At 41.5% G+C, this 287,314-nt stretch overlaps 15 protein-coding genes and 3 long non-coding RNA genes across 21 annotated transcripts; 6 read left to right on the forward strand and 12 right to left on the reverse strand.

Annotated features, from left to right (window-relative positions):
- Positions 1-20,482: 20,482 nt before the first annotated feature.
- LOC306967016 (forkhead box protein O6-like) lies at positions 20,483-64,167 on the reverse strand. The gene is made up of 2 exons (XM_079561894.1): positions 62,877-64,167; positions 20,483-23,687 (listed from the first exon to the last, which is right to left on the reverse strand). Exons 1-2 carry the CDS (start codon positions 63,327-63,329, stop codon positions 22,059-22,061), a joined length of 2,082 nt encoding a protein of 693 aa, XP_079418020.1. The 5' UTR covers positions 63,330-64,167; the 3' UTR covers positions 20,483-22,058.
- Positions 64,168-70,130: 5,963 nt separating this feature from the next.
- On the reverse strand, positions 70,131-72,831 carry med18 (mediator of RNA polymerase II transcription, subunit 18 homolog (yeast)). Its single transcript, XM_079561197.1, has 3 exons — positions 72,593-72,831; positions 72,343-72,426; positions 70,131-70,767 (listed from the first exon to the last, which is right to left on the reverse strand). Exons 2-3 carry the CDS (start codon positions 72,413-72,415, stop codon positions 70,211-70,213), a joined length of 630 nt encoding a protein of 209 aa, XP_079417323.1. The 5' UTR covers positions 72,416-72,426; positions 72,593-72,831; the 3' UTR covers positions 70,131-70,210.
- Positions 72,832-95,120: 22,289 nt separating this feature from the next.
- Positions 95,121-123,613, forward strand: cyp4t8 (cytochrome P450, family 4, subfamily T, polypeptide 8). Its single transcript, XM_079560694.1, has 24 exons — positions 95,121-95,383; positions 101,874-102,018; positions 102,114-102,158; positions 102,259-102,386; positions 102,600-102,724; positions 102,804-102,958; positions 103,040-103,146; positions 103,788-103,978; positions 104,061-104,194; positions 106,067-106,131; positions 107,795-107,877; positions 108,039-108,213; positions 115,619-115,822; positions 117,660-117,804; positions 117,900-117,944; positions 118,031-118,158; positions 118,416-118,540; positions 118,604-118,758; positions 120,687-120,793; positions 121,664-121,854; positions 121,937-122,070; positions 122,501-122,565; positions 122,863-122,945; positions 123,373-123,613. The coding sequence occupies exons 1-24, from the start codon at positions 95,192-95,194 to the stop codon at positions 123,566-123,568; spliced, it is 3,123 nt and encodes a 1,040-aa protein (XP_079416820.1). The 5' UTR covers positions 95,121-95,191; the 3' UTR covers positions 123,569-123,613.
- A 2,107-nt stretch (positions 123,614-125,720) lies between these two features.
- ppp1r8b (protein phosphatase 1, regulatory subunit 8b) lies at positions 125,721-130,013 on the reverse strand. The gene is made up of 7 exons (XM_079562196.1): positions 129,944-130,013; positions 129,495-129,555; positions 128,956-129,109; positions 128,630-128,847; positions 127,389-127,533; positions 127,240-127,304; positions 125,721-126,993 (listed from the first exon to the last, which is right to left on the reverse strand). The coding sequence occupies exons 1-7, from the start codon at positions 129,994-129,996 to the stop codon at positions 126,646-126,648; spliced, it is 1,044 nt and encodes a 347-aa protein (XP_079418322.1). The 5' UTR covers positions 129,997-130,013; the 3' UTR covers positions 125,721-126,645.
- Positions 130,014-133,589: 3,576 nt separating this feature from the next.
- Positions 133,590-141,472, forward strand: themis2 (thymocyte selection associated family member 2). The gene is made up of 7 exons (XM_079561238.1): positions 133,590-133,611; positions 136,718-136,838; positions 137,589-137,729; positions 137,805-138,230; positions 139,041-140,206; positions 140,354-140,465; positions 141,148-141,472. The coding sequence occupies exons 2-7, from the start codon at positions 136,739-136,741 to the stop codon at positions 141,252-141,254; spliced, it is 2,052 nt and encodes a 683-aa protein (XP_079417364.1). The 5' UTR covers positions 133,590-133,611; positions 136,718-136,738; the 3' UTR covers positions 141,255-141,472.
- Positions 141,473-141,595: 123 nt separating this feature from the next.
- rpa2 (replication protein A2) lies at positions 141,596-144,573 on the reverse strand. Its single transcript, XM_079562039.1, has 9 exons — positions 144,412-144,573; positions 144,147-144,241; positions 143,616-143,717; positions 143,107-143,220; positions 142,953-143,027; positions 142,734-142,850; positions 142,395-142,535; positions 142,154-142,248; positions 141,596-141,975 (listed from the first exon to the last, which is right to left on the reverse strand). The coding sequence occupies exons 1-9, from the start codon at positions 144,422-144,424 to the stop codon at positions 141,888-141,890; spliced, it is 840 nt and encodes a 279-aa protein (XP_079418165.1). The 5' UTR covers positions 144,425-144,573; the 3' UTR covers positions 141,596-141,887.
- A 570-nt stretch (positions 144,574-145,143) lies between these two features.
- Positions 145,144-147,368, forward strand: smpdl3b (sphingomyelin phosphodiesterase acid like 3B). 2 transcript variants are annotated; one of them, XM_079562189.1, is made up of 8 exons: positions 145,144-145,293; positions 145,367-145,580; positions 145,683-145,780; positions 145,872-146,015; positions 146,087-146,256; positions 146,321-146,501; positions 146,580-146,713; positions 146,795-147,363. In XM_079562189.1, the coding sequence occupies exons 1-8, from the start codon at positions 145,227-145,229 to the stop codon at positions 147,158-147,160; spliced, it is 1,374 nt and encodes a 457-aa protein (XP_079418315.1). In that variant the 5' UTR covers positions 145,144-145,226; the 3' UTR covers positions 147,161-147,363. The 2 variants fall into 2 exon arrangements, with proteins under 2 accessions (XP_079418315.1, XP_079418314.1); XM_079562188.1 differs by having other exon boundaries at positions 146,321-146,713; positions 146,795-147,368.
- Positions 147,369-147,489: 121 nt separating this feature from the next.
- On the reverse strand, positions 147,490-149,633 carry mecr (mitochondrial trans-2-enoyl-CoA reductase). Its single transcript, XM_079562190.1, has 10 exons — positions 149,353-149,633; positions 148,850-149,079; positions 148,634-148,777; positions 148,458-148,560; positions 148,237-148,339; positions 148,080-148,153; positions 147,942-148,002; positions 147,796-147,868; positions 147,552-147,725; positions 147,490-147,517 (listed from the first exon to the last, which is right to left on the reverse strand). Exons 1-9 carry the CDS (start codon positions 149,535-149,537, stop codon positions 147,562-147,564), a joined length of 1,137 nt encoding a protein of 378 aa, XP_079418316.1. The 5' UTR covers positions 149,538-149,633; the 3' UTR covers positions 147,490-147,517; positions 147,552-147,561.
- A 4,371-nt stretch (positions 149,634-154,004) lies between these two features.
- On the reverse strand, positions 154,005-160,646 carry lin28aa (lin-28 homolog Aa; the record flags this gene model as incomplete). The annotated part of the gene is made up of 4 exons (XM_079560695.1): positions 154,005-154,191; positions 156,511-156,695; positions 160,115-160,287; positions 160,616-160,646. The coding sequence occupies 4 exons, from the start codon at positions 160,644-160,646 to the stop codon at positions 154,005-154,007; spliced, it is 576 nt and encodes a 191-aa protein (XP_079416821.1).
- Positions 160,647-163,181: 2,535 nt separating this feature from the next.
- Positions 163,182-175,595, forward strand: LOC306967145 (glycoprotein endo-alpha-1,2-mannosidase-like protein). The gene is made up of 4 exons (XM_079562052.1): positions 163,182-163,850; positions 167,603-167,712; positions 174,039-174,115; positions 174,685-175,595. Exons 1-4 carry the CDS (start codon positions 163,337-163,339, stop codon positions 175,319-175,321), a joined length of 1,338 nt encoding a protein of 445 aa, XP_079418178.1. The 5' UTR covers positions 163,182-163,336; the 3' UTR covers positions 175,322-175,595.
- Positions 175,596-177,280: 1,685 nt separating this feature from the next.
- Positions 177,281-181,373, reverse strand: yrdc (yrdC N(6)-threonylcarbamoyltransferase domain containing). Its single transcript, XM_079561195.1, has 6 exons — positions 181,124-181,373; positions 179,376-179,571; positions 178,855-178,969; positions 178,657-178,776; positions 178,443-178,573; positions 177,281-177,862 (listed from the first exon to the last, which is right to left on the reverse strand). Exons 1-6 carry the CDS (start codon positions 181,317-181,319, stop codon positions 177,793-177,795), a joined length of 828 nt encoding a protein of 275 aa, XP_079417321.1. The 5' UTR covers positions 181,320-181,373; the 3' UTR covers positions 177,281-177,792.
- A 972-nt stretch (positions 181,374-182,345) lies between these two features.
- mtf1 (metal-regulatory transcription factor 1) lies at positions 182,346-191,088 on the reverse strand. The gene is made up of 11 exons (XM_079560985.1): positions 191,013-191,088; positions 189,604-190,115; positions 188,597-188,835; positions 187,845-187,976; positions 186,546-186,619; positions 186,346-186,479; positions 186,196-186,273; positions 186,025-186,115; positions 185,430-185,950; positions 185,288-185,357; positions 182,346-185,145 (listed from the first exon to the last, which is right to left on the reverse strand). Exons 2-11 carry the CDS (start codon positions 190,051-190,053, stop codon positions 184,733-184,735), a joined length of 2,202 nt encoding a protein of 733 aa, XP_079417111.1. The 5' UTR covers positions 190,054-190,115; positions 191,013-191,088; the 3' UTR covers positions 182,346-184,732.
- A 197-nt stretch (positions 191,089-191,285) lies between these two features.
- On the reverse strand, positions 191,286-203,567 carry inpp5b (inositol polyphosphate-5-phosphatase B). Of its 3 annotated transcripts, XM_079561722.1 has the most exons (22): positions 203,494-203,567; positions 203,299-203,396; positions 203,175-203,204; positions 202,987-203,097; positions 201,613-201,756; positions 197,788-197,878; positions 197,197-197,367; positions 195,708-195,809; positions 195,446-195,560; positions 195,003-195,119; positions 194,625-194,812; positions 194,447-194,558; positions 194,258-194,367; positions 193,322-193,457; positions 193,118-193,228; positions 192,864-193,029; positions 192,530-192,765; positions 192,278-192,379; positions 192,073-192,157; positions 191,843-191,970; positions 191,660-191,771; positions 191,286-191,596 (listed from the first exon to the last, which is right to left on the reverse strand). In XM_079561722.1, exons 2-22 carry the CDS (start codon positions 203,369-203,371, stop codon positions 191,484-191,486), a joined length of 2,553 nt encoding a protein of 850 aa, XP_079417848.1. In that variant the 5' UTR covers positions 203,372-203,396; positions 203,494-203,567; the 3' UTR covers positions 191,286-191,483. The 3 variants fall into 3 exon arrangements, with proteins under 3 accessions (XP_079417848.1, XP_079417849.1, XP_079417850.1); XM_079561723.1 differs by lacking the exons at positions 202,987-203,097; positions 203,175-203,204; positions 203,299-203,396; positions 203,494-203,567 and adding an exon at positions 202,312-202,458; XM_079561724.1 differs by lacking the exons at positions 201,613-201,756; positions 202,987-203,097; positions 203,175-203,204; positions 203,299-203,396; positions 203,494-203,567 and adding an exon at positions 200,637-200,751 and having other exon boundaries at positions 191,287-191,596.
- A 1,514-nt stretch (positions 203,568-205,081) lies between these two features.
- On the reverse strand, positions 205,082-207,913 carry LOC306966062 (uncharacterized protein). Its single transcript, XM_079560696.1, has 9 exons — positions 207,649-207,913; positions 207,205-207,273; positions 207,076-207,125; positions 206,903-207,001; positions 206,561-206,757; positions 206,476-206,486; positions 206,245-206,318; positions 206,069-206,164; positions 205,082-205,993 (listed from the first exon to the last, which is right to left on the reverse strand). The coding sequence occupies exons 1-9, from the start codon at positions 207,905-207,907 to the stop codon at positions 205,736-205,738; spliced, it is 1,113 nt and encodes a 370-aa protein (XP_079416822.1). The 5' UTR covers positions 207,908-207,913; the 3' UTR covers positions 205,082-205,735.
- Positions 207,914-208,004: 91 nt separating this feature from the next.
- LOC306967185 lies at positions 208,005-211,309 on the reverse strand. Its single transcript, XR_013793171.1, has 3 exons — positions 211,176-211,309; positions 208,955-209,015; positions 208,005-208,062 (listed from the first exon to the last, which is right to left on the reverse strand). It is a non-coding gene; the product is annotated as an uncharacterized lncRNA (long non-coding RNA).
- Positions 211,310-217,713: 6,404 nt separating this feature from the next.
- LOC306966508 lies at positions 217,714-218,113 on the forward strand. Its single transcript, XR_013793113.1, has 3 exons — positions 217,714-217,802; positions 217,871-217,949; positions 218,063-218,113. It is a non-coding gene; the product is annotated as an uncharacterized lncRNA (long non-coding RNA).
- A 5-nt stretch (positions 218,114-218,118) lies between these two features.
- LOC306966509 lies at positions 218,119-221,912 on the forward strand. Its single transcript, XR_013793114.1, has 3 exons — positions 218,119-218,201; positions 219,542-219,781; positions 221,782-221,912. It is a non-coding gene; the product is annotated as an uncharacterized lncRNA (long non-coding RNA).
- A 2,139-nt stretch (positions 221,913-224,051) lies between these two features.
- zc3h12aa (zinc finger CCCH-type containing 12Aa) lies at positions 224,052-228,711 on the reverse strand. The gene is made up of 6 exons (XM_079561916.1): positions 228,510-228,711; positions 227,620-227,976; positions 227,067-227,206; positions 225,714-225,948; positions 225,445-225,551; positions 224,052-225,248 (listed from the first exon to the last, which is right to left on the reverse strand). Exons 2-6 carry the CDS (start codon positions 227,955-227,957, stop codon positions 224,338-224,340), a joined length of 1,731 nt encoding a protein of 576 aa, XP_079418042.1. The 5' UTR covers positions 227,958-227,976; positions 228,510-228,711; the 3' UTR covers positions 224,052-224,337.
- Positions 228,712-287,314: the final 58,603 nt, after the last annotated feature.

Genomic DNA, 287,314 nt, shown 5'->3' on the forward strand with positions numbered 1-287,314 from the left:
TTGCCGTACACTGAGGGAAACATGAATGGAGCGCCCCTCGTGAAGCCTAATAGACTGACAGTGAGTGTGGCCCCATAAGCGTGTCACTCCAGTGAAAGTGATCTAAACACAGACCTATTCCTCCTGGCAAAGTCACTGCGCGGGCCCGTACCTTCAGCAGCAATTTGGAACTCAATATGATGCAGACAGGGCTGAGTCGCTGTGGCCCAAAGCAGCTGATCTGGGAGCAGTGTGGAGGATCTGCAGCCATGGGGCTCTGGTGAGTGCTGAGAAATTAATTAAGAGTGAAGCAGCAGCAGGAGGCAGGAGGATGGAGGACAATGGAGGACCAGAGGAGAGGAGCCGCTGGGAGTGGACCTCTCGGAAGATCAAGACTATAACCGTAGAATCCCTGTCTCATTTGCAAAGCTTTCAAGACGCAATACACCCCCCCTAAGCACTCCGACATTGGGATACAGTAAGGAGTACTGTAGTAGGACAAAGAGAGACAGGCTACAATGTTGTATACACACAACCAACACGGAGATATATAGAAGAGTTGCTTTAAAGAGTATTTAGTCATCATTCTTACTTGCCAGGGGTCTTGGGAGGACCTGCTGAGGCCAGAGACGAACTATGGGTGTCACATGTGGTACCTCCATAACCTGGGAGCCCGCATGTCCCATATAAAGGTAATAAGAAAGTAATTATACATGTAAGTACATGTAATGACACGTTAAAGTGTGAGATTCAATAACTGTGTTCAAAGGTGTACAACATGTAGGTGTCCATGCAACAAGGGGGTATACGGTGTAATAAAGGCGTACATAGCGTCTCACTTTAGATTATGATGATGATTTATATTACTCAACAGTTTTTCCGTATAAGTTCATCGAAAATATGAAAACTATGGGCTAATAAAGCTTAAGTTTTGGCTGAAATTAGCTTTATTTTTTCTTGTTTTCAAAAGTTCCCTGTTTTGTCTACTTCTCTTTTCTCTCTGTTTGATGAAATGTTTGCAAATCTTAAGAAATAAAATACACAGCGATTTTTTTTTATGTGTTTGTCATGTTAAAATGTACTATTTGAGCATTTAAAAGCCTGTATAACACTGCATTTGGACAACGTGCGGTCATCAATGGAAAAATGAATTCACACGTTTTTCAAAAGATTTTGTAGAAAGACTTGAGACATTCACAACAGTGTGGAATAAGTAAGTGAACCCCTGTATGAAATATCTGCTGATCCTTCTTTTGCAGCAATAACTGCTTTTCTGTAGTTGCAGATTAGACGCTCACAATGATCAGGATGCATCTTGGACCATTCCTCTTTACAAAACTTCAGCGAGATTTCTGGGCGTTCACTTACTTTTTCCCACGCTCTCCTGTGAATGTTAACATGTTATGGCCAATAAAAATATGATAAAATGTAAATGTTTGGGTGATGTTAGTTCAAGCAGACACTGTTTACTCATTCTTATGATGACGGTATACTTACTTTTTCTTCCCACATTAGTTATACCGTCATTTCCCCCAATTTATATGACGGCCAAAGCACCTGCAAAGTACCCGAAAACCTTTGTTACACTTAGCACACCTTACATTGTACACCTTTATTAAACCTTGCACTTTAATGTGTATGTATCACCTGTACTAACATCTGTAATTACTTTCTTGTTCCAAGTACGTACACATGGAACTCACAGGCTGTAATCTAAAGTGTTACCCAAACGTTCTTAATATGCCACATCAACATTAGACTCATTAACACTAAGTAACCTGCTACCTGCCTGTTGTTTTTGTGTTTGTAATGTGTAATGTGGTAAATCCACCATCGCTGTTTGTATACTCAGAGTTTAGGTCATTTCACACATATCTTTGTTCACTTTTGTACTTTGAATGCCTTTACAGACTTATTATTTAATTGCTAATTTGTTACATGTTGCATAACTGCACCGGGGGAAAAAAAAAGAAAAAAGATAATCTACCTTCACTGACAATGGCAATAAAACCTATTCTTATTCTAATACAAAGAGTTTGGAGCCTTTCACCCTCCACTATGTTGCAAGGACAGGATTGACAGGTGGATTAATCAGAGAAACACATGACCATCTCAAATCAAAGCAAACATGCCGGCTTACGCAAGTAGGAAGCAACGGCTAAAAGAGTACAAATCAAAATCTCATAGAGGGCTTCTGTCGGGTCTGGAGGTGAAACACTAAATGCTGTTAATCAGAGGAGAGAAAAGTCACAGTTATAAGTCAATATCATAGGGATGTTTGAGGTCTTCTACATTTGAGGGAAACATTAAGACCGCTGTCCTGAGGCGTGACAATATATTGCACTAAGCATGGTCCTGGATGGCCCTGCTTTTGAACAGTATAGGAGTACATTGTACGTTAGGAGAAACGGTTCACTTTGAACTTGATATAAGTTTTATTCAACAAAAAAACTGAAGACAGTGTAAAAAGGGGTGCAGATTTTCAGCAAGTTCTTCCTTGAGCCCTTTTTTGCCGCAGAATTAATAGATAAATGACACGGATACTGCAAAAAGTAATCTAGAAACAAGTGGATTTCCTTGATTTGAGTAAGAGAAAAGAATCTGCCAGTGGAACAAGTGTTTTTGCTCTTGAATCTCAATTGAACAAAGATGTTTTCTTCTTTAAATTTTAAAGCCACACCGCTCAACATTTTACCTAATAAATAGAATAAAAATCAAAGCATGTATTTTATTGCAGATATATACATATATATATTCCATCAGAGCCCTGTTCTCGCATCTCGCCCATTTCGCCCAGACCTGACAGTAACTGTACACTGGGAGCAGGGACGTCTCTGGGCTCGTTTCCATGGAAATGTTAAAGGCAGCCAAATATGAGATTTAAACAGGTTAGGTCCTCATCCCCATCCATTCTTTGATTATCAACTGTATAAATAGCATTTTCTGTGTCGCGCTGGTCATCGGAGCATGTTTTGTTTTGCTAGCAACCTGTCCAAAAAATGTTACGCGGGGTGCCTTTAAGTGTAAAATATTTATTCCACGGGTGCCCACTGTGCAGCCCGGGGGCCAAATGCGGCCCTCAGACGAATTGTTGGTGGCCCTCCGGCTTCTTGTTGAATTGGCACACATCGGCAGAGATGGTATTTCTTGCTGCAGGTTTCATAACTCTACACAATTACACCATCAGAAACTATTTTTTTATCATTGTGGGAATTAGCTGGTTTTATGGTTACGTGTAAACACTATGTTCAATATGTGGCCACTCTCTCTGACACCTCTGACTTATTCCTCTGGCACCACGCAAAAAATCACCCAATAAACAAAATTGAAATACAAGCATTTATTATATGACAGATATTTTCATAATTGAAAAATACCTCATAAATGTACAAACATGTGCCTTTTCTGTGAGCGGCTCAGCTCTCCTAAGATATGACTGTAACTTTACCAGGAGTGGGTACATCTCCAGCTCGTCTCCATGGAGATGTCGACTTAAGGCAGCAGAATTTCAGATTTAAACAGGTTAGGTTCTCATCCAGATCCATTCTTTGATAACGCACTGCAGTAATCGCATTCTCTGTGTCAAGCTGGTCATTTGGAGCATGTTTTGTATTTTATGGCAACAGTATAGTCCAAAATGTTACACAATGTGCCTTTAAATGAAGGTACATGTTTAATTTGAGTAACTTCTCAGGATATATTGTATGCCCATGTGTACAAAGATTGTTCTGCTATGACCTTGACGCTTCAAATCTCTTGACTACATAATCAATTCATCATAAATCCAGTTTATAAACAGCACATCTACTCATGTTTTTATTCTCACAAAAACTTAAGAAAAAAATGCAGTGTGGATTGCTCCTTCCGCTTGTTTTTTTCCCCTTCCCTCCTCTCTCGCTCCTCCGTCCAGCCCGAGCGAGGACAGCCTGCTGTAGCTGCCGGCGGCGGCTGGAGCTGAGGCAGGCTCTAATGAGATGTCTATCGCCTGCGTCTAGACCGTACTGCTCCTCTCCTCTCAGAAACACCACATCCCTCTCTACAGTGAGTACACCACTACACACACTGTACCCTCAACCGTCCCTATCCCGACCACCACTGCTCCGGGGAGAGGCATCTATCCGAGGGGCTCGAGTTTGTGCGCCCGCCGACATGTGTGAGTGACAGTGTGTGCTACTGTCAGCGCTATCTCAGTAATTCGAGTGCTGAGGAGCCGGCCCCTGGGCAGACAATATTATGATGGATGCCCTCGCAAACACCCCTTCCGCTTGTGATTGCCTGGTCGGACTTACGGGAGAGAAAGATGCCCTCCAAATCCAAGCAGCATCACACACACACACACACACACTCACGCAGGCCTATCCAAGACCCCTTTTATTTTCTGATGATCAGGCCTGTGGTGGAGCCGCGCCACAGGGACCTTGGCAAACACCGGGGGGACACGTGTTGTCCAAGGTGACCTCTCCAAAGGCAAAGTTATTATGACAAGTGTCCAGATATTCATGTTTGCGCAAAATCTGTCCGCAATCCTTTTGTAGAGCTTGCTTTATTGAGCATCAGGGGAGAAAGTTTGACTCATAATGGAAAAATCCCATGTGCAGCAAAGTGAATGTTTTTTTGTTTTCCATTATGTGTTTATGCTTATGTAGCTACAATATGTACAGTACCTTGCATGGGGCACAAAATGTGAAAGAGTGGTTCAGGGAGCGTGAGACATGAGCATTTTCGCACGTGGATTGGCGGCCACAGAGTCCAGACCTTAACCCCATTGAGAATCTTTCGGATGTGCTGCAAAAGGCTTTGCACAGGGGTCACACTCTCGCATCGAGTATATAAGATCTTGATGAAAGTGCCACAGCAAAAGTATGCTGTAATCAAAAGGTGTTCCTCTCAAATATTAGTAATAATATTAGATAATATTGGAGGTATCAGATTAAATACTCATCTTTTCAAACCGGCTTTTAATACCTAGAACGCACGCAATTATGTCTAGGATGTAATAATTTCAAGTTTTCTTATTGTATTATCTCTCTGTGAAGCACTTTGGTCTTACTGACTTTATATAAATAAACTTTGACTGATTAATCATGTGTATTTGAATGTTTTTCTCTTAGGGTTAGCACGTACTTATAACCAAATCTCACAGCGTATTGACCGGAAAGCTTACAACCTATGTGCCAGTGTGATGCCTCATTTGAAAGCCGAGACCTCCTCGTTTCCAAAAATATGCGTGAGATCTGTGTGAGTGAAGCGCAACTTACATCACAATTGCCACATTTCCTGATCCTAATCATAACCCTAATCCGTGACCCCTAACCCTAGCCCCCAGCATTTTGTCGTCAAGGAGTCAAAGTCACCAACTTCCTCTTCAAATACAAACACGACTGGCTCACTGAATGAAAGTCGGAGTTCCCCGCTCCATCTCACAAAAAAAAAAAAAATCCTTTGCGATATGTCATATTAATGGAAATGAGACGACGTGATTGATGGCTGACAGTGGAAGGATTTCAAACCATCTTCACTTTAATTTGAAACTTGTCTATTTGCCTGGCTGTCATGTAGTCAAAAAAGAGTCCTTGACAATGCCCCACTGTTTTATCTTCAAACATCAGATTGCGTATTACCAATCTTAACTGGAAATCATTGTATTGCCAATAGCATTCGCATCCTCACACTCACGCAGAAAGTATCCCCGGCCTTCGTGAAGAAGTTTCACATGACTGTCTGTGGTCGTGGTAGTCAGTGTGAACGGTCCAACATGTATCTTAGAGCAATTAGCCCGTCTGCCCATTAGGATCCAGCCATTCCCAGTGCTTGTCATTCCGGAGTATTGCTGAAGCCTATCTCACCACAACCCTCTTTGTCTCTCAACATTTCTTTTTTTTTTTTTTTTTTTCTGAAGCTCTTGTGTGTGCCCTACCCCCACATTAATGCACACACATACATACACACACAAGCACACATCCACTGTTCATTAAAGTGCCACTCCGGAGAGGGTCTAGAAATGGAGGGGTAATGAGAGATCGCGCAAATGAAAGGAATCACAGCTCGCAAAGGGAGAGAAAGGAGGTAGTAGTGCGCGAGAGATAGGCACCAAGGGCGGGCTTGTTAGCGGCCATGCTACAGAGTCAGTAATTCCACTAAGGGGACGGGGACAGTATCGTCTTTTTCAGGGGGCGAGCCGATTCATCCCTCCGCCTCCTCCTGCTTTCGAGGTGACGGGTCAAGCTAAACCGCGCACTGGGTAACTCACCTCCGATATGGGCACACATGTTTGTCTTCGGTCTCCCTTTTTGCGCACGCACTCGCATCCAGCTCACACACTGGGCTTTCGGCTGCAAGCCTCATTAGCTCCACTACAGCTGCCCCTGTTTTAGAGACACTCCTCAGCACGCCGGCTCTCTCCATCTCTCCATCTCCTGCTCTTTCCATCTTTTGCACAATCGCTCTCTGCTAACACACATAAATGCATCAGAGGCAAGCGCACACACAGTCATATTGTCCTTCAGGCTTTCCATTTTTCCTGTAGGCATTGAAAGGCTCTTTAGAAACTCTTCTCAAGTTGCTGTATGAAGTGTAAGGGTCGACAATTACCCAGATAGGTGGCCAAAAAGTACTGTTTGTAAGTGGATTTTCGGATGTACAGAAGCGTAAAGGTCTGGATATTTCTTTTAGTTTAACTTAGAATAATGTGTCTGCGAAATACCTTTCAGACTTTGTTGTTTGGAATGTAGTTATGCAAAATGCCAGCAGAGGGCACCAGACTGGGATCTGATACACTGGGGACAGCCAAACTTTTCTAAAAAGAAGCTAAAAGCAATGCTACCATCAGCCAGGCTTCACCGTACAGGGATCATGGACATGATCAGAGGAAGTCTATTTTCTGTGTGAATATCACAAAGTTCAACTTCATTTCTTCGTGTTAATAGAAAGTTGCCCCAGGACAGATTTCTCAATATTAGTTGCTCAAACCAAGGACAAACTGACTTATTTCAAGAATATGCTGCTTACTTGAAGATGACTTTTTCCAGTGTGCACATAGGGAATGAAGGCGATAGCACCTTAGGTGAATAATTCGAGCCATGTTAGCTCCTGGGGAGTGGTGTGTAGGGAGTGTTTGATGGCGGTCCGAGGGGCGTAGGTGCAATGCAGCCGAGCTTCTGTCTGTCTTCCCCAAGGGCAGCTGTGCCCATGCATGTATAGCTTACCACCAGAAAGCACGGAGTGAATACAAATACAAATAAAATTTCCATTCCAGCTCTGAGTTGCAAGGCTCAGCAGAATTAACGAAAAAGCTTGAGGGCCAACAGAAGAGGTCAGAGGGCTGCAGTCCCCGGGCCATCATTCCAACAAGAGCGACACATCATGAAAACGGCGAGAAAATTAGACTAACTTCACATGTTTTTGTGACAGTCATACAAACTAAAATCCCAAAACATGCAGAAGATACAAGACGCACAAAAACAAACACCACATAACTATTGCATTAGTTTGGGGACTCCTTTTGTCAAGATCATGATAACACGGTAAAACAGTGCTTCATTGTACTGTCAGGTGATGTGTGTCCAGTTATTTTTTCGGACTGTTGTGCTCAAGAGTACAGGCACTGCTCACAGTCTGTGAAAGTAATTACTGAATTATTGAGATGTTCAGGCCAAAGCACTACAGATGATGAGCTTTACTGATCCATGAGAGCAACACGAGCCCCTCAGAGCCACTTAAAGCCACATTCCCCTCTTCATGGTGTGAAGGAGTGACAGCTCTACTCCGAGCTCTCATTTGATGGCAGTTTAAATAGCGAACTCATGGAGATCCTGCTGGAAAAGTGATATAAACTCATAACAAGGTAATCTGAATGTCAATTTTACCATCATACATTCAGGAGCGACGGGGGCAGTCACATGTTGAGCTCAGTCCGAAACACAGGTAATCTCGTCAGAAATGGCCATGGCTTCGACTAACGCGACATCACCGTGATTTTTCTTTCAGTCCCTGCTTTAGGGCAAGGTCTGCTACGAAACATTAGACCTTCCACTTCCCCCAACCCCACCCCTCCCTCGCTGAAAGTGCGAGCGGCCGCATTACCGCATGTTCCCTGCTCCCTCTCCTCGGCGCACTTTTTGCCTGTATATATGTGCGCTCCCGTCCCGTGGGATCCTCCTTCACCACCCCCCCCCCCCCCCCCCCCCCCCCCCCGCCCCACCCAGCAAACAGCTCTTATCTGCCGTGATCGAGCCTCCAAAGCTGCTGCCGCTGCCTTCCGCCATCAGCCACAAACTCATTAATTACTCTTTAGTATCAAGCTGTAATTAGAGACACCAATCAGCTAACCCCCCTCCATTGCATTACCACCCCCACCCCATTCGCCCCCGCCGCCCTATTAGCAACTCCGTCATAGCTTGTGCTAGGCCGAAAGCATGCTACATCGGGGGGATCGGCGTGCGAGGCCCGCGTGCAGCCAGACGGCGGCGTTGCGGAAGCGTCGGCGGTGCGGAGGGGTGTGGGAAAAGGGGGTCGACACTCGGGAGCAGCCACTAATTTGACATTAATTGTGTCATCGCTGCTTTAGGTCACACCCCCCCCCCCACACACATACCCACACCCACCCCAGCTTGCTCACACCTCTCATTTCGCCTTGATGAGTAGATCCGTAGAGAGAGAGAGGGGGGGGGGGGGAGGCAGAGAGAGATCTGATTAGATGTGTCCTGTGTCGGCCTCTCCTCTCGTCGCGTCGCGCGGGGAGGAGGAAGAAGGTGAAACGAGGACACCGGGAGAAAGAGGATTGGGAGAAGGTTGGAGGAAGAAGGGTGGGAGGGGGTCATTAGAAGTCGCTGATTGGTTTAATAAAAGAGAGTGATAGATAGGAGGATTTCCTGGTAGGTCATTCGCTTTTAATCAGGAGTAACCCGCTAGCCCCCCGAGCGCTCCAGGGAATTTCTAGGTTGATTATGTAATCTGTCATGAGCATTACGATGGTAGACGGATTAGTTTTTTTTGTGTTTTTTTCCCCCCCTAACTAATGATGGCATGTGCTTTGAGGGCGGCGTGTCAAAGGCTACAGCGGTCCGTTTTATTAGTTTGGAGAGTTGATTTGGAGAGATCCGATTTTTATGAGCGTATATATTGCTTTAGAGATACGGACTCTCCGGTGACTGTTGGTATCTTCGGCTGCTCTTTGAGATCCACAGCGTGCGAGAGTGGGAGTGCGCCGGGACAAGCCAGGGAACACCTGTGGAGTGCTCAAGGTGAACTCTTCGCTAATATGAAAATGGGAACGTTTCATTTGAAAACTTGATACACAGATTTAAATTTCAAATTCATGCTCACTGCGTGGACCATCCTGTTTCTACATTCACCACGTAAGGTTAAGGTGTGCTTTGCTTCCATGGGGGAATTTGTCCTCTGCATTCAACCCACCTTTCAGTAATAGTTTGGAAACTTTTTATAGGAATGATGACACAAAAACTGTACGTGTGTGATCCCGGATATGAACTGCCAACCTTCGATTAAGGTTGTCTATCTCAAATTAAGATCCATGTTTGTTACTCTTCAATTTATTCAAGATGCATATTGAATAAACTATATGCAAAAAAGCTGCTCAGAAAGTGCAATGTGAGCCCACATTCAAAATAAATGATCTAATTATTAATGTTTAGGTGGCTTACCAGAGGTGGATAATACTTTAGAATAAGGACTGAGGGGAATATGCACAGCCCCACGCCAACACAACAGCCTCAAACAAAGGCGAGTTAGACCCAGTGAATGAACAAATTTATGAATGGGAGCGTCCCACTACTCACGAGGAGGCGCTTTAAATCTGTCGACAACAGGATGAAGTCCGCCTGCGCTGACATAGAAGCCTACGAAAGGGATTACTTTAGTAAATTGTGGCATTCACAAATTATAAGTAGCTGCAAATAATAAATGTAATAAATACCAACAACACCGTGAAAATAGGTAGAATAAAGGACTCAGGTTCGTACCGAGGCAGGACATGTTCCACTTTAAATTAGAGTATTTTTATTTAGTATGATTTCAAATAAAAATGTGTTTAGTTTTTCTTTTTGTAGATAAAAACGTTTTTTTTAGTTACTTTCAAATCAAATGTGCAGAAACAGTCCAGTCTTTCACCCACAGACAGGTTTGCACAGTAGGTTCTTCAGTCAGGAAGGATGCATTATTAGACCCAGGCAAAAGGGCAAAAAGGCAACTTGTACACCCAAGTTTATAAAATGGTTTTCGTACTAGTAGCAGAACTTCAAACAGTATTTAGCCAACCACTTCAATGGGCAGAGCCGTGCACCCATGGTGCAAATATCATCCTAGCCATCTACATGTGGATCCCAGCTCCCCAGGACAACCAACCACCAGTACAGGGCAACAGAGAGCCATTGGAGTGGTGCGGCACGGGCTCAACCACGGCACATTTCTGAGAGAACATGTATTAGACTAGTCTCGCCAACCAGACTCCGCTTCTTTACAGAAGAGGGTCTGGCAACACTCCATTGCGCGCTTTCAAAGGAAGTGACGCGGCGATATGGAGCCTACCGACCAATCAGAGCAGCTCCCTGAACGGGCGTCACGTTGTTGCGCCTTTGTTTTGTAGTTTTTCAACACAAGCAACACAACCACTTCATGTAATGCTCCGGAATGCTTGTATTCTTAAGTTTTTCTGACATAAACGACAGAAGTCATTTATTGAACTCCGTGTGGCAGGAGCGCCATTGTTAATGTCCCAATGACTACAACTCACATCTGCTATGTTCTCATTGGCTGCTATGCGCTTCGGTTGTCCCACATTAGTCCCGCCTCAAGCAGAAGCTTTTCTACGTCAGGGTCGCCAGACTAGTCTCCTGTTTATTAATTAATAAACATCGGAGATTAGTCTGGATGCCAGGCTAGTATTAGACTACATTAGGGATGTCAAGATTAACCGGTTTTACAATTAGCGTGGTAAAAAAAAAGGTTAATCGTAGGAAGACATACGGTAAACCACTGTCACGTCGCCTGAGCTGTAGCGCATGTATATCTTTGCCAAATGGTGAGAACTCACAGGAAAAGCCTGAAGAAACAGTGTCCAGAGTTCATTTATGCAATAATGTATGTGCTTTTGCATACCGTGTATATAAACAAAAATGTATGGTTAACCTTTCCTTTTATTTCATAATTGCTTCAAATATTCTGATTAATGTATCCAAGACATGTACATTTCTCAAATGAAGTGACTTGGACCAAGGTAAAAACATATAAAACACATATGGGGCTTCTTACGTAAACCTCGCCCTTCTGCAGAGAACTCCACACCTGTTGCTCTGTGCGTGCCGCTCTGGGACACTCCCCACACCGCCCCGCTCTCTTCCTGCTTTGGTCTTGGCCCTCTGGCTTCAAAGCGGTTTACCAGCGCTCTCTAGGCAACAACAAACTCCACCTTTACACGAACAACTCACAATGCGCTCCGCTCTTCCTTTGTATTTCATAGCGTTCGTCTTTGTTGCTGGGGGTGATTTATTACGAGCAAAGAAGCCGTGGCCTGCAGGGTTTGAATCTTTCTCTGCTGTTTCTAAATCATGAATCCGCGATAACAATCTGGAATAATGTAGCAAATGAACACAATTAGAGATAAACACTCTTATCGGGCGCCATGTGCACCTCATTATTGGACCAGTATCAAGATAATTGGGCTGGAATTATCGACATCAAGCCCAAGTTTTATCACTAGATATTGTTAATTGCAAAGATGGTATGCAGATAGTAGTTGAACGGATACACAGGCAAACTGCCAGAGTGGGATCAATCAGTATATTAGTAATTATCATTTTACAAAGCCATTGGTATTTGACTGACGGATGTTTCTTTAGAAAGCAGAGGAAGACATTGAGTTCGCCCCAAAAGCACCTTACAGCTAAAATGCGGCAGCTCTCGTTAAACGTATTGTCGTTTTTGAATATTTTATTCCGTTGCATTTTCATGTATTGCTCCTGGCCACGGGAGGTTTTTCCGAGCTCTCAGGGGCAGTGTTTTGCTTCACGAGGCTGCTTTTCAGGGAATAACCGTGATTATAGTCCATTTTATTAGGCAGAAATAAAAGTGCGAATTAGAAGTAATAAGCTGTTATTTCAGGAATAGCTGCTATTTTGAAATGTAATTATAGATGGTTAATCGAATAAGTTCTTTCTGTGCAATTTCCGCTGCTTTGAGCTTCTATCAAAACATTTATAGCCTACTTGGAGAATAACATCGTGTGTAGTTGAATATATTTTCTAACAGTGGCTCAGGGGTTAAAGCATTAGTCCACGGATCCAACCGATTCTTTATCACTGTCTTACTCTTTGTTGGTTAGAAAATGATCTAAAACAGCTGGAACAAAACATCCAGTAGTTTCACTTCCTGGTTTTAACTCGGTCTCCCCGTAATCTCCCTGTAAAAGAAAAAAAAGAAAAAGCCCTTGCGGTTCATGTGGCTGTAGTGAAGCTATGCCAGAGCCTGAGCAAGAGATGGATCGAGAGGTGAGGAGAGCAATTCCTGGATGCGTAGGAGCTCAGGAGGAGCTTTTTGTTAGCTGCTGGAGTGGTGTTGACCTCTTAAGCCCCGCCTTAACCGAGCACATCTTCTCCAGTTCGACTTTAACCCAAAAAAAAGGTGTCTAAATAGTGACAAAACGCAGGTGACAAAAAATTGACAAAAATGCGGCGAAATAGCATCAAAAGTACGCTGAAAAAGTGACGACAAGGAGCCGACAATGCGAGGAAAAGTCTTGCGTTATATCTTGTCTTTGCGTTCAATTGAGGGCCCTGTCGAGAAGATTTAAGATTTGGGTAAAACTGAACTGTCCAATGGAAAAACAAAGCAAAATATCCATATAATGCAAAGCAAACCCGTGTCCACTCTTAGTCTCCCCACCCATTAATGTATGCACATCCCCTTCCTTCAACTGCCGTCTCGTTTTGCCCTGTTCAACAGAACCGCTTAGCTCTGTTGCCTTTGTATGTATTTGTGTAAAATAAAAATAAAAATAAACTGAACTGGAGAAAATGTGTTAAGATGGGTTAAGAGGTTTTAAGAAGAGCCACTGGAGAAGTTTCAAAGATCACTCAAAGATGTGCAAAGTACAGAACAACAGTATAGAACAACAATGTAACATGGTAAAAGCTCTAAAAGGTTGGTTTGCATAATCAAATTAGACCATAACTTGTTCTACACAAGAATTATAAGTAAAACTAGCCAAACTTTAAAACGTTATTGCTAATTTGCTTATATTGCTAATCAACTTTTACATAGATTCACTCTTTTTCCCTCTGCTGTACAGAAACACCTCGTCAACAGCAACCCCAAATTATCCACAACTGCATTAATTTTCTCCGTCTTGGCATAGCATCACTCGGCTTTCTCAGTGCGTCTTGATACATCGGCTTTACGAAGAATGTGTTTTTTTTTTGTTTGTTTTTTTGGAAGTGCTGAATCCTCATAAGCTCTCAAGGACATGTGCACCCCGGGGCCTCGCCTGGGTGGCTCTGTCTGTTAGCTGTTAGCCGTGTCCCCAGCCAGCCTTTAGCTCCAAGGGCGGTCTCTCTACTCCACTCTACTGTCCTCCTAACCGTACAGTAAGGGAGATGCTGGGGCGGATGAATAATGACCAGGACTGCTCCTCTCTCCCCCCTCTCTCCCCCCCTCTCTCTCTCTCTTTCCCAGTCTCTGCGTCTGATAATGAGGAACAGAGGAGCGGAGCGTCCCCCAGGCGCCGCACCTGGCCTGGATGGCAGCCTGTCTGCAGCTCCACTTGTAGGCCGTCTGTGGGGAGGGAGAGACGCTTTGGACCAGTGCCAGACTGTGCCTCGATAGTTCTCTGCTGGGGCTAATTGTTCGAACGTAACTCACTCGTGAAGCATTTACGTGATGCTGTTGTGCATATTGATCAGCGGTTCATCAAGTGAGCTGCGTCTGCGGTTCCAGTCCCGTCGTTTTGAAGTTGTAGAAGGTTCGGAAGTATTTCAAGCCTAGAGCATAGCACTAAAAGGATGTTTAAATATATAACTTCATTTGTTTACCTCTTAACCCCCGCCTCAACTGAGCGTGCGTTTTCTCCAGTTCGACTATACCCAAATCTAAAAGCTTCTTGAAAAAAGTGTGAAAATAGCAACAAAAATGAGATTTAAATGGGGATGAAAACACAAAAAAAAGCATCAAAGGGCGACAAAAATGCAACAAAGAAGCGATTAAAAAGCAACAAGGAATGTCACAAACCACGACAGAAAAAGCGACAACAACCCAGCGAAACAGGTGACAAAGAAGTTATGAAAAAGCAAAAAAAAAAATCAACAAAAAGCGGCAACACAGGTGATGAAAAAGCAACAAAACATAATAAAAAAAACAACCAAAATACGTTGAAAAAGTGACGACAATGAGAGGAAAAATCTTACATCTCTTTAGTAGGTCTGAGCGTTCAAATAAGGAGTTAACACTGGCTACTATTCACCTTATTCCGGAAGTTCACGTGGGCGCCGCTATGAATTGTGCCCACCCATTTTCTGTTAACTGTTAGCATGGGCCTGGAGAAGTCCACATAATATCAGTCACTACACGAAAACAAGGCCGTTTTTCGGCCGCGCAGAGAATCGCTGCAGTGTTGACTTGTTGGTGCAAATGAACATTGGCCATTTAACACAAATCAATCTACTAAACATCAGATTTGAGCGGAGAATATTTTCCCTCGTTCTCCGTTTAAATGAACAGGCTTCGCGCTCGACCGGAAGTGTCTGTACAACGGAAGTGCCGAGACAAAGCAAAAAGTGGCAAAAGTGGGCGGGGCGGAATAAGGTGAATAGACTGTGAGCTCCGGTCAAAAAACCTTAAAGGGGGGGTATTATGCAAAATCGACTTTTTCAAGCTTTATATCATGTTATTATGTCATACCCTCATTAAAAACATGCCTGAAGTGTTGCCTCGGCACATTCACGTATTTTTCAGTAATCTGTAAAAACTGATGGCAGCCATTTTAGGGATAGGTTTGTCCCTCCTAGGACCGCCCCCACCTCCTGGAGACGCCTCCGAGCTTTCGTCACCAGCCGAGTAACCAACCACTGCTCCTCAGCAGAACCCCCTCCCCACTGATGCCACAGACAGCGTGTGGAGGGGGCGTGTCGGAAAGGGTCAGAGGTTCTTAAAGAGACAGAGGCCTATTTCAAGACATTCACTACAGCCATTTTGAAAGAGCAATTTTATACAAGGCAGTTATTCTACTTTACTGCATTTACAGACCAACAGAAGGTTTCGTCATCATTGTAGTGTGTTATAGACTGGTGCTATGTGATTGAACAAAGCATAATACCCCATCTTTATGAAACCTCAAGAAAGGAACAGGCCACCGTTTTTCCATACAGAGATATGTTCTTACCTGAGCTTAGACGAGTTGATGTGTACCTGTCTGCTCTTTATGCGTGCGCTCAGTCACGTAAATAGACCAAATATGTTCGCATTTAGCCTCTCTGCATATTCCTATAGCTCCAAACAGGGGTGAAGTTAGAAGCTACCAAGCTGTTCCACGTTTTCCCTATTTAAATACAGTTACGTGAAAAGTTACACAATCCAAGTCTAGTTACAGAAAATGTAACATGTCGAGTTTCTAAGCGGATAAAAAGGGGTACTATATTGTAAGGCTTTTCTGATATTTAAATAGGGAAAACGTGGAAGAGCTTGGTAGTGTCTAACTTCACCCCAGTTTGGAGCTATAGGAATATGCTGAGAGAGGCTTAACGCTAACAACATATTTGGTATTTTGGCGTGACTGAGCACACGTGTATGACCAGACAGTTACGCATCAACTCGTCTTAGCTCAGGTAAGTAAGTATCTCAGTATAGAAGAACAGTGGCCTGTTCCTTTAAAGTGAAGGGGTTAACTCAAAATGTATCTGATCAAACAACAGAATGATTGTTTAAAGTGGGTGGGAGGGAAAGTGTTACAAACTACTGATCGACCTCCTGTTTGGTTGTATTTCGAATAGTGGGCTAGTATTCTGAAACTTTTCCTAAACGTGATTTCTGAACATTTCTACACTGAATTTCAACCAGTGTTATCATCTCTTATCAGCTCCTTGGCCTGTACAAGTTTAACACAAACATGTTTTTCTCCGTGTTACTTCTCCAGTCAGAGACATAGTTCGCTTCTCTCACTCCCACCACACCTATATATTCCTCCTGCCTTCTGCTTTTCACTTCTTTCCCCACAGAGTGCCTCTGCCAAGTGGAGTCAATTAAAACTGTACATCTAAGTGAGAAATGTCTGCCTCACTCTGCTCCATATACATGCCGGCGTAACTGCACCCACCACGTTGCTTCTGCTTCTTCTTTGTGTAAAAGTGTGAATTTGTGTTATTTTGAAATTGCGCGAATATGTGCGATGCGCCTCTATATGGATGTGTGTGTTGGGAGTGGGGAGGCGGGGGTCCCCTGGGGTCTGGCAGCATGGCGCAGTAATGTTGCACACTCCTCCTGTGAAAACGCCTCCGATGGGACCGGGACAGCTGTGGCCAAACCTATACGGCTACACAACAGGCCAGAACAAGTGCGAGAACACAAAAGCGCGCCGCGTAAGCAAGGTTTCAGAAACCGGGAGTAACAATTATGATGAATACGTCGATTGTTTCATCCACAATGTTCTCAAAGTATTTTTTTTAGTTTCAGGTGACACTTTGCAGGTTGAATAGGGATATTCAGTTTGAAACTTTTGCTGTTACTGCTTTAAAAAATGTACTCAAGTTCTCTTTGTTTATTATTTTATGTAACAGTGCCTTTTATGCATAAAAATGGTCACAAATGCATATATTTCAGGCAATAAAATGAATAGAGCCAGATGTACATTTATGAGTTTGTCTTGTTGGCAGAAGGGTTTTTGTTATTGTTGTTTTTCTGAGGGAATTTGGGGTATCATTTTATTAAGTTTTTAGTTCGAACCTTGTTTTTTGGGGATTTCAAATCTTAAAACATTAAGCTTAAAATTAGTTATTGAAAAATCCATCCAGAATAGAAACTTTCAAATTGTACAAGCCCTATTTTGTGTGCGGCTCTGCGGGCTTTTTGACAGTGGGTTGGCTTACACACCAGACTATACAGACTATACATTCTTTACCTGTAAATGAAACAAATTGCAGTTATCAGTCCAAACATTAGGCCTGATCTGAACAGGTGTATGTCTGAGGATACAAATGGAATGACGACAGCAGCATCTTCGCTCTGGGAGCATATTTAGTCTTTCGTTTCCAGTTCCCGTTTCTACCGAGGCATATGCTTCGTTCATTCATTTCGAAGCATGCTACGGTTTCTCAATGAAATGTGCCATATCTTGCATTATTTATGAGATGTTAGGGACAAAGCAAGGATTAAAAAAATTCTCCTATTCCATTATCCACCTTTACCTCCCCTCTATATGGTGGCCCCAGGTTTTTTTGACACTTGGTTTGTATATGCAGTATACACAGCTATTACTCCAATGCTGCCAACTGTCTGGCTGTCTGTGCTCTCCATGTTTTGTCCATGTCTGTCAGCTCTCACACACCACACATGCGCTCGCCCAATTTCTCCTCCTCTCCCCTCACGCCGTCCGTGCCACAATTGATGCCTCTCGACATAGGTGAAAGTACATTTTTTTTCCCATTTCGCCATTTTTCATCTGCCTCATTCCCCTTGCCTCCCACGTAGACGCTGCCGCCGCCGCCGCCGCCGCTGTGTGCTGGTCAGACATGGCTCCCGAGAGAAGCCTGTCCGCATGTGTGAATTAAATGCGTATTAAAAATGAACGAGTGTGGCAGAGAGGAAGTCAATTAACAGGCAGCGCACCTCCATTCATCTTGTGAGTGTGGAAAAGGCTACCTGCGCCTAACCTCCAATGTAATGGGGTGCCATGTTGAGAAAGCACTGGAGTGTTGGTGATAAGGAACTTTGAATTTAAGATACAAAAATAACGTCTTTCGATGCCGTTCAAGGCCCCATACTGCAGGTGTTATAGCTCGGTTGTAGGACAGTGATTAAAAAGAGCAGGTTTGGTCATTTATGACAAGAGCGCAAACCAATAAGTCTATGGGCCAGATGTCCAACCATTTATTTAACTCTGTCAGCTACTTAAATGTGAGCAACCCATTCTTCAAAGAACCCCAATAGGCTAAGACCAACCTTCTATCATCATAAACTCAGTTGTTTTACTGTTGCAGACCTTTCGCTTACACCTCAGAAGCTTTGTCGGCAACAAATAATCACTGACGAAGCTATAGGTGACAGTGCAGTACGGATGATCGCAAACAAACCTTCATATTTTATGTTCTTATTTTTTTAATGAATTTTGAAGAATAATACTAATGTGAACTTGAATTATACCTTTCCTGTGCACTGACAGTAACACTCGATGAGCAAAAAGTGCACTTCAGATCATGAGTGTATTTTTCACAGCCTATTATCGCTAGAATTGGAGCATCTTATCTATATCGTAAGCTTTCCCTCTTTTTAGCAGTTTTTTTTGCGGAATATAAACGTATTCATCACATACAAATAAAGTTAAATCTAAATCGGGTCCATATGGATGTTTTCTCACAGCAGATTATTCAGTAGAAGCAGGAAAAAAACGTCAGTCGTAGCTAGTGTTAGCATGTAGCGTGAAGCGTCGTGTTAGCATTCTCCGTTATTTATTTATTAACTAGTTATCTTTTTTTTTTTAATAACACATAAATAACTTGCATGAAGACTTTCTTGTATCTTTTCATTTGATTTATTTAACAGTCACCAGATGATGATACATTCTCTTAAAAAAGAAATAGACAACAAAACTCATATTCTTTTCAGCTTTTAAAAACTATATTACAATATTCTTAATATATAGCTTTTTTACAAAATAATGTCAGTAAGGGGGTAAAGGGCAAGTGACATTTATGTTATAAAATGAACAGAAGAGAAATGAAATATGAAGCCAAGAGTCAAACAACACCAACATTAAAGAGAGGCCGATCTCTGTCATAAATAAATAGAGCAAAATTAGACATCATATACTGTATATAGATTTCATTTGACTGGCAGGGCTTTGCTAGCATAGGTCACTGCTTTAGACAGGTCCAATTACCCACAGAAAAAGAAAAAAAACATAAACTGGAACCATCGTGGATAAAACCCTGAAATGAAGGTTGTCGCCCTAATATTAGGTCTGATAGTCTGCGCTGCGCTAAACATTTGGCTTCTCCCAAGCCACCCCTCTACGCCAATCTCAACTGACCCCCCCTGCCCTTTCCCCTTCCGCACTTGGTATGGTCCGACATGTCTCCTTGAGGGGACTGTGGAAAAAAGGGTGTCCTCTTTTTCTTTTCATTTTTTTTTTCCTCCTTCCTTTCCAGATCTCTTCCCAAGGCCGGCGTGCTCAGATACGACCGACCTCCCCCCACCCCTCTCTCAAAGCAGGAGACAATTGAACGGCGCACATGTGGGTGGGAGGAGAGGATGGGAGGGGCCGGGGGTGGCGGTGGTGGTGGCGGTGATGGGGTGCGTATTGGCGCGCTGGAAGGTCATAACGCGCTGCCAACGTCTTTTTTTTCCCCCGCCGTACAGCGCCGGCCTTTACAACCACAGATAGTCTTTCAGCGCGGTCCTCGGTGGTCCTTGAAATTTCAACAACACAGCAACAGCTACAAGACAACAGAATAGACACATAAAGTGGGTGTGGGAACATGTGTGGGGGGGGAGGCGGCGAGGGAGGCGCATGGAGGGGAGGCTCTCGAACCCTGAAGACCATTAAGGAGCCACTTACATGACAACGCGCTTGTGAGGGTCATCTATTCTTGAATATGGTATACCACTCTCATGAATGTCTGATGGCCTGCTCTTGCATTGTTTTTGTTGTTTGGATGGTTCACAATGTCATGTCATGTCAAAAAAAAAAAGAGACCCATCAGATAAATGGCATTAGTCACAAGATGTTAGTTGAGGAGTAATAGGGAATAGGCATTTTTTTTAACCCACACGGCCGGACAATTTCGGTGGGTAATATCAAATTGTGAGTTTCTTTTCAGTTTTCTTTGTGATTCTGTTGACAGTGTAGCTTTTACACACATCCAGCGTAAACATTTGAGAGTAGGAACAAAAGCGAACGTAACACAAGAATAATTGTGCATTTCAGAAGAAGTTTGCAGTAGTCTAAACCAGGAGTTCCCAACCTAACTCGAGTACCCCCTAACTCAATGATCCTGCCAAAATTTGAGCAAAGTGAGCAACTAAACATAGATTATTCAGTATTTAGAGTGTTATGTTCAAAATGTAGCTAAAATACTGTCAAAGCCACCGGAAAAACATCATTAAAACTGACTTCTCTCTTTTTTTTATTCTGAGGTCCCCATACCCCTAAACTACAGGGATAGCATTTACCCAAGAAGTTGTTTTTTGTTGTTTGCAAATTAAAGGTGCTTTCTCATTCATTGCATCATTGTCCTATTCAAACTGTGATTGTGATTCATTGGCAATTAACTAGTACGATTCACCCATAATATCCTATTTTAACACCGGTTCCGTGTGTCCCATTTTTTTTTTTTCATTTTTTGTGTTATTGCATGATCTGCCTAGTGCCATGAGAGTCATGTAATATCTTGTTATTTTCAACAAACTATCGTCATGTAAATGGCTCTTCAGATTGATTGTTTCCTTTCCTTTTTTTTTTTTTTGCATCTTTGATTAATCCCAAACTTGTCGACTTGAAACGAAAAAGAACACAAAATACTGATTTAAAAAAAAAAAAAAAAGGCGATGGAATTCAATGCCGTACTATCTATTTTCTGACACAACGGCACACACACGAAAAGAAAAGGAATAAAAAGACTGGCAGTACTTTTCTTTCTACCTTCCTTGTTTTATTCTGAACCCTTTGCTATAGCAGGCAAGTGGACAGTGACATTGGCATCCTCGGAGCGCGGTGGCAGGCGGCGGAGAGCGACTTGGCGTTAATCACAGTTTTGTCTCACTTTCTTGGCACATTCAGTCGGCGAGGCCAGGCGAGGCGAGCACCGGCACGGACAGCCAGGGGTGAGAGATGGGAGGACAATGCGTTAGATTCTCAATAATGACGCATCGCTGCAGCATCACTTTGCAGATTAAAAGCAAGATGCTGAATTTCAATCAAGCGCCATTAATGGCCTGGTGTGAAGAATGGTTACTTTGTCTTCGGTGGCAGGAGAGAGAGAGAGACACGAGAGAGAGAGTGAGAGTGAGAGGGGGGAATGGGACTGAGGGGAAGAGGGAGAGGGCTGGGCAAAAAGCTACTGCAAAAAGCCCAGGTGAAACGAGGGGATATGACATTTTAATTCACCAAATTGAATGCTAGCCCATAATCAAAGACTTGATTTAATGATATGGTGACAACGCTCTATAATGAAGGGCGGGAAAAAAAGAGAAAAAAAGTTAACAAAATATCCGATTTTAGAGAGAAGCCTAAGTGCTAATGAGTGAGGATCAGAAAAACATCCAAAAACAAGTCAGATTTGAATAACAGGCAACACTGCTATTTATTTATTATTATTGTTTTCAAGTTGAAAGTTAATTCTTGTAAAGAGCAGATAACTTGCGATTAGGGAGTGTCAAAATACGTCTAAAACGTGTCACCTAGCTGCCAATGATTGCATATAGGGAGAGGCTTCCAATTTTAATTTGATGCCAAGTTGTGACACTTTATCAACGGAGCTTGTGATTTCCTCATTTGTTCCTGTCAAAGGCTGCAGCCACCGTACAAAACATGCCAAACTCTGCCTGTGCGCTCAGAGGAAGTGCAGCACTAGGAGATGTGACCCACTTGCAATAAAGTGCATTGAGAATTTAGTTCTCATGGCAGATGAGAAACAAAGTTGGGCGAGCACAGCTGAGAGATTGTCATCACAGTATAGCTGATCTAAGGAAAAACTTAATGTGACATGAACTGAATCTCTCAAAGGGGAGAAGAGGAGCAACAGAGGAGGGGCAACCGAGGAGCAGTTAGGACGGCAAAGAGAGGGTATTGGTCCCCTAGTTTAGAATGTCAGACTTAAGCACAGTGCGATATGGGTAACAAACATGGTTACAATGCGATAACTTTAACCGGGCACCCAGCTCTGGTTACTGTGGGCCTGTGGCGGGCCTCCCAGTCCGCTCATGCCCATCCCCATAGTCACTCCCATGCCCATGCCCATCCCAATGCCCACGCCCTGGGCAAGCGAGCAGTCAAAGTTAAAGTCCATCTCCTCCCCAGAGTCCATGATGTCATGGAGGAGGATGGACTCCACGTCACAGTCTAGACTCCCGTGGAACATGTCAATGTCCAGGTCCGCGGGCAGTCTCTCGTGCGGGAGGTGTTGGTCGTAGCTGTGGAAACTGCCATTGCCACTGCCCCCCATTCCCTGGCTGTGGTGGTACTGTCCGTTGGTCATGCCTTGGTGCTGTGGGTCCGGGTAATGGTTGTGCCGCGGGTGAGGAGCAGTGGCCACGTGGCAGGAGTCCTGGGGCATACCGAGCATGCCCGCGGGGTTTGGGGGGAGTGTGGTGGTGGCCGGGAGGTGCGCATGTGATGGGGGGCTGTACAAGTAGGGGGCTTTGTGGCTGTAGGTGTGCAGGTGATTGTTCCCCCGGGGGGCCAGCGCTTGTGCCCGAGGCGGTGTGTGGGTCTGACTCAGCCCGTGGCCGTTGTGCGCCAGGCTGTGAGGTGAGCTGTGGTTGTGGTTGGCAGTATGGCTCTGAGTTCTGCTGTGGCTGTGAGGTCCGTTATGGCTGGGGCCGTTGAGGTGACCGGTGTGGTGACTGTGATGGTTGGAGCCGATTCCATTGCTGCTCTGGCTCATCATGGAGTGGCTCTCTCTCTCCTGCCCTAACATCATGTCCTTGGTGCAGTACTGCCCGTTGGATGTTAGCAGGCTTTGGAGAGCGTTTGTGCTGGAGTATGCCCGCATGGTTCCAGAAAAGCTCGCTGGCTTGTTCTCCTGAATGGTCTGCATGGGCGAGTGGTGCCGTAACATGCCCATGCCAGTGCCTCCATAAACACCAGCGCTATAAGAGCCCTTCACTGCAGAGCTGTAGTGATAGACCGGGCTTTGGTGCTTGTGCCGTCCAACCGAAGAGTGATGCGAGTGGTGATGGTGGTAGCCTTCATCCATGAGTTGCTCGTCCAGGCTGATGGCACCTGTAAGACTGGCCAGTTGCGGCAGCTGCTCCAAGGATGGACAGTGGTTCCCCGCCCCCATCGACGGAGAGCGGGCACTGGTGGGTGAGGGGTAAAGGTGTGGGGAAGTGGAGCAGGACAGCCCACCCTCCTCTGGTTCTCCTGCCTCTCCTTCGGCGAGAATGGGCGACAAGCGTCCACTTAACGTAGAAGCGGACGAACTTGCTCTGGAGTGGAGATCTGTCCATGCATCAAATTCTCCATCCGTCCCAGACGAGACCCCTGTCCCCTGGAGGACCTTCCGAGGGGGGCTGCCATGGTCCGGTGATCCTTGGAGTCCCACCACAGAAGCGCCAGCTCCGATGCCGGGGCGGCCCACCCTTTTGCCCCTGATGCGCCCTTTGCTCTTCAGGTACTTGGTGCTGTTGTCCATGGAGACGGCCCGGCGACGAGGAGCCTTGCCCATTTTCCCTCCATCTGGATTCAGCATCCACCAGGAGCTCTTGCCTGTTCCCTCGTTTTGGACTCGAATGAACCGCGTGTGGAGGGACAGGTTGTGTCGGATAGAGTTCTGCAAAGAGAGACAAAAAAAGAAGCACAATCAGAAGAGTTGAAATTCACAGTTTGACTATAGTAACCACCTCAAAAGGTTCTAAAATTGAGACAACTTTTGGTGGGACAGACTTGAGAGATTAAAGCTCATGATATACGAACATACATTTGCTGTTTTAACCCAAAAACGCAAAAGGTTGGCAAAAGGAAGGACAAACTGAAAGACTTAGACTCATTTTGAATCATTTCATTTGGTCCTTTCATTTCTTATTTATCTGTTTTTTTTTACATTCAGTGTCATTTTACTATTGGATCAACATTGATAACAGTGTATTACTGGAGCAGGATCATAGGTGTAATGTTACCCAGACTCTTAATCATGTGATGAAAACATGTACTATAATAGAAAACGTTGCAATTCAAACCAGTCATAAATTCAGACTATTGCACCTTTAGGTCTTGAATCATTTGATCCCAGGTACTCGACCGTCTCTGGCATCGGACATACTTCATTATGACACCACACTTCTATGTTTCACCCTGCTCAGGGAAATGAGGATTTGCCAATGTTATGCGATAGCTTCATAGTCCCACAGAGGCAGAGTGATGCTGGCAAACTTGAAAGTGTGTCCTTGATGACAAATGATTACATCTGACACACTGTCTTTGACTAAATCGCAGCTGTGCCGGGTCGCTGTGGCAGTTCATTGTCTTTACTCAATAAATAAAATACTCAGCCAGGTAAGATCTCTGTAGTTTATTCAATCAGTGTCAACCGGTGTCATAGCTTTAGAAATTTGAGCTGGCGCTGGAAAACACAAACACATTTTGAAAGACAGCTACAGCTGGCACCGAGCAAGACCCTGTCAACCTCAGCCAACCTGAAACGACCTGGGAGTCAGTCTTGAGGCGCGCTCCCTATGAACGTCAATCCACCCACTTTCATTTCCATCAATCCATCTGTCCTCCTCTACTCCTGCCTTCAGCCAGCCCGGTGTAAGCTGCTGCGGCGGGGCGTACTGTACGTTTGATGTGGGTGCCAGTCTGGCTTAGTGCCAGCCTTGTCTCTTTCCACAGTTGTAACAGGACGAGGGGGCGCACTATGAGAACGAGCAGGGAGGATAGGAAACTAATGGATGAATCCCACCCTCTGACATCAACCGTCGCTTCCAATCTCCCCCATCCCTCCTCGCTCTGTCTTCATCAAAATCCGTTTTTTTTTTTAAACATATTGTCACCGAGCGCTAAGTACATTATTTTTGCGTGATTTTCAATTATGTTTCTGCTCTTCTCCCCCCCCCCCCCTCAACCACAAAGCTGTCATTTCCCACTTTTACTTTCAATTTGCGCTGTTCATCAACAAATACATTTACATTATCCTCAACACTGCTATGTGCGCGCGCTCGTTCAGTTTTTCATATTTTATTTCCATCTCAAGGGTTTCCGAAGGCTTAGGGTTCTTGACGTGCTACCGAATCTGTGGATGCAATTTCCTTCTTTGTTGCGGTGAGGCGTTTTGACATTGAAGCGGTAAGGGAAAAAAAAAAAAAAAAGCGACCCCCGTGGTTCAGGAATATCCAGGTACAATAGGATCTAACAGACTGAGGGTACTCATACTTCTGCCATTCTCCATTATGTTGCGGATTATTTGTATTCCCGCCGAATTGCGCGGCGGGGGGAAACAAATAAATGAAATTGCGGCATATAAATTGGAGGCGAACTGAATTCAGGTGATCCGCGAATGCCTCCTCGGGTTATCTTGTTGTGACACCTCCCGGCGCTGGGTAACCATGGCGACCGGGTAAACGTGCGGCGGCAGAACTATATCATATTGTGGCGCGAGTCAGGAGAGAGTGTAGTGCTAAGGGTGGGGGTGGGGGGTTTGGGTTGGGGGGGGGGGGGGATGGGGTTGAGGATGCGAGAGGAGGCGGTTGTTTGATGCTGCTGCTCCGACACTAAACAGCCTTTCATCTTGGCAGTGCGGGTCCGCAGGGGATGCCCGCTCCTGCTTCTGACGGCTCCCCCTGTACGTGCCGCGCCAACTCCCTGTCTCACCCCGGCCCAATCACGCACCTATCCGAACGCGCCGGATCACTCTCATCAACTCCCGCGGAAAAAAAATATATTGTCAACCTCATGGCCACAGATGATGCTTAGGTAACGGGTTGTGTTGCCATTGTCAGTGAAGTAGTAATACAATAAATGTAAGTGAAAGAGGGCATGCGAGATAAAATAAAATAGTGTAATACGTCTGATGGCAGAGGGGGAAAAGCTGTTCACGTGGCGGGAAGGACCATAGCCTCCTGCCCCAGGGGAGAGGGTCAAACAGTTCGCGTCCAGGTGGAGAAGGGTTCGCCAACCTTGGTCCTGAAAACGTAGCAGAATGCGCTGCTGACTATTTTCATTTTAGACCATTCTATGTCTCGGTTCAGTTCTGATTTAATCTTGATCTAGAACTGGTGGAACATGGAAGGTGAAATATTTGAGGAGGTGGTACTTTGTGTGAAATGTTAGATGTCCTCGACCAATCAGATCATTCGCTTATTTAAACAATAATACCTTCAGTCCAAGTCATCTTTATGTGTTAAAATGTGTTTTTTCAAAGACCCTAAAACACTGTATGACTTGGGCCATTTTGCTATGAGCCTGGCGTTGTGTAATCCTATGCTTCACGCCATTCATGATACTGCTCTGTATATGGGACATCTTCCTAAGAGCCAAACCACTTCATGATGCAATTTAGTGTGACCTGTTAGATTCAAATCTCGATTTATCCTTTCGAATGAGGGGAGAGCAGTCCCACTGAACTTGAGGGGATTTGTCATCGTCCCTAACCCTCTTTATCTGATGAATCCACCTGCTAGAGAGATTTGAGAGATTTCGGACCGTGGCCAGCAATGGCATCAGCATCCCTGCGATCTGGTGGCTTCCTGTCCTGTTGCTTTTCACCACTTTTCTCTCTCTCTCTCTCTGTTTCCTTCCTGTCAGAGTGTGCCTAACAGAAGCTAAGAATAGCTCGAGCTTGCAGGTGGTTCTGGCGTGGGTGTGGCTGTGTTCACCTCCTGTTGCCTGAGTCTGAGTCAGGGGCAATTTGGACATCCTATGGCCCTCACGCCCCCGAAACAGGCAGTCACTGCTAATCCTTCTCCATCCCCGAGTAATCCCAGACAATCCTTGGCTAATCCCAAGTTGATTCAGGGGCACTCCCAGCTGGGTGTCTCATACAGAGCCATGCCAGGTCACAACGGACACAGCAGGCAGCCAGAACATGCTATGATCCAATAGTAATACAGCAAAAGAGTATGTGAGAGGCAGGGAATATGGCTACTGTGAAGTCTTAATAGGATCGTGTTAAACCATTTTGAGCGAGTGTGTATTTGAGTGTTGTAGCGCCATTTTTGTGAGTGAGGTGATGTGAGTTTAGAAACATCAACTACCTTTCTGTCCTTGAGGGTTAGCGTTGCCTGATATTTTACCCCTCGAGCAGAATAAAATTGAAAACTTTATTATGTATTAAATATTCATATAATGGAAATTCTCATACAACCCACCGCCTTGCAAAAGCTGATGAATGAATCCTATAGAAACATACGTAGATGGAGGAGCACACACATCACGCCCGAGTCCACGGAGCTACTTCACATTCAAATCATACCCCTTTAATACAATGGGCCACATAGAGAGGCCTCTAAATAATGAATGAGCCGGAGGGTGGACCTCTGCAGAGAGAAGCCCTGCCCCGGTCCCGCAGTAGTGGGGAGCACTGACAGAGCCGTAAGTAGCGGTGTGAGTTCTTTGTTTTGCTGTCACGCTGTCAGTAGTGCTATCAACAAGCACCACTAAATCAGACTGATGGGACTCATTCAGCTACAACGCAAAGGGGAATCTTTATGTCCCAATCAAAGCTAATTAAGGTGAACAAAGTTGCCTCTGTGGGAGAACAGACAGTCAGCTCGAGGTCAAGTCTCCTTAAGGTCCAAAATCCTGATTTTAGGCAATTATTAATTATTATATTAAAGCCTCACTAACATTTCATCCAAGAAACAGAAGGAAAATTATATCATATGCTGCGAGCGGGACCTCAGTATACATCAGGACCTCCTCCAACTGCTTTATTTTGAAAACCCACAGCAAAAATAGCCTCGTGTTTGGTATCGCTATATCGTATATGTTTTTTTAGTATTGCAACGGTTTAATGAATTGGCATTTTCTGCTGCGTGGCTTTAAATGGTAAATGGACTCAAATTATACAGCACTTTTCTACCTTTATCAGGCCCAAAGCGCTTCCCAGTAAGGAACCAGTCACCCACTCACTCTCTCATTCATACGCCAATGTACGCAGACACTGGAGGCAAGCTGAGTGAAGTGTCTTGCCCAAGAACACAACGACAGTTTGCATTTGCGGGAGCTGTGATTCGAACCCACGACCTTCCAACCATGGGACGACCCGCTCTACCACCGTCGGCACCATTTAAAGTTCTCTGGATCAAAAGCACTGGCTACTTACGCTTTTGGATAGTACACGTGTGGCGCAGAAACAGCATTGTGGACTTTTTTATGTATGAATATAGTGAGTTCAATAGGGTAAGAGAAAACGCTGCTTTAGTCCTCCCATTATTTTTCTTTTTGTCAGAGTCTCTTATTAGAAGTTTGGAGTCGATACGTTTAATACGAAGCTATCAGTGCAGTGCAAACCAGTGTATAACGAACTGCTCCTGCATTACGAGCCGATTATAGGTGCTCCGAGTGCGGTTTACAAACTCCACCACATTGGCCTGATGCCCAGCACACCTCTCGTTTTTTTCCAAGAAGAAAAGACACTGAGGCGAAATGTATGCTTCTTTTATGGGGTGGGGTCCGCACACTATGGTACGATGGCAGCTGGGCCTGAAGAGAATACCAGAACTTGGATACAAGGATGGGTGATGGGAATGTCAAAATACAGCAAGGGGCCCCCGGGGAGCCGCACAAAGCGATGCCCTTAAAATGCCCCCCATTCTTCCCACACTCATCCATGAGAACCCCACCCACACCCCTTTAAAGTGCTTTCACTCTTTTACTCTCACCCACTCACATGCTCACCAACAGAGGGGTAAGGAAACAGGTCAAATGCTTTAAAGGACCTATCTTGTGGCCAATGTGCACTCATTCAAACAGAACTGAGTGAGAAACTATGGCCCGTGAGTGGGGTCTGGGAACGGGCAAAAAGAAAGCACTCACCCGATTGAAACAACCTCAAGGGTGAAGCAGTGTGGTGTGCATGCCCGCCTCAGAACACAGCAGCTGTTCATGTAGTGGCACCGGGTAAAGCCGTTTGCCTCACTCGACTGGTATTACCCAACCATTTCCAGCAGAATGGAGCCATTATGTGCCGTCAAAGGGTACACCTCTATGGGGCACATTCATTTGATAAGCCCAAATCAAGGGGGAGCAACAGAAGCGCTAACTGCATTTATTGTGATGCCGTTTTTGCCTGTGCAAAAGGCAGCAGAGATCAGGGGGAGGGGAGGTTTCAACACTGGCAGTTTTGTTCAGCACAGGAATGAGTTTTGTCAGCTAAGCTTGTCTCCAGGCTATTGGTGGAAATTAGTGCCGGCTAAATATTCGCTTTCCGTGATTGATGTCACGGCTTGCGTTGTCCCTTTGAAGCAAATAAAGAATTTAGAGCCATGTAGATTAATAGGGATGGGGTCGGGGGAATGTTCTGTGTCTGAGGAGGACCTGAAGTGGGACTGAGAGAGCTAATGGCTGCACAGATTTATATAAAGGAGCAAAGATTATATGGCCAATTAGATATGGATAGGGCATGTGGCTCCGATGACAGACTGAACACAAAGTAATTTTTTAATTGTTTTGGGTGTATGTGTCTGAGGGAAAATGTGTGTCAGAGAAAAAGAGATATTTAGCTATTTGCCGGAGAAGCTCAGCGTCAGATGATTAAAATCCCTTTAGGAGGCTTCTTTAAGAGAGACAGATGGGCAGACAGGCCGGTTCTGGAATGCAATCAAATTGAAAAGATTAAAAAGGAGTCTCTTTTATTAGGAGGTGAGAAACAGTTACTTCTCTGCCACATGCCATCATCGCCTCCACAGCAGTGGTCACGACTGCATTGGCATGCAAGGTACATCACAGCCCTCATTGGACAGGAAAATAAACTGTGGATTAGGAATTGTATCTATCAGTGTATCACTGCGGGGTCTCTCGGAATTGGCAGTATTTGTAAATTCTTGAAAGAAATACATGGAATGTAAAACAACAATCTGTTTCTTCTTAAGCAAGGCTTTTTGCCAAAAGCTGTTCTGGCATATTCTGGGTGAAACATTACTTAATCTGAACACCAACCCAATTCAAATGTGCCTTCTCTTGGCTGTCATTGCACTTGAATAACTGTGCACTGTGGAATCACTGAAAGGCGTTCTGTATCTGACCCCATTGTTCCACTTCACAGCAGGAGTGCCATTTAAAATAAAAGCTAAAAATGGTAAGTGTGTGTTGTGTCTAGCCGCATGAAAGCATGCAGGAAGTAGCAGTGGAAAGGCACATTGGAGTTAGAGGGGAATCCTGGCTGACTGTGCAATAATTGCAGCCAATGGTAGGCAACTCATCAGCCGTGATGCCAAGCGAAAGGTTGGCATCGGGGTGGCGAGGTCTGGGACAGCACCGGGCTGCCACAGCTTTGGTGAGTAAAAATAGAAACTGACAGATTAGCGAAGCATCTGAGACCCGGATAGGGGATCGGAAAATCCGCTTGTCCGATGCCAGAGACAGTCGAGTGTTTCCGGTGGGCGCAAAGGGGACACAATCTGGGCTCTGCGTCTGACACCCACGCACTGAACGGGGGAGCCACCGCGGGAGCAGCAGTACCAGCGCGTGCTAAAGAAAGGACGGGTGTGGCTGTTCCATGGAGACCTGAGTGGAGGCTGAGCTCACACACTCCCACTGCGCATTCACACAACAGGTGTTTGAGCTGGGCAACCTGTGGGGCCGGCCGCCTGCTCGCACTTCACACCTCGTCTAGGGAGCAAACTAACATTTTCCACTGGGCCTGCCATGCCTTTGTTAGAGACCAACACATTTGTGGAGAGGCTTTTACAGCTTTTTTTTAACAAGATGGGCCAGATATGCATGTGTGCGAGCATTTGCAAGTCAATCTGCATTTATGTGAGCGCCTGAGTGTCTATATTTTTGTATCAGTCCATTTAATAGCAAACAGGCACAGTGTGGATTTGATTATATTGAAACCTCCCCCTGCTCTATACAAAGAAACTGTTGGCCAACAATGAAATCAATGCAGGCTTGGGCTTTTTCACACTCGGCCTCCACATAATCTCATTCATAACAATGAGAATCTCATTTCCCACATTCTAAAGGTCAGTGCACACCTCTGATCACACTTTAATAAACACCATTCTCAGCGTTTAATTTAATTTCAGCAGAGCAGCAAACTCAAAGGCAGCCGTACACATGGCATGCAAAATTCATCAGATTGTCCCTTTAATTGCTTCAATTTCACAGCACTGACAAGAATGGTCACAATCTCCCTCCGTGAAAACGCACTAAGCCACACATCTGCGCAACACTTGCACCGGAGCACACAGGAAGCAAGGAGCAAGTGCCAGATTTGGTCGCATTTGGTGCAGACCTCTCATTGGTTTTGCAATGAAATAAAATATATTATTAACAACAACAGTAAAGTTTTGTTTATTGGCAAGTTTCCTACTGTACTTTCCCAAATGTTGTGAATTGTGTTCTGCCTATTCAGACTTCCAACATTTTCATTCTAAACGGTGAGTCAAAAATGAATAATACAAATTCAGAATTGACAGTCATCAGGCTTTCCCACGCTGCTGTTATTCTGTGACATTGTCTGCATACTCTCTATGACCCAACACCACCAGTTGGGGAACCTATCATTGTCTGTGTACACTCCTTCTTTTTTGTCTATAGTCCTAGTTGTTGATTCAGACTCCAGTACTTCCAAACATGACATGGAATTAACCAGTATTTCATAAAATATGTGACCACATGCACCCGCTTTGCTTCCCCTCTGTACTGTTCACTGCACTCTCCCTTACACTGATCGGAATGCTCTACATTACTCTGTTTGACAGCCACATTCTTTCTCCTACAGGCTATTTTCTTGTTTGTTTTGTATCTTCTTTCTTTTTGTTTAATCTTTAGATTCTTTGAAGTGACCGTCTCGCGCACCCACGAACTGCGAGGCTCTTCCTGGACATGGTATACTAATTCTATGTCTTCTAAGCACTTGTTGAGCTATCTGTTGTAGAGTCGGATGGTTTGAATCAAAGAGCAGATATTGGTCAGTGTGGGTGGGTTTCTGGTCCACTTCCGTTTGAAGCTTTTCATTCTCTCCTGTGGTCAGATAACAGTCCAAGAAAGCCAAGTGATTTTTCTTGGCAGCCTCACGTGCAAACTGGATGTTTGAATCATGCATTAATATGCTCCGTGAATGACTCCACGTCTTCGTTTCTTGATTTTAGCCCATGTATCATCCACATATCTGAACCAATGACTGGGGGGGGGGGAGGGGGGGTCGTGCCCTCTTCTTCACCTCGTCCGTGTACAAATTGGCCACTATGGGGAAGACTGGAGAAACCATGGCATCGGTAGAAAATGTTGAAAATCATGAAGAAAATCAAGTCAGCAGCAAGGTTTTGTTAATGCTACTGTGACCTGATGACTCACAAAAGTGTAAACAGCAAGTACAATAAGTTATGACCACACCTCCCCAAGCATAATGAAATGATGTTGAATAAAAGTAATAACGTCTAAAATTGCAGCTGACCCTTGAGTCCACACATACTACAGTTGTAGAGCCACTTATCCATCTGATCGACAGCAAGGATATTCAAAAGTGGTTGGTAAGGCAAACAAAAAAAGGAAAAAGGAAAAAAATCTCTAACTTGATTCCGTTGCCTTTTTAAATTAACATGAAGAGTTCCACAGGAGCTTCTTCTTACACCCGACTTTTTTGATGGAAGTCTGAAGAAGTTAATTTCCTAACATCCAACACAATCCCCCCAATTTTTTTTTATTGATCCAAATTTTCACCAAATAAGCCTCACTAGTATTCCTGTTTCTCCCAGAGTAGTGGTTTCAAATCCTGTCATCACACCTTGTAAATCTCACCTCCAGCACGTTGGCAACCTGCGGAGAACACGCCACAAAAAGCCTTCAAACACAGAGAGACACCTATGCACACGCGCGCTCGCACGCGGTACCAGCGGCGCACACAAGCCGGCGTGACACAAAGCCTGGCACACCGGGCACACTCATTACCGCGATGCCAAGCTACCAGTTGCTAAGGAGACCTGTGGGAGAGGAGGGAGGGTTTCCTTGTTGTTGCCATAGCAGCCCTGCTTTGCTCCCTGCCAACCCGGTCCCTCGGGGAGAGACAAGGCGAGAGGGGGGGGGTGGGGGGTCTGGGAGGAGGGGGTGAAGTGGGTAGAGGCAGGGGGCAGCGGTTTAATAGGGCTACGGAAAGGTACAGGGAGAACTTCATTAGCGTTCGGTGAGCGCGGGCGCCAAAAACCCCAGCGCTCCCGGTGAATAGGCGAGCCGCAAGACTTCCACTTACTCACGCACAGCCCGTGCACTCCCACTTATTTGGACACCTATGCGAGAGACAAAGATGGGTGAATGGTATGCTTAGAATAGAAAGCAGAGTATGGGGAAGAGAGGGTTTGGAGTGCAAGTGGGAGGGGCCAAGAGAAGGGCAGAGGTGGGCGAGGATCGCGGGGGAACAAAAGAGAGTCAAAGAGGCCCTCTCCCCAGAATTGGTTGGGATCTAAATGGTGGAGCTTAGGGGTAGTTTAAGGCTGTATCAAGACAATCCTCCCTTGGAAGCATCCGTAAAGCCACCCTTGACCTTGAGGACTCCTCTCCGGCTACGTTTTGTTTAGAGCAGAATGTTGATCCGTGAAAACCAAGTATACTTTTGAGCTTTTAGCGGTATTATAGGAGTGATCATGTGGCCATTTTGGAAAACACTGTGTTGAAAGTGCGGGTAAGGTTGCAGATACATGCCAGCGTCCATAATAACTCGTAGCATTTACTTAACAACAAAGTCTTAAAAATATCTCCTGCTCTGAAAATTAAGCGTGTTGTTAGAATGAAATGCCAGCGACAGGTAAGGCGAAGCTATTTTTAACTTTGTTGCCAGAGACTTTAAGCTTATCCAATTTTATTCCCACAGAACCGGCAGATTGTCCTTTTCTTTTTTTTTTTTTTTAATAATGTCAAGCCAGACCACTTTGTCATCTCGACTAGTAGACGTCAAACCCAAAGTGTATTTTAGATTTTTTAGCATAAGCACTTTTACTCAATTTTGCAACTTCATTATTTTGTGAAGGCGACGCCAACAACTCATTGAAGTATTTTTTATTGTTTCCGTTTTGTCCGACTTTTTTTTTTTTTATTGTCTTAATTCAATCCAAAAAACATGCATCATCGGAGTTTCAGCTGCCAAATTAGTCACAATAAACTATGGCTGCAGTTGTTTCGGTCGTATTTCCTTTGCAAAGATCTCAATGGAAATAAGACAAGCAGAAGGATGAGATAAGAGTGCATTACGGATAAGGAAAAGAGTGCATTACGGAGCATACGGAAAATATATATTTGTGCGTAATTGACCTTTTTGTGACCCAATGGCTGGTGAGCATGAGATCACAGTGGCCTCTACAACGCTCCGGGATCAGTTGCTTTGAAGGTTTTCGGGTGACAGGGTCCATCAGCGGAGAAAATCAACCAGAAACTCTAAATAAAATTGATCTTGGAGCATCATAGAACTGATCGAAAGTAAAGCCCCTTAAAGAGCCACTGGGTCACTGAAAGGTCAAATACTCACTGGAAATTTTTCACACAAAAAAAAAAAAAAGTTCCATAATCAGCTTTAAAGGGACTAAATGCAACTTGGTCATTTTTGTACTCACTACTGCCACCTCAGGTCTTACGTGTAATTGCAGCTTCTATATTAAGCTCGTGCGTGATGGCACTTTGGACCAGAAGTAACACCTTTGAGTGACAGTGCAGGATTTTGGAGGCAGTTGTGGTGAACAGGTTTGGGCTCATTCTACACACAAGGATATTGTAGGAAAATACTTCATTTTAACATTTTTAAACCCTGTATAATCCCTTTAATGTATGAGCCTGTTTCAAAACAAGTCCCAAATCTGATTGCAATGCTTTGTCAGAATTGTAAATCATTTGGCCTCGTGTGTGTAGCAGCATTTGTGTCAATTAAACCATATCCAAAGTTTTGAAACTTTAAGTTGATACCCAATGTTTCAACCAATGATTATGATAAGAGCAAGTAAGAAAGAAATATCCAATTGCAATTTTGCTTTGGTTTTGTTTTGTTGTTGTTGTTTCTCAATAGAGATTTGCAATTTATGTTTCATAATCAAAATTATGTTCAAGGACATACACATTCGGCACACCCAGGAGACGTTTGAGAAAAGACTCAGACAAACTGCTAACGAATACAAATATAGCATTCCAGAGCATGTTTATAGTGGTTTAAACATGATTATTTTTTCAGGTTTCATACATGGAAATCAGGAAAATCATTGCATGTATAATTGTAACCTTTGCAATTATGATTTCATTACAATTAACTGTCCAGCCCTGAAGACAAGTCCATTTCTTTTACGTTAAACCCACCAAATATAAACATCCACTCAGCACATTTGGCTCTTACACAATTATTCATCACACTGGCCCTCTTGACTTCTCGCAGTATTTCTGTGGTCGTTTCTGGGCATTGCGTGTTGAAATGACATCAATAGCCGCGCGGTTGCATGTTTTCAAATTCGCCCGCATCTCGGCATATTTGAAAGCGAGACCTTATGGAACGAAGCCCAGCTGAGTTCAGTCTCCATAGCTCTCGGTATCGGCGAGCGGTGCCGCGGATATCGACAGGCTGATAACCCATGATACCCCTGGCCGCTTCATATTCCCATAAATTTGCCGTCGCCGTACGATCTGAAAGAAGGGGAGCATCAATTTGCTGTGAGTGATGCCTGCGGGTGTGGATATAGTTACAGAGAATAACCAAGTCGCCTCCTCAAGCAGGGACGGCCTGGTTCAGTGCAATTGTATATAGAAGGTAGGGGTGATGGATAGAGACAGAAGCCATTTTCAATTTTTGAGGGGCGGGAAGGGAAGCCTATCCAATAATGCAATGTGAATCAGATTTTCAGATCATATAGTACTATTTAAGTATCGAAATGCAATCTTAAACTGGGGGCATTGTACATTTTCTTTCAAGGTCTTTGGTAAAAAATCTCAAACACATCTTTATCACACTTAGAAAATGCGATATTGATCTAAAACATAATGGTATTTCTCTTACATTCCTCGGTCTTTGTTCAATCTTATTTCTAAGGCTAGTCCAAACCAACTGAAAAATAAGACCTCAATTCAAGCAATTGAAACCCATTTATTTCATTTCATCGTGGTGATTTCCCAGTGGTTATCGTTCTACACTGCTGTAAATGTATTGTTTGTAGCAATGGCTGAAAAATTGTCCTGAAAATGAATGATAGTTTTGACAGCGCCTGCACACCGACAATGACTGAATCAAAGAAGGTGGACCCTCATGGTTTTGACGTGGGATGAGAGAATGTTCGGAGGTGCGCTATGAAGGAGATTTGGAGGAATATAGCTTTAAGTAAAATGCTCTTCTAAAATAACTTCTGATGCGGTAAATGTCAAATCCGAGCTGTCAGAAGCGCGTCTTGTTTCGAAGACAGATATCTGTCAAGAGCAACAAGGAGACGAAAATAGTCCTTTCTGACAGACAACAGCTAAATGCACAGTTAATATGAAATGAGCTGCTGGTATCACAGCCATTCAGAGTGTCAATGCACATGTCAGGATCATGTCAGATGCTGCTTTTACTGTAAAAACTGCCACAGACCGCGCCTGTCACAATATCGACGATATCAACTTTTAAATTGGCTCAATATTTAAAAAAAAAATGGAAAGAAAATACCTGCACTAGGGAACATTTTTCTAACGAGCGATCGTTCACCTTAACAACATAAAACAAGGTTTAAAAGTGAACATACAGTACATGCATATGACTCATTATATGATTATTAAAACCATTCTTTTAGTTAAAAAAAAAGTGAGTTATACTCTGCTTCAGATTCATTACGGCTCACGCACATCATCAGAGATGGTCCTTTTTATTTGAAATGTAATAATTCTACACAATTCTAACCTAACTAACTAATTGTGAGACTGAGCTGGCATGAAGATTTTAAGCGTAAATAAAGGTATAGGGCACAATTTAAACCTCTGCTATTCAAAGGTTTCGCGGCACTGACCACCGATCTATGGCCTTTCACTTCAATGTACTTCAATGTGTTCAATGTACACTTCAATATGCGGCCCCCATGAAAAAAGTTTGGACAGCCCTGGCTTAAAGGGACTAGATTGAAGTTGTCATTTTAAAAAAAAAAAAAAAATCAAGTTCACTCAAATCCAAACCTGTTGCTGTGAAAAATAATCAATATTAACTTTTAAAAATACAACAGTTTCACCCTTTTAAAAGCTGAAATAATTGCACATTCCGCCTGCTAAGTGCTCGCGTACCCCCAGGGTTCCCCGAGCCCCCGGTTGAGAAACAAACACCGTCTTGTGATTTGCAACAGAAATGAATTCAAACTTGCTACCTGAACAACAAAATAACAACAACACTTCCTTCCTTGGTCGTGTCACACTTTTTTTTCTTTTTTTTTTTCTCCATGAACAAAAATACCCCCAATCAAGTCAACATGAATTAGTATTCCTTCTAGTTGTCTGAGATTTCGCATCCAAATTTCAGTTGTGTACGCAATAAACGGCAATATGGAGGCAACGTGGTAGATGTGCAGCGAGCGAACCTCCACCGCTACCATCGCGGCGTTTTTTTTTTTTTCCCTTTCACTCTTCCAGCCCTGAGAGGACCAAAGTTGCTCTCAGCTCCTCAACGGGAGATGCTGAAATATTAATCGCCACGCTCCAGCCCCAGACTAGTGAACACAATCGCTTCGAACTCCCACCCTAATGAGTGTGTTCATGAATGGCTAATGCGCACAGATGGGGGGCTGATGACTGGATAGATTGCAATAGGAAGGTTATGAAGGGGGGGGTGCAGGAGGAGGAGGGGTGGGGGGGTGGGGGGGCTTAAAATTCGGTGCGGTGTAGAAGCATGCCATGACCTTTCAAGAGCCTCCTGAAAACTTAATTAAGGCGAGCCCCATGCACTGCTACTTTCCCCTACATAAAAAAAAAAGAAAAAACGATAAGTTGGTCTCATCACTCCCGGTACATGCAAGTGTTTATCCGCGTTGTCCTTCTCCCGGGCATCCAGCTGCTTAGGGAACAAAAGGTCGGCTCCTTTGTCATGTTAAATTTCGTAAACAACCCGCAATGAGCGGAAAAAAAAGAAAAAGCAAAAAGCGCGCAAGTGCATTAAAACGATAAAAGTTGCATGTCTCGCCTTGCGCCCCCCTGCATGGAGGCATCCCAGAAAGACAAACAGTAGGGGGGGGTTTACCGAGAGCAAGCTCAAAAATGCTTTCACCTCGTGTACTATTTCTATCAACGGAGAAGTTAGCGAGGAGCCCCGATGAGACGTGGTCTTGAAGAACTCCCGAAACCGATTCATTGAGGGAGTTGTAAGGCCAAAGCGCTGTCTCAACACGGAGCAGGTTTTAAGTGAATGTCAATGTTTCGGCATACATAATTAACACGGCAGTTCGACCTGCTCTTTCAAACTGATCACAAAATGTGGATAATTGTGTTTTTGAGGCACAAGCTGAAGGGATGTGGTTAGCAAGTTTTACACTGCTCTACCAGCAATTGGAGTTTGTGATCATTTATAAACAGAATGCTTAGGCAATCTATGGTCACAGCTATAGCGTTGAAAACAAGTCTATAACGTTCAAAAAGTAAACATATTGAATGACTGCAGAAAGTTTCATAAGCTGTCTGGGGCTTCAGTGTTCAATCTTAAAAATATAACCTGTTGGAATTGATATGAAAGTCATATTGCGCCACAGTCTTGTAATAATATTCTCTGTTGTGCATTTGGATTGGAACATTATGGATCCCTTTACTGGCTAGATGCAGTGGGGAAAAAAAATATTTGGTCAGTTCCCCATAGACTTTCTATTGGATGCTTTTTTCCCCCACTGTATACAGGTAACAAGAAAGAGAGAGTGCATTTATTTAAGTACGGTGTAGGGTTTTTGAGGATCTGTACTTTACATGAGAAGTATTTTGTTTGAAAGATAAATGTAATACTTTCTACTCCACCCCTTTAAAAGGCGCCAAAGTAAAACATACAGGGCACGATCTTCCGGCTGGCGCAACAACAGCGTTGCTCAAGGCAAAGTTGGAATCTTGCGAACAAACAACGGTGCGTCAGTGGTTTCGGTCCGACAACCCATTAGTCTGACGTCTCATTATTCTGAAAATGTACCTTTGAACAGAGGTGCTATTAGTCCAATATCTCTAACCAGTTATGTTGTGGATTAGAGAGCCATATACAACCAATGGCCTTAACCTTAAGGTCAGTGGACTCTTGTTAAAACCTAATTTCATTTTTCAACCCTTACTCAATGGGACATTTTAGGAATAATGAGACGCCGGACTAATAGGGCCGACCCCGTGCTTTCGCTGGTCACCTGAGGGCGTCGCTTAGAGAAAAAGGGGGTCGGCTAAGGCGTGGTGTGCTATGAAACGGCGCTGACTACAACGAGCGCTTCCTCATCACTCTCCTCTTCTTTACATTAACATTGCGCGCAGCCTCGCGCATCTTATTAAGCGCTCACAGGATAAACTACTAACTGTTTCTCCCACTGTGAGTTAAACACTGTCCAGCTCCCGAACATATCGATTATGCCATGTATTAAAGTCCACCTTGCAGAAACGTGACCAAAGTAAATGACTCTCAAAATGATCTTGCATATCTTACTAGAAGAACAGAGTAATTCCTAAAACTAATGTGAAGAAAAAAAAAAGAAAATTGACCTAACCATGACTGAAAAGGAAAATGTTTATAAGTGTGCGTCATCATCATGATTTCTGTGCTTTCCTCAAGTCATGGCCTGTAGTTCCAATGCATGCACATTGTTGTCAGTCTAACATAAGTCAATCCAGACCATCATCATAAAGTGCTAAAGAGTCTTATTGTCATCAGTTTAGGACAAGCTGGGCCATTGACCAGCTGATGGCATATTACACAATAGGGTATCTATTAGACTAATTACCATTACCATTTTTTTCATTTCCTCCCTGGCACTAACAACCATAAGCAGTGTTAAAGAATTGCCGCTGAGAGCGTCTTCCCAGGGTACTCCATTACCATAGAGGCCACCTATGGATTAAGTGCACCCAGCATGCGCTTGCATAAATAGACACACATGCACAGACACATTCTCCGCTCTCGCTCTCTCTTCTAATTAGAGAAGTGAAATGGTGCGACCTAATTCTTAACCTCTCTGCTGCAGTCATGATCCGGGCCTCGACTCTGATTGGTCGGATTAGAAGGGCCAAGTGAACGGTGCCCCATACTTAGAGGCGTATAGGAAGGGCCAATGACAAGGATATAAATCTGCGTAATTGAACAAAATAATTTTTTTCTGTTGTCTTACAATCTAATTTTGAGTCAACCTAAAAAAAAAAAAAAATCTAAATCTCTATTCGCCTAAAACTGCCAAAACTAGAGGCATTACAGGGTAGTTTGTGTCAGCTAGTTTTTGCAGACTGTTTTATCACTATGGGAAAGATACTTTTGTGAGTATATTTCAAAGCCTGTGCCAACTTTTCCAATTCAAAGTACCAAATCCAAAATATATGCCAGACTTCTTTTCATTATACAAAAGATCACGCCGTTGAGCAAATTCTAAGAAGCTTTACAGAAAACAGTTGCAGTGGCTTTTTGGTACCAATGAAAAATACGTTAAAGTTTGCCAATATCAATATACCCACTGTCGATGTTATTTTTATTGCATGTTCAAACGTTGCAAAAGCTGCTTGATCCAATCCATTGAAAGATTCTCTTTTCAGTGGCTGCACATATCAAACTTTACACGTTGTCAGCTATTTGGCGCAGTTAAATTGGTTCAAATCAGTATAATGTTATGGTACGTAATAAAGAAACCGTATTATATGTGTATGTGAACCAATAAGAGAAATTGTTTTACTTCAATAAACCAGGAAAGTCCCATTGAGATTAAAAGTTCTGGCCAAGAAGCAGCTAAAGTTACCAAACCATTACAACTGCGAGTAGAATTGCATAATAACAATGACATACAATACAATTATGAGAAACATATCTTTAACCCGTTTTAGAATGACATTTTCTTATTGTGTAAGTTCTAATGTTGACTCTAGCAAGAACCGCAGAAACACTTGCATAAAGACTATAGCCACAATAGAGATCTATACCAAAATCTTTCAATACAAAGCTTATAGTATTCTGTATTTTAGAGTCATGTTTACATTGTAGGTCAGCAATCATTTCAAGTAAACAAATGAATCCACTTTGTATGTCCCCAAGCTATCATTACCAAGCCCGAATGTCACGCGATCACCTCTGTGACTGTCGCTCGTCCTTCATATGAGATATCCTGATGTCAGATGCAGCTGGATGGAGTTATATTTACAGTATAAGTGCGTGACTGCCGAGCGGCCCCTATACGCGCGCGCCTGCGTGGCTTTATGTGGAGTAGTGGGTGATGGCCCCATGGATGCGCAAATACCCATCTGTCAGCAGCTTTGAGTAGATACATGCATGTGAGGAAGTGCCTCACCTTTTGCCTATGTTGTGTGTGTATGAGTGTGTTTATGTGTGTGTGTGTGTGTACGTGTATGTGTGTTTGCGCTCTTGGAAAAAGGGGGCTGCCTCCTTTCCGCCTGAGCGCGACTGTCAGTGGGCATCAGTCAGTAGTCACAGCAGTGTGGCAGGACGCGGGGATCATTAGCGGCGAGTGAGGGAGCGGGATGGAGGAGAGAGGAGGAGGAGACGAAAGAAAGAAAGAAAGAATGAAAGAAAGAAAGAAAGAAAGAAAGAAAGAAAGAAAGAAAGAAAGAAAGAAAGAAAGAAAGAAAGAAAGAAAGAAAGAAAGAAAGAGGAGCACGGGGCAGTGGTCGTATGAGTCGTCCAGCGCGTCTTAATATCCGTCTTGAGAGCATTACACACACCGCTCTGCACTTTCTCCTCTCAGTCACGCAATCGCCCAGCCGCAAAGACCCCCGGCGCCCCGTTTCCATCCCCCCCCCCCCTCCCTCTGGCCCTCTTCACTTCTCTCGCCCCGCGCTTTCACTCCCAGGCTGACCCTCCCTGCCCCTCAGAATATCCCTCAAGCCCTGACTAGGCGTACTATATTCTATATGTAGCTTTTATTTTCCATATTTGCCCATCTTTCTTTTTTTTTCTCTCTCTCTCTCCCTCTCTCTTTCCCTCTTCTCTTGCATCTTTCCTCCGCAGAACATTGCTCCCATTTTCGCCCACTCGAAGCCGGTCCTCTCTATGCGCCGCGAATCATTGCTACTTGACCTACTCTTAACCGCAGCAAGGTGAAACGAGTGCGCTACACATAAGACATAAGCTCCCTGTCGTTCACTTTTTCGGCGCTAATGTTCATCTCGCAGCCTTTTTGAGCTGTTATATCCATTTTCATTTCGGCCTCTACCAGTGGTTCCCAACTTTTGTTTTTTTCTTTTTTTCCCTGAGGGGCACGTTGATTGATTCAAATTCCAAGCTTACAGGACTGTTTTTTTTTACTCTTTGAAATAAGTACTTTTGAGTTATTAGTTCCCAGGTAGTATTTCATCTGGCTTACTAAATAAACGTGAGTGTGTGAGTCATGTTTTGAACGGCTCTTCGGGTTGAACTGATCCCAAAGATTCGGCCGTGAGTCCCAGTCAGATCGGCCCGTTGCCCTGCAGCTCGGTGACCTGTACTCAGAGATGCCATATGCCGCCACACAAGTATCAACGCGCCTGACATTTCACAGAACAGAACAGCCTGGGCCCGAGCTAGCCGTGCTATAGCACAAATGCTAATGCCCCTCCAGTGTGCTTACTCAGTAGGTTTTGCAGGTCCGGCGACCATCTGTTTGCATCGCCGAGATTAGGCCTATATCCTGTAATTTATTTGCCCCAGTGAAACATTTGCGAGCTCGGGTTTTTGGCACATGCCCCCGGTGTAGCTTTAGCATTACGGTCCCCCTGATGAAAACACTACAGCGTATTATGAGGTTAAAGCAAAGCAGCCTGGACACACGCCAGGCGCCGCTTGAAAAATTGAAGGTGTACGGATGGCAGCCGGTCTGAAATGCAAGTGGCATGTGAACATCTGCATGGACATGAATGAGCAGGTGCAACGGAGGGCTGCACAATGGATTTGTCCGTGGATATGTGATGTAGTCCAGCCTACAAAGTGACTGCAAAACACATCCAAGTAGTGAAGGGTCTGCAAATTGTTCAAATTAGCGTTTTAGCGTCTGATTTGATGCTAGATGCACTTCCTGATGCAAGTGCCCATATGCTCCTAAATTGACTTGTTTGAAGTTTTAATCATGTAATGCTACTACAAAGACATCCCCATTTGTTTAATTTCATGGAAGTAGCACTGTGCATTCTGATCTTTATTATGTTGATGTTTTTTTTTTTTTTTCTTTTTTTTACATTTAAATTGCCTTAACTACAAAGCTCGTCTTAGAAGCTGTTTTTTAAAGCTGTATTTACACATCATTACCCTCTGTGGCCACTCTGGAGGAGCCCATGTGTCTCAGAGATTCAGGCTAAGTCTGGCCAAGTAACTTTTACTTTACGTGAAGTTCTAAAGCAGAGGTGTCCACAAGTGAAGTTAGGATTTCGAATTGACCCACAACACTCTCTGCAGGCATGGGAACGACAGCTGATAAATACAGCCTGTGCAAGCTTTCATTTTTAGCTAACGGCAATCTTTGGGGTTTGAGTCAAGGCGAATCGAGCAAATGAATGGCGTCATGATGAACACACTGTGAGGGAAAACCGGCTCAGAAGCAGTTCGGTACTTATTATGTATTTAAATATGTGGAGGACAGTGTAGTGTTGCACATGACGCTGTAAAGTCCAGGAACGCCCGACCGGAGCAAGTCAACAGTAGAAGAAGAAGCAACTAAAGTGAAAACTCAAAACTGCATGGATGGAGAGAAATACTATTCCAGGTAAGTTTTTTGTTTGTTTGAGGGAACAGCTTCATAACATGATTAAATTATGTTAAATTATATTATATTTTAAATTATATTTTAAAAAGTAGATCTTGCATGATACTGTATCCTTTAACATAACACTTGAACTGTGCTTAATGTAGGGCCGAAGTGATCCAGGCTGCGAACTTTGACAAACATTACCACAACTTGTTACGCCCTGAAGATTTTATGAATATGAGAACACAAAAGCAGCATGAAAATCTCTATCCTATAACATACACAATTTAAAAGAACTATTGCCTTTAGTAGCTCGCAGCCAAATCTTTTCATTACCAACAGTAAAATTTAGCTCTGCATCTAATTCTCTCATGCGCAGACGCTCATTTATCCCAAACCTAATTGCCATTCCGCACACACAGAGCTCTCTCTCTCTCTATCTCTCTCTGAAATGTACAAAGACACAGGCCCTCCACACACACACACACACACACACACACACACACACACACGCTCGGCACTGACCCAGCGGCATCCACTCAGGTCTTCCCTCTCATCTCGTTGCCACTTACCTAGATCCCCGCCCGGTAGGTCTTTGGCCACGGGTGCGTCCCTTGTAACCGACAAGTGAAAAAGACTGCACTAAGCTGATTGCCCACAAGACCATGGGGGTCAAATTATCATCGCAACGACCGAATCAAAAGCTCCTCGGGTCACGGTTTGACTTATGTAATACGCCTCCGTCTCGCATGTGTGTTCATTTTGGCAAAACTATTCTTCTCCCCCCGCAAGCCTCTACCCCACAGGCCATTTACCCATTTTGTACTAATTGAGGTATCTTTTTTCGGAAGCTGTTATAGCGTGCATTTAATTATTTATTTTGACGGGAAGCAATCTGGTGACTAGAGAGGAGAGTACTCCTTGTGTGCGTGTGTGTGCGTGTGAAACAGGACGGGACAGCAGCCAAGGCTCAAGACTGGGTCAGTGAAGCTTTTCCCTTTTTTCAGACTACATGTGAGTCGCAGGGCAGCGCTATGTACTGTAGGCTGACTGTATCGTGTCTTTGGGGGGGGGGGGCACAGGACGGTGCATTCTGTGGGTGTGCCATGTGCATCGTCTCCGAGTGCATGGCTTTCTGAGTGCAACGGGAGTGCACTAATGGACGCACACTTGAGCTGAAGTGTGCAGAGTGTAGCTGAAGTGCAGCCAAGTCTGGCTCCCAGTCCCTGCTTGGAAGGCTTCTAATCTACTCTCGCCACCATTCAGACTCTCTTTCTCTCCCTCTCCATTTTTGCCCACCTCCCCTCTTCTCCAATCTTCACAATCTCGGGCCTCTCTATCAATTTAATATTTTCATCCCCACTTCATTGACTGAACCACCCGCCCGTGTCTCCCTACTGTCTCCCCATTAAATCTCCTTATCCCGCATCTTAGAATAAAGACGTGCGGATCAACATCATCGCCAGCCGTCGGACTCCTCTGCCATGCCCCCCTCCCCGCAGTGCAGCGAGGAAAATGAAATAAGGGGAGACGACTTGTAACCACCAGTCGCCTTGACCTTTATCAAGCTCAGGCGCCCGAGGCAGGGTGAATGAGAGATTAAGAAAATGACTGAGCGTTATTAACCCCGACTCCGCGAGCGCACACACATATTTGGCACGCGGGCGGCTTTCACAATAACTCGGTTGCCTTTTCTTTTCTTTTTCTTTTTTTTGCATTTGGCTGGCATTTTTGGCAGTTGAGAACAAGCGAAAGCCAAATGTTCAAACTGGGAACACCGCTTGTGCATTCAGTGTCATGTCACTTCAGACAAAAAGGAATAAATGGTGAAGACGCGGGGGTCGCCGTGCCAGCTCAGATTGTGCAACCGTGATTGATCTCTTCACAGCACTGCCGCTAATGCCAGGTCCCGTTGTGAACCAATAGACGGTGGAAGGAGACCAAGAGACCGGGATGCTGTAAATCTGCAATAAGCATGGGGAGACAGCAGCAGACAACTGGCTGTGTCAAAGGGGAATTTATGGAACATTAGGAAAGTTTGTGCGACTAGCGGGACAGTGATGAAGATATGCAGCATCCACAGCAATTGTGGGACATGAACTTTGCTCTTGATGACAGATATGGGAATGATAACACTCATGTCAATCAAAAAACAGGACCATCAGAATGAAACAATGCAAAAAACCACACACAAAAAAGTAGCGGCGAAGCTTTCTCGCCAATGTTCCAGTATTTTTTTCCCACTATTAATATCACAAATTCTTGCATCACTCTCTGGATACGGTGAGAACTTGTGAGGGCCAGATGTTAACCGAGATGGCTGCAGCCTTTTGCCAACCAAGCCGTACCTCTATAATGATGGATCATTTCTCGGTTTTCCTCCTGCCGCCGGTGTGTGTGCGTTCGTGTGTTCGTATGTGTGTGCGTGACTGGCAACTGTGCATGTGTGGCCGCACTTCTCCTTCCAGTCAATCAATGAGCAGAGACAATTCCCCGAGTGACATTTACGGCGAAGAAAGAGAGCCATTTATCACTTTAGTTTTGGGATAATAAAAGAATGACTGAATGAGCCTGTGCGTGCGTGCGTGTGTGCGTGCGGGAGAGAGAAGAGAGAGCTAAAGATGAAAAGGGGATTTCAAAAGCACATGAAAGGAGCAGGAGAAATAGCGAGGGAAGAGGGAAATGAGTGATAAAAAGGCTACTTTGTGCCGAGTGTGAAATAGAACAAGCGGAGGGAGAGAAGAGAGGACTGTTGAGTGACTGACAGCGGCAAAGAGAAAGAACGGTGAGCGTGGAGAAGGGAAAAAAAAAAAAAAAAAAAGCCCGGGGTACGTGAGGGAAAAATCGCGCAGACAGAGGAAGAGGATCGAAAAAAGGCTCTGGGCATAGAGAGAGAATAGTAGGAAGAGACAGGAATGGAGGAAAAAAGAAAGAAAGGGGGAGACGGCAGAGAGAGAAAGAGAGGCAGACGGACTAAGTTCATTCAGGGCTATGAGCGGTTCAGACCTCACACGGCCAGCATACTAAGCATTATGTCCTGACCCACATTCATGCCACTGACACACAAATCTAGTCAGGAGGAGGGGGCAACACAAGCCCCCCCCCTCCCCAATGCATGACTATACCTTTTGTAAAATACACAACCGTAGCCAGCTGCTCTCCTGATCACCTCATAACCCAAGCGCAACCCTAGCCCTAGCCTCAATCCGGCGCAGCCTCGGAGCGCATATGCTGAGCTCCCACACAGATTTGATCACACATGGCTTGGCTGACACATGGCCAGCCAGACACGCCCCATAAAAGTGAATTTTATTCCCCAAGGGTCACTTTCCCCTGTTCAGCTCAGTTTAGCTAATTTTTACAATTTAACAGCGAATTGTCAGCCATCCGTCCATTAACACAACAGCTTCCACAGCTTTCGCCGGGGAGCAGAAAGAAATGGCCGTGTTGGATGAGAGGATGTCGAATTTTTCCCATGCATTCAGTCGTACTATGAAGGAGTAGACTGTGCCATCTCACAGTTTCTTCAGTCCTTGCCTCTGTGAGACGACTGCACAGTCTCAGTCTGTGCCAGGTCCTATGACACCAGGCTGTTAGGAAGCTGAACTCTCCCCTTCTATCCATTTGCTGCCCTCAATTGTGTACGTAGTGTGTGTTTGATATTTCTCTGTTTAGATTATTAACTATTGTCTTTTTGTACAAGCCTTTGAGAATAATGTGAATAATGTGAATGAACCAATGACCCCTCTCATGTTTTGAACTCGGAGTTAGGGCTGCTTCTCTCCGGTTGATGATTTGTTGAAAACTAATTTATTCCCCAAGCCTTAACTCTGTTGAACAAACAGAAACCATGCTCGTGTATTGTACTGGGACTGACACACAGTAACATAATCAATTTTGCACCATCAAATACATACATGATGTGTTGCTTAATGATTAAGTTAAGTTATACTTTGTTAATCTCTTAAAGCGAGCTTTCTAAGACGCTAATCTCTATACCAGGGGTGTCCAAACCTTTTTCATGGAGTGTGCACAGGGTGATGGTCCACAGATTGGTGGTCAGCGCCGTGAAGCATTCGACTCAGTGTATTTAGCAGAGGTTTATTTATTTATGATTAAAACCTTAATGCCAGCTCTGTAGAATGTTAGTTGTTAGATTAGAACTGCATAGAAAAACTTGAGATAAAAAGGAACATCTCTGGTGGTGTGTGCCGATTCTGCAAGGAGCCTGAGGGCCACCCAAAATTATTCTGAGGGCCACATTTGGCCCCCGGGCCGCACTTTGGACACCCCTGCTCTATGCTGTAGACTGTTGCCCTTAGCTCAAGTGCCAATTCTTTTTGAAGAACACCAACCTTATTTAACATGAGCCATGAGAGTTTTGAATGGCCAGAACAATTTAGCCAATTATTATAATAGATTTTCGAATCTGGCAGACTGGACTGGGTCGATTGAGTTGAGGACATTTCCCTTCTATCTTCAGAACCTTCTTCTCGCTCTTGTCTTCAGAAGTGAGACCGGTTCAACATGTGCAAGCTAAACATCTATCCAGTCTTGTCTGCGATAAATGAACATCTCTCCTGCGATGGATACTTCCTGGATGACTGACAGGCCACACAAACATCTTGTATTAACCTGCGTATACAGTGGTCTTTTTAAAAATAGAATCAGTCAAATCTTGCTTATACTTCCCTTCGGTTTCTACAGTGCCTCCATCACCTGCCGGGACCGCCAAGCGCAGACAGGCAAACAGACTGACCACCCCGACTCATCCTCCTCATATCCTGCCCTACCTAGCGCTCAGAGCAGGCAGGAAGGTAGTTGATGGACAAGAGTATTGAGGTAGACTGAGCACGAGGAGGCTGCCGGGAAGGGATAAGGCGCTGGAGCCGTTTAGCTTTAGCATACATCATGTCATTTCCAGGGCCTTACACGCACGTGAACACAAATGCAAGACGCCATCAATCCACGAGGGAAGAGAGATCGGACCTAGAGGAAAAATTGAATTAGGAAATATGCGTATATAGCGTGATTTGTGGACAAGCTCGTTGTTTTTTGTTTGTTTTTTTTGCGGCCTGGAGAGGAATACAGCGGGGGGACAGGGAGCGTATACTTTGTCTTATAGAGAAAGAAGCATCTGCGTTGTTTATCTAAAGCCCCCATCTAGTTACAATGGTTTGATTTGAAATATTCATATACATGTACGACATGATCAGGGCCATTATGTAGCCTCTCACTGTGGGGCTTCACTGAATGGTCTGAATGAAAAACCCATCCGTCAGAGAAAATTATGGAGACAAGACCCCGTCGCATAAGCCTATAGACGTGTGAGGCTGAAGAGGAGTGTTGTTGTGGACGCGTATCAATCACGACAACACACGTTCTATAGTGCCATCAGCATGATAATACTCCATAGGCTATTTCAAGGATAAACCCACCATTATAATATTTCACCGCGCTCGTAGCCAACGGGAAACACATTACGCCATGGGTGTAACGTACATCATAGGGCATCATATTGTTTATTTTTTTCGATGGATCTGTAAGTAGACAAATGGCACTTGAGCCATAATGAACCATAAATCAAGGGCTCCGGCAAATGATAATTCTCCTTTGCCTGTGCGGAGAGAGTGGGCTGTTTCACGTGTACATTGTCAACAACAGTCGCCCGTATCGAGGAGTTTGAAGAGACTACTTGATTGAATTAAACAAAAAAGCATTGTTTCAGCTGATTTTGAATGTGAATGGCGCTCACGTCACGAGTGAGCCAAACTGGAGCGCATGTGTTGGAAACATTAAGATTTATGAACGTGGGACTTTGCGCGTGATGCGGTTTAAAATAAGTTCACTTTTTATTACGATGTTGACATTATTTATTGACATTATTATTGTTGGTGCTTGGTATTCAGGGTCATCTGAAATTTTAGATGCTAGTCATTTGTAACTAGAGATACTCATATTTCTCATTTAGTACTTAGATGTTTTATTTTCTGGTTAAATCTTGTTTACACGCAGTTTAGTCTATTCTAGATCCTTTTTAAACACAGGAAATTTAGTTTGGTAGATTTAAATCAGTACAAAGTAACTTGTTTACCTCAATAAATCGTTTTCGTAGTGCCTCTGGGGGTAATACAAGTGTTAATGGGATGATTGGGGGGTCTTTCATCACTCCCTGGTATCTCTGGCCAGAAAACCACAATTGCAACTTGACTGCCACCGGGTCGGAGCACCAATACACACTAATGGAATCACGAAGAAGAAGCTAACAGGCCAACAGGCAAAGCTAACTGCGGGCTAGCGGCATTTAAACAGCATTTACAGCAAAGTTTGAGTGAAAAAAATTAGCTGTCTTTTCGTCTTTTCTCGTGATTATGTATTTCTTCCTTTTTTTTGTTCATTTTAGAGTCGTCTCTCGAAGCCTACTTTTCTTTGTAGATTGTTTCGCGTACACATCAGAAGACAACACATGCACAAAAAGCAGAATGTTATGCATGGCGTGGAGCTTTGAAATAACTTGTGAAGCAGTAGCAGCCATGTTGTCGAGTCAAAATCAGATATGGGAGGTGTCGCGTTGCGCCAACTACCTCCAAAAGTTTCCCCCCCCCCTTGCTCACTCTCAGCACATGCGCCATCATCCGGCAGACTGCATCTTTGTTGGCCACACAAACCCCACATTCCATAGCAGCGCCCCCAAAACAGTGACTCCCCTGCCTCTGATCCGGAATACATGAGGCACATCTTTGAGCACAAATAAAAGCCACCGCCCGTGGTACCTCCTGGATGAGGTGTGTGCCATTAAAAGACTACACAGACGAGCCCGAGGCCAGTTCCTCGCTGCGATCGGGGGGCTGGGAGAGTCGTAGCCAGAGCGGAGCAGTGCGGTAGTAGAGAGCGGGCCCCGTGCAAAGCGCTGGAGAAAAAGACAGAGAGGCGACCCAGCGTGACTACCGCCTGCCTGAGTGGAGCAGCCTGCCTGCAATTAAGGTGGAATCAGGGAGAAATCTGCGCTGCCTTGATAATGAGCCTCGTCTGAATTATTAACGAGAGCTGTTCCCTCGGGACCCGGGCTCCCGCTGAGCCCATCAACCCCCCCTCTCACACACACCCACATGCGCGCACACACTTTCATACAGGGAAGAGGAATCCGCACATAGACTAACCCACTCGCGCACGGCCCATCCCACACCACGCGCGTTGACACAGATGAGCAACAAGCATGCCGCTACACATGGAGAAAGACATTTCCAAGCGCGGCGAGGGCCAACGCTTTTGATTCACATGCCGATGACAATATCCCAAAAGCCGTTTCGAATCTGCAATACAAACAGGATTTCAGCGGGACAGTCACCCGCCGCCGTCCAAATTGGAAGTGACAGACTTTTCTTCTCTATTAGATTACGTTCCTAAAGCGTGCGTCCTGACTGAAACTGAGAAAATATTACACGTATTATAGGCTTTGTGATTGGTGGTTGGTGGAGTCCATTCGCTTTGTTTTGATGATAGACTAGATGCAATAAGCGACGCTGTCTACGCACCATACTTCTTCTTCAGGGTGCACTGACTATAGAGCACGCTTTGGTATTACTCAGTGCTGTATGTTCACTGAGATGGGTTTTCTGCTAGGTGCATATTCTGAGTTTGATATTTCCCTCATCAATCCGTAAGGGCCAGAGATGTTTCAATATAGGGGCATTATGCAAAATCACCTTTCTAGAGCTTTCAGTCCTGTTATGATGTTACTGCTGTACTTCATCACACACACATAGAGTTGTATTCTGTGTCATTCATGTCTCTCAGCGCTACTATTTCAAAGCCTTCCCTGATATTTTGTCCAAGAGCCAGTTCCTTTTTGAACAAAGGCCATAGTCCTATCTTCTCTGCCGAGCTCCCCCTCCGCTGTTGAAGATGAGTTTTAACGTGGCAGAACTGAAACCATGGAAATGGTGTGTATTGCATTTCCTCACCAACAAAAAAAAATCAAGTTTTAGATCAAACATTCATTTAAAATGTAACTACTACACTTTATGCAGACAGAGATCTGACGATTCAAGGTCCACAATATGTTCATCTTGAAAGTATAGGTTATAAGAAAATGACACGAGAAGATCATTTTTTGGCCTATTCAAGACCTTAGGTATGCAATTGAGCTATTCCCTCTGTAAAAAAAAATAAAAAAATAAAAAAGTTTTATGCAATTATAAATGGTTCCTGAAAAAGTCCGAATAGATTACATTGCAGCGAAATTCAGGTAAAAGACTTTTTCTGCTGCTTTAGTTTTCTTAGTTTTGAAATGAAGGTCTAAGCATTGCATTGTTCTCATTCAGGACTACAACCTGTAAAAGGACTATATAGAATACTTCTTTCTTTATGTTCATGAGCAGTGCTTCTGCACAGTACACGTTACAAGGACGAGGGCTTCATACTAATGTCCCACATGCTTATCTGGAAGGTCCACCACATTCTGCATGGGACCTCTTAAGTCGATAATTTCAGTCTTTATTCATTGGAATACTTCTTGGAAAGTATTTCTGGTCATGGGGGAAATTCTACAATAACTCTTTCCAGGAAAAGCGTCCTGAAAGTCGGCCTCTACAACAGTGCGAGAGCCATCCCTGTTGTGAGAGTACAGCCACAGAATGAGCTGCTTCCTGTTTTCACTCGCTGCAATGCAATGTTGCTGGAGGGATAGTGCGCGCGAACACAGTGGCTTTTACTTACATTTTATTGAAATGTGGGTGTTGTGGGTGTATGCCTCCAGCTTGCAGTATGTACAGGAGCGTCGGCAAGAACATATAGATCAAGGCCAAGTATCCCTGTCCCGGCAGCGTGTAAGCATCCCGGATTTAAAGGGATGTTCTCTGGTGGTGCAGGCAGGTCCTCATATCAGATCTCCATGTCATTGGAACTGTCAGTCATGGGAAGGTGCACACGGAGGTGGGTAGTAACATGACACAGTTATGATATTTTACATCCATGAATGTGCTTTGTTTTTGATTGTTTTAGCCCAACACACTTCATGTAAAGCGCTTTTGTTGCCCGGCTCCACCTTAAATATAGTCTGTATAAAGTTGGGCATTACTGTGCAGAGATTTGATTTTCCCTCCACATATTTTTTTTTTTCTAAACGGTGGCCACAATAAGTCTTTACCTCTACCTAAAAAGAAAACCTATTTTTTTCTTCATGCTAATGACGATGCTAGTAATCTACAGCTGCCTCCACTCGTCCCGGCGAAAATTAATATGTACACACTTCATGTTTCTCTGATTGGTTTTACTCAACGCCTGTTCGTCCCGTTTGGAATTACTTTCAATGGGAGCAGCACCAGTGTGGCATACTCTGTACAGAACACGGAGGTACGGAAAAAAGAGAATGGTGACCTGCCCTGATTTAAAAAAATAAATAAAATTATTAGGTGAGGTGAGCACGAACAAGGTAGAATGGGTTTCGAATCACTAGCCCCGGTTGTAAAGGGGTAAGATTGAAACTAAAGCCACTTACAGCTACTTCAATAATGTCGTTCTTGCTGACTTTCATGTTTTCCTTTCCAGTTTGAACAAGTAAACCTGCCAAAACATTCTGTCCAAAGTTAACTTCCCCAATGCTTGTGTCAAGTCCTTTTAGACTAACATGACATAACACCGCTCTCACACAAACATTTTGCAGTCACCCACATTTCCGTTTACCAAAAGTCCCAAACGGAGCCACGCCTCTTGGACCGATCACAACACACTTTAATCCAATTTACAGCAAGAGACTCACTTCCGCTCGCAGTGTGCCCCCTGCCAAAAAAAAAAAAAAAAAAAAAAAGGTTTACCCCACCCAAGAACAGAGTGTTCCTCCATGGGTGGTTTCGTGGAGTTGTGTGAAGTATACTGGGGATTTGGTGCAAAATGCTTTCTCCGATTGCGAGCGAGGGAATACTGAAAGGACACATAAATATTGCAGGGAAGAAAGCATGGCAATTTCCTAATGTGTTCAATGTGCCTCTCCAGTTTAATTGAAAAGAGTATTTAATATTCTGAGAAGTGGCTGTAAAATGCACAGTGGTGAGTAATAGGCTTTATAAGAAACGCTTCAACCGCTGAAGTTTAGTTGACGCAAAAAAAAAAGGAACATTTAAATTAGTTCAAGCCCGTCGAAAAATTAAGTCTCTCATCCTCTTGTGTAGGACCACTGAGCTGAGAGGAGGTAGGCTGAGGCAAATCCACCATTGTTATCCTATTATCTGGCTTATGATGTGAGATATGAGATTTGCTACGGATAAGGGGAGACGCGGGCGCTTAAGACAGTCTCCATCACTGGTATAGGAGACAGCGAATGCTCTGAATCCACGGTTCAAGGCTCCCCAGGGAAAGATCGCTCACCTTTATACCAGCCCGTGCGCCAAAAACCGAAGAACGCTCGGACAACGTATGGGAATGTCTGTCTGGAGACCAAAGCCGAGGCGCGCGTCTTTGAGAGAGGCGATGAAAAGCCGAGCAAAAGTGAGATCAAGCAGGGGTTTTATTTTTAGGGTTCCCAGAGATTTCCAATAGGTTCAGTCATAATCATATTATTCTAAGTCCGGCAAAATAGCAGAGAGAGGGCCACTGTGTGAATTGATTTTGTGTTTGTCCTGGATGGATGTGTTTTTATGAATCTTTATTTGAGGCTATTATACTGTATAGCTATAGAGAACTACATCAAGGCTGAGTAGTTGGCAAAAGGTTGCCGGGTTTGACTTGTGGAGTGTATAAGGCCTTTCCGTGTGACGTTTGCAAGTCATTTGTGTTACCTCCAGGTGTCCCTCATCGACCTGAAACATCCTCCAGCAAGTCATGACCAAACCTTTATCTCAAGACCCCCCCCTGGCACTGCTCCTGATAGGCTGCCCTGAGGCACAGGTCAAAGAATGGGTCAAATTCTGAGGACACATTTTCCAACAAAGACAATGTACTGTAACCGAATGCAGTGGCGCAAGGTTTGGTGTCCTTGTGGTGTCGCCGTAGCTGTAGTGGGCGGGGTCAGCGTCAAGCTTTTGTGTTAAAAAGCACAGCCAGGTAACACCAGTCGCTGCTTGCCGCTGCATCGTCTGTCCGTCCCTGGTAAGATGTTACGCTCTTTGTCGCATTTGGGCACAGCGTTAAAGACTGAGTGTGTTTTTAGTGTTAGTGTGGCTAAGGAGTCAATCCACCCGGTGTGTGTATGGAGTGCCAGTGTATAACTATAACTGTAATTGTAACCATTTGAGTGATTCACGCTAAACTGTCTCTTTTTTTGTCTATTTATTGCATGCTCTTGTTGTCCTTTGGTTCTATTTGCCATTTTGTAATTAGATGAAGTAAAATAAAGTACTGTGATCTTTTGAAGTAATAAATAACATTAAACTTAAAGGCGGTGATATGGGCGGTTAGCTTAGCGCCTTCACATCCCAGTGGCTCCTCTGATACTCCTGTTTTAGGATTTCTGGTAGGTTTTCGGAAAGGAATGTATATGCAATCATGGAGGCGGTTCAATCGGCAGTGAAAAAAAGCGTCCTACAATCCATGGGGATGCTAAGTAAAAGCACTAAGCTAACCACCCAAGCAGCAACTTTTTTTTTTTTTCACATAAAAAGTTGCATAGTACCGCTTTAAGTTGTGCCTCTGTCTCTGGCCCCACCCGGCTACACCTGGCAAATATTAATCTGTATTTATGCAATAGGATAGTTTAATTCACAAACGTTTTTCAGTTATTAAGATCTACGGAGGTGTTCGAGGAATGCTTTATATATGTATGATGGCATATTTCATTGTGCCATCTTATTTATTACTTAGAATGGTCCATGCAAATTCCCACTAATACACTTTATACAATTTACAGAATGCCTAATGGGAAAGAAGATGGAGTCAGAGATAAAATCCTAGACAGTCGTGTCTCGCAGATGGAGTGATAAGAGAGAGCGGACTAATATCAAAGTCAAAATGATATTGTTTTTCATATTACTGTCTCCTGATTGCCGTCTCCCGTATCTGAATGCGTGCCCATGCTCTGGTAATTTGCATGTACATTAATCATTTTCAATGAGAAATGAACTGCCACAGCTGCCTGCAGGGGGAAAGGCAGTGAGAGCGCGCTTGTTGGCATCAAATCCGGCTCAACCTGAATATACTGCCTGAACCCAACCTGGCTCCCTTCTGCGGGAGCCAAGGGGAGATGTAAGGTGCTCATAATCCCGCACCATAAATCTGTCCGGCATGCATCATACGCTCTCATTCCACTGCTCCTGTGTGTGCGACTGTGTACGTACGCACTCTCAAATTACTGCGCTCCCCTGAGCCAAGACGCAGGATAAAATATGAATCAGCTAAAGTCTAGGACAGTTTCCAGTCCCGACAGACTCCCCGACCGTCATCAAGAGGCACCAGCGAAAGCATTCCTCCGCCTCACACACACGCACACACACACACACACATCACCACCACATCTCACACTCTGAAAGTTTCAAGTCTCTCCACTTGATGGCTAAGCTCCTGTCAAACACTCTCTCGGCTGCACGTTTGACATTCATATCCCTCATATTTGCCGAGTGTCTCTCCTGCGCGGCGGCGGCTCAGGCCTGTGCATAGTGACAGGATTATGAGAGCCCGCGCTGCCTTTTTACCGATAAATCAATGAAATGGAGAGATATGATCCAGCCTTGTTACAAATACTGCTGCCTGTGGAGATAGGGCTTATGAGCCTTTACTGGAGATAAAACTCTACCCACGCAGACGTCTCTTTCCGCGGATTCGCCGTGCCACACGCGCACTGAGTTCCACCAGGTTTAATTCGCTTGATAGGGCTGACCTTTTGACCGGGTTCCACGCTGGCACCGCTACCTGCCGACACTATAAATAAGAGTATTTGGATTAGAGCTGCAAAATGACTAGCTGGCACCCTCGCTGGCCTGCTGTTAACTCCCCTGGCATTTCAATGACCTCGGTCAGAGGAGCGTGGCCAGCAAGGAGTCATGTGCACTTCCCAGCGTTTAAAGGTGCTTTTCTTTTCTCTCATATTGACAGCGAATAGCACTAAGGAATACACATGCAGACAAATATATGTTAAGAAACAGGGATGCGCTTTCATTGGTGCATCGTCGTTGTACTTGGTGGATGTCAATAAATGGATGTCAATGTTCTGTTGCCGGAGGAGAAATGAAATCAGTGGCAATTCATTTTTCAAAATTGAGCAATTGCTTTTTTTCCCCCCACAACTTTGAAGATAATATGCTGACGTAGCAGGGGTCAGTTTGGGGACATTTGTAGCAGCTAAATTTAGGCTTTAATTACCAACTCTTAGCCAAGAACAAAATCAGAGTAAAACCAAATCCTATTAGCACTAATTAAGAATTGGTATCTGCCCAAAGTTCAATAGTTGAAGCTGACAACACGTGTTTCCCTCTGTCTCTAACCTAGCAGAGTTTAAACTGACATGACACAGGCGTTCACCGCCCAAATGTGTAGAAGTAATTCATCGATTAAAGTATAGGGACAAAAATTGTGCAGATTGGTCAAACTCAAGGAATAAAAGCCCCATCGATTTTCCAATAGTTTAAAGAAGGAGCGTGGAAACTACTGACCATAGCACGCTTATTTGAATTGAATACTTAAAGGAACAGGCCACGGTTTTTCCATACTGAGATATGTTAAATGGTCTCAACTTATATAGCGCTTTTCCACCTACATTAGGCACTCAAAGCGCTTTACAGCAAGGATCCACTCACCCATTCATACTCTCATTCATACACCAATGTACACAGACACCGGGGGCAATGTGGGTCTTGCCCAAGGACACAACGACAGTGTGCACTTTCAGGAGGTGGGATTCAAACCCCCGACCTTCCAATCATGAGACGACCTGCTCTACCATCTGCGTCACTGTCGCCCCACTGTTCTTACCTGAGCTTAGACGAGTTGATGCATACCTCTCTGTTCTTTGTGCGTGCGCTGTTAGCATGTGGCATACATATTCCTATAGCTCCAAACGGGGGTGAAGTTAGAAGTAAGAACATATCTCAGTATGGAAAAATGGTGGCCTGTTCCTTTAAATTCTCATTAACGTTCCTATTATAATGACATGTTATGGTCATACGTTACCACGGATAGCTGGTTAGCTTCCACCGTTGTTTTAAACTAAGTCTACAGGGGGGAAATGAATGGGATTTTTGACTTCAGGAACCAGAGAAGGTTTCAAAATGGAAGGGAATGCTGAACTCCATTGAGGTTGTGTGGCACGGTGCACAAAACCACAACTAGTTTATGAAACCGACTTCCAAAAAGCAGCTCTCGAGAGTCCGGACTATGGAGCAGAGAGCCAAACCAGAGACCAACGGGGGAAATCTTATCAAGGCAATGCTCCATTACGACCACTTTAACCCATATCAAAAGCAAATGTAGATTTGTACACATATACCCACAGCTCATTGATGCATTATGAATTATTGCCTCCATAACTACACTCAATAAAGTGGACCTCCATGCATAACAATAGCATGATCTAACCCCCCCTTGAAGTTAATGATGTTCTGGGCGCCTGCAGGGCTATCCCCACACGATGCTAAAAAAAAACCCACCATTAGATGCATTAGGGAGTCAGAAGCTAGACTAGCGCTATTCTCTGTAGTGGCCCGCTGTCAGACCATTCAGCGGGCCCGACATACGCGGCTATAGAAGTCGACAGCCCCACCCCCTTTGCGCTAACCCCCACAAAGAGGGCGACTTTACCGAGGCCCGGTGCTTTGTTGCCATTGACGAGTGCCTCTCCCACACAGTGCAATATGCATGCATGCCTTGATGTTGGCACTCCGATATGCAGTAATTAACCGTAATTAGATTTAGATTTAAAACATAATTGGGTTTAAAATGTATAAAGCACGTAGGCAGGAAGACAGAATGAGACCCTAATTTTAGTTCTGATGTGTAATTTTCAGTTTATGCTGTATATGAATGTGGTGGAAGAGGAGTTTTAAACATAATGCTGTTTTTCCTATAGCCGGCAGCGGTGGATCTCAAACTGTTGCACGTTGTGGGCTTCGTCAGGTGGTACTCTTCTATTTTAGACAGTTTAGACATCATTTGGTCCAATTTAGATGCATTTTAGAACCAGTTCAGACCTGTTGTAGCTCTGATTTGGTGTTGATCTAGAGCTGGTGACACTTGGAAGGTCAAACATCGTATAAGGTGGGACACGGTGTGGGAATCTTTGAGAACCAGACCAGAGGCGACTCGCGCACTTACTTTCAAACCACATGCCTTCACATTCAACATGATTGTTCTGCTTTTGCGTATGCTGATATTGCATTGGCAGGCTCAATGAAAGTGTGTATAACAGCTTCAGTCTATACACATCAACAATTAACCAGTCAAACAGAGACACTATTATTTTTGATTGATTCCATTTGCCACCACAATGACTTGTCATCAAGTAAATTCTCAACAACTCACATGTAATATATTAGTTTTCCAGGCTGGTGAAAAATGCTTTGTGTGGAAAATATTTGCAATCCAGCCTCACTTTGCCGCTGGTCCAAGTCATTCATCCAATTTAACGAGTTGTCCTAAAATACAGTATACGACCCAAGAGTTTTTGAGAATCCAATGGCACCTTTGTTCACCTTGTCTCGATCTTGGAGAAAGCAGCAACTGACTTTCCATTTAATGCACACAGAATGTCTATTTGTACATTTTAAATTACAGCATGTTAGTGAATACATTTTCATTTGTAACTAAACTAATTTACTTACCACATGAGAGCCAATATACAAATAAACACAAATCTACAAAAAATAATATCCTTGATCAAGCAAACAAATGACAAAGTGTTGTGGTGATGTACAAAGCATGGCAAAAAAGCAGACACACAGACACAGTCTGAGTGGCCAAATAGTTACAAGACCCCAGTGGCCAAGCAGTGGAAAAAACATAACTAGGTTTACAACTGCACCTCTATGTAAGTCCTCTTCAGTAAAGACATGATCAGGAAGCCATGACCTCACAACGCTGCAGCTTTCCTAGAAATCAGGGCCCATTAGGTATTTATAGCAGCTTAATGGCTGTGTCTAGGTGTATTGGCTATTACCCATCATCAAACCAGCATCACATCCTTTCTCCTCTCCAACAGCAGCCACAGCTGCATCATTTATCCCACACGGGGTACTCGGGAAAACCATCTTCCTAGAACCGCCACGTATAGGATTCAAATTCGATAAACAATCCCAGCCGTTGTGTACATGGCTGTCTAACCTTCTGTCATTTTCAGACTGTTTAGAACTAATGCGTGATTCTAAATGATAATGCAGGTTGTCTATTTCTGCTCTCACAAAAAGTGCTGTCAAACATGACGTTGATATATAAGGGTGTGCACCTGCTTATGGACATGAGCCAAGGCATTAACATGTGGCTTCATGTTATGCTGCACTCATTTAGCCTGAAAAGACATTAGCAGATGTACAACAACTTTAGATCTCCAATAGAACGTCTACAGTAAATTGGCTTAATGTATTTACAGGAGCAAAAGGATCTTTTTAACTTGATTAAATTATTGTGTGTACAGTTCGTCGTTATCAGAAAAAAAAAAACTTGCTCTGTACTTTCCATATGTGCACATACAAAAAGTAAAATATCCAAGTTGTAAAATGAACATGTTGAGACTTAAACAGTTTAAGTAGATTTCTCTGTTTCTCATACACTTTGAATAATTTAATCACGCTGAATACAATTACAAATGTTTCTACTTTTGTGCTGGTCCCAGGCCTGAATGAATGGAGTTGCCAAATCAACATGCAACCGCAAACAAACAGAGTGAATCGCCGGAGAGGTTTTTGGTGGTTATGTTGAAAACTTTCCTTCTCTCACAAAACCTCACCTAAAGTGGCCTCACAAGGTAAAATGTAACTACCTTATCTTGCAGAGGCCTGTGCAAACCTGCCATGGCCGACTATACCGTCCGTGTGAACTCGCTAACTTCACTTGCCCCGTATAAGTGTATGTTTACATTTCAGCTCAGCTTAGTCCGAAAACCAGGTCAGCTACAGTCCTGCTACTGACATTACGGCTGCCTGCTTTAAACGACTTACCTAATCCCCGGTCATTACCTGAAATGGGCCCCATGTCTCGCCTGTGGCCTTAAATAGCCCCGGACCTCAGACTGCCAATGTCAAACCCCCTAATTTGCAGTTTCATAAATAGTAGCTTGGGGACTTTGGAACCCAAAGATAAAGTGGCCCTGTGGTTGAAGATGTTACTCCATGCTGGGACTGTGTGCAGTGCTGAAGAAAAAAAAAAAAAAGCATTGGCCATAGGCAAATATGTAGAAAGGGGCTTAAGATGTCAGCGAGTTGATTGCGATTAGGAAAGCCACATTTGCAGGTGACAGAGGTTAGGTTACGCAACTGTAACATGTTATTACCTGTGGCAGATAAGAATAAAAGAAAAGAAATATCTGACAGTAATGTGGGAATACAGCCATTATATCGCTTTACAGCCATTTAATGAATAACATGTTAGTAATTTACTGGAAGCATCATTAAAGTAACTTAATATTTCTTCCTGTAATATATCGTGCTGAGTATAAAGCTGCAGGCAACAACATGCCACATGATAATATCTTAAGGCGCTGACATGAAATAATATTGAGAAGGCTAAGGCAGTGACTTGATGATATTGATAAATAGATGAAATATTTCGGGGACAAATCAAATAAAAAACTGACATCTGACGTGAACCACATCAGTGTACTAATCATCGTTTAAGACTGAATTTGCCAGTGCAGGTCTGGGTATGAATGCCTTGGTGGAGGTGTGCCCACGTAGTGATTCTTTATGTGACACTTGATGATGACGCGAGCCACTGGAGAGGCTCAAAGCATCGTTGTCACATTACTGACAAAGACTTGCTCCATGTTTTAAAACGAACTCGACTCGCATTTTGTGCACATTTTAGTAATAACCTTTTAAAGTCACATGATAAAACCGCGTGAAGACCGGATATTTTGTGGTTGGTAAAGGACACTCTATTGCTTAAATACATTAAGTCTTTGTGATGGAATTGCTATTGACATTTATTTTTTGTCATCAGCGACAAAGTATGGGTTTATACAACTAAGATTTAAAAAAATCCTATTAGAAGTGAGTTATAGGGGGTGATAAATGTTAACTTAAGGACATAATAAATATATTTGCAAACAATCCGAAAGCACACAACTCACAGGCATGAGCTCTGAATCACAATCCAGTTTAACATAACCTTCTCCTCACATGCTCTATAAGTTCTCTCCCTTAAGGCCAAGTGGGGCGCCCAGCTGATTCCTTTCTCATGCCTTGTCCTCAGATAACCATAATGAATAGAAACACGAAGAGGCTTGGAGCACACCGCCTTATAACATGGGCAGAGGTCCAGGAGGTTACTCTAGGCTCATGGCCAGCCAAGCTCCAGCAAACCGTAGTGGAATTGTGGTCAGTAGTAGTGAATATTTACATTGTGGCCATGCAGCTGACCTGATCTCCCAACAAGTGTCTCACTGTTGATTCATATTGAAAGGAAGAAGAAGAAGAAGAAAAGAAAAAAAAAAGAGTGAGAGTGAGAGACTGCTGGGATGAATATGCATGCGGGACACTTTCTCCTATTTATCTGCCACATTGCACACCTGATTTATGGAAATGCATTATTAAGACGCCCGTTTATTTCATGCGCCGCTAAAGATGGTGTTCAGGAGCTTTGCACAGCCTTGAAGTGACTACTCTCTTGTCTATTACACGCTGCCATCACTGATCTATTAGAATGACTGACGGCAGTAATGAAGTAAGACAAGATAGCGCATGGCACCATTCATGCGTAACGGACACGGAATTCCACAGTGACATGTGTGTGGCGCGAGGAGTTCAAAAAAAAAGAAAAAAAAGAAAAAAATCATAATGACTTTTGGTAAGGTGGCTCTCAAGTGTGATTAACACGTCAGGGCATGAGTGACAGTCGTGGGCTTGACTCTTTCTGCTTACCTTCCAGCCGGCAGAGCTGTTACTGTCGCCCTTATCCTTGAAGTAGGGCACGTAGCGAACCATCCAGTCGTAGATCTGTGACAGCGTGAGTCTCTTTTCGGGGGTGCTCTCGATGGCGCGTGTAATGAGATCCGCGTAGGACTGGTTCCCCCACGCGTTCCGCCGCGAGGACTTGGCTTTGCGCAGCGGTCCGCTCACATCGGCCAGACAGGGGTGCGTCGCGCCGGCAACCGGGTGCTTGAGCTCTACTGGCGTGATGCCTCCCCGGCACGCCGGTATGTCCTCCGGTTCCACCTTGATGTTGGCCAGAGGAAGACCCCCTCTGACTTCGTGCCCCGCCGGGAAATCCTCCGGGCATGGCAGCGGCCAAGTGCAAGAGCGCGGCCGGCTTTGCGGCTCAAAATCCGAATCAACCTGATGAGCGTCCAGCTCGTCGTCCTCCATCATCAACATTACCGCTCAGTGAGACCGGTTGGATGGAATAAAGGAACAGCTGAATGTCTCCACGACTCCCGCTCTGTCCCCAGTGTCACTCAACAATACACAGTTTTCAAAATGTAGATTCTGAGCAAATGATAACAAAATCACAGCCTCGCGTGTAAGGATAAAAGAAGTAGTAAAAGTAATAGTAATTTTTCGTCCATTTTACGCGTGATTTAAAGTCACCTGTCAGAATGAGCGGGCGCCAGGCATGTGTGCCTTTTTTAAATCCACTTGCAGCAACAGATGATATTTCAGATAAGGAGCATATAGTCGTCGAAAAAAAAAAATCCCCAGGAAAGAATGATGGTTACAGCGATGGAAAGAGGGGGGGAAAGAGGAGAAAATCACAAGCCGGGCAGTGTGGAGAGCATCCACTGAGGCGATAATGCGTGATTACCGTGAATTATTAAATCTTCCAGTCTGCACGGATTAAGCTGGCAGCGCCACATTCAAGTCCATTCAGCCTGAACAGCACCCAACTGTCTGCAATTATAATGAAGAGGCGTGCGCATGTGACGAATCGATAAATTCCCCAGTCTCAAAAAAAAAGAAAAAAGAAAAGAAAAAAAAGGAAAAAAGAAAACACGCACATATACAGTCCAGCAGTGAGAACTCGTATCCACTTGTCAGGCTGATAAAATAGGCTTTTATCACACCTCCTCTAGCCTCTCGCGTCTCTCTCCACTCTCAGATCCCACACATGTTCTCATTTGCTTACAACTCGTTCCGTCGATGTGAAGCGAGGATGACGCGCCGGCGCTGTAGTGAAGATGCTGCCAATTGGAGTGCGCTCACGAAATCAATACTCTCTGAACATGATTACAGCGAAATCCCAAACTCCCCCCACCGCCACCACCGCCGCCGCCGCCGCCTCCACCTCCTCCCTCCCCTTTCTCTCCCCCCGTCTGCCTCTCCCCATTTCTCTCACGCACCCGGAACAACCTCCCCCCCCAAAAAATAAAATGTGGAATAAAAATGGTCTTTCTTTGTGCCAGACGCCCTCTTTAAGTGCAGTCCACTCCAAAGTGAAAGCTGCGCTCAGGGCTGTGCCAAACGCATGTCGTGTGGCTCCGTGACCGTTGCGCGTAATAGTTGCCCTCGGGGAGACCTCACAGCGCGCGGGAGGTTATTTCACCTCTTGATGATTACTCCCAGTGAGTGTAATTTTCTATACCGATTAGACAGATTTAGTTCAGATTACGAGAGATTAGGTAACCCGAGATTTTTAATCCAAGCGGAGTGATGGGAGATGGGGGCTTTGCAGAGGTCAGAATTAAACATCATGTTGGGTCCAAGCCAAGCACACGATTGAGCGCGTGAGAGGGACGCCTGCGCACGGTCGTCCTCCTCCTCCTCCCCTTCAAAAAGAAGATCTGGTTGGCTTCTGGTAACAGGCAGTGGTCAGAACAACCTGCCACAGTGACCAGGGGATTCCGCCCCTCCTTCTCGTTCTACAATCTGACAACTGGGCGGGCACGCGTTACATGTGCTCAACTCCCATTCGCTCCAATGATATGGCGAATTGCTTTTGGATGGAATTTGCCATCCCAAGAAAACAAATATATATCCTTACGCATTGTACAGTACTGGTCGCTCTGGGGACTAGAAAATGACCTAATATTTTACAAGGAGATATACCACATTTCTGATGCGTAAAATGACAACTTTCACAACGCTCACTGTGATATAGTGATCTCCTGCATTGTCAATCAACGTATTCAACCAAATTGTATGCATTGTTCCTTAGTCAAAGGTATATTCTTGCACAATTCTCTGGAGAAAAAAAAAACTTTATAAAGTGAGTGACCGCATCAGCATAACAAGCACCATTTCTTTGCGTCTCGTGCGATGAGGTGCTGTGGTTGAAACAGTATACCCACCCTCTTTGGACAAACTGTTCATTGACTCAAACTGTACTTAAAGGTTTCATAACACGGCCACAATGTGTGTACTCAGACAAGACCGAAGTTGTGAAACGTGTTGAAAATAGCATGGTTTTAAATGGCAGGGGGGATGTGTCATGATGTGTCACAGAATGACTTCATGCTGGTTAAAATGCCAGACGTCCCTCAGTGGTTTTCAAACACAAGTGTATAAGAATATGGCAAATACAACGAAACTCACCTGTGATACCCTGGAGCGTATCCTTGAAGGACTTTCCGTGACTCTTTACACGAGGTATAGCATGTGCATTTCAATAAAACAATATTATATTGATTATTTTAGGAATAATGAATGACATGCTTGGATCTTTTAGTGTTGAATGTCCCTATTATGTCCACATTTGTTTCTATAAAATTTTAAACAAAGTCACTTAAAAACAACAAACTCAGAATACAAATGATTACATGCACTCAAACAAAAAGGTATTTCCAAACTACTTTGGGAAGCATTCTCCGTTGTTCATGACGAATGCAATTTTATAAAAAGAGGATAAAACACCTTTTTTAAAATGATGTTACATAATGCAAATGAACAAATTTGCAGGTTTGAATACAGTATGTTCGGTTAATAATAATGCTTTAAAGTTTCCATAAAAGCCTGTGTGTTTTAAACAGTGATGTGATGTTCGTGACCAAATGAGATCTTTTGTAATATTTCATTTTTGTAATTATTACTTTGGTGAGAGAATGGCTGCCTCTGGTAAGTATTAATCATAGTCTGACCCCAGTGAAGTGGCAATTTTAATAAAGGAATTTCATTGTTCTAAAATATTTGGGAGAGTTCCATATTCCACAGACAGAACTGAGTCAGAGGTGGGTAGAGTAGCCAAGCTATTTACTTCTGTAAGAGTAACGGTACTTTAAAACATATTTACTCAAGTAGAAGTAAAAAGTAGTGGCCCATTTATTTACTCAAGTAAGAGTAAAAAAGTACTTCATGGAGAAAACTTTACTTTGAGTATTGAGTATTCAGTTGTGACAGATTATGAGAACTAAAACCTGACATAATGTGAAAATTGTAATTTTGAAGAAAATCGCATAAAACTTTTACTATTATGAAGAATTAAGTAAACAAAACACCAAATGCATACGTTTTTATGAGTAAAAGTTAAGATTTGTCACTGAAAGATTTACTCACAGTGGCACGAGTTACGTTTATTTACTATAAAACATATACTTCACTTTAATATTACTCAAGTAGAAGTCAAAAGTATTGTATTACCCTATTTAACACAATTAACAAGGTAATACAACAGCGGCAAGGTAGCACACTGTGCACAGCGGTTAGCACTCATGCTTCACAGCTAGAAGGTCCGGGTTCGATTCCCACCAGGGACGGGGACTTTCTGTGTGGAGTTTGCATGTTCTCCCCGTGTCTGCGTAGGTTTCCTCTGGGTACTCTGGTTTCCCCTACCACTAAAAACATGTACAATAGGCCAGGATGAACGCGAGTGTGTTTGTGAGTGCGCATGGGGGACGACGGATGGAAATTAGCCTACAATCCGGTGTGGCTTGTTTACATGCATGAGACCCATGTATGTTCATTAACATGCACTGTCCCAACCAAATAAACCAATAAATAAAATAAGTTACTGTAAATACATGTATTTGAGTAATTGTACTACCCACCAGTGCTCACAACCCATTGGTCTAAAAACAATGTAAAATGACACATCCTGTAAAAATGCCCAATTGGGAGGTGAATTAAACATCGCAAAAAATACATCAAACCAGGAAACACTAGCTTTGTGTTGTTAAATCTTAAATAGTTGAGTTTTCTTTTTGTTATTTTCTTCTTTTCTTTTGTTAGACACAGATTTCACAAAAGTAACACAAGAAACAAGACAAGTAAATGCATTTTGCACCATGAATGATTTGACACAGCCTGTTGACCTTAGCTGTGGCACGGATTAGTTTACACACATGTATTTCAAAGGGTAAAACAAAAATCAAGTGAAAATTCAATAAAAAAAAAAAGTTGTGCCTCTCATTAATAAGATTGCAGTTGATGTTTTGTTTTTTTTATCAGGTTGGCTTCAGAAATATAAAGAGATACTAATGGGTCAGTCTTGAAACATGAATCTGGTCAAAATACGGACTTTGACAGCAGAAACGAGCGGGCAGCCGTGATAGTGCTGAAGAATATGTTTTGTGTCCATATGAGGCTCACTTCTTGCTGTCCCAATTCCAATACCAGACATTCCAGAGGCAGCGTGGCGGGCTCCAGGCTCTTGTGTGGCTGATCCTGGAACAGCGTGTTCTACACAGCTGTAATCACCTCAGCCCGCCACACGTAAGGCAGAGAAGCACAGCAACAACAAGTCGCAGCTTTGGCCCTGCCGAATAGCACTCCGGAATTTCACTGACATTATAGAAAAGGCGTGCGATTTCTCCCCAACCCCGCAGGACCCTTCCTCCTTTCCTTGCCATTGCCACTTCAGACATCCCACAAAAGCCTCGAGATGTTGCACAAATTCTCCCAGCAACCTCTAGTGCCCAATGGGATTAGAATGGGAGGAAGCCAGCGAAGCCACAAGAACACCCTTGGGAGATGGATGGTTGTCTGGGAAAACACCTCCCCTGGTCGTCCTCCCCTCTGAGCAAACAGCCCGCACTGTAACAAGCATATGGACTCCCAATGACACAGGAAGGAGAGGGCGCACATCCAACCTTTCGGAACTGAGTAGGCGACACTCGATTTCAACCCTTCGTGGCATTGTTCCAAAGTAGGCCCGACTTAAAGACTTCCGACCGCAAGTGGGAGCCAGCTTTTGCGGCATCTTGGCATTGGCACTGCCAGCTATGAGCAGTATGTTCACAAGAAACAAGTGACAAAGCTGCCAAGAGTTTTAATTAACTTTCTGCTTTTGGAATAGATAATATAGACAAACGTAGGTACTGGCTCCTGTGCTTGTTTCAGAGGTCCAACAAAATATGATTAGCAAACACTATTTGCCTTAGCAAATTAATTATATCTAATAGCTGAAGACCCAGAGCAACTGAGCACTCACGTTGTTGTGTTCTCTTCTCGTAGCCAAAAACACAGGGAGCAATAATAAAATGTAAAGGTCTTTAATTATATTTACTTTAGTAAATTTTGTATTGAGCGCATGTTGTGTGTGAAGAGTAAGAGAAAGAGTTTCATCCCTTTCATCTTTAAAATTTATGTTACGCTGCAAAAGAAACAATTTCACAGAGCAATAGCTTTTTGTGCACATTTTCAAAACATGCCGCTTTAGTCTGTTTCCCAGATCTATGCAACATTTTAAATTGCCTCTGGCAGAGTTATATCTTTCACTTGTGCAAGTCATTGGTTGGCTGCAACCACAATAGGCATGTGGGCCTGATGCCAAGACACTGATTAGCCTAGCGATGCCTCTGTTCTCCAGGCAATGCAGAGTGGAGGTGCTGTGGGAGCCCAGCTCATCACCAAAGAGCACTGTGCTAAACACAAGTTTAAGTGGAAGAAAGCCAGCAAACTGTAGTGTATCCATGCTGGACATGTAAAGCCTTGGGCAAAGAGGCATCTGCCTCTTTAATACATAATTCACTCAGAGCTGAAACATCATGCTTTAGTCCTGAGGGCCAGTCTGCTTCTAGTAGTTGGAACATAAAACTGTCTCCATCAGATAATCCAGTCTTATTGACGGTCTGCCAAAGATAATACAAGGAACTCTAACATTAATTTAAATATTGGCACAAAAGATAACAAGGAAAAACAGAAATGGCTTGAAAGAGGTGTGTTGCAATAATCATCACTGCACACTTTCATGAGAGTGGTTCTTAAGATCCAAGAGGAGCATGATGCAAGCAAAGTCATATCACCTTCTACTTGAGCAGACCAGTCCGGTGAACCTTGACATGCAGGTAGGTCAATGTGAAGAGACAGGCACAAGGGCCTAAGGCTGTGCCCTCCAACATGCACACGGTCACTCTCCATCACAGACACGGCAAATGCATCTCCTGTAGTGGTATTATTAGAAGCACTCATGCCTTATTGCTCATGTTATCACCACAACTGACAGGATGTGCATTAGTTACCTCAGCCTCAGCGGTGGACTGGCCTTAATGTTTACACTATAGTGTAAAGCCCAATTTGGAGCAGAGATAGGAAAGTGAAAAACGTAAGGCCGCTGTAGTGCTTTCATGTGTAATAGTCCCAGCTCAAGTTCCCATGAAAGAGGCACTAATGGGTTAACAGTAAGAATGAGAGGGGAAGAGAGGGAAAATCAATGCTTTTGTTGAGGGGGAGAAAGAAAGGCTTTCACAGGTCTATGTATCATTAAGCAATTGAGAAAGCTAATTAGAGTGGGGGAAAGATGTGCAGATCTCACTGCTAATTATTTCCATGGCAACCACAGCTCCTGATGATCAGAGGCAGGTCTCTCGCTCCAGGCCACGGTAGAAAGAGAAAGAGGGACACCTAGTGGTAGACAGAATAACAACCATGAAAATGGTTTAATGATTTGATTTTTTTTTTGTTTACCTATAAGCCCGTTTAAAGGGGGAATAATAATAATAAAATTAATAAAAACTATAAACATAACTAATAAAGTCTCATTTGTGTTTATTATTATTGATATGACAATCCCCAGCCAAGCACAGGCTCTTTTGCAGTTTCCAGTTGCAATAAAAGACTTGCTATGTCATCATCAGTGTATTCAACCAAAACCTATTTTGCTTCTTTTTTTTTTACGCTCTCTAGCCAGTTAAAAAAAAAATCTAAATAAATGTTTGTTGCTATTTAATTGTATCATTATTTCTAAGCCATGAGATGTGATTCATTTGATAACAGTTTAAATCAATTGTCTACACACGGAAAACCAATCTATCCATTTATTTCACTGAACAATATACCATACAAATGTAAAACATGTCATAATGCATAAAAAGTTCTCATCATTTCTCTTAGTGTCTCTGTTTGCTTGGATCAATTTTCTCAAGGTGAACCAGAGGTTTGAGCTGTTCAGCAAAACTCCGCATGTCCTCAGATACAGTGTCCTGTCCAGCCGGAGCCAGTACACTCAGCTCCACCAAATATGACAAAGAGAGGCGCTCCAAGTTCTCCGTGTTCCCAGGCTGGAGTACACGCGACAGCTTGGTCACAACGACTTTCATTACACCTTTCCTAAAGATGTGACCATTTGCTACAAACTCGTGGTCCATGCGGAAGCCCATCTCATTAAGAAACTCTGGCAGATTGTGTGAGGTAGCCACGTCCACACAGTTGCGAACCAGAGCATGGCGGCTCTTATCTCCCACTTCAGGCTGGCCCAGGTAGCGGAGGTGCCACGGGGCGGTGGGGTGGGACAGACTGCGACGGGCACGGAGAATGAAAGGGTTGCCTTGTTGGCCTTTCAGAAGATAAACCAGTTCATGGTCTGTAAATGTCTCAGGATCCATGTTGTCACACAAACCCCTGAGGCGATGCAGGAGGCTGTCCAAGGCCTGGTCCAGCACGCTGCCTATAGACACGGGAAGATTAGAATATATACAGTAGCATCAATAAGCAGATTAGGCGTTTCACCGAGCACAAAGCATGCTGGTCCAGGTTAAAGGTCAACCTGTTCCCCTGCATCTTGGCCAGGACACTCTTGAAAAAGAGATTTTTAATCTTAATGAGTTTTATCCTGGATGAATAAAGGACAAATTAAAAAAAAAAAAAAAAAAAAAAATAGGTCAGGACTACCCAGATCGTATCCCAAACTGTTAACATGACTGAGTGTGACACGGATATTGAATATTTTGAGCGTTGAAAATCGATGTTTTAAAAGAATTCTGTAAGAAACGGGGACACAGTGTTACTGGGAAGAGGAAAAGAACTCGTAGCCTCTATTGCTAAACCAATAAATAAATTAAAAAAAACAGTTGTTGTATTAAGTAAATAGACGCATCGGTTACAAATAGCATTATTAGTTAGCTATATAATAATAATAATAATAATAATAATAATAATAATAATAATAATAATAATAATAATAATAATAATAATAATAATAATAATAATAATAATAATAATAATAATAATAATAATAATAATAATGCATCGGTTTTATATAGCGCTTTTCTGGACACTCAAAGACGCTTTACATTGCATTATTCATTCACTCCATACCCGGTGGTGGTATGCTACTATTGTAGCCACAGCTGCCGTGAGGTAGACTGACGGAAGCGAGGCAACCAGTCTGCGCCGTCGGCCCCTCCGACCACCACCAACCACTCGCTCACTACATTCGCTAGGCTTCCTGGTGTCAAACTTACTAATTTTATCCATATCACGACGTTCTTTCCTTATAGTAGGAAATGCGATGAGTACGTATGGTGGCTGCATATACAACGCTGTGAGGTTCCTTTATTGCACTCGTTAATAGGGCAAAACTCTTCCATGGACTGATTAAGCCCACGTGGACAGTAACACTGCAATGGAGAATGAATTCAAACCTGCGTATCGCCGTAAATCCACTTTAAGCGACGTAATCGTCACTAAATAGCCGGCTGTTCTACTATGATAGTCTGGTTTTAATGGGCTTTGTTGACACCGTGGGTAGTTGTGAACATTACCACGCATGCGTACTGACAATGCTGATTTGGCTTATTGGTTGACGGACATATGACACCGGCAGATGTGATTTTAAATACTATATGTTTGCGGTGTTTCCCATAATTATACTATTGTGGTCACATCCATTGTTTAACTTTCTCCCCGATGCTCAAGATGTAAAGTGAAGATGGTATGAAAAAGCATATTCTGTAATAATCTTAATCATTATTACAGAATGCACCAGGAAATCCAGAAATCTGTTTTGAGCACACAAATCCCAAGTTCTACACATAAAAAAATACAGATTAATTAACTGGAGGCAATAAGTGACATTATCCCAAATACTATAAATATTTCCATACATACATGATGCTTCTTGTATCATAATTATTAGGTGTAGGCTTACCAATGTGATGAGTGTGCACACCTACAGTTTAAGTTAACAGCTTGTTTTGATCCATTTGTCCTTACACGTCATCAAACACTTCAGGCATCTCACCTTGTAGTAGATATTCCATCATGTTGATCGTGCCCCCGGTCACAGGCATCACAGTCACCGGTGGGGCCTCCATGATCACAGGCTCTTCACAAGGAAACACACAGGATACTTGTTGCTACATTACATTCTAGCACGTGAGCTACAGTAAAAATGAGTTCAAGTGATTAGCATTAGCACAACAACATTAGAGGATCAATCTCCCAGAACAATCCTGTTCAATTGTAAAGAAAACACAGAAGGTGTAACTCACTGTCCAACAATGAATCCTGCACAAGCCTTTACTCTCGAGGTATGATGCTAACAGCTCAGTTTGTTAGGTCGCCAAGAGTAAGGTAACACGAAGTCTGATCACATGAAGGTGGCTTTGATGTGCACTGATATGATATTGTGCTTAAAAATAAAAAAGAGGAAAAACAAGAAAACTGATTAGGAGATGAAAACTAAATCATCCAAAAATCTTTGTTTCTTCGTAGATGAATGGCAGTCTTCTTTTACTATCGCTATAAGGAGACCACACTCATGTATGCCGCCCTACTGCCACCTACTGGACGGAGCCGTAAGAGGGCCTTAAAAAGTGTGCCAGTCTGAGAACAAAGCAGAGCAGCAAAGTGAAGCATGAATATAAAATGAAAGCCAACAGTTTCGGATGTTTCATAACATATGGTAATTGGGCCAAAGGGGCGCAGCACTCACTCAGGCTTACATTTAGGCTACTCAGCTTGCCTACATAGGTTACTTGAGTAACATTTTGAAGAAATTATACTTCTTGGAGTAGTTTAATCATACAGTTCTTTTTACTTCTACTTGAGTAAAATTACAATGAAGTATCTACTCTTATTTGAGTGAAACAGATGGTTACTTTTTCCACTGGGTAAATATTTAAGTGTCAAATGCTTCATTTTGAGACGTAAAATACAGTTGATCGTCTGCTGCTTGTTCTTTAGAATTATTTTTATTTTTCGCTATTTACCTGCCAAGTTATGGCGTCACTGAAAATATATCAGACTTTTCGCTCAAGTATCGTCTGTGTGAATAAACATAAATAACATTCTATGTGTCTATAGCCTATTCTTATCCTTTACAGACATGACTTTGCACAGACATCATGAAGACCTCATGATGTCTTCACAGTGTGTAGCCTATGGGAAAGTATGTAAACCGGTTCTGTAGTTCAAAAAATGAATACAAATCTAGCTTTTTTTTTTCTTCTTTTTTTTTTTTTACATAGAAAATAACATATAAATCTAAATAGCTTTCCTGAAGAGGAGATTGTGTGTTGATTTTTTAATTTGTGAAATAATTTGTGAAAATATGACTATGAAAATGTATATCCCAAATTCTTTGAACTATAATTTTTCTTTGATTATTTTGGACAAAAAAATCCAAGCGAGCTTATTGGACCACACATCATGTAGTATAGGTAAGAAATATATTATTTCAAAGTCCGATTTGCATATTTTGTTGTATTTATCGGAAATTAATAATTAATAATCTAGAATTAATGTTTTGGTTTATGTTATGGTGTTCCACGACTGGAACAGATGTTTATGGGGGAAGGGCCTGTTAAAAAATTTGTCACATGTCTACATTGGTTGAAATATAATTTTCCTAATACTGTATGCAAATAAATGGAACTGTCTTCAGAACAAACTGACGAAAGTTTCAAAAGGGTGCAAATAGAGATCCTTGAAATACATTGTGATGCAGCTAAAACTGAGGTTGCAATGCTCCCTTTTGCACCCTTGTAGATGGTCCTGTTAATGATTGACCCCCGGCTGTCGCTAGCTCACCTTGCCTTTGTTACTAGTTTTATGTGTGTGTTTACTGTGAATTATTATCAAATGCTGGGCAGTGAACACATCTAATTAGATTGCCAGAGGCTGTGAGTGTGAATAATAGAGAAAATAACAAAGTCATTTAACGTCATCAACCTCAGACAAAATGGCAAAGGAATCTTCAGGATATTTGAGCCAGAATCGTTTGCCCCACCTGTTTGTTTTGTTTTGTTTGGTCACTGTGCTGTTCAAATGAACACTTTTGATCATCAAAAGAAGAAGGACAATTGAGCAAATGGAGATCTGACGGACCATTTGGACACTGGTTTTACGGACAACCTTCCGAGATAATGAAGCAATTTGCAACGATCTCAGAGTTATCATTAGTTATTACAGCGTTTTATATTATCATCCTCTAGTCCAAATATAGCCAAAGTTTTTGATGCGAGGGCCACATTGGGTTTATGAACATTCCTCGAGGGACAGACCAGTTGCAAATTTGGTTGTTTCAAATGATTACAATTCTCAAATAGACTATAATCGCCTAAAGACGTACAAAAGAGCAACAAAATAGCAACAGTTATCCCTGATCTCTCTTTATGTCATTGAAAACATGGGTGTTTTTCCCCCTTATTAGGAAATGCATATCGAGCTTCGTCAGGTTTCTATGGCCGGATTGAAGGGCTCAGTGGGCCACATCTGGCCCCCGGGCTTTAGTTTGCCCATGCCTGATCTAGTTTCTAATATAGAGGATGATAATATAAAGCTCTTTGATATAGAGGATGATAATAGTGTGTAATAGAGTCTATAACTTAGCATGACTTGTCCAATACACGTTCTGTTAGTGAATCATCATCATGTGGCTCCCACAGCGAAAGCAAGATGGCACAAGCCTGGATAAGATTCTGGAGTGGTGTTCAAGGTATCTTTATGCATTCCCAATGTGGGTTGGACCTTTGTTTATTAAACATTACCCATCCAGATTATGCAAAGACTATCCTGGCATCAACTGGTTAGTGTTTATTTCTTATTTCCAAAGACAAAGTGACTTAGTGTTTTGCAACTGCATTAAGATTCTGCTAACACCATGTTGGTAGGTGCATGTAAGTAAGTAAGTGCTTTAATTGTCATCAAGAAATTGAATCTGATGTAGGGTTAGTCCTGCAACAGCCACGGTAATTGCCTCATTACATCTGTTTTCAGGACAAATGGGAAAAATATGCAAGAGCTGGCAAGACCATTGAGGTTTTTGAGGACATCAGTCTCATGACACTGGACACTCTGCAAGAGCAGCTGTCAGATTGAGGGGTGAGTGGTCAACATCCACCTTCTCACTCTTTGTTATAAGCAAACTTTTGTGAACGCCGTGCCTTTTCCCCCCAGAGGCACAAATCCATACATCCACTCAAAAAGGTGTTACTTTGGGTCCGAAGTGCATCATGCACAAGCTTAATATAGAGACTGCAGATACAGGTAAGACCTGAGGTGGCAGTAGTGAGCATAAAATGGCCAACTTGCATCGAACCCATGACCCTGAGGAACAGCCTTTCCACGAGACTGCACATCACAAGAACGTTAACACATATAATATACACATACACATATAATTAATGCAGCTCGACCCAACAAACCCAAAATAGAAAATCCCCTCACAGAGCCTAAAGGTGAACTTGTGTATGGATTTATTCGAGATTAGATTGGTGGGACATTTCCTATCATTTCTTTCACCTTTGTTATTTATTTTTTTATTTTTTCAAGATTTTTAATCTTTAATTAAAAGATTTGTTTATTAAACATTTCTTCTGCAGGAGATGGTTTACTGGTGTCACATGGACAGAAGTGGTTTCGCCACAGACGGCTGCTAACTCCAGGTTTCCATTATGATGTGTTGAAGCCATATGTGAAATTGATGTCTGACTCTGCAAACACTATGTAGGTAGGTATTTTTCGAAGTAAAAAAACAGCATCGCACACTCAAGTAGCCGATGTCCAATTTTTAATCATGGATGATAATGTTTCGGCATAGCCTTCATCAGATCATTATTTTTTCATCTTTGAACCACAGTGTAAGGTAGGTATTTTTCTAAAATAGGTGCATTTGTTTAACTCTTATTTGTTCAAGGTACCAAATTGTGCACAGCACCACTTGAGAGTAAACTATAAATATTCTTTTTTTTTTTTTTTTTCATTGGGTCACAGGAAAAAAAAAGAAAATAATAACAATTGTAAAAACAAAGATTGGATATATTTAATAATGTTGTGCCTTACATAAACGTTTAAGGGGTGTTTTTGACTGTTTTATGGTGCTGCTGTGGGTTAATTTGCACATACTGTATGTGTGCACTAATGTGTGTGAAGTGAACGAATAAAACCCCTACCGTGTGTGAACCGCTTTGGGTGACTTGTGTAATGTGAAAAGTGCTATACAAATCCATTCCACTTTGTAGAATTATGTGAAAGTGTGTAACAAGTTGTATAACTTTCAGAGGTTGTTTAGTCAGACACTGGAACACTGTGTAACTGACAATAGGACACCTAGTCCTAGGACACCTAGTGTCTGACCAAATTGACGTTGATAAGTTTATGTGTAACAAGTCCTTTCTTTGTGTCCAGGCCAAATGAGAAACATTTTCAGAAACTGGTGTGACCTTTGAGTTGTTTGAACATGTCAGTCTCCTGACACTGGACAGTATCTTAAAATGTGCTTTCAGCTACAACTGTAATTGCCAGACCAAGTGCCTGCAAAGTTTCTCACAGCAGCAAGACTTATTTTTTCTTATTAAATTGTATTATATTCCTCTTTTGCAGAGGAACAAATGCATACATAAAACATGAGCTGAGTGATTTTCCTTATCACAGTGACTTAATTTTCTTCCTCAGCCCACATGGTTCAGGTTCAGAAAGGCCCGCAGAGTGTCACTCAACCACACAGGTAAACACACTTTAATGATGTACTGCATACTGCTCTATTGAAATTGTAATTTAAGCACATCCTCTCTGATGGATCAGCTTTTCTCAGCTGAAGCTATGAGAAAAAGAAGAGCAGAGCTCAAAGAAGAAAATGAGCTGGATCGCATTAAAGCCAAGAGATACTTAGACTTCTTGGACATCCTCCTTTGTGCAAGAGTAAGTGTGCCTTCAGACACTGTGATGGCTGCCATAGTGTGTTAAGAACAAACATGTCATCCTTCAGTCAAATACTTCTCTTCTCTGAACCCCTGGTATTTCTCTAGTTTCTTGTGTTCCTTTTTCCTGATGTTGAAGTCACTTGGTATTGCTATGTCGACCTCAACGGCTTTCCTCTGCTCTTCGTCACCACCACAATGTCCGGTTGGTTCGCCATTGTCATTTTGTCCGTCTGTATCTGGAGGTCCCACAGGATCTTGGCTCGGTCATTCTCGACCACCTTTGGAGGTGTTTCCCACTTTGACCTTGGGGTTTCCAGCCCATACTCTGCACAGATGTTCCTGTACACTAAACCAGCCACTTGGTTATGGCGCTCCATGTAGGCTTTCCCTGCCAGCATCTTACACCCTGCAGTTATGTAAAGCTGGATTGTCTCATTGGCCTCTTTGCACAGTCTACACCTGGGGTCTTGTCTGGTGTGGTAGATCTGGGCCTCTATTGCTCTGGTGCTCAAGGCCTGCTCCTGTGCAGCCATGATGAGTGCCTCTGTGCTGTCCTTTAGTCCGGCTCTGTCTAGCCATTGGTAGGATTTCTGTATATCCGCCACTTCAGTTATGTTTCGGTGGTACATGCCGTGTAGGGGCTTGTCCTCCCATGACGGAACGTCCAGCACCTCATCTTCTGTTCCCCATTGTCTGAGACATTCATCTGTCGGAGCCTTGTCCTTGATTTACTTATGGATCTTGGATGTTTCATTCTGGATAGTGGCTCTCACACTCACTAGTCCTCGGCGTCCTGCCTTACGGCTAGCGTACAGTCTCAGGGTGCTGGATTTGGGGTGGAATGGTGCATGGTTAGGAGCTTTCGCGATGAGATACATTCTGTATCTCATCCTTTGGCCAGCTTATTATTCCTGCAGGGTATCTGATTACTGGCAGGGCGTAGCTGTTTATTGCCCGGGACTTGTTCTTGCCATTGAGCTGGCTTCTTCGGACCTGCCTTACTCCTTGTCACCTATTCGAGGTTGCCATTTGCTTGTGGGATTCCGAGGTACTTGTAACTGTCCTCAATGTCTGCTATTGTTCCTTCTGGGAGTGAGACCCCTTCTGTGTGGACTACCTTCCCTCTCTTAGTCACCATCCGACCACACTTCTCTAGGCCGAATGACATCCCAATGTCTGCACTGTCCGAGGACAACCCGGCGTCACAACATCGCGAGGGAACGAGATCTGACTGCCGTGCGCGCATACAACCACGCACGCACGCAGCGTAGAGGGAACCGTGCCTGTAGAGACACAGAAAGAGAATAAGGGAAGGGATAAAATGTCCCCTCTCTCGATGTCAGGGGAGGAAATAGTTACTTGCTGTGGAGTTTGGGCTGGTCTCTAATCGGGCAGAAAGCGCAAAAGTAACACTGCGCAAATGAGTGATGAGTATCTTTGCCCAATCTACCTGCGTATCACGTAGACTAGGTACACCACATCTGTGTCTGGGGGGGCACAAGCATCTTGGGGGACAGGCATGGCCCCCTATGGCCCGCCCATAGCCACGGGTATGGTCAGGTCATGTTGTAACCAGTCGCCTACTGTAATTCACTTTATTTTGGCCTGAGCCAATCCTCGATTCAGCGCCTCCAGATGGTACAAAATGCAGCTGCACGACTGCTCTCAGGAGCATCACGATATGACCACATCACTCCCGTGCTTGCATCTCTTCATTGGCTCCCTGTGGGATTTAGAATCAATTTTAAAATCCTCTTGTTTGTTTTTAAATGTCTAAATGGATTAGCTCCACCTTATTTGTCAGAGTTGATATCTTTGCACAGTCCTGTCAGACCTCTGAGGTCTGCTGAACAATATCTTCTAGACCATCCCAGGTCTAAGCAGAAGAGCAGAGGGGACAGAGCCCTCGCTGTAGCTGGCCCTAAATTGTGGAACTCTCTCCCCTTACATATTAGAACTGTAACATCTTTGGAGAGTTTCAAGCGCTCGCTGAAGACTCACTTTTTTGCACTGGCCTTCGGCACGAGCTGAGCTGAGCATTTTTCTCATGTTGTTTTTATTATTCTATTTGTATTAAATGTTGATTGTTTTATTTTATGAATCTGTACAGCACTTTGGGGCAGTGGCTGCTGTTTGTAAATGTGCTCTATAAATAAATTTGACCTTGACCTTGAGTGATTAATTACATCAAATGCCTTTTGTAAGTCAATGAAAATACCTACACAATAGTTTTTACTGTTTATTTCTCTTGCTATTTTTTCAGTTAATTCCATTATAGCCGTTGCTGTGGAGTGATTTTTCCTGAATCCATACTGACCATTGATTAGAATATTCTTTGTTTTTATGAATTTGTGCATTCTTGCTGCAAACACTTTTTCTAAATTTTTTGAAAATTGTGGCAATAAAGACACTGGTCTGTAGTTTGAAAAGTCATGCTTGTCTCCGCTTTTGCATATAGGTACAATTTTCTCTTTTTTCATTTTCTCAGGAAAAGTTCCTGTCGTTAAAGACAGATTACAGATATAAGTGAATGGCTCAATAATAGATTCAATTATGTTTTTTTATGATCATCATGTCTAAACCTTCACAGTCAGTTGATTTCTTGTTTCCACAGTTTTTTACAACTTTTCTTATTTCATCTATTTCCACATGGTCAATAAATATACTGTACATTATCTATGATTGTATTTTCTGTTTTGTGTATTATTTGGGGTATTTTTTCTGCAATTGTAGATCCTACATTTGCAAAATATTTACAGAACCTTTTTTTCTCCTCGGATATTTCAATATTTTCTTTAACAAAGTAATTTGGGTATGCACTTTTGATTTTGTTTCCTACAACACTGTTAATTATACCCCATGTAGCCTTTACGTTATTTTTGTTCTCATTTAGTTTTTCACTGTAGTATTCCTGTTTCCTTTTCCTGATGATCCACAGTAATTTATATATTAATATAATATAAATATAATATGTAATAAGTTCTAATATAATATAAATGAACTGCACTGTCAAACCACTAAACCACTGTTGTGTGGTCAAAGAACATAGAATATGAAAAGTGTATTTCATATGGGGGGGTCCACCAAGATAGTTTGTACCCAGGGCCCAGAATGTGGTGCCAAGCCCCTGTCCACACTACAGGCAACTGAGAAACAGAACTAATGTCATTACAGCAGCGCTCGCTCAAAACTGCATCCAATAAACCAGGACTAAACAAGCAGCAGCTTCCCTCTCTCTCGGTACAGCCAGAAGCTACACATAGATGGAAATAAACGCGTTTTATTGTAAATCTACCAAAGGAAACATAAAGAGACGACGCTAAAGACAGATTTAATCATTTATTTGAACAACAATCGTCTCCAGTGTCAGGTCATGACAAAATCAAACATGTCAGAAAACGTTTATCAGTCGACACAAGGAAAACAGAGCTTCATTATGATTAAACTCTTTCTGTAAACACTTGTGTCACGACTCGTAAAAAACATAAAAAGTCCAAACTTAGCTGACAGAGACTCGAGAACGGTCAGTTCTCCGCAGACGACGTTACGGCGACGCTGAAGGTGAAGAGGAACAAAAATCAATGTGGAACTTCTGCTGTAGATCACTGACAACAACACAGACACAAATGTAGTTATGTTTTCATAGAAAAATAAAGACATTCACCCTCAGTCGCCCTTACTCGGCCCCGTCACATTTTTGTGGCTGTTTTGGTGCTTTTTCCCCAAGAAGCTTTTTGATTAGGGTAGGAGAAAATGGGATCCGTTCAGGTGGGAGTTAAGAGGTTAATTAGAACCTTTTCCTGAACATTACTGTAGTGGCCAAAATGTACCACCTGGCCTATAGGTGTCACTACTGGGTGAAGGGTGTGACCTCTGCCTATTTAAAGGGTGCAATCAGGCTGTGATTTGTTGCACCTGTGCGGAGAAACAGTCTTCTGACCGTGTTACAAGAGGAAATAAAGGACATTTTGCTGCACATATTTGGAGTATTGGGCTCATTTAAGAAGCAAACACGTATCCGAAACTTCTACCAAACCGGTGCATCCCAGTGGCTTTGTGGCACAGGGCCACTGGCTTCTATAATCACTGATACAATCCAGGGAAAATGTTTTGTAAATTCATGTAAACAAAGCTCTCGATTTACCGATCGATCTACGGTCCCACCCTCACCTATGGTCATGAGATTTGGGTAATGACCAAAAGGACACGATTGCGAATACAAGCGGCCAAAATGAGTTTCCTTCGCAGGGTGGCTGGGCGCACCCTCCGAGATCGGGTGAGGAGCTCAGTTACCCGGGAGGAGCTCGGAGTAGAGTCGCTGCTCCTTCACGTCGAAAGGAGCAGCTGAGGTGGCTCGGGCATCTGTTCCGGATGCCTCCTGGTCGCCTTCCGCGGGAGGTGTTCCAGGCATGTCCTAGTGGGACAAGGCCTCGTGGAAGGCCCAGGACACGGTGGTGGGACTATGTCTCCAAGCTGGCCTGGTGTCGCCTCGGGGTCCCCCCAGAACAGCTGGAGGAGGTGTGTGTGGACCGGGAAGTTTGGGCATCTCTGCTGAGACTGCTGCCCCCGCGACCCGGCCCCAGATAAAGTGGAAGGAAATGGATGGATGGATGTAAATTCATGTAAAATGTATTATTCAGTCATTTTACCTTTTCATATAAAAATCGGACATTTATTCATAAAAATACCACAAAATTACAGATATTTCCAGCAAAACAACTTTGTGAAAAGATAAGCCTGATGCCTGAAGTTTACATTTGTGGATCTGAATAACCCACAAAGTGTTTTCTCTTGTTCGTGTGATTGTGACTCTGTGGCCGTGATCACATTCTGACCTAAATGTTTAAAACATGAGGTTCAGTTCCTTTAATGTTTCATTTTGTGACATATTAGATTTGCTCAGAAGGTTTTTTCTTTTAGTTTTTGAATAAACTCGTTATTATATGTTTGTGAAGTTTATAGAAGCTTAAGTGTAGATGTTGTCAGAGTGTGAAGGTCAGTGTGGCACGTTTACATGCATGTGTCCCATGTGTGTTCATTAACGTGCACTGTCCCGACCAAATAAAGAAACAAATATGAAATGAGTCCAAATATTTGATCTTTCTCTGATGCTTCGATTCATTTCTGAAAGCTGATATTTTTAAAACTTTTCAAACAAACACAACGTCATAATGAATCACTTCCTCTAAAGTAGACATTTTTACAAACGTAAAATATCACTAATGATCCTGAAATATGCCTGATATGTGCACTTTGATAGCAATGGAAAGTGTGTTGCGAGAGTCCAGTGAAGCTGTAGGCCCTATGTTACAAATGACAGATAAACAATACATTTTTTGGGTCAATATTTATCGTCTGTACATTTATTTGCATTGTTCCCCCATTTTTCTAATGTAGTACTTTTTTTTCATTGTTTTTCATGTTTATATTTTAAGAGAAAGTATCATAACATGTTGAGTTGAACTATTGGACCCTAAAGCAGAGACAGAAGCCAGAGGTAAGATTAACAGTTTATTTTTCTCACAGACTTGGAGCAGGCAGTGGAGGCAGGGAGCTGGACGAGGAGATCCAGTACGGAGTTATCTGGCAGACTGGTGCTGAGACATCCAGGTACATCACACTGAGGCTGATCTGCGGAGCCAGGAGGAGTCGGCCACGCCCCCTCGCCACAAACCGCTCTGCTACAAAGAAGAGGAAACAGAGAGGAGGCAGCAGACCAACCAAATCAGAACACAACAGCTTCAGAGTAAGTTTCTGAGGCATAACTCCCGCCTGAACCGAGAGGATCTTTTTCCTCACGTCATCAGATTTTTTTTTTCCATCTTTTTTTGTTGGGCATTCAACTCATTTTTGTAACTTTTTTGTCATTTTCGTCAATTTTTATCACATTTTCGTCACATTTTTGACATTTTTTTATCACATTTTTGGCACATTTTTTGTCACATTTTTGTCATTTTTCTGTCAATTTTTAATCAAATTTTTTCGTCATTTTTTAAGCAAATTTTTGTCATTTTTTCGTCATTTTTTGTAAAATTTTTATCACATTTTTGTCATTTTTTTGTCACATTTTTTGGTCACATTTTTGTCATTTTTCTATCAAATTTTTTCGTAATTTTTTCCTCACATTTTTGTCATTTTTTGTCCATTTTTTGTCATTTTTGTCAAATTTTTATCAAATTTTTGTCATTTTTTTCGTCAATTTTTTATCACATTTTCGAGAAAAAAATTTAATCACATTTTTTGTCTTTTTTTTTGGCCAATTTTTTATCACATTTTTGTCATTTTTCTGTCATTTTTTTTATTACATTTTTTCATCACTTTTTAATACATTTTTTGTCATTTTTTCGTCATTTTTCTGTCCATTTTTTATCACATTTTTGTCAAATTTTTTCGTCTTTTTTTAAGCAAATTTTTTGTCATTTTTTGTCACATTTTCATCATTGTTTTTGTCTCAGTTTTGTTGCTATTTTCACAGCTTTTTTCCAGAAGCTTTTGGACTGGGGTAAAGCCAAACTGGAGAAAATGTGCTCGGTTCAGGCGGGAGTTAAGGGGTTAATCTCACACTAACCATGGCGTTTATCAGGCTGTAAAGTGAATGTTAACACGTGATATGAAGAACAATCGAAAAAATGGTCAGTACAAGGTTAAATATGTAAAAATATAAACTTTTTATTTTTCACAGCTAATCATGTCAAACAGGAAGATTCAATCACGTGAAACATGTTGACGAATTGTATTAAATGTCTAATTTCTATATGAAACAGGAGAGAAGTAAATAAATGTTGTTCCCTATTCACCTGCAGCGCCTCGACCTTAAGTCATTCCCACTGAGACGACTAAATCTCTTTTTCAGGGGAGTCCCGGCCCCAGAGAGGAACCGATTGTGCATGTTTTTTGTGGTAGGGGAAACCGGAGTACCCGGAGGAAACCTACGCAGACACGGGGAGAACATGCAAACTCCTCCGTGCCGCCCTTAATGGTGCCTTTGGACACCACTGTCTGTAGAAGAATCACTGGTGTAACCTGGAGAGAGACAAACAGTGTTAAGGACCTTCGAAAACCTGAAATGAGGAAGCAAACAAGGGAGACAAAAAGACGTTAGTAAACACGACATAGACATTAACATGACATTAAAAGGACATGACCCCTCCCTATAATTTTGTACGTTTCTGGACATGTGAACAGTGCTACGAACAACCAGGATGATGTTAAAGTGGAATTAATTCAATTGTGAGCAAGGGATAAATTTGATATCAAAGTAATGTCGAATCAGATAAAGTTATCCGCAAAGGAACGGCACTCGTTGGTCCGCTGCTGCATTGAGTCACCAGCCAGCGAAGTTCTCGTAACCTCGCTTGCTGGTTGGGTCAATACATCAGCGGGACAAACAGTGAGTATTCAAAGCCTCGCTATTGGCTACAGTTAAGGTGTTGGGCCTGCTCAAACCTCCAGAGAACCTCGGCGCTGTTAAATCTGCAAATGCCCAAATGTGTCCGCCCTGCGTTCCCAGGCACCTACTGTATGTTCCCTGTTTGTACGACGGCGCCCCGAGATACAAACTGAGAAACTTGGGTACCGTGGAACTTAAAGGTCGGACCACGTTAAGACCAATACATAATTATAAGCGGTTTCACAGGTTTCCTATACCTATAAACCCACCTAAAACCTACCTATAAACCCACCTAAATCCTTCCAGATTCTAAGCGGTTTCACAGGTCTCCTATACCTATAAACCCACCTAAATCCTTCCAGATTCTAAGCGGTTTTACAGGTCTCCTATACCTATAAACCCACCTAAATCCTTCCAGATTCTAAGCGGTTTTACAGGTCTCCTATACCTATAAACCCACCTAAATCCTTCCAGATTCTAAGCGGTTTTACAGGTCTCCTATACCTATAAACCCACCTAAATCCTTCCAGATTCTAAGCGGTTTCACAGGTCTTCACCTATAAACCCACCTAAATCCATCCAGATTCTAAGCGGTTTTACAGGTCTTCACCTATAAACCCACCTAAATCCATCCAGATTCTAAGCGGTTTTACAGGTCTTCACCTATAAACCCACCTAAATCCTTCCAGATTCTAAGCGGTTTCACAGGTCTTCACCTATAAACCCACCTAAATCCTTCCAGATTCTAAGCGGTTTTACAGGTCTCCTACACCTATAAACTCACCTAAATCCTTCCAGATTCTAAGCGGTTTCACAGGTCTTCACCTATAAACCCACCTAAATCCTTCCAGATTCTAAGCGGTTTTACAGGTCTCCTACACCTATAAACTCACCTAAATCCTTCCAGATTCTAAGCGGTTTCACAGGTCTTCACCTATAAACCCACCTAAATCCTTCCAGATTCTAAGCGGTTTCACAGGTCTCCTATACCTATAAACCCACCTAAATCCTTCCAGATTCTAAGCGGTTTCACAGGTCTTCACCTATAAACCCACCTAAATCCATCCAGATTCTAAGCGGTTTTACAGGTCTTCACCTATAAACCCACCTAAATCCTTCCAGATTCTAAGCGGTTTCACAGGTCTCCTATACCTATAAACCCACCTAAATCCTTCCAGATTCTAAGCGGTTTCACAGGTCTTCACCTATAAACCCACCTAAATCCTTCCAGATTCTAAGCGGTTTTACAGGTCTCCTACACCTATAAACTCACCTAAATCCTTCCAGATTCTAAGCGGTTTCACAGGTCTTCACCTATAAACCCACCTAAATCCTTCCAGATTCTAAGCGGTTTCACAGGTCTCCTATACCTATAAACCCACCTAAATCCTTCCAGATTCTAAGCGGTTTCACAGGTCTTCACCTATAAACCCACCTAAATCCATCCAGATTCTAAGCGGTTTTACAGGTCTTCACCTATAAACCCACCTAAATCCATCCAGATTCTAAGCGGTTTTACAGGTCTTCACCTATAAACCCACCTAAATCCTTCCAGATTCTAAGCGGTTTCACAGGTCTTCACCTATAAACCCACCTAAATCCTTCCAGATTCTAAGCGGTTTTACAGGTCTCCTACACCTATAAACCCACCTAAATCCTTCCAGATTCTAAGCGGTTTCACAGGTCTTCACCTATAAACCCACCTAAATCCTTCCAGATTCTAAGCGGTTTTACAGGTCTCCTACACCTATAAACTCACCTAAATCCTTCCAGATTCTAAGCGGTTTTACAGGTCTTCACCTATAAACCCACCTAAATCCTTCCAGATTCTAAGCGGTTTCACAGGTCTCCTATACCTATAAACCCACCTAAATCCTTCCAGATTCTAAGCGGTTTTACAGGTCTCCTATACCTATAAACCCACCTAAATCCATCCAGATTCTAAGCGGTTTTACAGGTCTTCACCTATAAACCCACCTAAATCCTTCCAGATTCTAAGTGGTTTCACAGGTCTCCTATACCTATAAACCCACCAACTAAACTCCTGACATCCCCTCCAAAGTCCATTCACTGTCACATGTCCAGAAAACTACATTGACTCTGTGACTAAAGCCAATTTGTCCAAAGTCAACTCTAAAACCCTTTTCCCTGCGCCGTTTGAGTCACACTCGCCCCCTAAGGCTGCACCGGGGTCTCGTGCACCCTGAAGTTGTAAAGGCACGTGTACTCGCTGTTTCCCCAGTTGCTCTCCACGTTGAGTCGGACGTCCTTGAAGGCCTTCTGGACGGCGGGATCCACGGGGAACGTCTGAAAGGCTTCTCCGCTCGCGTCGAACTCGAATCGACCCAGTAGCGTCTCACTGCTGTCGCTGCTTTCCACTCCCTGAAAGCACAAAAAAAAACATTACATTTAACAAACAACATAATATTAATTTTCCATTGGCTTTAAATAATGTCTCAGATACTTACATGGACGGAGAACAGTCTTGGCGCGGAGAGATTTTCTCCTGTCGGGGACTGGGCTTTGGTGATGTGTCCTACCGTGACGTGGCTGATGTGGGTAGGTTTGTCCAGCTGGACGTGGAGTTGGCCAGCAGATCCTTGGAATGGCCAGCAGAACCCAGGCACCAGATTCTGCCATTTCTGAAGAATCCAGGCGTGCTTGGGAAACATCCAGTTCAGCATTTTCTCGATGTAGCCCATGCGTGCGTACGTGTCTGAAGAGCGGGATCCCAGGATCGTGAAATCTGAGGAAGACAAAAGATTTTCATAAGTACACGTGTAGTCTTTAGGCTTAACCTCTTAACTCCCGCCTGACCCGAGACGATCTTTTTCCTCACGTCATCAGATTTCTTTTTTCCATCATTATTTTGTTGGGTATTCAACTCATTTTTGTAGCTTTTTTGTCATTTTTTGTCAAATGTTTGTAATTTTTTTCTTCAAATTTGTATCAATTTTTTGTCACATTTGTGTCATTTTTTGGTCAAATTTTTATCACATTTTTGTCAATGTTTCTTCACTTTTTTGTCACATTTGCATCATTGTTTTTGTCTCAGTTTCGTTGCTATTTTCAGAGCTTTTTTCCAGAAGCTTTTGGACTGGGCTAAAGCCAGTGTGTGCTCGGTTCAGGTGGGAGTTAAGGGGTTAATAAACATAAGACAATTCATATTTTATTATCAACTGAGCTGGTCAAGAGTTCGTCTAGAGCTCCCCCCTCAGGCAGCAGTAGGAATAACTTAACTAATCTAAAAACAAACTTTCAGACAGAGCGATTTACCATCTATTCAGAACCGATCCAATGTTGTATTATGGGTTTTAAAGTGTGTACACATTGGGGCACTTCAACAGCAGAAGAAGCAGTGACCAAGTTAAACAGGATCACGACAGGATTACGCAAAACACTATGAATGACGCGGTACATTTTAGATGAGGGAACTATATTAAAACATGACTTAAACCTCCAAAAAGTTGGCTTTGTATGCCTGTAATACTGTACAACATTACTCTGAATATACCTTGTGATTTTCCAGGGAAGTTCCGCTGTCCATCCGGCTTTGGCGACAGGATTGGCTCGTCGCTCGTTGTTTTCAGCGATTCGTCTGGGACGGACAGCTGGACTGACTCGTCGCTCGGCGTTTTCAGCGATTGGTCTGGGACGAACAGCTGGACTGACTCGTTGCTTTTCATTTTCGGCTGATCGCGCAGCACCAACGAGATGTAGGTCATGCTGACGCAAGAAACCCAAACGATGACGCAGAGGGAGATGATGAATGCATGACCCATCACAAAGCCATCGACAGCTGGGGGCGCTGTAGGGGACCTCTGGCCACTCTTTTTTGGTGACCTGGAAGAGAGAAACATGTGTTATTAGGGGCTGGATCAACAGATTTGCATTCCTTTACAGTTTAAAGGCTCTACACCTATTTGTTTTGTGCTCACAATGAAATAAAGAGTATTTTCAGCATTTTAAACTGTTAACTGTAGCTCACACTCATTTCTAAGTATCGTAGTACAGTTTTAACACACCACGTCTCCAGAGGGATTGGTTTATAAAAACATGTCTCAACTTTAAAGGCGTCGTAATATAAATAACAATAGTCTACCATCAATAAAATGGCTGCAAAGATACTCACCTGCGCGGAGAGTCACTGTAGTTGATAGAGGGCCTCCCATCAGCGCTGTAGTATCCGTTCTCTTGAAGACGAGGACTTCTCCGCCTCTCTGTGAAGAAACAAGGAGTTATTAGTGACAGTGAAAGCAAAAAACATCATAAAGTATGTTTTTGTCGAGGTAACATTGACAAAAGCAGAGCAAAGTTGCCTACTTGAGTTCAGCTATCACAGTTTTGACACTATCAATAGTTTTTGAAGTCTGGAAATGGATACTAACAGGTCTCAAGAGCCTGATACGCTCACATATAGTTTAAAATACACATAAATCCTCAAACTATGGTCAGGTAGATGTTACAACATATTTTAATGCCCCTTCCGTCCCTCACTTGATGTAAGATGCTTATTAGCACTTGACACCATGGAGTTAGTGACAGTGAAACCACAAAACATCATCTTAAAGTATGTATTTGTCGAGGTAACATTGATAAAAGCGAAGGAAAGTTGCCTACTTGAGTTCTGCTATCATTCAAGGTCATGTTTTGACACTATCAATAGTTTTTTTTAAAGTCTAGAAACAGGGCTAACAGATAACACCCAGAAACTATGGTCTGGTCGATGCTACAACATATTTTGACGTCTTTCCCTCTAAAACTCGATGAAAATCCAAGCCAAACGCTTATTAGCACTTGACACTTACCGTCCATGGCGCCTTTGAAGGTTGAATGTAGATGTTTGTTGGGATAATCTGCAGAAAAACGACTTCTGTGCCACCGGGCGATCTGATTACTCTCACCTGAAGAGTAAAGCTGGCTAGAATGTGCTAGTTGCTATAGATACACTTACATACCGTCATCTTTAGAATGAAAAAACATGGAATTATTTAAATTAGCTATTGCCACGGCAACCGTCATACAACTGAAGGAAACAGCTCACTGAAATCATGATTTTTCACTCTTTTTACCGTTTTCAGGCGGACTATAAACATATTTGTCACACACCAATAAGTCGAGCCAACATCGAGTCCATTTGAGAGCTTTGTCACAGCAAATTGTTCAGTAGAAGCAAAACACGGCAGTTTAACGTTAGCATCGCGTGGCATGAAGCTAACGTAAGCTTCCTGTTAGCATTGTCTGTTTTTGTGGATTGTCAAACCATTTTTGTTCCTCGCCATTTTTCTGAATGTGTTCACAATAAAGCATTTGTTCCAGTAAATAGAGAAATTTCAGGGGGTTTTCGCTTTGTTTACGCCTTTGGTTGCTACAAACATGACCTTAACGGCACTTCCCAAATGCTAATAATTATAATAAATGTGGCATAGGAAATATGACAATATGGTGAGGGTGCTCAGACTGGGGGTTGATTGGGCAGTTGGCCTTGAAATCAATCATAGTGGTGGCAAGTTTGTTATTTTGAGCGTATATACTCCGTATGAAAGTGTGCAAAATGAGGATGAGTACATAAGCAGACTTGCTAGTATTGTGACATTTATCCACGATATTGACTGCTCATGCATCTTTATAGTTGGCGACATGAATGCCGATATTTCTGATGCTAAGTCATTGTTTGCCAAGCATTTAGAACAATTCTGTGTTGAAAACGGTCTTATTCTGTCCAGTCGAGACCTCCTGCCTAAAGAAAGCTATACTTATGTTAGCGAAGCGTGGCATACAACATCTTGGCTTGACCATTGTGTCTGTACAGCCGATGCGCATGCCATGATTGTTAAAATGCAGATTAGTTATGATTTAGCCACGTCTGATCACATGCCATTTACTTTCAATTGTAACTTGGACTATATTCCTAAATTAGACCATACTAAGGTATCTGTCAACAATGAAAAATTGGACTGGTCTAACCTAACCAGTGATGATATTAATTTATATCACCAGAGGACGCATATGTACTTGGGTCATATTGTGATACCTAAAGATGCCATTTTGTGCCGTGACATCAACTGCACCAATCAAGAGCACTGTTCTCAACTGTGTTTGTTATATAATGAAGTTATGGACGCTCTCGTCAGATCAGGCAGGCCCCTATGTCAATGCAGAAAAAGCATTCACAATGGTAAATGTAAACCTGGCTGGAATCGGCATGTGAACGCAGCCCATGCTGAGGCCCGACATGCATTTAAAGTTTGGGCTGAAAATGGTAAACACAGGAGTGGGCCTTTGTTTGAGAAGAAGAAACATGCTAATGCTCAATTTAAATATGCCTTAAGGTACATTAAAAGGAATGAGAATCGCTTAAGATCAGAGTCCCTTGCGTGTAAACTCTATAACAACTCGTACACTGACTTTTGGAAAGAGATCAGAAAGTTAAACAGTTGCAGGGCTTCTCTTCCTTCTAACATTGATGGGACAACTGGCTCTGATAATATCTGCCAGCTTTGGCGGAATTATTACTATAAATTGTTGAATTGCTTAAAGAGTAACTTGGCCTTTGCTGAGACTTTGGCTTTTGATGAGGGAATGATAATAACTCCACAGGAGGTTTTTGAGGAAGTGTCCAAATTGAAGTGTAACAAGTCCTGTGGACCAGATAAACTTACTTCAGAACATCTCAAATTTGCAAGTAGAAAATTGTATCCCTTGTTGGCTATTTGCTTTACTGGGTTTATGATACATGGCATCCTGCCTGAGTCACTTTTATCTGTTTTACTTGTCCCAGTGATTAAAAACAAAGCTGGTAAACTAAGCAGTATGGACAACTATCGGCCCATAGCTTTGGCCAGTTCTGTTTCAAAAGTGCTCGAGAGGGTCATCCGGAACAGACTTGAACCTTATGTTTACACAGCTGCCAACCAGTTTGGCTTTAAACCAGAGCATGGTACTGATACATGTATTTTTGCCTTGAAGGATTTACTAGATAAATATCATTGCCAGGGCTCTACTTTATTTTTGTGTTTCCTTGATGCGTCTAAAGCATTTGATAGAATCAATCATGACAAACTATTTACAAAACTATCAAATAGAGGTGTTCCAGCTTATCTCATTAGAATTCTTATTTTCTGGTACTCTCAGCAGACCATGCAGGTGAAATGGGGTGAATCTGTGTCTGACTCCTTCAGGGTCAGCAATGGGGTCAGGCAGGGTGGGATACTGTCCCCACTGCTGTTTAATATTTACATGGACGATCTTTCTGTACAGCTCAATAACTGTAAGACTGGATGTGTCGCAGGAGGCTCTGTCGTCAATCACCTCATGTATGCAGATGACCTGGTTGTGTTCTGTCCGTACAGTGCAGGACTTCAACATCTCCTGAATATCTGTTCACAATATGGCTTTGATAATGATATTAGATATAACGCTGTGAAAAGCTATATAATGATTGTGAGAACCAAGGATGACAGGTCTCTAACATTCCCTGAGTTCACCCTGTGTGGCAGTGTTCTTAACATCACAGATGAGATGAAGTATTTGGGTCATTATATCTGTAGTGATCTGACTGATGACCGGGACATGCACAGGCAGGTGTGTAAACTGTATGGTCAATCGAACATGCTGGTCAGGAAACTCTATATGTGTTCTGTAGATGTCAAAGTGACTCTGTTTAAAGCTTTTTGTTCTCCTCTGTCCACTGCACAGCTGTGGCGAAGTTTTAAAAAGTCCAGCTTGCAGAGGCTCACAGTTGCATATAATGACTCTATGAGGCTGCTGTTAAAAATGCCCAGACATTGTAGTGCGAGTCAGATGTTTGCTGACTGTGGAGCACTTCGTCATTGTTATTTTAAATTTATGTGTAGACTGAGCGACTCTCAGAACGGCATTATACGGACTCTGGTGTGTCCTGTGATCAGCTCAATGAGATTCACGTCAAAAATGTGGAATCATTGGCGCTCGTGTCTTTATGTGTGTGGCAGCTAGAGAATTGCTGGTGCCTTGTTTTGTTGCTGCAATGATCTGCAGTGTTTTAATATTTTTCTTTTAAACATAAATATGGATCATGTGTTCTCACTTGTGTCCTTAATAAAGATTGAATGAATGAATGAATGAATGAATAAATAAATAAATAAATAAATAAATAAATTTGGAAAGGAAATGCACGTTTATTTGTTAAAAAGTAACTTTAATAATAATAATACTAATAATAATAATAATAATAATAATAATAATTATTATTATTATTATTATTATTATTATTATTATTATTATTAGTATTATTGGTAATGGTAATTGGTATGGTAAATCAGACTGAAGCCCTTGAGTTTTTTGTTCAGGCCTGTGGGCCACAGAGACATCATAGTATCATAAATTTTGTAAAATAGCATTTTAATGCCTATTTTAAAGTCACACATGTTCTTCTCAGCACAAATATCCCATGTCCCTGGTGCAGTCCTCCTGTTTAATGTGATGCTAATAATCATTATGCTCTACCTAAAACCAGCCATTTCAATTGGCCCAATGAAAGTAGAATATTCCACCCGAATCTAAATATCTATGTCACTACAGGATTAAAGGTTATTCGATTTATGTAACTGAAGCCAAATCAGATGCAATTTCAAGTCAAACATTGACTTGAAACAAACAAACATACCATGACCTAAGTACCCATTGGATTGGATCTGTGTTTGTATATGAAGCACATTTTTCACTTAGTTAAGGTATATTTTCATTTCATTTCATTTCATTTCATTTTATTTATTTATTTCATTCAAAAGTGATGTAATGCAATCACAATAAAACCGCCAAGCCAACACAGTATGAATGAAACGGAGCAGAGGAGAAGAACAAGTCTTATAATATCTGCCCCTTTTGTTACTTCACACTTTACACTTCACACTGTTGTCCTTTGGAAAATGGTATGTATTTATGTCTACATACATATATTTACAGTCTTATGTATATACATATGTATATTTACAGTATTAACAGATGTCTTTTATATTCTATATTCAGTTTTTCAATGTATAAAATACAGAACCTTCGTATACTTGAATGTTTACAAATGGTCAAAAAGAAACAAACCGTCATATTCATGTTTGTTCAAATCAAATATCCCACATTATTCATGTCCAAATACTTCATACTTTTTAACATTGTGGCTTTTATGTGTTTTTTAAACTCCAGGAGAGTTTCTGACTTTTTCACTTCTTTCTGGAGTTTATTCCATAAACTGATTCCTGTCACTGTAACAGTTCGTTCCATTGCTTTAGAGTTGAACCTGGGTTATTAAAGATGTCTGTTCCTTTCAGATTATAGTGACTTTCTCTTTTCTCAAACATTTCTTGGATGTTCACTGGCAATATTTTTCTATTTGCTTTATACAAAACCTGGAGGATATTATAGTCTACTATATCCTCAAATTTTAGAAAATGACATTTAATAAAAAGTGGATTCGATGGATCTCTATACCTAACATTATGTATTGTTTTCAGAGCCCGTTTTTGTAGAATGAACAGCGGCTGTATGTAAGTTTTACAGGTTGAGCCCCAAATTTCCACACAGTAAGTTAAATATGGTATAATCATTGTGTTGTATGAAGTGAGTAAAGCGGATTGAGTTAGAGAGTATTTAACTTTATGTAACACCGCAATGGATTTTGCTATTTTTCCTCTTGTGTAGTTTATATGTGACTTCCGCTTGAGGTCTTCATCAATGATGACTCCTAAAAATTTAGTTTCTTGAACCCTTTGAATTTCCATACCTTCAATTTCTATTGATACATCAACTGTATTTCTTTTGTCATTGAATATTCTGAAGTTTGTTTTGTTAACATTGAGAGACACTTTATTTAGATCAAACCAATATTTAATTTTTTTGAGTTCTTCATTTACTACTTCTGCTATCTCCTGTATATCTTTCCCTGAGTAAAATAATAAAATAAAATACTCTGCAGTTTGTCCGATGCTTTTACAAAAGTCATTCATCGCAAAGTTTTTAACGACCTTCTTTTAATAACAGACTCCGGCAGCTCAGCTGTTCTTGTGCTGTATGTTTAAATATGTTTAAATCATATTTGACAGATCGGTCTTTCATTGTAAATATTGATTCTTTTAGTTCTAAAAGGGCCCCCTTGTCTTGCGATGTGCCTCAAGGCTCAATTCTAGGACCCATTCTTTTTGCGCTGTACTTGCTGCCTTTGGGTTCCATATTTAAAAAATATGGCATTCAATTTCATTGCTTTGCAGATGACGTACAAATGTATCTTCCCCTCAGTGTCAACTCACCAATCGTTTTGCATCAATGTCTTCAGGAAGTGAAGGACTGGATGTCCCTTCATTTTCTAAATTTGAACTGCAAAGATGGGGGGGGGGAAAGAGAGACGAGCGAGGCAGATGACGCTCAGCTGTTGTGAATCAGCTGCAAACAGCAGAGGGCGCCGTGGCAAGGGTCAAGCATAACTGCTCAGATTCTCCGCCTCTGTGGTCCTTCAAGAAGACGCACACAACTGCCTCTCCTCATTTGACCTCGTCTCCTCGCCTTGGTGACAGACTACAACAACGATGGCGCAAGATTCGGGCATTTTAGGAAAGTTTGCAGCGGGGACCCGTGCGCTCCCTTGGGTTGCGCTGGTTTGTGTTGTCGCGGTGCTTTTCAAATTGACTATCTTGCTCGTCAAAAGGAGAAAAACCATTAAACAATTTGAAGATTTCATCGGCCCACCTTCCCACTGGCTTTTTGGACATGGTTTGGAGGTAGGCTGTCACATTCCTAATGACGCAATCTTTAAATTAGAGCTAGGTGATCTTAGTTTTAAACACAAAGATTTTAAACACGAGTTGCATTTATATTGTTGGCCTAGATTCTACTTGAGCCAAAAATTAAAAAGAAATAGTAACTCATGCAACTGTGAGTAAATATGTTGGTAACAAATCTATGTTTTTATGGTATTTTTAAATATTACAATTTTCACATTATTTCAGTTTTTGTTTCTCTTAATTTAAGCATGAATCAGACTTTTACTGTTGTCAGAGTAATACGCAGTAGCCTTGCATGAATCCCCATGAGCAAACCGGAATATTTGTCTCTTATCACGGAGAAAAGAACTACGTGGGACGTCAGTCTTGTTGCATGACTAGAACTCCTTTTTATTAACAGGCGCAGTGATACAACATCAAGTGCGAACAAACAGGAAGTAGTACCTTTCAAAGTAAAAGATGCACATAATTGAGAGCATATAATAAATATTAACACTCCCACTTGCTCTCACATTTACGGCTTCAATGCACAAATTAAACAAATAAACACTTGCAATTTTAGGGTATACACTGCTTCTAACATCCAAACATTAATCTTGAAAATTTAAACAATTTACCCTGTGATGTTGGCTTTGTCATAACATCTGCCAACATTTTCTCGGTTGGACAATATTGCAACACCACTTTTCCCTCATTTACAGTTGACCTTATAAAATGGTACTTTATATCAACATGCTTGCACCTTTGCCTGCTTACTGGGTTCTTTGCCAATGCTATGGCACCCTGGTTGTCCTCCCAAACTTTAGGTAGTGCATAGTCACCTGAGTCAATACCTCGCAGTAGCTGTGTCAAATATAAACATTCCTGGATCGTTGCAGCTAATGCCATGTATTCTGCCTCGCAAGTTGACAATGCTACAGTTGGCTGCTTTTTAGTCTTCCATGATACGACAGGCCCATTTTCATTTAGACATACACAATAACCAGTTGTGCTTCGTCTATCAGTGGCATCTGCCGCCCAATCGGCATCGCTGTAGGCTTGTATCTCCATTTTGTCAGTATCAGACTTTCGGTAACATAGTTCTTTGTCCATAGTCCCTTTCAAGTATCTCAGTACTTGTTTGGCAGTAGCCCAATGCTCCTCTGTAGGATTTGTAAAATATTGGGATAGCCTGCTCACAACAAAGCTCAAATCGGGCCGTGTACATGTAGAAAGGTAAACCAGGCTTCCTACTGCTTCTCTGTACTTTTTAACATCACTAAGTACATTTGCATCAACAGAATAGTTTAGTTTTTGTTCACATTGTGTTGTTCGGGGTTTGCAATCCTGCATATTAAACCTCACTAACAACTTTTCCACATATTTTCTTTGAGACATTTTTACACATTCATTTGTCTGTTCAAAATCAATACCCAGAAAATACTTGAGTTTTCCCAAATCTTTCATTTTAAACTTGGCTGTAAGCATCTCTTTTACTGTCTTCAGTGCTTTCTCATCACTTGCAGCTAGGATTAAGTCATCAACCCATATTATTATTATGACTTTGTCATTTGGGGTTTCTCTTGCATAAACACAATGGTCTGCTCCATTTTGAATGAAATGGTTATCAATCAAACATGAATGTAACATCTGATTCCAATTACGACCTGCCTGTTTGAGACCATAAAGTGACTTTTCAAGTCTAAACACCAACTTCTCCTTTGAATGTGACATTATCTCATACCCTTCTGGCTGTTCTACATAGAGCTCACAATCTATGGGTGCATGAAGATAGGCTGTTTTAACGTCCATTTGGTGCAAGAGTAAGTTCTCTTGAGCTGCTTTCTGCATTAACACTCTCACACTAGTCATATTTGCTGTTGGAGAGAAAGTTTCTTGATAATCTACTCTGTACCATCTTCATTGTTTTTAATGGCGTACACCCATCTACCCCCCACTACACTCTTGCTTTGGGGTAAGTTTGTCAAGGTATATGTGTTGTTCTCTTTTAAGGATTGTATTTCATCATCCATAGCTTTTGTCCAGCTGTTTGAGTCAGGTGAAGTCACAGCTTCTTTAAACGTCTGTGGTATTCCACATGCCAGTCTATAACAATAGTCAACGTTAGTGAGCGCTTGGTCATCATTTTCATCAGTTTCATCAGTTACATACTCACTCAGATAATTTGGCTTCTTTCTGACTGGTTGGATATCTCTCATCATTAGTTTCAGTTGTCTGTGCCTCACTGTTTGATACAGGGCTATTGACTTCTGACTCAACCTGCATACTCTGAGGTCACATCTACTTCTAGAGTAGGTCTAGGATTAGTTCTGTTTGTGTCATAATCATCATCGTCTGAGCGTAGCACAGTCTGGGTTTGCTGCTCAGTAGTTTTCTTGGATGTAAACTTCAGTAATCTGTGTTTTTGTACTTTTTCACTCTCTGGATAATAGACCAAGTAAGCGGGGCTGTTTTTGTCATATCCGATGAACACTCCCTTCTCGCTTCTTGAATCTAGCTTCTTACTAGCTGAGACCCGGCCTTCGGCCGGGCCTCGCTAGTCTCCACATTTGATATTCTGAGATTATGAGTGATTACAAAGAAATGTCCAACCCGTCACACAGTTCAGCTGTAGACCAGTGGTTCCCAACCCATTCCAAAAACTATGGCCACTACAAATGAGTAAAAGAATGAATGCAAAAAAAATGTTCAAACAATCTGCAATGGGAGTGTTAGATGCACCCGTGCTCCTTTCTTATAAACTACAACGACAATATTTTCGCTAAACTCGGGGAACAGGATTCAAGAGACAGTGGAATATTTCTGGATAAATATTAGGGGTTCAGTTCTAACGCTTTGGTTCACGGTGCAGGACCGGTGGGTTGGTGCATCACGGTAGTGCACAATCCAAAAAATAATGAGTAGGTTTTGAAATGAAATAGCCTAATTATCGTTGTTAGACAGTATTTATAACCTTACAATAAAATTGGCAATGCTTTCCAAGCTGCTTTAGAATAAAATGTACCTGTGGGCTCAATACGTGAAAGCAAAATAGAAAACAAATGGTCCAGCAGTAAAGTGAAAAAAAAGATAAAAAAAAAAAAACTACGCAGTGCAGGCCATGCGCTCGTTAAGTGGTAGTGTCATGTTCGCTTTTACTCACACGGAGGATAAATCAGTCGGAACAGTTTGATTAGAGGCTCGTGTTTGAGCAGGTTTTGGGCACGCACGCACACGCACACACATACACACGCACACACACGCACACATCGCCCTGTTTGGATACGCGTGCACACATACATACACACACGCACGAACACACACACACGCACGAACACACACACACGCGCGCACACACACAGCGCCCTGTTTGGATGCGCGCACACGCACGGCAGTCAGATCTCATGCACTCGCGTTTTTGTGACAGCGGGTTGTCCTCGGACAGCAGCACCGCGGTCCATATGGACCCGTGGCCAATGCCCGCGAGCGGTGGGACTCGTCACGTGGGGGCCGGCCGCGGATGTAATAACACCAACCACGCACACACTCAGTACTGTCGCCAGGCTTCCTGGTGTTCCCAAACGGTCTCCCATCCCAGTCCTAACCAGGCTCTTCCCTGCTTAGCATCAGAGGAACGGTCTCCCATCCCAGTTGTAACCAGGCACTTTCCTGCTTAGCTTCAAAGTCGGTATGGGAAATAAACATGGCGGCGCCCAGGCGGCGGCCATTGAGATAGCGTTTTCTATAATAGATTGTCATGCTTGTAAGCGTAGCATACAGACCCAAATTTTCTCATTTTTGAAACATCTGGTTTCTTTCCCGTCAACATAAAGTAAGGCGTTTGCTTTGTGCGATTATTAAAGCACCTGTTTCTGACTACTACTGCTGTCTGTACAGCGTAAGTCCACAATGTTTTGGGTTGGTTGCTTTCGATTAACATGCATCTGGCCATGTCAAACAACGTTCTCCAGTTTCTCTCCGCAGTACCGTTCTGATGCGGTGAGTACGGTGCTGATGTCTCGTGTCTAATGTTGTTTTTGTTCAGAAGTGACTGATATTCTTTTGACATAAACTCAGTACCGTTGTCAGATCTGATACACTTGATCTTCCCATAGGGGGCAGTGTCTGCTAGAAATTTCTCTGTGGCACACACTGTATCACTCTTGCTTTTAAGACAATATACAAAAACTGCACTGGAAAAATCATCAGTGAATGACACTGCAAATCTATGACCATCTTTGGAAATGGGATCTATTGGCCCTGCGAGATCTGTATGTACCAAACTTAACACCTCTTTGGCACGTGCATCAGGCTCTCTGTTTCTAGACTGCACAAACTTTCCCTGAATACACACATCACATGGTGGCACAAGTTTCTCGATTTTGCCCTTGATTGTCATACCTTCAACCACCTTTGGCAACTTTTGTACATCTTCGTGATTACAATGGCCGAGTATTTCGTGCCATGTTTGTAAGTCAAAACACCCATTACATTTGTCATTACCTTCATCATTTGCTGTAGAGAGGTAGTAAAGTTTGTTATGCACATCAATAGGGAACACAGTACCATCAGTCATTTTGAGGATGTCCTGCCCTTCCTTGAAGACTACAGTTGCTCCACTTGCTGTGGCTGCCTTCACAGAAAAGATGTCCTGTGGGTAGGATGGGACTAACAATGCACTCCTCAGTGTTGCTGCATGATGATGGCCTTTGCTGTCGATCAGGGTCACCTCTGCATCTCCCCGTCGCTTGGCCACACCTTGGCACTTGGTACCATCAGCTAGCTCCACGCAGTGTGTCTCTGCTCTGAAGGTCTCATCGAAGCTCCTGAACATGGATTCATCGGTGACGATGTGAGAAGTAGCCCCGGCGTCCACCATCAGGCCTTTCTTCTTCACTCCGCGTCCAGGCTGGATGTCTCAGTCTTTGTCCTGGGTCAGGAAAGCATAGGACTTGTTGTTGCTTTCCTCTTCTGCAACTTGTCTTACGTTGTCCTGTCGTGATCTGCGTCGGCAGTTTGCATCTCTGTGTGTGGCACTTTTGCAAAAATTACACCACTGCTTTTTCTGACATGTCCCGGCCTTGTGCCCTTTAACGCCGCACTTAAAGCACACTATGTCCGCCATGCTTCTCTCCCGTTCTTGCACTCTTGTGGAAGCTTGATAGGCTTTACCTTTAATCTTCATCAGATTGTCCTCTGTGGTCTGAGTGCACAGTTTCTCCGTGTCTTCAAATGAGCGTAACTTTGTTTTAAAGTCTGCAAACGTGATTTTGTCATCACTTTGGGTCACATGGACTGCAAATGGTTTGAACGACTCCGGTAGTCCTTTCAAGACCATAGCAATGAGCAAATCGTCACTCATTCTTTCCTCCGCGTTTCTTAGCGCTGTTATTATAACCTCTATTCGTATCACATAGTCTGTAGCACTTTCTTTGCTTCCCTTTTGTAGATTGGTCAGTTCAGTGTAAAGGTTAATTATGCGTGGCTTTCCTGTACCTGCATAATATTTCCGCAGTATCGCCAAAGCTTTTCTTCCATTGTCGGGTGCTTCTCTCATAACCAAACTTAAACTTTTGTCGTCCAAAAACTGTATCAATTCGGCGTATGCTTATTATATATTTTTCTCATCGTCGGTTAAATCACCTTCTTCTGGCTCGTACAATATAGTGTCCTTGAGCCCTTGCAAACGTAAGTGCGCCAAAAATTTAGTCTCCCACAGTTCGTACCCTTTTTCATCTCCGTTGAAAACCAGGCGAGACCATCTGCTTGCGCCACTTGACCGCTACATTTCTGCAGCCCACGTGTAGTAGCACTCTAGCTAGCTGCTAACTGCTAAGCTAACTCTTCGCCGAGCTCGCAGTTCGTTGCTCTTCTCAGCGGCTTCACATTTTCTTCAGTTCTGTCTCCGGGTATTCCTGGGCCCATAACCTGTTGTCAGAGTAATACGCAGTAGCCTTGCATGAATCCCCATGAGCAAACCGCAATATTTGTCTCTTATCACGGAGAAAAGAACTACGTGGGACGTCAGTCTTGTTGCATGACTAGAACTCCTTTTTATTAACAGGCGCAGTGATGCAACAACATCAAGTGCGAACAAACAGGAAGTAGTACCTTTCAAAGTAAAAGATGCACATAATTGAGAGCATATAATAAATATTAACACTCCCACTTGCTCTCACATTTACGGCTTCAATGCACAAATTAAACAAATAAACACTTGCATATAATAAATATTAACATTTACGCTCAGTTACTCATGTTCTCCTCTTATTTGAGTAATTATCTGGGCCATTACTTTTTACATTAAACTTGAGTTAAAATATTTCAAAGTATCGTTACTCCTACTTGAGGATTAACGTTAGTTGTTACTCTCCCACCTCTGGTTAGATCTGAATGACGAATGAATGACATTGTAGAGTAAGACCTCATGGAAAATCATATAGGTCTGTAGCTCTTCATGTAGGCTACGTGTATTTATTTGCTGATTTAGATTGATTTCATTTGGCAGTTAAAACAAGATGGTACAAATCTGGACAAGACGGTGGAGTATGGAGAGAAGTACCCACACGCATTCCCGTTGTGGTTTGGCCCTTTTTTCTGTTTTCTGCAGATCCATCACCCTGATTATGTGAAGACCATTCTGACATCAACAGGTCTGTTATTTCTGCTTCTAAGTGCGATAGTTAAAGACCAGCTCTTAAAGCTGACGGTATATCAGTCTGATAACAGTTGCACTTTTCCCCTGCAGAGCCAAAAGATGAACTTGTATATCGATATATTCGAGATTGGATAGGTGGGACATTTCTGACACATTGCCTTCACCGTTTACTCTGTGACATGAATAGATTATTACCTTGATAATAAGATTTGTTTAATAAACATTTCTTTTGCAGGAGATGGTTTACTGGTGTCACATGGACAGAAGTGGTTTCGCCACAGACGGCTGCTAACTCCAGGTTTCCATTATGATGTGTTGAAGCCATATGTGAAATTGATGTCTGACTCTGCAAACACTATGTTGGTAGGTATTTTTCTAAAATACAAAAGAAAAACAACAATACTAAAACAAAACAATCAATAAAATACTTTTACTACATTTATTAATATTGTGTCTTACATTTTGGGCAGATCCGTTTCAGGGTCATTTTTGACTTTTGTAAAAATTGTTTGAAAGTGAAAGTGTGTAACAAGTAGCTTGACTTAATTCTTTCCTAATTCTTATCTTTGTGTCCAGGCCAAATGGGAAAAATATTCAGAAACTGGTGAGACCTTTGAGTTGTTTGAACATGTCAGTCTCATGACACTGGACAGTATTTTAAAATGTGCTTTCAGCTACAACAGCAACTGCCAGACCGAGGGGTGAGTTCATGCAAAGCTTCTCACAGCACCAAGACTTATTTTTTCTTATTCAACTTTATTCTTTTTTCTACTTTTGCAGAAGAACAAATGCATATATAAAGTCTGTGTATGAGCTGAGTAAATTAATCCAGCGGCGCTCCAGAACCTTTCCTTATCACAGTGACTTCATTTTCTTCCTCAGCCCACATGGGTTCAGGTTCAGGAAGGCCCGCAGAGTGGCATTCAACCACACAGGTTAACACACTTTAATGATGTACTGCATACTTCTTTATTGTAATTCAAGCACATCCTCTCTAATGGATCTGCTTTTCTCAGCTGAAGTTGTAAGAAAAAGAAAAGAAGAGCTAAAAGAAGAAAGTGAGCTGGATCGCATTAAAGCCAAGAGATGCTTAGACTTCCTGGACATCCTTCTTTGTGCAAGAGTAAGTGTGCCTTCAGACACTGTGATGGCTGCCATAGTGTGTTAAGAACAAACATGTCATCCTTCAGTCAAATACTGTATAACTGGTGACCACTGGTGGATGAAACCTGACAAGATTATACTTTAAACCTTAACAAAAATGTTCTGGAAATCATGTGATTGTTGTATTTTCTTAGCAGCTCTTCTCTTCAATGATAATCCTTTAACACAAATATTTAAATTTGAATTTAATCTTGTTTATAAAACAAACAGAGCTACTTATGCAAAGTCACTTGTGTAAAATGGGATTCAAGTGGCATTCACCCTGGAGAATTTGAAGCCAAGATGAGGAGGAAAATGACTTGAGTTTTGTCCATATACTTCACTATTGACACAAATGTTTTCAGATTGTGTTGTTCAGAACAAATGACTAAAATGTGAGTCATCAACTGTATGTAGAAATGTAGAAAGTGTTTGGAGAGCTACCTAGAAAGGGCTGGAGAGCTACTGGTTGGAGATACCCACTCTTGACATTCTTTCAAACTTCAAATTCTAAAATCCAAAGCAATTTGACAAATTTAATGATTTTACAGTATCCATGTGTGGTACAGAAAATGTCTTTCTCTCTAACTCCATTTGTTATTTTTGCATGTCCACTGTAAGGATGAAAACAACCAGGGTCTGTCGGATGAAGCCATTCAAGCTGAAGTGGACACTTTCATGTTTGAGGGCCACGACACCACAGCGAGTGGCATCTCCTTCATCCTGTACTGTCTGGCCTGTCATCCAGAACACCAGCAGATGTGCAGAGAAGAGATCACTCAAGTCCTGGGTGGCAAAAACACCATGGGCTGGTGGGTTTATAGTACACAGAACGAAAGAAAACGTAAGATTTGGGATTTAGTAAGGATTAGAATGTATTTGTTCTGTCTGTAGGGAGGACTTGAGTAAAATCCCATACACCACAATGTGCATCAAGGAGTCTCTTCGTCTTTACCCTCCGGTCCCTGGAATAGCTCGACACACCACAAAACCCATAACATTTTTTGATGGAAGGACTCTTCCTGCAGGTTAGTAAGAGTATTTAAATATGAACCAAAATGTAAAGGAAAATTTGCATTTTTAATGGAACTGCAATCCTTATCTGTAAAGCTTTTGTGCTTATGTATACAACACAATGGTTCTCATTGGTAATGAAAAACAAAAGGTATACACGTATATTTATGTGCGAAAGGACTTAATGCAGATGCATCTTTTACAGTTTGAGTGACAGTTTTACGTAGCCAATCACAAGTTTGGCTGTCCCAAGTTTGGTTGTAAGCAACGCCCAAAGTCTTCCCCAAAGCCTCTGAGAACACCCTTTTCGCAGCAATTTTTGACTTTTGTTTGTGGGTGAGGAAAGGCTCTGGTACGCCCGTTTAGGCCCTCTTTAGCTCACTGACTAGACGTCAGTTGAAACGCTGACTGCCAATGACGTCTACAGACATCATTGGCAGAACTACAAGTTATTTTATTTAGTCACTAGGTGGCAGCATTGCTCTTTCGTTTTTTCAGCTTTTTGGTGAGAAAACAGTATTTTGAGTGATTTCACCTATCTTCTATGGACAATTACTAAAGAATGAGGTACAAACAAACTTGTTTTTTTTTTTTTAGATGAAAGAAGAGTCTAATCTTTTGATGGGTTTTGTGTTGACATAGACCTAGACCTAAATTTTCTGTGAGTCTTGAAAAAACAGTCAAAATCCTGAAAAACCTCTGGCAGTGGGGAGCTTTCTGATTTGAAAATGGCTGGCAGTTAATGAGTTAATAAAGAAGAAAATCTGAATCATCTCCACATTGCATTCTTACCAATTCCCCGTGGCAATCACAGCATAAAAAACAGTCCAATTAGCTCTCCCCAGAACAAAGTTTTTCCTGCTTATTTACTACCCATTTCTGTTGACTATACCCCTAGGGAAATTTGTCCTCTGCATTTAACCCATCCTTCGATGCTGCTGGGGCGACCCGTAAGAAGCCCCAGAGTTTGTCATTTAATTATGTATTTTTAACAAAATGTTTGTATTGCCTGTGTACAGCACTTTGGGCAGCTCTAGTTGTTGTAAAAGCTGGACTGGCAGAAAAAATCGGCCCGGGACTTAAAATCAGTCATACCACAGATGCTGAATTATGTTCTTCCCAGTGTGTAGGGGTCAGGATTGATCTCACAAACTCGTGGATAAGACCCCGGTGCTCTATCTATGGAGCTAAACAAGTGGAGCATTATACTGCCACCGCACGTGTATGAACCCGCTCGTGTTTGCGAAGAAAACTGAGTAGCGGTTTTACTGGTTAGGCTATAGCTACTTATTGAATCATTTTGGAATAAGAGCAAATTTGCCTGGGTGCTCAAAGATTTGAGTGGGTGCTACTTTGAGGTACTCCAGCTACGCAGCACCCACGGGATCGGTGCCTATGAGTCATACAGTATTCAATGCAATAGTCGAGGCCATTAGTAATACAATAAGCCCTTGAACTAAACCAGTATAAGCTACAAAACCGAGGACAAATGCTGCATGTTCTGCCGAAATCAACACCTCAGAGCACTCACAACTTTAATCGTGTTGCCTGCAACTTGCTGCAACTTTGGTAAAACTTCTAATCAATCTTTAAATGCATGTTCCGTTAAGGAGGCTCCTCTCGCAACTTAACTTTACAAAACCAGCCAAATGATCGTGAAGGTTTAGGTAATGAAATGGTAAAACTCACCACAAGTACGTCGGCCCACTGGGAAAACTCCTGGTACTCCCGATGGCCAGTCCAGACCTGTCTGGGTTATACATCTACATGCAATGTGGAACATTTGCAACGTTTGCTCTCTGTTTTGTTTGTTTTTCAGGTTAGCCAGTGTCACTGTATCATGCAATGCTGCTATTAATAACGTTTTCTCTGTTTTCCTCTTACAGGCATCCGTGTTCAAACAAATGTGTATGGGATTCACAGAAATGCAACTGTCTGGGAGAATCCAAATGTAAGTTAAAGGCATACTTTTGTAGAGTTTGCAAAGAGGTTTGTATGCAGACATTGCACAATATGTCAACATTACTCTCTTGCGAAATAAGCCATTTAGCTTTTGTTTGTCATGAAATGGGTCAGTCCAGTTTGGGTTTGATTTTATTTGACTGCTGACTCATAATCTGGAGCATCCATGTCCTCCCTGTGCTACTCTGGGTTCTCGGTAACTTCCAAAGACGTATGTGAATTCATGACTCTAAATGGTCCAAATTGTGAATTGTATGTCCATGTTTGGGTTTATGTTACCCCTAAGATGACCCATAATTTTCCTTCTCCTAAGGACGTGTGGGATCGACTTCAGCCACCCACAATTAACTGTCATGCTCTGGAAAAAGTAAAATACAGTGAGAACCATATGTTTACATACACTTCATAAAAAGACACTTGCATTTTGCACTTTCTTTTTTTCTTCTTCTTCTTCTTCCTCAGGCAAATCTGCCTGAAGAAGGCTAGAGCCGAAACGTTGTAAATAAAATCTCACTTTTTGTGAGATTTACAGTGTGCGAGAGATTCAGTTTTTCACATGTTATGAGCAATACGCACTATCTCTCCAACGCACCTGTTATGAAACAGATGTGCGAAGCACCCGCTCAATTCACCTTCAAGTGTCTTGAAATTGCACCCAAGGATGAACCAGACTTGTGCATGGTTCCAAGGACATCAATCAATTAATCAAAGGCAAACGTCGGCAGCGGCATGGGTGTATACAATTCTAAGTGACCTAAGAAAAATAAAACTTAATAATGGTGCCATGTCAGACAGAGAGAAAAAGTATGTAAACCTATGGTTCTCACTGTAAGTTTACTTTCTTTCTTTCTTTCTTTCTTTCTTTCTTTCTTTCTTTCTTTCTTTCTTTCTTTCTTTCTTTCTTTCTTTCTTTCTTTCTTTCTTTCTTTCTTTCTTTCTTTCTTTCTTTCTTTCTTTCTTTCTTTCTTTCTTTCTTTCTTTCTAGACTTCAATATAAAGTAAACAAAACAGCAGTCTCTGCTAATTGTATCAATGTTACTCACTTTGAAATAACAATAGCACATTTTCAACATACAATACATTTAAAAGACAACACAGTATCCCGCCCACCCGCATGGTAAGTTATTGACAATCCTGATGTGTCCATACAATTAAATTACCACACCGACATTTGCACTATATAGTCTTTCTTGTCTATAGCATTCCATCCATAAAAGGCTGGTCTAATCAATAAAGTTTTCACTTTTAAACATCCCTTAGCATCTTAAACTCCTCTCAAAAACCATGCACAGTAATAAAACAGACTGGTTTTCACTTGGAGTAAACATTTTGTGTGGCAGTGCAGTAGAGGCTAACCTCACCTCAATGGGAAAGAGCGCTGAGTGACTGAGCTGAGGTCAAGTGTGTGCGGGACACCAGAGGCTCACCGCAGCTCTACACATGATATCCACAACTGATAAAACATTTAGACATTAAAATCATAGGAAATCCCTATCATCATAAAAGGGAATTGTTTTTATAAAGTTTACTGTATTGTTTAATTTAGTTTTTTCATTATGACTGATGAGGCACTAGACCAGCCTCCCCTGACCACACTGAGTATCACTATTATGATTTATTGACTGAATAATGCGTTCCACTGTGCATTACAGGTTTTTGATCCACTGCGATTCCTCCCTGAAAATGTGTCCTCCAGGTCACCTCATGCTTTTGTGCCATTCTCTGCAGGCCCAAGGTGAGTCTACACTGCACCTAGGAGATTTTCCTTGTAAAGGAAGCTGGAGAGTTTACTGTAAAATTAAATCACTCAGTTGTCAATAACCTAGTATCTTTAGAATGTACAACATTATGGTTACACACAATATTTCAGAGCATTTTTGTGTGCACTCTCTACAGGAATTGCATTGGTCAACACTTTGCCATGAATGAGATGAAAGCAGCGACAGCCTTAGCGCTGCAGAAATATGAATTGTTAGAAGACCCAAAATGGAAACCCAAGCTTGCTCCTCAGCTAGTTCTCCGCTCGCTTAATGGCATTCATATCAAGATTAAACCAGTAGAGCCAAGCAATTAACAAAATGTTCATTATTATTATTTGTTATTGTGCTAAATCTGGCAGTGTTGTAAAAATGGTCTCATTCCTCCTGTTGCTTATGCCGCTGTATACAGCCTACACGCACAACGCACTGATCGCACCACCCCTGTCGCGTGAATCGCGTCGCGCAGTAATAAGCCGAATGCCCATCTCGACTGCGCATGCGTGGGTCAATCAGGCTCCTAATTTCGGCTACCAAACAAACCACTCCGCCATTGAAATGTGTGAGCGAGTCCAGGCAGCGGAGCGTGAACACTGAAGTGTATTGAGCCATAACCGTGACCCATAAGGCTTATGGGCATTGGTTTAAAGACTATGAGTCTCAAGTGACATTTCTTGCAAATATTTATGTTGTCAATATCTTCAAAGCGAGGGAAAAGTCAGGACTGCGGTAGGCAAAAGAGGACCATAGTGGACAGGGGGACGACAGGACCTGGGATCAGTCCGACACAGACACTGCCACTTTTTAAATCATTTAAATTCGTCTTGAAATCACAGGGAAAAGTCTCAAAACGGTGTTGATGTTAAATATAGTGGCACATTTACGTCTGTCAAATTAGCGATCGATTAGCCATGTTGTTCACCATCAGATCACTCATAAAAAAATATATATATACAAATTAAGTACATTTAGATGGCCTAGCCTATATGTGTATGTGGATCTCTCTGGTCACAATAATAATAATAAAAAAGATTTCGTATACTGTCCACCTCCTTATTGACAAAAAAAGAACTCTACGTGTTTATTTCTCATTCCAGTTTAAATATCCTGAATATCGATGACATGAGGCCACAATTTCAGACCCTGCACTTTCTCCAACAGTCGCCTTCAAGGGGCAGAAATGTTTTTCTCATATAGTTATTCCAACGATGTGAACAAGGACTGGTCGTCACTTTTGAAGCATCTCTACATATGGACGGCCGTTCAGTTCTTTCAGTTTCTGTCTATCTCCGTAGGCAGCCGAGGTTGTAAAAATAGACTTTAAGCTAGTATTGTAACATGCTCCACGGCGACGACAAAAGCACTTTATATCATCAACTTTCCAGCGGTTAAAATGGTCCAAATCAGAGTTTTCTTCGTTGCTTTAGCCAGGGGTGTCCAAACTTTTTTCATGGGGGGCCGCATATTGAAGCGTACACGGGGTGAAGGGCCGTAGATCAGTAGTTAGTGCTGCAAAACCTTCGACTAGCAGAGGTTTAAATTGTGCCCCAAACCTCTATTTAAGCTTAAAACCTTCATGCCACCTCTGTCTGTTGTTCGGTTAGAATTGTACAGAATTATTACATTTCAAATAAAAAGGTCCATCTCTGGTGATGTGTACCGATACAACAAGAGGCCGAGGGCCACCATAAATTGGTCTGAGGGCCGCATTTGGCCCCCGGGCCGCACTTTGGACACCCCTGCTTTATGCTAACTATCAATATTGTTTGGTAGCCGAAAGAAATTCCATTACCCATAATGCAACGGGCGACCCGAGATGGGCATTCGGCTTATTGATCACATGCCTTCACAATGATAATACAGAAATCAACCCACGCCTACTGCGCAAAACGCGTTTGGGTTAGGTCTGAACACAGCTTTAGGGACATCATGCACCAGGTGGCAAGTACATGAGGGGTGCATGAATATATAAGGGAGACAATCAGAGAGATCCAGTGATTGAATTGTTTTGCTATTTTAGGTTCAAGGGTTTAGGGATATGCCTTTTGTGTAGTGAGTAATGAGTATGGGTGGGTCATGGCAATAACCACAACACTAACTTGATCATGAGTTCATATATTGATGCTGTTCGTTCATGAATAGAAAATATTGTAATGTGTTTATTTGTTGGAAAGATTTTGTGTTTGGAAGTGTGCAGCAGCCACGAGGTGTGTGGCCTCCGACACTGCTCCACTCCTGCTAACCCTATTCTGTTTATTTTGTTCTCAGATATGAATGTTGTAACTGTTGTTATTGTAGAGCTTAAATAATTAAGGGTAACTGTGTAATTGTGTCATTACATTGGTAAAAATGTGTGTCATCCTTACACCAACAGCATCAATACAGACAAATAGTTACAGACAGATGTTACCATGACCGACCTACATCATCAAAATATCTGCGTAGTAATGAAAATCTTTGCAATATTAACAATAATACAAATACCTAATGATATACTATATAAATACAAATAAATAATACAATTATCAAATTATATTGACAGAAGAAAGAAAGAAACTATTATTATAGAAAAAATTGCAATAATAACGGCAAATTAAGTAATATATGAGCAAGGTGACAACAGAAGAAGAGAAAAACAAAACAAAGTTATATAGAGAAGCAGATTGTGAGATTGTGTCCATGTTTGCAAATGATAATACCAACAATCGGGCAACCTCTGTAAATCTTTAATAAAGAAGAAAATCTGAATCATCTCCACATTGCATTCTTGCCAATCCCCCTTGGCAATCACAACATAACACAGTCAAATTAGCTCTCCCCAGAATAAAGTTTTTCCTGCTTATTTACACATTTCTGTTTTGACCTCCAGCTTTAATCAGCTCATGCTCTGACTTAAACGTTTTATTTATTATTTTATTTAGCGGGTCAATGTGCAAAGAACATTAATTACAGATTGAACACTAGATTAAAGCTGAAGATAGTTTCCATCTGCAGTCCCTGAGCAGATGTATTGTTCCTACAATTAAACAACAACAAGCAAGATTAAAGTGTGATAAAGTGATAAAATGTGTGTTATACTTACATCAATGTGGCTGTTACCATGACTGACCATAGTAATGAAAATAATAATAACAATATTAACAATAATACCAATACATAATAATAATAATAATAATGACAAATTGAACATGGCGTGTATATGTATGTATATATATATATATATATATATATATATATATATATGTATAGTTTAAAGTCATTAATAAGCCGATGCAGAGGATGGACTGGGGGAGCTATATTTGGAGTGTTATGACTGTAAGAAGAAGTTAAAAGTAGACCAGGATGTGTTGACTGAGTATTTTTGACCTTGAGTTTTTAACAAATTTGAGTCCTGAAATTGGCATCAGAAGCAAATGCTAGGTCCTGTTGCCATTTTGTGATTGGTAGAGATTGTGTGCTGTCTGTTTTTGCAATTATTCTGAATATTCGTCAATGTATTTTTTTAGGTTTGATATTTATTCATTTTGATATTGCACGATGAACGTCAAGATTTATTGTTTGAGTTTTTAATTTATCTCGGACGGCTGATCTTAGTTCTAAATGTTTAAGGAAGTGTTGCCATATTCTTTAGTGTGTGAATACCCTTTTCTGCCCATGTGAGGATGTGCAGAGGTTTCTACTAAATCAGGTAAACAAGCCTTCTGTCTTACTAAGAGAGCAAAACAGTAATAGTTGGATGGATCCATTTGTGAATAAACTAATTGGCTAATGACTAATGATAGAAGTTTGAATTCTTGTTTTTCCAGTAGAATTTATTGATAGCTGCATCAAGGGATTTGAACCAGGTAGAAGTGGATTGTTCTGGGCTCATTGAGAGTAGGTAGGATAGACATTTTGATTATGGAAATTCTGCCTATAATTGAAATGGGAAGATTCATCCAGCATTGTAGGTCATCTTCTATTTGTTGAAGTAGTGGGGAAAAATTGAGAGTGAACAGCTCTGACAGCCTGGAGGAGAACTTTATCCCCAGGTAAGTGATGTGGTTAGTGCAGAGTGAAACTGGAGGTGGTGTCGCTGCCACATCCCAACTGTTTGGCTGTAAGTGTAATATTGAGGATTTATTCCAGTTTATTGAGTAGAGTCTAGAGAATGATTTTATGAGTTTTATACTGTTGTAGTGATGACCGGGGGTCTTGTGAAAAAAGTTTTTTGACTGATTGCTGCTGCGAGTGGTTCAATGAAGATTAAGAACAGTAGTGGTGAGAGTGGGCATCCCTTGCAGTTCCCTCGGTGTAGAGAAGGAGCACGCTGTTAGACCATTTGTAATAACGGTGGTGGTAGGTGATGTGTAGAGAATTCTTATCCAATCAGTGAAGGACTCCCCAAAGACAAACCTCCCAAGTGTAGCAAAGTTTTATTTTGATTTAGTGATGGCTGCTTGTGTGTTTCCATATTCTCTGTCCTCACTTTTATTAAAGGGAGGACCACTCGTCTGGTTCCATTCCCCCCAAAGCTCCCCCTTATTCCGTGCACTACACTGAAATAAGGCCAAAGCAACATAACGTAATGTGTATATATATATATATATATATATATATATATATATATATATATATATATATATATATATATATATATACTTCAACATCAGGAAAAAGGAACACGAGAAACTAGAGAAATACCAGGGGCTCAGAGAAGAGCTGGAGAAAACCTGGAGGGTGAAGGCATCAGTGGTGCCCGTGGTCGTTGGGGCACTCGGGGCAGTGACCCCCAAACTGGAGGAGTGGCTCCAGCAGATCCCAGGAAATACATCAGACATCTCGGTCCAGAAAAGTGCAGTTCTAGGAACAGCAAAGATACTGCGCAGAACCCTCAAGCTCCCAGGCCTCTGGTAGAGGACCCGAGCAGGAGGAAAAAGAGACCACCCGCGGAGGGTGAGGAAGAGTTTTTTATATATATATATATATATATATATATATATATATATATATATAAAACTAAAAAGCAGAATTTAAAAACGTATATGTGACAGTTGTGTATTAATAAACCCTTTTTAGAAAATATATCTCTCTGTGGTCAAGGTTTGGCCAGTGGGTGAGAATATTTGGTCATGGCGGGAGCAAAGATATTGTCTAAATCTGCAAAATCTCTCCTTTGTTCAAGTCTGTTGTCCTTCAAAATGTGTAAACGTTTCCTGCGTATCACAATGCCATGCCTAAGCAACAATGCTGAAAGTTGGCCGATATCATTGCATGAAGTGGTGGCTTGTAAACTCTAGGTGGGGCTGTTGCACAGTGCGCACACGTGTTGAGTATGCATTTATGATTACTCTCAGATCTACTTGAACCCATTTGCTGCTGCAGCTAGTCAGACTAAAAAGAAGCATTTAACCCAGGGGAGGGAAAGCTGCGGCCTCAGGGCTTTATACGGCCCGCAACACCATTTGACCAGGCCCCAAGGCATTTTTCATATTTAAGGGTCATGTGATTTTATTAGACGTATTGCGCGGCAGTAACTGACTTTTTTTCACTTAAGCAGCATCAAGGCGACTGCTAAGAAAACGCTGCATATCGTGAATGCTGCATATTCATTCTTTGTCAAAGTGAAAGGCAGGCCAGTATGCACTATGTGGCGAGGGGCTGGCAGTGATGAAGAAGTCAAATATCTAGCGCCATTACACCTTGAAACAAATGGATAAAATGAATGCTCTTCGTCGGAGTTTGGAAGCCAATCAAGCTTATACAAGCCTGACCTAAACTTGGAAGACCACATAGCATCATCACTGCCAGCTGACATCAGACGCCTCAACAGAGATCCTCCATAGTCTATCAGTCCTACCTCAAAGTTGTATGGACTCTAGAATGTATGTCGCTTGGCCCTTGGAGTACTTTAAAATATATATATATATATATATATATATATATATATATATATATATATATATATAATATATATATATATATATATATATATATATATATATTTAGCCCTTGATGTGAAAAAGATTCCCCAGCTGAGTTACCAATCAGCAAATGCCAACAGAAACAATGCGCAGACTCTCATTCCGAGCTTGAGTATTAGATATGGTAGCTATACAGACACAAGAAGGCACAAGTTTTTTGAAATTACTATTACTACTCAAACAGTAAGCCACTAAACATTTGCACATGGGCGGTGACCCATGAACCATCATATAAATGTGCGGTTCCCGCTTTCTCTCTTTCTGCCTCCACAGCAATAAACAGGGACACGGTCCAGACCCAGGGGCGGACTGGGACTTAAAAACAGCCCTGGACTCAGACCAGCCTGGCCCAAATTAGCGTAAACACCTCCACAAAGTTTAACCTTACCACCCGCCTTAACCGAGAGCATTTTCTCCAGTTCTGCTTTACCCAAATCTAAAAGCTTCTCGACTGGAGAGCGACAATGTAACGCCTCATTTGAGAGCGAAGACCTACAAAAGTGATGGTAACTTTTTGTCACGTTGTCGGCGTGTTTTTGTCACATTTTTCTCATGTTTTTTTTTTTTTTTCATTACTTTTTTGTGGCATTGTCGTCATGGTTTCGTCACATTTCTTGTTGTGTTTTTGTCACGTTTTTGTGGCTTTTTAATTGCTTTTTTTCCTCCATTGATTTGGCCTGTTCACCACAACTGCCTCTAAAATCCTGCACTGTCACTCAAGAAGTTGTTTCTTTGGGTCCGAAGTGCCGTCATGCATGAGCTTAATATCGAGACTGCAGTCTGTATGACCTGAGGTGGCAGTAGTGAGTATAAAAAATGTCCAACTTGCATCCAGTCCATTAAAGGAGAAAACTGAGAGGCCAGCCCAGTGGCCCTAAAGCCAGTGGCCCTTAAGCCAGTGGCCCTAAAGCCAGTGGCCCTAAAGCCAGTGGCCCTAAAGCCAGTGGCCCTAAAGCCAGTGGCCCTAAAGCCAGTGGCCCTAAAGCCAGTGGCCCTAAAGCCAGTGGCCCTTCTGTGCTCTTCCAGAATGGACATATGGCCAGTCCGCCCCTGTCCAGACCTGTCGTCCAAAAAGACCCTCTGTCTGCTTTGCTTTATTCTGCACCTCACATCGGTCAGCTACACTAACATAACATAATTTAAGCACCATGCATTCCAAGAGTAAGTCGTTCTGCCTCCATAGGTCTAGGTCCAGCGACAGTGCTGATGTTCTGACAAGAAAAAAAGGAAAACAAACTCATTCAGCCCTGCGTCAAAATATTCCTTTCTCGTGAGGCCGCCAAAAAATAAAAATGCTTCTTTTTTTTCATCATATATATCTTCAGCATACTACTCTCTTTCTTTAGGGAACTTTAGGGGCTCCGCACTATGCTCCGTACTGACCCTAAAGTGGAGGGGGAAGGGGGGGGTTGTTTGAAGCGCGCTGCAGAACAAGCAATGCTCTGTTTTTGAGCCTTTTGTCCCGCCTGTTTACTTAATTCACGTTTACAAATCGCAATCCTGCAAAACGCTACACACACTCAGTAGCCTAAGCCCACGCGCCTTCAAGAACTGACGAGATTAATGTTTCCGTGCAAGCTTTTACTGCGCAGATTCCCCACCTCCTGTTGCGCTGGTCCAACATGACGCACGTTCAAATCCAGAGTAAGGAAACCGGCAGGCACGCAGTCGCATACAGCCCGTCTATAGATGTTGCAGCGAAACTTACCAAGCCTTTTGTTTACATCGCTCATAGACAGCGTTAACTGAGTGACCAACAGCGGCCAGAATGGCGCCGGATTCTGGGTTTTTTGGAGAGTTTGCAGTGGGGTCCCGCCTGCTCCCCTTGTTTGCGCTTGTTTGTGTTGTCGCGCTGCTCTTCAAATTAACCGTCTTGGTCGTCAAAAGGAGAAAGACATTTCGACTAATGGAAAGTTTCATCGGACCACCTTCACACTGGCTTTTTGGACACGTTTTGGAGGTAACAGATGCATTAGGCTTGCTGTGTAGTTGGAACGACGCAGAATTAGATTTGAGAACTTGTATTCAGACTACGTAGCTATTTAGAATACTCATTTGTATTCAGGTAGGCTACAGTTACTTTCCTAAAATCAAAGGAATAGCCTATATTGCGTCATCATATTTCAGCTGCATATTACACAATATCAATAATAAAGAAAGGATTTGAATCACTTTCCATGTCTGTCTCCAAAATACAAATGGTAGCCTATTTCAAAACTCCTGATGTCACAGTTCATGTGTACGATGTGCTTAAGTGCTGCTCCTGGTGAATTTGCAAGTGTTTTTTTCCTTTTAAGTGTTTGGGGAACCCTGCAAACTGCCCACAGAAAGGCCCCCTCCGGCGGGGGTTCGAACCCAGGACTTTCTAGCTATGAAGCATGAGTGCCAACTGCTGTGCCAAAAATATATTATAATGTAGTAGCCTAATATATGCCCACTACACTACTATTAGGCTATGTATAGTTCCAGAGGCGTTCTAATAATTTTATTCAAGCATAAAAAAGTGACCCCAAAATCACTCAAGAAGCCTAAGAGTTGGTGAATTGAATAGCCTGTTTGAGTGAAAATACAGTAGACTAATAATGTTTTCCTGTTGATGTGCGCTGAGGTTGCAGCTGGTGAGGCACATGTAGGGTGTTGACTTCTTTTATTGCCATAAAATCAACAAAACTGAAAATGCAACTTACAGTCTCTGTCACTGTGGATGTTCCTACATTAAAATAACAACAGCATTATAAATTATTATTATAAAGCTAAAATTTTCAATACCAAGTGCTCTGCTGGGGCTCTGCCTGTGGTTTGTTGTTGGCAAATGGCAATGGTGATGCACCGGGGGAACAGTGCTGCTGTCGTCATCTGCACTATAGAGATTTGTCTATGTTTCATTAGAGGTCATGGGTGGAGTAGTCAAGTAAGAGTAATGTTACGCCTACTTCAAAATAATTTCACTCAAGTAGAATTAAAACGAGGTGGCCTAAATATTTACTCAAGTAAGAGTAAAGAAGTACTTTTGCTTGTGTAGCTACTGAGTACGCCTAACTGTTTGAGTGTGTGTTGTTCAGCTGAAATTATGAGAAACAAAACATTAGATATTGTGAAAATGTTAATATTACGATAAAAAAAAAAAAAGATGCAAGTAAATCATTATAAAGAAGTAAGTAAACAAAACAAAAAATAGCTGCATCTATTTGACGCGTCAAAATGAAGATTTGTCACTTAAACATTTAGCCTACTTTTTTTTGCTCAAGTAAGAGTAGGCTACGGCTACTTTTTAATATTACTGAAGTAGAAGTAAAAAGTACTGTATGAAAAACTACTTGCAAAAGTGTAGTTAGCTACTCCTACAAAAAGTTATACTCAAGGACATGTAGCCGACTTGAGTAACTGTAACTGAGTAGCTCTTATCCACCTCTGCATTTCATCCACTAAATGCCAGTCTAGTCTATAATCTTATCTTGAGTATCCTTGAGTACCCCTTACCTCAAGGGTCTAGCCAATATTATTAACTAATATTGTGTTAAAGTGAAGCTAAAATACTCTCATTTTACGAAAAAAAAAAAAAAAACATAATTAAAACAAACTTTCTTTTTTAATCTGCAATAATTCCAACTGCCCCCGCTAAGTGCTCAAGTATCCACAGGGGTATAGGACACACTGCAATATATAGTAGACGATGCAAATTTTCGTTTATACATTTATTTTTATTGGCTATTGCATTTAATTAATCTTAAACTGATCATTGTTTGTGTATTTTTCAGTGGAAGATACATTAGTGGTTTGGTTTCTTTTTCACACAGTTTAAACAAGATGGCAGTGATCTGGACAAACTGCTGGGGTTTGGATTAAAGTACCCCTATGCATTCCCACTCTGGTTTGGCCCTTTTGTTTGTTTCCTAAACATTCATCATCCTGATTATGCAAAGACTATACTGGCATCAACAGGTGTGTTATTTATGAAAAAGTGAGACAAGTGCATATCGCTCTATAGCAACATTTCAGTGTTTTTTTTTTATATTTGCTTTTTGTTTTCCACACAGAGCCAAAAGATGATTTTGCATATAGATTTATAAAAGAATGGATTGGTAAGTTGTTTGTTGCTACTATACACTTCCTTGACCCTTTTCCTTGTGACATCAATAGATTTGCTTAATAAACATTTCTTCTGCAGGAGATGGTTTACTGGTGTCACATGGAAAGAAGTGGTTTCGCCACAGACGGCTGCTAACTCCAGGTTTCCATTATGACGTGCTGAAGCCATATGTGAAATTGATGTCTGACTCTGCAAACACTATGTTGGTAGGTACTGAAGTAGAAACCAAATTTGGCAAAAGGCAAACTCATTCTGGCCTGGGTTCCAGTAGCGAGGGGTTACTAACTGTTGGTTCTGGCTCCACCCTTTCACAAAATCTGCCCTCAAGTTGATGAACCCCGATTGACGGGTAATAAGCAGGTCCCAATTCAGTGATAACCTTGGTGTAGCTGATGTCCATAGCAGGCACCGTAATGTAAGCCATTGATCAAGTAATAGTACTGCAATTTCTCTTTGCTTCCAGAATAAATGGGAAAAATATTCAGAAACTGGTGAGACCTTTGAGTTGTTTGAACATGTCAGTCTCATGACACTGGACAGTATTTTAAAATGTGCTTTCAGCTACAACAGCAGCTGCCAGACCGCGGGGTGAGTGCCTGCAAAGCTTTTCTATTGACGGCGCTTAAATGATTTTTCCCTTGTGTTTTACAGAGGAACAAATACATACATCCAATCTGTGTATGAGCTGGCGAACTTAGTCAACCTGCGCTTCAGGACTTTTCCATACCACAATGACTTAATTTTCCACCTCAGCCCACATGGGTTCAGGTTCAGAAAGGCCTGCAGAGTGGCACAAAACCATACAGGTAAAATTAAGATGACTTAAACATGTCTGCTTAGGGCACCAAAATGGCCTAAACCTAACTTAAGGATTGCGGAGTTTACTGAAGGCGTTTTATTGAGATCAATTTAAATATACTGTATGTCGTGGGGGAAAAAATGGCGAGGAGACGTCATTTCCTGAAACTCCACTGATCACATGACTCTCCATCGGCTGCATTTCGACCCTCTTGGAAATGGCCAACAATATGCCTAAACGTTGCCATGCATTTGAATAATTGTAGGCGTTTATTTTTACCTAGTTTGGTAACCCTTGCTTAGAAATCCTTAGAAATCTTTGTCCTGCAAATCCAATATGGTTGCCTGGGAGGCCCCCTGTCCAGTAAGGCAGTGGGTGCTTCCGAATTGAGCAAATTGGTACGAGGTCTCAGCCCAAACCGGATGCGCATCATCGTCCGCCATGAAAAGAGATTCTGAATAGTGCGGTCAGTGAGGAAGGAGGTAGGGAAAGGAGCCTGTGTGCTTCCTATCATATCTCCTTTAGCATAGGGGCCTCTGGAGGTTCCTCACCAGCGGTTAGGAGCTGTGTGCCATCCAATAAGCTGTGTGGGGTATTTAGCTTTTATGAAACAGCTGTCAAAGCAGCTTATGAAACAACCCCTGTTGTTGTGTGAGGAGGGTGGGATTGTGCAAACGCAGCTGAAGCTCTAGGTCATAACTAGAGAGTGAATGGTTGACCTTATCACGTGACAAGGGGATAGGAGCTACGATCAGGACATAGGAGCTATTATTGGAGGAATTTGGAAGCAGCCAGTGTTTCTCAAACAGGGGTATGGGAACTTGAGCACTTAGCAGAGGGTATTTGGAATAATTTCAGATCTAGAAATAAGTTGAACAGTATTTGAATATCATTATAAAGAAAAGTTGTTTTTAATTATGTTTTTCAGTTAAAGGTTTGACTCTTAAGATGTTTTGCTTTATTTTGAATACAACTTAACGCCAATAAATCCGAGTTTAGTGGATAATTTTCTAGATAATTGGCTACACTCTCGAGGCAAGGAGTACTTTGAGTAGAAATGAAAGACTCAAGGGGTAAGCGAAACAAAAAAGGTCAGGAACCTCTGCTATAAGGCACCGTAACTCACGTTCCGATAGGACTATGGCGATAATTTTTTGGTCTATCCCCAGGTTTTCATGATCAGGGAAGCCATTTTTTCAGCCATATTTCAAATCAGACCAATTGGTCATGTAGAAAATCTAAGATAGCCCTCGAGGCCACTTACGTGACTGCATGGAAATGGTCATAGACATATGCTCCACAACTAAAATAAGGATTATTTTGCAGTTCAGTAACAGATTTACATCTTACATGTTTTTTTTGCAAAGAATTCAGCTCCTTCTGCAGATTCCACAGCCCTGCTTTTATGTACCCTATTGTATGTCCATGCAGATTATGGGTTCATGGAATCTAAAGTACCTCCAGCCAACTGCTCAAGTACCCCATATGCCTGGTTGGGAAACACTGCCTTTTATGATGGGGACGTCCCTGGAAGCCATCTTGGATTTGCTGGACAAAGATGCATGATTGCGATCTCTAAGCAACTGAATCATTCTAAGCCAAGGAATAACCAAATTACGTAAAAAATTTTTTAAAAAAAATGCATGGTAAAGAGGGCCCAGTTTAGGCAAATTGGCAGCCATTTATGAATTTTGGATCATGGATTCCGATGAAAATTCCAGGTGGCCTAAAAGTACATTTCAATTAGACTGGTGAAAGTGACCAGAATCCATTGAGAAAACCTTGAGAAAACCAAACGGCAGTTACCTGTTACCCTGTCGGGCCTGTGACCCACTTTTAGGTCGCGAACCACCACTGCTTGAAATGTTTTCCTGTGTACTGCTTTGTGGAGGATACAATCTAAGCATGTCCTCTCTGGTCTGATCTCTGTCTCAGCTGAAGTTATAAGAAAGAGAAAAGAAGAGCTCAAAGAAGAAAAAGAGCTGGATCGCATAGAAGCCAAGAGATACTTAGACTTTCTGGACATCCTCCTTTGTGCCAGAGTAAGTGATACGCAACAAATTCCTCATCTGTTTTACTTTACTGAATTCAATTAGCAAGATCAGAGTTAATTACTGCGCAGTTTCAGTGTGTTAAGTTGTAGCCAAGATTGTTGCAATAAGGACACCTCAGATTCAGTTAGTATTTAACTAGCCTGGCTTTAGCCCTCCGTAAACTCGGGTCAATTATAATTTCCCTATACGTACGTCTGGGTGTGATCTCAGTGGCCGCGTTACATCGGTTGAATTCATTCAGCGAGCGGGGGAGGCAGGTGTTGTAGGTGACGTCAAGCATTTGTGCCACATTTGCGGGTTGTAGTTTGGCAATGGCAGTGGATACGAAAGTAATGGAAGCTCTTCAATCCGTTCTGGCTCAGCTCCCAAATATTCAGAAATTAAAATTGAAGCCTTGGAATGCGCAAAGAATGCCCCCAAGAGTTATGATAGCTTGCTTCACTCACCAAAGGCTAGCAAAAATCAGATCCAATCGTTTCAAAGGAGTTCACCCCTCCCACCCGAAAACAGAGTTCAATTGTGAAGACCCTTGTACAACACGCAATGAGTACGAGGGTATGGTAAACCCAGGCTAGTGTTTAACACAATTTTGTTAATAAGTTTCCCATAACCAAACACTCCACAGTGCCCCACCCATATCCACATTTGACCTGGTTATGGGTAGACACATGGACTTCACTTGTAATGTTGAGTGAATTTTGACGTCACTTGGTATAATAGGACTGACATTTAGCATTTCATGTTTCTGTCGCCTCTCAAATGTTAGCGATCTTGGATGTGTTTAAAATGTGCTGACTTGTGTGAGATTATGAAAAGCAATGACATAATCTCTCTGCAACTCTGTATATTACTGTTTAGGATGAGAACAACCAGGGTCTGTCGGATGAAGCCATTCGAGCTGAAGTGGACACTTTCATGTTTGAGGGCCACGACACCACAGCGAGTGGCATCTCCTTCATCCTGTACTGTCTGGCCTGTCATCCAGAACACCAGCAGATGTGCAGAGAAGAGATCAGTCAAGTCCTGGGCGGCAAGAACACCATGGGCTGGTGGGTTTATAGCACACAGAACGAAAGAAAAAGTAAGATTTGGGATTTAGTAAGGATTTGAATGTATTTGTTCTGTCTGTAGGGAGGACTTGAGTAAAATCCCATACACCACAATGTGCATCAAGGAGTCTCTTCGTCTTTACCCTCCGGTCCCTGGAATGGCTCGAAACACCACAAAACCCATAACATTTTTTGATGGAAGGACTCTTCCTGCAGGTTAGTAAGAGTACTTAAATATTTACCAAAGGGTAGACAAACAAAAAGACTTTGCATATAGCAATAGAGAACAGTAATGGTGAAACCGCTACGGTGTCTCAAAGTAGGGTAGGGTAAAGGGTAAAAACCTCTTAAGACCCATGTTTTAAAGAGGTCAAATGCATTGCCCAATAAAATGAAAACAACCAATGCCGAAAGCCTTATCTGTTGATTTTTTATAGTTTTAGTGGCAATAAAAGAACAATGGCAATGATAACACTCTGGGAAGTGCCCTGGGTTACATCTGCTCAGTGTGGAGGAGTGCAACATTAACTTGGTGTAACATTTGCCCTTTTGTAATTCTGTTCACACTGACAGGTTAACCTGTTTTATGTGGCATGTCAATATGTAACATGAATTTATGAACCATTTATAAATGTGCTTTTCACAGGCAGCCTTGTTGGCACCAGTGTATATGGGATACACAGAAATGCAACTGTCTGGGAGAATCCAAATGTAAGTTAAAGGCACAGTTTCCCCTTTAATTCCACTTCGAAAGACTTAAAGCTGACCTGATAACAAGAAACTGGCCAAAGTGAATTATAGATACAGTATGTATGTATGAGTATCAGTATGAGTTGTTTTATCTTGCCAATACTCTACACTTTGATCATCATAAGGCCCACAATTGGGATTGCTTCAAATAACCTTTACGGTATCAGGAATGAATTGAGACATGACGCAGCTGACAACTAACTGTATGATCTTTATTAAATTGGCTGTATAAATAATTAATTTCACTGTGTATTATAGATGTTTAATCCACTGAGATTCCTCCCAGAAAATGTGTCCTCCAGGTCGCCTCATGCTTTTGTCCCATTCTCTGCAGGCCCAAGGTGAGTGTACTCAACGACATATTAAATTACAGGTCTATTGAGCTGTGTGAAGCAGGTTCTCTTACAACCAGCTGTATTGTATATCCATGGCTCAGGTCTCAAGTGTGTACCTATTAGGATCACAATAGAGAGTTGTTTCTGGGCCGACTAGGCACACTGGCTCATATTCACTTGGATCCTCAAAACTGAACATTTTGCCTCACGAGAAGATAATCCACTTCATTTTGTTCATATTTTTATTTATCTATTGATTGCTCCTGTTGGAACAGACTGTGGCATGTTCATGAATTATGAGAGATAGTAGGGGGCACTCCAAAGTCATTCAATAAACTGAGGCCCTTATTTGCATTTTGCACACAGCTGTTGGTTTAGCAGATAAAGAAAGCAACCATTTAAGTTCACTTACGTTTTTGTATACCCCCAACAGGAATTGCATTGGTCAGACCTTTGCCATGAATGAGATGAAAGCAGTGATTGCTCTGGTGCTGCAGAGGTATGAACTGATAGAGGACCCGGAATGGAAACCCAAGATCATCCCTCGACTGGTGCTACGCTCACTCAACGGCATCCACATCAAGATCAAACCTGTACAGCCAATATGTGACCAGGCTGAGCAAAAGTGAAACGAGCCTGCATCTGATGTTGATGAATTGAAACCTTTGAATCAAAATTACCACTGTAATGTTTTTATGTTACTTCATAACATTAATGTAACCAATTTCCCGAGGTTAACATTTTGTAGCAGAGAGACTTGTCTATACTATATATTTATTATATTATAATAAATGTTTTATATTTTCAATTCCATACTCTTCATCTCATCAAAACTAAAGTTAGTAACATACAGTATTAACTGATTTTAACATCACTCTATATAGAACACACACATCGGTCAAAAGTTTGGAAACATTTTTTTCATGTATTGTTTTTCCTTCTATTTCGATGGTATTAACTTTGTAGATTCTCACTGAAGACAATGAAGACATGATCGCCCCCTTGTGTTTTGATTACTGCTTTGCACACTTTTGATATTGTGTCAATGTGCTTCATGATGTAGCCACCAGAAAATGATAGAAAATAAAGGGCGGCAATTTTAGATAATTTAAAAAATAAAACATATTTTGAATAACTTCACCCTGTTTTGTGTCCTACATAATTCCATTTGTTCATTCATGCCTCAGTGAGAATCAGAAATGTAAATAGAAAGGCCAACACATATAAAGTGTTTCCAAACTTTTTTACTAGTGTATTACTACATAGCAGTACTACTGTAGTACTGTATGTTAGCACTGGATACTGGACATAACACTGTTTAAAACTATAATTTTGTGATTAAAAGGAAATTGTCTTGAGTGAAGTTCTACATACATTAATGTGTGTTAAGAGGCAATATCCTCCAGTCCAGGAATGGAAATAGCTTGCGTATTTGTGGCTTAATAAATTATGACCATGGTTACTGCTTGTGTGTGAAAGTTTCAGGACATGTTTTCCAAAGTAGGTTAAAGTTCAGTTTTTCACTCAGTAATTCTGCGAAAGTCACACTTAAATTACCAATTAAAAAGATAAGTGAAAATGTAAATGGAGGACAGCAAATCTCCATTTGCTGTTTAAGTGAGAGGGAGTTTACTTTAACAGTATGTTAGTAAAAACCCTTGAATATTATTAAAGGATTTTACTTTTGAAAGAGTAACTGTACGCTGCACTGTTTAGTTAGTTAAAAGCACAAAAGCACGTTGAATTGAATACTGCAAGAGTCCAGTCTACAGATTTGGAACTGCCGTAATCTTTTAGTAAAACATATAGACCATTCTCAGTCATGTGACTTTTGGTTGGCAGTCAGCTGTTTGGAACTGTGCCCCTAATACAAGTTAAAATGGAACCTCAAATGAATGAACAAATCAAATAATAATTCTGTAGTGGTGAGCGGCTGATTTGCCAACCAAAATGACAGACTGAATGACCTATAAACGGGGAATTGAAAGAATTACAAAGCTGTTCTTAAGCCAAAAGTATTAATTTTATTTACAGTAATATGCTTACAAAATGACAGGACAAATGCCACTAGCAGAGTTTTGTGATGCAGAAAAATAATGAAAAGCCTAATAAAGTGATATAAGATGCAGTCCATGGCTACTCCTGGGCGCTCTGTTCAACTTCAAATTTAAAACTACATTAAAATAGGCTTTGCAATGAACACTACAAATTGTGGGTATTAGGGGTTTAACCTGGGAATCATAGTTTGCGTCATTCTTGCCTTCTAAATATTTATTTTAGATACCTTAACTACTTCAGGAGTGTTTCTTTTGTCCTGCTGATCCTTTTAACCAATCAGTGTTACTTCACGTACCCTCTGCCTCAAGGGTGTAGATTATCTAGAAAGTGATTAATAAAAGGTACAACGCAAAAAGAATATGGGGGTCATTTACTAAACGTTTGCTCACGTGCAAAACGAGTAGCATGTGCAAAAGTGGGTACGCCCAGTCATTGAACAGTATTTTTTGTATACGGCGCAGCATACTCTCATTTACAGAAGCAGATTTGGGGCTTTAGTTCTGTAATACCGGATATTTCAAATGGTAAATTAGGTATAATATGACTAGAAAACAGCAAACTTTGTTTTTCCGCTTGCACCAGCTATTTAGCACCCGTCTTGATAAATGACTCCCTATGTTGTGTGTTCAATATGCGGTTAAAAAGAAAAAAGAAATCATACATTTAACTGCAATAACTTTTCTCCTCCTAAAAATAATGTGCCTTTTTAAATCAGAGATCATTTTAAGTATCCCAAAACCCTCTTGTAATCCCAGGGGTCCCCGCTATAGATAGTCAACACATTTATAAGACCATGTAGAAAATGAATGCTGCCCTCTAGTGGTTTTGGGGATATCTCGCAGCATGGTGATCAGCTTCCTGTTATTATTTTTTTTGAAAGGCAAAATTCATGGAGCTATTTCAACCCACTACAATTTATTTTGCATAAGGTTCAGTCAGGGAGAACAACTACATGAATCAAATCCAGTGGGCACACGTATGGGAATTAAAAAGGAAATCTCAGACATCCAGGTAGATCTACATAAAATCCATTGAAACAATACAGCTAGACATTTTTTGACTTACACCATTGTGCCACCACCCACTGTGCAATATCGTGGGGACTTTTGTCACCAATCTGGCCCTGGGGAAAGTTATTTGGTAAATCACAAAACTGCCTGCTGCATTGTTTCAACAGACATTTAAGTATGGGGATTGTACCGCCATTTGGAAAACTTTTTTTTTGTGTGTGTGACATTGCTCTAACGTCTTATGTTTGTAGAAAATATTTTGTATTAGTAGCCTTATCAAAAATATTAAAAGAAGTGATAAAAAGTCAAAACATGTTCCGTAGAAAATAAAAATTGAGAAAACACTCGACACATCATCAACATAACTCACTTACTCATTTTGTTGTGTACGCAAAAAAGCATCATTAAATTAATGCTTCATATTACGTAAATAATTCACACTACGTCAACGGCCACAAGAACATCCAGGAATTGATTTTACTTGTAACTGCTGTCTTTGTTTCTTGCGAAGTCAACTTTTGTGATGACAGAGTATTAAAACCATAAAATCAAACAACTTAAAACAGATCCTCTCCCAGGCCATAAGTCCCTGATGTGTCTGCTGGTGCCCTGAGAGCCAGCAGCGCTGTCCAGTCTCCTTAAATAAGCAGCGACGGAGTGGGTTTCTTGCCTGGCCAAGCTTCTTTGGCGTACTTCTTTTTGCGCGGTTCGTTGTGTGCCTCGGGCAGATAGGGCGCAGTGACGGGGGTGGGGTTGAGCGTGACGGGAGGTTGTGGAGGGTCTGGGGCCAGGTCCACCTCCGGAGCCGGGTTGGGGAAGGGCAGTCCTCCGTGCATGGCCACACCTCCCGGAGCGCCTGCGGGGTGGTTCTCGTGGCTGGTGGGAGGTAAGTCCCCATAGAGACCACCGCCAAAACTGTAGCCATGCATGCGCTTAGATGTCAAATCATCCAGGCCAAGAGTGTTCTGACCCTCTAATCTTCGCTTCTGGAGAAGAAGAAAAAAGTCGCATTTTGACAAAAGTGTAGCCTCTTTAACATGATGACAGATGAAAACTAGTTATTTAGCTATAATCTTGGTGCAGCACATCTGTGCCTCTGTGAGCTTAATGTCTATTAAATAAAGCTTGAGGTCAGGTAAAGTCACACATTATGGCAGTAAACGTTTAAAACATTTTACCATATTAGATGCAATTTTATACATTTATTCTGTTTCCCAAAGTACAAAAAATACCTTCATGGGAACCACAGCAGTCTGTATCATATTTCTGAAGCGTCCTACTGAAGGATCAATATCCTCTGCAATAAATAAAGAACATGTAAAAGATTGGCACACTGCTGACTAATAAAGATTATTTTACTCTATGAGATTGCAGAACAAACCTGGGTTTATAATTGAATCCTCCTCATTAAATGTAACCCTCGAGCTCTTTCGTTTCCTCTTGGGCCTCTGAATCTCCAGATTGCCTTCTTCAATGGTCAGTAAAGAAATGCGTTTGTTGTGGGCTGTGTTGAACTCTGTTAAATTCTAGAAAAGCAGATACAGCATTGAATGCCTTTCTGGGGCCCTAAGCAAAATTCCTCAAAGGTCTCAAGGCTTATCGACAGAGTCAAAGAGAGCAGGGAAGTGTAAGATAATGTTCAATGAGATCATGTAAGTGAAAGATAATTTTGTGTCCTGCCCCACTATTTGGGAAGCAGTAGCCTATTCTTCTGCCATCAGACGGATTTTTAGGACCACATTGTTTTTCCCTCATGTCATTGGCCAGTAGTCTGTTTTCAGAGGCCTTAAGGATGTGTTCTGGGTTCTACTCCCTTTTGGCGCTGTGTGGCAGAGTTTAGGCGGCGACTGAGAGCATGCCGTCAGGCTTGGCCAGGCGCTGTAACAACGCATGGCAGACCAACTCATACTCAATATGGGGCCCTTGCGATGCAAACATTAAACCCTACCGATTGTTTTGGAATAGGAAAGCTAAGAAAAAAGACGAGTTCATATGTAGCCACCTGGTCTTTATGCGTGTGCTCAGTCACGTCAACCAGAGCACAGACGGCGTTAGCAAGAGCCTCTCCTCCTCTCCTCTATGAGAAGAGGACAGGTTATATCCTAACACCATCTGTGCTCTATTTCCGTGACTGAGCACACGCATAAAGACCAGACAGGAACGCATAAACTCGTCTAAGCTCAGGTAAGAACATATCTCTGTATTAAAAAACAGTGGCCTATTCCTTTAAGAAGACAAAATGAACTTCACCAGAAGCAGAAGAAAAAGAAGAAGAAGCAGCAGAAGAAGCAGAAGAAAAGGCAGAAGAAGAAGCAGAAGAAGAAGCAGCAGAAGAAGAAGAACCTTTCACAGACACAGTCACAAAGTGCTTTACATGAGGAACTGTATGCATCTGTAAACAGTATGCTACACAACCCGATATAAGCATTTTTTTTTCCCACTAGAGTGGATCGATAAATATATCTGACGCCTGTTTATCCACATAAATGTACCCCGTTAGTGCCTGTCTAGTGACTGATTATCCAGATGATCGGTGTAAATACGGACAATAATGACGTGTATGTACTGCACAGAGCACCCAGAGACGGGCCATATGCACAGTTTAAAAAGGGTTGTAGTTACCTCCAGCTCAGTCTCCTCCTCTGGGAGTCCCAAGAGTCCTTTCAGTTCCTCATCATCCCCAGTCTTGGGGTCTCCTGTGCCCGGGGCCCCCTGTGTTTGGGGCTTCTCTCTAATAGTGTAAGTTCTCGTTGAGGCACCGAATGCTATCGTTGAATCTATGGGAACTTGTTGTGGCTTATGAGCCTCTAAACGGATATGTCCAAGAAACGTACCGTGTGCTGCGAAGTAAAAACAAAACAACTGAAAGTACACCACATGTCAGTTTAAATAGTTGTCAGGTATTTAGGCCAACTATCTTCTTAAATGAAGAGTTGTGTGCTGCTTACTGCTATTCAGGTCTATCAAGAAGACCCTTTTGAGATGTTTGTGGTAGACCAGAGCCGCATGTACACGTGAGCAAGACTGGTGGTCGATTGTGAAGTCACACCAGTCTGGGTTCCTCCCAAACAAGTAGTATTTCTTCTCATCTATAATTAGTTTCTATAAAGAGAGAAAGTTTCATAACCAACCAGGCCTAATATACAAGAAAAACAAAGTCTACAAAGTGAAACATTTGTGCCTCTGAGTAATAACCTCACAGTGTCATCTTTCACTGAAAAGCTTAAATCTCATGGCAAATAATGCTCTTGCACCGTTTGCACCCAAGCAGTCATGAAAATCTCCTAATGCGAAGGAGATTGGACTGTCAGGCTAGTATCAGGTGCTTTTGAGCCGCTGCAGTAAGTATGTAGACTTTTCACTTTTATTGAACCATCACTGTGTAGATTATAGTAAAGCTAACATTGCATAGGATACAAATCACAAAAGAAACCGTCAAGTTTCATTTTCAGAACTCATTTAAAGCATCTGATGACGTTTGCGTTACCTCTACAAGTTTATCCCCCTTCATCACGTCCAGATGAAGTCCTGCAGGTGGCTTGCCTGCCCTGTAAGCATAAAATGACACTTGCAAACAGTGCTGTTTCATTGAAGAAGTGCCCAACAATTTCACACTTTGCCCCCCAATACAGTACAGTAGAATAGACCACTTCAAAGCCTGAAAGCACATATTTCGTAATGCACAGCGGTAGCTCATAATCAGAAGTCACATCTGAAAACTAGAACTAAATGGTTGGACATTTACTGTACATCATTTGACAGTAAAGACGATAGCGTGGGGGTATGTTTGCAACGATGCTAAGGCAAACTGCAGCCGTGAGGGGAAAAGCAAGAAAAGAGCATTTTAGGTCCACATTGGGCATGACTACACTGGTTTTCTGTTTGATAATGCGCGCGTTAGAAAGCTTTGTTTCTCCAGCGGGTGGATTTTCTTACCATGATGGACAATCAAAAGGAGGAGCGCTCTCTTTGCTTGTTTTAGTCGCCATCTTGCTTCATGTCTCAGCGCCGAAAGGCACTGTGGGTAATTTGCATTCACTACGAAAGCTGGGAAATGTAGTCAGAGGAAAGAGTGTGAGGGTGGCTTTGAATCGTCAAAATCTGTTTTGTGCATGGTTAATACCTGATAGAAATTGCTTTCATTTATCAGTAAGAGTCTTTTAAGTAAAACGTCATCAAGGAATTTGATGGAAAACTGAGATAGTTTAGTTTCAGGGCGTCGAAATTCGTTGGTGTTTGATGTAAAACCTTTCCAGTCCAACTTTCTATATTGGTAGATTACTTCTCAGAAATGCATTTGCTTTGCTGAAAAGGTAGATTGATATTGCTTTAGTTAACCTCTTACCCCCCGCTTTAACCGAGTGCATTTTCTCCAGTTCAACTTTACCCAAATCTAGAAGTTTACAGCCTATAGACCAGAGTAACGCCTCATTTGAAAGCGAAGACCAACAAAACTGCTCTCAATGGATCTTTTCCCTTGCGTTATTGCCATTTTGTCATCGGATTTTTGCTATTTTGTTCATTGTTTTTTTTTTGGTCACTCTTTTGTTGTGTTTTTGCGACTTTTTTAATTGCATTTTTGTCACTTTTTTGTCACTTTTTTGTCACTGTTCTGTGGCTTTTTCAATCCTCGTTTTCCTTTCATTTATGACATTTTGACACGTTTTCCAAGATGCTTTCTGATTTGGGTAATGCCAAATTGTAGAAAATGTGCTCGGTTCAGGTGGTGGTTAAGAGGTTAACTTTTGATGCGTTTTTAGGTTTGGATGGCACTACCAGGTGCCCTGTAAACTCACACAAGAGATGCCAGACTGAGGTCAGTCATATTGAATATATTATTGTTCATTTATGGAAGCTAATTAACCAGACAATTTAGTTTAATTTAGTTTTAGTCTTATGACGAAAATGATTTTAAATAGCATTTAAAATTAAAATGTATTTAGTCAACTTTAAATAATATATTTATCATAATCATATTTAATCAAGGTGCTTCATGTTTCTTCTCCCACAAGGACAAAGCACAGCTAGTCCTTTTCCTTTGGCAGCGATTTTAAATGATACGAGGCTCTGTCATTGCAAGTTTGGATCATTTAGTCTCTTCTTTACATTTTTATTTAGTCTTATTTTAGTCTACGAAAAATTTTAGTCACAGTTTTAGTCTCATAAAAGACTTGTAATTTAGTTTTAGCCAACATAAGTATAACTTTGACTAAACTTTTAACAAAATGTTTTAGTCGACAAAATGAACACTGTAATTAGCATAAATTGGTTATTACATTTGTTGGTGCAAGTTGCTCATGTTTGTACTTTGCAGACCCTGTGGACGCTCCGTGGAACGCTCCGTGGACGACCCGTGGGACGACCCGTGGGACGCGCCAGAGGATGTGGTCTTCTCAGACGAGGACGACGTAGGTGGGTTTGGTGGGTTTCCTCTTTTGTTTCCATCTGATGAAGAGGAGGAGGAGGAAGACGAAGAGGAGGACTGGGACGAAGGGGACTCTGTCTATAGAAGTCTCACAGAGGAAGAGGAAGAAGAGTTTCGGGCCCCTCCAGAGGAAGAGGAAGAGGAAGACCAGCGCGTTCCTGGAGAAGCTCCTGCTCAAGCTGTGGATCTGCTGGTAGCTGCTTTCCTGCAATTACCAGCAGAGAGACTGTCTCGAATCTACAGGCTCATCCAGAAGCACATGAAGATAAATCGTCAACGTCCCGTCCTGGATGGGGCGGAGTTTCTGCCCATTGGCGGATCCAAGCGCAGCAGGGATGAAGATGACAAAGACGAGGAGGACAACGCCAAGCGCCAGCATCTCCTTTTCTGAAGACGACTCTGGCGGCCCCTCCACTTCTGCTGGTACATCCGGGGGCTTCTTCCTCTACTTCTAACCCCACCTGCTCCAGGACCCGGAGTCAGAAAAGGACTGAGTTTGTAGCCTCGGAGTTCTGGGCCTGGAAGTTGTAACGGCCACATTTACCAGCCTCCACGCCGCCGTGCTTTGACCTGTATATATTCTTTATGTAGTCGTTTTTGCGTGTGCTTATAAACACCAAAAGACAAAGAAACAAATTTCTTGTTTTAGTTGTAGTATTTGTGTGTACTTTAAAACCAAAAAGACAAAAAACATTTCTTGTTTTAGTTGTAGTATTTGTGTGTGCTTTAAAACCAAAAAGACCAAAGACATATTTCTTGTTGTAGTAGTAGTATTTGTGTGTGCTTTAAAAACAAAAGGATATAAAAAAAAAAATGATGTGGTAAGTAGCTGCGTTTCCAGTTTTCTAAAAATAAAAGTAGCTTTGTGTGTTTAAAATGACACTCTATTGTATTCTTCTCCTAGTCATAGCTGTGTGTTCGCTTTAAGACAAAATAATCAACAAAAAGTTTCATCTCTATGTGTTTGCCCTTTTCCTCTTGGGGCATAGCAGTGTTAAACAGGATCGCCCCATAACCAGAGGGTTGTTGGTGCGACTGCTTCTCTGTGTGTTTTCAGTAAATATTGCATTTGATTTCTACATTAGCTCTGTGTGTGTTTGTAAACTGAACGTTTGGGTCGGGAGGCGTGGGTTTGTTGACGAGCTGTCGCTGGTCGGACAATCCCTGCTCTCCTGATGAGGTTGTTGTTTCGGGGCAGCAGTGGCTCAGCTGGTAGAGTTGGACCTCTAATTCAATGGTTGGTGGGTCCATCTCATATACTGGCAGTGCACACTGTTGCTGTGTCCTTGGGCAAGACACTTAACCCGCCTTGCCTCCAGTGTAAATATATGTATGGGTGAATGACTGACTGTAAGGTACGTGTGTCTTTGGAGCCTGACTGTGATAAACTGTAACGAGGAGATTTGGGTTTGTCCATAAACTCAGCAGTTTGTGGGACACTCCCTACTTCCCCCGTTTCTCTTGTTTTTGTTTGATATTGCACTGTAATACTGTATTGATATGTTTAATAAAAAGATTTGACTTGCCTCTTTGCACTTGATTTTGGTTCGTTAAAAGAAACAAAAACAATATTAAAAGGTGTTAAACGTTTAGAGAAAGAGCTTATTATAATTTAATAAAAATAGAATAATAAAATGCAGTGTAATTTTCACCTAATGCCTTCCATTTATGACTGATGCCATAATATTAAAGATGAATAGGAGTGTGTTTTGGTAGGTAGGGTTGTGCGTGTTTTTGTTTTGTTTGGTTACAGGGGAAACATCTGGAAGTGAGCTCGGCACCAGCAGAGGGCGTCCTGACCCAGCACCACACAACATGAGTGACCTGTGGATTCTCAGGAGGCCGCTGCTCTTGGTAAATGGTAAATGCTCTACACTTATATCTATATGTAGCGCTTTACATCAAGGAGCCGCTCACCCATTCGCACTCTCATTCACACCCATGTGCGCAGGTGCCGGAGGCCAGGTGGACACAATGCAGCACGCAGGAGCCTTGAATCCCACCTTCTGATCAGGAGACCACTCTGGACCATCTGCACCACTGTCTTCCTTTCTTGTGGGAGGTCACATGTGACTGGTGTGCTCGCAGAGGAGCAGAGGCGGAGGTGAGGCATGTCCAGATGTGTCCCCCTGACGGAGTAGCGCCGCCCGTCAAGGACTTTGAGCAGTGATTAATAAACGTATGTAAATCAGGTTGATGATTTTTATCGTCTTTTTTTTTTGTTCATAGCTTATTTAGAAAGCATTGGGACGTTGGAATACTGAACCTTTGTTGTAAGTGTAGTATTAAAAACAGCCCAGATTCTGAAGTGCAGAGACTGTCCAAATTAGGGACAAGGGGGTTTGTTTTATTACTTGCATCCCTATTCCATTTCTTTCGTTCACTAGTTGAATAGTTGATAGTTTGTGGGGTGATCATAACAGGTTATATAGTTGTGAGACATAAGAGAGTCAAGGTCCTTTGTTTTTGTAAGTCTAATGATTCACAAACACCAGGGCTTCCTCAGGTGCTATCTGCAATTTTGGGCTGGAGATGGATCCAAATGGACGCACCAGTGTCACACAGAAACAGCTTTATGTTTATGGTTCTCCAATCACAACCTTTGAAACACTATTTACTGTACTTTAAGAGAACGCATCACAAAGAAACAGCATTTGCCAAAATCCACACTTTTTGGGAGGTTGAAGTCAACAATCCCACAGCCAAGCGCTTTGAGAAAGTTGTCAACGCAGGCTTGTAAAGTGCGCTTCAAGTGTAGGCCATTATTATTAATGAAGGCAAACTATTTCAAAGCAGTCTGCCTCCTCTTACTCCAGTATACAGGCACATCAGTTTACACACAGCGGAGACAGATGTGCTTTATCATTGATTAGTGGCTAAAAATATTTGGCAAAAAAAAATCAAAACTAACTTGAATTGCTTTCGTTTCATTCATAGAGATACAACTCACCATACAGCCAAATTATATATGAATGCAATGATTTTTTCGCACTTATCATACTGCTCCACCACTTGGTCCCAAGTCTCTTCAACTACATTGAAACCCTTATGGTCTCTATACAAAACAACTCTTAAGGTCTTTGACAAGAAACCCCGACACTGGCATCACTGTGAAATTATACAGAAGTATAAATTCTTAAATTTCGAGAATTTTTTTAATTTTAACACTCTTTTTAACAATTTTAACTTTTTTAAGTGTCTGAATTCTGACTCACTCCCACATTCAGAATTAGCTGTGCATATAAACTGTACTAACAGAGCTACAACAAGAGGTGTCACCAATGGTAATTGTATTGTTCCAATGTTCAGATCGAGCTTTGGTCTGTCGGCTTCTCAGCTGTCGGAGGCTCTGGAATGATTTACCAAAAGACATAAAACTAAAAACAAACGATACCACATTTAAGATGAAATTAAAACACTACTTAAAATCCACTCAACATTGTTCTCATAAATAACAAAAATGATTAACATGTATGATTTCTTCTGTTATGTGTCATGTTTTAATATGTACTGTGTTTGCTTTAATGGACAGGTGCTGTAAAGTAGCACTTTTGCTAACGCACTAAAATCATTGCATCTGGTTTGCCCAATGTACATGTGATGTCCGTAATAAACGAATAAAATAAATAAATAAATAAATAATAATAAACAGAATAGAATCAAATAGCATCAAAATAGCTTGTTGTTCACATGGTGTTAGGCCACATCAAAGGCCAGTAGTACTAAGTTGCTTTTTTTAAGTCATTGATTGTCCTTCTGTGGTTTTAAAATATGCAACTTTTTGAAGTATTTGTATTTTTACATGAGTAAAATGGTAGTTTGTCGTTCCAGAGCTAGAAAAAAAAACCACTTCATTTTGACACATGAAATAGATGTAGTTTGTGTTTATACATTCATCAGAAAAATCATTTTGGTTGATATTTCTAGCATTTCCTTTGTAGATACCAGGATCATTTCTTGTTTCAGTTATCATAATTTATTTTTAAGGAAGTACTCAAAATACTCAAATAGCCTTTTCCCCAAGAACATTTGTTATTACTGTTGTCTCAAAGCACAGTTACAAGGCAATATTTTTAGCTACTCTGCCCAACATCCCAGTTAAAAAGTTGCTTGGCTAAAGATGACCAACACAATGCATTTAGGACTTTATCTACATGAAAAAGACCCAGTACCTAATTTAGTGACAACACCATCAAAAGCTGTAACTGCTTCAACTTTATTACAATCAAAATAACATTCAATTCAAAATCTTAAAGAGGGGGTATTATGCTTTTTTCAATCACATAGCACAAGTCTATATCACACTACAATGATGACCAAACCTTCTGTTGATCTGTAAATGCAGTAAATTAGAATAACTGCCTTGTATAAAATTGCTCTCTCAAAATGGCTGTAGCGAATGTCTTGAAATAGGCCTCTGTCTCTTTAAGAACCTCTGAGCCTTTCAGACACGCCCCCTCCACACGCTGTCTGTGGCATCAGTGGGGAGGGGGTTCTGCTGAGGAGCAGTGGTTGGTTACTCGGCTGGTGACGAAAGCTCGGAGGCGTCTCCAGGAGGTGGGGGCGTTCCTAGGAGGACTCAGGCAAACCTATCCCTAAAATGGCCGCCATCAGAGTTTTTACAGATTACTCAGAAATACGTGAATGTGCCAAGGCAACACTTCAGGCAGGTTTTTAATGAGGGGATGACATAATAACATGATGTAAAGCTTGAAAAAGTCAATTTTGCATAATACCCCCCCCCCCCTTTAAACACAAAACTATAGCAGTGCTTGATGGATTTGAACACAATTTAACCCACCAAATAGGTTATGATTAGAAAAGTATAGGCCCTATGTGTTTACTTTTATCTAGGCTAATTGATACAGACAGATACATTCAGATTTGCTTTGGTCCAGGTGCCTGTGTGGGATGCAACACACTACAATTCAAAAGCTTCTCACTAAATCTAAATATTTCCTAAAGACATGTGGGATGTCTTTAGGAAACTTGCTTAAGCTACAAGTTTCCTTTTAGTCTATACTGTTTGGTTGAACATTTACAGGCCTTCTTTACAACAGTGAGGGCAATTTCAAATGGTATTATTATAAACAGGAACTACTATTACAGGCCTATAAATGCATCAGCATAATTACATTCTTACTGTGATGTCTTTGAATGCAAGCAAAGTGCAAACTGCTTGTGACTTCCTCATTTAGTGTTGCGGTTTTTAACAGAAAGCACCCCTCTGTCTCGATAGCTTGAACACTGCCTCCTGCATGCTTTCATTCTTGTCCTGTCTGCAGCGCGCTCACGCAGCAGCAGTGATGGCAGACACAGCTTTGCCACTTCAGGAATACTGTGCCTCTTTGGACAATAGCTGTTTGCCCAAAATACTGCAGGTTTGCTCCGGCGTCTACTTTCAAGGTCAGTCGCCAGATTTGAATAATTTTTTTCATTCTGAGATTATTGTAGTTATCACCCTTGCTGATTCTTCCAGTGAGCTATTCATTTTGCTTTACATATAGCACATAGCCTTTTCAAACAAATATGTTGGTTGGTAAACTCGCTCATTTATATCTGATCAATGTAACCTCTTAACCCCCGCCTTAAGCAAGTGTATTTTCTCCAGTTCAGGTTTATCCAAATCTAAAAGCTCAAAGCCTGTAGGCCAGTGTAATGCCTCATTTGAAAGCAAAGGCCAAAACTAATTTAAACAGATCTTTTTCCTTTTTGTTGCGTTGTAGTCACTTTTTTGACATTTCTTTTCATTGCTCGTTTGTCAATCGTTTTTATTTTTGTGTCACTTTACTGTTATTCTTTGGTCACTTTTTCGTTGCGTTTTCATTCTTGTTTTTGTCTTTTTTTGTCGCTAGATTTTTCAAGAAGCTTTTAGATTTGGGTAAGGCCAAACTGGAGAAAATGTGCTCAGTTCAGGTGGGGGTCAAGAGGTTAAAGCCTCATTAAGGTGACGTTTTCCTTTGAAGGACAAAATGCTAAAATCTGTATTGAATTTTCATACTGCAGGCCTACTGAATAGTTGCAAAGGCTTTTGGATTGGATGGTTTTAGTGTCCGCCACCCTGCATGCTACGGGAGACACTGCATCTTATTTTTACGTAATATTATTTAGGCTGTAGCGCACTGTAAAATGACAACATTTCTCTTCCTCTTTCAGGTTCAGTTTATGAAATTTCTGGGAGTGAAGTATGCTTTTCAACAGGAGACCTCATAAAGGTCATTGCTCTAGATCTTCAGTCAGTTTGCTGTGAGGACGTAAGCAAAGGAGACAAATTTGAGCTACCTATTCACCACACAGGTTGGTACATATTGTTACTATTTGTGAAGTTGCCTTTGTATTGCTGGTCACTCATATATTATTTGGATTTCTTAGGTTTATTCAAAGTTGTGCCAGAGCAAATGCCCTATAGCACAGTGGATGAGATGATGAAGCTAAGACCAATTGGTTTGGAGTCCTCCCTTCCCTTCACTTTCACCAGTCGTACCAAGATAATGATTGGTGACTTCACATTGGATCCGGGAAAAGAATTAACTGTAAAGTCCACTGAGCGGTTTGAGGATGGTGAGGAGCATATCCGCTGCTTCCTTCGAGGCCAACAGCAGACGACAGCGGAGGTGTGCATCCCTCTCTCCGCCAAAGGGGAGTTCTATGAGTGCGAGAGCGAGGAGTGCTTTTCTTTGAACGAGATCATGTCGAATCCCAACCTACGAAGCCAGAAGTATCACTTTGCCAACACTACCAAGTACCAGCAGCCACTTCTGCTTAGTCCAGTGTACCAGGTCCACGCAATCATGAGCTGTAAGCAACTTCTCATTTCTAGTAAACACCAACCCAAGTTGAATAAATAGATTCCAAAGCAGGACTCCAAAGTGAGTCCATTTAAGGCATTTGTGCATTTCTAGATTATGTCATGGTGAACAACATACGCTATTACGTACACAGACACAGGAGACAAGGAGTGTCTTGTTCAAAGACACAAAAATGTACTTGTCGGAATGGGACCACCAACCTTTTGTAACAATGCAGTCACTACAGCCCCAATTGTGTTTGTGTGACCAATGGTGTTTCAGCAGTCATAGGTGCAGGAAGGATTCAACCCCTAATATGTGAACTAGCATTACTGCTGTTACAAGTAATTCTGTCCCCATGAGGAGTTTACTGTTGTTAACAGTAAGCAACAGCAAAATTGTACTTTTGTACCCTTTTTAAGGCCATATACGTTTTTTTTCTTACATCCCAATTCTTCACAGGGATGACTTTATAAGTATGTTTCACAACTTTCTCGGTCACTGTTACTGTAATGTTAAAAAAAACTAGCCTGCAAGTTAATAGTCAATAACAGTTTATATAATTACATGGTCAGTCTTGTTTAACAAACCACCGCATTTTCAATATACTGAAAGAGGACAACATTTTTGTTCCATCTTAGTCAAAAAAGGGCACAGCTTTGCCTTCAAGTATGCATACATTATACACACTGCCAAAATGGAAATTCTACTGACGTTAGCAACAGAATGTGGTATGCCAAAATAACTGTGTTATTTCTGTAATTAAAAATAACCTTTGTCTTGAGTGTGCTGTAAGTGTTCTTCCTTTATTTTTCAACAGTGAGAAAAAACGTGCTGAAGTTCCCCTCCAGCTTAGAAGTCGATGTCATTGACGTCACCGATATTTGCAAAGCTGATTTTGTGACGCCTCTCAGCCTGACCGATATCCTCTCACAGCCTGACGAGCACTTTCCCGCCGTTTTGGAAATACTGGAAGGCCCTTGTAGTCGCACCATGTTCAAGTGCAACTGGCTACCTGGACTCAAAGCGCACAACAAACTCATTTTCCACAAGAAGGGTTCCTCTGCCATGGTGCTCATATCCAACCTGAAGAGCAGGAAGACCCACCAGCACTTCTTGGTGTCGCAACAATATGGCGGCCGGTTCAAAAGGAGGCCACGGGAGTTTGGCTCTGTGTACGAGGTGTATGCGGCCTCAGTTAATGCACCAGGGTTAAAGGTGAGCGTGACCAGGAACTGTGAAGAAATTGAGGAAGATGGTGTCCCTGCCTTGAGTGTGGGGGAACAACTTGAGATTGTGCGCTCCGAACGAATTGATCTTCCAAACACAAAGGGAGACAAAGAGAAGCAAAGTGTTGAGGCGCTTCTATGCAGGCGACAAGCCGATGAAGACGACGATGAGGAAGATGACGAGGTCAACAAAGACATTTATTTGCCCATGTACATGCAGTGTCACTTCGTGGAGGTGCTGGCCGACAACAAAAAATACAAATTGAAGGACTTGGGGAAGGAGTTTAGACTGCCACTCGATGTCAAAGTGGTGACAAAGGATTCTGAACTTAACAATGACCCACTGGCAACACTCAATATTCGAATAGAGGCTGCCTTGGTAGAGCCCGTAATCCAAGCAAGCTTTTTGAGTTCCCCAGATCAATGGTTTGTTATCCCGCCAAAGTGGCTTTCAATGTCAGTGTATTTCACCAAAGAATGTGTGCCATGGCCCAATGATCAGCCTCCTAAATATCACATGGAAACAGTGACTGAAGTGACAGATGAGTTTCTTTATGAATTCCGAAAACAAGCCTCTGCGGATGAAGCCCCACCACCTCGACCGCCAAAGAGAAACTTGTCATTTGCAAAATCTGTCAAAAAGTCCAAATCTTCCAAAAAGAACAAGTGCAAAATTCAAGCAGAAAGCGCTCCATCTAAAGAATTCAACGATTTGACATTGAATTGCAAAAAAAGACCACCAGCACCCCCACCCCCAGTAAGTATCTGCACAATATCAAGACTTGCAAAGATGAGTCATAAAATATGCAAGCCCACAGCTACCGTGCACTTCCCCTTTTCTGTTCACAATAGAAGTCAATCGTAATGCGATACTGAATGCCACTAACTTCCTCTAATCTTGCAGGATGCTGCAGAAGATCAGCTTCCTCCAGTTATCCCACCCAAACCCCCAGTAATTACAACTGGCAAAGCACAGCCAAACACCTACGTCAAAATGCAAGAGTCCACTAGAAAAGGTAAAGGGTTCTATTATGATGCTTTTAGTTACAATCTCAACAATTCAGACGGTTATTGTCAGCTCACACTTGAGATAACGTCTGATCTAGACACTATGCCTAGGTAATAAGCAGCTGTTACAGTCATGCTTAGGGAAGCCGCAGCCCTCTGACATTTATTGTGGATAACTCAATCTATTGACTGATTTTAGATTGAAACCCCCTACAATGAAAGTATCATAATCGTCAAACTACAACTACTTTTTATAACCTAAATAATGCTGATGTATTTCATAGGTCTATCAGCATATCAGCAATTCTCACCAAGTGCCACAAACGCTACCTCATTAAATATTTGACTTTCCAAGTACCAGTAGGTCTAGATTAAGATCAAATCAGGACCAAAGCCTGAAAGTGGTCTATAATAGCCTTAAATCTGACAGAATTTTGTCTGAGATGCCTGTAAAAAAAAAAAAAAGTCTTGTAGTCTAGATTTGACTAGGGTGTGGGCCCCGAATTGGCTAAAAGCAAACTGTGATGGAAGACTGGAAGTGACCATGGTTTGACTATGCATGAAATGGAAAATATCCAGGATATATGTTCTTTCAAAATTTGGGTCAGGCTTTTTTGAAACAGTTTTCCCCTACTTTTAAAACTATATGGGCTACAGATGAATTCTTAATAACTATTATTTTCTCCTCAGTGCCAGTGAATACAGAAGCAGATGAGGAGAGCGACCATGACTATGAGACCGTGGATGATTTGGCCACCGTCATAAAGAATGCGCAAGAAGGCGCTTTGTTCCTTTAAAAAAAAAAGTACTTGCCATTTTGTCATGGCAACTGACATTTTTGGTCTATACATGTATCCTGGTTTACATGCAGCATGACCTCAGACAGGAAACCCTTTCATGAACTTGTGGTAGAGCATAAGTATGTTCTCAGGACTATTTATTGTTCTTAGAGGAATGAATATTTATTCTACTTTCAGAAAGGAAATTGTAAATAATCACCTGTTTCATACTTCAGTTACACTTATTGTTATAGAAAAAGAATAAAACAGTTGTAGAAATTATAATTGTATTAATGAAATATTTTCAAGAGGTACTGACGCCTCATATTGCATGTAGTACTTTTAATAAGAATGTACAGGAAACAATGGTTTACTATTATGACAGTTTGAAATACTAGTCCTTGGTGAAATTGGTGGTAAAATTTCAAATTGCTTTGTGTTGCAAGAATCTGTCAAATTAACAGTAAATGTCTTACAGGGAAACATCCATCCATCCACTTTCTTCAATTACGGTGTATCTGGGCCCGGGGCGTGGAGGCTTAATAGGGAAACAGTCAGAAGCAATACAGGACGTGTAAACTAAAAAACCCAGTCTGCATGTTGTTCTCCAGTCCTATTAAATGCACTTTTTAAAACTGAAATTGAGATGGTTTATTCATCATTGTCTGTTGATTTATAGTGGTCTTCATCGATCGTGGAAAAAATGTGCCCCTCGTTGCTCAGGAATTCTACAGCTTGCCTGTGGGACACGGGAAAATTGTTAACATGCAAAATTATTGGGCAGATAATGATGTGTTTGTGCCAAAACTCATGCAAAATATACATAAATATTTTTTAGCGCATTAGACATTTAAATTTGAACGTAAGCATTTTTGGCATCTAAAAAAGAGGAACTGACTAACGGACTAACAACTTACTTGATAATGTTGATGCTTATGCCACTGAGCCTCTGTTTTATGTCTTGGATGCTGATGCCCTGTTGATCTGGGCAGCTTCTGATCAAACTTAATACCTGTGGGAAAAGAGAAGTGGTTTACATAAATTCAAGCAAAAGGTGTAATTTATCGATTGAAAATAAAAAGATGTTTGGTTACAGCAAGACTATGTCCAATCATGTGATGTGTTAAGGTATTTTCTATTGCATGTGAATGAACTCACCTGATTTTGACTTGCATTCAACCCATTGTTAACCATGTTTGCTCCAGAATAGCCTCCTCCCACACTACCCATAGATCCCATGTTTCCCACGTTTGTCCGAGACATGGATGCCATGCTACTGTTCATTCCCCCAGCACTGGTCTGAAAGAACAAATCAAGTTTAGAAACCACATTTAAAGGCAAAGAGAGCATGTACGCAGAAACTTTAATTCCATGAGATTAGAAGTATTTTCACTTTGTTAAAAGGTTTTGACATTAAAGTTACAAATGGAACAGAAATATTTAAGTGTATTTGGTGTCTATTCAGATCACAAACTGACACAGAAAGAAAAGTCTCACTGTAGTTTGAGGTTTGCAGAGTGCCATGTGTGCGTGGACCACTTCCAGCATGTGTGAAGTGACCTCATTCATGTCCTCGAGGGGCCTGACACTGAACGCTACAACGGACCTGTGATTCTGAGAAGACATGCTCCATAGATTATTTACAGAAAGAGGACGTTGTCTAGACATCAACCTTGTTGTTGGATAAAAATTAGATTTTTTTTTTTTCATGCAAACCTGAAATGAGCGCAGATTTCCGGAGACTTTCACATATGTGCCTGGCGAAAGAACTGTGCCGTCCACACCGGGATCCTATTTGTGCAACAAAGGGAGTATTTGGTGGTTATTAGTCGCATTGAGCTAACGGTCTTCAGCATAGGAGGTTACAGACCTCTGTGTCCACCCACTGCTTCACATCCATAGGGGCACTGGTCATATCGTCCACTTTATACTGGATGTTGGTCATGGACTTATCTGTGCTTCTAATGATACCCACAATAGTAACCTAAAACACACAAAAAAATACTGGATTTGTTTGATAATAACGTAACATCCAAATGTTTCACAGGGATCAGTTTCTTAACACCTTTCAGGAAACAGTTTTGTCAACAATTTTAACCAACAACCAGGCTCTAGGTCATGACAAATAAAAAGGTCTCATCATTATGCACAAATATATGCTTTTACAATACACTGAAAGACAAAGCTGCAGACAGTGCCACCTGAAGAAGGCCACAGTTGAACCACAGTTTAAGAACCACTGCTATACTGTGTTATGTGACACTATCTGTAGTTTTTAAGTTTTTAATCATTGTTTCGGCTTATGTGATTTACTTACAAATAAAATGGCACGTCTTAGCTATAAGTTTAAATTTCTAACTTAGAGAAATGATGACAAACCTGTGCCACTTCTACATCCCCCACTTTGAAGGCTTCATCAGCTTGAGAGGCCGACATCAGCTGAGACACGGTGCACGGGATGATCTGTGTGGCCCGGGTTCTCTGCACAAGAAAACAGACGTCACTGTGAGAGCAAAAGCTTTTATACATAAAGACAAATAAATAATTGGGTCTGCACAATATTAACTGACACAATAACTGTTTTGCACATTACAATGGACCACCAGAGTCTTGCATCCACCTGATTTAATATTTGCTGCTTATGTGAAATTCTAAAATTGATTTGGTGCAATTTAACAGGTCTTTGATGAAAAAATGCTTATGATACACATGAAATGTAATGTAATGTGTTGAAATGGTTGTGTAAATAATAAGTAAGGTTTACATAAGCAGTTTAAATGAGACATGTGACATACTAGTGAATCTATAGATAAAATATAGATAATATTGCAGGAAGTGGGAATCGTTATGGATTTACCAAAGATGGGCGAGTATTGAAATAAATGCAACATTGTTGACAGTTGTACGAACCGCTTTCTTCTCTCCTCCCTGGGACATGGACGGCGATGCAAAGCCGCCTGGAGACTGCGTGTACCCCCCACCCATAGAAGAGTCAGCAAATCCACCTAAAACACAAACGCCAAAGACATCATATAAAATAGGAAACGTTATTGGGGACGAACAAATACAGCTGCAGTGACAAAGAGCAACTTCAGAACAGGAGCTAGCACTAGTCCCTGAATTGAATAAACCAAAAAGTAATGTATCAGGAGGCTGTACATGGACGGTTACTTACCCTGGTTCCACATCGTTTCTGTATCTTCTGATTAACTTGCTAAAATCGACAATTCAAGATAAAGTCGTGGAAATTGAGCTGAAACTTTGGGTGAAACTACAACAACAAGCAGCAAGTGTTCACAATCCTGTTGGCATGAAGTCCCGCGCGCCAAACTCAATGTACTGCGCAGGCGCAGTTCAGAACTCCCGCGTTCCTTTCCAAACATTTCCACCCAGTTCATGGTTCACCAGGCTGTACACCAGGCTGCATCCCTGTAATTTAGCAGCTCGTAAACAGTCTGCGCGGTGCTACAAAAAATAAAACAATAGTTTATTTCTGGAAGAAGCTAGATTTCACGGCAAATTGATTACAGCTAATAGTCGTGTGGAAAAAGCATCACGTCAGATAACCTTACAGATCATGTTCCGGGGGAACAATCGCCGTGTTTGTTGCGTTTAAGTTCGGACGGAAATAATATTACTTTATAAAGGATAAATACAGAGACCATATAATGTCAAATTAATTGACAGAGACATACATTTCTGTATGTGATACATCATCAGACACGATAGCATTTTTCTCCTTTCGTGGACGGTTAAAAGGGAAGTCGTAAAAAATGGTTCTGACCTACCTGCCCCCAAACCTGTCCAAACGAGACGTTTTTACAAGTCTGCAAGTTCATTTATGAAGTTAAGCAACATGCAAAATTCCACATTTCGCAATTTTCTTGTAGTTCACGTGACGGTCTCTTATCATGTTATCACTGCTTAACAGTAGTCGTCTATATTCACTTGGTTGTAAAGTGGCACAAACTCGATCGCACTCCTACAAGCATGTCAGCATTGACGTTCATCACAGTTTTTGCTTTTGGGCTATTCGGGTTTACTCTTGGACTGTCGGGTAAGTACGAGTAGAGCGCATACATTGTTCTTTTAGGGTAGTAATGTGCGTAATTACGCATGGCACTGTACAGGAAGATTTTGGCACATCACGGACATGCACTGGGATCCAACGTATGACCTGAGCAACAAGCCTGATAAAGTTTGTGCATCCAGTGGTAACCGACCAGCCAGCAACGCAGGGACATTTGGGGACTATGCCTGTGACTCGCCATGGAAATTGATCCACTCATCTTTATCCGCTATGAAGGCCATTTCACCAGACCCAGACTTTATTGTGTGGACCGGGTAAGTAAATAATCTTCTTCTTCTTTACTATTATTTTGTTTCAAGTTTGTCATAAGTGATTAAACATCAGTCTACTTGTTTGTGTAAATGCTTTGTGTCCAGAGATGACACACCACACGTGCCTAATGAGCAACTGGGGGAAGAAGCAGTGCTTGGTATTATCAACAATCTCACCTATCTCATAAAGCAACTTTTCCCAAGTATGTGTTAATGTATGAATAATTCAAAAAGTCTTACACATCATAATATAATCATTTATCTGATTTAATTGTCGGAATTTGTCTTTCAAAGATACCACGGTGTACTCAGCTTTGGGTAACCACGATTTTCACCCTAAAAGTCAGCTACCTGGTGCTTTCCATAACATCTACAACATAACTTCTGAGATATGGAAGGATTGGTTGGATCTAGAGTCCCAAGAAACCTTTAGAGAAGGTGTTATTTCTTTGTAAATTGAACATTTGATTACTTCACGTAAGAGTATATGTAACTCTTTTTGTACCCAGGTGGATTCTACACAGAGAAGCTTCTCAATCGGATAGGCTACAGGATGCTTGTGCTTAACACTAATCTCTACTATGACCAAAACAAGTTGACACAGAACATGGAAGACCCAGCTGGTCAGTTCACTTGGGCCAATAAGGTTTTAACAGAGGCAGCAAACAACAGTGAAAAGGTATTCTGTCCCTATAATACATGGATAAACATACATTTTCAAACCATTTTCCTCTCTCTTGTAGGTGTACATTATTGGTCATGTACCTCCAGGGTTTTTTGAAAAGAAAAGAAGCAAACCGTGGTTTACTGCTAAGTTCAATGAGCAATATTTAAAACTTATTCAAAAACACCACTCTGTCATTCTGGGACAATTCTTTGGACATCATCACACTGACAGTTTCCGGATGATCTACAGCTCAGATGGTAATATTAGAATTACATTGTTAGTGGTTTGTTACATTCAAGAGTTAAGTAAAAATGTTTCCATATATTATCTCAAAGGTTCTCCCATAAGCACAATATTCCTTACTCCGGGGGTCACACCATGGAAAACAACACTGCCTGGAGTGGCTGATGGAGCCAACAACCCAGGGATACGTCTCTTTGAATATGACACTGAAACACTGCTAGTTAAAGTGAATGCATTTTTCAACTATTACCAATGTGAAAATACAGCAATGACAAAATGCAACTCTCTTTCTATGTTTTTGTCACAGGATATGGTGACATATTACATGAACCTGACATTTGCCAATGCAGGCGAAGAACGCTGGGAGAAGGAGTACCGGCTCACAGAAAGTTTTAGAGTACCAGATGCTTCTCCACTTTCTATGCATAAAGTTCTGGAACACATAGCTCATGACAACTGCTATCTTCAGAAGTACTACGAGTATAATTCTGTGAGCTATGACCTAACCGAGTGCAATAAGGATTGTCGCATTGACCATGTTTGTGCAGCCAGAGAGGTGGACTTCAGCCAATATGAACACTGTCTGGAGAAGGAAGGGGCACTATTTATAAGTGGAGGGCTTCTACCTTTTCTATCTCTGATCATGAGCCAAATGTTGACTAAATATTCATAATTTTATTATGGGCTTATTTATATTCTGTGCACATGGTTTCAGACTTAAACATATAAAATATGTTGTGCAATAAAGTTTTTTTTAAGTATTGTAATATCAAAATAATTTAAATTGAATACATTCTAATAGTTGAATTTAAAAACAAAATGTAACATGGGTCCATTACGTGCACTGTGCTGTATCTCTAACTGGAACTAAGATAAAGTGACTTTATCTAAGTTCCAAGACCATTACGGTAGTGACTATATAAAAACGTTTTAATGACTGCTGATATCGTAGTTTGCTCGTTACTGGACTGTGAGATTGCCATAATATATAAAACATTTATTGAGAATTGCTACACCAGCATAATGATGGAAGGAGGCCATAAATTTAGAAGCACTAGTTATATAACAGGCAGATCACATTATCAGGACGTGTTTAGCAGAAGTGAAAGGCTGCATTGCAGCATGCAAAGATTTTTGGTAATCCTCAAAATGCATCTTGATACAAGCTGGAGCTGTCAGCTTCTCTTGCTGGATCAGAGAACACAATTCATCCAACATGTTTCTGAAGGCACTGCCATCTGCAAAAAAAAACACAAAACTAAATAGTTGATTCCGGCTAAATGCAGATAAAGTAATATTTTCACTAACCATGTGACTGATCCTTCTTCCACTGCGTGACCCAGAATCCTCTAACCTTCACATCCTTAAAAATCAGAGCACTCTAAAAACAAAATCTGTGTGTAAGCATATAGAATGTTGTATAGAGAATGTTTTTAATAAGCATATTATTTTACCACAGGAACTGTGACTGGTTGTTTGGCCATCCCTCCATACGTTACCATGGATCCCCCCACCCTGAAGTTAGTTATAATGGTACTTTAAATACATATTTACGTTTATTGGAAATTATGCAACATTTCCAGGACACTTACTGCAGGTGACGAAGCAATTCAGTTGCACTTTTTCCACCAACACCATTAAGAGCAAGGGTAGGCTTTGGACATGTCTTTGAAAAAATATATATTAAAAAAATATATATAATTTATGTACACTAGGCATATCAGTAGTACGGTTGATGAATTTACACACTTTGAAAAGCTCCTTCATTTCTGGTCTTCTCAGTGTTTCTTCTTTAATCACATGAGTAGCTCCAATAGCCTTGAGCCTATCACTGAGCTGGGTGAACTCTGGCCTTTCAATAACAGAGCACAATGAGGACTTTTAGTACAGTCATAAATGCATGTGGACTTCAAAGAACACGCTTATAATCATAATGAAAGTGACTCTACTAGAGGGATTTGTAAATTTACCTATCTCTGATTACATTAATGGTGCTAATTCCTCGAGCAGCTGCAATCTGTATTACAGCTTGTCCAACTCCACTGTTGGCTGCATTTTGAATAACTGTATCTCCTAAAAGAAAGTACAAGATGAACAAACTTTTATTGCCCAGTTTTCTTGAGTAACATCTTTGAGACATGAATACCTGGCTTGAGGTTTTCAAAATCAGTGAGCATCCTATAAGCAGTGCAGGGATTCACTCCGAGAGTAGCTGCAGCCAACAGGGGAATGTTGTTGGGTATTGAGAGAAGATCGTCCTCAGACAGCACTGCAGCTGTTCTCCACGTCCCTGGACACACAATCACACGTCTAATATCAACTATTACACTTGTTCATGTCAGACTTACACATGTATTTTTACCTAAACCAGCATCTTTTGGGATAACCCAGTCGCCAGGTGTTAAAGTCTTCACCTGGTGGCCCACCTCAATAACCTCACCGACCCCCTCGTTCCCTCCAGTGGCGGGAAGGTCAGGAAGAATGGCGTACGTTCCTTGGATCATGTTTATGTCAGAAGGATTTACAGGAGCAGCAAGCATCTTAACAAGGATTTCATTGGCACCGACAGGTCCAAGTTCAGCATTTTCCAAACTGAAAAATAGATTTTAGATTTCTGATGACATCCAGACAAAGAAACAACCACGATTATTGCTGTTGATATGAATATATAATGGTGTCAAATATACTCAAACATGAATGACATCTCAGAAAAGGACAATCACATTAAAGAATCAAAAAACAAGACATTCTCTGACCTACTACGTTAAATATCTACTTACCTGCAAAACTCTAATAGCATATAAATTGATACATAACTTTTTAAAATAAATGAAAACGTAAGCTAATAAACACGTGTTTTCTTACTGAATCACTTGAGACGGATCACCGTGTTTGTTGTACTGAAGTGCTCTGCATTCGGATCTTGCAAGTGATGAATGACAGAACTGAGCGACCTTAGCATTATTTGTTAAACTTGCTCTGTGAAGCAGTGCCGTAAGCTGATTTAAAAGAGCTGCATGCCTCCTGCAACACAAGAGTCGAAACGACATGATATCAAAATGTTCAATGTCTTATATAGATTACTGACTTGGAAAAGGGATGTAGTTTTGTTTTTGTTCTGTGTTAGCATTTCTGCTCTGAGGCAGCAGCCATATTGGATTTGACGCATGTAGTGGTGAAAATGTAAACAGTAGACAGCGCCTCTGCTGGTCACATGTGGCAATCTTGGAAATTACACTGGTAACGTGAAAACAATCGTTAGCATTCACGCTAGTCTTTTAAACATTTAAAAAGTATCTCTTCCGGTTAAAATTAGTATTGGTTAGTTATGTTATAACTGTTTAACAGCAGTAAACTAGAAACCCTTATCTCAGCTGTGCGCGCGCGCTCACGGGCTGCATTTCTCGGCAGTAAGGCAGTTTTCGGCGTAACACCGGCACTTTGCGGAGGATCAGGAACACCCCAAAAAATCACCAAAAAACAACTCTTCTGTAAAAATGTAGTTAGTATTCATAATACTTAAAGGTACAAAACATTTGAAATCTGGTATGATGTTAGTTTGGATACTTCATTTTCATATTATGCTTAATTTCACACAAAAAAACGTTTGTTTCCAATCAAAAATGGATCATATTCAATGTCAGAAATGTGAAAAGTATCGTCTCAAAATCATCTTGCGACCCCCACTTCCCGCAACCCTCCAGAGGGTCCCGACACCTCACTTTGGGAACCTGGATTAGGTTAACAAATTAAAAGTGAGGATTACACTGTGGAGGACCCGCTAAAATAGTTTTTGCACTCTTTTCCCTACAAGATAAAGAGAAAGTGCTTTAATTGTTTTTGTTTGTTTTTTGTTTGTTTGTATACTTTATTGTCCCCATAGGGAAATGTGTCCTCTGCATTTAACCCATCCTTCCTCCCGTAAGGAGCAGTGGTCGACGGCCGTGCCGCGCCCGGGGACCCATCTCCATGATTTGGAGCCAGGCTGGTGGTCAGAGTTCCCTGGCTGGAGGATTCACCTATTGCACATGTTTTTAGTGGTAGGGGAAACCGGAGTACCCGGAGGAAACCTACGCAGACACGGGGAGAACATGCAAACTCCACACAGAAAGGCCAATACAATAGGTCTAAATCTAAACAAATGAACACAGAAAACATGGAATTCTCACATTTATTAAATGGAGCAGATTTTACATAGAGAAAACATAAATCACAGTAATAGGCTATATGCACAGTTTCCCCACGTGACGTCTTCCTGGACAGTCAGCCAGACGCAGCACTTCCTGTCGCTGGTCGTTCACGTTCACAATTAGCAGGTTCTCACACAAAAATAGCGATAGCTCAGGATCTGGTTAAGGACAACGAGTTACTGATGGACAGTCACAGCAACGTGTTACAAACATCATGTTCGCTGTAAATCCAGCACCCAAAGGAAACGCCAGCTGTCGTAAGGTAGGAGCTTATATCTTAGAGCTAAAGGCTAGTGTTGAAAAATGATAATATAAGATGTAAACAAGTAAATATTATTTAAACTACTAACAGGACGATTCTTTTTTGCGCTGGCTCGTTCTAAACTTTGCGCTAGTTTTATTTTTTATTTTGTTAGCCGCGTTAGCTTCAAGACAAAAACATCCACCGTTATGAACACGGAGGTTTCCTCCAGTGAAGTCGTTGCGTCTCACGTAATATTTTTTAACCTGCTCCAGCCACATCCGAACTTTTACTCGCTGTCCTTTACCAAATCTTAAGCTATTGCTTCATTTCTGTGGGACCTGCTAATTTTTAATGGGAAGAGATGACAGACAGGAAGGACAGCCTCTGGCTGACTGTCCAGCCGGAAATCACGTGGGGTCACTGTGCATATAGCCCATTTGTTTTTTTGAAGATCCTACATGCTGATTATTAATGACTACCATTTAATTGCCTGAGATCAACACAACTGAACTTTTATGGCAGTAAACATTCAGAAAGAGATGCACATTTTCAGAGGAAGCCATAACACACAAGTTAAATGGCCGAAGGTAAAACAAAAAAAAGCATTAAAAAGCTTTCAACATAAGGCAGGTTGGCACATCAACACAAAATTGTTGTGCCTAATCCATTACCCTGAGTGTGTTAACCAAACGTTTTTAAGACAAATATGATTCATCGAACACCCAACGATTAAATCACTTCAAGAGAGAGAATAATCATCGTTAGTACTTTCCATGTCCTTAATGAGTCAAGTCTGAATATTTGTACTAAACCATATCAATTGCAGTGTCGGACATTCGTTTTGTCTGATAGTCTGAAACACAAGATCAGCCACGTGTTGAGATGAGACAATCCCACAGTTATACTACAAGCCCCAATCCCTTAATATCTCACTACATCCCCATCTACTACGATTATAGGAAAAAATACAATTAAAGGGGAATTTTATCATATCATGGCATGACAGGAAGTAGAGCTGCACAATATAGCTCTCACCAAATTATTTGTTTCAAATAAAAGGTGACACACAGCTTTAGCCATCTTTTTTTTAAGCATAGTCACATTTCTACATGGTTTTGGTCCCGATGTAGTATTTTTGTCTTGCTCAGACACAATTTGATGAATAAAACAAGTTTAAAAACTAGTGGAACATAAAGTGGTAAAAGTTTAGTAGAAAATTGCAATATTAGGCTATCATAATCGCACTACTGAAGGCTGTTATACCCCGATGTTTTCTTATATTGTGCAGCTCTAACAAAAAGAATACAATAAAGACCATCTTCACAATGGTTGAGTCAACTCGTTTAACATAGCATCATAGCATGTATAAAGCTTGTCAATCTCAATAAAACTTGTTTCACATAAACAAAATGAGGATTTTGAACTTCACATCATGCGGATCACAAAAAAGTAACACTCCCCGACTCCTTTCTTGCCTATCTGCATTTTTTCCTGAGTTTTCAGATTGGCATTTCCTGAGATGAGCGCGAGAGTGCAGATATTTGCTATGTAAACCTAAAGAAATACACATATAAAATAGTAAAAAATAAAAAAAATATGATTAAACTGAATATACAAAAAAAAGATTAATGCATCTTACACGTGATTAGTGCAGACTAACTTTGCATTGGATTTGGCATAGATAGATATGAAGGGGGGAAAATATGCATATAACAAATATAAAAAATCTCAAGTCTTATCATACTATGTGCCAGTACGGAAAGCTGCTTAGACTTAAATCAAGTATTATTTATGAGCATAAATACATAGAATAATGAGTAATAATGCACCATTTGTAGAACACAGACCATATGTTGAAATGTGTCTTCAGATATATTAAAAGAGGCTTAAAACTTGATGAAAATGTGACTTGGATGAAAATAAATAAGTAGTATGATATTTAAAAAATAAAATTTACATATATATTAGTGGGATGTCTGCTCAGCATCTCCTGTAAAACGGGAGTAAAATGCCGAAAAGCTAGCTAGTTCTATGTGCTCCTATGTGCAGGGTTGGTAATCCTGCTCAACAGCCTTTACCAAGGCTACAGGGAGGAGGTGTGGTTTTAAATAACTACCTAGAAATAGATGGATCCTGGTATTTAAAAAAAAAAAAACAGCAGCCATCCCACTGACATCTTCTGATTCTGCCTCATTTATTCAAGTATCAAGTGTTGGCTGGACCTCTCAGTACCAAGTCCAGGTCAAGTATATGTTTGAGGTAGACTATTGTATACAGTGTTTAATCAGCACTGAATCAAATCCATATTATGGTCTTTAGCAGCAGTGTTTAACACAGACACCATAAAAAAAATTACGTACTGCAGATTTCCGCGCCCACTGGCACTTTTCATTCGGTTTACTGTGTCAACTCTGGAGTGCAACAGGATTTGATCATTCTCGTGAGGTATTAGGAGTATGCAAACATGCACAAATGAGGTAGACTGTGCATCTTTCAGCAGCCAGCAGAACGCTGTGTGAAAACAATGAAATGACAAAAAACCCAACTCTGACCAAAAGTAAGAGACTGCTTCTGGTCTGACATTCATTTGGCCCCAGGAAATTGGGATGGTCAGATGCAAAATTGGCTGACGTCACGTCATATACATGTATAAACCCTAAACACCTTCCACGTGTGTTCAAGGAACCCACCCACCCCCTTCCCATAAGATTTGAAACTTACATTCATTGCAGAGGTACAAACTGCCACATCCCTGTTATCGGATAGTGAGGTGTAACAGTCAGGAAGCAATTTGTAAGGCAGCCAAATGGAAAAGTTGTTCTTAACTATAGCAATCATCAGCCTCTCTACAAGCATAACATAACATTTAGTCCTGAGAAAGACTCTTGAGAGCAATATTACAGCAGTTTTCCTGAGTGTTACACCACACTGAAAGAAAAAAAAGGCTCTCCATAAGCAATATTGTCACCTGAGGTAGTTTCAAAAGCAGCTTCAACAGTAATAGGAGAATGTCCCATTTCTTCATCAAAGCATTTGATTGGCTTCTGCGCTGCCTCTGGTATCAGAGTTGCCCTGGTCCTCCTTTAATCTGTAGCTTCCGACTGGCTGTGCTCTTCCTCACTCAAAGACTTTCCCTGAGAAGACTGTTGTGCTTTGATTGGGCAGTGGGCAACCATGTGATCTATGCTTTGACAGAAGTGGCACTTTTTGGGCTGGGGTGGCAGCTTACATTCTTTGGCATGGTGGTCCAGGCCTCCACAGTTGTAGCACCTAAAAAACAACACCACAAAATGTGGTTAATGGCATTTTCAGGGAAAAAAAGGTTTGCCTATAGGTGGCAGCATTTCCCAATACAATACAAAGAATCCATGCTGTGATACTGGGGCATCCCAGGTCACCACACTCCCCTATAAGCTCAGCTCTGATCTAACTAAGAAGAATCTGTCAACCTTAGAATAAGTTAAATGCATTCTCAAATACCCAACATTTTTGCACACTATGTACACCATCCATCATAGATGCCGTACATCAAGAGTTATTGAGTTATAGTTAATATTTGAAACAGTTATAAATGTTTGATAAATAAATCTTTTTTTTCTTAAATGTGTTAAAATTGTCTTTTGTAATGACCTGGGTTTTACAGTGGTGCACGAAGGAATGGGTGTGACAACTTGAAGTAGCTCAAATATTGAGAGAGAGGAAAAGGCAAGTTAAAGAAATCTAGAAATGTGGTCAAGCAGCTATTTGTCCAGATGCAAGTCTTTTTTTGAACTGAACTCCATAGTAAAACACAATAATAGGTCAACAGGAGGCACATGGGTCGCCATTTGCAGTCACTGTTCAAACACTGTCTATAGAATAGCCACGTGCACAGGCGTGAAGACAGATGGGTGGTGGGCGTACACTAGGTGCCACCATTGTGCTGTCAGATCTTTGAGCTTTGGACAGGCTGCATAGGAGGTCACTGCCTCTTTGTGGCAATGGCTGTTGGGTGATGTCAAGGTCTATACCATCACATGGCACGAGCAGCGTACATCAGCGTCTGGCAGGAGCAAGAGGAGGGAAGGGGAAGTGCTCCTTTGTCTAAAAGATCTGCAGTAATGACCTCTGAACCCTGACCCCCCCACCCTCTCTTCAGCTCTAACCCCAATTTCCATCCCAGCCCCCAGCCATCTTGCATATACTCATACACTGTTGCTATGACTACACTGACCTTTCACCTCCCTACCCAGGCTTCTGCATCTGTTATCAATTAAATGGACAGGAACGTTTCCCTCCTTTGGTCGCAAGTATAGGCCTACCACTGAGGTGGTCTATGAAGTGCACTTAAAACCAGGTTGGCTCAGACCACGGGAGCAGCAGCAGAAAGCTAAACTTGCATCAGATTCAATTCAAACTAAGCATCTACCTACCTCCATAATATGTTTTGCATAATATCAAATGGAGGGTGAGTTATTGAGCCGCAGCGGGCCTCTCAGGACTTTCTGGAACGGTAATGATCTCCGCTCTCACACTGACTACTCTCTGAATCTAATCACAACTGACAGACGGGGTGAAGTTGATACACCTTTGCCCCCAGCACCATATCAATAGTCCAACAAAACCTACATTCACCACAGTTCACCACAGTTTAATTTATCAAACTTATTGTACGAGTAATAAAACTTAGAAGGAAGTGACCATTAGCAATTCTATTTGTTGCAAGCAATTTTTTTGTTATCTTGCATTTAGAATGACAAATGAATCTGCAAGTTGTGATCAGGGTTTGGGGCTACAAATCATATCCGCTGAAGGGATTTGGGCAGAAAGAGTCAAGGGGTGTTAATTCACTAGGGGCCAGCAGATTTAAACAGTTATCGATCCAGGTCACGCGTCAGGCCTGCTAGTATGACCCTTTCTGGGGATAGAGGTGGGGGCAGGGTCCACAGAGAAAAAGGGAAGTGAGGACACATGAAACATCCTTGATCATCACTAACGAAAGTTTGATGATGCTAAACTTTAATTTTCTCTAGATTTTCTTTTCTAAACAGGAATTTATAATGCCAAAGAAAGCATTTTACCTGTAGAATTATAGCATTTAAATATTTGGGTTTTAATGAAGGTTTTGAGATAAACTCTCACTTAGAAAGTATTATTATTATTTTATATTACAATTTCACCGAAACAATGTTTCACAATAGATTTATGAGGGAAACCAAACTTCAATAGTCCTTTTGAAAAAATTCTTTTCGATTTATTTATTTATTTTTACTTAAAGTAGCACCAAAAAACACACACATTTTGTGGAGGTGTACTTAATAGCTTATACTTTACAAACAAGACAACATATCCCTTCTTTGAATCCAATATGTCAAAAAGCAAACCCATAAACTTAAACCTGGCTTTATCCATTGTTCAAATTTAGACGTCACAAAACTAAATAAATAATTTTAACTTTAAATCTAAGAAAATCTCTCTATTTTAATCATGTAAAAGAAGAACAGCTTAAATTCCTAAGCTCTTCATGGGATTAATAAAGTTTTCTGGTTCTGAGAACACTAAACTCTTAAGGAGTTATTTCTAAAAAACTTGTCGAGTGTCCCATCTTACCTGTCTCCCTTGGAGCGTCGCTTCTGAACCTTCTTTCCCTTTGGTCTCCTCTCGCTGCCCACACAGTGGACTCCACCAGGTCCAGTGACTCGCTGAGACTCCAGCCCCTTCGAAGACTTCTTGAAGGAGAACTCCACTTCCTCGCCTTCTTTTAGACTTCGGAATCCTTCCATGTGCAGCTTACTCTGAAAAGAGGGACGCAAAGAGTTTAGCATCTTCTCACCTTTGTCCCCTGTGGTGTTCTTGTGCATCTTGCTTCACATGGACATCATTTTTGATTGACGGATGTGACATTCTAAACCAGTGGCGCTCAAACTACTGACTCGGAGCCTACTGCGGCCCTCAGGCCTTCTGTCAAATTAGCCCAAGTTTCAGAAGCTGCACTGTAACCGCACACGAAAAAAAGGAAAATCCTAACCCTTGACAACAAACACTTTGGTGTGATACATGCCTCACATTAAGGTTCCAGGCCAGGGTTGAGGCCATTGTCGAAAGTCTGCAAAATTCACACGTTTGAATTTTTCACATGTTGGGCCACTTCTGTTCAGACACCACTCTAACTCTGTGCTGTCCTTTCACCTTTTGAACATCCCCCACCTTTCCTTCATTATCAGGCTAGATTAGTGTTATCAGGCCAATGGTATTTGAATGCCTCGTTTCTGCCTCACCTGAGATGTAAACACTGCCAAGCTTTTCATCCTCCAGATCTGCTTATTTACTTAAACCTACCTAAAGACACTGGTCATAAATGTTGCTTTAGCCTTTTTTCCATGTTTGACCGGTAAACCTGATGAGGATAACCTTCAACCCTTCCCCCCTCCAAAAAGGAACAGCATTCCTCACGGCAACCCCCACCCCCCAGTGCTCTTCCCACCCACATCACAAAGCTCCACTAACACACTGACCAGCGCCACAAACCCTAAACGGCAGGATGCGGGGGTTAGGTCTCGGGCTGGGGGGCAGGGTGAGAAGGCAAGAATGGCTTCTCTGGAAGGTAGGGGGTCAGGGGGACATTCTTTGGATAGTTTTTGGGCACAAAGACACGCAAGATTAAAGTCATGCTGCTCCACTTGATAACAGGTAGAAGGAAAAGGTCAAAAAAAGGAAACTTGGCAACCGGATTTGAAGAGAAAACAGAAAAAGTGAAAACTACAATTTCATGTCTTAATATTACAGGGATGGTACGTTTTATCTAGAAGCATCCCTGGAGGCTTGATATGGTCTTCTGTCTTTGCAGTTTAGTATTACATCCACTCGAATTGCTATGTGGATGTGGACTGTGGTGCATTGTTGCGTGTCTACAGCATAGTGTGTCATTTTGTTTACCAGTACCAAAAGGAGAAATAAAATGACGCTTAAAAATTCTCCCCCCTCTGCTTGTTTTCGCCAGGTACACTTCCGAGTGGCAAGAACGGAGATAGAGAAAGGCGTGGCGCGCGCTCAAGGATAAAACCCGCAGACTGACAAACAAAACATAGGGAAATCCCTTCCTCAAAATTCCCATGGCGAAGGTGGCCGGATTAAATTGTCACAACTTTTTGTTGCCATGTTGACTCAGGCAGAAGATCAATGAGGTTTGCATTCATGTTTTTGAAATTGTTGTGGTACACTCTGCCGTTTGTTGCTCAGTTTATCTTTCCTACAAAATGAATGACATGGAATGGTTGCTTTTTAATATTATGTAGGCGACAGGACATTTTAAAACATGTCTAGGAGGACTGCCCCTTGAGAAAGATTGAAATAAGAACTACTGCTAAACTAATTAAAAAGAAACACATGCATTTCAGAGCATGTTTGTAGTGGTCTACAGCAGTGGCAGGACCCTTCATTTGCTGTGTAATCACAAGCTGTGATCCTTCATTATCATACTACTCTTAACTCTACAGGACACTTGATTGGCAACATGCTCAGTGAACCCCATTTTCATCAGGCCTGAACATTGGAGGCCGTTAACCCACTTCCTCTCTCATGTGTGACCTTCCCAACCCCCCCCTGCCCCGCATAACGGACCCACGCCGGCCACATGTGCAGGCCACGGTGGAGCACAGCCAGGTAGAGCGTATAGGTGGGCTCTGAAGACGCCCAGCTGAGCCATTACAGGCCCTCGCTTTGGGCCGATAGAAGGAGTCTGTGGTGGAGTAAGCAGAGAAAGACATCAGAGCAGGGGGGGACAATGGCCGGCCTGCTGCGGGGACAAAGAGGGGCTCGGTCACGGCCGAGGGGTGCTTCATTCGGATGCATGGCTCTTTTGTCCACCTGCACAAAGGCCACTGGTTCCGCGGAGTTCATTTTTATTGACACGCGGCCGTTCGTTTCAGGTTGGAGGCCCTTTACATGGCCATAACCTCAAAGCATTAATTACACGTCTGTCTTGCATTTAGACATCTATCTCTTTGGCTTAAAGTGAATCAAGGTTACGTGTGACACAGACATGAAAGATGTGACAATAAAGATGTGTTGTTTAATTTTACACTCATTCACTACATTTTCAAATATGTAGTAAATATCTGCGAGCACAAAATCAACTTTAAGGAACTTTTTATTTCTTTGCTTGGTTCATCCTTTTTGAGGTAACCAGTCATGGCTGTGTCTTGTAACGCTGTCCTGTCGCCGTGTATCTGCGCTGACTAAATGACGCAGCACTTCAGGTGCATTTCGCAGACAAATCTCTCCAAAGCGTGTGGCTTTTGATGGTGCAGTCATAGTGTCGAGGCCTTCAAACAAAATAAATCCTGGGATCTTGTTTCCCCCTTTAGGCTTAAAAATATAGCACTTAAAACACAGACGGGGAGCTCGGCAGACAGCAAAAAGCCTTTAATTACTTTATAACAGGAACCTGGAGGTGAACGAGTAGCTGGTGGGGACTCTTCTTCCCATTCACTTGCTAAGCCATTATCTTATCAAGCAGCATGGCCCACATGAAAACCATGCTGGGCACACCCCCATCTTTTTTCCTCTTCTTTCATCACTTGTATATAACTAGAAGTCAGACATCTCTTTTTTTTTTTCCTTTAGCTCCATGGCACTAATCATTAAAGCCCCAGCTCATTCTTTAATGAAAAGACAGACACTCCACAACTACAAGTTTCAGGACAGTTAAAGGGGATGATCTTTGGTGAATTCAAAATTGTTACTTTTGTTTATCTATCCCAAAAAATATCTTTCCTTAAAGTTTTAATAACCAATTACTTGTATTGTATTGATAAAGTTGTTGAAGCAAGACTTGCATGAATAAATACCATTAATCTGGGCTTTCTGTTAAAGCACCATTTGGCTGCAAAACGATGTAGTGCATTAAAACTATATTATTGTCAGGGATAAACTTGTTTCAAACCGGTAAGCGCCTTGCATTGTTAATTGCAACGAGGGGGGGCAGCAAGTAAGCAGCAACACGTGTTCCTACAGACACCCACAGGCTCTATTATTAAGACCACCGCGGGCTCATGAAGACCACCAACGCCTTGCAGTGACCATATCATTTTCGTGATCAAGCCCGGCGTGCGCCTCTTGGTTGAGGTGTATTGTTTTTCTTTTTTTTAAGACCAAACCTCAATTAACACGAGAAGCTTTACATGGTGAGTGTCGAGCCTTCGCGTGGTCTTACCTGATGGACGAACACATCGACCGGTTCGTCCAGTGGCACTCCCTCCCGGTCGGTCATGGACAGGAAGCCGAAGCCCATGCGTACGTTGAACCACTTGCACACCCCGACCCCGTTGAACGATTGCGAGTCCTCCTCGGTGCTCGGTCCTTCATCCTCTTCAGTCTTGCCCACTCCTACAATTCACCCCAAAAAAGAAGAAAAAAAAAAATCACACAGAGTCAGCGCACTGTTCAAGTGGATGCAATGAATGAAATGCGTAAACGCGGTGACGCTTTGAATCGATAAGAAGTCAACACGCCACGTTGTATTGACGTTTTACTCCGCAACAGCAACCCCACAGTTTAAGTTGCCGACCAACAGGAGGTTAAAAAAAGAAAAACGCGGCACAACTTGCTATTGAGCGCCTGAAAGCGCCGCACTCGACCGAGATCCTTTGTGCGTAAAACCAACCCGCGCGTGCAAACAATCTAACTTCGGCATTTAAAGTTTAAGTTACTAAACCTGGAAATTCCTGGTTCGAAACGGATCCCATGTCGTCTCTCCCGCTTTGAGCCGAATAGTACTCAAGCAACTGTTTCCTCTTTTTTTTTTTTTTTTTTTTTTTGCGCCGTCAAGCTGCGTAATCCTCCCAGATTGCCACTTTCATGCAAAATGCGGCGCAAAGCAGAAGCCGCAGAGCAAGAAGGAAAAGCGGGAGAGGGAGGTAAACAAAAGGGGGCAGGCAACCTTTCCCCCCTAAACAATGAGGAGGAGGAGTGGTGGGCAGAGGGGGTGGTGTGGTGATGGGAGGTCACTTCATACCGCAATTTGGAGAAGTCCTCATTACCCCCAGAAAACCCGCAAAGACAATTGGGAGGAAAACCAAAGGACACCGGTCCCCCTCGAGAAAGCGCGTACGAGGCCGGAAAGCCCTCAGCCATACCTTCAGCCATGGTGGTGTTGGTGGTGATGGTCAGCCACTTTCACCGCCGTGATGAACAGCTCTTGGCCAGCTCTTGTCCGACTTTACAAATGACCAGCTCTCATCCCAAGAACCCTCGCATCCTCTCTCTCTCTCTCTCTCTCTCTCTCTCTCTCCCTCGGTCATGTCCACGTGATTCATGTTGATATTCCCTAAGGTATAGGTATGGCTACTGCATATGCATTAGGATGCAAAGGGGCAGCTGTGTCCTTCACAAAATGCTTAAACACATCTGTCAAATGTTGCTGTTGGAGCGGTTCGTAAAGCTTTAGTTCTACAAATTGGGCTCTTAAATCCATATCGGATGGACATGATAGTTTTAAACAATTCAGGCATAACCAGATTAATTTAAAAGGTACAAAGCTATGTGTGCTAATGCGTGTGGACCTTCTTAATGGCTAGTTGGTGGGGTTTAGTTTAGGTTTTTTCAATTCTTTTCTGCCTTTTTAATGACATTCTTTATGTTAACAATTTAATTAACATTTTATTCAGCTCAATTGCCCAACTTTTTCCTCCCTGTTTTGACATTAATACACAGGTAATTTGTGAAAGCATGTGTGTGCGGTTTATGTTTATTTTGCTGCTGTTCTGACATGCAGAAAGTTAATCCAGATGCTTAGGCCTTAAAACAGGGGGAAAGGCCGTGTTATTTCTATATCAATAGCCTATATGCAAAAAGCTATGGGCAGGGAGAAAGGCATACGCCAAAAGAGTGCGTTTTTGTTTGTTTTGTTTTTTGGGAATGGAACAAAAGGATGCAAAGTGCAGGATACCACACGAGGCAGGCAAGAAACAAGCCAAGCTGTTCTTACGCATCAGCGATCGATAGTGATTGATTACAACACGTTCACATGTGTGACTGACGCTTTTGAGATGATGGATGACCCAAAACACTAGGAAAGGCGCATATGAAATAATAATAATTACTATAATAGCAATAATAATAATAATAACGATGATAGTATTGTTTAAAAATATGCAGAATTAATACTCTTATTGTTATTATTAATAATCTTATTGTATTATTATTCTATGCAAGGTCGTGCCACTGCATTTTTTTTTGTAATAGCTGGTTTGCTTCTCAAGGCCTGCAGTTTGGGGGTAAAAGGCCTTCCTCTCAGCAAGATCACCACGACCTCTGCTGGAACAGTTTGCCTACATTTTTAAGTCGCCTCGGCCTCCGCCAGCATCGGTTTAACGCCGAAAACGGTCCAATAGTTTATAGTTTCGAATAGCCTGCTGAGATTTGCGCATAGGCTACTTTGTTATGCACACATATAGCATTCACGGTCACATTGTCAGGACAATAAAGTTCAACTTCACAGAAAGGGCTTATCGTTAAAATTGCTGTTGCCAAACTGTCAACGCGCACGGGTTTAGCAAGAAGCCTACTGGTGAAAAATTAAATAATAATTAAAAACAATAAATAAATAAAAAATAGGAAATCTTTAGCTCTGTCGACTAGGGAAAAAAGTAGCCTACATGACGTAATAAATAGGGTAAAAATATGCCAAATTGCAATGTTTTGTTTTTGTTTTGTTAAGTGAAAGGCCATTATAATAACTCTGGCCCGACTCTAGCGTGAAGTAGCCATTAACTGTGCTCAGCAAAATGACCACTAGAGGACAGTATAACTCTGAAGCTGTGCCTAAACGCTACATTGAAGCTGCTGTATATGCCGGCGGTGACACATAGGCCTATACTCTACCATAGGTCTACAGCAATTTAAATCCGTTTCAACAATATTCAGGTTTTCTATTTGACAGACAACCCAGCCCCTGATGTTCTCAAGACTGCTCAGAGTCCCGCTCCGAGCAGTGGGCTTCATCACACGAGGGGCCGCCAATGGAAACGTGAAAGCGCCCCATAGAAGAAAAAAGACAGTCAGTGTTTAGGCCTACTGTCTTAGGTGCTTAACTGTGGAACTCCTTGTCTCCTTGTTATTAATTTATTTTATTATTTTATTTTACTTATTAATTGTTCAGATAAATAAATAAATAGGCGTAAGCATTCTGAGGCGGCACCAAGGCGTCACAATCCGTCACGGCGCTGGCCAGCCTTTTGAGGGAGTAACGCCACCGTGAGTCAGTTCAGGACAGCGCACTGGAGAAGGGGGTGTGCGCGCACCGGCTCAGCAGAATGCAGGAGAAAGTTGACGAGGCGCTGCGTCAGGTGGAGAGCGCCGCGAACATGTAGCAGCGGCTCCTGCCGTGTGATGCGAGACACTTCCAGAGCTCGTTATTTGATGTTTAACTCCAGAGATGGCACGTCTGCGCAGGAAAACGTGCATCGCCTTGTTTCTTTTCATCCTTTTTATCTTCGGGAGTTTGATGGGACTGCGAACGCTGAAACCCACAGACGGGATGTCCGATTTAGCCATGGGGCTGGACTTTCTACCCCTGATTGGAGGCAAAATGGACCGGCGTTCCGTGGCGCGTCCCCCAACTCCCCCGGCTGCACTTCCAGGACAGCCCCAAGCCCAAAACACTAAAGCGGCGCTGTCAAACGCGGGTCCAGAGGGCACAGTGTTCTACGATGTCCACATATTTTACACCACCTGGTATGGGACGCCCCAAATGGACGGCAAGTATGTCCACTGGGACCACATCCTCGTGCCGCATTGGGATCCGAAAATCGCGGCCAGTTACCCCAGAGGAAGACACATGCCCCCGGAGGACATCGGGTCCAGCTTCTACCCGGAGCTCGGCGCGTACAGCTCCCGAGACCCGGCCGTTCTGGAGTCCCACATGGAGCAGATCGGAGCGTCTGCAGCAGGTACAGAGTGCGATGTGGTCTTTAGAGTAGAACAAATGAGAAGTGGTTTTGTACTTACTCAGCAGCAGCGCGATTAGCAGAAAAGCGCCACAAATTGATTTCAGCACCACGAGAGCGGGGACAGCTCCTACAGTGTGAATGCACAGACCGGAGTAAATAGGTAAAGATCAAGGCTCGGCAGTGTGCAATAGCTTCAAAAACATTACTTTCTTTTTGGTCAATAACATGTGTGTACTTTATCTGTGTATAATCAGATATAGCAGATCACATTGCCACTGAGGATGACTTATATCCTTCAGTGCCTTTTGTTGCTTGAAGTTTAGTCACCTCAGTTCCTCATCTGGCTTTTCGAACTGTTCAGGTGCAAGCAAACTTGGATCAAACACTTTTCATTTATGTATTTTAAGGTTGAATAAGGGCACACTATTTCTCTGCTGTACATCCAAAACTGTTGCAATTTGGAGGAACAAGCCCATGTTACTGTCAGACTTGGTTTTGGAGAATCCCATTGTCTAGTCCTCCATTTTTGCTGGATGTGTCTCATCAACCTGATCACTAATTAAGGGTTAGGAGTTGCTATTGTCCACCTGCTGGTGTGCTGTTTCAGAGATAGTGCAGCTTTCATCCCACAGGATGTAAAATAAAACCACTGAGCCACAGGATGCAACGTTGGGAGCGACAGATCATGTGAACACAAGCGCAGACTGTGTTCACATGATCACAGTCTGCACTTGTCTGAATGTTATTCAACACCGCGCTTCTGCTGACTCCGCAACTGCAGAAATAAGTCAATAATATGTGGTATTCAAACAGTCTGTGGTGTGAGAGGCTGAAATTAAAATGCACAGAATATTTGCTTTGTCATTTAACTTTTAGATAGCTTAAAGTTAACCACAAATGAACTTATATTGCCATTTGATTACCGTAGAGGCTGCGATTAGCAATTTGCAAAGACTGAACAATATTTACAGTGAAAAAAAAAAACTTTGCAAATATTCAAGTCTAAAAGTTTAAAGTTTAAAATCTGCAAACCCTGTAGTTTAGACCTCAACAAAGTGAGTGTAATTTTTGTTCTGCCAATTAAATGTGTCTGTCTTCTTCCATTATATAAAAAAAAAAGGATATAACCTAAAAACAAACAAGCACAGCAGAGTATAAGTTATTTTGCCCTTTCATTAGCCTAAAAAGTAATAACATCATTTGCAATCGATAGCTGGCCATGCGCTTGTATCTCACCACGGATAAAGTTACTATTGTAATCCAACGCACAGTTTCTCGAGAGTAGTGAAGTTTAATGAATTAGCTCTGCGTCCGCTGAGCCAAATCCCCTCCGGTGCCAGGCAAAGAACAAGCACTTTTCTGAAACAATTTATGAGCCGTCACACACTCCGGTTGAAATATTGCAGCCGAAAGTTGGCTTCATAAATATCAAAGAGAACGATGAGTGCTGCGTACATCAATCCCAGGTGAAATTTGCGTTACAAGCGGAGCAGGTGGGTCTTGGGAGAGAGTGACAAACCTCACGGCATCTGTTTGCAATTAAGTTAATGGAGCTGATTGTGCAGCAGTCGGCGGTAAGTAGGAGCAAGTGCAGTTCAGTGGGCACAAATAGGTCTGTAAAATAATGTGGAGGAGTTTATTGGGGATGGAGGAGCCAAAGGGGCATTTTAAGCATAGAAGCGTCAGTTTAGTACATAACTTTGCCTAACATATACAGTCAGGTACATAAATAATACTCAATTCTTATCTTTTTGGCTCTATAAACCACCACATTGGATTTGAAATGAAGATAAGATAAGATAAGATGGTACTTTATTGATCTCAAATGAAACAACAAAGATGCTTAATGTGCTTAACCTGCAGATTTTCAGCTTTAATTTGAGGCTATTCATATCCAAAACATATGAAAGGTGTAGGAATTACAAATGTTTTTATGTGAGCCTCCCACTTTTTAAGGGACCAAAAGTAACAGTTATGAAAACAAACTTTATCCTTTTAAATATTTGGTTGCAAATTCTTTGAAGTCAGTTCCAGCCTGCCGTCTAGGTGGCACAGACGTCGCCAGACTCTGGGTTTCAGCCCTGGTGATGCGCTGCCAGGCTTCTACTTTAAATGTAAATGTCAATGTTCAGTTCCTGCTTGTTCTTGGGACATTTTCCCTTCAGTTTGGCCTTCAGCAAGTGAAATGCTGCTCAACTGGATTCATGTCAGGTGATTGACTTGGCCATTGAATAACATTCCACTTGTTTGTCTTAAAAAGCTCTTTGGTGGCTTTGGCAGTAGCTTTGGGTCACTGTCCATCCGCACTGTGCAGTGGCGTCCAAGCACTTGGCTGAATATGAGCACGTAATATTGTCCGAAACACTTCAGAATTCACCCTGCTGCTTTTGTCAACAGTCACATCATCAATAAATACAAGGGAACCAGTTCTATTGGCCAATACAAGCTCATGCCATGATGCTGAACCACCATGTTTCACTGATGGGTGGGATGTTTTGGATCATGAGCAGTTCCTTTCTTTCTCCATACTCTTCTCTTCCCATCACTCTGGTTCAAGTTGATCTTTGTCTCATCTGTCCCAGGATGTTGTTTAAGAACTGCAAAGGCTTTTTTAGATGTTTTTTGGCAAACGCTAATCAGCCTCCCCTGTTTGAGGCTCATCAGTGATTTACACCTTGTGGTTAATTGTCTGTTTTCTCTCTGGCGAAGTCTTCTCTTAATTGTTGACTTTGGCACACATACACCTGCCTCCTGGACAGTGTTTTTGATCTGACCCATTGTTGTGAAGGGTTTTTCTTCACCAGGGAAAGAATTCTTTGTTCATCCACCACATTTGTGATGGATACTTTGAACTCAACTTCAAGCCCTAATTTAGATTTACCCCAAATGAGGTCTTGCTTAAACAATTACATTATTACACAACTGATTGCATACATATTGCTTAAACTCGGAACGTGTCCAGTCCACTCACAAAAAGCGGCCGTAAACAGCAGTGAAATGGCAAGCGAATTCTGTCGTCAATACTGTGGTTTTAAAGCCACATTGTGTAACATTCCAAGTTATGTGTTGCTATCTCACACGATTAACCAAACTGTTGCAAGTCATAAAACAATCCAGCAATAACAAACATGCAATGTTCGCCAAGACATTTGATATTTCAAGACAAAAGCAAACGAGAGACGAGTTGGTAGTGTCCCACTCCCAGCAATGTTATGAGTCAGGTCTGAAGAGAGTCGAGCTCGTTGTGACGTGCTGAGTATGTTTTTCTTTTGGTATTTTTCACCAGTTAAAACACTGCAAATGAAAGATTTTTTACACGGTTTCATTGTATTTTCATCTATTTTCTTTCTATTCATGTCAGCTCGCGTAATAACAATGCGAAACAGTTTATATACACATTTATATATATATATATATATATATAACAGTTTTTTCTGATTATAGTGGGGGTAGACGGGAGCACTATAATCATGTGCAGAAAAGAAATCAGACAATTACAAGCTATTTTTCAGGCGCTTGCTCAGTAGGCTAATCATTATTGGAATTTTGTTTTTTATTTTGTGTAATATATATCCCGTAGTAATGCTTTTTCTTTCCCCATTTGATAGTGGAGAGTGAGAAAGTTTTCTTTGGAGTTTGACATTTATATCGGCAAGGAGGTGCACTACAGCGATGGATGGCTGTTTTTGTACAAAGCTTGGCCTAAGATGAATGGTGATATCTGTGTTTTGTTTTTGTTTTTTTTCCTGTAGGGGTGCTAGTGGTGTCCTGGTATCCCCCGGGTCTGGCTGACGACAACGGGGAGCCCACGGAGGACCTGGTACCAGCTGTCCTGGATGCAGCATACAGACATAACCTCAAGGTAAAGAGGCATCAGCACTTTTACTGTGTGTGAAACTGTATGTGCTCCAGAGAGGGAGAAAGTAATGCATCAAGTCCACTGAGGCGTAGCACTATACTGTACAGAAAACAGCTTGGCCTTTGAAATGAGGGTTGATTTTTTTTTTTTGTGTGTACAAAAGGTGGCAGATTTGAAATAGAAAGTGCGCTCTAGTATGACAATTGCCCTTCCTACAAAATATTTCTCACAAATAGCTGGTAGCTTCAGTCTTTAGTTTCACTTAGACTAGACGGAGAAGGACATGCCCAATTGCTTTGTCACAAATTGGTGCTGAAATACCTACATTTAAGTTATAGAATATAAAATGACCATTAAGATTCTTAATCACATAATGCTCATCGTGGCCTTAGGTATAACTTTGGTATTTAAGCCAATATGTGAGTCAATATACAGTCATTTTTCTCTGGTAGCCACTGCAAACATTAACCTATCCCCAAACTGCATGTGCAACATAGGACTGACATCAGCAATGACAAGTGACAGGACATTATGGAGCCAGTGGACAAAATAAATAGCATTATGATGCAAATATAACTGACTTGTTAATATATACAGAATGTGGATTAAGCTAATAATACAAACATGTCACTAATTCCCTCACAGGGTTGCTACAATGGTTCCTAAATAGGACGCAGCCTCATGCTTATGTTGCATAAGGCAAAAAAAAATGTGATGTGAAGAGGGGAATCCCTAAAACTGAAAAGTGCTCAAGTGGCTCATGGCTGTACAAGAAAGTGCTCTGGGACTGGGCACAAGGTGTTTCCAGAGCAACTTGATCAGCAGAAAAGCAAAAGCAGGTCAAGAAGCTGCTGCCGGATGTTTCTTATGAATGAGCTCCAGAGCACACAGCCGGGCAGAGGCTGAGGGGAGGGAGAACACATTAACAAATGCCAACAACTCTCTTACTACTATTTGTTTTTAATGCCACGATCTGATGGAGAACTGCAACTCTCCTAAAAGGCTACTTTTAATACAAAATTGTTTAATCAAATATGTAGATGTGCATAATTCCAGCATCTTGTGCCCAGCTGCTGGACATGGGTTAGTAAATATGACATTTCTGTAACTTACAACTGCTGTAAGTAACTCTATTGTTTTCAGTTCTAATCGAAATGAAGCCCACTTCATTTGATTAAATGAAATATTTACGAGGGACGCTCATTTGTAATATGATGCAGCTAAACCAGATGTCAGACGCTTAATTAAAGACAACAAGATGTTGGAAGACACATTCATTGCACATGTCCTGCTTGAGATTCTCGTGCCAAAAGAGCTTTTAAAGCCATCTTGAATAAAGCATGAAGGTTACATGTTATACACATACACTCAACCTCATACTATTATTACAAGAGTTACCCAGGAAGAAGGCCTTCTTTGTGCATGACATAACACAAAACGACACATAAGAACGACTGGCTTGTTAAGGCTTTTCTGCCTTAGCAGTGGCTTATTAATAATGCACTGGCTACATGGAAGAGTCAAGGCAAGATGCTAGTAAACAAATGCAGTTTTATAGAAAATAATCAATACATGTAATTTAGCGTGGAATAAAAACAATGAAAATTTGAGCTGTCATTCCTTTGAAGAGGGATAACTGATCATTTCTTACAGTCCTATGGTATAATGAACATGCTATAAATGTGTAGAATGTATAGAATGTGACTCTCATGTGTATGCCCTCTTAAAGAATAAAAGTTTAATGGGACTCAAGTGTACTTCGAACCTTGGGTGGTCTGTTGAAAAGGTTAATGCCTCTGCTGAGGAAATGTTTTATGCACTGTCTGACAAAGGCTTGTTGATAGGCAGGTTTGTTGAAATAGAAAAGCTAGAAATCATGTCAATCTCAAAGTGAAGGTTATCATATTTACCATATTTGTCATTAGCACTTGCACCACTCTAAAGCCTAAAGATACAGACCACTGTTCATGAATATATGGTAATGAGTGGATTTTAGAAGCAGTCTATAAACCTACACGATGAAAATTACATCTTTTGTTTTTTCTGATGATTCAATAAAGATCAAAATCGTGTCCTGTCCATTTAAATATCAGTTTAAAGTTGTTAATTAAAAACTCTGACCTACAATGTTACATGCGAACTTATCAAAGTGCTGATCGGATCCACTATAAATCAACGTAGTGCTATTAGATTGGGACGCCAAACCGCATAAAGGCAAAGTTAATTTATTGTTGCAGCACAATCTGTAGCATGGCAGCTGTAGCCTTTTTTGTAAACAAGTTTGGCGAGGGTCTGTCCTATTTGATATCACATTATGTTCCCTCTTCTGTTAGGCTGCGGGCGGAGAGATAATGTACAGTCCGTTCTAGACCCGAAGAAGAGGCGGTGAATTAGCCACGCAACGCTGCCCTGATGAGGTTTTCTGCCGTTGCACTGTCAGGACGGGGGCTAATAGAGCGGGTTTAATGCCACTCTCCATCGCCATCAGTGACCCGGCACGCGTGGCATTTTCAGATAGAAGAACAAAGTATTATACTACGCTACACTTAACCTTGGAGAGGAGCAATGGATATCAAGATTAACTGGGCGTAAAAGTCGAAAGATATAAGTGGAGGGATAAGTGTATAAAATTGGAGTGAGGGATAAGAGAAATTATTATTACTAATGTTATTTTTGGCACAGCAGAAAACTTTGAAAATGAAAGTTTGGTAGAATTTGTCCATAGTCACTATGATTGAATTAAGAATTTCATAGTTCATCCATGATCATCAGTTATATCGATTTTATGAAATGTCAAAATGCAGGTTCTCTCATCAATGGTATGAAAATGGTGTCACCTCTAAGTGCAGCATTATGGGCACCTTTATTGGCAAAGTGAAGTTTGTCTTCTACAGTTTTTAATTTACAGCTCCTCCCCACTCCCTGAGCGCATGGGGGGCATTCATCACGGAGTGCTTCCTCTTGCATAAATGCAGAATATGCTGACAAGGTAGAGAACTTTGGCTCAGATCATTAGCATCTAATTCTTGGGACGCAGCTACCTTAAATAATTTCTCTGCTCCTTTTCTCTGTCAAGGGCAGAGTGAAGGAGGGCTGAGCGGGGGAGTGAGGAAGTGGCCAGATGGTAACTCAGGCAGGGAAAGAACACTGTGTGAAGAGCGCTTTTAAAAGCGCTGTAGTGCCATACATGCAGCATGACAGGGGGATGCCCTTGTCTGTCAAATGTAAAAACTGAAAACGTCATTACTTAGGAGGTTTTTTGGGGAAATACAGAACCATAACAGTACTTTAAGTTCATCATCAGAAGAATCTGAGTTGCAGTACAATGGTTAACCAAACACATACCATCAAAAAGTCACCCATTTTCTGCAGCTAGTAAAATAGTAATAGTTGCTAATGGAAACGTGTTAAGGTGGAAAGGTATTATTTACATAAAAAGTGACAAGGCCATAAAGAATTGGCAAAATGAAATGTTGGTAATGATGTTACATTGCAGTTATTGTTTTTCTATTGGTTATATAAGCTCTATTGTGCGGGTTTATGAATTCAAAGATATAGGCCACTCACCACAGTAACTTCCAGAGCGAGTCAAGCAACCACAGGCTTTAGAAGCATGTTCCTTCTGCACATTGTTATACTTTTTGGCACGTTGTATAGTTGTATAGTTTAAACAAATGTACAGTTATTCCACACTTAGAGCATGAAAGTCACACGTTTCACTGATAAAAATGCAAGCTTACTCAAACATTTGACAACATACTGATCCTGAATCCTCCACAGATGTAGCCTAAGTCAAAAGTCAACCATGCTGAAATAGCCCAATGCCTTAGGGAGGCATTTATTTATTTCCAATGGACAGCATACATGAATGCGGTTACATCGCACAGCACACACGGGGAAAGCTGTCCCATGACTGAACACCGTGACCCTCTGGGGCTCTTGGTGTCCCGTATGTAGGCCTGCACTCCAGGGAATATACAGTCGATGGCCTGAGAAGAGCTGCACACGGCGCACACACAGCAGTCAATGCTCGTGCTTCACAGCAAGAAGATTTTGATTGGGTTTGATTCCCGGACTTTCTGTGTGGAGTTTGCATGTTCTTCCTGTGTTTTACCACTAATACCATGTACATTAGGCCAGAGGGTGCGTTTGAGGACGCGAGTGTGGGACAATGGTGTGGTGTGTTTACATGCATGAGTATGTTCATTAACTTGCACCATCAAATAAACTAATTATAAAACCATTATTTGAAGCCAATGTGTCTGATCTATTTTGCCGTTTGGCGATTTATTGTGCAGCCATATAGGTCAGAGTATTCCCAGATTGGAGTTTCATTTAGCCTAACAGTGCTGCCGGCCATCTGTTTGGCTTTGAACAATAAGCCAAAGTGACATTGCCTTAAAAAGCACTGTTTTTGTCCATCTAACGACTGTTGTTTGAGTCAGCAGGAGAGGTTGTTCACTGTGTTCAGATTTGCTGTTGTCGTTTTATCTGGGAGCATGACGTGCTGCTTTGTTCCAGTCAGCTCAGCAAAAGTCCATGCCAGGGAAGATCGAATATGAATGCTGCGTGCTTATTCTACGTGTCAAAAAGTAACAGACCAGTCAGAGTGGACAATATTCTTGAGTGGCAGAAACTGTACACAGTAATCAATGTGGTGGATCATATGTATTCCCTTGACAACCCACAGTGGGCTGCCAACGGAACAATAGTGATCATTATACATTGACACAGGATTATTCTGAACTTATACCAGTGATCGTCGACTTCAGGGTTAAATGCATCATCAATCGAGGCACTAAGTGGACTCTATGATGGAGAGAAAATATAATCAATGAAGAGGTTTTACTGGCTCACTTTACTACACAGTTTGGCCCCTCCACCAATGAATGAGTTCATCAAGGCGAAGTCTGTCAGTGGCTCTATACAATAATAAATAATTATACAATTATACTATACAAGTGACTCGAGCCACGGTCAGAAGAGATGGTGAACTTCCACTCAGACATACAGTCTTTTCTTTAAACATCCCGTCAGTGCAGGGCGCAAAGATCTGGAACAGTATTTGAAATCCCATTGACCTCTGAGGTCTTTTTCTCTTTTCCATCCATGATATTAAAAGGGAAATCGTCTGCCATGATGGTGCCCACTATGTATTAGGCAAAGACGCTTGTTAGGACCATCACTGCAAATGCATCGGGACAAAGTCAGATGGGGCATCCTCTGAAGAGCCAACACTTTCAATCCTCCATCTAATCCACTTTAACTTGTCCTCTTCCATCTCATCATAATAGAGAATAATACATTTTCAAGACAAGTCCATTTTTGAAAGCAATTCTTCAAAATGTCCCGTTAGCAAAGAGCGCTCCATCTTGATGTCTTACTTCCATTAAGAGGCAGATGTCAGGAGAAACTAGTGCTTTTCTTCAAACCATTCCCAGTGGACGTCCGACACTCGCCTCGAAACTGTGTTCCACTTTATGCATGTATTATTGAAAGTCACTGAACTCTCTAGATGAATTTTAAAACATTCGGAATAAGCACTTTTTGAGGTACGTGCCACATAAGCCCCTAGCCTCTAGTGTTTTTTTTTTCTTCCTGTTGGTGGGTGGTAAGGTGTTTGTTCACGCAGCTCCAGTAATGTAGTGCGCTGGGAGCATTTGTTTTGACAGCCCTGCATAGAACATTCTGTATGTAAGAGGCTTGTTCTTTACAGTACTAGCTAAAGCTGCAAATATTGATGTTTTTTTAGGTTATTCGAACAAAAGGCTTAGATCTGACTAAAAACTACTTCTCAAACTATGGAGTAGTGTATGTTTTACTCTTCAATTGAAACGAGCAAAGATGGGTTTGTCTGTATCAAAGCAAAACTCAAGGTGTTCCTTCATTAAATGTATCGTTCCGACTAGTTTTCTCATGCAAAGAATCTTCTAACATTTTCCTTTAGCCAATATTCATATCAACATATTATCAAAAGCAACAGGAAATCCATTTAAACAGACCAATAGAATAACTTGCAGTGTTATTGTAATACATCTACACGCCTAACCACCTCAGATCCTTCCATTACATTCCAAGGAGCCTACAGGTTTGCGGCACTGTATTATTATGCCATCCATTGGCCCATAATCTTTCTGGCTACTTCCCAAGCTTTGATTATTTGTAAAGCTTCATTCGTCAGTGCTCTCTGAGAAGTGTCCCCGGAGACACACACAGATTGATTTGTTGTCGATAGCCACAGTTAAGGTCATCCGGAAGTGCTGACTGTAGTGTCTACATAATGTAATATATATTAGGCTGAATCACATTGTTGTTTTGTGTCTTCTCAGGTTACGTTTCATATCCAAGCGTACCATGGACGCAATGACCAGAGCGTCCATGACAATGTCAAGTACATCATCGACAGGTGAAGCTCTCCGAATTCTCACACATCAACAAACAGCTGTGCTCACAGTTAAGACAGGGGAAAGAGTGTTTTCAGAATGGTTCTGGTTTCAATAATTAAAAAAAAATGTGTTTCATCAACTTCTTCACTATGGCGTTAAAATGTTAGTCCTAAACGTTCTGAAGTTGCATGGAAACGACCCCAGTAGATGATAATCCCTACTCCTCAGGGATCTCCTTCGTTCTTCAGGCCAGGGTCTCCTGAAGGTCCCAAACACTTGATTTAAAATCTGAGACCTGTATTATCAGGCTGTAAGCCTCTGGAATGACTTGCCCTGTCCCCCCATGTGGTCAACTATGTGGACTCTTTCTCAAACAGCAACTCAAAACTTTACATTATAGTAAAGCTTTAATTGACTGAGTACCAATGTTTATTTTGTTTGTTTGTACTTAAATGACATGTTTTAGCTATGCGTGTCTGCAAAATACTGTGAAATAATGTGAAACGCGCTCTATAAAATAAAGCTTACTTAAATTGTACCATATAGGTCTAATGATTACTCTGATACAGTATATTGTTCATATCTTCAGGTATGGCGACCACGGAGCTTTCTACAAGTTCAGCACCAGCAACGGGAAGAGCCTGCCTCTGTTCTACATCTACGACTCCTACCTCACCTCCCCCGAGTCGTGGTCGGAGCTGCTATCTCCCACAGGCGCCCACAGCCTCCGTGACTCTGCCTACGACTCCCTCTTTATCGCTCTGATCGTGGAGGAGCGGCACAAGCAGGACATCTTGGCGGGCGGCTTCGACGGCATGTACACCTACTTCGCCTCCAACGGCTTCTCCTTCGGATCCTCTCACCACAACTGGAAAGCAATCAAGGCGTTCTGTGATGCCAACAGCTTGCTGTTCATCCCGAGCATGGGGCCAGGCTACTTAGACACCAGTATCAGGCCGTGGAACAATCACAACACAAGGAATCGAGTGAACGGGCGGTACTACGAAACAGCACTGCAAGCGGCTTTAAACGTGAGGCCAGAGATGGTCACAATAACATCTTTCAATGAATGGCACGAAGGGACGCAGATAGAGCGGGCGGTGCCGAAGAAGACTGTGAGCAGGGCGTACATGGACTACCAGCCCCATGGACCTGAGCACTACCTGGAGCTGACACGAACCTGGGCAGAACAGTTCAACAAAGAGAAGGAGCAGTGGCTCATATGAGGCTTAAAGCAAAGACAAATACATGCTGGTGGTAGCACTGTAGAGCAGTGGTTCACAAAGTGGGTGTCGCGGGCACTGGGCGAGAGGTCGCAAGATTATTTCATGGTAACGCTAAAGCTAATGACACTGTATTTAATATATTTTATACACACACAAAAAAAAGTATTTTAGGGAATTCAGGTCTAGTGACAAAGTAAATATTCAGAAAGTATAATTAAATTAGATTTACACATTATAACCCTTGAACTTACAATAGTCAATTACATTTTACAGTAGGAGTTGGCACTGGTAACTTGAAACATTTGGGACTGCTAGAGCTTTCACAGCTGGTGGGTAGTGACTCACAATTCCACAATTCAGTTTTCCGATAATTAAAAGTCTGATTTAGTCACAGAAAAACGTTTTAAAGAGCAAGAAAAAGGAGAACTATATAAATCTCAAACTCATTCTGAACTTCCCTAACGCATTTCTAACAACTCAGTTCTTCATGTAGGGACAGTGTCACATCACATAATGTAAACAACACATTAGTCAACTGGTTCATTATTTTTAAAAAAGGCTTTAAAAATAGCTGCTCAGAACACAGACCTTTTTACACAAACGTTTGCTCTTACCATCCTGAAGGAGAGAACACATTTTACTCCACAACAAAAAAAAAAAAAATTAATTTAAAAATCAGGTATTGGGTCTTTAACTCTATCAAGGGTTTAAATCCACAGGAAAATGATACATTTATAATAATAATAATAATAATAATAATAATGCATTGGTTTTATATAGCGCTTTTCTGGACACTCAAAGACGCTTTACATTGCACTATTCATTCATTCCATACTCGGTGGTGGTAAGCTACTATTGTAGCCACAGCTGCCCTGGGGTAGACTGACAGAAGCAAGGCAACCAGTCTGCGCCATCGGCCCCTCCGACCACCACCAACCACTCACTCACACACTACATTCGCTAGGCTTCCCGGTGTTACTAAACGGTCTCCCATCCAAGTACCAACCAGGCCCTTCCCTGCTTAGCTTCCAAGGTCTGACGGGATTGGGCAGAGCAATGGCGGTTCAACCTGAAAGTCTATGTCTGTAGATTACAGTGTCCAAATGATATAAAACTTCCTGGATTGAAAGAGAATATTTGCAAAATGATGTCTGTACCAACACGTACGTTTTACACCATTTGAGAGCCATGGCTAAAATGTAGTGAATGGATTCTCTGTATCTTATTGAATACTCAAGCTTTGAGCAAAACAGGGGCCAACATTGAATACTCATTCTGCAGCCTCTGCTTCAAGCAAAGTCAATTTTTCAGTCCTCTGCCGTTTGTGCTATTCGTGGAGCGTGGCTAAAAATGAACAAATTCACCACTGAGTAAAGGACGGACTTTGTCTGAGTCATTTTATAGCACTTTGCTGAAAAATTAGGATTTAGAACTTTTGTTGTCTCCTCTTACACCATACATAAATTTTAAACACTTGTTTTTTAATATCTCATCATTACTGGAAATGCCTAATCAAACATTACGAATATAAAAGGTCAATTGTTATGAATAGCACGCAAAATAGCAGTGCTGCCATTCAGTGTTCAGCAAGAAAGACATTAGTCAGCACGATTTAAATTATGTATGGCCACTTTAATAGTGTATACAAAAAAAAAGTTCAAAATCCTGTGCATGAGACTACCGTACGTTCATGGGATTTACTGCTACCACCCTTTGTTTAACTTGATTACCATGTCAGTAAGTTTTTAGATACCTAATGTGTCTATGGTTAATGGAAGAGACCCAAGATGACTTTCTGTCACACGAATACAAAAAATAAATACATTAAAAGACACTAAAACCTGTAGGATTTCAGAATTTTGTATAATTTAATTTAAGCCATTAATAAACAAATGGGTCATGCTGGGAAGTTTTAGCAATATGTCATTGTCTTCATCTGGAAAATCCATCAAAAGCCGAGTAAAAGATACTATATTTATAATCATGGAGCAAATGCAATATAAATAATACAGTATGTTGGTTTTGAAATAAAATAGCCTAAATTTTCACTAGAGCCTGTTCATCTGTAGGAGAACCAATGACAGAGACAGGCAGATGTATTTTTGCACAGTGCATTGTTACTCCCCTAGTGTACAGTATATCTTTGTGCGGTTTGTTGAATCGACAGTAGCATTCAACCACAGCTATATCAATAAACCAGCAAACCCAGATTATTAGAAAACAGTATAACAGTAAAAACAGCAACTCAACATTTCCCATGAAGTACACCGTGAAGCTAAATATATTTCCCCATGATAATGTATAATAAAATATACAGTATGTCTTGTAGTTTTTTCATAAAGAGGTCCAACGGATGATTAAAGACTGGAGTGCTCCTTAGGTCGGTGATGATGAACCTACCATCGTTCTCATCTGAGATCGTGGATGGAGCTGGTTGTGCGTCTCAGCATGTGGTACCACAAGGTCTAAGGTCATTGTCCAGCTGAGTCTTCTGATAGTCCATATTTGTCCCGCAGCACGTCAAGTGTCGAGGAAAATGCGCTGTGAACACAATTACTGTCAGTTAGTGCTTTCTCTGTCGAAGCAAAAATACAAACATGATGCAAAATCTTTGTGCACATGGGACTGTCACTGTTGTAGATATGGTATATCTGTACTGAACAGGTGCATAACCCCAGTTTGTGAATCTCTAGCCACTCCAAGTTCAGTCAAACATGTGACGGCTTTAACTTACTACCAAACACAGTCAGACTTCACTAAAACTATCGGTAGCACTCGTTATTCTATGCAAGTTAATGTAGCAAAATAACCCAAGCACAAACTAAGTAAACACTAATCTAGCTTGTCATTTTCTGTTTAATGAGAAACCACTTGTGTGTAAATATTAGGCATGGTTATTGGGTCTCTATCACAAAGCAGAGGGTTACAACAAGAAATGTGTGCTATGTGACACAAATGCCAAATCTAAAAAAAGTACTAAATGATAGGAGGCTGTTGTGGAAATTAATAACAGAGATTAAACACCAAAAGCAGTAATCATTTGTTAATTTTAAGACTTTAAATAAAGAGAATCAAAAAAACAAACACCAAAAAGCAGAAAACATCTGGCGTGTGTCCTTACCAGCCTGGTCTGATTATCCTATATTTGCCGAGGACTGATAGGTCAACCACAGTTGACCCGAGGCGGCTCTGATCACCTATTGGTCCCCCGTCAACCACAACTGCAAGCTTTGGCCAGAGCTCCTGGAACTCCTGAACACAAAAGCCATAATTCGCAGTGAGCAACCTAAGCGTATTCTCAGCTCTGTGTTCACCTTAGCCAGAATGCTACTCACATGTGCTTCTACTGTGCTGGTTTTGGAACTGATATTGGCGCTGGTGAGTGCGAGAGGCTCCCCACACATCTGGCACAAGCGCCTCATGAAGGGGTGGTCTGGGATACGGACACCTACAAGCTAATGGCACAAAATGATCAGTTACATTACTGCATTAAAGCGTTGTTTTTGCACAGAGGTACTTATTTGTAAACTCACTGGAGTGAAAGGGTTAAGATCCTTATTGAGCAGGTCAGTTCTTTCAAACACCAAGGTGACTGGACCAGGAAGAAGGTCTCCCAACAACTCCTCTTTTACTTTTACTTTGCAGTATCTGGGAGAAACGGAGACAAAGATGTACTGTCAACGAAGGCACTTCACTACAAATGTACAAGCCTTAAAGTGGACATGTCATGCATAATAAAGGCTTAGAAACTGTTTTCCCGATAGCTCAGTATTTATATTTTTCATTTTACATTTACATCTTGAAACAATGTCTGTGTGAAGAAAAACATTAAAGAGTGAAAGACTGGTCTGAATAACATTGAATTTGTCTAATGCAGCACTGGTGAACACAGAAAGGGTCCGGTGATGGATTATGAGCTTGAAAAATGTGGTGAACAATTATTGCACCCCTCTATGATGCCATTAAACCCAGGAAGTACAGATCTGAGCACTTAAGCAGAACAGAAAACAAGTAAACTGCAATAATGTGTTATTATATTGTGAAGTCAACTTACTTATAAATGTCTTGGACTTCTCCTACACATATGGCAAGAGGTTTCTGTGCGTTTCGTCCTTTGATGTCGTAGATTTTGCTGACTGCCTCAGAATTTTGAGCCAGACAGGCCAGGCCGTAGATGGTGTCAGTGGGCAGGGCGACCACATGGCCCTCCTGCAGAGCCTTCATGGTGTGTCCCAGGACGTCAGCACCATCTGCAGTTCAAACGCGCGCACACACACACCATAATAGATCATGAGGGCGCTGACAAAATAAGTCATTTGGTAAGAATTTTGAAACAAAGACAGAGTTGAGATAAAATGAAAGTACAAAAACAAAAAACAGAAATAGGAAAATAATATTTACTGAATAAAACAGAGTAGCCACTTTCTTAATCTCCACAATGATCAGCTTTGATACAATTGTGAATTAAAGCTTTGCTCCAAAAAAGAATAATAAAATAGGAAGCCAATTCCTATTGCCTGACATGTATCAAACCATGAATAGATGTCGGCTTAACGCTTGTCCATTAAACATGGCAAACAGGAATGTTCAGTTTTGGGAGTCAAGGTGATTATTAGTTCTACCCAGAGGCGGGTAGTACTCAGTTACATTCACTCAAGTGCATGTAGACTTCTTCAGTCGGGGAGAGCGGGGAGGGTTGGGTCACATGAGACTTAGATTTGCTGCTAAGGCTTTTATATTTATTTTATATTTATATTTCAACATTTTGCCAAGATGCCTCCCAACCTACTCTGCTCTCCCCTAACTGTTGAAGTAGTGAAATAACAGCATTTCCTGGAGTAGTTAAATCACTCTGTACTTATGATTTTACTTGAGTCATACTATAAATCAGGGGTAGGCAACGTCAGGCCCAGGGGCCAAATCTGGTCCACCAGCACAGAACCTCTGGCCCCCAAGATGATTTTGAGAAATATTATTGTGCAAATAAGAGATCAAATACCTGTTAAAGTAGTAGAGAAATAGTGTGAGTATTATAAAAATGTCCTGTCAGAACATCCGGCTTGGTCATTTATAATGTTAAACCGTGATTCTCTACTGGTGGGTCGGGACCCAAAAGTGGGTCACAGAAACATTTTCAGTGGGTCGTGAGTCTATAGGGAACTATTATTCAATGTTTTCCATATGAAAGTGCATAGAAACACTAACTATGTCTGTTAAAGGAATGTTATTGGGTTGTTTTGATCATAATTTCAGTCTTAATGGGAAATCTACTGCTTGTTCAACAAAAACCTGTGTGTAAAATACAATATTTTATACAATATGATAAATAATGACAAATGATTATTTGGGTCCTCGGCTTGTCATCCGAGGGTAATGGTGGGCCCCGAAGCCCTGCCACTTGGGAACCACTGATGTAAAACATTGGCATTTGCAGAAAATAGTTCTTTACTTTAGGCTATAATGTTGAGGTTCAGCCCTTGGATGAAAGTATCAGAACTTAAAACTTTTGGGTTTTCTCTCACTGTGCAAATCTGTAACGCTTAAAACAAAAGTAAACAAACGTTAAAAGTAGTTTTGTACTTCTTACGTGAGTACATATTTTGGCCGCACTACCTCTGGGTCTCTACCATAGATTTAAAGTCTCACTCTCTGCCAAACGTAATGTGGAAGAAAAGGGCACATTCCCTTACTTTGATGCAAGCATAGTATTAATTTGACGACAGGATTAAGGCACACTGTCAAAACCACACAGGATAGATGGCGGGTGGTGGTGATTTGATCCACCCCGGCGGCAGTGCTGACCTGAGCGGCTGTCGCGCTGCTGCTGTACGGTCGGGCCATTGGAGGTCTGCGGTAACAGTCGCAGCACTTTGGTTTTGAGCTCCTTGCACATGTCTGGTCCCTGTCGACGAGCTGCAGCTAAACCGTGAGTGCCTCGAAGTGCGGAAAAATCAACGACAGCTCTGTAGATGCGGAGATGCGCGGACAGACATGTCATTTCATCTCCCGGGAGCGTGCGGATCGGTGTGGATCTGATGAAACACCACGTTGTTCCGGGTTCCGCCCACAAACAATGACGTCGCTGCTCTTAAAGGGACCGACGAAACGAAACACGCTGCAGAAATAAATAAAAAAATAAAAAAAAATAATAATAAAAAAGAAACACGCTGTGACTTTATGCATTTTACATTTTTTTTAATGAGATTTTTATATGCTGGCCGTATCATTTACAATGTGAATATTCTAACAGGAAACGTATTGTACTTTTGTTTTCAGCATAGATCTATATGTTCAAAATCAACCTACAAAAACATTTTTTTTTAAGTGATAAAATTTGCCTCTGACATTTGTAAAATCTACCTGTTTCAAGACTTAACCGTTTTTTTTTTTTTTTTGTTTTTTTTTTTTTTTTTAAGAGATGGCACACCCCCAGGAGTCCTCATACCTCAGGTTGAACAACTAGGCTCAATTAGACCAATTCAGTCCACCTGTTGAAAAAGGCAGACGACAATACAGACGAAGCTTTACAAAAATGACCTCAGAAACAGGTATGTATATTACAATTTCTACATTTAAATTATTCATATTTAATCTGTTTTCTTTCTCCTCAGTTAAGGATCTCAAGGACGTCCCTGACCCTGTTGCTGATGATGAAATTTCTCAACTACAACAGGTTTTTTCTAAGAGACGGTGCACATTACATCACTATCTTGTAACTCACAAACATGTGTCTTGTGTCTGTAGAAGCTTGATGATGTTGAGAGCAAACTTTGGACTTTTTCTGACAGAATAAAGTTATGCCAGAAAATCCTGGATGACTTCAGCAATTTGGAACAGATAATTGTTGTAAGTTGGTGGTCGCTTTGTTCATCATTATATCAACTTTTAATGGGTTTTGTTTTACAGAAGAAATCTCTTCAGGATGTGACCTTACCATTACAGAAGTGACTTGATATACATGTATGTTTTTTTTAAATGAACTATTAATAAAAATGGGAAATCCATGTCAGTGATAAGGTTTTATTATTAGTATATTGCTCTCCATTCAGAAAGTTATTTAGTATATAACTTTATACGAAACAAGCATAAGCAAACATCTTCATAATATACATTCTTTAAAAAATACAGATCCATAACAATTCCTCACTCTTTGGGCGTAACGACATTTGTTTGAAAGCTTTGTTCAAACAAATGTCGCACTGGCTGAAATAACCAGCTCGGGTAAATTCCAGAAAAGCTCCGGCTGCAAGTCCCACAACTCTTCAGAAACAAACGCCGACAGCTGAAACTTCCAGTATTCAGTTGTAACCCACACATTTGAGATGACTGGTATAGTCTTAACAATGCCTGTTACCTGATACAATTCTTAAAACAGAATCATTCAATTGCCAAAAACTCCTTCAAATAAGTAGGATGTATTTATATGTTGGAGGCAAAATAGCACAAAGGATAACTGGTGCAACATACATGGGAACAGTACTTGATGGGAAAAAAAAAAAATCAAACCACACATAATACTTGAAAATGGATAATCAAACACAGTAAATGCACTGGAAAGGCAACTTCTGCCACTGATATCCTGCATAAAACAAAAATGAAATTAAAAAGCATTTAAGGAAATATCGTAAATGGCAGTTTACACACTGAATGCCACTCTTTAATTGCATAGTTTTCAAATGAAAGCATGTGTAGGTTAATGTATGGCAGTAAATCTACAGACATAATCTATGGGTTAAATTTGTAATCTGACATAGATCAAGTTCATGCATTTCAGGTTAGAGTGAATCCTTTACATTTACACTCCAATGTACTCAAGTCCCATTACGTTTATCATGTGTGTTATGAGCAGTTAAAATGGATGGCCTGAGACTTGTGGTGTGGTGGCTTTCATGGGATGTTGGTGGCAAGTCTGAAGCAGAGACTGTCCAAGGCAAAACGGCTCAAAGAACAGTTCTGTTAAGGCCATGTAGCTCTATAAAGGACTCCACTCTCATCACGACTCAAGAAGTTCAAAATGTTAAATTAATTTTGTTGCTGTAAGGCCAGCAAACACTCAGCCAAACCGAGAGGGAGATGCAACGATCAGGGGCCAGGGGAGGGTATGTGAGCTCCGAACTCAAACAAGTAATTTAAAGGTCTATACAAAAATACAAATCCTACAATTATCTACAAGTTTCTCAAATATGTATACACTAAAATGTACTCTATTTACATGGTCACCAGGACACAATTTTAAATGCTACTATACAGCAGTTTTACAAAAGTCTGTAGTGGTGCTGCATGCAAGCTAACAAGCTTTCCGATTTCTCTCTTAGCAAGTTAGTGTGCAACAAACAGGGAAGAGTGCAGCAAAACATAGGGCTACTGCAAGAGTAGGGCGTGTGGAGAAGTAACTACTGTGGGGGAACAGTATTGGAGATGACCAATGCATCCCTGAGAGGGCTGTGGCCCTGGACACAGGAGGATGTGGACTGTGTTTTTCAATGTGGATTGTACTCCAAGTCTATAGATGCTTCTTCAACAAACTCGCTTTCAGCAACTCAAAACAGTAAGAAAAAATAATCAGTAACAAACACAGAACAAAACAACAAATTTGAAATAAATTAATAGATTTTCTGCCATTTGAAAATAACACTATTACTAGCATAAATGAAAGAATTAATCAAATAAATTAACACATTTTAAATTAGCATTAAGTTAGGCAATTTCTGAATGATCAGATCATTTTCACTTAAAAAAGACAGGCAGCGGTAATCACAGGTTCATCTGATTAGAATACCATCTAACACAGAGCACAAGTATATGTCACATTTTATGGTCCAATATCAAATCTCAAAAGGCAAGAGTTGCCAAACCCTCTGAATGTTCGATGTACTTTTTACAATCCTACAACATACAGTGCATTCAGTACAGTTGCATACCAGCTTAACAATTGCAAGGATCCACAGTACAGTTTGTATAGCACAATATCACAACTCCTGCTATATTGGGCTATACAAAAAAAAACTTGATTTACAGTACGAAGATACATAGAAATGTTTTGTTTCTACTTAGGCTTTACAGGAAAATGGAATTCCTAATCAGTGCTTTGACAACACCAAAATTATATTATAAAATAAAAAGGAGTTTATGTACACTTTCATGTTAAGTTTTTTGTTACTTTCCCCTCTGCATTAATAAGCATTGTAAAAAAATCTCAAGCAATTCTAAAACATTGCAGTGAGAAAACAGAAACTATTCAGTTTGCATGAATATCACAAGGCTATAGAGAACAGAATGCACTGCAGACACAGCTGTATGCGGCACACTGCACAGGGAAAAGAGGGGGCGTCACCGAGGAGAATGTCTGGGGATGTAAAGGAAGCCCACAGATGAGTGGGAGCAACAGAACTCATGAAGCAGGCAGCTGCTTTAAGGATTACCATCAGCAGACATGTTCATGTCATCAGCCACCAGCAGCAGGGCCTCCAGGTTGGCAGCCGTGTCAGGGCTATGGAGGGACAAGTAGTCTGACACATCCATGTTAGCCAAACTATCAGCTGATGTAGCACTGGCACGCACTTCAGTGGACACAGAGGACGAGGCAGCTACAGCAGCATCTGATGCTGATGCAGGCAGGCAGCAGGAAGAGGAGAGAGGCGGCTGTGGGGGCTCTGCAGGGGGGCACTCGGCGGGCGGCTGCGGAGCGGGAGCGGACACAGGGGACACATTCTTTACACTTTTGTCCTTAGCAGAGTCTCGACAGGCACACTGACACTGGCACGATTCCTCCTGTTTGATGATGATAACTGGTAGACTCAGGCCAATCTGCTGAACTGAGCTGCCTGTAACAGAACAAGGAAAGACCAAAAGTAAACAGCAAGAACAATGGGTCAAATTAAACTTTGCAACAAGGACTAACCAAGTCAACCTGAAGTTTAAGTGTCTTTGAGAAACCCATGCATTGAAATAGCACATTTGACTCACCAGCATTACCACCCACTGGTATTGCAGTAGTGAAGAACACTTTCTCCACTTTTGGACCTCCTTGGTGTTGCTGCAAGACAATGCAGTGTTTTTAAAGCAAAACAATATTTTGTCATAAGATAGCAATGGCTGTGCTACTCACTGCTTGCTCTGGGTTCTGCTGACTGTTGGCAGCACTGCTGAGGATCCACTGAAGGTTTTGGTCGGACATAACCAGACTGGGCGGCAGCAGGTTTTGACTGGGAGCTATAGTGATGCCTGCTTGAGCAGGACCCATAGGAGGCCCAGTATTGGGGATAGGGTTGGTCGCCAAAGGAACTGGCAGGGCCCCTGTTGTACTGGCTGCTGTTGTTGTGAGTTCTGAAGCTGGCTGAGGGGTGGGGACAGTATTCTCGGGCTGCAGGAATGTGGGCTGTAGCGTCACATACTGCTGGTTGGCAAGGTTTGAAGCAGTCGTCTGAGCAGGCACATCTGAAATTTGTGGTTTGATTTGAATGTAAGGACTCGTCTGTGCAGAACAAACGGTGACAGGTGCTGGGGCCGGTGTGCACACGGTCGTCGTGGAGCAGGACGAAGTGCAGGTCGGGGAGAAAGCAACAGACGAGGCATCACTGACGGCCGGCTGGGCTGAGGGCTCTGTGCTGAACGCCTCAGGTATGGATTCTGATGGAGGAGATAGGGTTAAACAGTTGTATTAGACTTTAATAAGTCTGTGGGCTTTGAAACAGGGTACTCACCACACGGATGTGCATCGTCATGACTGACACTGTTCTCTGGACTCTGGAACATGAGCTCAAAGATTTTTATTGGAGTGACATTGTTGAGTTCCTATTAATAAGATAAAAAGAAACCTAATGTTACTTTTATCAGCAATGAGATACATGTTTAAAGAGAAAGACAAACCTTACATTATTTAAGTTCTCTCGTAGCTCTGAGTCTGTTGAGATGAGGCTTAGGTCACTGAGGCACAGTGAATGATTTGCATCCTGCAAGCACAAAATAACAAATATTTTCTTTGCTTTTGTGACAGAAAATAAGAGGTGCTCCAATAAACTGACTTCAGAGTGTGAGTGACTGAGGCTGCCACTGAACGGCTGTCCTTTGTCATGACCACGGATATGACTCTTCAAACTGTACTGGCTGCTGAATGTTTTTTCACAACCATCGCTGGGGCAGTTAAAAGGTTTTTCACCTGCAATTATAAAACAATTATGTGTTTGTGTTCAAGAAAAAAACAAAGCAATGTTTTTACAAATACCTGTGTGGGTCCGTACATGGGTTTTGAGATGATGACTTGCTGCAAATGCCTTCCCACAGCCATCATGATCACACCTTGGGTAAAGAGAGGAGCATGAGCATGGTGCATTCTTCACAAATGATGCGTCTAAAGACTAGGGCTGCACCAACAATTATTTTGGTAATTGATTAACTAATTGATTAATCGTTCAGCTTCGAAAAGTGAGCGAAATCTGTTGTTTGTATAAACCTTTAACCACATGAAGTTAAATTGACGCCTCTCAAGGGCATCTTGATAGAGCTAACATAGGATAGTGTTTGTAGGACGCTCTTGGTGGTTTGAAAAGGTACTACAATTACAACTGAACCTGCACAAGCCTCACAATCTTACAACACTAGACTACATTCTATTCCTCATTTAAAAGTTCAAGTTACTGCGCCTTAACTCTTGGGGGCCTGCACTAACACTAATTTATACTTGATTGTGGAAGCAGGAGAAGGTGCCTTTATGATAATTTCCAAACTGGTTTTAGCAATAGGATCTGGCAACCAAGTGAGAGCCTCATTCCTCATGGGACTGCGGATGGAAAATAGCCTTGAGCTAAATCCGGCAAATTTACAGCACTAGTTGTTTGTTCATTTATATGCACTGTCCCAGTCAAATAAATTAATAAACTAAATGAATGATTCGGCTATCTGATTAGATAATGGTCTTGTGAACCAAAACAAAAAATGTATAAACAACTTTTACATCATGTTAAATAACTAGGAATAAATCAACATTACAATAGGGGCGATGGCTGTTGTTTATTTCCTGTAATTTTACTGGGTGTTTTGGTAGGCAAGCAGCTGATACATCCAGGCGTGTTGCACGGTTTATTTTAAATCACAGATCACTTACAGCGCAAGGGAAGAAATGTTCCGTTCGATAGCATTGTTTAGCCAATCATAGAACTGTTGTTTATTCAGTACATTCAGGTTGCCTACCAAAGCCTCGATCGTGACGACATCGCAATCGCTCATATTGTTATCAGTAAAATCTGTAATTCGTTTGAACATGTTTTTCCTCGGATCTGGGACACAAAGAGGTCATGTTTAGGAAATAATAACAAAAACTTGCGCACCCTACATTTAATATAATCAAAAATACTACATTTTCATTCTTGCTCTGCCCGAGTCGGTTTATATTCCAGAAAATCCTTATTTGATGACTAAAATAGTTGGATCGATTAGTTGGCGATTAATAAATTAGTTGTTTCAGCCCTGCCAAGTAATTAGTGTTTAAGTATCACGACACTGACGGACCAATGGAAATACTCACCGGAATGGCTTCTCCCCTGTGTGTGTGCGAATGTGCTTTCTCAAGTCGCTGAGTGTCGTAAAGTACTTTGTGCATCCCTCCGATTCACAGTTAAATGTCTTGCCTGTGTGAAGTCTCTGGTGTGCTTTTAGTCTGCAGAAGCAACAGAGGAGGAAAGGTGCATTTATCATAAACAAGTGAGTAAAGAATCGTAAGTAGTGGCAGTAAAAGCTCCTGTCTGAGGTGTGTCTGACGTGCGAGAGCCAAATAATAGGGCTAGTATCTCACTGCATTGACTCAGTATCTTGAGGAAAAAAGCACAATATAACAATCTCACTAAATTGGCAGATTGGTAGAATCAAATCATATCTGGATGTTTCATTGTCAAATCAGAAAATGAAACACAGATGAGTGAGTTTTTACTGTTGCACTGCGTGGTGTGTCCACACTAAGATCAGCTGCTATCACTTTATCACTTTATCACTTTATATCACTTTATCACTTTATACACCAACACATCTGTAAATACAATCCCGCCGTTGTACTATGTCAATTGTTGTCTTCTTACCATATTTTACCTTTTATCATTTATGTTATTTATTTAATATTCTTATGCATGCCCCCTATAGCCTTATAGTTTAAAGTTGCATAGCTTATTTTTATCTAGATTCTGTGTTATATGTTTTCTGTTGCACGTCTGCACCGAGAAAAATTCCTAGTTTGAGAACCTGTTCTCAAACCATGGCAATAAAAATGATTCTGATTCTGATTACCTGTAGAGAGTGTTGAAGGCCTTTTCACAGCCCTGCACATCACACTCGAAGGGCTTCTCCTTGGTGTGAACACGGACATGGATCTTTAGGCTATAGGAGGTGAGGAAGGCCTTTCCACAGCCCTGCTGGTTACACACAAATGTGTACTCTCCTCGGTGTGTCTTCTGGTGGGTGCGGAGGTTCCCCGCCGTGCTGTACGTCCGGGTGCAGCCCCCAAACATGCACTGGTACCGCTTCACCTGGACACATGAGATTAGCTCACATCAGACTTTACGCTGCCAATTTAAAAACATATTTAGTATCTCTGTCTGTAATCAGCATAAACTACAGCAACAGAAACACAAACAATATTATCACAAGTGTTAACTCTGTTGCAGTGACTGTCTGAGTCAGCGAGCCTCTTCAGATGAGTCTGAACAGTGACTCACTCTCAACAGCACATACAGTATATGGATAAAAGCAATGACTAAACCAATTCAACACCTTCATTTAATAGTCGGAAGCTTCAGCTTTATTACCATGTACTGTCATGTCAAGATATCAATCTCCACAGCATCTGTTTTATATTAGTAGAACAAGTGGCAGTGAGGGTCTCTGTTCCGTTCACACACACTCAAAACACTGAAGTTTAGTGAATACATACGATCCCCTCTTTGTGAAGCGTCACTACCTTGTGCAACACACCAAACGACAAAGAGGAAGCCTGTGGTTGTGAACTTTCTCTACCGCTGTTTTTTCAGTAAACTGCTGACTGTGCTAACTTCAACCATGTGTTCAAAAAACACAGCAATAAAAACAAATTAATTCAAACAAAGCATACAGGAAACAATGCTCTGTCCAAATAGGTCCAATGTTTTTTAAAAGGGGCACTACCTGCTCTGTTCCAGCTGTAATGAAAGCTGTAATGAATGTCTCATCATATCCTTATAAATATGTTCTTTATGGACTTGAAAACACTTGTGTAAAACAGACAAACATAGAGAAGTAGAACACTTGGTTTTTCTTACCTCTCTTAGCTTGGTCTCTGGACACTCGGAGTGCAGTGTCAGAGTGGCCCCTTCAATATTGCGTGGCATGGGAGTGGAGCCAGGGTTAATGGTGAACTGGATTTGGTCTGGAGAAATGGTATGGTGCACATAACCCTGTGACATGGCTTCGGCGTCAACCATAAAGGCCAGGGTTCCATCCTCTTCATCTCCATCGGCCTCTACTTCAGTGAGGAAGGTGATGCCATCTTCATCTCCTCCACAGTGACCCTCCTCTTCCCCCTCCTCGTCCAGCCGGATAGGGTCTCGCTCTATGAGCACTGTGGTGCGGTCGTACACCCGGCCAGAGGATGAGGAGGGCTCAACAATCAGGTCATCATCTTTGTCTTCTTCCTCCTCTTCCCGCTCCAGACGACCCACCTCCACCTCAAAGTACATTGACGCCTCCGTACGAGGGTCATTCTCACTCATTGTCCCTGATGCACGCCGTTCTCCCAGTAGGACCTCACACTCACACACTTGAGCTTACAATCCTAAATGAGGGGACACAAATGACACATTGTCATTTACAGCACATTTCACTAAATGCAAAGCCATAACATTGTATTGGTCATTTGCTTTGGCTTCTCGTTTAAATGCAAGTCCCGTTGTTTCAACTTAGTAGCAGTAAGTTAGACTGAACTGGTAATTTAGGTAAACCTTTCATGGTGTGGAGGGACTGCACCCCATACACAGAGGCATCAATGATCATGTGACTGAATAAGATTTTTGTTGCTTTCCCTCTACATTCTCTTACCCACATATCTACCGCATTTTCAGTGAATGACACAATCCCAATGGGAATAAATCCTATACAGAAACGAATACGCAATAGCTTGTGTGAACCTCAGATATTAACATGAACTGATCGCACGAAAACAGTCGATATAGGCTAATAGTTCACGAAAGGTAGGCATATTTACCCAATAACTCACACGGATGCTATAAACATTCTATATTCATACATTTGCAATTCATTTACTTGAAACATAGCTCTGCTCCTCAAAAAGATAAGCTATATCGCTAGCTTGCTACAAATGTCAAACAGCAGTCCGTTTGATTTAAACGCATCAGTGCTCGACTTCAGCCATCAAAAGAGTAAATATGTCATCAATTTCAATGTTCCACGTGTTGACGAATTAAAAATCAAAGCTGATTTATTACTTACAAGTTGGGACAAAGTAATGTTGAGTCCAAAACACTTATTTTCGTGCACATGCAAAACGCTGCTAGTTAGCTCACAGTTAGCAAAAAGAAGCTAGTACGTCTGGCTAGTTTAGAGTCGACAATCAAGTTCCGTCTAAACAACGAACAGGTATTTGATCTTTGTTGACCAGAAGAAGCGGACAAAACACATGTTACATCTCAGAGCCGCTGACAATCTTGTTTACCTGTGAGAAAAACGAAGCGCACTCCGCTGCTTCGGATGTTGAGCACTTTCCTCTGAACTCCTCCCTGCGCTACGTCACGAGCGGAATGCCATTCGACTCGAGATGGATTATGGGAAGGTAAACATTCACGACACTTTTTATATATAAAACACGGACACATGTTTCTTTGTTGTTGTTGTTTTTTTTTTTTAAGTATTTTATGAAAAACATTTTACTGAAATGTGAAACATTAAAATACAAATGATCTTTTTTTTCTTTTTAAATAAAAAATACAATAAAAATATTTGTTTAACTAGAGACTGCACTACTCAGTGATTTAAAATCAATGTGGAATAAGTAATGGTTCAGATATATCTTATAAATTACAGTTACAATTACACTAATAGCCATCAAATAAACATGGAAAAAATGCCATGTTAAAAATACTGGACTTCAGTTAGTGTTCTTCAGCACAACGGGCACAGCCTCGGTCTACTGGGACGAGCCATGCACTAAGAAGTGTTGAAAAAACTCCTGAGTCTTGCGCTTTTCTGTAAGATCTTGCTTTGTTGATGAACGAAGAATCAAAGAGGCAAATATAGTAGCTAAAATGATAAAATACAGTTAGTGTGGTTCATTGTCAAATTACTTAATTGTGCAATTCTTACTCAAAATGTTGACATCTAATCGATTTTGAGCAGAGTTCTTCAACAATTCACGAAGAAAGGCAGCTATATAGTTGAACACATTCTGATGGCACTGAGGTAGCATGGAAATAACCTAGAAATATAATATATTTAAGCAAAAGAAAACATCATAAGAGCAGCATAAGTGACATTTTTGTAGCACACCTTCACACACTGACTGGAATTAGAGCAGCATTCTAGGCACTGCAGGTAAAAAGAGTAGGGGACAACCGGCTCTGGCAGGGCATCGAGGAAGAGAAGCAAGGCTTCTGCTACTGAGTGGTTACTTCCCGCTGAGTGGCACTTGTTAAAGAATACAGCGAAGATACATTTTGCTTAATAAAGCAATCTTTGTAGTTTTGATATAACAGGGTTTAAATAGAGAAAAAGGATACGCAAAGAATCTGGCATTCCTGTGTCAAGACAATCCCTTATTTCGGCAAATTCGATGCGGAGCCCAGGCTGTTGGAAAATTTCTTCCTATAGAAAAATAGACGGTCAAAGGTTTGTCATTTTAGTTTACATGCGAGACGATATACATGTTATAGAATACATTTCAGTCAATTGAAGATTGAAGTTTGTTTCCAATTATCCCGTTACCTGTTTAATTGCATTGCGGAACAAGTGATCAACCATCATCCACAGTTCTTTAGGAATGTCAAGAGGCTTTTCACCTGAACTTTCAGTTTCTTGCATGTTCAACTGTTTGAAGAGAGAACAAAACAAAGAAACATTTTATGTCAATATGAAAACTTGCATGTGCCCATTTTCCCAAATGTACAATTCGCCCTGGGGGGGATCAGTAAACTTACTCTGATGATCACAGCTTTCAGAGTAGTCCACTTAACTCACCTTATTATGAAGAATTTCCTGAGGCATGTCTTGAATGGGCTCCCTTATTTGACACAGTGAATTTATAGAAGTGCCATAGCAGCTTGGCAGATAGTTCCCTGTCACAGAGATGAAGTAGTCCTTGCCCCTTTCTAGATGAAGCACTAGAATGTCCTCAATCTCCTGCTTTCCCGAATTCAGTTCAGGAGCTGTCATGCGGTTTACAAAAACTTCAAGGTCGATTTCCACGACGCCGCCTAAAATACAAAAGAATGAATAAACACTTCTCTGGTTTTATTCTAATTTAAATGATTAGGAGGAGAAGCAGCCCACAAGCAGAAGGTCAACAACTTACCCTGAGCAATAAAACCTTTTGGAGGGTTTGCGGTGAGCCACGGTTTGCAGTACGTTGTTTCATTAGGCTTTGGGATGAACTCAAACTGACATGGGACCTGCCCATCATTGAAAATGCTCAGTGTTTCTGCCTGGTGCTGCATAAACTTTACATCTTTGAAGTGGAACTAAGAAAAACAAACAAGGCATTAACACATTTTGCAATATACAAATAATAGGTATGTTTAAGTCCGTGGCCAGATAATATGCATTTACCTCACGCTTTGACAGCGTCACAGACGGAATGCATTCATTCTCCATTTTGTCTATATTTCGAACAATCTCTTCAAATGTTTTCTTGTAGGATTCTGCATTTACTCGTTTTATCTGTAGGTATGTTCATGTTTAGAATCACATTTCAGGTTTGATGTTGCTGCATTGAAAAGTAAATTAAAATATATGATTAACAAAGTGATTTACCCCTATTATTAGCAAAGAGCTGACTGGTTTGTGGTCGCTGGTCTTAAGTGCCATGTGACTTTTGTAATGTTTTTGGGTCACGTTCTTCCCTTTCCACAAGATTCGGTCACACCACGCTGGCGCGCGACACTTCTCGCTGCGGACAGGAGAGATAGTATTTCAGACACACAACTGGGATTGCCATAAAAAAAATGTCTAATTTGAATTTAACTTTACAGCACAATAGTAACCTGGCAAGAGTATGAAAATAGCATAGTAACTAGGGATAACAGGGAATAATGCATTTTGCAACCCTTTATTATTAACGTATTTTCCGGACTATAAGTCACACTTTATTTCATAGTTTGGCGGGGGGTGCAACTTATAGTCATATGCGACTTATATAACAAAATATATAATTTCACATCGTTGTTGTTTTCATACTGACAGCTGCTAGAGGACGCTCTAGGCTTATGTGCCAGTATCTGCTACTCCTGTACCACTGAAGATTTAAAACACGGTAATCGAGCAGCAGAAAGTTTGGAGTGAGCGAGAAACTTGTGAGGAACTGGCGAAAAGCGGAAGTTACTCTTACTGCTAATCGCGGGCTAAAAGCTAGATGGCCACAGCTGGGTGCTTGAAAAACATGCTGCCGGGAGAGGCTTGTCAACGGTGCAGTTACGCCTCCATGCCCAGGTAGTTGTCAAGGCAGGTGCGACTTATACTCCGGAGAATGCAGCACCCAAAAAATACCAACAAAGTTTTCTAGTAATTTACAGACTTTATACTGGATTAGGATTGGTCATATTACCTTGTGAAATAAAATGGGTGTGAGTTCCAATTCCTTGTCATTACCATGTTATACACTTTTAGGTACCACTCTGTTTCCACTCTAACAACACGCTATAACTGTGCTGTAAAGTACACTTTAATGGGCCAAGTCTCATATAGCATTACCTTGTATCCCACAAGTCGGAGCCAGTGTCGTACTTGTAGGTGGGCTGAAAGTTGAGCTCGCCCTCATCAAAGCCAACAAATACAGCTTCCTCATCGATTTGCCGCCTCAGCTGTGAGGGGAAAAGAGCCTCTCAGTGTCTCCGCAGCGACAACAGACAAACTGTGGATGATCATGTTATGTAGATATACCTGGTCATAACTGTGCAGCGCTTCAAAGTCTTTCTTGCCGATTAGATCCTTCACGTTTTCGACATCAAGGTCACTTATCCTGTAGTTCAGATCCCCGATCCACAAAATCACACTGGCAAAGGATGCACATTTATCAATTAATCGGAAATGTGAAAAGCACACAATAAAAGAAACCTACTCATGCTTCATGATTGTAAGAGCAGGCTGCGTGGGGTCGAGTTGTCGAAACTGGAGGCGGCTGCAAATATCCTTGAAGTCCTGATTACGTCGTTCGAACTCCTCCGTGTGGGCGGCGAGGTGACAGTTGACCACGCAGATATCAGAGTTGTGGAAGTGGAACCGGATTGCCACAGCGCCCTTGTTCCCCTGTAAAGAAGATCAAATCAAGTTAAATTATCATCAACGTCTCATCACTCTTGTGTGAAGCTGATTGCGGTGGGTCAGAGTCAGGTCAGAGAAAATATTTGAGCTAATTAAAAAGTAAAAGGTTGGGAACTGCTGACCCAAAGCCTATGCATATATCGATTTACTGAAAATAAGTCAAAATGGCTTTTACCATTCGCCCCATGATGCCGGTTCCCACCGTCTCAGCCTCAATGTCCGAGATAAACTCTGCATGTTCCTTCTTAATGTAGAAGAGAAGCATAATGCCCACCAAGCGCACCAACTTCACCTGTGGAGGGTCAAAACAAAGATTTTCAATCACCCAGGATAACCTAAATCTGGAAATATCCAGCTGAACTACAGAACTTTATAATGTGAAGGTCTGAAGCATGTTTGTGCAGTGGTAGGAAAGAGGTTTCAATCATTTCTTTCATGTGGCCTATTTCACATTGCAGAGGACAAAAGAGGAAGTAATAACACTGACTTGGCATCTTTACAAAAACAATATGTAAATCTAAAAATCCAACCATTACTTGCAACGGAAAACCAACAAATGTGAATATGAATGAGAAACATTTGGAGCCAAAGTCTGAATAAGAAAAGGCGCTTTCTTACTAAAGCATACTTGGCCTCTGGGTGCAGCCCCTCGGTCACTGCCTTTGTCCACTCCAGTTCTTTAGGGGTGTCACTGAAGAAGAAAGCCTCTTTGCTGAGGTCCAGCTCTTGAAATCTGTAACAGAGGAAAACACATTGATTGACTTTACAGCCCTAAAATAAACAGTGCCCGTTGATTTCTAGAAGCTGTTCTGATGATAAGCAAAGTGTGTTCCGAATCAGGAAAATGAGTATGAGTAATTGAGTATTTGATGTAATTTACCCGACACAATAAATGTCTGGCGGATCAGCAGTCGAGCTGAGCCAGGGACTGAGGCTTTCCTTTGGGGTTTGTCCATTCACATTGTATGTGCCAAGGAAAAAGCTGGAAGAAGCAAAGAAAAACAAATCAGTCGGATCCACACAAACAAAAACAAATAAACCTGCAAATCGAGAGTAAAGTGTGTTTTTTTTACTAATTGTTTTACAAAAAATAGGATAAGCAAACAGGTCAGTTTTAATAGCACAATTGACTGGATCTTGCAACATTGTGCACATCAATGTTAGATCTATTTATTTCTTGAAAGGAGGTTAGCCCAGGACAAGCCATTACCCAGTGCTCTTAGCAGCAAAACACAGGAAGACACCAATCAGATGTTGCCACTATCCAAAAATATGGCACAAACGCACGATGACTCACACCCAAGGACAAATTAGAGCTCCAATTTGCCCCTGCTTTCAGTCTCCAGGGAAAGGCTGGGCACTGGGTACTCGTGGGAAACACCCCATCCGAAAGCCATATAAGTACTTAAACCCATTTCCAAATGTAACATTCCAAAGACAATTCTGATTAAAGACAAATATGTGTAAGTAATAACTTGCAATACAAATATTAAATAGTAGTATGCCTTATAGCAAAAGGACAACAATTCATGGATTGCACCAGCAGAGGGCAGTGCAGATGAGGCATTTCTCTAAAACAATTTGTAATTTAAACACTTGAGAATAACAGTTCTATTACTTTCTGTAATATTGAACAGAATTTCGTACTGTGTTGAGTTGATTTCTTTTTTCTTAAGACATGAGACAGATGAGTTGAATTTAGGACAGATCTAGCAACACAGAAAAGTAAACCCACAGATGTTGACTCATTCTTTTACGTAACATTTCTTCGATTTAAAATATGTCAGTACAGTGGATTTGGACACGTACAAATGCAGCTTTCCAGAAATGTTTCAGTTGTGAGAAAGGCAAATAAGGTCACCTGTCTATTGCTGTGCAATCAATATGCATTATCTAATCAATATTCAAAAATGTGTTTTGTATAAAAGTACAATTTACCAAATGCAGTTAGGGACATATCTCGCTCACAGCGGTAATAAATAATATGACCTATTTTTTGCCTGTGCTCAACTTTAGTGTTGAGAATTTAAAGGGCACAAGACAAATTTTGAGGTTTTGTTTTTTGTTAAGACTAATTTCTTAACAAAGGCTTGTTAGAGCCGATTTGTGTGGAAGAAACCAGCATTATGTTTTAAAAGATGTTAATATATAACAACCCAGCACAATAAAGGCTTATTAGAAAAAGTAAATAGAGAATTATGATGTGGGAAGAGTGCCTTGGTTTTGCGCTTTTCTCTTCAGTTTGAAATGCCACTAATGGCCTCTATTTAGTCTATAAACAGTTCTTTAGCTTTAGATGTGTGGTCGTCAAACTTATTTACTCCACACAGCTTATTTGTCGGCAATGTCTCTATGCTAAGCCACAGTACCTGAAGTCCTCCAGGTAGGTATACAGGTCCTCATTCTTCAGCAGCTCACAGCGGATGAGGTTGTCGCGCAGGCCGAACTGAGGCATGGCCAGAATCTGAGCTTTGTTTGACGGCGTGTGGCTGGAGGAGCGCACCAGGTCATCCCGGTCCTCCCGACTGGAGACGCCCAGACTGCACATGGCAAAGGAGAAAAAACAGTCAGGCATGATCGCAGAGGAGAGTAGGTAAAAACACCCCTTTCCAAATAAAAGCAGCGGCCCATTAGTGGCACCCTCCTTCGCTGTGAGAACACGGCAAAAGAGAGCCCTTTCAGGAGCCATAGCGGCCGCTCCAGTGAAACACCTTGATGTGCAGCTGATCAACAGCAGCCGAGGCCGAGCTATTTCTGTTTGGTCGATAAAGAATGGAGGGCAGTAGGGGAGGAGAAATCCAAGACCAGTCTTAGATTTCTTTGATCACTGTAAATCTTCCAGGAATGTGCTGTGGCTTGTAACTAAATACCAACTCAAAGCACTTTACGTTCTACTGTATATAGCGCATAGTCTGTGACATAAACTTTCAGGTACACTTTTTGGAAAGTCTTCTTAGTACCTCTCTTGGCTTGAAGATGTTTTGGAAGTCTGTAGATCACCGTTGGAAGCCTTTTCTTTTTCTACAGCTCCCTTTTGGTCAGAGGTTTTCCCTGTTAAGACACAAAACAATGGTTAAAGATACACAAGGAACAATACAATTTCTTAATGTTGATTGAGCAGTTACACAATGAACATGGGACGATTTGTCAGGTGTCTTGTCAAAGCAAATGTGTGTTGAGTAGAGCTGCATAATGCTGCATGTGCATGCGCAGTACTATCGGGCTATTTCCCCTCATCTCAGTCGTCAAGTGGTGCTTCAATTTCATTTAAAAGTGATCATCAAAGTAGGTTACGGTATCTTGCTTGTTGGAAAAACTCAGATTAATTGATAAAATGACAAATGTTGCGTGCAAAATGTAGCAAAATACAATCAAACTACCTTATACTGCGAAATATCAAGTACATTTGAAAATAATGTCCAATAATATTCAGTAGTTAGACTGTATAGTATAATGTATCATCATCATATCGCCAGTCTAGCTCAACAAGGAGAGGGCCTGACTAGAAGGTTGTAAGTTCAAGTTAGACAGTAGTAAATTTTATTTGGTGGTTCGGTCTAAGGTTGTCACGATAATTACTATATCGACTTATCGTTCAATAAATAACAGAAAAACAATATATTTTTGGGCTCGATATTTATCGTTATGAGCATTTCCACCGTATTTTTTCTTCGCAAAACTTTGATTTTTAACTTAAGTAAATTGAGTTGCGTTATATTTCATATTTATTGCAGCTTGTGTGGCATTTTCGGATATGATTATGCACTTTTAGAACAAAGGTTTACTGTCTTTTTAATGCCTGAGAGAGACGGTATCCACTATCGAGTCAATAATATCATTTATCACGATACTTTCCTGCCACAATGTATCGAACTTCAAATTTGTTGTCGTGACAGGCCTTGTTGTGCAGCCACCCCATACATACAGTAACTCACAGCATGCATGAGAATGAGTCATCTAACCATGTGGCTTTGACTTTATCTGGTGAAGCCATTTAGGTCATTTTGAATTGTGTCCATAATAACAGGACGGTCAAAGCCATGGACCAATATAACTGTCAGCAACGTAGGTTTCTTAGTATTGACTTTTGTCTTGTGCAATTTCTCATGAGTCAAACATGTTAAGTGTGATGATACGTAAAGCGGAAGCTGCAAAGTTGTGGTCTACATGCACCAGTTCTGTGACAAATGCCACAAAGATGACAGTTAAATTTAAAAACAAACTTTGCACAAGGGGAACTTCATTAATTTGCAGAGATAGAGCCCCAGAGGCGACTGTTGTTTGCCTGTGAGTGCCCTTTGCAGTAGGTTGCAGTTTGTGAATTCTAAGTAGCTGGGTTTAATAGCAGAGTGTGGAGTACGACAGCATGGACACCGTTTCTTGCTGCACGGCGGTAAACAGAGTCGACTGTTGAGAAGAGGAGAAGAGGAAATTGAACAAATGAAAGCTAGGGCCGTCCAGTTTATCACATATATGAATTGTAATCACAACTTAAACGATTACAAATAGCAGATCGCAAACACAGCAATTCAGTACAATATCATCTGCAAAACAAAACATTTGGTTTCCATGGGATCATATTATGTATTAAAAACGATGACCATGTAGTTTAGACCTCTGCAAACCGGTTCTAAAATGCATGTTCATGTAATAATTTTGCAGTTCATATTTCAGTCTTGTTGCTCAATATTAATGGACCAAAACATTCTGAAAATGAGTACTGTGAACAAAATCTTAACTTTGATATATGTTTTTTTAAATTTAATCTAAATCCAGTCACTTGTCAGAAGAAATTAAGCAAAAATGCAATTTCATATTGTTTTCGAAATTATGCAGCCCCACAAACAGGTAAAGTAGGTAGGTAAATAGGTAAAGTAACAAAGTATCTGTTTACAGCATGATCAAACTGAAATGCTTTGTCACTATAGACTCACTGTTATCACTTCTACTCCAACTTTCACAAGCAAATAACAATGAATCATGGAGGTAGAGAAAGAGAGCAGCTTATATCCTTCAAAGCATTCCTAACCATGTAATGAGCTTAAGATAAAGCCAGTGGGGATGTATAGTGCTAACACTGTGCATATTGTTTATCTTTGTATACATCTGTGGTTTACCACAGGTCTGCACACATTATGAAGAGTGTACAGACAGTCAAAAACGTCTTGTGCACAAAGGGCAGCCCAGGTTCTACCCAATATCAGTTCAGAATGTTATCAATAAAACGTGCGATCCCTGCTCTGTCTGTTATGATAAATAAATATCAGAAGGTATAACAGTGGGTGACCTACATTTTTGCTGAACTGAATCTTTATCATGTTCAAGGGAGTAGGCTACAAAAAGCAAACACACCTTTGTTCAGATTATTCAGAAATGGGATGCATATTATTTACAACTGCAGATTACAAACAGTGCAATAAATGAAAGTGCAGCTCTGCATAAGGGAGCATTGGCCTTGCAACAGGTGTGCCGAAAGCGAGCTTTATATGGGCACAGTACCATCATTAGCCAGGAATGGCTAGCATTAAACCACACATCCATAACAACAATGAATCAACACCAGCCAGAAGAAACAACTATCACGACAGCCGAATAGCTCGAATATGTCAAACAACTATGACCATGATCGTTGTATCTTTCCCCCGTTATTATTGTTACCTCTCGAGCTAAATTAGCTTAGTTAGCATTAGCCGGCAGCAGCTAAAGTGGTACAACTAGTGGCAGCATCCTGAGCCAAAATGATGTATCACGGGCTGAACAAACCCGTACAGGCGCTAAACATCTCAAAATGCTAGAATAAGGTTCGTACCAGTGTGTTTCACCGCTCCAGACATCTCCCCGCACCGCTCCCTATCATGATCTGTGCAATGTCCACTGTGTATGAGATTTGCCCATGCTCACATTGTTGTGATGGGAGGGGTTTACACACATACACACACACATACACACACACATACACATACACACACATACAGGCACGCACGCGCTCCCACACACACATGACATGGCCCTCTCTGTAAAAGATAAGGGACTCTAGCAAAGAGTAATAAAAAAAAAAAAAGAGCAAAGCAATCTAGAAAGAGCAGTCAGTTTATTGGCAGTTTGACGACAATGTTGAATTTTTGACTACAGGCAACTTTATGAAGCTAAGTTTGCCAACCTTGTAATAATCAATAAAGTGAAATCTCATTTAAAGGCCCTGTACCTGATTTTTTTTTCATTTCACACAATGAAAGAGGAAGCCACTAAATTGAAATGTTGGTGGGGCACAAACTCGTCCCTAATCTTCCTAACGTATCTGTAGCATCCCAATTCTTAACAGGGACATGTTCATAGGCACATTTCATACTTGCAGGGTCACTTTTCAGGGTCACTTTCACACGAATGCAAGAAAACTAGCCTCCAAGTTCATGAAATTGATACAAATGCTTTAAAATTAGATCTACAGTGTTTTCCCCACAAATGCCTGAGTTTACAATATGCTAAAGGAAGACAAGACACATTTCATTCCACAACTAGAAAAGAAATCAGGTATAGCTCCTTTAAGGAAAGTTAGGCCTAATATAGTACACTTTTCTGGTTGACCAATTTTACTTTTGCTCACTTCTACTTTTTATGTTTCTGTTTTTTTCCCCCATCCTTATACATGAATAGAATATTGTGTTGATTTGGTATGCTAGTATGCCATCGTATTTTTGATTAAACATTAATTACACTTTATTAGGCTACTTATTTTCAACTTTACTGATAAGGTGCTTTGAAAAAAACAAAACAAGTTTACTCACCAGATTTCTTCCTTTGACTGAGTCTTGCCATCTTTGAGCCAATTGGAGCAAACGCATTGGTGACACTTCCTTGCCCTTTGGTGGATTTCTGATATTTCTCAAGCCACTCAAACTTGGGCACCTGGGCAGTGGTCTTGCAGACATCTACAAAAGGATACACGTGGATGGCAATCATTAATATTGGCAGTGGGAAAAAAGCAAGTAAGTGACTGCAAGTTCAAATGTTTCTAATCAGCAATATGGTTTCTTACCACAAGAAATAACGCATAACAAGAATCCCAGCAATGTGAAAACAGGAAAGCAATTTTCAAACATACAGTACAGTGGCCTTAGAGCAACAAAGATAGATACTTTTGAGATGCTTTTTGATTTAAGAACAAATCTATAGCCTATGTATTACTGTATAATATACAGTGGGGAAAAAAAGTCTTTGGCCAAAATCCAATAGAAAGTCTATGGGGAACTGACCAAATACTTTTATTTCCCCACCATATGTTTATGTCCTGCTCTCAATTCTATAGTTGCATTGACACCTTTAAAAGATGTTTTAACAGAAAGCTTAGAGTTTCCTTTAAAATATTTGTCCATATGCTAATGTCTGTAATGGTCTTGAAGACTACATGTTCAACATTGGTTCAAAGCTGGGTTACAGAAATACAAGCAGTCAAAGATACATAATATTTAGTGTCCTCGTCCTACCTTGAATCTTTTTCACGCTCTTGTTTTTGACAACAGACAGCTTACTTGAACGTTCCATCTTCTGTGTAACTCACTAGGACTTTCTGTTGCTCATTATGGAGCAACATATTAATTTGTATCCAAACTTTGGTGGAGCATAATGAACAAAAAGACCTGTTGGACATTCCTAATCAACGGTCTAAAAAATAAATGAAAGAATAATAAATACAAAAATCGTCTGAGACATTCTCCCTAAGTCTTTCTTTCATTTCCTATTTGCAAATGTTTGCTGTGACGCTGACACTACCTACACACACCTTCAAACTCCTCCTTCCTTTGTGCTTTACACTTGTCACAATGTGTTGCCTCCAGAAAATGTAATGACGACAACCTGAAGAAAAAAATAGCATGGCACTGTATCTCAAACTGCACTTGAATAAACCCCCAGTAACAATGCTGAATGTTTAAATTGGTTAAATAGCTGTGAATATTTTAAAGTTATTTGTCATTGTGTAAGCTTCAGGCGTTGCTTGACTTGCTCAGCCGGTTTCCTGCCGATGGCTAAAAGAGATAGTTTGGTCACCAAGTTCCTTCTATATTCTATTAACAGTGTTGTGAAAACTGAAGAAAGTTCTGTGTTGTAATGGTGTTTCGATTTCGTGGATTACTGCTCAGAAATCATAGTCAGCTACATACCACTCCAGGCCCTGTTGACCTCACTGAGGAAGAGGCGTGAGTGGGACCCAAAAGGAAGTCGTAGCTCCATTTCATATTCGAGGAAGCTTATCCTTATTCTCGTGTCAGCACCTGTCCAAATACAGAGCATACTTACACATCTAAGCTCAATTTCTTTGCATTGAGATGGCTTACAACAAGCTACTTACCAACAACAGCAAGTTCCTCAGGTGATGAAACTTAAAAAAAAAAAAAAAAAAAAAAGCACAAGGCAAATTAGCAATAGTTTCGGGGTGCTACTTAGGCCTCCTTCAACATGAATAAACACAATACCTTCCACAACAGCAAAGTCAGTGGAGATGGGAATGATGTCCTCCAACGTGACATCCTCAGCCGTGATGGCCATTCTCTTATGGGTGTAAAGAAAGATTCTGCAAAATATGAAATAGAAAATAGAAAATATGCCAATAAATGCAACATCAAGTCTAGAGCAAACTTCATTCGGAGGCTTTTAGATGAAATACTCACGCATATTCCTTTGAAGAGTCGACCAGCCCCAGCAGTCTACTCTCAGTCGTGTCATCACAGAGGATATTGCACTGGACGGCATGTTGACAGTTAAGAGATCAACACATTTCAAAGCATTTAGTAGCTTTGCATGTGTGAACAAAAACCTAAATGTTGAAAAAAACAGGCTAAACACATTTATTTATTTATTTTTAGAAATCAAGAGGATGCACAAGAAGTCTGTGACTCTTAACTAATGCATAGCTACATACACTTTACTAATTGTCCATACAGTAGAGTTCAAATTCTCTAAATTCTCCACACCAGTGTTAATTTCATCGACTAAAATATTTAGTCATAATTTTAGTCAAAGTGATATTTTTGCCGACTCAAATTGGACTAAAACTAAATTAAAACTTTCTCATGAGACTAAAACCATGACTAAAATGTCCAGATATTTTAGTCGACTAAAATAAGACTAAATAAAAATGAAAAGAGAGAGACTAAAATCATCCAAACTGCTATTGACAGTCTGAAAGAGCCTCATATCATTTAAATTCACTGCCAAATGAACAGGTCTAGGCTTTATTCATGTGGGAGCAGCTCCATGAAGTCGAGGACCACGATTAAATATGATTATAATGAATATTATAAATATAAGTCGACTAAATTAGTCTTCATTTTAGTCGACTAAAACTAGACTAAAATTGAAAAGTTTTTTTATAATATTTTTTTTTAATATGTTGTCAAAATTAACACTGCTCCACACACAACAAAATGCCCATTGCAAAGACAACAAGAAAAAAAAAAAAAAAAAGTAACAATCAGACGTTGTGGCGTTTGGCTCTTGGTAAAGGCAACACTGTTACAAAATCGCCATCTTGTGGATTGGAAACGCTACTACACACTGTCGCCCACACAATGTTGATTAAACAAGCCAAACAGTCCTACTATGGGCAGATCGGCAAAAGTCTTACGTGAAGCTATAAACTGCATTTTTTGTTGTTGAGAAAAATCAAGTCAAGGATACTATAAGGCAGTTTTCCTCTCTCTCCAAAGTTTCCTGAATGGCGACGGACTGGTCCATCGTGAAGAGTTCTGACAGCTCCTTCCCTCTCGGTCCAAAATAGTCCGGAGTCGACAGCGCTGGTGGCAATAGTATTATCTCCTAATCACTACATGGCAATAAAGAGATCACCACGTGCGCCCGGAGCTCTGCCGATGCGCTGCGTAATGCCACATTGTTCCCTTCTTTATCCAGATGTTGAACTTTTTGAGCTTCCTACTGGCCCAGCCCGTCCCGAGCCGAGCCAAAGCTGCCACGCACTGATTCACCGACGCCTTACGTCACTGAGACTGAGCTGTCAGGCACGGTTTGGTTTGGGATTAGGCCTGAAATCTCTATCCATGCTCGAGGCACACTGAAGGATTACGTGGAGATCGTTGTCCCAATGACCCCATCTGCAAATAATCTAAATAAACACTTCTGTGATTGTGTAAATTATACTATGACTCACCAGCAAACATTTAACTAAAATGATGTTGTAGTTAATGTAATAATGTTTTATGAGGAATAGTTTATTAGATTTTCATACATAGATTACAGAGATACAATGCGTTTTTGACTACAAATAACATTCTTTTTATTTGGACTTCTAAAAACAAGACACATATTGTAGTTATATCACATGATTCACACGAAATTAAACATAAGTAGCACATTTACATATAATGTCTACTGACCTTCACAACACCATAACCTGGAGTATCATGTGTCATATAAAGTGCATACAAGTCATATTATTCTCACAATGGCTTTAATAGTAGATAACCTTTGTTGTTTAATGCAAAACATTTATGAAATCATAGAAGTGCTTTTGGAAAGCTTGCTTCTTTAAAGTTAAGGCACAGGTGCAAGCAAGGAAATAACAGTGGACCTTATGGATGGAGTGTATTGTGCATTGATTAAAGTCATTATGTTTTCTTTATAGTATTCCAGAAAATATACAGCTTATCTTTTCATCATGTCTGACCAAGTCACTGCTATGTGATGCTACCTGACATGAAAGTTATTCATTTATTTTCTTTAAAAAAAATACTGTTCAAACCACTTTCAAATTGGCCTTGAACTAGAAATGATTAGGAAAACAAAATGCGTAAATAAGAAAAGGAAACAAATCCCAGACTTATTTACAAATCATTATAGACATAACTGGGCTTAACTTGTTGTACAAGAAGTTTCTAAAATAAGACATACTCTCACTTAAAGCATTAAACTGATGACAAAAACAACCAGAACATAAGTGACCAGTTCAGAGTGCCTCTGAGGCCCTCTTGTGGCAAATGAGGGGACGTTCAGTGTGCCATTCAGGAACAGGCACGAGGAGGTCAGTGTGGCGTTGCAGCACTCCAGATGGCATGGAGGTGGTGTAGAGTCTGTTTTACATGTAGTCTCCCCTGAACAGTTAGTGGTGCATCCAGCTGTCCACTGTGTATCGCTTCCAACTGTCTCCTTTTTCAACTGAAACATAAAGAATATGATGTTAAGGGAGTGCCTAAAGAACACAATTACAACAAACAATCATGAAGGTCTTACCTGACAGTGCAGCTCTGATGAAGAGCAAACCTCGTGTGTTTTAAAGCTTGTATAGCAGGTTGCTCCATTGCATTGTCCGGTATGACACTTTTTCCCCTAAAGAAAGAAAAATATATATGTACAGCATTAGAGGGTCAACCAGCTCATGTTTTATGCTGTACGTCACAGTTGCTTACGGCTGGTGTGGTTGGTGCCATGGTCGTGGTGGTAGGTGATTTGGTTGTTGTTGTTGCACTGCCAGTTGTCATCACTAAAACAATAATAACATATTAAATGTTGACACAGAAAATACTTAGCTAACTAAACTATTTAAATAAATGCTTCCTCTTTCTCTCAGTTCAATCCAATTTGGAGAAACACTCAATAAAAGCAATTGAAAGAGTAGTGTAGTAGTAGTAGTAGAGTGCAGACAGTAATTCTGCAACTAAGAGTAAAATGTGCCTTTATACTCTTGTCCCAAATACCACCTACGTGATATTTTGTATGTTTTACTTTTTCTTTGAATGTAAAACTGTAAACAACGTACTTGGTGTCGAGGTGGTCATCATCATGGACGCAAAAGTATCGTTCAGGCAGTTGGTAGAATTACAGCAGTTGACCGAGCAGTTGCTTTGAGAGGTGTTGCCGCAGCCCATGGAACAGGAGGCGCTGCAGTTAACAGTGTAGCAAATGTCCGTCTCTTTCGTCAGCTAAAACACGGCAAAGTGACACAGTTAGGAATTACACTTGAGTGGGGCAGTGGTTCTCAAACATCAAAATCTGAGCTGGATTTTGATGTGAAAAAGTTTGAGAACCACTGGGGCAGAGTATATTGAACAGCTCCAGTAACATTACCTCACAGTAGTTGTAGCCATAAGGACACATGCTGGCGTTTTGACTCGTGTACATAGAGTAGCAGTCGGAGTAATTGCACATGAATGAGCGGCAAGAGATCTGTACCACACAGGGAAATACAGTCATCATGAAAAAGCATCACAGTATCGTTACAGGCTGCCTATTGCTCTTACTGTGCTCATTGAGGAGTTACTCCAAGCAGTGGTTCCATTTGACAATCCTCCTGTGGTGAGAATGGGACAAACACTGAGTTGCACTTTTGACAAACCTGCTGACAGTAACTGTAAGCCAAAAATAGTTACCAGTGGTGTTTCCCATTGAAGTGGTCATAGAGGAATTCATCCAAGAGCTGGATGTGACAGATGATGAAACTGTTGAAAGAAAGAGTAAAGAAATAAAATAGTAAAACAATGAGTTTAAGTATTTTGTTTATGTGCGGTGTTGGGACAAACCAATTTTGAGGCTCATGATATTGTAAAAAATATTATTCTCCAGAAAATATCTCATTATGGTATGACTAAAACTCACGTGTTAAATACAAGTAACTCCTTCTTGTAGCCTACTTGTCGACTTATTGTTCAATAAATGACAAATAAGCAATATGTATTTGTAATAATTCAAAATTGTACTGAATATATTTCCATTGTGTTTCTTTGAGGATATGGTAATGTAAATTCATGACCAAGCTTTACTGTCATTTACATGGTTTGGAGTTACTATTTCAGTGGCATAAACAGGTCCAGTACCTCCGGTGGCTGTAGGCATGGTCTGAGCAGCAGATGTTGCTGCAGTGGTCTGAGAAGCAGATGTTGCCACAGTGGTCTGAGAAGCAGATGTTGCCGCAGTGGGCTGAGAAGCAGATGTTGCTGCAGTGGTCTGAGAAGCAGATGTTGCTGCAGTGGGCTGAGAAGCAGATGTTGCTGCAGTGGTCTGAGAAGCAGATGTTGCTGCAGTGGTCTGAGAAGCAGATGTTGCTGCAGTGGTGGTGGGGCCCATAGATGTCATTGCTGCTGTTGTGGTAGGCCCTTGGGTGGTAGTGGCTATTGCCTGGGCTGTGGTGGTGGCAACAGTGGGTGGTACTCCAGATGTGGTGACCGAAGATACTGGTGACACGGACAGAAGTAATCCTACAAGAAACAGCCGCCAGTTCCCTATAAAGTCTGCCAAGAAAAGAAACATTATGATGACAGTTAGGGCTTCTGTGTTGGAAAATACAACAACAATATTATTGCAATATTGCACTGTATGTGCCATTTAATTAAAAAAAAAAATTAAATCTAAGATATTTTTTTCATCAAATTGTGAGAAAATCTTGACTAAAACTTTAGCACTTTTCTAACTATCGTGCATGTACGAAGCAATTCATTTTGTGGTGTATTTAGCACCACTAAATAATTTAATGAGAGGCTGCTCAATTATATAAAGTGATACGAAGTGGCTTCATTGAGTAACATGGTTGGTTAGCTAGGAGTAGTTACTGGGAATAATAAAAAAAAAAAATATATATACATTTATTTCAGTTCCACTGAAATATGTTCCTTCCTGTTCTTTCCAATTAAACGTTCTTTAATACCACAGAGGCAGAGACAACCTGTCAGGGGCATACAAGCAGATCTGCAATTTTGGTCTTGGAATACCCAAACAGACAATTGATATACTGATGTCATTAATAAAATAAAAAAATAAAATAACACCAAACACACCTGCACCATCTAAACACATGGTACTCCCTCATGGTCTGCCGTCCTGGTACTAACCAACACAACCTGCTTAGCTTTCAAGATCAGCCATTCACAAGCTGGTTTGGGGCATAAACCACTTAACAGGAGGGTACTTACTATAAGATTAATATATCTAAAAATCACCAGCACTTGACTTAGGGTCCTACCAGTAACATCTGTTTGTATAGTAACATGTAATCATATTCATTATTGGAAGTCTTTAGTGTTTGAAAATAAGCTGCACATGATAAACACCTGATGATAAACACCTTTTTAAGAAAAACTCAGCAAACTGTTATACTAATTCAAATACCACGACGCAGTTCATTACCTTTTAAAGCAGTGGAAGCCATTGTCATTTTCCCCAAACCGCACACAGCGTTTGATCCAGCCTGCAAAGACATCACATGACCCGTTACAACCACAAACACAATGGACGAGTGGCCAGCTCCGGATGTATTTACGCTAATGTTACACAATCACTGTTTGACAAGAAAAATCACAGCCATGTCCACTGTCCAAATAAGCTTCATCAGTGCCAACAAAAGGACTTTTATTGCGCTTAATGGTTCTGGCACAAGTCAAATTGTTTACCCAAGCATTCTGAATTACAACTGGGCTCATTCAGTGGCTATCCCAGAGCAGTGCCTTTGATCTGCGGTTTCCCCTTTTGACAATACACCGATTGTTCCAATGAAACTGATCCCATAATTAGGTTTGGTCACTGTACTGTCAATAAGCTGATGCAGAATTTCTAAAGTTGCGTTTTTCTGTCTTCTATCAATTAGGAGTTGAAAAGGATGAGTTGGCATCTGTTAAAGTGATTCCAAGTATTAGTAGGACTGCTCAATGTATCTGCAATTTCTGTTATCGCGATATTAAGTGACGCAATAACAATATGCGTCACAACCTGCGTATACAGATGCATTGTATACCGCTCATCATCCCAGATACTATATTTTATACATTTTTGCTTTTCAATTCTATTTTACATCTTTATATCTATTTTCTATATAATTGTGTGGGGAGCCATCTGCTACACTTGTTTGCTATTGGAGACAGGTATAAAAACACTTTTCACTGTACACTGAACTATATATGACTGTGCATGTGACAAATAAACCGTATATTACATTACTATGCTTGTTTTGTTTCATTATGTCAATGTTCATTTGTTTTTATCTGATTTTATTCACCTGTTGTAGCACTCTGAGGTTTCTATCTTCAGAAGTTTTCCATCTAAAATCGTCCCTGTATATGTGCGACGGGCCACAACTTTAACAATGCTCAAATCCACGCTGAAAATGGGTGCGCAAAGGTATGACATTTTCAATCATTATGTTTGTTTAATATATTAATTTGCCTTATAAATGCAGCTTTTATGTACTTTAGTATACTCTTGTTGTTCTCTAAAGCACTTTGAATTACTTTGATTACTTTGCAAGAACTGTGCTCAATAAATACAATTGCTTTGCCTTCCATCTGACTGAGATTTACACATAGTTTTCCAATACTTTAGCCTCCTCAGAACAAAAGGCATGGTCACTTTTAAAATCGATTTTTTTTTTTTTAGAAATTTCAAGTTTAGTCACACATTTCCAAATTCATCGTTTTGAGTGAGTTTTAGAAGCAGTTGTGGCGAATAGGTCTGAGCTCATTCTACACATGTAGGGGAGGAAAATACTTAATTTTTTAACATTTTTAAACTCCGTATAGTCCCTTTAGGTCATTTTTCTCAATCTAAATTTAATGAAACGTACAGTGTTGAAATACTTTAGTATAATATTGCAACAACATGATGGCAATATTCAAGATAGTAACCCCATAATTGCTGTTTGTTCTCATATCGTGCATGTATTTTGGCCTTAGGTGACACCATGCCGATATGTAATGTGCTTGGGTTTATTAGTGAACATGTTTGTTCCTCCCGCCGGGCCCCCTGGGGAAATTTGCAGAGCGGCATGGCTTGTTTTTGTCTATTTCCCTTGGATCCAAGCTTCGCCTCCTGGGGCCCACGCACCGAGGAAACAGCAGTGACAACAGTGGCCATCTTGGCACCCCTAAAACTCAGCGCGATAATGGAAATGATGAATACATTTCATAATAATAAAGATGGGAAAAAAAAGAGCTAAATGAAATGACTAATGATATTTGGATTTTTCTACTTACCCAAAATGCAATGAGACTTTTATCAACAACTTTGAATTGGAGGTACTGTATAACTGGTATTTGATTTTTCATTAAAATTGAGAGTTGGGAAAAAGCGTCTTTAGCAAAACAAAGAGTGGTCAACAGTAATGATGCTAGACGGAATTAGCTTTTCAAATTCATGCGAAAAAGCAGAAATGTCAACCAAAGGCTACATAACTGCATTTTGTAGAGGCGAGCAAAGATATATTAGGACAAACTAAAAACCAAACCATCCATGGTATTCAAATGACCAACTAAGACTGTTGCCTCACCAAACAAAACAAACTCTTCTATAATTTGAATCGACAAAGGCCCGACAACGAAGCATAATGTGCCTGACGCCTGTGAATAACAAAACTTACTTGCTCACTTTCTTTCAATGCAACCACGGTCCTGATGCAGACGCCCGAGCCCAAAACGCCAACATCCACTCTCCTACACCGTCACTGACAAGCATACGTTTTTGAGTCTGGCAGACCAGTGGCCTCACCTGTCGCGCTCTCGGTCCTCCTCTGCGTCAGCTGCAGTTGAAGAGAAAGAGCCCGTTCTCTGTGGTTGCCTCTCCGTCAGCCTGCGTCGCCTCCCTGCCTTTCACTTCCTGCTGACCGTTCTCGAGCAGTGATAAGTGGAAACTCACCTGCTCTCACTGCAGGTGAGATGTCAGCAGCGTCCCCAAGAGGAGGAGACGGGAGTCCTGGTTGCCGGGCGGGTCTACGGGATGCTTTCGCAATTGGACGTCCTGTTATTTTTGAGAGAGTAAAAGAGGATTACTCTGATGTAGAGTGATGTTATAAAGTTATGTTTTGATTTGACAGTGATGTTATAAAGTTATGTTTTGATTTGACAAAGTATAAAAAAAAAACTTCTGAATGAATTTCTTATAAACCACAAACTTTTAACACCATCCTCACTAGTATCAGCTGCATTCCTGTGTGTATACAGTACATATTGCATTACCTTTAAGTACAGTGTTAAGCCCATTCTATGATTCACCAAAACTCCCCTCCCCGTAATTAAAGATTTACAAAAAAAAAAATAATCGACAGAGTTAAGAGCTTTGTGCAGGTGAGATTTCATGTCCTAGTACAGTGATTGTATAGGGAACCTCTTGGTTTCTGTTCAACACAATGTGAAATCAGAGCCCCTCTCTCCACCAGCTATAAAGCCCCCACACACTACAATTACCTCTTTGTGGCCTAAAGAAAAGTAGGATTCTCGGGGACCGCACGAAAGCCATTGCACAATTCAGGCGAGAGAAGTTGTCTGTTTTATATTGGAGCTGAAATTTAAAAAAAAAAAATGACACAATTGTGTAACTGATGTTTTAGAGGCATCCAAAGATCCAAAGAAAATCCCACCTTAACCAAGCACATTTTCTCCAGATTCAGCCTTCCCCAAATCTAAAAGCTTCTTGACTGGAGAGTTCACAGCCCATTAAGCGTATACGCCTCATTTGAAAGCTAAGGCTGCGGGTTTTTGTTTTGCAGCTTTTTTTTGTTGCTTTATTAACATGTTTTTGCCTTGTTTTTGTAACTTTTTCGTTGCATTTTTTTTTTTTTCATCCTTGTGTACGTCTTGTTTTCACCACTATTTTGGCACTTACTATTTTCAAGAAGAAGCCAAACTGGAGAATATGTGCCCGTTTCAGGTGGGAGTTTTAAAAAGGTTAAAAAACAAACAACAACAAAAAACAACAACATATTGAATACTTTTTTTTCTTCAGCTTTCCACTTGCACTGATGCATTGTCTTAAGTTCGTTTTCTGCTGTTCTTATTGCTTATAGCTATGTCGTTTTTATGATGAGTGTACTGCACTTTGGTCAACCATGTTGTTTTTAAAGTGCATTATAAATAAAGCTGGATTGGATTGAATACAATACCTTTATTACTTGAAAAACTAATGGTCAACAATACTCAACGGAAATTTAAAGTCACTCACTGAAATAATAACCTTCATGAAAGTACTGAAGCATTTGCCAGTGAAACTAGCCCGCTTAATTATTCAATAAAGGATATAATCAATTTAAAAATATATTTGATTGGGACCAGATTGTAGCCATCTTTTGTCCCACAAACGGATTCTCATTCATCCTCGCCTTCTGCACATGTTTTTTGTTTTTTGTTTGTACTGGGGGAACCTACGCAGACACGAGAAGAACATGTAAACTCTGCACAGAAAGGCCAGAACTTCTTGCCGTTGGGGCAAGGGAACTAACTGCTGTGCCACTGTGTTGTAAGTGTTGAGAACTACTTTGTAGAGTCAAAAACATGACGATTGTGCCCAAATTCATCATCTGTACAACAACACTATGGGGACTAGCCTTCTTTGTCATGAGTCAGTGGCACTGAAATGTGACAAAATATGCTTCTAAATGAACCCTTTTTACTTTGGAGCCTCTATAGAATATGTACTGGGGTAGAGAGTACTATATATAGTGGGGTTAAAGAGTACCAAATATAGTGGGGTTAAAGAATTCTCTACAAAAATATTAAAACATTAAAAACTATGCTTGAAAATGTACTGACAATCTCTGCATAAATGAAAGATTATTTCTGTTGATGCTCTACCCATTGAAGCGTGAAAAAGTCCCAAGGTGTTAAAAGATTCTACCTCACAATGTCTGTGACTTGGTAAACATATTTTCTCCCCAAGATTCTGCCTAAAAATATGAAGCTGCCATTTTCAATTCAAGTTTACAGCTTTGTTAGTCAATTAGATTAAATGTAATGGCCATTATTTGCAACACCTCTGCGTGCATGTGCCACAACACATCAGAATGACACAACTCAATCCATCAAAAGAGTCTGTTGTTGTAGAAGTCACTCTCCCCATTCTTTGGGCCGGTTAACCTCACATGACCCCGGCTTTGACATAAGCTGTTAATTTCCTATTGACGGATGTGTTTAGAGCAGGTACATCACCGCAGGAGTTGACCACACCAATTTTTACGAGGCTTTCACTCACAACCTGCGATGTGCCATATTCCCTGCAGGCTCACGTTTCACCTGAATTCCCAGTGTCATCTGAAACCCAAGCCACTCACGCTGTGTAATCAATGGGGACAAAAGTGCCACCGCACAATTGCTTTGGATGATTAAAAATGCCTGGTGTGGTCCAGGTCAAACAGACGCTACTGGAAATAAAGATGTCAGTGAAAATTGATGAAAGCAATTAAAACAGTTACATTCATGGGTCTGAGTTAAATGATACTGAACCGGAAAGAATGCATTTTATGTTTGATTTAGGGTTTGTTGATTATTATTATGTTACCCATATCGCTCAGTTTTATAAATTCAGACTACTACAAATAAATATAGACTACAGAAGTTTCTGGACCCATTTTAAGTCTGATACTGCTGTCAATCAACATTTGTCTCTTTTAGTTTTCTAATCGGATTTATTACACTTTTGAAGTCCACAGTTCAAATTTGTGTGATTATAATATTCTTTATTAATAATAGGCCTACATAAAACAGTTGCATTTGCTCATATTTCTTAAACAAAAATCTTTGTGAACCCTATTGCTTGCATACATATGTATCTGATATTACACTGCTAACTGTCTCTTTGGTAACAGCAGAGTGAAGAGGTGCAGAGCTGCTCAGGATCTGTCTGCATTCTCAGTGAAAGGAACACAATTATGCAGCTCTTTACCACTGAAGGTAAAGTCCCAATCAGACCTGAGACGTTTCTCATTAAAGCTGAAGCTCTTTGTCTTCTCTTCTTTCCTTTCATTGCTGTAATTATGCTTTTTACTAACCTGTTGTTTTCTCTGTTTTGTACTGTTTTTGAAAAACTTGAAAAGCCTTACCAGGGATGGGGGGCTGTAAATTAGCCCGTGGCTAAAAGCCTTATGTGCAGTACATCAGTCGCCTTGTTGGTAGCAATGTTTACAGTCTCTGCCAAATAAACAAGTCAATGGAGAGAAATGAAATTTAGATTCTACTACATTTACATGTAATAGAATTGACAACGTAGCTAATTGAAGTGAATTGATTTAAAAAGCCCACCTGCTTACTCTTTATAATTTGTAATGCAAGAGCTCTGCCTTTATGTGTCCCGGGGATATAGGATTGTTAGGTCATATATATGAACATATGATGCGGTTCATTTGTGTTTTGAATCCATGATTAATTCGTTTTTTTATCTTTTGATTAATCGAGAGTTAAAGCGTTAACTTTGACAGCCCTAAAGTCTGAACACCAAAGATAGTAACTCGAGGATCATTGTGAGGTAGACAGGCTTTGTGGAATAAGTAGAACATTCACACTTAAACTTTTTGGCTGCACTTGCGTTTTGTACTTATACAGCTTTCTCTGGCCAAGTCTGTTAATCCTTGCTATGTTTGAACAATATGGCTGTAACTTGTCATTGAACAAAATGACAATATAGTAAGTAAGTTATTTGAACACAAAGACAAAACAATAAGAGGAAGTTGTTGTTGATAATCCCCTCTTTACTTCCAATGGGGTTCAACAAATCAAATTAGGCGGTCTGGATGCAACTGAACTGCTAAACGTGTTGAACTAAGAAGATTACGCTGGCCAGATTTAGCTATAGCCAGCAATCGTCAGCAGCACTGTCCACACACACACACACACACAGACACACACGCAGCCTCTGGTGCACAGCAACAGGCCAGTGAGCTGTGGACATTCACTGCGGACTGAGACTGAAGCCAATCGAGAGAATATGGATTGGAGCATTTCCGGATTACATCACATCTTCTATAATAGAACAAATGCAAAGGTCAGTGTAAATGCAGTTACATTTACGATGTGCTTAGTCTACCACATGTATTATGGTGTAGTTGTTATCAAAGTCTTTATACTTTATTATTTATACTTGGGCTTCTTCAGGTTGTACTCAGGTTCATCTGCAATTTTAGGCTTTATACATTTTTAAAAAAGATCATTTCATGAATGCCTCAGTTATGTATTGTCAGGGGTTAGCAACCTCAGGCCCTGAAGTATACTGACCCCCAAGTTGATTTCGAGAAGTATTATTGCACAAATGAGCAACCAAGTATCTGCCAACATACTCTAGAAATGTGAAAAAATACTTGTTTCTTACAATTTCTTGGTAAAGGTCATATGTAATGCACAACACTGGCATTTGTGACAAGGGGATAGTTTACCTTGGGCTACAATTGGAAGGTTCAGCGCTTGTTGTTTTGACAATGTTGAAAGTTGACCTCCACCAATCAAACTTGCTTACCTCTAAATAGTGTGTTTTTCCTGGTTTGGGCATGGCTTACACTAAGTTTAAACATAGTCTATTCCAATTTTAGTCCAAGTTTTAGACCTGTTTTAGTCCTGATTTGGCATTGATCCGGTTCTGGTGGTACATGGAAGGTCAAATATTGTATGAGTGGGAGTGCTTGGTGGGAAAAGTTTGAGAAACATGGCTTTATGACACTAATATCATTATTTGTTTGTATTTTGAATAGTTATGAACATACAATAAAGTTATTATGTTCCATCCACAATGGCTTTTGTCCTATGGCCTGTTTGTACATGGACATTTAAGGGGATTCTGTGCACCTGCAGGTTCCTTTGGGTGAGTGTGTGGAAAGTGACTTGTAGTATTATAATACTGTAAAAGGTTTCTAAGTAAAGTCTGCTTTCTTTACAGATTTGCCCATATAATGCAGTACAGTTCCTGCCAAGAGAAAAGCGACGCATCAAAGACAAAAGGGGGCAGGCAAGAAAAACTAAAGGTATGAATTAGTCACACTAATGTTTTTAAAATTATTTTTAGGAAAGTTAGACATTGTCCAGAAAATAAAGACTTGCATGTTGAATCCACATGTTTAGGACTACTGGTAGTATTATTGATGGTGAATATTTGAAGTCCAGCCACAAGGTGTCAGCAAAGGAACAAATCATTTTTTGAGTCAATACTGAAGTCGTTTGAACAGTGGAAGTAGTAGGTCTGTGGGTAAAGTGTAATCATTTCTTTAAGGTAGGATTAAACCAATAGGCAAAGAAAGCGCTTCTCTTCGGTCCTCATGGCGGGGAGCTGACATTTTTGTAATACCCCCTGCCGGCCAGGGGCGACTCCAAAAGACACTTTGGAAACAGGATTCTTGCTTTGGCACTCGTTTGTACCGCTAAAGCCTGGCTCAAAAGAGTAAATTTTTTTCTAAAAATTGCTATGACCATGTGACAACGCTGGGCTATGTATCGTATTTTTAACCACGCTGTTTTTTATATATTCTAAATAAAAAGTGGAAGCCTAAGTCTATGATTGACAGGCTCTGGGGCTCTGTGGAGGCTCGTAGCCGGTCCAGCTTCCCGCCTTTTTGCACTTTCAAAGAACAGGCTTCATAGGAGGAGATTGAGCAACCATGTTAATTTCACAAACCATGAATGGGACCCGCTGATCTCTATTATCTATGGAATGACCAGACATTATCTCAAGCGATGTAAACATATGGAGCAGGGCTTAACCCATTTACTTTCACTATTAAACTTACATTTAATAATACCTCGATCTGATTTTGAAAACAAAAAGAAAATTCAACATGACACACATTTCTATATCTGGAAAAGATACGCGTTGTTTTTGTTTGGTATTGTATAGATTAAACAAAGAGAAAACCATCAACAGGCTTTCTAAAAGTTCGCAAATTACAGCTAATTAAAATGGGGCAAGTAAAAGACATTGTGCCTAAAAACATTTGCCAAAGACCAGTGTCCAGTGACCCAAAAACTGAACACAAGTTATGGCTCAGTGGTTCTCAAACTGTTAAAGATTGAATCAGAAAAATCAGATTGACCTTTTTTTTTTTCTCCATTGAGGCTGTGAATGTACAGTCCCTGACAACACACCGGGCAGCCCCGACCGCAGCGCAGACCTCCGCAACCGAGTGACCAAGACGGAGAAGGATATATTGGCGCTGAAGACCAGAATCGCCTGTGAGAGGGCTTCATGGGAGAGGCGGTTTGCAGACCTGCAGAGAAAACAGGACCAACTCCTCAGTCAGGTGTGTGTGTTAGAAAATGTACTGGTGCGCGTGTGAATCACCTCATGACTGTAGCCTGGTCTCCTCAGGTGACCTCAGAGCGAGTGGGCAGCAGCGAGCACGGTGAATCAGGAGTGGACAATGGCGAGGTCTTCGAGGACTGCACAAGTAAATTACAGTTATTACAGTGGGAGGCGTTCTTACCTCACTATATATTATTATAAAGCCATTTTAGCCTCAAACAAGTGCCATTTAGTTTGAACTTGCTTTATACTAAACAGGTGCCGGGTCGGAAATGATGCCACCACACAGAGGATGTGAGGCCCCGTCCAGAGCGGACACTTGTACAAACAGCTATTTATCCTGCACCACTTCACAACTGGGCTCAAGACCCCCCTCCTCTCCATCATCTATTACAAGGTATAAAACATTACCACTGCACATAACGGCATTAGGCATTTGTCAGTTTCAGTTGAAGGCTATTCAATAGAGGAGAGTGGACATGATTGTTGTGAGCACGCTGTAAATGTGGGATCTCTTTGGACTGTGGTTTCGATTGCAGAGGTGCAGCCAAAATATTTACTCAAGAAAGATTAACAAGAAAGTAAAAAGAAGTAAAAAAAAAAAGTAGTGCGAATTATCCAAAAGATTACCCAGGTAAAAGCAAAAAAAGTACTTGGTGAAAATACTACTAAAGTATTGTGAGTAATACTGTATTCAAAAAATGTTTAATTTATGTTTTTGTGTTGTTGTAAACAGACACACAAAACATAAAGTCGTGCAAAATTATGTCGCATCAAAAAAAAGGAAAAGAAAAACACTTGAAATTATACTTTAATTATTAGTTTTGAAACTTCAGTTGCTGTTCTCATTTTGCAAACTAAGAAGAGCTTCCGGGTCAAAGAGAGGTCACGCCATCTCTCCTCACTTTGCAAACTTTGAGACTATCACTTTAAAGGGGGGGTATTATGCAAAATAAACTTTTTTAAGCTTTACATCATGTTATTATGTCATTCCCTGAACATGCCTGAAGTGTTGACTTGGCACATTCACGTGTTTTTGAGTAATCTGTAAAAACTCAGATGGCGGCCATTTTAGGGATAGGTTTGCCTGAGTCCTCCTAGGAACGCCCCCACCTCCTGGAGACGCCTCTGAGCTTTCGTCACCGGAAAGGGTCAGAGGTTCTTAAAGAGACAGAGGCCTATTTCAAGACATTCACTACAGCCATTTTGAGAGAGCAATTTTATACAAGGCAGTTATTCCAATTTACTGCATTTACAGACCAACAGAAGGTTTGGTCATCATTGTAGTGTGATATAGACTGGTGCTATGTGATTGAAAAAAGCATAATACCCCCTCTTTAAAAAAATGTCTAATGTATGTTTTTGTGTTGTTGAAAACAGACACACAAAACATAAAGTCGTGCAAAATTATGTCGCATCAAAAAAAAGGAAGAGAAAAACACTTGAAATTATACTTTACTTATTAGTTTGGAAACTTCAGTTCCTGTTCTCATTTTGCAAACTAAGAAGAGCTTCCGGGTCAAAGAGAGGTCACGCCATCTCTCCTCACTTTGCAAACTTTGAGACTATCACTTTAATAGAGAAAGGAAAGAGGACACAACGGACACAACAGGCTTTAGAAAACGTTTCAGTGCAAGTATGGTCTACAACACATACGACCATTGCAAGTCCATACATTTTTTCTGTATCAAAAACATGAAAGGTCATACTTACAAATCCAAACACCCTCTGCTTCAGCGTGCAGTCCTGGCGGTCGAGCTCGGGCCTTCGCCGTGTGTTCGTGCCTCACTCCCCTCTCGACCTGGAGCTGGGGCACAGGGTCAGGATCATGCTGCCGTCCGGTCGCATCAGCACAGGAGCGGTGCGTTTCATCGGCCACCTGCAGGGGGAGGAAGAGCTCCACTTGGGCATCGAGTTGCGCTCACCCGACCACGGAGTGAGGGATGGCAGCTACAGGGGGCAGTGCTACTTTGAGTGGTAAGAGCTGCATTACTTTATTTGTAGAGCAGACGGTCTCCAGCCAACAGGAAACTCCCCCAAAGGATTTACACATTTCTACAGCTGAAAGAGTCACATTTAGTTTTCTTTCTTGTTAAAGGAACAGGCCACCGTTTTTACATACGGAGATATGTTCTTGATGCATACCTTTCTGGTCTTTGTTCGTGCGCTCAGTCGCGCAAATATAGCTCCACCGTCCCACCCACTCCCGGTCACGTGTTGTGGTCGACACAAAAAATCCCATGTATTTTTAGCACTGACTTTTCGAAAAAGCCAACTATTAAGAGTTTAACATCACGGCGCGGGCTAATCAGCTATGTGCTAACTCACGGACATTAACATATAAGGTAAAATTTTCAAGTATTTGTTTCTCTCTTGTAACATACCTGCGCAATTGTCAGTAGTTAGCACATAGCTGATTAGCCGGCATCGTGCCATTAAACACTTAATAATTGACTTTTTCGAAAAGTCAACGCTAAAAATACATGGGATTTTTTGTGTCGGACCCCGACCGGGAGTGGGTGGGACTGTGGAGCTCTACAGGCCTAGACGTTGTTAGCATTTAGCCCATTGACAGTCTGATTTAGCCTCTCCCGGCATATTACTATAGCTCCAAACTGGGGTGAAGTTAGAAGCTACCAAGCTCTTCCACATTTTCCCTTTTTAAATACAGTTACATGAAAAGTTACAGGGTCCAAGTCTTGTCACACAAAATTAAACATGTCGATTTTCTAAGCCGATAAAAGGTGTACGACGTAATAATACCTAGGAGCACTTTGACTTTACTGCATGGACATCCCAGTGCTTCTAAGGTATTATTATATATATATATATATATATATATATATATATATATATATATATATATATATATATATATGTATATATATATATATATATATATGTATATATATATATATATATATATATATTCACATAATAGATACATTTTCCTCACAGTTCACCATATGACTGAATCATGTCCGTGTTGCAAACGCATTCTCCTAACCTTTAGGTAAATAGGCTGTACAAAGAAGGAAGGTATGAAGAGGAAATTAAAGGCCCTATACCTGATTTTTTTCCCACTAAGTTCAAATGTTAGTTGTGGTCCAAACTCATACGTAGCTTTTCTAATATATTTGTAGCATCCAAATTCTTTACAGGGACAGGTTTATAGGCACATTTCACAACTTGCAGGGTCACTTTTCAGGGTCACATTCACAAAAATGCTAGAAAAATAGCTTGAACGTTCATGAAATTGATGCAAATGTTCTATAATTTAGTGCACGCTGTTTTCTCCACAAACGTTTCAGTTTACAACATACTTAAGGAGGATCAAATCATTTTCATTCCATTTCTAGAAGTAAAATCAGGTATAGCTCCTTTAAAGTTGTTGTCATGGGGCTGAAATTCTCTATAAGCTTGTCCATTAAGTATCCTCAAAACTTATATAACTATTTTCCATTTTAATAATAGTGCACAGGAACATCTGTGCAGAGTATGGGCTGGAAACCCCAAGGTCAGAGAAGAGAGAGTGGTAGAGAATGACCGAGACAAGATCCTGTGGGACCAGATACAGACGTACAGAATGGTAATGGCGAACGACGGTTGACATAGCAATAACAACTGATCGCAACATCAGGAAAGAGGAATACAAGAACCCACAGAAATACCAGGGGCTCAGAGAAAAGCTGGAGAAGGCCTAGAGGGTGAAGGCATCAGTGGTGCCCGTGGTCTTTGGGGCAGTGACACCTAAACTGGAGGAGTGGTTACAGCAGATCCCAGGAAATACATCAGACATCTTAGTCAAGAAAAGTGCAGTTCTAGAACAGCAAAGATACTGTGCAGAACCCTCAGCTTGGATGTTGCCATATGTTTTGTAAATACCAAAGACCTTTTGAGTAGGTTTTCCATATTGGGTTTGCGTGAACACTATAAAACTGAATAAAGGTGTGTCTTTCTGCTTCTGTTTGATGCAGCAAACCGGGCTATGGCGCCTTTGTACCGTTCCACAAACTTCTTATGGCCTGGGAGTGATACATAAACCCGCTGCAAAATGAGGACTCTTTGGATTCATGGACTATGATGTGGCCACCTGAAGGCAGATCGTGCAATCATTACTATCATGCATTTGCCTTCAACACATGAACTTAAAAAAAAAGAAAAGTGGACTAAAGGCAATTACTTGTGTCAACAAGGCTTCCGTTTAAAACTGGATTTTCGGGATGTATGCCCTCTGGTTATTTCCAAAACAGTTTATCATACAACTGATTTGTTTTATTGTTTTAACATGCATGTTTCAATTACTTAAAAACATGTGCTCACATCATTTGAGAGAAGTGTTTTTTTGTTTTTTTTTACATTAGTGGTTCTCAAAGATATTTTCAACTTATAATACTGTATAACATTTTGCAGTTAGACCCAGAAATTATTTGTAATATTAAAACACAGAATTTCCTTCCATACTGACTTCAGCAGTGTTTTACGTCATTATTGTTATGTATTCACAAAACAACAATTCCTAAACTTTGAGCCTCCAAGGAATGTCAACAATAACACTTTTGACAAAGGATCTATGGAGTTTTAGCCCGTGGGACTGTCACGCTACTAAAGATCTTGTCATATTTCCGTCACACTGGCCTGGTTTCAAAGATCAACGTAATACTTGTAACATGACTCTTTGTATGACTACATCCTCCATAGAACTGGCAGCCAAATTCCAGTTAGAGCTCTACAGTTGTGTAACATTGTCACACTAATGCTATTTTGTAAACCCTGTAACCTTGTTTCCCATGATCTAATGCTTGCAATTCATTATAACTGCTCAATAAATAAAATCAACAACATGCCTTTTTTTTTTTTTTTTTTTTACATCAAAACGATCAAAAAGTGTTCAGTAAGCATCACCACCTTTCACAATATTTATCACCTTTCCAAAAATAGCTGTGTAATTGAAATTCCCCTGGTAGCTACAACTGGCAATGAATTTCCCTAAAGGAGGCATTCTGAAACCACTGTGGGCACAAACTGGTTAAGTGTCATGGTCGGCAGCCAGAGGGTAAGATAAACAAGCTTCTGCAAACACTAATGCTACAGCAGGAGCGGTGGATTGTGTTTACTTCTACATCAAAAAGGCCGGGCAGACAGATTCAGGGGTCACTATTGCTCACATTCAGCACACTATTGCTATTCAGTAATGTCCATAAAGTTGCCTTTGTCTGTATTGTCTGTATTGTTGGGCTTGTATGATACATCCACACCTACACACACACACACTCACTCAGTGACCTTTTCTCCCAGACACGCAGAAAAAAGGGAGTTTTTTGTGATTTTTTTCACGATTGTAACCTGATCTGACAAGTTGAAAATCCCTTTTTTTTTTAAGGCCCTCTGGCCCACATCGACTAAATACGTGAAGTCTGACATGGTTGAACCTTTTACTCAGAGTAGCATTGTCATGTTACAACTTAAAGTCCCTTGTTAAATTGAAATAACTACTCAACTCATTAGATTAAGATAGAAATTGATTTTCATCAAGTTTTATTTTTTTAGTTATCATTACATTCTCTTCATGACATTGCTATTTTGGCAGAGAACTTTATTCCAATACAAAGTTCATTATTCGTATTTCCTTGTTTTTCCCACACACAAACAGCAGGGTAGTGACACATCCGAGTGGGAACATGTTGAAAAAATTAATCTTGTTCCTGGTACAGCGGTAAGTGCATCAACGGAATCTGTTTTGGATGCCAGTCAAAAGTTCTTGTGACTTCCTGGAAGGATACCATTTACAGTAAGCAATATCATGGTGGATGAGATAGGACAATGTAGGAACAATTTATACGCACTCATTTAAAATGACATTGAGGTTGACAACATGGTAAACAAAATACCTAAAAGGTTATCAATAATACTCATAGTTAGGGCTGCACAATATTAGACACAATATTATACTGCCAAATTATTGTAATCACAATATGAGGTGATGCAATTTCCATAGAAGCCAAGATATATCCCACTAACGCATCCATCAAACTTCCAAACTACCCAACCTAAAAATGTATGGCAACATTTGTTGCTGTCATCATTTTCAGGATTAAGTTACTCTGTGATTTCCTGATTTACTTTTTCATGGGACACAGTACATTATTGAAAGAGTATACAGTAATAATACTGCAGAAATATTGTCATTGCAATATTCAAGGCAGTTAACAAATATCACATGTCATAGTCATGAGAACTTTTATTATTAAAAAAAACGGACACAATATGCATCAACAGTAGGAACTCTAGAATTGCAGATCTAGAGAAGTGTTGCGATTAAAACACAGTACCACTATCTTACATCTGACACAAAGGTCATACAAACTATTTTTTAAAATAAATTGTTCTTTTTGAACAAAATTATACAAGCCTTTGCAGCTTGGCAGTCCCAAACCTGGATACATGAAAGCCATTTGCCAATTTAATTTTCAAGCCACAACAAATGACTTGCTGTTATAAACAATTATGAGAAAATGCCGAGTCATGGTTTCTCATTGGAATATTCCCCACTGACTCTTCACTTTCACAATTTCTTCCGCCAGTTTCTCTGCGTCCATCAGATTTGGAAACATCTCCATCGCTCTATCGACATCCTCCGGCTTAAAAATAGCTTGTAGTTTGTTGCGTAGTTCCATCCTATTTGGGTCACTTGCGGCAAAAGATGATGTTGGCGCCCATTGATTGTATTGGGGACTACTATAGGAGTTGTGGAGAGGAAGTGGCACTGGGAGACTTGTCCTTGCTTGTGGCATGCCAGGATATGGATATGACCAGAAACTGTTTTCAAGATCAGGCGCGCTGTTGTACTGGAGATGGATCGGATGGCTGCTTTTGTTTGGATTAGTACGTGACAAAGCGAAGGGGCTGTATTTGGGCTGCTCCTCCATGTTTCTCGCGGTCTGCAGTCCGGTTGATAAGGGGTGACCATAGGGACTGCACTGGAAGGGTTGACTCATGTTATTTTTCTCCGAATGCACAGAGGCGTGTCTGAATCCTGCAGAGGCCTGGCCTTGCTGCTGGGGCCACAGCCGATGGGAGTTTGAGAGACTGTCGTAAGAGCCCAAACCTGAGTCCAGATTCTCCTGAGAGGTGTTGCCATAGTAATGACTGGGCATGAGGTGTTGCTGTCCCGCCCACTCGTTTTCACTGTGCTCTCCAGAAATTTGAATGTGATTTTGGCTGCTTCCATAAGCATCTCTATACAAGAGTACGTTTTCACTAACCGAGAAACTTTTGAGAGAGTCTGCCTCTCGTAAAGATGACTTTGGAGATGACCGGGCACTGGGTTCGTTTGAGGAAATCTGGGCCTTTTCTCTTAATTCATCGGCCACAGACAAGTATGACTGGTTTGTCCGCTCTGGGTGATAGTACTTACACTTGATGCCATAAGTGCACTTTTTGTCTGTGAAAAAAAGATACACAATGTTAGAAAACAAAATTCTCTAAATCCACCTTGGAGTACTTAGTTTACTTTGAATAGACTAGAACTAAACCGGGACAAATGTGACTAAACTTGTTGTAAATAAGGATAATAGCTAAACCGAACCATATGCAATCTCCTGATGTATTGTTTAAAGTTAAATCTAATTGTATCTTACCATAAGGACAATTCGTTCTCTTGTGCTCTATAGGCAGGGGCTGTTTCCTGAGTAAGTTATCAAGGGTAGGGCCATATCGACCGAGAGGGTCATCTGGGGGCATAAACCTGAAAGGAGAAATAAAACAAACAAAAAATGAGCGGGATTGTTTATTGGTTTTAGTAACATGTACCAAAAATGGATATGGAAGTAGCATGTTTGACTTGAGTACACACAAAAGGACATATCGATGTGAGGAAGTGGCAAAACAGTGAAATGGGTTAACGTACTTGTCATTCACAAAGGAGTACATAAGCAGCCTCTCCTCGATGCATTTCTTCCACTCCGGGTTTTCTCCTTGGAGGTCTCGGTAGGTGTCATTGGATACGATCACACCCTCGGATTCGGTCGCAAGCTTGACAATGAAGCGATCGTCGTAGCAAACCACTCGCTTGCCCCTGACGTGTCGAGACGGAGTGAAGACAATGATGTTACGGCTCTCGAGGTCTGTGAGGATATGCTGATCTGCGTGGGGGGGGAAATAGACACAAAAAAAAGAAAAGATGATTATGTTTATTTTATCTACCAAAAGAAGAAAAGCTTCTTCTCTACTACTTTTTATTCAATGTATAAAACAGCCTCTTTCTATCTTCAACACGGGTCAAAACATTACTTTTGACAACAAAACACCCCACTCTGATTACCTCACTGTGCATAAGCTCGCTCCCGCCAAACAAAAGGCACGCACAACAAATCTGTCCGACTTTCAATATCCCATTACCTCAAGAATGAATGAAAGCAATGGGAGTTGTGTGTTCTCTATGTAAAATGAAATGAGCCATTAACTGCTGGTGAAGGTGCAATTATTGTAAAGCACTGATGTACAGATAAAGCACTCAGACAGACTCTGAGTGTGTCCCTTTGTGGAGGCAGTCAGCACTTCAGGCCATGCTTACGCTTCGTTGTAACCTAGGTGTGTTAGAGCTAATACTGCTGTACTTCCTGATGGGGATTACCCAGCAACACTGTAAGCCTTCTGGACTTCCTTGTTGAGGGTATAAAAATAATTGCTCTGGACGCTCCACCCACAACGAAAGAAAAACTCCAAACATGATGTACTGGTTTTGATTCTTTGAATTGCTGGGCTCTAAGATAAGACTTGAAAAGGCTTTGTGACAACACATTCCTTACCATTTTAGAGACCTGAATTATGTGCATGTGAGCAACTTGCCCTTGAGTGACACTGAACTCAGTGAAAGAAGAAGCACTTGATATCTGCATTATCCATGAAACTGAAGTGAAAGTCGCGATTTATTGGTGCATATTTGAAAAATGAACTAACCGTGTTTAGACTGACAGCTAAACAAGAATTGAATATGGATTGATTTAGTTGGCAGAGAATCAAGCCTTCCTGTCAAGCAATAAACTGTGACCATATTATGTTTGTGAATTCCCTTTATTCCAGGAAGACCAAACTATTTCCTCATTGCAACACTTTTGCTGATTACTCTAAATCTGTTAATGCTAAACTATGGTGAGCCCAGAGCATGCATCCTCTTCAAAACTACTGCTCTATTCAACCGTAGCAGCTCTGTCCTGGTCTGATCTCAAAACTTTGCTTGGTTGTTGATTTGTATTCTCACCTCTAATGGGGGCGTCGGGCCGGGGTTGCTCCTTGCGCCAACTGGGAACAAACACTTTTATACTATTATGACCTCTGGCCAGGAAAAAGTTCACCGCCAGCTGGATTCCTCGGCAGGAGAAGATTGCTTTATTGCCGTGGCTGTAAGGAAACAGGTGCAAAAAAAAAAACTGAGTAAAATTATCATAAATAAGTCGTACAATTGAGCAACGCAACTATAGAATGTCTCAAAAGGAAGTGTTCACAGTCATTTAAGGGAGGATGGGTTTGAGAAAATTTGCATATTACAGCAGAACAAAACATGCTCAGGCAAGACAGGGAGTGGGCTTCTCAAAAGCTGGTTATTCTTCCAGACAATTTTCAAGCATCGGTTACATTTTTACCTCTCAAGCTCACATAATGCCCAGAGAATGTTCAAGAAATGTAAATGATCTTTTCTTTTTAACTTTTTTTGATCATATATCAAAAGCATTCCCTGATAACAATAGAATATTTCATGTATCATAAGCAGGTGGCAACTCGATTACCAGTTTTATCCTGAAAGTAAACTTTACCTCATGGCCACGTTGCTCCCATCAATAACAATAGGCCTGAGCTCCTCATCGGTATTTTTCTTTTGCACAAGAGCCTCCGAAGGTCCGGACTTCCAGCTGGGAGGCAGCAGAGACTTCTTGAACCCCGTGCTCCTCTCGTCACTGTCTGAATGTGAAATGCAAGGTGCTGCCCGGGCCCCGATTCGAATGAGCTCCCCCAGGACAGAGTTGGTGTCAGTGTCCAGGTTGAGCTTCCGGAAGGCAGCCGTCACGTCCTTTGAGGAGTACCCGAGCTTTCTGAAGAAGTCCACTCTGAGTTGAAGCTCGTCGGGAGCGGGGCTCTGGCAGGGGAGCGCCATTGTAAAGCATCTGCTTCTCCTACAGTGATGAGAGGGGAAAGCGCTGTTATGGTATATGGTTATTTCTGATCGTTTATGTCCTAAAATCGTAAAATATAACACTAAAATTACTCAAAATGCTATGTCATATGGATATATTTTTAACAATCACTTGCTATTTGAAATTTTGTAACTTTCGATTGATGATTCTAAACTTTTTTTGTGTGAATAATTGTCAGATTGAAAAAAAAAAATGTAATTAGCAGTACTGTAATTATATTGAAATAAAAAGAAATTATATAAGAGTAATATTCTATAGAAAAGGGACATACTTTTAATTGGTATTAAATAAAAAATAAATTAAATAATTTGCAACTTGCTGTTAAAATTTCTTCTTAAAATAATGCTTTTGATCAATGAGAGCTGATCTAGTCTCTAACTACTACATAATAACGCAACATGTGTACGTTTTCGTTAAATAAATCCCTCTACCAGTTAATCTTTTGACACGTTCTGACAATGCTACAAGTAGGCTAACAACAGTCCTTGAGATGAGACAAAAAGGCAGCATACCTGTGGCCTGACAGGTGAGGGCAGGTAAACACGGCGGCGCGCGGCTCAGTCACGGGGCTCACTCTTCGACAACACTGACCTGAGAGCACCGGCTAGCTTAGCTTCACTTTATCTACTTTGCCTCGCGCGTTGTTTTTCCGCTAAAGTCAAACTTTTCCTGTACAGTAAGTGGGCTGAACGGCTGAATGGGCATGACTTGCACTAGGCGCCTCCCTCAGGGAAATGATTTCTTTCTTCCCGGTTCCTCCAAATCCCTTTCAGACGAAAGTAGCGCGAGCTGCCGCTTCCTGGTGCGCAAGTCCAGTCATAAAGTCAACAAGATAACCGTAAATAAACAGCACTAAGGAAGAGGAGTTATGCAGACTATAGTGTTAAAGTATAGGCTACTTACCGACACACAGCAGTAGAAATACTCACCCTATTATTCTCTTAACGCAGGCTTGTACATGGCATATTAACAATACGGTAAAAAATGTAGTTTCTATTTCTCAAACATGTGGTTTCAATTGTCAAGCTACCAATAAGAAACCTTGTTATAGACTTTAGGCTGTAGATGTCAAGTTTGATTTACATTTATACAGAAGCTAAGAAAACAGCTCACGGGCAATGGGTAAAGAACAGGTTGCTTCCACCTGTTATACTATAAAACACCTGTGATTTTTTTTCTGCAAATTTAAGATTAAAGCATTACAATGGACAATTCATCCACAATGGGTGTAGTCACAGCTGCCCTGGGGCTGACAGTCTGGCTGGCAGCCAATTTGTCATACATCATAAAGGTGGATACAGATCGACTGAGAGGTCTCAGATGAATGGCAAACAGGAATGAAGCCAGGCCTATATCAGATCAATGTATCAAAGTAAAGCTATCTCTAAATAAACTCTTCTGGAGCCAAGTTCCAACTGACTGGTCTTAAGGAAAACATTTGCTTACGGCTCCTCATTTTATTTTATATTTTTTTCCTTAACATTATTCTATTAGGCCTATAGGCTATGAATGAAATTTAAATGTGATGGCTACCATAACCAGCAGAGGTCGCCCTTGCTCCGTGTTGCCGTGTTCACAAGCCCTCATGGGACACTGGGAGACCTCGACAGCAGCTGTTATTTCTGACGCAGGCTTATGGTCAGCTTGTGAAGTCCCTCGTGTGTGTGTCGGTGTGTGTGTTAGTAAACCGCTCCTTGTGTACAGGGTTAATGGCATGGTCCAGTTGGGATCACACTGCGTGGAGCCGGTTAATGGCATCTACAGAGTGGAGTTCCGGAGAGTGAAGAAAGCAATCAGGGCGGGCTGCCAGGCGGTTTCTTCCTCTAAGGGCCCACACCACTGGTCTCAGGTGTGAGAGAACCTTGCGATTACAGTGGAGCAATGAGCTGCAGCCACCAACCATGAGCCAGGGCTGAGGTGTGCACAGACACAACGCCTCTCACATGTGGGAGAAAATGTGACAATAAAAATGAATTGTGATGACCGATATCTTTTAAATGTTTCACACACTGTTTTAGTGCCAGTGGTCGCCAACTGGTATGGCACAAGGCCCACCATCACCCATTATATGCAAAGTGACATACAGTGTATAGCCTTTGTTTGTTATCATTTTGATGATTATGGCTCAGCTTGTGTGGTGAAGAGGGAGCTGAGTCGGGGCAAAGCTCTCGATTTACCGATCGATCTACGTTCCCACTCTCACCTATGGTCATGAGATTTGGGTAATGACCGAAAGGACAAGATCGCGAATACAAGCGGCCGAAATGAGTTTCCTTCGGAGGGTGGCTGGGCGCACCCTCCGAGATCGGGTGAGGAGCTCAGTTACCCGGGAGGAGCTCGAGTAGAGTCGCTGCTCCTTCACGTCGAAAGGAGCAGCTGAGGTGGCTAGGGCATCTGTTCCGGATGCCTCCTGGTCGCCTCCCGCGGGAGGTGTTCCAGGCATGCCCTAGTGGGACAAGGCCTCGTGGAAGGCCCAGGACACGGTGGTGGGACTATGTCTCCGAGCTGGCCTGGTGTCGCCTCGGGGTCCCCCCAGAACAGCTGGAGGAGGTGTGTGTGGATCGGGAAGTTTGGGCATCTCTGCTGAGACTGCTGCCCCCGCGACCCGGCCCTGGATAAAGTGGAAGAAAATGGATGGATGGATGGGCTCAGCTTGTAAAACCCTCAAATTAAAAATCTCATAAAATTAGAATATTTAGAAAATGGACTGTAAGCCATAATCATCAAAATGATAACAAATAAAGGCTTGACATCTGTCACTTTGCATGCAATGAGTCTATATCATATATTAGTTTCACATTTTAAGTTGAATTACAGAAATAGATGAACTTTTTCATGATATTCTAGTTATATGGCGAGCACCTGTAAAGTGTGTTGCTCAAATACACTCTTAATAGAAGACTTCTCTATGCATTTCTCGGTGCAAAGCATAACAACTACTAGTTTTTTTTTTTATATTACTCACTCTAAGCCCAAATTCGCTGGGATGTACTTCAACTCCTGGGACCATTTGCAAAAATATTCTGTTTAGTCCATTCTCAAAAGTAAATGGATTAATATTTCAGTCCACTTACACCTTGGGGCCGAAAAGATTAGGCTAATGTTGCTAAGCAATTAAATGAAAGGGAATAAACCACCTTGTGCCCAAAGTAGCTGCTGAAGGCTTTATCCATTTGAATCCACTCTCATCAAATAATATTATGTTAATGATTCATAGCAATCTCATTAATTGCTGCAAACAGAGAAGTCGAAGATAGAGCAGCATTAGGTGAGATTGGATATTTTAAACATCAAACAGCCCCTGTCCCTTACATCTTGGGGGAGACACAGCCCAGCTCAAAGCCCTATCTTTTCCCTGCAGGCAGGTGTAGTTTGGCAAGCCTTATTAAACCTGAGACAGTTGATCAAATATTCAGCCAGCCTCATTGTGCCGCCGAGAGCTTTTGGATGCGGTAGGGATAGGGCTTTGCTGATAAAACGCAATGCTTTGTAGTGTCTCTGCCTCCTGCCGTCCCTTTTCATTGACTGCCCGGGTCAGCCATCTGTCAGAAGAAAGTAATTTTTGTATGATTTCTTTTAAAACCGAAACCAAAGTAAAGAACAGTCAGGCCTTAACTGGAGTAATCCATCTTGCGCCAATGGTGTCAGAGTGATTCACGATTTCCAATTTAGCCGCGGTTTGATTCTAAAGCAAATCGGACAGGACAGCTCCACCCTTTGTGCTCTACCCTCTGTGGCAAGTGCTTTCAAATGAACATATCCCCAACATTCATCTTCTTCATTTATTACGCCGGACACCCCTGCCGCTTGTCCTACATAGATCAGCAAGCAAAGACCTCCTGGCATTGTGTGTTTTGTGTAGCAAAGTTAATGTGTCAAAGCCGGTGGGGAGAGCGGTGATAGAAGACTGAACAAAAGCAGCAGGATTGAAAAGAGCAAAACCCTGTTACATGGCACAAAAAGGAGGATTTTAGCAACATCATAGTGGTAATGTTGAAAGGAAGGATAACATGATGTAAGGTTTTACCATGTTGACCTACACCTGCTTCTTGTTTAGGAGAGATACGAAATGTCAGAAAGGCGTAACAGCTGAACAAAGCCCAAGCTTTGCGTTGCTCATTTTCCGAAAAGCAACATAGTTTCCTAATATAAAATTGTGCCCAGCCATCGTACATCATCCAAAGAGCAGTGTGGGTAGGTGTCCTGGCTCAGGGTGCAGTTTCAGAACATGCAGGTATAACCCCAGCATGAGGTGGCCTTATCCAAGAGCCCCAACAAGCTCCTGAATAATCGCCTCTGTCATCCCGGGTCATTAGGCCTGTGCTTTACACTGCGTATAACTCAGGACAGTCCTAACAGTGGCACACTCCCCGACATTCAGACCACACAGTCACCCGTTTACAGACATGCAAATGCAGTCTGATTCTTGGAAACAATGTGTGTTTTATGAGTCACTTTGATTGTATACAGTTTAGCTATTATTAAAAACTCGAAGGGGGTCATTTACCAAGCGTTTCAGTTTGCTTTTTGCTATTTAGCAACTGTCTAAATCAATGTACCGTATGTATTCAAAAAAGTTACGATCATCAAGACAAAGATATTTATTGTTTTGCTGGATGGCCCTAAAGCCAGATTTGTATTACAGTGCACATTACATAGCACAGTATTATTCAGCTTTAAAGTGATAGTCTGTAAGTTTAAACACTTTAGTCATTTCATAGATTGTGTCTGTGATTTGACGTAATTTGAAGTACTATTAAATAATAATATTTTATCGGCAACTAATCTAACTTTGACTAAGGCCTGTCAGGTCCAACTTGAAAGTTTGTTCCCGCTCTCCACATTTTGCAGTGGCTCCCCTCAGGACCGGAGGATAGGAATTTGATTGTTTACTTTCAAATTTCACTCTCAGTCTTTCCTCATGTTGCAATCTTACAGACTATCTATTGTTATTATACATCCAAATGTATATTACAATGCAAATAACACAGTAGCACAGGAATCTCCGGAAAGAGGATGAACTTCTAGCGGAGCATTTGCAGGAGATCGAATGCACCTTTTATCCAATCTCAGTCAAGTCTTTTAAAAAGTAATTTAAAGGAATGAATATTTACTTTATTAAAATGTTTTTCTGTCCTACTATAACCTGACACATATGAAAAAGTTATTCTGAATAGAAAGGAACCAACCTTTGGACAGTTTTACAATGTTCTTAGTTCACTCATCTTCATTTACTTTTCCAGTTCACAATATGTTGTGTCACAGTATAAAGGTCAGAACAAAAACCCTACAGTGCAGTAGTTTGAAATTCCTGCCGGAGCACCCAGGCGGAGCTACAAGGTGCAGTATTTGTAATATATGTCAAATCCACAATAAGCAGAGAAGCTGCAGCGGTTAAAGGCAGCTGTTGCTCCTGTCTCCAGAAGAGGAGACTGTGATGATTAATGCACTTATACCGGTATCGCAGCACACAATCGTGGCTTTGCCGTTGAAATGTAGAGGCTCTCATTCAATATCCATGCAGAAAGGAGCGAAGAAAGATAATTGTAGTGCAGTGTGCCAAGAGCCAGCACAGTCGTACATAATGTTTTTTTCATATCACATATTGAATCTAGATTTTCAAGTTTTTAATTTTCCTACAATCACTGATCCCAGATATTAAGAAATTGCTATTCTTTATATTATCCCTGTCGTAAAATTTGATCCTTCAATGCTGCTGGCAATGACTTGTAAATAGTCAGCTATGTGTGGGGTATTTTTGTGTAATAGTAGTTGTGTAATACCAGTCCTTTTAAAGTAGCGTGGCAACATCTTTCTATATTCTACATAAGCTGGATGAGTCAAAGTTACTGCATTTTCTCTTTGTGCACCAATGAGTAAGTTCATGAACACAATGAACACAATCCAATTAACATGAACACACTGAACACAAACCAAATGATTAAGTTCATGATCACACTGAACAATTTAAATCTTTCTTATTTCATGTTAAAGTATGATCTTGCCTGCTAACCATTCGTCTTAAAAGGACCATGGATGCTCTCCTGGCAAGTCCAGAATGATGCCCCTCTGCGGTTTTCATTTCCCACTTTAAATAATGAAGAGTCTAATAGATGTGGGCACAGAAGAGGACAAGGCCCGTTTGGTTTTCAGAACCAGGGAAGAGAACCTCCTGCCAGACGGAAGCAGCTGATACTGGTCATGGAGGTTATGAGATGAGCAGGCCCTTTTTTGATGCCATGCCTTGGAATGTTGTTCTAAGAGTATCCTGAGGGATTCCAACGATCTTCTCCCTCATCCTCATGATCTTATTGAGAAGGCACTAAAAAACATGTACAATTGGTCAGACTGAATGAGAGTGTGTGAGTGAGTGGTGGGTAGTGGATCCAGATAGCTGTGGCTGCAATAATAACTTACTGTACCACCACCGAGTATGGAGTAAATGAATAATGAGTGTGGCGCTTCGAGGAACTAGGTGTATTGTTTCCAGAGCCTTTAAGTCATCATCTGTACTGGTTGTTTATTAGCGTATTAGTTTTGCATTTGACAAAGCAATTGTGGTAAAAGGCGAAACATCCACAACTATTAACATCGTTGAGAGCGACCCTTCTTTTTGATATATTATTCTCACACCATAACAAAAGTGCGATGCAACCCTAGGCCTATGTTTCTCTTAGGTTTCATATCTTGGCACTGTAAAATGTGCAATACTGCCTCCAAGATGTACATGTATTAATCTTTGTGATACCCCACCGATGCAGTGCGGCCAAATCCATAATAATGTTTGCTGTAATGCTATTAGACACCATTTTCTCAGTACCAGATAAAACCGCTAATACATTCCCATAGTGTGACAGGCACTCGGTGTTCTTACATTTCCGAGTTGATTACTTTGATGTGGGTTAGCCGCGGGGCTGCTCCTCTGCGCTGACGCTGCGTTGCATTGCTGTTTAACCTGTATACCGATAACACACTCTTGATTCGTCTTGCTGCCGGTGTTATAGCAGATACTGCTCATCTCAGCGAGTGCAGCTGTTCAGACTTTCTTTCACTCCGACTGCCTGCAGGGGTTGGCAAAGAAAGATTTGAGGAGCTTTTGTTGTAAATTAGGTTTAGGCTTTAAATATTGTGCAGATGAATAATGCAGCAGATTGTGTTGTGATTCTCTGCTGACGGCGCACACACCAACTGTTTTCTTTGTCTGCAACATGCTCGTATATAAATCAGTGAAAGTGCACGGATAAAAAGCAAAAAAGGGGCTTGTTATGGTACTCTGCCCTCTTGCGGTGTGCTGAGTGTGACCGTGCTTTACTTTTATGCTGTAGAAAACTATAGATTGCTGGTTATTTGAGCCTCACCTCAGAATGTCCTGCTCACTCATTAGTCAACCCTCTCCATTTAAGCCATATGTTCAAACCAGTGTGTCGTCATTTGAGCAGCAGTGGCTCAGTGGTTAGAGCATCTGTCCAAGTGGCACAGGCATTTCCATCATGTTTACCTCAGTGCAGCTGTGGCAATAGAGGTCGCTTGAAAATATAAAGTGTGAGGAGTGAATGGATAGTGGTCTATACTTGCATTTTGAGAGGCGTGCAAAGTGCAAATACAAAATCCTGTTGTTTACAGGGTTGTCACAGCAATTGACCAGCCCACATTAATTAATGAACGTCTTCTTCTCTCAAAGCATCAACTTTGGGTGTTCTTCTGCTACGTTCATTCTCAGCTCGAGTGCTTCTTCTTCTTTTCTTACTCTTTTTAATTTGACATATAGTTATGTTGCCATTATAGACAAAAATGTCCAAAATATTAACCATGTGATCTCCCTGGTCCCTCCCAATACCCTTTAAAACAAATGAAAATTCTTAATTCATGCATGAATTCATTATGAATTAAGATGAATTCATGTACGGAATATTTTATAACATCCTCAAAGGGTACTCTTCAGTTAACACTATGCACTTGAGAGAACTGTGGGAGAAGGAACTTAAATGTGTTTTTACTGAGGATGAGTGGGAAAATACTTGATCTGATGTGTAATGTGAAAACATGTGTTTGTAATAGAGTTAAAGCTGTACTAAGTAACTCATGCCCCTAGAGGCCATAAGCACAACTGCAGGTGTCGTAGCAAGTTGCAATTTTTGAACGTATCAATTGTCCGTGAGAGTAAATACTACGCTGACAGAAAAGTCGAAGGGAGAGAGGGATATTGTACATCCAATTACACAATGGAGATAATTTTTTTCTTGTTGGCTTCTTCTTCATGATTCCATTAGTGTGTATTGGTTGCTCCGGTCCGGTGACAGTCAAGTTGCAATTGTGGTTTTCTGGCCAGAGACACCAGTGGGAGATGAGAGACCCTTCAATCATCCCATTAACACTTGTATTACTCCCACAGGGACTACAAACAAGGATTTATTAAGGTAAACAAGTATTAGTTAGTTAGTAGTATTGTTTTAAAGCAACTCAACTTATGATTCTCCATAGAGCCCACACTTCTCCTTATCTACGCCACAGATTTAAGTCTAATTCCTCCCCACTGTGCTTGAAGTGTAGAGTTGAGGTTTTCTCACACATTACTTTTAGTCTTGTTCAAAAGTGCAACAGTCCTGGCAAATGGTTGGACAGGAAATGGAAAAAGTATTTTCTGCTTTTTTGTAGACCTTTGTTTTTACGGGTTAACTGACCCTGTTGTCACCAACAAATAAACATAGTAAATACACAGCTCTGGAGCTTCTAATTCCAACTCTTTTTGTTTGTGCCACTGTCTCTACATCACCGCCAAAGTGGACTAAAATATATTTATGACTAAACACTGACATGGGGAAATGGGCACAAATCGTTCCAAATCAATGCATGTGTTCAAATCTCTTTCTGTAACAAATTTGTTGACTCGTGAAGAAGTCCTTTGTACTTAATAGGTGTTGTGCAGAGTTTAAACTGCCATCAGTTATATGGAGGGACATGTTTCTACTTTGTGATGCGGTGATGATTGCTCTGTGTGTGTGAGGGGTATTACTTTGGAGCTGGAGCTCTGTCATTGCAGCCACAGTTGATATGAACTGTTATAGGTTTCTGATTCACACAGCGCAGGGAGAGTCAAATACCCAAATGAAGCCCAAGTCAAACTCACTTATTATCTTCATGACTTCATGAATTTAATAATTTGCAAGACAGATGTTTTTTTTTCCTAATTTCCATTTCTTTTCTTTCTTTTTCTTTTTGCTAAAATAATTCACAATATGAAGTCTTAAACATATACCTATTTATTTTACTTATTTATTTCAAGGATAGCCCTGTTGAGATGAACAACTTCTTTTTCATGAACAATTTAAGGTTTTTGTAACTTGAAACCTACAGTTTGTAAAAATAATAAATATGGTGTGGCAACAGTTTGGGCACCCCTGTAAATCTTCATGATTTTCCTTTATAAATCATTGGTTGTCTGGATAGGAAACATCAGTTAAATATATCACACAGGAGACAGTGATATTTGAGAAGTGAAATAAAGTTTAAATGATTTATGTAAAGTGTGGAAGAATTATTAACAAAATAAGGAATGTGCAAAAATTTAGGCACCACAAAAGAAACATATTTTGTGCATCCTTTTGCAGAAATAACCTCTAAACGCTTTCTGTAGCTTCCAATTAGAGACTGGATTCTGGCGGAAGGTATTTTGGACCATTCTTCTTTACAAAACATCTCAGTCAGGTTTGATGGACAGCCACTTTATATGACACCACAAATTTTCAATAATATGTAATTAGCATATTCAATATAACATAGCTCGGCTATTACTAGACATTGTAGCAAATAAGTGGATATAGCTGATATTGCTAACCACCAAAACTAACAAGCTAGCCAAAAATACATAACTCAGCTGAATCCAAACATGCCAAAATGCAGTGAATGCAGTGAACAAAACTAATTATAACACGTAGTGAATGCTTACCTTTGCATTAACAGAAGTCTCTCCATACGAGTCACTGATGCGGTTTATTTCATCAATACTCCAGGCGTCAGCCTCATCAGTCAGTCATATTGTATGACTGCATGTCAGCGGCTCGTTCTTCATAGTGATACAGTGCAGTCAGGTGTCCCAGTCTCAGAGCAGCGTGTTGTGGTGCTGATCCTTGGTTCATTGTAAAGGCTCCGACAGAGGCCAGCCTCACCCCGACATTCCCCGCTGTCCAGGCTGAAAACATCAGTCTCATTCATAGCAACAGTTGTTGGGGCTGTGGGGGCAGGACTTTTTTATTCTCATAAATGTAAACACGCCACACCGGATTGTAGCCATGGGCTAATTTCCATCCGTCGTCCTCCATGCGCATTCTCAAACACACTCTCATTCATCCTGGCCTATTGTACATGTTTTTAGTGGTAGGGGAAACCGGAGTTCCTGGAGGAAACCTACACAGACACGAGGAGAACATGCAAACTCCACACAGAAAGGCCCCGTCCAGGTGGGAATCAAACCTGGGAACTTACTTACTGACCGAATAAAAAATAAGTTCAGCAGCAAGACGTCTGTTGAAATGTCAGAGCCCAAACGTCTCCCAGACATCTTCTCAGTGTCAGAGATGTCTCTGTGATTTCTCTGCGACGTCACCATTACGTCACTCTGAGATCTCCGACAGGTCTCGGACCCATTGCGGGGACGACACAGAAACGTCCTTCAGGTTGAGGACATAGCATTCACGATGCGACTGCTTGAGACTGGGCAGAGACCTCTCAGAGACCATGACTTGAAAAGGTCTCCATGCAGTCTCACCGAGCCTACTGAGAGATTCACTTTATCTCGAGGGGACGTCTCGGAGACATCTCCAACTAGTCTCCAGGCCAGTGAGCTTGGCCCTATAGTTACCATGAAATTTGATAATGGCAGCGGAGGACACAAGCACTGCATCTATTAGTGCACTGAAAGAGAAGCAATTGGTATCAAACATTGGCATCAAAGTGTCGTGACAGAAATTTGAGCTCTGAAATGAGCAAAATAAGTCTGATGATTATGTCTTTAAAAACATAGAGGAAGTTTATGCATTGCCACCAGTTGAAGTACTGCACCAGTGAGGAGGAGAGCGTTTAAGCATTTTAAATATGCCAACAATAAAAATACAATGGTCACAAATTAAACAAAACAGGTATGGTTTTGGCTCAGGATAATCATAATATAAAAATTTAAAAAAAAACTATAAAACAAAATAGTTAAAGGCTAAACATTTAGGATTAAAATCTTGCCAGCATTACAAAACATGCTCCTAATGAGAAGACACAGAACATGCCATTTTTGTAGTGGTAATTAAAGAATTGATTTCGATGAGAACCTTATCTATTAAAAACTCATATTTGCCTGCATTTAGTCAATGTCTCCATGGAGACGAGCTGGAGACGTCCCACTCCCATTGAAGTTACAAGTCAGTGCTTTGGAGAGATGAGCCACTCACTGCAAACACGTTTGTTTACCTTTAAACACCTTTAAAAGAATAAATTCCTATATTTTATTCTATTTATTGGGTGAAATGTTACGCGGTGTGGCTTTAAGTTATATGCCAACCGAGCAATCATCAAACATTAATACAGTACAACATAACATTCAAGCAAACACCGCCAACAATGATCAACACCACATTTTAGATAACTTTTTGTTGTGCTTGCTCTGTGAAGCTTGGACTGTTTTCTGTTAATTGTATTGTCTGCTGTATTACTAGTACCTTCAAGTTTTATCGCATGTCATGATTAATGTCCTTCTTTAGCTATGGCAACTGTCTCTTATGGGCCCATTAGGAACACCCACCGAAGATTGATACAGTCTTTTACCCAGGCCGCAGTCCGCTATCACGCTTTTTTTTACTATGTGTGCTTTGGGGGCTATACTCTGTGCTTTTTATGAGCTGTAATTCACTTATATCTTCCACAGGGGAAAACCACCTAAACCATGCTACTAGAATCATGCTTCCTTTTATCCCGCGACAGTTTAGCGCGTGCCTCAGACCCCTACATCCCTGTCCTGTATATAAAAAAAAAAGCTATTCTCCGTTATCATGACCCGCACATTTTAGCCGTTCATCCGGTGACTGCCAGTTTTTTTTTCATTTACCCGGCTTCAGTTCGCCTGTCAACTTAACGGCCAGAATACCTGAAATGTGAAACGTGCTCATAATTTGGAATGAAAGCACTACATGCATGTTGCCTTTTTCTCTTCTCTTTAGCTTCTGCGAGCCAAAAGCGCGGAAATCTTCACTTGCCAGTTCACCGCCAAGAAGTTTAATAGAATTTTGCGTGGAGATAATTGCAAAAATGCTAATAGAAATCTTTTTTGGAAAGTAAAATTGGTGGAAACAAATGGAGGAGGATGAGAGTGCTAATAGTTCGGCTGCTATCTGTAATGAGACAGCAATGGATGCGGCACATTAGCAAAGAATTCGGATTGCAAACGGAGCGAGTTAATCATGTGAATTATTTAGGGATATGGTGATGTTTTACTGAATAATACGACAATAAAATGGCAAGAGCTGGTAAGCAATCTTAGTCACCTCGGTATCGTGGGATTCTGTGTGTGTGGGGGGAAAATACGCCTAGGTTTCAATTACGGAATACACAGAAAGGGCATCTCGGAAGCAGGATTGATATGTCAGTCCCAACAATGTCCAATTAAAAATGGGAGAATGCTTCTATTATTCTCGCATTAGAATGGCCCGGCTGGGAGTGCACTGACAGACGCGCACCTCGTGGTTAAAGGTGAGAGTCTGCCAGGCGTGAAATGACTACAGCGAACATAAAATAATTCAGATTTCCCGGTGGTGGTAGTAATTTAGCTCCATAATTATAATGGAGGGTGTATATGCGTGTGGGATCATGTCTGAGCGGCGCTAAAACACGGGGAATGAGATCCTTTTAAGGATTAGGTTGATTTTTCTGTACAGTTACGGTGTATTTCGTTAGCATCTCTGGGCCATTACATTCCAGTTTCTTCAACAGGAGAATGTATTAAAACAAGGTTAAAGTGTATGTACTGTATGTGTTGTCTGGTTTAAAAATGACTCTACATTCACCATTCAACCTGCCTTAACTTGATTTACAGTTATGACTTTAAAGACCAAATGCAACTCAACAACAGATAATCTAAGGTTTGTAGTGCGCTGGAATTTCTGTATCTAGTTTATGAAGGGCACTCCCAGCAGCACATCTGCATCCTACAAGTAAATACTTCTTTCTTTTGCATCACTACAGTAAAATGATGAATAATAAATCTTCATCAATACAATTGTCAGCGTTGATAGGAAGAGGAGGGCAGATTGAAACATTTCATAGCATTTTTTTTTGAACATGTTTTCAACAATCAGCCGTGGGGCATGATCTGATCGCTCTGGTGAAATGTAACGCTGACGTGCAGTGTGAGGGAAAGTTCAAGAAAAGTTTGTTTCCAAAGTGTTTAAAATAAAGACACACTGATCATCAGGAGAGGGCTGAGAATCTGTTTATGATTCGATCACTGTGCTTTCTCCCTGTTTTTAGTAGGAATAAGTATACAGAATATCATTGAGGAATTCTTAGCTTGATTTTGTTTGAGGAATATTTTCATTTTGAGTGACTAGGGTGCAATTGTTCAGGAAAATTCAGGAAAATAATCATAATTTAAACAGTTCTGATTTGCATTACTGTAAAAAGGCTTTACTGCATATTGTTATAACATACACCAGAATGCATTAGTATTTGATTAATTACAAATTTGAGACTTAGCTTTTACTCTAACTTTCTGAGAGTATCTCAAACAAGAGAAGAGCAGTTATTAAAGAAGTGTTATTCTGTAAAATGTAAAAAACTTATTTTAAAAATAAAGCAATTAAAAGTAATATAAAACACCTTCTGTTTCATGCACACAATACACAGCCTTTCATTTATCAGCCGAATGTAGCGTCCTAGTTCCACCACCTCCCAAAGTCCACTCTAACCACTGATTATGACTCATAGTCATCTGACAGAGCAGCGATCCCCCTGAGTTTGAGGATGATGTGTAAGTTAGAGACACGTGGTTGGGCAAAAATCCAAAGTAAACTTCTTTGTCTGATGACAACATCCTGTCCTATTTGGTACAAACAAAGTTGTTTTTAGCTTGGCAGCACACAGGAAGTGATGTGTGAAGTGTAACTTTCAAATGACTGTGTTGACCAGTGGCTTCTGGAGATCAAAAAACAAGCGTAATGAAAAGCGGAAAATTCATTAAAAAAAAGGTAGGAGGTGCAGATTTTTCCTGTTTTTCATTACACATTATTAACCCTTGATACATTGTACCTGCCACATTAAGTTCAATGTAAAGTGCTATTAAACAATCTGTAATAACTTGTATCTATTTAATAGTACTACTCAGTAGTGATGTATGTGTATTAGTACTTAAGAGGTGCACGATGTACTCAGACCTAAGACCTCAGGCTTAGGGCTTAAGGTTAGGGTCGTATGTACCTCATTACTCCATGGCGATTGACATTTATTAATTGAACTCCTTGAGATGAACCATCTCGTTTAGCCCTTTGATACAAGGTATTACACATTACATTGCACATTACAATTGTACTAAATTTGGTAGTTACAATGTATCAAAGGTAGTGCAAAATAAAGTGTTGCCTCTTAATTTTCTTATCTATTATCGAGCAGGAGCGGAGGGAGCTGCGCAGGAAGACACCACGCTCTGAAACAAGGACAAACCCAGGAGACGGTGCCCTATTGCAGGGTTTTCACTGGGTGCACCTCCCTGACCTCCAAAACACCCGGGTCAGGTTGGCCCACAATGGCAGCATGCGAAGTTGCAGCGACTCAGGACTATCTAACCCTAGCATCTGATCTTACTTGCTATTTTATAAAGGAAACATAATCTTTATTTTAATTAATGTGATTTGCTATAATTATATATGTGATAGCCATTATGTGTGATGGAAACTTAATTATTAAACTATAAATAACTTTTTTATTATTTATTTTATACATTAATATTATTGTAGTAATAATTAGGTTTCCAGAATCTATGAGAACCCACTTTTGTTGTTAATACTAATGAATCAACGGCCATTCTTAGTTTTGCTTTTCTTTGCACCCTTCTCTAAAAATGTGTTTTTCTCCAGTATCCAGATCGACAGCTAACTCACCATTAAAATTCATGCTCCGGTAAAACTATGCAAACGCGGTGGACTAGCCCGGTCTTTACCCTGACCCTGTTGAAACTCGGCGGTGATAGAACACAGCTGAAACGCCGGAATACATTACACCAGCTGCTGGAGACTATGACCTGACACGTAAATCAATGGTAATGAATATGTGCTCCACAAATCTAGCGGAGATGAGGAGAGCGCGGTGCGGGGTCCCTGGTGACGCGGCCACGCATCGGCTTAAGTGTTTAACAATACAGGAAAATATACAGGCTGATTGAATCCTGTGTACACCCACTCCACTCCTTCCACCGTGCATCCTACAGCGACCACACCGGACCAAATGATCACACGGAGGCATCCCGGGGAGAAGCACATCTGAATTCCCCCAAACTGTCGCCTCAATACCTTATTACTGCAAACGCCTGATGCTGGTTATAAGCACTTTTCCTCTTTCAAGCCCGGGTTGGCTTTTTTACTGGAGACTGTAATTGTCCTGATACGCTCATTACACATGGCTTGAAATGTTGACTGCTCCTAAATTATCTTCCCCGGGGTCATCATTGTGACTTATAAATAAAGTAATTGGGATTCACCCAGTCAGGCGTGCGGAGATAGCTAGCCACCATACTATTTTGCACCGAGGGCATATCAAGTTCAAGTAAGCTTCATTGTCAGTCATGTTTTTCCTCGGTGCCAACAGTAAATACAGTAGATGCAGGAATTTTCCAAAAATGAGATGTGAGAATTACATTTTAATAATGTTATTGATAAATTGTGAGGATGAATACTATGCCGTACTCAAATTAAAAGTAATTAATAGTAAGTGTAAGAAGTAGGGGAGACCAGGGCTATATGTCACGCGGGGTAATTTGTCCCATTGCTTTTTGTAGCCACACTAAAGGGTATGTTGGTACTGATGTATAACATGTGTATTGGTATTCCTCTTCTCTTCCAATAGTAACTTTCTCATTTGGACTGAAGACATGAGGAGGACACATTTGAATTGTTTTTATGCCTTCTCTCAAACTTTAATGTTTGGGTTATTTCTGTAATGAGAGCTTTCCTTTAGTTAGTGCCTTAAACAAAAGACACTGGTCTGAAAGACAGAGATGCTAGCTTTGGTTTGAGCCGTTTTAGAGCTAACATGCTAAAGCTGTTTGCTAGCTAGCGTACATTGTTGGTAAAGTGGACACACAGGGTTATTTGTCACACAGACTGAGGGCTTATTTGTCACATGAGGTATAACATGGTGGGACATTTTTTCTTTTGTGTCTAATATGTTTTTATGAGCATGGCCCTTTTACCTCAGAAAGCAAAACAAGTTACAAGGTTTATCGAATTTCAAGTTGACATCAAAAACTCCATTAAAAGCAATAGTGACAACTTGCCCTGCACATGGGGCACATTGTCACTGTCGATTTTGTTGTGTCTGACGGTTAATAACTTTTTATTGCAGTATCATACAACAAAGAGAGTGAGGTCTCCAAAAGTGCATATACAGGACCAAAAAAAAGTTAGATATTTGTGCATATTTGACCTTGAGTGGTCATGAGTGGTCAGCATGGCGCCTTTACTTTCCATCAAGGTCTCCACAACCCTCCCGGATCAGTTGTTTTATTGGTTTTCCGGTGAGAGGGTCCGTTGGCAGTGAAAACCTTTAATCAAACCAGGTCTAAACGAAATCTAAATCAGGTCAAAACAGGAACTAAACCAGGTCTAAACAGTGGATTAAACTAGGTCTAAAACAGATCTAAACAAGGTTTAAAGGAGTAAACCACTAAACCAAGTCTAAACCCGGACTAAACCAGTTCATGGTAGAGAAGTCAGTTTGAAAATAAAATACTTCTACTTTTAACCCAATTTAAAAATGTAGTGGGGTAAAAAGTAAAAATTATAATATATATATATATATATATATATATATATATATATATATATATATATATATATCATATAATTTATACTTTTTCTTTCCAGCACTGTTGAGGTCAGAGAGTTCTTTGAGTTTAAAGCTGTGGTTTTCGACTGATATATCGGGACCTTCCATGATGAGCCATAAGATAAACATGACTTTTTTTTTCAGTTCAAGAATTGAAATTGATTTACTTTCAAATCCTTGGTGCAAATGGGGCTGGTGGGGAGGGTGGAGTCTTCTGAGTCTTTGAGTGGACCTCAGTTTGTGACTGCAGGTGGAAGCAGTTCATGTTCCTAACAGTTTGTTGGATGAAACTGTTGTTATATTCATAAACTGTTCCTATTATAATAGATTTAGTTTAGTGTCTTCAAAGTTGTTCCTAGATAAATATTGCAAGAAAAGTGTCCCCGGTAGCTGGCGACCCAGAAACCCCAGCTGAAACCACTGGTTTAGAGCCTTTGCTTTGACTGTAGATTGGACTATACTATATTCAAGGTGTATTTGAGACTCTAGAATACACCTCTCCAAATACACTTGTAGCACAACATGAAACATCTTACTCTCTTGTTTTAAGGTGAAGCACCTCACTTAGTTTAACAGTGACATGATACTTTCGGCGTAGTGATGAAAGCAAAGGGAAATATACTATATTGACAGCCTCATCTGCATGTGTCTCATTCATCTCTCTTCAGCGCTGAGCAAATTAAAGTTAAACTCGGGACATTTTTCGCACTGGCACCCAATTATTACATTACACTGCGTTAGACAGCCCGGCTCACCACACTTCAGTTTCAAAGAGGAGCGCGGCTGGCTGTCACAACTTTAGAGAGCTTTAGAAAAATGTATTTAAGATGATTCACTTCGTACTATTTTGACAACAGCGACTAAGTGGGGAAATGCTCACCACAAGAGTCCCTTGTATGGCTTATACAATAGACAATTGACTGCAATGACCTATGAGAACATGTCAAAAACATTGTTAAAATGAGCACAGATGTGGTTGCAAATTAGCAATTTAATTCATTTCCTGTCTTAACTGTTTGGATGCTGCGGTCTTTGAAAACAACTGATTTATCTAATTAGCAGAGAAATACCAGCCATGTTTATACTTGGTGTCAGGGTTACAATGAACTATAACATAATGAATGGTAATGTGTAATTTTGCTTACATTAGACAATTTAAAACTATATGAACAAAGTGCATAGATTTCCACTTCACTTCTGTGTCACTTTTCAAAACATTTCACTCCCGCAAGTATATCTTCCACACACCTTTGTCCAAACAAACTGCTTGAAAGTAAAAAGAAGTGTCTAAAAAAAGAAAGAAAAAAAAACATTTCGGCCCACCTGCTGGCTTCCCCGAGTGCGGCGGGGGAGCAGAGGGCAAATATGGCCCGCAGACACTGGCTCATGTCACAGTGGATCCTACGCCAGGCTGATTTCACGCTTCACATCCTCCAGAGAACACAGAGACCGGCTGTCATATCATTCTCCGCCGACAGGGGTCACTCCGAGTTCAGCCGTGAGAGGCCATACGATGCTCGCAGGGAAGCGGTGGCACAGACAGGTAGGATCAGGATAAAGCGTGAATGAAGGTGAAAATACAGACCAGCAAAGTAAGGACAGAGGGGACGGGTAAATTCGACAGAACTAAACAGATATGGCGTGAAGTGAGTGGGAAAAAAGGCAGATGGACAGTGAGGTAGAGGGGACACATGGAATCGAGTTGTAGTGAGGCATGAAAACAGGGATACTACAATATGTTTACTGTTGCATTGAAAAAACTCATATATTTTCAGATGTTCGCCGAGCTCATTTTGTTATTTAGAACACTTTCCCCCCAAATATGCAATAAAATAGCCATGTAAAAAGCTCACCTATACACATTCATTTATGGTCATATATCATGAGAGGTGCTAAATAGCAAATGCAAGCAGGAAAATAAAATGTGCTATTTTGTAGGCATAATAGGGCCAACAAGTCTAAAAAGTGATATAACAAGAATGTGAGATGACTGTGCTGTTGCTCCACCTTTGCATGAGGAAAAGCTTAGTACACTGCAAAAAGTAAATATCAAGCATTGCCTTAAATTGAATTGAGGAAATGTATCTTGTTTAGAGCGGTTTTCACTAATTTAGACATTTTTCCTGATCTGACCAAGTTTACTTTGCTTGTTTGAGGACATTTCAGACCGGTTCTAGGGTAAATCTCGCTTGAAATAAGAAAGTAAAATTGCCAATGAGCCAAGACCAATTTTCTTACCCCATTGGGCAAAGAAAATTACCTGAAATAAGGACGAAATGTATTGAAACGAGTCAAAAACATCTCAGAACAAGTGAAATAATCTCGGACAAATGCCCAACAACTTCTTAACTAATCAAAACAACTAAAATTTGGATTATTACGCTCAAATTTAGATGTTTATACTAATCTAGTTAATTACTTTTTGCAGCGTAAACAACCCCCATAATGTATAATGCACTGTTCTTCCACTTACCCTTTTTTTTGCAGAAAGTGCACGTGAAGCTGTGCCACTAATTCCTTTTTTATATTTTATGTAATGAGCTTCTTTTGAATCACAGTCACACCTTCTGCTGATTTCCTTACCTGTGCAGCCAACAAACTTCAGGTCAGTGGCGATGCGATCCAGCGGGAGTGCGGAGGATGGATTAGCCCGTTTGCTATTGGCTGCCGGAATGCACCCCCACAGCCCTGCCGCTCATCAATCATTCACAGTGTACTCCTATTCCCCTGGACGCTGCCCCTGTGCGCGTCCTTCTCCCCTCTCCTTTCCAAATTCTCCCTTTCACATTCGGCCCTATATATGAGCCTGTCTGTTCTCCATCGTCAGTCCTTGGAGCACAAGTTGAGATACATTAAAGATGGATGGGCTCATAGCTCCCCATAGGACCCCGTCTTAAGTTCTTTTAGAAGGAGAAGTCTGTCCCGTTGTCTTGGTGGGATTCAGCCCTGGTTAGGCTTAATGTGAAGTGAAAAGAGGAGAATTTTAAGGTAGCACCACTCATTGGCAAATAAGCGGGGCTCTAGCAGGCAGCTGGCCAAAACGTTTTACTCGGGGTAGTGGAACAGAATACACATGAATTCGGAATTTCAGATGACGAATATTTACATTTATTGAAATTCTATATTTAATAGTTATGTAGTGATGCTGCACAATTAAACATTTTATGCGATATGAACAGAAAGCAGAACAACTTCCCAGAAAAAAAGGGATTTTATTGCCATATTTGAGAGCAAAAGACATTTCCTTAAGTCTGGGGGGCAGTGCATGCAAGCTAATACAATTCTTTGGTTTAATAGTGTACACACTGCTATCTTGTGTTGAAACTGTTATATGGGCAAAGCTCTCAGGAGTAATGCTGTATAGTTTTTTGTAGGCTCTTAGTCGTACAGGAGATTTTCATCGTAGGGATGGGTTGTTCAAACCACCTTGTACATATGACGACTTGAGCAACACTTCTCTGTATAACATTTCTAAAATATTTCCTTGTTCCTTTTATCAAAATGTACAATAACGCACTCCATTTCAATGTTGCAGATAGTTCGATATAAATGCAGCAAGATATAAAAACATGAACATGTAAAATGTGTAATTTTGTATTGATAAACATAGTATTTTTGTTGCTTTCTGTGGTTCAGAATAGATCACTAAAGCTTGGGAAGACATCCTACATGGATGCATGGCACGGCATTCCCGTCACATCCCATCACTTTACTACATTGTTAAAATACTGCTCTGTGGCATGCTTTCAAATAAGCCCAAAACATAAATTAATATTTCGTCTGCGACGCTGAAAATGATTTCACTGTTCCTTGCTGTTTACTTGAGGAGAAAATGAATTTTCCATGGAAGCCTTCCTCTCTCCAGCAGATGCCAGGGTTTCTGCACTGCATCCAGGGTGATTAACCTCAGATTTTTTTTCTAAATTTGGATGCTCCAGATTCTGGTGTCGCAGGATCCAAGCAGTAGCGCACAACACAGAGGTGCTCCTTACATCTATTTTTGATAACTGCCAACCGCAGGCAGCAATGAAACGAAATAGGAAAATAACATGGAGAATACAGTATTATAACAGTGTTGCACGACATTCTTGTCGAGCCAGTTATGGGTAGCCTGGCCGGCCAACACTACACCCATTCTTATTCCTAGTTTGTGAACCTGTTCACTGACAATGGCAATAAAAAACAATTCTGATTCTGATATGCAAAGATGTAGAACCCTGTCTGATCTTCCCGAGTTCAGATGGGTGCGATTGACAGGCGGATTACATATCAAAGCAAATTTGCATGAGGAAATAAAGAACAAAGAAAGACATGTGTAAAATGGTTACGCAGTCTAATTAGATGAGAGAAGTTTTAAAAGTTGATGCATGACAGGCAAAATTTGTGAGGAAATGTCTTCTACTATTGAGTGAATGCACCGGGGAGGGGCCTGGGATTAGTTCAACACCAAGGGTCAAATGATTTGCTGTGTGTCCATCATCAACATTAATATCTCACTGTACAATATTAGATCATCCCCTCATGGCGTGATATTGTGATAGTGGTTGAAGCAAGCACTGGAGTAAACCCTGCCTCAGAGTGGCCATCTCAATTTTTCCATTTTTACAACACCGCTGAAACACTTGTTGTCTCTGGCGTCTTCTCCCAGATAAGTAGGAGAACGGTGCGTGTGTGGCCTAGGGCTCCCCAGTGCACTGTTAAACCACAAGAGCTGCCCTTGTCAATAAAAGTGTTTACACAGGCTTCTACGCGGTGACTGGGCTGGGCACTTGTGAGGATGACTGCTTAATCCAGCCTTGTGTCACTCCTAACATGCCTGGCAACGAGCCGGCTTTATGGACTAATGACTGATTCAGACGACTGGGAGCAGCAATTAATTCAGCCACGTGTTTCGGAAGGACTGGGGAAAGGGCGGTGGGGGGGGGGGGAGTTAGACAATCTCACAGGGTGCTTAGTATGGGCTATTGTGGCACTGTTTGTTTGACTGAACGCCCTTGGTAAAGTGCACTTCAGGGCAAACGCAACACTTAACTCTGCCCACATTCACAGCTCAAAATGACCTAGCGGAGTGGGCAACGTTTGGAGGACTTGGATAAACAAATATGTAATCACAGGCTTTGTAAATCAGACATTGGCCGATTTGAATGACCAAATCATTTACTGTACAAGTTTATGACCATCACAACATATATCAACATCCATGAGTGAACATAACCGTGTGCTTTACATAGTGTAAACCTGCCTAATGAGCTAAACATTACATATTGTAGCTGTTAGGCTTCAATTGTAGCTTCCACAAATGATGTTTCTCTCATCTTAGATTTCAGAGTCGCCTTTGGAAAGCAGTGTGTAGCAAGCGCACGCCAGATCAAAGCATCAAAGCAGGCCGAGATGCAGATGGACCTGCGCCCCTTCATTACACATGCACTAAACCTCTTGGCTGAGATTTTGCTTGCCACTGGTGGAAGGGAGCCACTTAAGCAGCTGCAGCCAGAGCACAAAGTTGCAAAATGGTGGAGGACATTTAGTATGTTGCTCAATTAATATCACTGACCATATACCTCACCTGCTGAAATGTTTCTCTTTTTTTAACTTGTCAACTGCTAGTGTTTTTTGTTTTTTCTCCGAGTGCACGCAGATGGAGTAAGTTTGAGGATGAGGTCGGTATCGTGATGCCTTGACAACAACGTGGCCTGTGTCCAAATCCCATTAACTGGAACTTCCTCCTACTTCCTCCAGAGAGCTCGAAATAACTTCCTGTCTTCGCTCAAAAGAAGGTGCTGTTGTTACACTGTTATTTGGTCAACAGGTTTGTCATGTCAAAGTTTGGGGGAACTAAAAGTTTCTGTCAAATATTAAATGTGTAAACCCTTGCTTTCTACATCATGTGTGGGATGCGTTCGGGGATCATTTCAAACACATCTTGATCACTATCTTACATTGACTACTGTCGGCCATCGTATCATAGTATTGGAAGGTGCTGCAACGCGTCGTTTTGTCAAAGCAAAGCTTTGAAGGTATTTTTGCATCTTGAAGGAAGCTGAGCTAAGAAGCAGGAGCTGAGCATGAGGTAAGGAGAGTGCTTGCTGGTTACGCAACCCCATTAGGTGCCACAGCACTTCAAATAGTTGTTGCAGAAGATGTTACAATTTCACAAACATGCGTGAAAGGCTCAAAACATTTGAAGGTTGTGGATGAGAGTAATTATGTTTCGTCATCAAAAACCTCTAAAAAGTTGCTTTGGCATAATATCCCCCTTTAAAACTGATTTGTTTAGTGGCGTCATGTGACTCAGTTATCAGTAGGGCTGGGTACCACAACATGCTTTTCAATACCGGTTCTTTAACGATACTTGGTTTTCAATACCGATACCTTAACAACAGTTATGATACCTATACTAAAATATTTGTCACCTAGATCCAGAAAACAGAACAATATTCAGAGGCGTGGCTTGCCATTATGCAAGGCAGGTAGCTGCTTGGGGTCCCCAGTAGCCAAGGGTCTCCCGAAACAGGCCCATAATTTATACATTTGCATCAAACGCTTGATATACACAGTCTACCTAATGACTTTGGTGCTACAGTTACACCGCCTCTCCACTAAAGCTCTCTGGTGCTAGTTATCCCCGGATGCATGCTTTAATGAGTCATGGTTTCCTGATGTTAATGAGCAGTGGACACAGTTTTTACTCATGACTCCAGGAGATTATATTTCTCATAGTGAGTTTATTATTGCAACACTCATCATGACCTAAACAACGTCAGCCGTCTGTTCTGAGGGATTAGCACATGTGCTATAACACTTTAAACAATGCATCTGGTTCGTCCAATGTAATTGCTATGTCCATATTAAATAAATAAATAAATGAAAATGAAATGAAATGAAACTTATGCAGGGAACTGCATTATGGGAGTTGTCAGGTGACCAGCTCCTGCCCCTGTGTCGTCCTCTCTCTCAGTAGGCAGTACACAGGACAGCCACTAGAGGGCCCCCTACTGACATTCGTGGTCTGGGGCCCTTGGTAGGCCTACCGTTGCCACTGACAATAATGTGTGGAAGATATGCAAATTTAAAATATTGGGTTCATTTCCAATGCCAAGAAGTGTGTGGAAAAATCGGGAATCATTTTAGAGAAAAAAGTGAGGGAAAATTGGGAGAATTTGTGGCAAAAATAAGGAAAATTTGTTTGGAAAAATGGGGAAAAAAACATACTGGTATTGCTTAATGGTGCCTAGCCCTAGTTGTCAGAGCACGACCACGCGAGTCAAATCAGTGACACTCTCCAATCAAACAGTAACTGAATCATCAACCAACCAATCAACTGTGCGCAACTAATGGCGATGCCCCAATCACATGAATATAGACAGTACACTTGTTTGTAGTTTAAATCATTGCTTACTCCCTCAGTGACATATTGGATGCTTGTACTCAACACCAACGACGCGCGGGAAGGCGGCATCCTGATTCGCTGCTCTTGTGAAACAGGCAAAATAACCACAGCGCACTTCACAGAGCCTCGGACTCCCGCGGCGTCGCACTGGAGCATGCATCTGTAGATCCCCATCTGCCGCTGGGTTCACTACAGTGTGTTAAGCAGAGTGGGCCTTCATCAATCACTGCCACCCCCACACGGGCACTGCCAAGCCCCCAGAGAGAGAGAGAGAGAGCGCAGCCCAGGCCGGGGCAAGACGGAGGAGTGGGTCCCCAGGCCTCCGGAGGGATGCAGCTTACATATTACACAGCATGGAGGGAGGGAGAGAGAGAGTGGCAAGGCTAAAAATGTCCCTCAGGGGCTGCCGTCACGCTGTTCTCACTCGCCGCTCAGGGGACGGCACATTAACGCAGTGGTGAACCTCGGGAGGCCTGCCACACCAGACTGAGAGGCCAGACCCACCACCACAATTAAAAACAAAATGATTAACAATCAGCCAGAGGCGGAAGACGACGTAATTATGGGGATGCACTGTTAATGGAGCACATTTCTTTAATCCAATGTTGTTTTAAAAAACGTGAGAGCCTTTTTATTTTTTCCTTTTATCTTTTTTTCTTTTCTTTTTTTTTTTACAAACCTGACCTGCGGGTTATTGACCGAGTATGGTGACGCCATTCAGCCCCTGTGGCCTCCTTGGTTGGCCAGATCGTGCAAGTTTGATTTGAAAGAATGAACATCTTTTCACCGAGTTATTATTGACATCTAAGTAACCCCAAGTTAGTTACTGTGCAATGTTGCAACTGGTTGAGAATTTAGGTCTTGGAGGAGGGTGTCAAAATGGATTCTACACAGAAGAAATGAAGACAAGATGAACTAAAAATAGGAATTGTTGCTCAAATGTACAAAGAGGCAGAAGCTACTTTACTTTGGAAACACAGTCAGACATCGTGGCATGGAGATGAGAGTTCTGGAAGAGTGCATAGGGAAAAGGGGAAAAGACAAAGAGGGAGACCAAAATAACCGGGTGTAACCGGGATTTGTTGCCAGACGGACCTGCTCCTTTTGAAAAGGAAACCCTCTGATTTATAAGATTGGTGGTTGTTAGTTTTCCAGACCATATTCCAGTATGAAAGGTCATGTATAGATGAAACTAAACCAGAGATGCATGTTAACACACCACTCCAACTACAGTAGAACACTTAAGCCTACCGTGTTTCCTGCAATAGACCAAGTCAATAAAATCGAGTTACTGTCCACCACTGCAAAGATAATTGTATTGGTAGTGATGATGGGATTGAAGCCGTTAAAAAGACGGCCTCATTTTTCAGACAATTTTTCTTTTTTTGCGAGACCTGATGGCTCAGAGGAACATCTTTTGATTCAAATTCTGATTTTTACCCTTTGAAAAGTGTGTATATGATCACCATTGTGCGATAATCAATGAGAAGAGGCTACATTTCTTCCCCTTTAAGGTTCTATCTGAGTAGTTCTGAGTTTACTGTTTTTGCCACACAAAATAGAAATAGATGTGTTTTTATTCATAAAAAAAAAAAACTTTACCTAAATAAGGTATAAGGCAGAAAGGGCACAAAGGGAACAAGAATATGTGTATAAGCAATAATGCCAGATACAATTAGATAATTCTACGAACTGTGAAATAACAAATGCCAGATCATTTATAGTGCAAAAGGCTTTCACCTGTTGCTGTTGTGCTGATTCTTGAGTCTTTTCTAGGTTAATCTGCGTAAAATATGAAGAAAAAAAGAGAGAGAAAACAGATCCGTGTCTCTTTATCCGTCTCGAGATCTAACTGGAATCGTTCCGCTTTAAAGCGCCGTTCAGAAGTGGCCGATTCAGTCACATCACTATTTATCTGTGAGGCACTTTGCATTTGAAACAGACCTGGGATTGCGATAGATTAAAAGCACATAAAATAAACTTTGGGATTCGCATGAGACTCCCTCCACTGCCTCCGTTGTGGCTGTGTTGCGTTATGGACTTGTGTATATTTTGCTGGAGAGAGTGAAGAGCTCTCCATGCGCTGATGAGTGTTTGTAGCCCACGGGGGGAACAGCAGGGTAGCGCTTCCTCTGCCGTGCGGACCAAACCCACGCAAACTCCACTTGTCTCAGCTGAGAGCGCAACAAGAACAAGGTCATCTGTTTAGTTTGGAGCATATTGCTGGCCTGAGCACCACTCGAGCTCCCTGTGGACAAATAGCAAGTTTTTCTTTTTTTTTTACTATTTGCCAAATGAATACAATTGTCCAAGCGGCATTTTCTGTTGCTTTCCGTGGGTCAGTGATAAATGACTCATTTCTCAAATAGTGCAATTTCTGTCATTTCTGTCATTTGAAAACTAGTAAAAAAAAAAGGTTACCAAGGTCTTATGTTAAAGCAGTACCAAGTAACTTGTTTAATAAATCCTTTTCGTAGTCCCTCTGGGGGTAATACAAGTGTTAATGGGATTATTGGAAGGTCTTTCATCTCCCCCGGTGTCTCTGGCCAGAAAACCACAATTGCAACATCGCTGCCCACGGGTCGTAGTCACCAATACACACTAATGGAATCACGAAGAAGAAGCTAACATGCTAACAGGCAAATTTTACTGCGGGATAGCACCACTTAAACAGTATTTACAGCCACTTTAAAGTGATAAAACAAATTCTCCATTGTGTAATTGGATGTACAATATCCCTCTCCCCCTCTGTCTTTTCTGTCAGCGTAGTATTTACTCTCGTGGACAATTAATGAGTAAAAAAACACAACATGCTACGACACCTGCAGTGACGCTCATAGCCTCTAGGGGCATGAGTTACTTAGTACTGCTTTAAGGAAGAAGCAAGCCTTCTTAAGATGACACGCAGCACATCTGGATACAAATAAAAACCTTCATATGCCAGGCACGGTGTATAAAGCTGTCAGTGAGTGTCCTGGTGGGCTTTGATGCTGCTACAGTTTTTTTTTTTTTTTTTATGTGCATTTGTTTACGCCTGTCGCGATTGGTGTAAATGTAAAACGATCCAAAAATATGAAAATGTGGAATGCAATATTAAAATGAAACACAGCTCGTCATGAACAAATAATCTGATACGGAAAAAACTATGCATCTATCGCTGTTCCCGCGCGCTTCCACTTGCACCGCGTTTGCCGCGTCATGCCCAAAATGACACTCCATCGGCTGCTGACTCAGAGTGACTTTTATAAATGGCAAAATAAATCAAAAGGCACAAGAGAAAACACGTTTGATGCAATCCTGTGGCAATTGAATGATAAATTTGCCCGGCCCGCTCCGGAGTGTGCTGTGTGGATTGCCTGGAGGTTATTGCTGTGTACTTTATCCAGTGTTGGCCATTCATCACCTGGGCACAGTCTCCGCGCTCTCACTGACGCACACATGCAGAGGGGAGGAGCGTCTGTGAGCTGGGGCAAACAACAAGTTATTTTTAAGTTGTACAACCACAGAAAAAAGGAAGTCACAACCTGTTTGGTTTAAGAAAATAACGTTTGAGCAGTTGCACATTTGCATTCACAATAAGATGAATTGTGTGGGAAAGTGTGCACAGTTCGTTGCTCGTAAGTTGTTGTTTTTTTTCAGACTAAAAAGAAACCTGAAATCCTTTACGTAACATTCAACTGAGAGATGGTTTGTTTACTGCACTTGCGTCAATGCTGCATTTGCAATATCAGGAAAAATGTGTAAGCTCATTCCCGTGCCTATAAATGGATGAGATCTGTTACGTTTTTCAAGGGTTGCTGGGAAAGTCCAGAGGGAACGCACTTTATACTTTACATACAGTAAACAATTTTCAAACCCAAACCTATGTGTAAAGAATGTTAGCTGACAAGTTCTGAAATTGCTAAATGCTGCTTTTATGGTTGGAATTGTGAACTTGCCCCTTGGTGGAACTATACATCACACTCAAATTTGCACTGCCCAGACAATTATGCAGACATCACCTAATGTAATGTCCACAACATTATGTCAGTAATTAGAAAAGTTTTCTTCCAATGCTGTTGCCAGTCCAATAAAGGGCAAATAGACAGTTTCTTAACATGTGACCAGGTGACCAGATCGTATCTAGCCAAATGGGGACATGAAACGTTTTTTTTTTTTTATGTAAAATAACACTCAAAAAACATATTTTTTACAAATGTATTCTTTACAATTACCCTATTTTGATTTTATTTATTATTTTGGCTTTAATACATTAATTTAAGTAATATATTATGATTATTTTTTCATTCTAAACTGAAATATACAAGATATAATTCTGTGACAAACTCATCATTAGAGTGAGAAGTCTAAATGTAATACAAATTTTATAAAATGTGCAAAATCACCCACCTGGTCTTGCATTTTGATGTAAATGATTTTATACGATGCATTCTCTTGCCGTGTGCCCCCCAAAAAATGGGGGCATTATTGGCTAACACCGTCTGTTGTGGAAGCGAGAAGGGGGGAAATAGCACAGACAAAGGCTGCTGCCGAGCGCTCTCTCCTCGTGGGATTATAAAGTTGAAGTTGAAACTGTTGTGCCGTCCGTGCACCCTAACCCATGGTCACCATACGACAAGGATATAATGTGCCAGATTCATTATACATAGAAGTTTGAAGATAAGACAACTTTAGAAGAGGGTATGTCAAAATGCATTAAAAACACCCTCAGAATATACTGTAGTCATAAGCTTAACTGTCACTGATTAAGATATTAGCTTTAAGAGAACCTTATGGTCAACATGAATATCTTAAGTACTTGAATAGTTCTCCAAAGTTCACGTTGCTTTATAGTCAATATAAAGGATAGGCAGGTTTTTTGATAAAGAAACCTCATTTAATATGAATAAAAAAGTTTATTTTCAGATGTCGCCTTCCTTTATTTGGTAGCACATGTTATAGACGCACTCCTTTGAGACACATTCTGGCAAAGACAGGTGCAGCGAGGTAATCATTACACAAAACACCATAAACAGGCTGCTAATAGATCCTTCAGAGGGAATAAATCCGCCGCGCCGAATCCCGATTGTTATCTGAAAACACCGGACATCTTGCCAAATGCCTTCCTTGAGCTAACGCCACTTGCTTTTTTTTGTTTTTTCCCTTTGAGCGCCTGTCGTTTTACTTCTCCTCCATCTGTCAGAGGAGACTTGCGGCATGTTGGCGGCGCGCGCCTTTGTCTTGTAAATCCAACTTCTGACATCCGCAAGACTGCACAGGGTTGTCGCTCGACAGAAATAGACGTGCGTTTTGTTTTGTTTTTCGCGCCCCCCCCCCCTGTTTCCGAACAACAAAGCATTGAAATCGCAACGGGTGCACCTTGAAGCAGGATCCGTATATAATCATGCAGATCAGGGTCTGAGTTAACCACTGAAATAGCGGTTGGCATTAAAAAAAATCCTGATAAAGATATGTACAGCCTGCTGTTGTACTTGGAGAGGGCAGTCAAGCTTGCAAATCGAGTAAAAAGGGCACACCAGTAAGCGAGAAAGGCCAACTGGTCACTTATGAATCCCGCCAAAGTAGCTACAGTGTGTTGAAAGTGAAACTGAGTTCTCTTCTGGCTAAACTTGGATGCATCTTGGAGTTCATATGAGTTTTTTTGTGTGTTTTTTTCCTCCCCTCTCCTCCTCAAATCGATACATAATAGCGTGAGATTTAAAAATACTGTGCCGCTACACTGAGCAGTCTTGTGCAGGGATCAATAGAGAAATCCATCTGGTACACAGCGGGGGAGACGGAGGCGCGATCGATAATAAGCAAATTTCCAGGAATTGCAAGATTTATCGACTCTTTAATTAGCCATTTCTCTCTCAAAGGTGCATCAGAGACTCATAATACAGCAGGGCTAATGGGCCCGCGCGAACAACAGGAGGCGCGGAGTACAACGGGAGTACAATGTGCAAATGAGAAAGACAGGACAATTCATCTCCGTTAAGCATGCTCCCGCTGAACAGCCATACATGCTCCGCTCACCTCACCTGTGTTAAAGAGGAGCTGTTGCAGGTTGGGGCGCATCATTGGCTCCAGTTGTTTTTTTTTATCATTTATTCATGATCTGTTCATTGCTATTCCAGTATTAGTTTGTGGTTAACTTAGGATTTTAGTTTGTTTGCATCCTCGCAGTCACAGTGTCAAATCACATCACTGCCACTGAAGAGGAAATGCGTGTGGGACTTAAAATGTGAGCTCTCCTTGTGTCCTGGTGTGTTTCCTGCAGGTTTCGGTTTGTCCCCATCAAGCAAAGCAACATGAACAATAGACTACTACTCCAGAATAGCCCTGAGAAATACAGTTCGTCAGGAGCGGACCGGGATGGGCCGGAGCATTTCTGACAGCCAAAAGTGAACCGCTCCAACCCCAGACCACTTCAGCCCAGGGGTCTGGAGCGGTTTACTGGTTGGACTGGTTTAGGGATGGGGTGGGGGAAGAGATGCAACACGCAGCTACGTTATGATTTAGATGAGGGAGAATTCACTTAAAAAAATGCCACAAGCCTAAAAGCATATACACATTTGTCATATTTGACCAAGTGCTTGCCTTCAAAGACGGTTCTTGTGTCACCCTCTGTACTCTGTAGTTGAAGTGTAGGACGTTTCACCTTTCATCCAAAAGGCTTTGTCAGCGACAGTAGGGTTTCAGCTCAGCCCGCAGACTAGACGTACACCACTGGGAGGAGTTTAGCTTGGCTAAGTCCCTTCCGCTAGAGGGGATGGAACAAGCTAAACTCCTCATGAAGCCTTTTGGATGAGAGGCGAAACGTCAACTACAGAAGATGACTCAAGAACCTTCTTTGAAGATGGAGAACTCCTGCATGACTGAGAGCCAACACAGATAAGTGCTTACCTGTTTTGGTGATCAGTGTTTTATTCTGAGAGAATGGCAACTACTTATGTTTATTAGCAACAGTTGTTTCTGGTCCAGGACTTCTAGACGATGCATCTCTTGTTTGGAAACATTTAGAAAGCATCTCCCACTTGTGAAATCCACTGCTTTGACTTTTGAGTTGTTAAACCGTTGCACAGAGGAGCATAGACATGAAATGAATATAAAAAACTTGGCCAAAAAGCATTAAGTAGTTCTCCCTCTGCATTAACTGGTATGCAGGGGTTAAAGAAAAAAACTCCAACGGACTGGAAAAAAAAATTCAACTTAAATCCCTGCTGATATTCACTACATGGATGCTGTTTGTTTGTTTTACTTTATTGTCCCCGTAGGGAAATTTGTCCTCTGCATTTAACCCATCCTTCGATGCCACTGGGGCAACCCGTAAGGAGCAGTGGTCGACGGCCGTGCCGCGCCCGGGGACCCATCTCCATGATGTGGAGCCAGGCTGATGGTCAGAATCACCTGGCTGGAGGATTCACCTATTGCACATGTTTTTAGTGGTAGGGGAAACCGGAGTACCCGGAGGAAACCTACGCAGACACGGGGAGAACATGCAAACTCCACACAGAAAGGCCCCGTCCTGGTGGGAATCGAACCCGGGACCTTCTAGCTGTGAAGCGGAGGCGCTAACCGCTCTGCTACCCTGTGCTCCATCGTTTCTCTAATTTGCTCCTTCTGTAGTAACAGAACTAAAGACTTAAGACTAAAGGCTCAAGACGTCAGGAGAAGATACTCCAAACACAATGAATGCAGGTACAACCGGGGTGAGACTCTTGAGTTTGGTTTAGGTGGAGAGAGACCTTTAAAAACAATTCTTAGGAGAGATTTTTACGGATTTAGGTGAGACTTTGTGCAGTTTATAGACTACTTTCTCATGTGAATTTATTTAGTTTATGGTGTGTTGGTGGGTGTGTGTGTTTTTTTTTATGTTTCACTTTCCTACGACACAAAAGCACTTGAACACAATGCACTCATAATTTCCACTTCACAACTCGAAAGGATCATCTTTACCAAAGCTCACGCAGGCAGCATAATCGGCACTTGAAACACAAACCTCAAAAAGAACTGGTCTCAAGTGGCCTGTCCTGTTCCACTCCTATAGGGTCCCATGACAGGTGTGACCCTGAACCTCAGCTTGTGACTTGAAAGTTATTCAGTCCCTCCCGTACCCTTTTATACGTGTGTTTAAAGTGCTGTCTTTTCAACTGACCCCCAGGGAGTGTAATTGTAGATCATTTCAATCAATCAAACAAACAAACCAAGTCACGGCGAGAACGAGCTAACTCCACAAAGAAAGGCCTCACATGACATCACCCTCTTGCGGTAGATTTAGACTTTGTCAGAGCCTTTCTATTAAATCTGCAGTATCTGCGCTGCTTTCAGGGAGGAGTCTGTATGTACACCAGGCTGTCAGGGAGCTCCCATCCTGCCCCCAGGCTCCAGCAAGTCTGTCGAGGGCCCTGTTAATAAGTAAATCAAAGTCTAAATGCATTGATAGCATATTTTAAATGATTAAATATTGAAAGGCTTCAGAGAACATGCAATATCAACATTGAAATCACAATATACATCACAAAACAGTTATAATGCCAGTATAGACAAAAAATAACTACACAATAAAACAGATTGAAAGACTTAACTGCTCTTCTCACTACAAATTGACTGTGGGCTTGATGTGATAAAAACTGATCTCATTTGAAGTTTTCCCACCTTAGACACGCGCTCTGTTTGGATATGTAACCCGTTATGCTAATAAGGTTTGCATATTCATTTTCCCAGTGCTTATTTTATGCTTTGAAGGCGCAGTTTACCTGAGTTCACGCTCACTCTGAGGCATCTCCAACACACAGAGTTGATAATGAACATGTAGAAAGTACTCCACGGCGCACACATGCACCTCTCAGTAACAACAAACATGATAAAACACATGAATCATCAAGAAAACCCGGCAAGATCTGTTTTTGTGCTTTTGTGTAGAAGCAGAAAAGTGCTTACACAGAGAAGCTGAGTGACGCTTATGGCCGCTGGACTTTTTCGTTTGATGACTGCTCTCATGATTTATGTAGGTAGCAGCCGTCTCCTCTGACCTTGAGAGGTGCTGGGCTTTGTGCTGATGTGCGGGTTAACAGGGGATTGTGGGAATTGGAGGCTCCACCGGGGGCTCTTTCTTTCCCTCGACCTCACACAGATTTTCGCATCATGATCAATATCCACCTCAGTTCATGTGGGTTTTTTTTCGCGCGTATATGCTCGAGCAGCCATGATGGATCGGGCTTTTGATATTGCTTTGAACCCACTATCTCTGCAAAATTCATTGGAGGTATTTCAGAGCGCTGCAGCCTGTACTATCAAGTTGGATATGAAAGCTGCGTGAGTCAGATCAGCTACTGTAAACATGATTTCATCCCATGTTATTGAGCGCGATGTAAACTCAAGCTGAAGGTGGAGATTTTGTCTAATGTCCGGGATCTGTTCACCTTCTGTTGCATTATGCCGAGCATGTTCGGTCTGTTCACGGGCGCCGATCCGGTGAGCGCTGCGGGGCTCGAGCACCAACCCATATCTGCCCTGATCACAACAAGATTCGACAAATTTAGCATGTAAATCACCTGATTCAGCTCGCTTTTCGTCACACCTGAGCTCAGTTCAAAAGACTAAAAGAATATGAGTGTGGTTATTCATTCCAATAGATTTTGACCAGCATTTTTGCATAGTGTTCAACAAAATCGCAGAAATTAATGGTTGAATTGATCCAAACACAAAGCATTGACCTAATTTGTGCTCTAAAATATGTGCAAATATAAAACGTGCAGATATATATGTATATGTATTTTTTTATGCATCAGTGTAATGTATCTTTTAAAAATACCCCAAACGTTTGATCTCAATGGCCAATGGGCTTAGAGTCATGTTGCCTTACTGCACATCTCACCTTTCTAATTAGTCACTTTGATGAAAAGTGGCTTCAAAATAACCTCAAATGTCAAAGGCAAAAGACGATCATCTACAAAGCATGCTATAAAATGATGAAAATGATTTTTAAAAAAAGCAGCGAGCTAGACCTAACCCACTTGAAACACCGGAGACAAAGCGGGTGAAATGTCCTCCACAACGACGGAGCCGGGATCAAACTGTCGACCTCTGGATTTGGTGGCTGAAAGCTCTACCACCACTGTTTCTACCAATGCATGCAGACTTTCTTCAAGACAAACTTTTTCCTCATTCACATCGACAGAGGTGATGATGTTTCGCACCCCTTTTTCTCATTAAATCTACACTGGCCGTTAATAGCCGGACATTCTTTTACATCGTCTCTCTGTCATTTCAAAGATTAATGACGATCAACTCAAGCCGACTCTGCTACATTGGCGTCTGGGCCCTGGGGGGGGGGAGCTGTTCAAAAGCTCTTATAAATCAGTGTAATTCATCCAAAGATTTTAAATATTCAGATGAGCCCCCGCGGCTCCTCCACAATAAAAGCTTATTTACCGGGCCGCGGCGGACACACCTCGCATCTTAACGCGCTGACAGAGGGGAAGAAGATGAATAGGGAGAGTACATCTGTATCATGTTCACGCTAGATCAATCTGTCACTCTGCCGCGCTCGGTTATTCAATATTGTCCTTGGCCTAAACTCCCCGATGAGAGATTTACACAGTCGGGTTAGAAGATAAACATACAAAATGGAGACTTAAAGCCCATTTCAAGGCAACATAAGTGTAGATGCTTCTGAAAATGTTTGAATAATGTGGCAAAAATTAGGGGAGTTTATCATCAAGGTTAAAATCGAGAAGTATTTGGAACTTCAATGCAATGGTTGGTTAATTTTCACATTTAAAAAGCCAGAAGATATGTCTTGAGATGTGTAGCCATTCGAGGTTGCTCCTGTGCAGAGAAAGCTGGATCAAATCCTCGCTTCAGGATCATTGTGTTCCTCTGAGTTAGACACTTTTTGCCCACATCAGTGACCGGCAATAGAAAAATTCAGAATCAGAAGTTTAAAGCAGTTCTAAGTAACTGATGCCCCTAGAGGCTATAAGCGCCACTGCAGCTGTCGTAGCATGTTGCGTTTTTTTTACTAAATTCTGTTTAAGTGGTGCTGGCCCGCAGTTAGCTTAGCCCGTTAGCTTCTTCTTCGTGATTCCATTAGTGTGTATTGGGGCCTCCGACCTGGTGGCAGCAAAGTTGCAATTGTGGTTTTCTGACCAGAGACACCAGGGGGAGATGAAAGACCCCCCAATCATCCCATTAACACTTGTATTACCCCAGAGGGCCTACGGAAAGGATGTATTAAGGTAAACAAGTTACTTAGTACTGCTAAAGTCCTTGGAAATTTAGCAGTTGGCATAGTCTGGAAACGGTTATGAAAGTTGCAAATAATCATTAAAATGTGAGTCTCCATCTCCATGTGGCATTAAAAAAAAAAAGAACTTGGAACACATGGCGAAGGAAGAGAGTGATTCACACACAAAGTTTTGGTGTCTAATGAAAAATACCAGCGCCAACACCATCTTTTGTTCGTTCTGGCATGTCGAGCTCCCTGCCAAAGAAATTAAACGCTAAAATATGAACCCCACCCATACGATTTGTTCTTAAAGTTTCCCTATCAGCCACTGGGATCATTAATAACAAGGCTTTTTCCCGTGCCACTATATGTGTACAGGCCCTAGCACGTGTTATCTATCACAGCCGGGGCGATAAGGCTGTGACCAGTTCAAGTCGTTCACGTCACTCGTGTCAATTTATCACGCGTTGATCTCACACACAACAGTGGAGCCACTATCTTTCCACTATAGCTTCTGTATCAGTAAAGCTGCAATTTCAACCTGACTTTCTTATCCCTGCGGTGCTCAAAGGTGCACCTGTCAGGAGTTATATTACAATTTGGCAACGATCTGAGTGAATTTGACACGGGACTATTGTGATAGTTATGGACAACTGACTCAGAACATTCTCCTGCATCTCCGGAGAGCGTCCCAGTGCTGAAGCAGCAGAGTTCGCTCAGCCACATTTTGTTGATTTGAAATGACTCTGACAAATACATTTTTTTTTTCCCGTACATTTTAACCAGGTTTGGAGTAACTCTGGACACGTCCTAAATTCCACCGCTCACTTCTGTTCCGCTCTCTCTCGGCATCAGTGAGCAGATGTGGGCTGCTTGACAAAACGTTGTGAAAGCTCTCGCGGTTAATGAGGTCTCAGAGGGTCCCGAACCCCACACCCCTAAAATGATTCCTCCACTCTCTATGTTTTCGCTCACACATATTTACATTTACTGTCAAGACCAAGTGGTATCTGTGAGTGTGGTCGTGGGTGGTGCAGTTCAGATTTCAGGTCAGGAGTCAATGCAAGAGCGGCTGGTGTCCGGGGGAATGCTTGATGTCCATCGGAGCTTCTGTTAAGTTGCTGTGGGCACTGCTGGTGAGGAAAGGATATCTCTGACCAAATGCTTTTAGTTGCATAGCATGGTCAGGAAAACTTTAAATGGGTCCAAAACTCCTCAAAATGTGTACCATGACCTTTCCAATCACTTATGTATGCTGTGCGTATTATATTTTGCTGAGCATCATTTTAGGTCACCTGGTTTACTTTGCATGCTTTAACCGTACATTTCGGACTATTGAGTGCACCGGAATATACAGTACATCAACAACATTTCTAAATATATATATATATATATATATATATATATTTTTACATATATAGGCCACACTGGTCTATCATTATGATAGCCACGCATCACTGGACCCTCCATAATATTCACTAATATGCGTTAAGTGCATTTATTCTCACTTGAAGCCATGTTAGCTTTAGCATGGGAGGGCATCCTGCTGCTCCCGCTGCGCTGGATAGTAAACACTGCGGACACATGTAGAGGTAGACAGGGTGACACATGACACAATATTCCATATGACCTTTAACATCTATGAATTAGGCGCACCCTTGTAATAGTCCGGAAATTACGGTGTACATTTTAGGTGAGTCTAAATTAATTTTGAACGTTCCTAAGACATTTCTATTGTCCTAATTCCTCACTTCTGAAATACTTACTATAGGTCAATGTTGAGTCAAAATTGGAGAGAGACCGTGAGGTGAGACACATACATGAAGTATTTCACATCACTTGAAGCACCACAGCAGATGCAGTATTGTAACTCTCACAGTGACATACACATGCTATTTTATATCAGCCTTCACAGTTTGATTGCATTAAAGGCCTAACTGTGCCCGGAGCACATGGCTACTTAATATGCCTCAACAAAAGGACGTACTTTACTACTATACCAAAGTTCTAAGTCAACTCTAGGTTTTTAGCAGGCGCAGACTTTGCTCAGTCAGTCTATAAGCTGCTGTGTTTGTTCAGCTCAGCAGCCGGCACACGTGGCTACAGTGTCTGTTAATACCTTACCTGCCTGCTGTGAGCCCATTTCAATTGACTTAAGTGCTGTAGTACATTTTGAATATAATAACACAGCATGGTGCATAGATCCTGGGCCCCTTGTTCCCGGCGCAGTCATTGAAATCAAATTGAAAGGCTCTAATTGACTAAGCTTTGAGTGATTCCGGCAGTCAAATAACAGGCCGACTAAGGGCTCCAGCCGCTCTCTGGTGATCTGCAGCGGTGTGCGTGGTTCCGCTGCTTTGCCAAGGCCGCTGTGTGTTTACGCCGCCGTTGTTAGTCTCGGCTTTATTTGTCAAGTGAATGAGCATTTCGCCTTCACTGAGCTCTAATGTGACATAATCAAGTTATAATTTATCAATTAGAATAATTAGGAGGCAGATCGGATTTAATTAAAGTGTTGAAAAGGCAGAGAGGGAGCCAGCCTCGCCTGACTGACTGTGTTGTGTTGCTGTGGATTCAAAGGCTATGTTTATTTACTGATGTTAGACAGATTCAGGCCTACATTTTAAAATAACAGCATAGACATGTGCAGCCTATGGATTTAGAAACAGTCGTGGCTCGAAAACCATGTGACTGTAGTGTAATATTACCCCAGTTATGTTTTTGACGAGGTACTGTATAACGTTTGCGTGAAATGTCTCCTTTAATGGAATTTAAGTTGCACAGAACATCACTACTAAATTATACAAGATGCATTTTACTGTGACACTACTGTGGATATACTGCATTTTCAGTCGCCCATATTGTGTGGGACATATTTTTCCTTGCACTTGTTTGCTACTTAAACAGCCTGAAGATGAACAGCTACAAGTAAAGGCATTGTGTTCATGAATAAATAAATACAGCTTAGTGGATTCTTATTAATAGTGAATGGCACTACTCCGCACAAATATCCCACTCTTATGTTGTTATTTCACAAATGCCATGTGTCTCGGCTGCTTTGCTAAATATGTAAGAAGAAAAAAAGGGAAGTTGTTAAAGAATAGCAGGCCCGGTGTGGCGGTGCATCTGTGTGGACACTAATGAATTGGCACTGTCAGCAGGTGAACTCTTGCCCCGGCGCCTTCAATGTGCTTAGCGGTCAGACTCGGGCATGTCAGCCGCCTGCGCCAGCGAAGCCCGGAGAGACACAAATGAGAGGAAAGAGGAGAGGAGCGCCACAGCAAACGGTAAAAGGGCTCATCCGCCATGTTTGATAAGATCAGCGCTGGTATTAAGTAAGGAGGCCGGATTTCTCTCCACCTGCAACACTTATCACCATGTCACACACTCACACTGCTAGATTTCCTTTCATAATTTGCTGTTTTATCCGTCAACCCCCCCCAAAAAAAAAAATTTCCGCCACGTCATTTAAACCAACTGGAGGATTTATTTACGGCTTTCAAAACGTCTATTCTCCCTCCCCCAGACCCTCCTATTACCCGTCCTCTGTGGTTCCCCCAAGCTCGAAAATCCCCACAAAGTAACTCCCGCCTCAATGACAAACGGTCATTTAAAAAGGCCAGGCTGTCAGGCAGAGCACGCGGCACCGGGCTTCTGCAGAGACAGATGAATGAAGAATATAGTCAAGGTAAAGTAGACAGATGAGGGGCTGAGAGGGAGAGGGGAGGGATGATGAACGGGGATGAACGGGGAGGAGATGAGCGGTCCACAGGGAGGGGAGACTGACACCTCCACGCTCAGTATTGTCAAGTCCATCTATTAGTACAGTTTCAATCCTGGCAAACCGATGACTCCATTACCACTCCACAGCACTCAGGCCTTGCGAAAGAAATATAATTAGACCGGATAAGATGTGGTGGACCTAACTGTCCCAATGCGGAGGAAATTTGGTTGTCTGCATTTGACCCATGACCGACCCGACTTAGCCTCTTAACCCCTGCCTTAACCGAGTAGATTTTCTCCAAAGCGACAAAAACGCAACGTAATGAGGATGAAAACACAGCACAAAACAAACATTTAACGGACGACAGAAAATTGATGAAAAAGCGGCAAAAACGTGACAAAAAAGCAAAAGATTTGTATCAATCCAATCACAGAGGCAAATCTGTTACTGTGTATTATAAAAGTGTATTCATAACTTTTCTCACCTATCATTAAAAGAGTTTAGTAGTCTAAACCACTTGATTTGGCAGAGGATGGTCCTTTTGCCATTCCACTATGTGAGTTTCATTATGTCTTCGCACTCAGGTAAGCCCCCATGTTGGACTGATCATGTTTCTCTGATTGATTAATCCGCCGGTGACTATCTGATAGGTATGATAACAGAGGGTCCCAGACTACCGTATTTTAACAGACAATAAGTCTTACTTTTTTCCCGAGTTTGGCAGGGTGTGCATCTTATACTCCGGAGCGACTAATCTATGATTTCTTTCCCCCTTTTAAAAAAAAATCAAATATATAATTTCACGTGCCGTTAGAGGGCACTGCAGGCTAATCGAGCAGCAGAACGAAAGCGGAAGCTACTTTTACAGAAGAAAACAGAACAAAGCTAATCATGGGCTACAAGCTCGATGGCCACAGCTAAAGGAACGAGTTTGCAAATGAGAGCTTGAAAAACGTGCTGCCGGGAGAGGCTTGTCAGCGGTGCAGTTACGCCTCCGTGCCCAGGTAGTTGCCAAGGTGATTGACACAGAGGATGAAGATTTCAATGGATTTAGTGATTTGGAGTGAGATCGAGAGTTTGGTATGTTCTTTATGCTATAGTTATCTGAACTGTTTATGTGACGTTAAAATACCACCTAGTTAGTTCGCTAACCATCAATGTGTTACGTTAGCATACCGTACGCCTATTCAACATGTTTTTTTCTTCATTAGGCATTTTTTGGCCAGTGAATCTTATACTCCGGAGCGACTTATAGTCCGGAAAATACGATACACGAATAGAAAAGGCATAGTCTGGCTTGCCTCTGGAATAAGGCATTTTTTTCACTCAGAAGTGACATTAAAGCAGAACTAAGTAACTTTTGCCCCTAGAGGCCACAAGCGCCACTGCTGCTGCTGTCGTGGCGTTTTCACAGATATTTATGTTGTATGCTTGGTGTACAATAAAATTACAAATATTCAAAAATACAAAACCATCAAAAAAAAACCATTCAAATAAATATCTTTACAATATAATACAATTAAAGGCGTGGTTATCAATTTATATTCATGTAGAAAAGTAAACTTCTTTTCGCACCATAGATCTACATTTTAAACACAAAATTTGTGGCGCAGTGAATTCTGGCTGAGACGAGCTTCTTATGAACTGAACAATCGGGACTTGCAAGAGAAACACGCTTAGGTACCTAATAGTAGTAATTCAGGTAGTGCAGCTTAAAGGAATAGAACACCGTTTTTAAATACCGAGATATGTTCTTACCTCACTTTAGCCAAGTTAATATATCCCCGTCTGGTCTTTGTCCGTGCGCTCTGCCAGGCAAACGGAGCACATACGCAGCCTCTCCCACATGTCACATAGCTCCAAAAAAGCTCACGATAGAATGATACGAGGAGCAAAACGTCCGCGCAGTAACTCCTAAAGGTTATTGACGGAAGTGAGCGGGGGAAGTCTTTAGGAGTTACTGCGCGGACGTTTTGCTCCTCGTATCATTACGCCTCACAATATAGTCCCCCTTTTTATTTGCTTATAAAATCGACATGCTACATTTCTGTGTAAATATACTTCGCATGAAAACACTTCACGTAACTTTATTTAAATAGGGAACACGTGGAAGAGCTTGGTAGCTTCTATCGTGAGCTTTTTTGGAGCTATGTGACATGTGGGAGAGGCTGCGTATGTGCTCAGTTTGCCTGGCAGAGCGCACGGACAAAGACCAGACGGGGATATATTAACTTGGCTAAAGTGAGGTAAGAGCATATCTCAGTATTTAAAAACGGTGGCCTATTCCTTTAAACCCGTAAAACAGAGACATTCCCAATTTTTTTTTTTTGCATTAAGTCATTCCAAACTCTCGATGTTCATATTTACTGAAACAACGCATATAATATCACAACTTCTGAGCAGGGAGGGGAGGAGTCCTTTGCCTTGCACCCAAGTCACACCGAGCTAGGGGCGTACCAGTTTCATTTCCATTACCCTCACTGTAATAAATGCGGTGTGAATCCGGGGAGGCCGAGGCTGCGAAAAATAAACCTGAAACATGAATAGGCGATGTCTCGGGGGAAGGTGGGCTCCTCCTTTGTGAAGAAGATTGACTCCTCCAAGATGGGACACACGCAGCGGTAACAAGAATAGCAGCAAAACACACTGGCAGCCAGACTTCCAATTCAACTGTGCTCAAGTTCTGCGTCTTTTATTAATGTTGATACATTAATATGCAGTGTCAAGTCAGAGTCCAAGGCGTTTGCAGGGTGGTCAAGCAATTTCCTTATTTTCAGTTCAGAAATGTAATTAAACTTCCACGGGAAACTACTCGGAGCCCACAAAGTTGTTGTTGACACTGCAGACTTATTGTTTGAAAGTGCATTAGAAGCTGAGTTATATTTCTGTCACCGCGGAGGTCCCTTTTTTTTTTAGGCGTGCAGCGTGTCTCGAGCCTAAGAAGTTTTGGAGGATGTGGAGTACTTACTAAAATAACCGGATCATCAGAAGGTTTCCTGAACAAATGTACATCTCCTCAGGTTGTGTACACTTTTAAATAGAGGTGTAACGGTTCAGCTATCTCACGGTTCAGTGCATCACGGTGCAAAAAAACAAGGCAGTATCTCAGTATTAAATTAGCAATGCTTTCAAAGCTGCTTTATAATGTGCCCCTGGGCTCATAATACAAAACAAAATGGAAAACACAGTGCTCTAAAGTAAAAGAAAGAAAGAAAAAAAAAAAACAGTCCAGTGTAGGCCATGTGCTCGTTAAAGGAATAGGCCACCGTTTTTACATACTGAGATATGTTCTTACCTTAGCTTTGACGAGTTCTTTAGGACCTGTCTGATCTTCACCCGTGCCTCCAATCACGTAAACCCAGCGCAGACGGCGTTAGCATTTAGCCTCTCCCTCTCTCCTCTATAGCTCCAAAACAGGTCAAGATAGAAGCTACCAAGCTCTTCCACGTTTTCCCTATTTAAATATGGTTACGTGAAGTGTTACACTACAAAGTATAATTACACAAAATTAAACAATGTGGATTTTCTAAGCGGATAAAAGGGGGAACTATATTGTAAGACGTAGTAATACCAGGAGTAATTTGGCATCCGCACAGTAAAGTGAAGATTACTGCACGGATTTCGAACTACTCCTGGTATTTTTACGCCTTACAATATAGTCCCCCCTTTTATCCGCTTAGAAAATCCACATTGTTTAATTTTGTGTATTATACTTTGTAGTGGAACACTTCACGTAACCATATTTAAATAGGGAAAACGTGGAAGAGCTTGGTAGCTTCTATCTTGACCTGTTTTGGAGCTATAGAGGAGAGAGGGAGAGGTTAAATGCTAACGCCGTCTGCGCTGTGTTTACGTGACTGAAGGCACGGGTGAAGACCAGACAGGTCCTAAAGAACTCGTCAAAGCTAAGGTAAGAACATATCTCAGTATGTAAAAACGGTGGCCTATTCCTTTAAGTGATAAGTTTCAGTTTCACTTTCCATAAACACCAGCTAAAACAGCGCATTGATGTGAGGCTCGAGTTTGGGCAGTTCTTGGACAACATTTTGCTTGGGCTTTTTTTGGAAACAAATCTTTTGTGGTGGATTATGACTGGGATTGGACCTTACGCATTTGTCTGCGCCTCTGACAAAGTGTTCTGGATCTATTATTTACCGCAGCTTGGTCATCAGCAGGAGAAACCTTTGAGAAGGCCCGCAGATTTCATGTGTTTTTGAAGACTGTAAATTTGCCTGCAGCCTTCAATTTAGTGGTAAGTAATGATGACACATGTGCTCTGTTTATGTGAATGCACACACGCCTGACATGCGCCACGGAGCTTAATATCAACAAATAAAGCCTCAAACAAGCACTTGTCACTTTAGTATGGTGCATATCGTCAGATTTTTGCACTGCGGTCACCGTGGTATGGTGCATTGTTACACCCCTACATTTAAATATTTGAAGTTTCTTATGAAAGTGTATAGAGAAATCCAAAGTTAACCGTCATCTTCAATTTACCAATAGGCTACAGTGGGGGATAAAGTATTTGGTCAGTTCCCCATAGACTATTGGATTTCGGCCAAATACTTTTTTTCCCCACTGCACATATGGTGGCGTCTCGAGCTTGTTGGGGTTAGCATGTTCTTCCCATTTTTGCATATAGTGTGCTCTCCAGATGCTCTTTTTCCGCTGTACCATTAAAAATATGTTCAATAAGTAAATAAATCAATCCAAAAATAATACATTGAAACCAATTCGCAGCATATTTTTTAGGGTTTCGCCAAGAAATGCAGCCACTTTCCCTGGTTTGATATTATGACAGCTTTGACTCCTCTGAATGCACTTTTATACTGTGTTTTTCCTCCACAGTTGAGGCGACTGTCACAGGTGGCAGACTACAAGGTGAACATGTTTATACATTTCTGTCTGATTCTGTCATATTGAATAGTGCTCACGGTAAACATGAGTGGAGAGACTGCGTGCTGGGGCGCTGCCATGGCAACAGCGCGGGTCATCTTCCTGTCACTGAGGTGAGACGGTTATACACCAACTGACTGGAGCGTCGCAGGGAGGGCAGCCTTGTAAAAAAACAGCCCAGGGATCACTCCTTTGGTTTATAGACTATTGGGTCTGGGTTTGTTTGAGGGAAATAACACAAACTACAGCTCTCTTAACAATAAAGGCAACTTGGACAAGGCAATGAATTAAGGTCAGTAGATCAAAGTGCTTTATACAACAAGGGTGTATTAAAAGTGGGCCACTGAAATTGAAAGAAAATGAAATGTGTCCATTCACTATGTGACAGGAATAGACACGAGCACTGGACTAATATGGTCATAATCCCCTTTTCTGGGGTGCACAACAAAGGCATAATGATCATTTTAAAAATCATTATTCGGGCTGGGACTTAAAAAAATAAATAAATAATCAGTTTAAATTAATTGATTAATTACATACGGTTTAATGTGAAATTGAAATTAATCACACTTAACTTCACACTTAACTTTAGCGGTACAGACACTTTCAGTTTTTCCTGCAATATGTGACGATAAAGGTAAACCCGATTAGTCACATATTGACTATTTGGGTTGACCAGACACAACATCAACATATCATACAATACAATACAATGCACGCAACATCACGCATCAGGCTTATTTTTTTTCTCACAAATTGCTACTTTTACAACATACTTTTATGGCGCAAAAAGAATGTTTCCCTCCAAAAAGAAAATGTCAGGCACAGGTCCCTTGAGCCGACATAAACTTTAAAGATCATTCCCTTGAAGTGTTTGAAATGATCACACAAGCATCACATCTCCACTTTGAATAAGTTCAAATGTAGGAAATGTAGAAGCATCTAAAGTATACCTCTAATAAATAAATCCAACTCTTAAAGGGACTATACGGAATTATGTATTTTCCTCCCCTACATGTTCCAACAATGACTTACTGTGTAGAATGAGCCCAGACCTGTTCACCACAACTGCCTCTAAAATCCTGCACTGTCATTCAAAAAGGTGTTATTCCGGTCCGAAGTGCCGTCATGCACGAGCTTAATATAGAAGCTGCAGTTACACATATGACCTGAGGTGGCAGTAGTGAGTATAAAATGGCAAACTTGCATCTAGCTCCTTTAAAGGACCTTAAAGTATGTTGTAAAAGTAGCAATTTGTGAAAAAAATAAGCCTGCTGCATAAAGTTCCGTGCACTGTATTATGACTTGTTGATGTTGTGTATGGTCAACCCAAATAGTCAATATGTGACTAAAAGGGGTTTATCTCTTATTTGTCACATGTTGACTCCGGATGGTAGTGACGGTAAATAAAAAAAACAATAGGTATAGAGCCTTTAAATAAATCAAGCTTAAATGTGGTTGATTGCGATTAATTATTTACAAATGCCATAATAGTAATACGAAGTCCCACCACTTCTATGGACATAAAAAATCACAATTAATTTCAAGCGGATTGGGAAAGGTTCCAGACTCACTTCACTCCCAGAAATGGGCCTGACTGTCCAATTTCGAAATGATTTGCCCCTGCTCTGCAAACTTGAAACCCATAAAAATTCATTGGCAGCGTTTACACATGTGAACACCGCGCGCTAACCGAGCCCTTCCACCAGATTGTTTCAAATGAACCAAGGATGCCAAATGTTGAATGCCCTCTGAGCGATGACTCTCCAAGTGATCAGTGCCCCATCAGCTGTCACCCGTCACACCGCCTTGGACGCCGCTTTCGCTCGCAATCTCCCGGGGACCAACGTTTTAATTTCCAAAAGGAGCTTCACGCGGCTGTGGAGAATCTCGGCGAGGGCTATTAGCTCAAGAGCCGAATCCAACCCGGAGCTGCCCCTCAATCTGGCAAACGCGGCAGATGGGGTGTGGAGGGGGGAGCTGTGATCTGTTCAGGCAATTTTGTGCATGGCTGCCATTGGCCTGTCCGCGGTGTGACAACTCCTGCTGCTAGCCCGGGCAGCACTCTGACCTTCACACTGGTCGCCGCCGCGGCTGGGAAATGGCACGCGCACTTCCGCCCCGGGACAGACGCTAACGCACAACGCGGTTGGAAGTCCCCGGGGAGGTGCAAAAGGCTGGGAGTGGAGGGGGTGAGATTCTGCTGTTTTTGTGTGTAACACGGCGGATTGGAGACAGAAGCCGAAGGACAGGCGGGCAAAGGGGAAGCGTATTCGATTGAACGAAATGTCAAATATGGTGAGGGAAAAATAGTGCTTACTTTTGGGTTCGGGTTAGAAATAAAACCACTGGATGAAAGAGGAAAAGTGGGTTAAAGTTGGTTGGAAACATAGGCTCAAATCTGCCACTTTAGGTGACACCAGTCGCTGCTACCCTCTTTCCCAACTGGCTTCATTTTCTCTGACTTTTTTTTCATTGTAGGTGAAAAGCCCAGAGACAGTTTATCGGCGCTCCCGAATTACCAAGGGTATTTGTGAATTCTGTATCAAAGTGGCTGGAGATGGTGCAGATTGAGTTAAGATTAGACGCCCGTGCAGAGGTCGGGGAGCGAGCGAGGAGAAAATGAAAAGTCCACATATACAGTGCACACATGTAGCAGTGGTTATTTGTCTGGTTGGAGCGGGAGGACACTGGACGTAAACCCAAAGAGACAAGGGAGTCTGTGGGGGCAGATCTCCTCTCATTATGGGTCGGATTGACACCAGGCCGGTCCTGTCCAGAGGGAGGTCCAAGCCAATAAGAGAGTAATTGAAAGAGGCGCTTGACTTCCCTTCTGTAACTGCACACAGAGCGCAGACCTTATAGGCTGGTGGGGCGCTCTTGGAATACAGTGTTTGGACAACAGATGTGCAAAGGAAAAATAAAAAGTATATCACGATCAATGGGAATAAATGGAAAAATGTAGAAACAGCGTGACCTCTGCAATTTCCACAAGACAAACTGTGTCAGTTTAGGCGCGATTCGGGTCTAATTTGAAGAAGGGAGAAAATATTTATGAGAAAAGCATTTGTCTGTCGAATGTCTCTCGTCAATTTTCTCCAAACAGTTTACATTTATATTGGCTGTTTTAGTTCTATACACTCGGTCTTCAAGTAATGACTCACCCATTCACCCATTCATGGCCGCTCATGCAAATATATTCAGGCACTAGTCAGTATGCAACATTCAGGTTCGTGGAGAAATGCTCCCCCTATACTACTACTAGAGCTACTCCCAAACCCAACTGAGAATTAGGGACTGATTTACTAAGCCATGTGCTAGCTTGCGATTATACCTAAAATTATTTTGTGGGCGTGTTGCACCTGATTTACCTTTAGACACTGTGCGCATTTTTAGTGCCGTGAATGTGATATGCAAATGAGTTTACTGCGCGAGCAGAGAAAACGCAAAACTGCTGCTTCTCTTTACACGCCTGAGCGCCTTTGAGGAAAAGAGCCAGCTGTAGATACGCGCTGCTCAGGGGCATCACAGGTGCTGTGCACTTCAGAGCGTGCGGGCCACGGACAAAGGGAAGTGTTGGAAGAACTTGTAGCAAACAGTGGCCATCACGCTGAAGATTTTTTTTTCATTTGACCTTTAAGAATTTCGTTTTCATGGGAGTCTTGGCCCCAGAAGCTATTGTACATGTTTATAGTGGTAGGGGAAACCAGAGTGCCCGGAGAGAACCTACGCAGACACGGAGAGACAGAGAAAGGTTTTGATCATAGACTCCTCAAAAGCAAAAGGAAAAGAAACGGGACGCACGGCTCGCACTCGCGCACTGGAGACACCCGTGGATGAAAGGAAGAGGTGAACAGCGGAACACGAGTTGTGTCTCCTTCAGTGACATCAGTACACCGTACACTGACCCTGAGCTTTTTATAAGGACTAAAAGGATGTGGGAAGCCGTCCTGAAGCTGTTTGATGGACAGCTGCTGTGAACCGCTCCATGCAATGGAATACAGAGGAAAGCCACAGCCAACAGAATGGCAGGTAATGTGTTTCTTTGTAACTCTACACATCAAAACAACACAATTAGGATTTTATCTTTGTAAATGAGCCGGATGCAAACATTTGAAAACGTTTATAACCCCTGTATTTGGTGGGAAAATGGAATTATTCTGTCCTGTGCAAAAAACCTGTTCTCAATCGTACACATATTCCGAGCAGCACACGCAAACAATATCATGTGTATTGTCTCTGACTCAAATATAGCGTCTTCTGGCAAAAGCGCCCTGTTTTCAATATTCACTGGGGTCCATGTGCTAAATTGGCAAAGCAGCCTTGGCGGTTACTGGACAAAATTTCTAGATCACCTGAATTTAGAGCAACATAACCACCTCTACAACATCATAAAGAAGTAGTGAAACGAAAACGCCGTCTGAAATGGGAGGAAAAGCCACAGCAGCTGCGGTTTGAAATGTCTTTCCCGTACCCAGGCATTCAGATCATGCCTCAATAAACTTATGAAAACGCAGGCGCAATAAACAAGGCACTGGATTAGACAGGTGAGCTACTGCAAACTCCAAACCCTCTAATAACCAGGAGAGGGAGAGAGGAAAGTGGCGAGATTTGCCTCAAGGGTCAGAGAGATGTAGGCTGGTTTTTCATTCATATCTTAGTGCTTAGCAGCAACAGCGCAGAGGTTTTCTTTTCTACAGAATCACGCAGCAGAGGGTCTGATTACAAGCCTTTCAAGCGTCCAAATAGAAGCAACAGTGCGATCCGTGCGGTTAGGTGTGTAGGCACCATTAAAGTTCCCTCTTCCCAGGTGAACCATCTGAGAGCTATTTTGGGAGACGATCCTGGTCCGTTCTCAGGACATGTCCTCGCCACTTTGTTCATTCATGATGTGTGCCCCCAGTTTAGTTTTCAACGACCGCAGTGACCCCGATGATGTCCACAACTTTTCAAAGATGCATTGTGAGAAATGTGTTACTCACAGGACATTTGGACACCGCTGCAAAATGGGCCGAACATTATCGCGCACTGAGGAATTGGATCAACGTTCAGACGGAGTCATTAGAAAGTCATTTGGTGATTCAAATGCTCAAAAGCTGATGTTAATGGCTTTGCTAAAGAGGGCCAGCTCACCTACGCACCGTTTAATTACTCTATTCATTCCTGCATTCCTCCTCCCAAAATGCCTTCCCTTGTATCGCCAAACAGAAGCACAGTCCGACGGATACACGGTCGACGGAGTGGCGTTTCAAATCTTTTCCGTCCTCCCAGGAACCGGCCGCGGTCCTGAGCGAGCGCAGGCGGCGGCAGGACGTGGACAGTTGCGAGGCAGCGCGGCAGCAGCCTCTTTTCTCTCAGGTGGAGGCGCGCGTGCGATCCCGACGGCGAGACTTGTTACAGAGATGACAGCATGTTTTGTTTCACTACACAGCCCCACAGTCTGACAGTCTGAGAGCCCCGAGCCAAACAAACAGAGGCTGAGCAGTCGTGCCAGCTATCTCCAGATCTGTGCACACAAGACAGGGCGCACACATGGAGAGGTAACGCATGCAGGACTAATGGGGAAATGGTACAAAGCAGCTGCAGTGCTTCATAGGAGGTTGGACATTGATGCTGTCATGGAAAAAGTGGCTTATTGCTGTGGATTGGGGCTATTTATCTTGTGCTCAACCCCTGTTCCTATAATTATTACATTTTGTACTTTGTGCCATTATAATTATTTTTCCACAATGGCTTCCTGAAAAATCTGGCTCCAGCAAAAATATTGTTTAATTGCCGGTTTAGCATGTAGTGGTGAATATAGTAGTATATACATAATATACGTACTGTTATAGCTCATTATGGTCCTACCTTTGAAACATATATCCCAATTGGAAAATACCTCGACAGATAATCAGGTGTGTGGAGAGGTGGGAAATTGGAATAAAATGTGTATTGATAAATAATGACAACATCATCATGCATGATATTACTATATTGCAAGTAAAGACCAAAATGTAGAGTTAGAAGATGATTAAAGGCTCTACCTTTTTCTTGTCAAAATGTCTACAACATATTATTACACACAAGTCCAACCCTAATTGAGATGCATTCACACAATGTAACCACTTGAGGGTACACTGTAAATGAAGAGGGAAAACTACATCCACTGGTTATATAAAAGACCAAGGTGGATTTACCCGCAAGAAAGCTATTTTCCTGACCATCTACGCTTTATCAGTATATGCTCCTGGTTGAGGTATGCATCTTTTACGTACTCCTTTGCACCTGTGGACCATCAATAATTCAACCTGGTGCTCAAGACGAGCAGCCCAGCAGACCTTGAAACACTCGTCAAGAATCTGCAGTAGTCTCGGATTGACGCAATACTCCATGTGATCAAGAGAGCCGTCTGGCAGATTGGACGCACCTCACTCCAACAATGTGTTATTCTGCGCCTTGTCGAGTGTCACAGGTGTGGGTAAGGCTTGCAACAATTGAAGCAATCCACTGATTCACAAAAGGAAAGATAAAGGTTTAAGACAGATGAGTGAGAGGCAGTGGCTTCAGCTGCTTGCAAAAAAAAGTAAAAGTTATCTTTGGGTCGATGCTTCTGGCAGGTTGTAGCCACACTGAGCGTTCAAATGCAAAATGACCTGCGATGCTGCACCAGGCCAAGTGGTATGTATGCATGTGTGTATGTATGTATGTATGTGTGGTATGTTTCCCAGATATAAGGGAAACAGGTTCATATCAAACACTGCTTTTATTGATAACAATTTTGATAAACATTTTACATGATCCAACCAAAAAGCAGAGTACGAGCGATGGTGACGTCACTGTGTCATGGGCTTTGGTCATGTATTAATGAAATAATGGCAGTTCCATGGTGACCGGGTGGTAGTTTTATGTAATTTATAAAAGAATTATGAGCTAAGTTTTTTTCAGTTCTGTTTAGTTTTAAAACAACGTCCATTGTCAAGTACCTCATCTTTTTTTGCTATTGTTCCTTGTTGTTGTTTTGTTCCCTTTTACATTGATCGTACTATTGTGAAATTAAATGTTTTATCATGTTGAGTTGGGGGTAGGCGCTCAAAAGCTTCTTGCTTCAGCCCACTCCTTTTGAGCAAAATGTATGCTCAAATTAATAAATAAAATAAAAATAAAACACCGATAATCTTTCGGCAGTACTTGAGATTGTGGACAAAGCAGCAATGGTTATGTTTGCAGGTCTTAAGCAGATAAAGCTTCCGCTTTTAGATCCATCCTTTCACACGGGGACGTCATGCATCGCCACACCTCACCTCCCTCCTCCACCCCAGACCCATAACTGCTCACGAGAGCCCGAGGCTACACCACCTCCACACCAGGCAGCCAGACGGAAGAACAAGGGGTCAGAGGTCAGGTAGGCTGTGCCTTTTTATGCGACGGAGTAATACTACGACGGTTTCTACAGTTACACCATGATGAGCAAGAACAATGCTCACAAACACAACTATTACGCCTGTTACAACGGCAAAATTTCAAGTTTGATATATTGAGGCAGGAAAATATTGCATTTTGATCTAAAAGTGCATAATCATGCTTAAAATAGCTGCTATAAACATGAGATACAAACAAACACAATTTACTTACTTAAGTTTTTCAAAGAAGAACTGGGGAGAAATGTTGTAGAGTTGTAGAGCCTTTTCTTGGTAACCAATAAGAGCACATCATAACCTTTTAACACTAATAATAGTGGCATTAATGATAATGCAAAATCAAAACTCTTGCTATATTATCATGACTTTTAATATTTCATCAAATGTTAGCAGCATGGTGTTATTATTGTAGACATAAAAATCGTAATATGTGTAAGATTTAACAGCGCTGAAAAGTGTGACTTTCTCCAGTATAGAAAATTTGACCATGAAGTCCATCTAGTAAAAGATATATAAAAAATATTAATTTCTGTCAATCACTGTTGTCGCTGTCAAATAATCATGATTTAATTTGTAATAATGGAGATTATACAAAAAGAAAAGGTGACATTTTTTCCTCACCTCGGCATACGCTTATGAGCGAGTCTCTAATTATGTTTTGTATCACTGGACTGCACTGTAAACAGTAAAGATGAAAAGCTGTAATTGTGTGTGAAATGTTTCGAAGTCTATTTTCAAACCCTGGAGACTTCTGTGAAACTTCCCTCCACTTGCCTCTTTCAAAGCTATACTAAACTTTACTACTTTTAATGAGAACACACTTCGACGTTGCTTGGGAGATTCTAACATGAGATGTATTGCCCACCACTTTTTGTACTTTCAGTGTTGATGAAAGAAATCTATCTTCAAACAAATGCAAAGAATAGGCATATGAAATTAATAGCACAGCGATAATGGAGTCTTAATAGGATGCCACTAGTCCAAAACAATGAAAGAAGAGGTCGCGTCGGAGGGAAGGAGGTGTGCCGGCATGTGCCACATCTCAGCCATCCCTCTTGTTATTTCATAAGGTCAAGTCAATTACGCAGCCTCCGTGGATAATTTATGCAATTGTCAGGCTTAATAATGCTGTACTTTCACTTGCCACATGTGTATATTCTTATTAAGAAGAGGACTAACAAGGGCTTGCACAAAACAGGTCACGTCCAAACAATGTGCAATTGAGGGTTCTCTATAATTCTTCTGAAATTATAAATATCAAAGAGAAAAAGATCAACGTTATGTACAGTACGCATCAACTAAATGTCAATTGTCAATTTATGATTTGTGAAATGACTGCATACAACAATGTCATGGGCAATTTGGAAAATATTGAAGTACTAAGTTTCAAAAGGCTGTCTTGTCTTCTCTTCCAGATCAGCAGTCTGTTGAGGTCACATTTAGAGACCAATACGTGATCAATCATTGTTGTAAAAAAAAAGATATTGAAAAATACGACGACAATGAATGATGGAGCAAATGTTTAAACCGTTGCGTGTGGTCCAAAAGTCACTTCCGACATTCCCAAAGCATTTCTAACATCTTAGGTCCTGTCCATACGAAGTCATGGTGAGGACTAAATGTAAAGATTTTTTTATCAATCCAGTGTATCGTCCAAATGAGCCCGGCATTTTGGGGGTCAGTAAACAAATATTTTCCAAACTAGGTCCCAGAGTGGAAAGATCTCAAAACGCTGTTTACATGGCTCCGTTGTTACAATGTCTCTACAACTTTTACTAAAACGATGACGTCACAGCACCAGAGTGGTGTCTGTTATCCATAAATCTACTGACTGTTTTACTCATGGATCTATGATGGTTTTGCTCCGCTCCTCTTTGCTCCACTGCAGTCCGCAAGCCACAGGTGACAAGTAGAAAAACACGGCCGAGTCAGTCTGTGTTTTTGGACTGACAGTAAAAGTCACTGACAGGTTTTTCTGCTTTAGTCCCGTTACGTCTGAAGAATAAACTCGCCTCCTTGTCTCTTCTGTAGATCATAAAATCCTTGAAACAGTTTCATTTTCACATTCAAAGGGAAAGGTGAATACAAGAAATGCAACGCCGTATAGAACTGTGCAGAGTAGGGACTATTTGAAAACCCCTAATATGGTTACTGTAATGGGTAATATCTTAAACTGCAGAACACTGAGCCAACTTTGGGTAGCCTATTTGATACTTTTGTGTAATTGAATTCTGAATGAATGCATGAATATATTATGATAATTTTTTTTGTAAAAGTAATTAAACATTTGGTGGTTGTTTCGATCTACAGCACGCAAAGAAAGCACAGCCAAAAATGTCAACTTGTCACTTGTAATTTAATCCTATTCTGTCACTTGTAATTTAATCCTATTCTAAGAGAGAATCTACAACAGGTAATCAGCTGTTGTTTATAAAGCTTCAGACAACGTGAAAGTGAAAGACAGACAAATCTCTATGGGAGTTGGGGAGAATTATTTCGCAACTTTCTACTTCCAAACAAAGAGAAGAACAAAAGAAAAGTACCTCTTGAATTACTGGGGGAGCTGGCACACTTGTTTGCGCGCTGTGTGCGGGAATAAAGGATTTGTCTGCTTGTAATTTATTCCACTAGTCCCTTTGCCATTCCCCTCTCCTTTGCCTGGTGATACTCTGAGGCTTTCTGTGGTGGAATTCCAAATGATAAATACCGCACATTAATACAAAAGTTGAGAGGGGGGGATATTTTGAACGGGGGAAGATGCAGAGGGAAAAAAAGGAGGCTAATGCTTTATTCAGGTCCCACAGGGGAGCAGCGGCATCCGGGGAGACCATATGTAAAACTGGAGTAAGTCATGCTAATGTGATTTTGAATGCAAGGCTTTATCATCACTGTTCCAACAGGTACGGGATTAATGTGTCATCCTGAACAGAGAACCATGATCAGAATATAGTTTCAGGGACAATGGTTAAATTGATTGTTATTAATAATTGCTGCATCATGTAAGATAGGAAAACAAGAGAAAGGCTTTGGAATTGACCAGACATTACGCAGCAAAAAAAAAAAAACATGCAGTCTCAGCTCATCCAACCCATCATCTATGAATTGCACTAACATGCCATATCATAATCCTGTCATCATCAACAACAGATGTGACAACCCAAGAGCATGTAAATGTATGATGGTGTTCATACAGCCACATGATTATTTACATCTGAGGAAATTTAGTCCACTGTCTGACCAAGAAAAAACTTCAGACACTATTTGGTTGGACTTTTGCAAAGTCAAAAGATTCAGTGATCGCATTCATTTTTCACCGATCTTACATTCATGATGGAAGTGTGACCACTGCGCAAAGCCTTCTCCAGCACATCCCAAAGATTATCTGTGGGGTTAGGATCTGGACTCTGTGTTGCCCAATCTGTTGGTTGCTAAATTCTGCCCTCCCCCACAATGGAATGAGTTACCTCGGCACCTCGGTCACAATTGCATCATTGCCAACCAACCAACCAACCAACCAACCAACCAACCAACCAACCAACCAACCAACCAACCTCCCTCACAGGGCTGCACCAAACATTAATGTGAGCAGCCTCGCTTCTGTCAGAACCCCCTCAACCTTTCATGTGTGAAGCGCATTGGGTGTGAAAAGCGCTATACAAGTAAGATTCCCTTCCCTCCCTTCCCATTAAAGCAATGAAACAAACAAAAAACAAGGCAATGTAAAGTTCAGGCAAACTTAATGTCCAAATAAACGTCAGCAGCAGGTGGTGATGAGCTGCATGGGTGTCCCCTGTTCTTTGACTCTCCGACATGGCGAGGAAAAAGTAAAAAACCCAGTGGGAGACAATAAAAACCTCGGGGGGAACCACAAAAGGAGAGATCCACTCCCATGGAGTCCCTCAGCAATGAGCCAAGATCACAGAACGTCCAGTCCTTGTACAATCCCGGTAGGCGGGGTTTGTCCGTTCCTCTGTGGACAGGGCTGAAGACCCCATGGGGAAGTGCAAAGGGGACACCATGCGCTTACTGCATAGTGATGAATAGACTTCAGACAAATAAAAAAACATTGTACTATAACTAAGACAAAGTCTGCAGTAAGAAGAACTTGTGGTACCAGACTGTTTGGTGTGGGGTTGGGGGGGGTTTCCACATTCTGACTTCCCCATCAACAATGGAATTGGTTACATATATCGAACTTGTCACCCAGTCTGAACACACCATCACAACACATCAATCAGTCAATTGAATGAACTTTTTTTTACAACCCCCAAACTGCTGCTGGTTCAGCACCCCTGGCAACTGTTGAAATCCAAAGTGGCTCTTCCATCAGTTAAAATGTTCTCCAAAACCTGGTCTTGTTGCATATTGTGAACTTGTATTACATTGACCTGCTTTGTAAGGGCTTGGTGGAGGTCAACATTCTTCAAGCAACAGGGTTCTGTTAGCAGTTCGTACTTTCCCCAAGGGTTTTGTGAAAACCTCAAACCAAAATCTCTCAAACACACTATCCATCACACTTTTAATATGACGATCCCATGTGCGGAGCAGTGTCAAATCCCGCATAGTAACCTCCATCTAAGGACAATAACATTTTAACGGTGCACTCTCAGAGTCCCCCCCCCCCAACTCTCTCTCATAACAGCCTTTGTAAGCTGGAGAGAAATGTTATTCTGGATAATGCTGCTGGGAATGGACTTGTCACCAAAGGGGATGCTGTTGAAATGATGCATGTGGGTGTACATTTGGTGCATCGCTGTCTTCGCCTCCAGCAAGAGAGAGAGAATTTCAGCTCACACAGAAGAGTAGTTTAGTTAAAGACTGACTCGCACACTAGCAGAAAAAGTGCGAAGGGGGGGATCCGACTGGAATACTAATGGACAACAATGTGTAGCGATTTCTAACTGGTCTCTTCACTTGACATTCTTTTAGTTAGGGCTGAATGGTTGTATCCGAAGTGCACACACCGTTGCACATACACAAAAACCCGTCTGAACCTTTTACCTACCTAGAAATTGGTCAAATGCAAGACAATTTCCAAAAGCAGAAGTGGCTACATACAAAAGCTTTAACCGCCACCATAGAGGGAATGAAATATTGTCCTTTGTGAAGCACTTTGGGTGACTTGTGGGTCAAGTGAAAAGCGCTAGACAAAAGATCCTCTTCCCTCCTGACGAAAAAAGGAAAAACTATGAAAGAAATATTAAGTATCGTGAAATTGCAAAGTATCAACGTGAATAAGTAGAACAGACGAGCTTGTAACAGTGTGAGTCCATCAGAGCACAGGCCCTAATCTGACATATCACCTGCATAACTATTATGGGAGTCTCATTGAAGCTTTATGAGGCATCTTGACATCTATAGCCTCCGCAAATCGAGTGATGCACCTGGACAAGAAGTCACTCCGTACCACAGAGGAAGATTTGAATTAGAACCCGCGCTTGAAGGCATGCTAAAAACATAATAGTCACTTAGGGCGGCCGTGAAAAGTAATGGAGGTAGGACAAGATGAGATTAGATGTCAGCCATCGCTAATAGAAATTTGTGGCGCACCCAAATATGACTCCATCGTCCTCTACTTCAAACAGGCCGCAGAGACCTGAGGTTCTATTTGGGTAGAAGTGATAATACATTACCATATCAGTCTGCATAATGTTGGAGCGTCGAGAGGAGCAGAGGCAGCAGTCATCAGCGTGTGCCATGGGAGCAGGCTAATAGAAACAGGAGTATGTGTTTAACAAGGTCGCAAGTTTAAATTTGATTGGAGAAAAAAAACCAAAAAAAACATATAAAACAGCAAGACAAGATGCCACATGGTAATTTTAAAATCATCAAAGAAGTTTTTCCTTGCGCCTGTAGCATGATTAAAATATCAGACTACAAAGACAAAATGCTAGAACAAACAACTATGGTGCACAAAACTGCTTTTTTCCCCCGTTTTTTTTTTACCTGTTCACATAATCCTCGCTGTTATCAATTTTGTTGTGACACATGACTTCCAAGTGAATTCTAGAGGCCGCTGCTCTTCCTCTCTTGTTATTTCCCAATGAAGGATTAGTTTAGATTAGCCCAAATCATAAACAGATTAAGAGAACATGACAGACACTCACTGGAAACGTGTTGGGTGTAAATACGTGACTGGAGGAAACGACACAAAACCATAAAGACAGGCCAATTATTCTGGAAGCAGGCTCATTCAAATCGCAACTAGCGCTATTTGAATTTGTATTCGATGTGTTTGCCACTAGCTTCAAGACACAATATAGTCCTGTAAAGTCTTGTAACATGTTGCTCATCGGTGACTCACTACCTGCCATGTAATAGTGAGTTTTACTGATTTGGACAAGGCACCTCTAGTGCTTTATTTGGGAAGACGAAAAGCAGACAAATTCACGTGTCGCTCATGTTCATAGAGCCCTTTGCGTGAAGTGGTAACACTGCGGTCTCTTTTGTTGGTGTCCATTTATCATAATAACATGTACCAAAATTGATGAATGACTTTCTGGAATAGGCAGATGTTTATTCTTTGACGTGTAACCCCCGATGTAGCTCGTGTTCATCGCTGTAATAAGTTGAGCTCACTCTTGGAGGCATTAGCAGCAGATAGCTTGTGACGTTTGGGCTGTATAATATATTCCCATCAAATCCAGCTCATAAATTAAACTTCACACCTCGAATTTCATGACTCGTCGCCTTTTATGATACGCTGTGATTTTCATATTAAATGAAAGAGGATGTGAATGAGACACGGCGTACACAGGGAGCTGTGGAATTAATACAAAATGGAGCTCATCAAACTTTGATGCGTCTGCCACACCTGTAAACTTTTCATCCGATGGATAATGTTCAAATATTCATGAGCGCTTCCCTTTGTCGCCAGCGCGCGGAAGCTCCCCCGAGACCCCTGTGTCTTTGAGAGTCACGCTTAAGAAGACCATTCTCATTCCCCCCTTGGAATTAGAATGAACTATATGGATTTTGCTGTACCATCTCCCGCTCTTGCTGCCGTCATTTGGTGAACTTCTCCATGCAGATGCACCAACGATGAAAGCCTTTGGTGTTGAATTGTAGCCCACTGTATTTAACATGAATAATTTATGGCTTAAAACTCATACTGGGTGAAGCATTGATACCACGCCGGTGCAGCATAATCCAGCGTACATTTGGGGGGAGCAGATGTTTAAAGAGAAAGGGATATGTTTTCTAAATAATAACACAATCATTACTAATGACTACAGTAAATCATGTGCTTTTAATTGAGTGACTTCCAAAAATTCAATGCAACATTAAAGGAACAGGCCACCGTTTTTTCATACTAAGATATGTTCTTACCTGAGCTTAGTTGATGTGTACCTGTCTGGTCTTTGTGCGTGCCCTCAGTCACGCAAAAAGACCAAAAATGTTGTTAGCATTTGGCCTCTCCCAGGATATTCCTATGGCTCCAAAAGGGGTGAAGTGAGAAACGACCGCTCTCTTCAACGGGCACGCACAAAGACCAGACAGGTACAAATCAACTCGTCTAAGCTTAGGTAAGAACATATCTCAGTATGGAAGAACTGTGGCCTGTTCCTTTAAGAAACTGTATTTACTGAGAATTTCACTTGAGAATATCTTCAAGC

Source organism: Gobius niger (genome assembly GCF_951799975.1).
Source record: "Gobius niger genome assembly, chromosome: 8".
Lineage (NCBI taxonomy): Eukaryota > Metazoa > Chordata > Actinopteri > Gobiiformes > Gobiidae > Gobius > Gobius niger.

What these genes read in the sequence shown, in the direction of transcription:
- med18 (XM_079561197.1), bottom strand. Translation starts at nt 72,415, where the DNA reads ATGGAGGCCCCACCGGTGACTGTGATGCCTGTGACCGGGGGCACGATC. An exon ending in GATGGAATATCTACTACAAG is followed by an intron (nt 70,768 to 72,342) that starts GTGAGATGCCTG and finishes CCGTGTCTATAG; the next exon opens with GCAGCGTGCTGGACCAGGCC.
- mecr (XM_079562190.1), bottom strand. Translation starts at nt 149,537, where the DNA reads ATGTCGTTTCGACTCTTGTGTTGCAGGAGGCATGCAGCTCTTTTAAAT. An exon ending in CCCAAAAGATGCTGGTTTAG is followed by an intron (nt 148,778 to 148,849) that starts GTAAAAATACAT and finishes TTGTGTGTCCAG; the next exon opens with GGACGTGGAGAACAGCTGCA. An exon ending in ATTAATGTAATCAGAGATAG is followed by an intron (nt 148,340 to 148,457) that starts GTAAATTTACAA and finishes TGTTATTGAAAG; the next exon opens with GCCAGAGTTCACCCAGCTCA.
- themis2 (XM_079561238.1), top strand. Translation starts at nt 136,739, where the DNA reads ATGGCAGACACAGCTTTGCCACTTCAGGAATACTGTGCCTCTTTGGAC. An exon ending in GCTACCTATTCACCACACAG is followed by an intron (nt 137,730 to 137,804) that starts GTTGGTACATAT and finishes TGGATTTCTTAG; the next exon opens with GTTTATTCAAAGTTGTGCCA. An exon ending in GCAAGAGTCCACTAGAAAAG is followed by an intron (nt 140,466 to 141,147) that starts GTAAAGGGTTCT and finishes TTTTCTCCTCAG; the next exon opens with TGCCAGTGAATACAGAAGCA.
- cyp4t8 (XM_079560694.1), top strand. Translation starts at nt 95,192, where the DNA reads ATGGCGCAAGATTCGGGCATTTTAGGAAAGTTTGCAGCGGGGACCCGT. An exon ending in AGCAACTGCCAGACCGAGGG is followed by an intron (nt 102,725 to 102,803) that starts GTGAGTTCATGC and finishes CTACTTTTGCAG; the next exon opens with AAGAACAAATGCATATATAA. An exon ending in TTTTTGGACACGTTTTGGAG is followed by an intron (nt 115,823 to 117,659) that starts GTAACAGATGCA and finishes TTTTTCACACAG; the next exon opens with TTTAAACAAGATGGCAGTGA.
- ppp1r8b (XM_079562196.1), bottom strand. Translation starts at nt 129,996, where the DNA reads ATGGCGACTAAAACAAGCAAAGAGAGCGCTCCTCCTTTTGATTGTCCA. An exon ending in AGGGGGATAAACTTGTAGAG is followed by an intron (nt 129,110 to 129,494) that starts GTAACGCAAACG and finishes CTCTCTTTATAG; the next exon opens with AAACTAATTATAGATGAGAA. An exon ending in GGATTCAATTATAAACCCAG is followed by an intron (nt 127,305 to 127,388) that starts GTTTGTTCTGCA and finishes TATTTATTGCAG; the next exon opens with AGGATATTGATCCTTCAGTA.
- zc3h12aa (XM_079561916.1), bottom strand. Translation starts at nt 227,957, where the DNA reads ATGGCGCTCCCCTGCCAGAGCCCCGCTCCCGACGAGCTTCAACTCAGA. An exon ending in GCCCGACGCCCCCATTAGAG is followed by an intron (nt 225,949 to 227,066) that starts GTGAGAATACAA and finishes CCCCCCACGCAG; the next exon opens with ATCAGCATATCCTCACAGAC. An exon ending in GAGAACGAATTGTCCTTATG is followed by an intron (nt 225,249 to 225,444) that starts GTAAGATACAAT and finishes TTTTTTTCACAG; the next exon opens with ACAAAAAGTGCACTTATGGC.
- LOC306967016 (XM_079561894.1), bottom strand. Translation starts at nt 63,329, where the DNA reads ATGTTGATGATGGAGGACGACGAGCTGGACGCTCATCAGGTTGATTCG. An exon ending in ACAGCTCTGCCGGCTGGAAG is followed by an intron (nt 23,688 to 62,876) that starts GTAAGCAGAAAG and finishes CTCTCTTTGCAG; the next exon opens with AACTCTATCCGACACAACCT.
- yrdc (XM_079561195.1), bottom strand. Translation starts at nt 181,319, where the DNA reads ATGACATGTCTGTCCGCGCATCTCCGCATCTACAGAGCTGTCGTTGAT. An exon ending in GAAGTCCAAGACATTTATAA is followed by an intron (nt 178,970 to 179,375) that starts GTAAGTTGACTT and finishes CGTTTCTCCCAG; the next exon opens with ATACTGCAAAGTAAAAGTAA. An exon ending in AGGATAATCAGACCAGGCTG is followed by an intron (nt 177,863 to 178,442) that starts GTAAGGACACAC and finishes TTGTGTTCACAG; the next exon opens with CGCATTTTCCTCGACACTTG.
- rpa2 (XM_079562039.1), bottom strand. An exon ending in AGGGAGGAGAGAAGAAAGCG is followed by an intron (nt 143,718 to 144,146) that starts GTTCGTACAACT and finishes TTTCTTGTGCAG; the next exon opens with AGAACCCGGGCCACACAGAT. An exon ending in ATAAGCATCAACATTATCAA is followed by an intron (nt 141,976 to 142,153) that starts GTAAGTTGTTAG and finishes CGTGTCCCACAG; the next exon opens with GCAAGCTGTAGAATTCCTGA.
- inpp5b (XM_079561722.1), bottom strand. Translation starts at nt 203,371, where the DNA reads ATGGCCATCACGGCTGAGGATGTCACGTTGGAGGACATCATTCCCATC. An exon ending in AGGAAATTCTTCATAATAAG is followed by an intron (nt 192,380 to 192,529) that starts GTGAGTTAAGTG and finishes CTCTTCAAACAG; the next exon opens with TTGAACATGCAAGAAACTGA. An exon ending in AGGAATGCCAGATTCTTTGC is followed by an intron (nt 191,971 to 192,072) that starts GTATCCTTTTTC and finishes AGTGCCACTCAG; the next exon opens with CGGGAAGTAACCACTCAGTA.
- mtf1 (XM_079560985.1), bottom strand. Translation starts at nt 190,053, where the DNA reads ATGAGTGAGAATGACCCTCGTACGGAGGCGTCAATGTACTTTGAGGTG. An exon ending in AGCAGAACCCAGAGCAAGCA is followed by an intron (nt 185,358 to 185,429) that starts GTGAGTAGCACA and finishes ATTGTCTTGCAG; the next exon opens with CAACACCAAGGAGGTCCAAA. An exon ending in ACCAGTGGGTGGTAATGCTG is followed by an intron (nt 185,146 to 185,287) that starts GTGAGTCAAATG and finishes GTTCTGTTACAG; the next exon opens with GCAGCTCAGTTCAGCAGATT.
- smpdl3b (XM_079562188.1), top strand. Translation starts at nt 145,227, where the DNA reads ATGTCAGCATTGACGTTCATCACAGTTTTTGCTTTTGGGCTATTCGGG. An exon ending in GTTTACTCTTGGACTGTCGG is followed by an intron (nt 145,294 to 145,366) that starts GTAAGTACGAGT and finishes GGCACTGTACAG; the next exon opens with GAAGATTTTGGCACATCACG. An exon ending in GACTTTATTGTGTGGACCGG is followed by an intron (nt 145,581 to 145,682) that starts GTAAGTAAATAA and finishes CTTTGTGTCCAG; the next exon opens with AGATGACACACCACACGTGC.
- LOC306966062 (XM_079560696.1), bottom strand. Translation starts at nt 207,907, where the DNA reads ATGACATCTATGGGCCCCACCACCACTGCAGCAACATCTGCTTCTCAG. An exon ending in CATGCCTACAGCCACCGGAG is followed by an intron (nt 207,274 to 207,648) that starts GTACTGGACCTG and finishes TTCTTTCAACAG; the next exon opens with TTTCATCATCTGTCACATCC. An exon ending in GTAACTCCTCAATGAGCACA is followed by an intron (nt 207,002 to 207,075) that starts GTAAGAGCAATA and finishes TGTGTGGTACAG; the next exon opens with ATCTCTTGCCGCTCATTCAT.
- LOC306967145 (XM_079562052.1), top strand. Translation starts at nt 163,337, where the DNA reads ATGGCACGTCTGCGCAGGAAAACGTGCATCGCCTTGTTTCTTTTCATC. An exon ending in GATCGGAGCGTCTGCAGCAG is followed by an intron (nt 163,851 to 167,602) that starts GTACAGAGTGCG and finishes TTTTTCCTGTAG; the next exon opens with GGGTGCTAGTGGTGTCCTGG. An exon ending in CATACAGACATAACCTCAAG is followed by an intron (nt 167,713 to 174,038) that starts GTAAAGAGGCAT and finishes GTGTCTTCTCAG; the next exon opens with GTTACGTTTCATATCCAAGC.